Source organism: Melozone crissalis, unplaced genomic scaffold (assembly GCF_028551555.1).
Source record: "Melozone crissalis strain CALT ecotype California unplaced genomic scaffold, PUWL_Pcris_2 ptg000036l_1, whole genome shotgun sequence".
Taxonomy (NCBI): Eukaryota; Metazoa; Chordata; class Aves; order Passeriformes; family Passerellidae; genus Melozone; species Melozone crissalis.
This window is the reverse complement of record NW_026535814.1, coordinates 21,747,396-21,994,810: the sequence shown is the minus strand read 5'-3', so window position 1 is coordinate 21,994,810 and position 247,415 is coordinate 21,747,396. Positions and strand designations below refer to the sequence as shown.

At 47.7% G+C, this 247,415-nt stretch overlaps 4 protein-coding genes across 4 annotated transcripts; all 4 read left to right on the top strand.

Annotated features, from left to right (window-relative positions):
- The first annotated feature begins 27,075 nt into the window (after nt 1-27,075).
- Nucleotides 27,076-41,229, top strand: LOC128941573 (cilia- and flagella-associated protein 53-like). Its single transcript, XM_054283410.1, has 7 exons — nt 27,076-27,180; nt 28,595-28,824; nt 31,045-31,221; nt 36,772-37,075; nt 39,855-40,073; nt 41,043-41,171; nt 41,221-41,229. The coding sequence occupies exons 1-7, from the start codon at nt 27,076-27,078 to the stop codon at nt 41,227-41,229; spliced, it is 1,173 nt and encodes a 390-aa protein (XP_054139385.1).
- Nucleotides 41,177-43,547, top strand: LOC128941687 (cilia- and flagella-associated protein 53-like). The gene is made up of 3 exons (XM_054283575.1): nt 41,177-41,259; nt 41,697-41,799; nt 43,191-43,547. Exons 1-3 carry the CDS (start codon nt 41,247-41,249, stop codon nt 43,411-43,413), a joined length of 339 nt encoding a protein of 112 aa, XP_054139550.1. The 5' UTR covers nt 41,177-41,246; the 3' UTR covers nt 43,414-43,547.
- Nucleotides 43,548-49,578: 6,031 nt separating this feature from the next.
- On the top strand, nt 49,579-194,029 carry MYO5B (myosin VB). The gene is made up of 41 exons (XM_054283409.1): nt 49,579-49,714; nt 77,309-77,358; nt 77,804-77,914; nt 81,419-81,590; nt 84,892-85,036; nt 98,682-98,838; nt 100,734-100,877; nt 102,314-102,395; nt 106,406-106,513; nt 108,491-108,600; nt 110,143-110,408; nt 115,172-115,253; nt 116,748-116,888; nt 124,749-124,871; nt 126,036-126,119; nt 131,154-131,303; nt 131,902-131,999; nt 137,347-137,433; nt 145,748-145,859; nt 147,341-147,552; nt 149,311-149,467; nt 152,793-153,032; nt 157,821-158,060; nt 162,930-163,014; nt 164,396-164,544; nt 165,298-165,417; nt 166,506-166,643; nt 168,203-168,265; nt 174,061-174,300; nt 175,097-175,194; nt 180,607-180,684; nt 182,876-183,074; nt 183,767-183,860; nt 184,876-185,019; nt 186,107-186,258; nt 186,594-186,683; nt 188,708-188,858; nt 189,584-189,863; nt 190,428-190,602; nt 191,591-191,671; nt 192,445-194,029. Exons 1-41 carry the CDS (start codon nt 49,579-49,581, stop codon nt 192,595-192,597), a joined length of 5,697 nt encoding a protein of 1,898 aa, XP_054139384.1. The 3' UTR covers nt 192,598-194,029.
- Nucleotides 194,030-199,345: 5,316 nt separating this feature from the next.
- On the top strand, nt 199,346-217,070 carry ACAA2 (acetyl-CoA acyltransferase 2). The gene is made up of 10 exons (XM_054283421.1): nt 199,346-199,389; nt 203,561-203,727; nt 205,288-205,416; nt 207,150-207,266; nt 208,624-208,771; nt 211,047-211,222; nt 212,140-212,269; nt 214,439-214,509; nt 215,057-215,211; nt 216,453-217,070. Exons 1-10 carry the CDS (start codon nt 199,374-199,376, stop codon nt 216,535-216,537), a joined length of 1,194 nt encoding a protein of 397 aa, XP_054139396.1. The 5' UTR covers nt 199,346-199,373; the 3' UTR covers nt 216,538-217,070.
- Nucleotides 217,071-247,415: the final 30,345 nt, after the last annotated feature.

Here is a 247,415-nt window from a genome sequence, read left to right as displayed (position 1 = left end):
ACAAGAGCATCAGGGCATCCCCTGGTGCAGAGGGTGGATCATGAGTGTGTTTATTCTTGCAGGGTTGATGAAACTGAAACCCTCTTGGAGGGTTGAGGAAACTGTGATTCACGTGCAGCCTTTTCTTAGCCCAGGAACTCCCATTTATTGCCCCATGAGAATTCTGCTGCGCCTCAAACAGGGCTTTGAATTGTTTTAGGTGGAATTATAGAATCACAGAATCATTTATTTGGAGAAGCCCAGCCATAATCTCAGCTCTGCCAAGGCCACCACTGACCCCTGTCCCCCCATGTGCACATGGGTTTTAAATCCCTCGAGGGATGAGGACTCCACCACTGTCCTGGGCAGCCTGTGTGATGGCTGGACAGCCCATTCTTTGAAGGAATCTCTCCTCATATCCCATCTCAACCTGCCCTGGCTCACCTTGAGGCTGTTCCCCCTTGTCCTGTTGCTTGTGAGAAGACACCAACCCCACCTGCCCACAACAGCGTGTTGAATTGCAAGCTGAGCTCCCCTTGCTCTGGGGAGCAAGGCAGTGAAGGACCTGTGGGGAGAAGAAGGCTTTAGGCACAAGTTAGAGCTGAAACCCAACACTTCTCAAGGGAAATGTGGTGCCAGCCCCTGCCCTGGTGCTGGGGGAGGTTTTGTGCTGCCCCAAGCAGAGCTCATGAGCTCTGCCATGAAGCCAGGATCCATTGCAGGGTTTTTGCAGCCTCCCCTGGGAATTTTGCCCCAAACAAAGATGATGGTGCTGGCCCAATGAGGGCATGTTTGCACTAAACTCTTTGCCTGGTTTTGATCTCTTTTGGCTGTTGAGTGGCAAACAAGCCATTAGACCAGGACAGTGGTGGCTCCTTGTGAGTTATGAACCGAAGTAAGGAAGGAGGCTAACGAGCTGGCTAAGGAAGGAGGTCCTGCTGGAGGGTCACAGCAGCTGGATGCTCCTGAAAGCACATGGACTCACTGGCTGCAGGGGAGTCCCATTCTTGGGGCTGATCGTGGCCCTGGGGCTGGTCTGCAGCCACTCCGTGCTGTACACTCACCTGTGCTCCATGAATGTCCTCAGACTGCTTAAATGTCCTCAGGCCAGTGAGAAGGAGAATTAGGGGCCATCACAAAGGTTGCTGTTCATGGTTTTCCTCCGTTCCTTGAGTAAATTTGCAGAGCTGTAATTTAACACTGTCATAGATTGGGTAGGGTGATCAGAGCCTGTTGGTTTCTCCATCCTGGCATCCAGGTGTCAGCCTGGCTTGGAAAATGTTGTTGACACTTCCCCATGAAAATAATGAGTATCTCATAAAGGCTGAATCAAGATTGTTGGCTCTTTCTAAAAGCTGGGAGAGGAATCCCATTTGCTTCCTTGTGTCATGAGTAATGGGAAACAATGCTCGTGGATCCTGCACTAGTAAACCCATTCAGGGGCTGCCTGGAGAAGAGAAAGAGATGGTTGGGTGATTGATTCAGTCAGGAACCTCTTGGGGAGCTGGGGTAGAGAAGGCAGTGTCTCCATCTCCAGCTGCCCCATGATAACCAGTGTCTCCTTGCCCATGGATGTGCCACTTGGTGCCATGGTTTAGTTGAGCTGTCAGGGAACGGGGTGGACTTGATGATCCGGAAGGTCTCTTCCAACTCTGTGTGATTCTGTGATTCTGTAATAGAGAGACTGCACACAATGGGTGGCTGTTCCTTGCTTTGCACACCACTAATCTGTGGCAGAGAGATCCAGTTTCATTTGCAGCTTCCATGAGTAGGAGGGAGCCTCTTCACCCTGTCCAGGACTCTGGTCCAAGGACAGATGTGAGCTGGTGGTGCCATTTTAGGGAAAATACCCCAGATTATGGCTTCTTTGGCATGCAGACAGTGCATTTCCATCTGACTGCTGAGCCACAGGAGCATTTTCCAGCTGAGCACTACTGCATCGTACGTTCCCAGTGTTGTAATAGCCACAATGGTCTTCCTCCCTGTCCTCACCCAGGAGAAGGCCTGGGCCAGCCCCCAAATTGTCCTAGGCGACCCTGTTGATATATTGCTACCTGCTGGTGGGGTTCTCACACCTTGAGGTTGTTCTGAGGTGGAGTAAAGCACCCAAAAATCCTTCTGCCGATCTCCTTCATCAGCCCTGAGTCCAGCCAAGCTGCTGAGGCTCCCACATGGAGTTGTCAGCTTCTGGAAATGCAGGCTCCCCCTGTCTCCATCATTTAGAAGTGTGACTGGTGGCCAGGAGCTTCTCTAGAGCTCCATTTCTCCAAAAGGTCTTCCTGAGCTGAGAGGGGCAGGGAACTTTTATGGGCAGAGTTGGGAGGATGCTGGTCATGCACCTGTTGGTCATGCACCTTCATCTCTGCACCCCAGCAGTGCAGAACATGGATTTGTTGTGGATTTGCACCGCAGGTGCTACTGAGCTGCCACTGGTGACTGAACTGTGGGTGTAGGAATAAGCTGACAATGCTGAGGGGCCAAAGTGTAATGTTGATCTGGGGGAGGGATGGGTGAAGCAGCCCAGAGTGTGATCCATTCCTGGGGCCTTCATCTCCCAGCTGTCACTGGAGATGTGATACAGGGGGAGGATGGGTGGGCTTGCCCCTCCGTGGCACAGTGTTGCTAGGTGATTTTGTGCTACAGGGAAGGGTAATGAGCAGAGGAACTGACCCTGGGAACACGTGTGGTGGGAGAGCAGGAGCAGGCCTGGCTCTGTTTTCTCATCGTCCCAGCAGAGGCTTCTCCAGAGCTGGCCCTTCTTAACCACATAATCAGTCCTGGATCTGATGAGGGGTTTTGTTTTGTGTTTTTTCTCTCTGTTTTTCCCTAGGAAATGGTCAGAGGAGCGAAAGGAGCATCACCATTTTGAAACAAAACCAAGGGTACTGGTGAGTACACACCGGGGCGAGCCTTGTGGGGAGAGCTGGCAAGCAGGATGCAGACTGGGGAGAGCTGTGTGGCTGTCCTGCCACCTTGCTGGGGTCTTGGGTGTTCTGATCTGCCCTTCAGTTATTGAGATTTCCTGTGGGAGAGGAGGTAGTTTGCTGTGTTAATGGATCAGCACAAACCATCTTCACCACCACCACTGCGATTCTCTGCTGTCGTCAACGACCAAACCTCTAATTGCTCTTCCTGTAAATGCGTGGAAGATGCTCTCATCAATATGTGTGTTCTCAGTGCTGAGTGCTGGAAGGAGCAGGCAGCAGATATGCTGGCAGCTGCACAGGAGTGCACCAAGCAACAATATTTGTTAATGCTTGGAGTGCTTTTGGCTGTTGTTGTGCTTGGCCCCGTCCAGACCCAGTCACGGGGCTGCGATCTGGGTGGCAGTTCAAGGTCCTCTCCAGACCTGTTTTCTGCAGCTGTCACACAGGAGGCTGGGACTTGGATGTTTGCCTAGAGGTCTTGAATAGGAAGAAAGGAGAATCCTTTTTTTATCATCTGAGCTAGCTCAGATATGCCAGAGCCAGACCCTGAGCTGATGTTTTTGAACTGAGATATTTTGCATTGTGTCAGGTGGGAGGCTGGGGCTTTTTTTCACCATCTTCTCATGAGAACTTCCTGGTTTACACTGGCCAAACCCTCAGCAGAGCCATGCTGTGAGCCCCCGCAGGTTCCCATCCCTCAGGGACCAAATTCCCACATCTTTCCTCTGTGCATGTGTGATGGATGCTGAGGAGCATCTTGGGGCTGGGCTGTCACAGAACTGTAGAACCGTGGTTTGGGTTGGAAGGGGCTTTTAAAGCTCATTTCATTCCAACCCCCTGCCATGGGCAGGGACACCTCCCACTGTCCCAGGCTGCTCCAAGCCCCATCCAGCCTGGCCTGGGGCACTGCCAGGAATCCAGGGGCAGCCACAGCTGCTCTGGGCAACCTGTGCCAGGACCTCACCATCCTCATCATAAAAAATTTCCTTCTTACACCTACTCTTGCATCTCTGCTGTCACCTGGACTACAGGGGCAGTGCTGGTGGAGGTTGGATCATGGGGAAATGGAGATTTTTAAGACATACCTCAGCTGCTGTAGTACAGTTTGAGTGTAAATGAAGGGAGAAACTTACACAATGTGGTTTCAGGAAGCAATCTTCAGACATGTAAAATGCAGGGGCCCTTTATAGTTAGTGGAGATGTTTTTATGCCATGTTCCATCTGATCTAGTTTGGGCAGCATGTGAGGATGAGCAGGAGTCTGTCCTTCCTCTCTGGCTGCAAGAGCAGCCCAGGTGAGGGATGGTGTGTCTGCAGGGTCACCTCCTGATAAGGCAGGGAGGGTGCTGAGACCCCGTTTTCCCCCAACACCCCTGCCAGCAGAAGAGCTTGAGAGGGGATGCTTTGCTCACAGGAATCATCCCTGACTCCGAAACAGGTTCTAATCAGTGCCTGGAGCACAGACTAAACTCCTTTCTGTCTCCCACACCTCCTACAGCTTCCCTGCTGCCTCTGCAATCAGCTAGGAGAAAAACCCAGACTGTTCTGAGAACAGCAACCCCTTCTCCTGCAAACAGGGCAGCCAGCAAGGCTGCTGCAGGGCTGAGTGCTGTCAGCCTGGGGCGGTGAACGTGCACCCATCTGCTCCCAAATTCCAGCTGCTCCCCCTCCATGCCCCCAGCCTCTGGCAGGGGTGGTGAGGACTGGCAGGGCCAGTGTGTATCTGAAGCATTGGGTATTTCATCGTGCTGGCTTTCCAGGCTTACACCAGTGGGGGTTTGGCCCCTTGAGCTCCAGCAATCCTGAACTGATGCAGCTTATTAAGCATCCGTTTGCGCTGTCTTTAGCATTAAATAATTGGTTCCTCAGCATATTTGGGTTGGAGGGTATCTGATAATCCTCTGAACTATCCATCAGGCTCCATTACCATCTCTGCACTCCTGTGCCAGCTGCCTTGTGTCAACTCTGCCTGGGGTTTACAAATAGATTTTGTTTCTCCTGCAGTTTTGCCTCTTTTCTTCAGTCTCCCTCTCTCAAAGGAGCTGTTTCAGGCTCCTTAAAAATTTGTGCAGACACCCCTGTCAGCATCTTTCTGCTGACTGGTGAGTGATGGGTCCCATCCTTGTGCTGCCTTCTGCTCCTGACAGGGTCCCCAAGCAAAAACCCTTCGTTTACCTCAAAAGGAATAGAATTGTTGTCTCCACTGAAAGAATTGATAAATCTTCACATTGTTTGAGTTTTCTTACTGGCTGAGAGGGTTTGTAGCAAGCACAGTGATGACTTGTCAGCTGCCTTTGGCAGACCAGCACTGTACATACATGTGGGGCACAGACCATGTGTGTCCTGATAGTATTTTAATAAGGATGCTTCAGAGGGCTCCTAAAAAGCCTCCTAGCCAGGTGGGTAATGTGAGAGCTGGGAGTAGAATAATTAGAGTAGAATAGAAATAGAAATAGAAATAGGAATAGAATAGAATAGAATAGAATAGAATAGAATAGAATAGAATAGTTTGGGTCAGAAGAGACTTTTAAAAGACATCTTGTCCAACCCCGCTGCAATAAGCAACATATACCATATTCAACTATACCAGGTAGCTCAAAGCCCTGTCCAGTCTTTTTCATGTTATTTTTGTTACCTGTTGCTGCTACTGCCATGCCAGCTGTGAGGGGGATGCTCAGCATCCTTCAAAAATCAAGCTTATGCTCTCCAGGTCTGCAGCATCCTGGAGGAGGTGGCTGGGTTGGGAGATTAAATCCTTGTGGATCTGGTTTGTTTTTAGAGCTAATCCTAAAGTCACACACACCAGGGCTAGGGCCTGCAAAAGCATATGTTCCCATTTCACAGGAGGTGCTGCTGGATGTTTTGCCAGTATCAGGAAGGGCATAGCTGGGTTTTACTCATGCAAGATGAACTTCTTCCTTTTTATATAGATTAAGAAATGTTTTTCCCAGTGAAATGTTGGGGTTATCAAGGCCGGTCTCAGGCTGACAGGGTGGGATTGCAGGTCATACCAGGGTGTAGCACTGCGGCAGGCAAGAGGAGTCAGAAAACCAGGGCCTGGCTCTTTTACAAACACCTTCCCATATAGTCTGAACCCTTGTTTTCTGACTTGTTCTAGAGGCATCTTTTGCTGCTAGGGTGTCAAACATGCAAGGAAAATTCCGGCATCTTCAGCCCATTTAGGAACTCTCCAGCTCATACATTGAATTTTACCCCTGCATTTCCAGATTGCCTCTTAAAAATTTTTTCTTAGTTCTAACCTGTCAAGAGGAGATTGATAAGAGGAGATGAATTTCCTAAAATAGCGACTTGGTACTTCTGTAAAAACATGTTGGTGTGACTGTCTCAAGGACAAAAACATGGCATTTTGTACAAAAATATATTTGCTTTTGCAATAGAAAGTTTTACTTTGCATCCCTACCCTGGGTGCAGTGTATTGTTGGAAAGGAGCCATCTCTTAAGTGAGCTTGCAGTATGAAGAAGGAAAAGCAGGATGACAAAAACCTATAAACAGGGTAAATTATTGTGGAACAAGAGGCATTAATTGTGCTTAACACATGGAGGAGACTGATGCTGGGTGGTGTGAAGTGACCCAGCAGAGTCCACACGCCTTCAGCAGAGGCAGAGACCTGCTTTTCCAAGACATTTGCAGCGTCTCAAAGCCTGCAAATTCTGCTTGTCCAGAAGACGTGACAGCGCCCCGGTGTCACTGTGAGACAAAAACCTCCCCGATTCCTGCGCCCGTGCCCTAATGTCATTACTCCCCTTCCCTTGCAGATCCGCATAATGACATTCATGGTCGCACGCGCACACAAAAATACTTTATATAAAGAAAATGAATCTGGCTTCAGCCGGCTCTCGCCTTCTGCCGCGCTTACCTCCAGACCCCGGCTCGCCCAGGGTGAAATGAGAAGGGGAGTTAATGTGGCGGGGTCATTTCTCACTGCTGAATTGGTCAGCCGTCTGCCGAGCCAATTTCTGCAGCTTTTCAGTGGCGTGGCAGACCCCTGGGTAATATTTGCCTGAATAGAGCCCTAAGTGTTTAAGCTGTATTGCTAGGAATGGCTGTTTTATCCTATGCATCTGAGATTTCAACTCATCAGACATGAAGCAGGTCAAGACTCTCATGCCATTGTGTGCATTATAGCGAACAGAACAGAATATGCTTGATAAAAGGGAGGACTTAAAAGAAATGCTTCTTTAGACCTGAAACTTTCAAGTCCCACAATGCATCAAAGACCCCTCGTATAGACTTTGAAAGGGGTGAAAGGCATTACCTAATATTTGGAGGAAATTAATAATAAAGCATCCCAAGTGCCTGGAAACTAATTTTTAATTATTTAATATTTAATTATTATAATTTAATATTGCCTCTGCTGGATTGCTCCCCAGAAGAGTTGCTAACAAAGGGTTTAAAAAATACAATAAAATTATGTTTGGCAACAACTTTTCTGCCTTGAAATGCCCCCTTTTTTGTAATGTTTCCTGGTAAGACTTACTTATGAAAAGATGAAATACAGCCTGTGCTGCAAACACCAGGTCTCAAATGAATCTCGGGAGCCCGCAAGGTTTCCCACCATTCTCCTCCCCACCGCAGCCTTTTGTTCCTTCATGTTGAAAGCACTGCTTGCAGGATGCTTGCAGGATGCCCAGGCACTACCTGCTTCTGGAGTTTAGTCATATCTCAGGAAAAAGAGGAAAAAAAAAATCAACCTATTTCTGTGGCCTTTGCTTTTGTTCCAGCAAAACCACCTTTGTGTAAAGCCGGGGCTGCTCTGTTGGTGACCTGTAGCTCCTTGCAGGTGGAATTGGGAGCTGGGTACCCTGCTGAAGGCACCAGTTGTGTTTCTGGCATCCCCACGGATGCTGGAGGTGCTGTCTGGAGCCTGAGATATTTATTGTAGAGTCATGGAATGGTTTAGGTTGGAAAGGACCTTTAAGCTTTAGTCTAGTTCCAAACCCTCTGCCATGGGCAGGGACAGCTTGCACCAGACCAGATTGCTCCAAGTCCCCATCCAGCCTGGCCCTTCCAGATGTTTCCTTCCATCGCTGTTTCTGAGATGCACTGACTCCTAACGCAGTGTTCTCCAAGGCTCCCATGGGATTTGGGAGCTGCAGAGCTTGTGTGGGCTCAACCTCTGCCTTGTGTCATGAGATGGGAGTGTCTGTGGGACATCCACCCCCGTGGGATGGGGGGGAGAGGCCTGATGGCTCTGGGATTCAGCAGAGGGGAGGTGGTGTTGGCAAGGATAACCTGCTTCAGAGCAGAGAACCAAACCTTGTGCCATACAAACTTTCCTCAAATCTCATGAGGTGTTGGGAGGTGAGGGCAGCTGGGCAAGGGTGTTTGGGCCTGAGGGGCTCTGCTGTCCTGCTTGCCCTGCCCCTGCCCATCCCCTCTGCCCGTGCTTGTCTCCCTGAGCTCTGCTTTCACCATCTGTGGAGATCAGTTAAATCTGAGTGCTTTCTTACCTGCTTCTCCCCCAGGCCATGGTTAATTGAGGGCAGGAGGGCAGGCAGGAGTGCTCAGGCAATGTTTACAAGAAGAAGGGGATGTTAATGGGCCAGCAGGACTCGAGCAGTGGGGTATGGAGATGATGGGCAGTGGTTGTGGGGCAGTGATTTTCCCACTTTTTTTTTCCCCCAGTTACCAGAGGTGAGCTTTGTGTCCAAATGAGTTAAATCTGGACTTCTACCCCCATAAAATTTCCAGTGCTGGGGCTGCTGTTTCAGTGGGACCTTCTGTAGTGGGAAAACAATGGGACATTGGGATGGGGGAGGATGCCTGTGAGTTACCAGTCATTGCAAGATTGGGGGAAGGAGAACTTCTAGCAAAATAATGTCTTATTTTATCAATCCAGCAACCTTATTAGGCTGGGGCCAGTTATTCTAGTTACCAGTTATCAGAGGGGCACTGGATGCCCCATCTGTGGCCATGTTGGACAGGACTTGGAGCACTCTGTTCAAACAGAAGGTGACCCTGCCCATGGGCAGGGAGCAAGATTAGATGGCCCTTAATAGTTCCTTTTCAGCCCAAAGCATTGCATGGTTCTGTGGATCTGTTTAGTGTATCTCCATGGCATCCTTCCTGACCAGGGTGTGTGCAGGTGCTGGTTCAAGGCACTGATGGTCTCAGCCACAAATCCCAGTGGGTGGTGGGGCACAACAAGTGGTGTACAGGGTAACAAACAAGTCCCAAGCTTTTCCACCTCCTTTTTTCCTTGACACTGGAGAGCTAGCTGACAAAGCCTGACCTATCTTTGACAAAACAATAATCAGAAACCAGGATAATTTCTCGTGGAAAGAAAACCTGGCGGTGCTGCGAGGGGAGTTTCATGCCCTGTCTTAACGATACATCAGTGTCCGGGGACTTCTTAGTCTTGTGCTTGGGTTTTATGATCTGTATTACTTCTCCTTTAATTTTTATTGCTTGGCTTTAGTTTTTGATACAGTGCTGGAAGCACCTTGGTGGGCAGGGATGGCTCCCTTAGCACTGGCTGTCACCTTGTGGCTTGACCCACATTTCAGGGAGGAGCAGAGGGGCCGGACGTGGGCTCCACAGCCCTTTATGTGGTGACACCCTGCCTGTGTCAGCCCTGCCTGCCAGCACTGTGAGCTGGGGGCTGGCCTTGCTGATCACCCCCCTGGGCTCTGCTGCTTTCTCCTGGGCTTCAAGCAGAGCGTGGCAGGACACAATCTTCTCCCCTGCAGAACATCTCCTTCAGGGGGTCTGTGACCCATCATCCTATTCCTAGGACATGTCTGAGCCAGGGAAACCAGGTAAGGCATTGGTGCTGGCTGGCTCTGGTTTCTTCCTCCCAGCAGATCAGGTGAGGTTTGCTTCCCTTATGTGTGGGCCATCCTTGCTGCAGTTTTGCTTCTGGTTTTCTACCCACTGCAGAGAGAAATAAAATCTTCTCTAAGATCATTCTGAATAGGTAAAGGTAGTGAAATGTGGAAAACTCTGAGGTTCATCTGGGAAACTTTAACACTTCAGGAGCACAGGGGATCAGCCATGCTCTCCTGAGCTGGACCCTCAAACACAGTTCTGCCAGGTCTGCTGGTGGCTCTTGTCTCAGAATAGCTCTGGATAAGATGTGCTGTCAGAGGAAGCACAAAGGGATTTATTTAGCCTGACTGGGAAGCTGGCATTGCCCAAGCTTTGTGGTCATGGGGTGACTTGTGTTAAGGAGATACTTGGGCTGCACTGGTGGGCACCTGAGTGTGAAGGGACAGCCCTGGCTGTCCCCTGGGGCTCCCTCCATGCCAGCTGATAGCCCATGCCATTTAGGAGAGGCTTCACTCCTTGCTGCTTGGCATTTCTGCTTGCTGCTCCAGGACTGATCCAAACCCCGCTGGCACCAGGGAAGATTTTCTCTGGCTTCAGCTGGCTCCGTCCTCCCGGAGAGAAGACGTGACACAACTTGTGCATCGCGGTTTATTCCTGGTGACAAGTGCACCTTCCCCAGTGCCCTTTCACACCCCTGCATGCAGGGGCTGGGATGCTGGCCCCCTCCCAGGCAGCCCACGAGCAGGGCTGTCAGAGCCAGGGAGCTTGCATGCTGTTGAGAGAAACCCTCCCCTCAGTACCCAAGGGACCTGAGTGCTGGTTCAAAAGGTCGCCAAGCACTGTCAGCTCCTGTTTGGGGCTGCTGTGCTGAAGGGAGATCCTGCCAAGGAGGTCACAGGCTGAATTTGAAGTGATTGTGGTTTGAAGTGATCTTCCAGGTTTGTCAGAATTCTGCTCGTGTAAGAGTGGCCAGAGGTTTGGGGTGCATGGAGCTGGGAACCACCCCAAGGAGGGGTGGCACAGCTGGGCCCTGGGCCTTCCCCAGCAAGGCAGGGCCCCAGTTCACCTGCTGCAGGTGATAAAATGCAGGTGGCCACAGGAAAGGAAGGAGCAATGACATCAACCTCACCATCATGTCTGCCACAGTGCTGAAGTCCTTCTGGTGGCAGCAGTGTGGTCAGGATCCCTCCATCCATCCATCCATCCATCCATCCATCCATCCATCCATCATCCATCCATCATCCATCCATCCATCCATCCATCCATCCATCATCCATCATCCATCCATCATCCATCCATCCATCATCCATCCATCCATCCATCCATCCATCCATCCATCCATCACCCATCCATCCATCCATCATCCATCCATCCCTCCATCCATCCATCCATCTATCCATCCATCCATCCATCCATCCATCCATCCATCCATCATCCATCATCCATCCATCATCCATCCATCCATCATCCATCCATCCATCCATCCATCCATCCATCCATCATCCATCCATCCATCATCCATCATCCATCCATCATCCATCCATCCATCCATCCATCATCCATCCATCATCCATCCATCCATCCATCATCCATCCATCATCCATCCATCACCCATCCATCCATCCATCATCCATCCATCCATCCATCCATCCATCATCCATCCCTCCATCTATCCATCCATCCATCCATCCATCCATCATCCATCCATCATCCATCCATCCATCCATCCATCCATCCATCCATCATCCATCCATCCATCCATCCATCCATCCATCCATCATCCATCCATACATCCATCATCCATCCATCCATCCATCCATCCATCCATCCATCCATCCATCACCCATCCATCCATCCATCATCCATCCATCATCCATCCATCACCCATCCATCCATCCATCATCCATCCATCCATCCATCCATCCATCATCCATCCATCCATCATCCATCCATCCATCCATCCATCCATCATCCATCCATCATCCATCCATCCATCCATCCATCCATCCATCCATCCATCCATCACCCATCCATCCATCCATCATCCATCCATCATCCATCCATCCATCCCTCCATCCATCCATCCATCCATCATCCATCCATCCATCCATCCATCCATCCACATAGTTCCCAGACTATGGGCATCCTTCCCCGTGCATGTGGCTACATCCCCTTCCCTTGGTCAGATTTGACACTTGCTCATGCTCACAGTGCAGCTCAGGGTGAAGCTTGCTGTGCTTGTCTTCCACCAGCATTTCATTTGAAATCCAACCTGCTCATGAATGCTCTTGCTCCAGGTTTCTTTATTGAAACACTTTGTAAATAAAATTAGAATACCAAAGCAGTAGAGCCTGGCAAAAAGTAAGGGGGAATGTTTCTTGGCATGGAAAAATATCCTCAACCAAGAAAAAGCCTAATTTATTCTGATGAAGCAGAGAGAATCCAGCAACCTCCCTTTTGTTGTGCAGTTCACATGTATTGCTGTATTCACACCTGAAATCTTTTGCTGAAAGTTTGGCATCATTTATTCCCTTTTTGCTCAGAGAACTGCTAGATTCGAAGTGGCCTCATCCCTTCTGGCTCTGTAAGAGCTGATTCCCACAGAACCCACAGCTACCACAGAGGAAAGGACTCGTTGGGCTGGGAGCTGCAGCCTGCATTTCATCACCTACCAGGAGTCCCATCTGTCAGTGGGAGCTGCACAGTTCTCCCCTGCTAACAAAATTATTTATTTTGTCCCGTCATTAAGGATATTCATGCAGCAGAAATGGGAATGATCTCTGCTTTGTGAGTTTTAGAAGCCCATTTTGTATTTGTCTTGGTGGTAGAGGAGCAGTAAAGTGATCTCGCCTGTTAGGATAAGTGAGTTTTGGAAGAGGTTTTCTGTCTGATACTCTGTCTAGAAGCATGGGGAAATGCCATTCTAAAGGCTGTTAAAACACAATTGCTCACTGATTTACACCGTCAAGGAGTGCCTCTTTACTGGGAGATGTACACTGAATAAAAGCAGTTCAAGTGGTGCTTTTAATAAATAGATAATGGAACAGCATTTTATCTTCTGCTTTAATCCGTTATGTTAGCATAGGGTAGTGTATCCCTCTGATAGACTTTGAGATAGCAGAAACTGCGAGTCAAGCCACTTTCCTTCTGAGTCTTTGAGGAGGAATTGCACACTGGTGAAAGGTACTGGGAAAGCTCTCAGTGGACTGGGATCTTTCTCCCCTGGATGGGTTCAGTTGGGTCCCAGTGGGTTGGGGTTCAGGGCACTGATCTTAGAAATCATGAATTTCATAGAATATCTTGTGTGTCCAGAGCAGGGAACGGAGCTGGGAAGGGGCTGGAGCCCCAGGAGAGGCTGAGGGAGCTGGGCAGGGGCTGAGCCTGGAGCAAAGGAGGCTCAGGGGGCCCTTGTGGCTCTGCACAGCTCCTGACAGGAGGGGACAGCCGGGGGGGGGTTTAGATTGCTTTAGGGAAAATTCCTTCATGGAAAGGATTGTCCAGCTCTAGCACAGCTGCCCAGGGCAGTGGTGGAGGTATTTAAAAGCTGTGTGGATGTGGCACTTGGGGACATGGGTCAGTGGTGGCCTTGGCAGGCTGGGGGAATGGTTGGACTTGATGGTCTTAAAGGGCTTTTCCAATATAAACAGTTCTGTGATTCTAAATTGGAAGGAACCCATAAGGACCATTGATCCCAGCTTCCCCACTACTTGCAGGACTGTCTAAACATAAGAGCATCATCCAAATGCTCCTTGAACTCTGTCAGGCTTGGGGCCATGACCTGGGGAGCCTGTTCTGGTGCCTGACCACCCTCTGGGTGAAGAGCCTGTTCCTGATTTCCAGCCTGAAATTTCTGTGATGTAGCTTCATTCCGTGATGCCTTGGCTTTGGCCGTGGGGCTGTTGCCTTGCTGGGTGGCATCCCCCATGCTTCACATCCCAAATGCCATGTGGAGTCCTCTGTAGCCCCCAGCTCCCATGGTTTTGAGTGGGAAGGGTGTGGAGCCACAGGGGAGGAGGTTCCTCTGTGGAAAGCTCCTCTCCAAGCCCTTGGACTTCTCTAGAGGCACCAGGTTGCTGGGGCTGAGTGCCTTGAAGCTAAATGAGCTGTTGGCTGCTTGGTTAGGAAAGAAACAGAACACTTTGGGAGGCAGGAAAAAGGTAATTTATCCTGTTCCTGCTCATCTTTGTTAATTCATTGTTTCCGTTGAAAACCCTGCACTTAGCTGCTTCATGAATGAACCCAGTGTCTGTGCCTCCAAAAACAACTTGGCCTGGTGAAAAATAAGACCTCCTTTCACCTCCTCTCTGCTCTGCCCTGTTTTTTCCCCCCTTGTTTTCCTCCACTCACATCCATCCTGCCTGGGTGGCAGTCCCAGTTTGTCCCTGTGGAGCAGGGCTGGAGCCCAGGGCTGGGTTTACAGAATGGTTTGGGTTGGAAAGGACCTTAAAGATCATCTCATTCCACCCCTTGCCATGGGCAGGGACACCTTCCACTGCCCCAGGCTGCTCCAAGCCCCATCCAGCCCGGCCTTGGGCACTGCCAGGGATCCAGGGGCAGCCACAGCTGCTCTGGGCACCCTGTGCTGGTGTTTTGACACCCTCAGCGTGAAGGATTTCATCCCAGGGGCTGCTCCTCTGTGTGGGAGAGGTTTGTGTGACCCTGCAGGGGTGCTCCCAAGCCAGAGGGGATGGGAAAGCTGGAAGGAAAGGTCTGGAGAAGGGGAAGTGACTCAGCTGCATGGCAGGAGGGACTGTCAAGGAGGAAGGGTGGGTAGGGAGAGGGAGATAGAGAATGGGGAGGCTTGGTGTGGGGGGCAGAGGGGCTGGAGGGTGGCCTGGGTGCTGGGATGGGGCTGAGGCATGGCCCAGCTGGGTGAGCAAAGCCTTTTGCAGTGACTGCCTGGTGTGGAAGGGCAGATGGAGCAGAGGAGAGGTGTCTGTGCAGTGGTGCCTGGGCTCCTAATGCCCTTCAGCAGCTGGAGGGGAGCAGGGCTGGCACCATCAGCACTGAGCTCTCTGAGGACCATCTGTGTGCCAAGGGCAATGAGAACAATTACCAGCCAGAGGAAAAAACCACCAGGAGAGGGGCTGGAAAAAGCTGTGGGGGAGGCTTGGAGCCAAGCAGAGGCAGAGAAAAGGGGATCTCTAAGGTAATGAGTGGCCAGAGAAAGTACACTGTCTGGTCTCCCTATCTCATAACACAGGGTCTGTTTAAGGAAACAGCTGTGTCCATGAGAAAATGCTTTCTCTTGGGCTGAGCCTGTGAAAGTGACTGGCAGGAGATGCCTCCAAAGCTGGGAATTCAACACTCAGATAAGGCTTGGATGTTGTTTTTGAATGGTAATGAAAACAAGAGCTATAAATGAAACCTGGAAGAGTGACTACTCTTTATTCAGGGGTTCAAAACAATCTTGAACTTGTTGGAGTTGGGAGAGCACCTTCTTGGAAGCACAGCTGGGGTTGGCTGGTGTGGTTTGCAGGTGTATCAGTCTGTGGGTGCTGGGCTCTTTAGGGCATTGGTAAAGCCTGGATGGCACCTAAAGCCATAATGCCAAGCTGCTTGGACACAGGAACTTGGAGAGGTCAGCCTGGAGAAGGCTCCAGGGAGATCTTCTACCCCCTTCCAGGCCTGCAGGGGCTCCAGGAGAGCTGCACAGCCCCTGGGGACAAGGCAGGCAGGGACAGCACCCAGGCAATGGCTCCCACTGCCAGAGGGCAGGGTTAGTGTTGAAATTGGGAATAAATCCATCCCTGTGAAGGTGGTGGGGCCCTGGCCCAGGGTGCCCAGAGCAGCTGTGGCTGCCCCTGGATCCCTGGCAGTGCCCAAGGCCAGGCTGGATGGGGCTGGGAGCAGCCTGGGACAGTGGGAGCTGTCCCTGCCCATGGCAGGGGGTTGGAACTGGACGAGCTTTAAGGTCTGTTCCAACCCAAACCATCCTGTGACTCTGAGATTGCTGGCCTTGTCCACAGAGCTTTTCTTTGAGGAATGCTGCCAGCAGGGAGAGCAGCTTTGAAGCTTTTCCCAGGGCAGGGAAGGAACCAAGAAAAGAGTAGATATTTCCTAAGGGTAATCTGGCTGGTCCATCTGGTGCTCCCAAAAAGGCCGGTGAGATGGCACAGCACGGGGGAAGGCTGTGAAAGATTGGAGGCATCAAAGTAGAAGGTGATTAGAACCCAAGCAGAACAGCAGCAAGGATGGTCCCCAGGGAGGGAGGAAGCCTGGCAGGGTTCCATCAGGGAGGGTTGGCAAAGGGAGGCAGGAAATTAAAGCAGGGCAGTATTGAAGGTCAAGCTGCTATCTCTAAGGCTTTGGGAAGTAGGAGTTTCACTGGCTCTGAGCTGCAGAGCCTGCTGCTCCAGGGAAGGGGGATGGGAGGGACACATTAATTTGTTAAATGGGTAGAAATAAATTAGTGTATAAACCTGTAACATTTGTTTCCCCAGTCTGAAGGGGAGAGCTGTGCTCAGCCTGGCTAGGCTGATGTTTTAACCAGGTTTGCTGAGGTTTTGAAGGTTTTTAAGCCAAACCTCCTTTTTGGATAGTCTTGATTATAAAATCTTCTCCATCCTGTCTCCCAGTGAAGCTGTGTGGATGGAGATGCTGCTTTTCTCACCTCTCTCTTAAGTGTTTGGTGGCTGTTTTCCCCCACAGCCCTGCAGTGCTGGGGAGGGAACCTGAAACGGGATGGACCAGTTGGGTCACCCTGTCCTGGATGTCACCACAGCCTTAACCTGGCTCAGTCTGCAGAGCCTGCAACCTTTCCAGGGCTCTTTGCTGGCCTGAAAGGGTCAGGATTCTGCATCCCCCACACACATCCCACCCAGCTGCAGCACTAAGTCTTCCCTGTTAATGAGGCTCGTTAGTCTCACACGGGGGAGTGGATGTGTGGGGCCCCCACCATCTCTCATTCTCTCCTCCTGAGTGTGCATCTCTCATTCCCTCCTCCTGGCTGCCTCAGCCATCTCTGCTCCATCCTTCAGCTGGGACAGGGCCTGCTCTGGCACTTGCACTGAGGGGGAGCCACTGTACCCACCACGAGCAGGAGCCCATGGTGAAGGGGTTCAGAGGTGAACAAGGGAAGATGCTGCCACAGCTTTTGGTCCTATTTTGCAGAGTTTGTAGAGGTTTTCACAGCCACCCACTGCACCTTCTAGCTCCAGGAACTTGCAGGAGTAGGTGGTGGCAGCGTGGCTTGGTGTTGGGATGGGTCAGAAGTTGTGTTGAGGTGGCCTGAAGTGCCCTCACCCCCAGCTGTGTTATGGCTGATGGAGGACAGTTCTGGCCCACACAGGTTTGCTACAGGATCAGAACCTCACTGCCCTTCCCCAGGGACCCAGCACAGACAGGCAGGACCAACACCTTGGCCTGGAGCAGCTGGAATTTGGATGCAAATTACCCCAACTAACCTGGCCTGGCCACCCCACCACCAGCACGGGGGTGCAAGGTCTGGGCAGCCACCACAAGCTGAGCATGACCCAAATGGAGCAGCCTTCAGCAGGACCAAGCTCTGCAGAACAGCTTTCTCTCAAAATAGCACATCTCTCATGATTGCCCTCCCTGAAGTGACTTCTCATTTCCAGGATTGTGACCTACAGCCCTGTCCCAGCAGGAGGAGAGCAGGGGGAAGTCATGGGGCCCCCCTGCTTCTCTAAAGATCCTGATTGCCTTTTTGTTTCTTTGCTGACTTTCCCTGTTCCCATTATCTCGTTTTTTTAAGTGAGTGTCTTTGGGAACAGCAAGGCCATGGAGATAAGAGCTGAGACAACTCCCGTGCTCAGAGATTCATTACCTGCTCCCATGCAAGCCAGGAGGGAAGCAAGCCTGCTTTCCTTTTTCTTTTTGTTAATAAAAATATTACAGAAGAAGTTTAAAAAAACCAAATTGAAACACAGGAGGACCTGAGGAAGTGTGGGGGCTACAAACTACTGCTGGAGCAAAAGGGCTCATTAGAATATGAATTATTTAGGAGGACAAACTGGAATGCCATTGTACAAAGTGTCACGGACTGAGTCCAGCCTGGTGTTTGGCTGCACTTGATAAATGAGTCCATTCTACTCCTCCTCCTCTCTCTTTTTTTTTTTTTTTTTTTTTTAATATAGGGGAGAAAAATATGCAATTACAAGTTCAACCTGTTGAAAAAGTCACGTCTTGCTGGAGCAGTCAGACCCAAACCCTTTGGGTCATACACATGTCCCTGAATGTGAAATCTTGAGTTTTACCCAGCTGCTAAAATCTGGGTGAGCACTGAAGGTCCCTGCTGCTGAATTTTGGGAGGGAGTTGGTGCTGCCGTGGGGTTCCCAGAGCAACCCCAGCACAGCCCCTGCCCACACAGCATCACCTGAGCATGGTGCCAACCTGCCTGATGTGCTGGCTGAGTGAGGGCTTTGAGACAAGAAGCCTTTGTCTTCTGTGGTTATTTAATTTTACTTTTTTTTCCCCTTCTAAGTAATTTACTCTGGCTGCACCCTCCCTCGGGCTTGAGTGGAGCAGGGGTGGGATGTTCTGCCTCGCCAAGCACTGGCTGTGGTGGAGGAAAACACTCTGTCCAGGGCCCTGAGCTGGAGGCAAGGCGGGAGTGAAGGCAGTACCCTTTTTGGAGGGATTGGAGGGATTGATTGTGCTCTGCTCCTCAGCCTGGCTGCTCTTGGGCGCTGAGCTGGGCAGGAGGAGAAGGTGGGAGGCAGGCAGGGCAGTGGGGCTCTCACCTGCTGAGGGCTTTGTGCCAGGCACAGCTACTTAAAGCCATGCCCAGGAGTGAGGCTGTGGAGATCCTATCTCCCCTTTAGTGCACAGAAACACAGGATCCCAGAATGGCTTGGGCTGGAAAGGACCTTAAAGCTCATCTCATTCCAGCACCTTGCACTGGAACAGGTTGCTCGAGGCCAAATCAAACCTGACCCTTGAGTGTTTTGGAGATGAGGCAGATACATTCAAGTGAGATAGAAGAGGCCATCAGAATTAGTGACTCTTTGGGGAGATGAAGTTTCTTGTGAGCTCCTGACAGTTTGGGGAGTGGAAGCCACAATGGGGAAGATGATCCTGTGTCTAAGGTCTTTGATCAGTTCCTGCTGCATCTTCCTAGTGGCATTTACACTGAGACCCCAGGTGATATTTTTGGGTTTTTTTGGATGGGCACCTGTTTTTTACCTTGCATCTGGGCAGCCCAGCAAGGTGGCTGCAGTGTTCTTTTTGCCTTTGGTTTGGATCACCTCACCAAAACTCTGTTGGTTGGCATTTAGTGATTTTAAGACAAACTGGCTTTCCCCCCCCCTTTTGGCAAAGGTTGCAATATTTTGTAATGTCTAGCATTAGGTAAGACTTGAGATTTAATGCCTCATCCCTTCAATTCACCTTCAGCAATAACAATGTATTCTAATCCACTGCTCAGGTGTTGATGGATGGGGCCTGTTTGGGTTAAACAGTTGGGATTTGAATTGTTGACCTCATTCTGTCCCTGGAGCAGGAGCAGTCAGAGGAGCCCTTGAGGAACATTGTGAGCAGCAGGCTCTCCATCACCAGTTAGTGGCAGAGTCAGATGGGAATGTGAGGCCAGCCTGGCCCTCAGCCAGATTTCCCATGGGAAACTGGATGTGTAGGACAGGTGCCAGATTAAGAAGCCCTCTGCAAATCCTGACAAAAATAGGTTGGAAGCTAAATTTCTCCTTGAGTTGGATTCAGGAGGATGGAAAGACATAAGATGAAAAAAATTCAATTTTTTTTCTGTGAGGCTGTTTCACAGGGACCATTGCCCACCTTTGCTCTGTTGGTGCATGTGGAAGTGAGCAATCTTTGGGCTTGGTTCAGGCTGGGATCAGGGAACAAACATCCCACATCACTCTCCAGTCCAGTGTGAGACCCTCCTCCCCATCCTTGTGCTCTGGGACCTCCATGAGGTCCAGTGAGGGTGCCTGACCTGGATGTGGTCATGACACTGGTCAGGGCTTTCTTGGATCGTGAGATGAAGAGGTTTCCTCTCACCTTTGGCATGACTGAGCAGGTCTGGTCCCATCCAAGGAAACTGCAGAAGCAGCAGCAAGAAGAGGAGGAAGTACCAGACTGTCCATCCAGACCCAGAATATGACAGAAGGGAAGGCTGGGCAAGAAACTGCTCCTGTGACCTGGCTTGGTGTGTCCAAATCACCTCCTTGCTCCTGTGATGCTCTGAAGACCAAGGACATGAACCTGAAAGTGAGGAGCACACGTGAGCTGGTGGGCATGCACCCTTCTCTGTCCCACAGGGCCCTCTTCTGCTCTGAACCCAGGGAAATGCACTCTCACTTGAATTTTCTGAGCCCCACATCTCTCCAAAACCCACCCAAGCAAGGGATGGATGTTGGCTGGCTGTGGCCAGGATGAGTGAACAGCTTTTCCTAAACACAATGTGCCCCATGTGAATATGAGTAACCTTTGGTTTTCAGGGATGGAAGAGTAGAAGTAAATCAAAATAAAATTGAATTGAATTGATAATGCTTCAGGAAAAAAAATAGATATGTTGCTGAAAGGGGTGCCAAGGGTAGTTTAACTGATTTTGGTGTAACCATGATGCAGAAAAGCTGCTTCACATAAGGTTGTTTGAGCATTTAGGCTTGCTAAAGGTTTCCCAGAGCCTTTTCTTTCTTGTCTGGAGCAGCAGACAGGGCTGTCCATGTGTTCAAGCTGCCCACAGGGATATCACTCCATGCCTGGTTCCCCTGCACTTCCCTTTGGGCTGTCACTGAGGTGTCCACCCAGGCACTGGGTGTTTTCCCAAGGGATGGATAAAGCTCAGGGATGGGAAAGGCCAAATGGGATATTCCTGTTAGGAAAAACTGGCTCAAGCTTTAGTTGATTTCCTCAGGGTCACTAGGGTCAGTGTCAGAATAAAGTGTGGAAAGGGCTGGTCTGGGTCATGCATCCTTTCCCAGGCAATATCCAGCCCCAGATGCAAAGTCCCACAGCAGGGAGTCATTCATCCCGACCTCTCTCATCCCAGGCTCTGATTTACCTCCTAAAACCCACTCCAAGGAGTTTTCCCTGGGGATGTGTGACATCCAACATATCCAACTGTCTGCCTTCCTGCTGAGGCTGGGGTCTGCATCTCCCCACCACCAGTGATGCTGCAGCATCGCTGCCCTGGTTCTGAGCATCCTCTCTCTGCTTTCCCTTGCCTGTCCCCTTCCTCTTCCCCCCTGAGGTGCAGTGGTGACCCCAGCCAGATGCTGAGCTGTCCTCATCTCAGCTCTGCCCAAATGGCTTGGCCTCTCCTGTTTGTCTAGTGCACAGCTGATCAATCACAAGGATGTTGTATTTGCTTCCAGATAAGAAAATGCTGAATCTTAGAGCTGGGATTGAGCCTTGTGAAATCCCCCTAGAAACAGCCTGATTCCCCTCAGACAGCTGTTTGTTGGGATCCCCTCTGAATCCCCTGCAGATGTGCTTTATTCTTGTAATGCAATGCTCATTTTATAATCAACCTGCCACGCCCTGGTAAATCAAATTCTGTACAAAAGCATATGGATATTATCTCTAAGCAATTATCTTTATTAACCAAACTTGTAATCTACTCAGAGGATGAAATCAGCTTTGTTTGACATGGTGTGTTGACTGCAGAACCTCTCTGACAAACATGAGCTGTATTTCCATCCTTTAATTCCTCCTCTGGGTGACTCTTGGGAGGATTCCCATTATTTTACCCATGACTGATGGCAGGCAAGCCAACCTGTTCCTCAGGCCATCCCACTTGCCCCTTTAGCAGATCAGTGCAGTATTTTCATGCTTCCATCCATCTGGATCTTCCCCGGTATTCCAAGATTTATTAAAAATTAACACCAGCAGGCCAGAGAGCTTCTCAGCCAGCTGTTGGAGGGCCCTTGGGAGCAAGTTATCCAGGCCTGCTGATTCAAAATTGTTTATCGCTGGTAGATGGTGTTTAACAACCTCCTTGGTTACTAATGGACTGGAAAGTACTCCATCCTCCTCGTGTGATACAAGCACCTCATCCCCTCATCCTGCCTTCTCTCCAGATGCGGAGCAGAGATATTGATTGAGCACTTCTTGCCTTTTCTGCATCATTACTCTTCTCCCCATCTGAGGCTGCGCTGCTGATTTATGCAAAGGCATTACAATATGGCCTGGATTGTTGGCCATCCCTTCCCAGTGCAGCTGAACACGCTGGGTGCTTTGCTTTCTAACTCTGCACAGAGCACAAATCCCTGTTTTGACCCCATTCCTGGGAGGGCCATTCCTTGGTTTGACACCGTGTAGGACTCTGGCCTGAGGACCAGAAAATTCCTCTCTCTGCCCCCATTGCTTTTCACTCATTAAGGAGGAGTTATGAATTTGCAGAGCCACCTCTAAGAGCTCCTTACAGAAACATTGAGATTTGCCCCCAAAACTTTTGAGATTCTGTTAAGTGGTGACCATTCTACATGTCAACCCATCAATCCCCATCTCCATGCTGCCATGCTAATTTTGGGTTAATCATCCCTGGATATACAAGCCTTCATCTCTCCTAGCAAACTTGTGGCAGCTTGCTCTCTCCCCTGACCTAAGAGAGAGCTGCTCTTTGTTTCTCCCATCTTTGCCATTTTCCTTTCCTCCTGCTTCTCCAGCTGTGGGTTGTTGCAATAATCAGTCCCACATCTTGTGGCAGGGGGGCAGCTGCACTCAGTGGTGGGGCAGAGATCCCCCAGGGCCGCCTTCTACTTCCCTCTGGTGAGACTCTGACCTGGAGTCCTGTGTCCAGCTCTGGGACCTCCAACATGAGGAGAATGTGGAATGAGCCCAGAGGAGGCCATGATGCATCCAAGGTTTGGAGCCCCTCTGCTCTGGAGCCAGCCTGGCACAGCTGGGGCTGCTCAGCTGCACCAGAGAAGCTCCAGGGACACCTCAGAGCCCCTGCCAGGGCCTGCAGGGGCTCCAGGAGAGCTGCACAGCCCCTGGGGACAAGGCAGGCAGGGACAGCACCCAGGCAATGGCTCCCACTGCCAGCGGACAGGGACAGATTTTGGCACATTGGGAATTAGGAATTGCTGGCTGGCAGGGTGGGCAGGCCCTGGCCCAGGTTGCCCAGAGCAGCTGTGGCTGCCCCTGGATCCCTGGCAGTGCCCCAGGCCAGGCTGGATGGGGCTGGGAGCAGCCTGGGACAGTGGGAGCTGTCCCTGCCCACGGCAGGGGGTGGCACTGGAGGGGCTTTAAGGTCCCTTCCAGCCCCAGCCATTCCAGGGCTCTGTGATTCCTGCCACAGCCAGGCCTGTGTGGCTCTGCACCATGACACGTGGTGCCAGCTGGCAGGCACTGCCTGTGACCAGCAACGTAAGGGAAAGATTTATATTTAACTTACATTTTTAAAATACATTAGTAGAAGTTCTGAGCTTTGCTACTGATGCAAAGCATGTCACTGTGACACACTTTTATATTTATGTGACTCTCCTGTTCCTGACTCAGCCAGTCATGTGGATCTGAGCAAACAGGAAATCCTTCACAAAAAAACCCAAAAAACCAAAAAAACCCCCAAAACCCCACTCAGAACAAATGTACCCATAAGACAAAAAAAGCCAAGAGTAATGGATTCCCTAAGCAAGTACTTTGAAGATTGCCTGGAGGAAGAATCACAAGAAAGCCTGGCTGGAGGAACCAGAGATGCTATGGAGTGTGACGAGTGAGGAAACCTCAGGGGGATTCATAACCACAGAGGAACTGGCAAATTCTGAAAGCCCCAGTCTGGAAAGCCAGGGGCATCTGCAGGACAGAAGGACATTGATCCTGCAGAGGGAAGGGGGCTGGCGTGCCCCAGCACTGGCTCATGTAGCCACCACAACCCCAGACAAAGAGAATAGGCAGCCATTGTAGGGAAACTTGTCTTTTATGAGGGGTGGGGAGGACTTTGGTTCCCTTAAACAGAGTTAATTTTCCTTCTAGAGGAAGAAGCTGAAAGTTTCTTTTGTACAAAGAGGGAATTGTCAGTCAGCTGATACCAATCAGTTTCTCATACTTCCTTGAAGGACAGAAAGGCCCTACTGTCCTTGCTAGATTTTCCCACTGCAGATTTTGCCCCTGAAAATGGGCTCTGGTTTGCTGAGTTGCTCCATCTGTCAGCACATGCTGTCCTTCTTCCATGCCTTCCCAGCCCTTCCCTCCTGCCAACGGGGCTTGGAGCACTCTGGATAGCGGGAGGTGTCCCTGCCCATGGCAGGGGTGGAATGGGACAGGCTTTAAGGTCCCTTCACACCCAAACCACCCTGGGATTCTGTGGTTCTGTGAATATATGAAGTTTATGGGCCATTCCTTTGAGAGAGGTTTCAGGAAGGAGAATTCAATCCAGCCAATCCAGAACAGACCATATCCTGTGTATATCCTATATCCCATATACATTCCCAGTGAGGAAAGCCAGTGACCAGGGTCCTCTCAGGCACCTAAGTTAAGAAGAATCTGTTTTTTCATCAAACATTAATGTAAAATAAAGTCACAAGGCATCTGCCATGACTTCAGAATAAACCCAGCTTTCAGGAGGAAATGTTCTCAGAGCTGGTGGAAGGACTTCACAGAAGAATGGGGACTTTAGAGTATCCACACATCCCTGTTTATTTTTGGATGTCAAACAGATGGCAGTGCTGCACATTTGTACAGTCTATTACACATAAAACTGATTGCTGGTTTTGTGTAGATCTTAAGACTAAGGCAACATTCCCCATTAAACACACCATAGAACATGAGGCAAAACTATAAAATACCAAAAAATTCAGCCCACCCTCCACTCAAATACAAGTTTTCAGGGGGAAAGTGATGTGAAGTTGTTTCTCTTTGACAAATATCTCAAAGACTAAGTCATGATAGTATGACAGCATTAAGTCTCTACTGAAATAAACTCAAAAGATTCCATTTCAAGCACTACCATGGTGGTAAACATATTTTCCAGTTTGTAAACCCTGTGTATCAAAACTGCTGTATTTGACTGTGCAAGGATCACATTGTTGACACCAGAAGTAATTGCACGGGGTTTAAATTGGATGAGAACAAGCTTTACAGCCAGGTTAAACATTGACCTTTCTTCCCTGGGATAATTTTTTTCAACTTGCTATCAGCCAAGCTAATGTGATTATGCACAAGAAAGCAAAGTTCTTGGCAGTGTATGTGTGTGTGTTCCAGAGCTTCAAAGCTTCAGCAACAGCTTTTTCCCACAACTCCTTTGCGGGCAATGAGCTTGAAGCAATCACTGATGCACAGCCAATGTTTTACTTCCCATTTTCCTCCAGCCCAGGCAAGTCTGGAGCCTGGCATCAGCAGGATGTGCTGCAGGAGGTCTCTGTGACAGTCCTGACCTGGGAGCTGTGGGTTCGCTCCGCTCCATCACCTGTGGGCACAGAGAACCCATTCTTGTCATTAGATCTATTTCACAGAGTCACAGAAGGGTTTGGGTTGGGAAAGACCTTAAAGCCTATCCTGTTCCAGGCCCTGCCATGGGCAGGGACAGCTCCCACTGTCCCAGGCTGCTCCCAGCCCCATCCAGCCTGGCCTGGGGCACTGCCAGGGATCCAGGGGCAGCCACAGCTGCTCTGGGCACCCTGGGCCAGGGCCTGCCCACCCTCCCAGCCAGCAATTCCTAATTCCCAATGTGCCAAAATCTGTGCCTGCCCTCTGGCAGTGGGAGCCATTGCCTGGCTGCTGTCCCTGCCTGCCTTGTCCCCAGGGGCTGTGCAGCTCTCCTGGAGCCCCTGCAGGCCCTGGCAGGGGCTCTGAGGTGTCCCTGGAGCTTCTCTTGTGCAGCTGAACAGCCCCAGCTGTGCCAGGCTAGCTCCATAAGATAAGTCATTAACCTAAATCCTTTCCATTCCTGTGCCAACCTGTCCCCACTGATGCCCCAGCACTGGTACCCGGGGCTGCACTCTGTGGTCCCTGATGCCATGCGCGGTGGGGACGGGGCTCCTTGTGGCTCCCTTCCGACTCAGGATATGTTATGATTCCATGATCAAAGAACACCCCTTCTTCAGAAACTTTTAGGTATTCCGCATTGTGCCACATGGGCGGCAGAGCTGCCCACAGAGGGCAGTGGCAGTGCAGGAGCTGAGGAGGCGCCGGGCTGTGGCTCGGGGTGCTGCGGTGTGGTGGGTTCGGAATTACAGCGGCAGTGCTGGATCATCCTGAAGGTCTCTTCCAGCTCTGACAGTCCCCTGACCTCGGGACACCCCTCAGCGCCCCCAGCCGGCCGGGATACCCCTCAGCGCCTCCTCCATGCCAGGACATCCCTCAGCTCCCCCGCCATGCCGGGACACCTCTCAGGGCCTCCTCCATGCCAGGACATCTCTCAGCGCCCTTGCCATGCCAGGACATCCCTCAATGCCTCTGCCATGCCAGGACAGCCCTCAGTGCCCCTGCCATATTGGACATCCCTCAGCGCCCCCGTCATGTCAGGACAACTCTCAGTGTCCCCCGGCCTGCCAGGACACCCCTCAGGGCCCCCGCCATGCCAGACACCCCTCAGCTCCCCTGCCATGCTGGGACATCCCTCAGTGCCCCTGCCATGCTGAACACACCTCAGTGCCCTCACCACGCCAGGACATTCCTTCAGTGCCCCCGGCCTGCCAGGACACCCTTCAGCTCCCTCACCACGCCAGGACATCCCTCAGCTCGCTCACCACGCCAGGACACCTCTCAGCTGCCCCACCACGCCGCACATCCCTCAGCGCCCCCGCCATGCCGGACACCCTTCAGCTCCCCCACCACGCCAGGACATCCCTCAGTGCCCCCGGCCTGCCAGGACACCCCTCAGTGCCCCCGCCACGCCAGTGTCAAAAATAGGCTAGAAACTGTTGTAAAATAGTTAATTGTTAGTTGTTAATAGTTAATTGTTAATTGTTAATTGGTAATTGTTAAGCATGTACTGTTAGTTTAGTTATTGTTTGTAAAAGGGCTTAAAAGGGTAGTTATAAGAAATACGGTACTCAACATACCGTATTATACCTAAGCAAAGTGCACCACCCTCCCAAGCTGAATGAGCCAGCCTGGACAGAACTGTAAAGGGCAAATCAGGAGCCTTAAACCATCATGCAAATGAAAGGATCCCAACAGAAACCAATCCAGAGGGACAAAAAAAGTGATCCGGTGAGTGTGTGCCGCTCCACCTGGAACATCGGGTACATAGCTGCTCAAGAAGACGGAGCGCCGGCGCTGCAGCATCCTCGACGGGAACGCTCCTGCTTGACCCGTGGGCTCCCATGCTTTAGGCCTTTTTATTATAATAAATGCTAAAATCACTTTAGTACCGGGAGTGTGGTCCCTTTTTTAACACCGGGACACCTTCAGCACCCCATCCATGCTGGACACCCCTCAGCGCCCCCGCCGCCATGATGCCACTTCCGTCCCGCGCGCGTCCCCTCAGCAACGGCGGCGCTTCCATCCGCCATGGCGGCGCGGCCCCCGCCCCGTCCCCAGCCCCCTCACTGCTCTCACACGCAGAGGCGCCGGGAGTTCACCGGCTGCGGGCCGCTGCCGGGCGAAGTGGCGGTGGTGAGGGGCCACACCGGGGCTGCTGTGCTCCAGGGAGCTGCGGGGACGTGGGGGTCGAGCCCCAGAGCGGGGCCGGCTGAAGCGGGACCCTCTGGGAGCAGCTGGGAGGGGTCCCGGAGAGCCCGGTGCTGTGTTTGAATGTCCTGGGGAGCCCGGTGTTGTGTGAGAGCTCCCGGGGAGCCCGGTGCTGTGTTTGAAGGTCCCGGGGAGCCCGGTGCTGTGTTTGAAGGTCCTGGGGAGCCCGGGTGCTGTGTGAGAGATCCCGGAGAGCCCGGTGCTGTGTGAGGGCTCCAGGGGAGCCCGGTGCTGTGTGAGGGGTCCTGAGGAGCCCGGTTCTGTGTAAGGGGTCCCAGGGAGCCCGGTGGTGTGTTTGAAGGTCCTGGGGAACATGGTGCTGTGTGAGAGCTCCCAGGGAGCCCGGTGCTGTGTGAGGGGTCCCAGGGAGCCCGGTTCTGTGTGAGGGGTCCCAGGGAGCCCGGTGCTGTGTTTGAAGGTCCTGAGGAGCCTGGTGTTGTGTTTGGGGGTTCTGGGGAGCCTGGTGCTGTGTGAGGGGTCCTGGGGAGCCCGGTGTTGTGTTTGGGGGTCCCGGGGAGCTTTGTGTGAGGGGTCCTGGACAGCCCAGTGCTGTGTGAGAGCCCCCAGGGAGCCTGGTGCTGTGTGAGGAGTCCTGGGGAGCCTGGTGATCTTTTTGGGGGTTCTGAGGAGCCTGGTGCTGTGTTAGGGGGTCCTGGGGAGCCTGATGCTATGGGGGTGTAGGCAGGGCTTGTCTAATTTAAGAGGAATTTCTTCACAGAAAAGACGTTCAGGCCTTGGAAGGGTCTGCCCAGGGAGGTGTTGGAGTCCCTATCCTTGGAGGTGTCCAAGGAAGGATGGGACATGGCACTCAGTGCCCTGGGCTGGGTGACAAGGCGGGGACTTGATGATCCTGGGGTTCTTTTCCAGCCTCAGTGATTCTGAGATGACCCCATAATTACCGTGAACTCATCCTTTGGTATTAGGTACTTGCACAGTCATGAATTCAACTGAAAAACACTCAAACTTTTCACCCATGAATGTTTTGTGTTGGAAGGCACCTTAAAGCTCATCCAGTGCCACCCCTGCCATGGGCCGGGACAATTTCCACTACCCCAGGTTGCTCCAAGCCCCATCCAGCCTGGCCTTGGACACTTCCAGGGATCCAGGAACAGCCACAGCTTCTCTGGGAAACCTGTGTGGGTGCCTCACCACTGTCACAAAGAAGAATTTTTTCCTACATTTAGCCTAAATTTTCCCTCTTTCACTCTGTTCCCATTTCCCTTGTCCTGTCACTACAATTCCTGATGAAGTCCCTCTCTGGATTCACTGTAGGCCCCTTCACATCCTTGGAAGGGTGCTACGAGGTCTCCACGCTTTCTCCATTTCCTTTCTCTCGCAGCTAGCCAAGCCCACTAAGAGAGACCTGTTCGAAGAGACGATTTTGGCCGAGAGGGCGCTGGAGGAGGAGCAGCGTGAGTATGAACGTGACCTGCGGATGCTCCGCCACTACCGCAATGTCTCCGACTGGCACAAGGGCGGCGAGGAGAAATGGATGCAGCGCGCTGCCGAGAGGAAGGTCCGGGCCACGCTGCAGCAGTACCTGAAGGAGATCGAAGTGAGGAGAGAGAGGTAGCAAACAAGTAGCCAGTGCAGCGCCCCTGCTGTTTTCGGTGTGGGCTCAGAGAGCCCGGCACCCGTGACATGTGTTCACATACAGTAACTGTGTAGCCGAGGTGGCATTTGGAGCCTCCTGTCTGCCACAGACAAGCACAGAAGTAGTGGCATAGCACTTTCATTGCTTGATTTTTAAAGAAGTTGAAGAGTACCTTGATACAGTCATGAAATGATGGAATGGTTTGGGTTGGAAGGGACCTTAAAGCTCATCTTGCTCCAAGCACCCCGGCAGGGACACCTCCCGCCAGACCAGGTTGCCCCAAGCCTTGTCCAAACTGGGTCATTTCCAAAGGTGGGGCACAGAATCATAGAATTCTAGGGTGGATGGGCTTATCTAGTTCCATCCACCCTGTCGTGGACATTCACAGTTTCTCTGGGTAGCAAAGTGTCAGAAATTCTCTCAGTTCAGTGTCACTGAGGGTTTTGTTGCAAACTCATCAAGCTGATGCTTAGCTCCTACAAATAACACTTTGCGGCACAGTCAGCTGAAAAAATTAAAATTTTCCAGAAGTCTTCAAAAATATTAAAGGTGAAGCACATTGCTGCCATGTAAAGAACATAATTATGCTGTACTGATCTTTGGAAAAAATATTGTGATTTAATTTCTCAGTTACTGTTTCATGTCAAGTGACTTTGTAGCTGTGAAGGTCATCAGTTTGGTTAGAAACTGTTTGCTTAGAAACTGTCCTGGTCTAATGTGCCTTCAGAGGAATTGCACATGGTTCCACAGAAGCACTGGGGTTAGAAGGAACCTCCTGAGATGATCTGGTCCAACCCTGGAGTCACTGGAGCAGGGTGTCCAGGAGTGTGTGTCCATTTGGGTTTTGCTTGTCTCCACACATGGAGACTGAATCACCTCTGTGAGCATCGTGTCCAATATCTCACCCCACTCACAGTAAAAAGAAAAATGCATGTTTTCTTCTGTTCATTTGGAATTTCATGTGGTTTAATTTGTGGCCCCTTGTCCCACCACTGAGCACTACTGAGGAGTAGATGTCTGTCTTTCCTGCATTCCCTCCCTTCAGGAGTTTAGGTGCATTGCTAAGATCCCTCTCTGCCTTCTCTTCTCCAGGCTGGACAATCCCTGCTGTCTCAGGAGAGAAGGAACTTTAGGAGAGGTGCTCCTGTTGGGAGAGGTGCTGCAGTCCCTCAGTGTCCCTCCACTGTCACCCTTTGCTGAGGCCGTGTCCTTGCGGTGCTGCAGAGCCCGGAGCTGGAGCCAGCGCTCCACTGGGGTCTCAGCAGTGCCGGGAGGAAGGATGCCCTCCGTGGGCCTGCTCGCAGTGCTGCTCCTCCCGCAGCCCGAGCTGCCAGAGGCTTTCTTTGCCACAAGGGTGCATCATTGGCCTGTGCTCAGCTTGTCTGCCGGGACCCCAGGGCCCTTTCTGCTGAGACCCTGTGGTGTATTGGCTGAAATCAGTGATTTCTGGATTCTGCAGCCCCAGATTTCTCACTGCTGGGATTAACAGAGAAGTAAATTGTGATGTGTTTAAAAACTGCCTATTTGACATAATTTTCTCATCAAAGATATTTCAGGATGAAGTGTTCTGCAGAGTGATGCAAAAATATCAAGAGGTCATTTGAGAGAAAATGCAATTATAGATGCATAGAGGAGGGAGGGCATCAGGGAAAGGTTTTTCCCCCAGAGAGTTGTGGGGAACTGACCAGGCTCCCCGAGGCTGCCAGAGCTCCAGGAGCATTTGAACAGCACTGCCAGGGATGCCCAGGGTGGGATTGTTGGGGTGTCTGTAGGGCCAGGAGCTGGACTGGGTGATCCTTGGGGGACCCACAGCTCAGGGTGTTCTGTGGGTCTGTGCTGAAAGATAACCATAGCGCAAAATCTAATTGTTATCAGCTGGTGACAAATGTAGTCCGAGAAATAGAATAATTTGATGAATGGGGAACTGAAGTCATAAAGCAGCTTTGAAAGTGAGTTTGTAAAATCAGGAGTTTAGAGTGTGCCTGGACAGGATCACTCATGTTGTGCTGTAAGATTCCCTTGATGGACACAACACGAATGATCCCTGAGTTAAAATTTGATGTTCACTTCTCTGACATTTGTAAGAGGTGTTAAAAGGAGCCCAGTACCCACTTTCTGTTAATAGCAAATAGACGAAAACTTTGTCCTTCGACTGAAGGACTGATTTAGCCTTTATTCAAATGTTTTCATTACAGGCTCCGTGACTTTCTGGAGGCAGAGGAGAGCAGGCACCTTGCTGAGGTGAATGCACTTGATGAGGAAAAGGCACAGCAGAAAGAAGCAAACTTGAAGGAACAAGCAAAATTACTGAAGGAGAAGAGGGAGCAAGAAAGACTGCGAGTCGTGGCTGAAAAACGAGAGCAACAGTTCAGGTATTGCCATAGAAATATCTTATAAAAGAGAATTTGCCCAAAGTAAATATAGAGACATTTTAAAAAGAAGGTGGCAATAATAAACTGAGGAAGGTAAGATGAAAGTGGTTGAAACAGTAAGACAGAAAAAGTCAGAGTAGTTAATTCTTGCAAGTGTAGTGTGTCCTCCTTGTTGCGCATGAGCATCCCTGCATTTCCACCTGCCAAGTCAACCCTTTTTGTAATTCCTGTTCCAGCTTTGTACTGTTGGAGTGAACAGGCTACAGGGAAGGTTAATTTGGCCTAAATCAAGCTTACTAAGATAATATGCCAATAAAGATTCCTGAAACGTAAGATTGTCCAAACAGACAGTGTTTTTTATTTATTGCATACTTTTCAAGAGTAGCAGCTGCAGCTAAGGGTTTAATGCAGCCTGAAGTTCAGTGCCAAGTCTTCTTGACTGAAAGCAGTAACTTGCAGGAACTTACTAGGACCTGAGGCCTTGGCATGAAGTCTGCCTTGTCCCATTCTTGTAAATCTGGTTTTCCGAGGGAGGGATGAAAGAAAAAATAATAATGTTATTTAATTGTGATTATTTGAAGTGTCTTTCCCAGTCTCCCACGGTACTGTGAAATCTACAACACCTGCTTCTCAGTGTGCCCAGGCTGGGGATAAAAATCAACATTGGCTCTTACTTGTGCATAACCACTAATTAACTAATTCCACAGGTAAATATTTGTTAAAATGTGGGGTTTATTGACTTGGACAGGTGTTAGAAGTGCATACACTGCCTAACTTCACCTGGTGGTTTGAAAATGTGGCCCTTGCTTTTTAGAGCTTCTGGTTTGTTCTCTATGTATCACACAAAGTGGTTGAAACTCACTTTTAAAATAATTTGGAGGGGATGCTGCTGGAGTGCATTTTATTTTGTACCTGTACCTTGTTTTACACGTAGGTAAGTCTAAGTAATGGTAACTTCATATTCACTGGGAATCTGCATTCCGGTTCTATTCAAACTTCATCAAAATCAGGACAGTTACAGGAACCTAAAGTCAGTCCCAAACAGGCTTATCCTGCCCTGTCAGCTGAGCTGCACCCCAGCCTCTACTGACTTTAATTAGGTTCTCATTGATCAGAGTGGGAATTTAGCACATATGCAGATTCCTGTTCAGATGTCTAATTTTAGATATTTTAATTGCAAAATGAATCACGCCACTGAACTGCATCATCTGGTGACATATACTTGAACTTCCATGCTGTAGTTGCCTGTCCTAATGTCTCAGGTCCTTTGTCTTCCTAGTGTAGCCCTGTTGATCTATGGCTCACTCAGTCTCATGGGAATATTTCATCCGATTATTGTCCTTTTACCTTTCCCACTCTGCTCTGGGATCTAAGCCATATTCACACCACACAGAATCCTGTTAAAAAGTGTTGTTGAAGCTTTACTGTTGGTGTTCTGCTGGCTGCACGTTTCAGAGGATTTAGAGGCAGAGAAACCATCTCTCCTCACAGCTGTTGTGGGTGGCAGTCTTGGTGTATCTGCATCTATTTGTCTTGTTTAAGGAGTCCCAGGTATGCTTTTTTTTAGCTGTTAGATGTTACTCTTCCTCCTAAACCATTCTGGTCTAGGCAGAGATCAGGGAGCAGGATTTGCTGCTCAGGAGACCAACACTTACTGAAAATCCACAAGCAGGAGTCTGTAATTGTGTCATACCCTGTCCTCTGGAGCAATGGCCTCCGACCTTCTGACTGCACCCCCCTGGATGTAAAAACTTTTAACATTCACCTCAATATGTTTATTTATCAACTATATAAATATGTAATAATATACTGTACTGATATATCCTGTACATTATAAAACATATGCACAAATAGAAATTAAAAAGGATGAGGTAAAGATTAAATAAATGCCATTTTTTACTTTTTAATGTTATTTATCAATGGTATAAAACATATTCTCTTCCTGCACACCTGCCCCCCTTTGGAGATGATTACTCCAGGGCACACCCAGGAGCCCTGGAAAGTAGCAGGTGGATACACACATGATTTTCTGATTCTCTTTCTTTGCCTGTGGATTTTCAACTCTTTTGAATATCTTTCTGAAACCTGATACAGACTAATTTGTATTTCCTTTAACTCCAAGCAAGGTGCTCCAGGCATGGATTCTCAAACCTTGAGGTATAGGAGCACCTACCCTGTCAGACATTATTCCAGAGCATTTTTTATTTTTTATGGCTGGTTGCCATGGCCTGAGGGTACAGGTGTAACAGCTTCTCAGTAGCAATGTCAACCAGGAGGAGTCCTTTGTCACAAGGTGACAGAGGGGACAAGGCTTGGACCATGGGAATCCTGCTGGAATTCATTTTCATGGAGGGCTACACCTTGTCTGAGAAAAGACTCAGCCAGTGCTAGCCTGAGGGCATGTTCATCATTGGTAACTTAAAAGAAAACTGCAATGTCTTAAAATTTGCATAAAACACAGATCACATCCTCTTTCTTGTGGTAACATCAGAAGCATCCATATGGGGTATGATGTTATCCCAGCAATATTGTGCTGCAGCCATAAAATGAATGAATAACTGGGGAGGTTCCGTCTTTGGGAAGTAGCCACATCCAGGCACAGTTTTAATGTTAAGAAGCTTAGGATAGCAAAGTGAGGAAGAAAACCTGCCATCTGGGGGAGCAGATGTTTATGGGTTGGTGTAAAAGCTGCTTTGAGGGAATTATTTTGATAAAATCAAGCAATTACAGGGTTATTTTATATTAAAATTCTAACAATGCTGAACATAATTAACTTCTACTCCCCCGTGGGAATTCAATAAATATCAGATTGGTTTATAATCACAGAAAAGAATAACTAGTTCTTTATTCCTTCAATGCTGACAGAACCTTGAACCCATTGTGTTAAGGTAATATAGTGATTGATAATTGTAAGATGTAGAATCTTAATTATAGCAAGATTTAGAGTCTTAATAATAGCATGTTTCCCTCACAACATTTGAGAAATATGTTTTTCATGAAGACTAATTAGTGCTGTGGTCTTTCATCACCACTAACTCCCGCCCAGGAGATGAAAGATAGATTCCAGTGGTGAAATGTAAGAAAACCATCAATGAGGTAGTACATTTGATGACCTGCTGGGAGCAGGGGTGCTCCTTGGAATGCGCCATGGCTCATCCCTGTGCTGCTTTCTGCTATTATTGCTGGGTTAAACAGTGGTCAGGGGGTTCCTGTCTCGTCCAAGAGGTAAAACAACCATCCCTTTTCACCAGCCTCCACTGGCACTGAACTACAGCATCTCATCATGGAATGCTTTGGATTGGAAGGGGCCTTCAAAGTCGTCTTTATTATGGGCAGGGACACCTTCCACTGTCCCAGGCTGCTCCAAGCCCCATCCAGCCTGGCCTGGGACACTGCCAGGGCCTACCCACCCTCCCAGCCAGCAATTCCTAATTCCCAATGTGCCAAAATCTGTGCCTGCCCTCTGGCAGTGGGAGCCATTGCCTGGCTGCTGTCCCTGCCTGCCTTGTCCCCAGGGGCTGTGCAGCTCTCCTGGAGCCCCTGCAGGCCCTGGCAGGGGCTCTGAGGTGTCCCTGGAGCTTCTCTGGTGCAGCTGAGCAGCCCCAGCTGTGCCAGGCTGGCTCCAGAGCAGAGGGGCTCCAGCCCTGGCAGCAGCTCCGTGGCCTCCTCTGCACTGGCTGCAGCAGCTCCAGCTCCTTGTGCTGCTGGAGCCAGGGCTGGGGCAGCTCTGCAGGTGGGCTCTCACCTGAGCCCAGGGGCACAGGGGCAGGATCCCCCTGCCCTGCTGCCCACGCTGGGGATCAGCCCAGGACAGGGGGTTCAGGCTGGGGCAGGTTCAACAAAGAGCAAGCAGAATGGAAATGTTTTCACAGCAGTGCTGCCCCTTTTGCTGTTTGTGTCAGTGCCCTTCACCTTTCAGCACAGGCTCCATGGCACTGGGTGCTTTAGCCAAGAGGATGAACAGAGAGATTTCCTTGTCCCCAGGGAAATGTGAGGCAGCGACTGTTGAATGGCAGCAGGGAGAAAATGTGGTGAGACCTTTGCTCTGAAAATTAAATAACTACCCTGATATGGAGATTGGTAATAGCATTGAGGTAATTGTCTGATGAATATTTAATATTTTTTTACACAGGATAGTCAGCTACAGCTTGTGTAGTGTCATGGTATTTCGCATTGTGCAGGTAACTACTGCTGCTGTCAAGTTGTTCATGATTCAGGCTGTGATATCTTCCGTGAATTCCTAAACACCTTTGCAATAATCTGCATAGATAGTTTCATTCAGCATGAAATTGTGAGCTATCTTTTCACTTCACAGCATTCACATGTGTCTGTCACACATCCTCAGACTTACACATCCTTCACACTTGCTGGTCTTCACCTTTGTCTGCCAGTTTCACATTCTGACTTAATGAAAATCTATATCCTGTTTATAGAACAGAATTAAAGTGCCTGCAGATTGTTCAAATTAAATAATGTTTGATGGCATGTGTTGATCTCAACAGTGCTTTGTTTGCAAAAGTAAAAGCAGAATCTGTAATTAGTGTTCTTCAACTGAAGATAAATTACCTCTTTATATGCAACTCAGTTGCAGACAGTAAATGAAAATTGAAAGCTGCATTACTTGTTTGACTTTCTACCTTCTCCAGGCTTTTATTGTGACTTGTCTGAATTATCCCATAGAACTTCACTTTAAAAATTAATAAATTTCTAGTGGTTCTTGCTCAACCGTGTAACCCACATTTCCACGGTCACAGTATTTTCTGAATATGAATGAGCTTTCAGGTGACTTACCAACCTATTCTGTCTTCATTTGAATAGAGACCAACCTACATGTTTGAATAAGTGTAGCATGCATATGTTTTATGTGTTAATAAAAGGTATATATGCACACAACCCCCTACGTCCCAGCTATATGTAGAGTACACCTTGTGTATGCAATGTGTGGATGCATTGTGTGTTCATTTACACTCACAGAATATCCCAAGTTGGAAGGGATCCCCAAGGATCACCTTGGAAGGGACCCACCAGGATCACCCATTCCAGCCCCTGCCCTGCACAGACCCCCAGCAGCCCCACCCTGGGCATCCCTGGCAGCGCTGTCCAAAGGCTGCTGGAGCTCTGGCAGCCTCGGGGCTGTGCCCATCCCTGGGGAGCCTGGGCAGTGCCAGCACCCTCTGGGGAAGAGCCTTTCCCTGAGATCCCACCCAAACCCCCCTGGCACAGCTCCAGCCATTCTCTCTGGATCCTGTCCCTGTCACAGGGAGCAGAGATCACTGCTGCCTCTTCCTTTCCCCTTGTGAGGAGGTTGATTCAGGCCTTTTTTACAAATTCAAATCCTTCAGCTCATTCATGTCAAAACCTCCATCAAATCAGGCTCTCTGTGGTGCCTTAAGTTCCACAAGGAATCAATGTCAGACCAGGGGTATAATTGGTGTCTGGGGTTGCTGTGTTTTGAGCAGTGATGAGCTGAGAGCCTTCATTCACCGCACACCTCCAGACCTGCTTATTGTTTTGAGACTTTTTTAAAAAAACTTTTACGTTGCCTTCCAGAAACCGATGTCACGAGTATCGCGAACACTGTAAAAAACTGAGTGAGAAGGAGCTGGTTGACTGCCAGCTGGCCCAGCAGGCTCTGAAGGAGATGCTGAAAGAGGAAGAGAAGATGCAGGAGCGGGAGTTGGAAGAGATTTGTGAGAAGGAACAGCTGGCTAAGGACCAGGAAGCGGAGCTGAAGGCGCAGGAGGCGGCAGCGCGGATCCGGGAGATGGTGGATGTGCTTGATGCCCAGGTGGCCGTGCATGCCGCTCGCAGGGAGGAGAAGAAGCAGGAGATCAGACAGGAGGCTGAAAGGATGGTAATTTCCACAGTGCTCTGCACTCAGGCTTGGGCAGAAGGCCCTTCTAATGATAGGCTTACTAACATTTAAACTAATCCATACCTTATTTGTATCTTTACTGATACCATTAGTATCTGAGCCTGTGCTGTTGAGCTAAGCCTCTTTTCAGAGCTGTGGCAAAGGCATTCTGGTTTACAGAGGGAAATACTTCTTTTGAAACTCGGCATTCTAAAGGGTTTTGGCACTCAGCCTCTCAAAGGCATTGTGGGAAATGGAAACATTTTAAAGCTTTTGCCAAATACCTTTGTTGCTTTTTGATTTCCAGTTTCCTGGAGGATAGCAGGGCAATCTTGTTTCCCAGCTGAAATATTTATTTTATATATATTTTTAAAGCAAATTAGCAAGCAGCACTTAAGCTCTCTTGCCTGTTAGAGCTGCCTGCTGTTGAGCTCACATCACAGGAGGCATTTGGCTACCTTGGCCCAACTGCTCAGCCACTACCTTCTATTTTCATCATTCTTATCCATCTCTCCTGCTGTAGTTTTGCTGGCTTTAGTGTGGCTTGCTAGTTCAGTATTCTATGTTGACTTTGACTTATGGGAGGCTATTTAGCTCAGACTCAATCTTCATTTTGCAGCTGTTTACATGTAGAGGCTGAATGATCACTCAGGATACTCTGTTAGACACTGGAAGCTGGTGCTGGCATCATATATGCTTCCCCATTTTATAAAAATGAGACAATAATGAATCTAAAGCTCTGAAAATGCTGGCTGTGAAAATATTCCAAGCTAGACCAATTTTTTGCTTATTTAAAAACATGTAGAACAGAATTATTTTCTTGTAACAACTTCTAAGGCACTGCCAAACCTCCCAGGCAAAGAATGCTGTTCCTTAACTGGCCTTTTCAGAAAAGCACTATTAGAATAGAAGGCTCTGCATCTTCCCCTGGAGACAGCAGCCTGGGGCTCTGTCAAGGAGATACATTTCTAGTGAAGTGGTTGAGTCTCTGAAAAAAAAGAGCTTTCTTTGAAGGAGAGTTTCTGTATGGAAAATGCAATCTGATCCATTCTGAGCAGAAGAGGGATGTGGCAGATGGTCTCATTACAAGTTTTTCATTGCAGGCTGGTAGCCCCTAATGACCAGGAGTATCATCTGGGTGAATGGGCAGCTAAGTGTGCATAAAGGTTTCTCCTAGCCGTTGCTATAAAAATAGAATATTTAGTGAAGGAAAACTTGTACCTTTGGCAGGGTAGACCACATGTGTGCACCAGGATATCTCAGAAGTGGATGACAAAGCAGGGACAGCAATTTTTGCTTTAGCTACATTACCTACATTAGCTGCCTTCCTTCTTTGTCCTATTTGTGCCTTAAAGAATTGTGATTTCTTGGAAAGTGATTGACTTCATGTTATCCCGACTGTAGTATCAAGAGTTTCTGCCATAGCACTTTGATCCTGGCTTGCAGAAGGGTGGTTGGTAAACACTTCTTTGCACATCTGTGGCATTGTGTTACCCCAGTGAACAATCTTTCATGGATCCCATCCTTGGCTGCTCTCACACAGCTTCACTGATGTCAGAATTCATCCAGAGACAGGTGCCAACTTGCACAGCTGACTGCTAACTATTTCTGCTTTCTTTCCACCTTTGCTGTTCAAAGATGTTTGGATTTGTAATGCTATTCCTCAAATTATATATATATTGAGTTTCAAAGCTGTTTCACCAGCTTCTGAAAGTGAATTTGACAGTTCAGGCAGTTATAAAGTCAGCTTTGGCTCTGAAATACTGCAAGAACCCGTGGGTGCTTTATGTCCAGAATAAAAAGGGATATTTGTTAGGGAGTGCAGCTTCTGCTTCCCTATGGAAAGATTAGACATGCTGTTTATGACAAATCTGCTAAGGCATTTTTAAAGACTCATTCACATTACAAAAGAGACATTTAATTTAAAAACAGGTTAACAAAAAAGTGTGTGCCTTAGAGACAGCTGAAGCATGATTTCTGAGATAATACAATGCTAATGATGGTCACGCACTGTGTTATGACTATATTTCAGTGCAGTTGTGCTTATACACTTATTCAGTTGTCCAGAAATTATGCTTATGAATTACTTAATGATGCTACTTTTGAAATTTTTTTGTGGCTAAATAATCTTGAATACACAAATACTTATTTGATCTCAAATATGCATTTCCGATCTGTCATTGTTTCTTTTTTAAGAACTTAGTTTCACTGCATGTATTTTCAATATAAGGTGGAATATAAAGTTCTTTCCAATACGAAGTGGGATGATTTGAAACGATGAAAATTCAGTAAGTGCCCATCAGAACACAAAGATACAATCACTGACTTGTAGCAGCCTTATGACTGGTAGAGATGCTGTGCTCTGAACACCCAACACAGGCAGACGACACATAATATCTACAGAAAAAGCAGGAACACATGGCCCTGTTATTTGTCAGTGCTTATGGCTGTGTATGAACACCTGGATATAGATCAAAAATGCTGCAATGATACTGATTTCCCTAAAGAGATTACTCTGTCTATCTGTCTGAAACATTTGTAAAATACCAGGCACAATCCCGTTTTTATATTGAATTGCATGTGATGGTTACCGATAAAAATCCTGAATTCTAGTGAAAGATATGCCAAAATGTTCAGGCTTTACCAGGTCTAGTGGATGACACTAATTCTGTGTTGCCAGCAAGGCTTTCTCTTCACTATTGCAATAAACTAACTATAGACAGCGCTTAATTTGAAGTTACACAGCGATTTTACAAGCTGGCTGCTTTTATCCATGTAGGAAAAAGAGCTGCACCAGTTCAGGAAAGAAAATGAAGACCTTGAGAGGAAGAAGCTGTATCAGCAGAAGAAATGCAGGGAGACGTTGCTCAAAGCAGTGCAGGACAGGCAGAAGCATCTTGATGCAGAAAAACAAATTCAACTTGCTGAAGAGAAGGCGGCCTTGGAAAATGATTTGGAGGACACCGACAAGGAATATGAGAAGATAAGAAATAAAAAAGTAAGGTGTTTCATGGTGAGCTTGTGGGGTTCTGTGGCCCTGTGAGCTGCACAGGGTAACAGAGAACAGACACAAGCCCTTCTCCCTGAATGAGATAATTCTTTTCTTGAGCAGCCTGCTGCCTCTCCTCCTGCCAGCACCCTGCAGCTCTGCAGAAGCCCATTAGCTGTTAAAACCACAGCACTTTAAAGCCTGCTTTGCAACCAGCAAGGCTACCAGGCTGGATAAATGAAGTGAGGGCTCTCAGGAAGTCCTGGAATTCTGTCCCTCCATGCTGATTTCATTGTGTATAAATCACCTGAGCTTTATCATCCTTACACTGCACGGACATAATAGAGGCTGGAAAACTATTTTTTGTTTCATGGACCTGATGTAGTATTTGTAACTGCAGAAGAAAGGAAATATTTAATGTAATTAATGAATACTAAAAAACTTAAATTATTTAAAAACAATATATAGATAGATGCAAACTCTCATGTTTTATTTCTTGGAGATGCAGTGAATCAGTGGATGTGTCTGTGATTTCCTGAAGTTAAAACAAGTAGATTGTCCAACTTCAGAATGCAAATGACTCTCAGGATATTTAGGACACACGAGAGAGTGGTTAGAAGCTCTTGTAGGTTAGGAAACTTGTCTCAACTCAGTGTTAGACCTTGCTGCAAAATTACAGGAAGTGATATATATTATATTACATTATTATATTTAATGCAGGTGATACTGGAGTAGCCTGGTCAGGTGTGGAAAGTCTGTAAAATGGGTGTGTTGTAGGCAGCTGAGCTGCTGTGGGTAAAGGGATCACTCTGCATTTGCCCGGTAGAGGATTCTGAGCAGTCTTTGCTGTGGCAGGTTTTGGAACGGTCTCTGGGCTCCCAGCTCCCACACTGTCTGTGAACCACCACTTTTCTTCAGGGTTTGAAAGGCTTTTTTGAACTAATGTACTCATATCTGCAAACGTCTGTGTGTTTGCAGCGAACGCTGTTGAAGGAGCAACTTTCTTACCTGGATCATCTGGCTGAACAGCTGAGGAAGGAGAAGGAGCAAGAAAGAGAGGATGAGCAGATCTTCAAGGAAGAGAGGGATAAGATGTGGGCCGAGAGGGTTGAGAAACAGAAACGAGAGAGGGAAGCTCGGTCTAGCACGCTGAGAGATGTCCTGATTGCAAGGCAGACGCAGATGGAGGAGAAGTGTAAGTGGTTGAACACACGTCTGGGCAGAGGCAGCTCAACACCCTGCTGCTGGGAACAGCACTGCCCCAGCACACACTGTGTGACAGAGTGGACAGCAATGCGACCCTCCCTGAGCCTGTTCCCAAAATGCACTCCTACAGCATTCCTTGCACTGATTCCCCATTGCCATCACCACAGCAAAGCCTAGTAAAGTGAGGATTGCATGGGCAAACGGTCATTGCTATTGTGTGCAGCCCTGAATGTGAAATCTATCCAGGTCTGAGTGGATGAAAAATAAATAAGCTGGGAATACCCTTGCTGTTGTTTGTGTGGCACTTCAGAAACAACAAAACTCAAACCTATTATTTAGGCTACTTAGCCCAAATGCAGTCTCACTGGCCCTTCAAGCTCAACAGAGCTGTTACTTTCTAAAAGGATTTCTGGTTTTGTTTTCCAGTGCAGAAAAAAGAAGAGAGGAAAATAGAGATTGCTGCAGAGAAGAAGGCAATGGCTGAAGCAGTCAGAAAATTTGAATATGAGGAAGAGGAAGAACGTAAAAGGTATTTTTCTTCTATGTCATCAGGTCATTTCTTTGCAGACCAATCTTTTAAACTTGTGAGAGAGCTGATTATTGTTTTCTGATAACTCTAGAGCACTGGGTGGACTTCTTTCTATTTAGAGGAGATTTTTCACCATGTACCTTATCAGTTCCAAACTGCCCAAGAGCAGACTTGTGATGCTGCAGCTGGTATTAAGTCATTAATTCTGACCTCAGAAGATAGTGGTACATATCCCTGTGTTGGTGTTTTTAATCATCATGTGACTTACATCAATCGTATTTCCTAAGCACATCCCCTCATACTGTGAGCTGTTGTTACAAGTGACTGGGGAGGAGGGCTAATGGAAGGTTTGTTTGTTCCTGCCCCAGGAGAGCAAGTGTGTCCGGGCTTATTGCTAAACCCCACCCACAGACATCCCTTGAACGATCCTGTGTCAGCCACCAAAACACCCGGCTGCAGCACGTAACCCCGGCTGCACAGGGCTCTCCCTAGTGCCTCTGGATGAGCAGAGCCTTACACGCAGTAGCTGGAATGTTCCTCTGGGTGTCATGCAAAGTCTTGGGCAAAGGACCTTATCTCACTCACTTCCCTTTTGTACTCCTGCCCTTTCTCCTCTCCTGTCCGTGGGACACAAGTAGCTCCTTCCCGAGCCGGTGTCTGTTGTGTTCTCTGAGGGCTGTATTGGGAACAACCTCCTGGCTGTGGCAGAAGTGTCACCCTTGTGAAGGAAACACGCTGGGCTCCAGCTGGGATATGCTCCACTTAGCAGAGATGGCACTCAGCAGTGTCAGGAAGGGTTTGTGGCTCAGCTCTGTTGAGTTAGTGCACAAGTGCTGACTACTCTGCTGGCATTCAAGTGTCTGACTCCTGCTCCAGAAGGGCCTGAGCACGTAAGGCTTCCTCTGCTTCTCCAGAGGGGACTGAAAGCAGCACACGAGTCCTGAGGTGCAGTGGAAGATTGATTTCTCCTGACAGCCACTTGCAGCAATATCAGTGCAGCAGGGAGTTGTTCTCAGCAGGAGGGTGAGGATGGGTGTCAGCAGCAGCATGAGCCCGAGCCAGGGATGGACTGAGACCCAGCACCCCCATCCTCTATCCTCTCACCACGGCTGGGAGGGCATGCTGATTACACGGAGTTGTTCTTTCCCTCTTTCTGATAAAACACCAGTTTTACAGTCTGCTTTTTAGGACACAACAGAGTGCAGTTAACTCTCTGCAGAACATAAGGTTAGCACGCAGTGTATGGTTAATAGTGGCAGTTATTTACTGCTAAAAGGAGCTTTGAATGGTTCTTTGGTCTAAGCTCGAATGCTAGCAGATTACATAATAATAATAATGTTTATCCTTTTTGCCCACACTGCTTAAATAACCTATTCATTTGGCATTTCCAGAAAAGCACAGAAGGCCAAAGAGTACAGGGACCAGCTCACAACTCAAATTGCCTATCAACAGTTGCTCCAAAAAGCTGAAGAAGAGAAGAGGAAGAAAGAAGAGGAATCAAATATGGAAGCAGAGAGACAGTACCAAGAACAGATACAGTTCATTCAGTCAATGACCTACAAGTTTGAAGTAAAGCCCCCCACTGCAGAAAAGGCACTAAGGCCTGCCTCTTAAGGGCATCTCTTACTTTGGTATTTTAGCTCACTCAGTTGCCTTTTAAAACATTTTCTTAGGATGCTTATGCCTGACTTGAGTTGGAAGAACCCTCTCCACTGTGATACTCAAAACATTTAATTGGAAATTACAAGAAACATAGTATTTTAAAGTTTATTTTTCCCCCATGGTTTTTTTTTTACAAATCTGATCCAATCCAAAGTGCTTGACATTTTAATTCAAGAATACTGTCTGCCCTCTACAACATAATGGTGTATTATTGTGACATGAACAAAGCACAGGTATTCTTTTTAATCTGCAAAAAGAAAAAATGTAGAAAACTTTCAGTAAACCTTTATTAAAATGCCTTTTAAACTGAAAACATTTGCAAAAATATTTTGTTTGTATTTAGATACCAAGTATAAAACTCTGAATGTATTTTACTGTAGGGTGAACATTAAAAAGCCGATATTCTTTTGCAAGATTCTGGTGTCTGTTGAGTGATCTGTGGAATACTGGATCTCAAGTCTGCTTGGGCAGAACTAAGTCTGCAGGGCTGAAGTTAGAGGTGTCTTGTAAAGAGGTTTATTCTCTGTAAATTTCTCTACAATGACACCTCTGCCTCTCTGGGCTTCCTTGGATCACCACACTGAACACATGGAATGGGGGCAGGAGCACACCATAATTAAGACAGCAGCACAGAAGCTGGCTGGATGTCCCCAGGGAGGTGCTGGTGGCAGTGGGGAGCAGGGACACCTCACTCTGTCCCCACACCAGCTTGGCCCTGCTGCAGGAGGAGCAGTGGGGCACATGAGGAGCATGGCTAGGGGTGACCCAGCTGCTCCCCACGGGGCTGCCCCTGACCTGCTCCTTGCTATGCATTTCTTTAGTTTTTCCTCTGTCCTATTCAGAGGAGGGGAGCGAAGAACCCATGTAAAACCTCTCATCCTTTCCTGCTCACAGACTTGGTGGCATTTGGAAATGTTTTATGTTCTTTTTTCATTTTTCAATATGAGTCTTTGCTGCTGCTGCTGCTTATCTGCAGCTGTTTCTCTCTCCTTCAGCCTTTCAGCTTCTGCCATCTTTCCTCCAGCTCCTGCTTTTTCACCCTTTTTCCCAAAACTTCCTTACTTACAAACAAAACTTCCTGAGTCACCAGGTGGGAGAGAGACACTGGAACTGTTTCCATCCTGGCAGGAAGTCAGACAGACCAGAGCAGTGCCTCTCAAGGCTTGTTCCTTGGATTCCCCAGATCCAAACAGGGATTGTCCTACAGGTACTGAGGAAGGAAGCTTCCAGAAAGGTGAAGCTTCAGGCTGGGAGAGGTAGGCTGGCAGCCAGGACATCGAGCCCTTTTCAGCAGCCATCTCCAAAGCTGCACAGCGGACATCAGAGCTGTCCTGTTTTGCAGGTGGGAAAGACCATCCCAGACAAAGGAAATAGTTTCATTAGTGCAGAGAGCTGAGGTAGTCACAGGTCTGTGCTCCCACCACGGAGTCAAATTGGCAGAATGATTAAGAGATTAATTTCCTGGTCTGCCACAGACTCCTGGAGTAGCCCGTGCAAGCAATGTAGATTTTCCTTTACTATTGTGACCTCCCTTTGAAAAATGAAGATAATAGCACATCCAGAATTCCAGGATTAATTAAAGCATGTTATTAAAGGCTGTGACATTTGTTGGGTACACCCGATATGAGAGATAAAAAAAATACCACATTGGTGAGCTTTGTGAATTCAAGTCATCCAGAACCATAATAAATCTCCTTTTCTAATAAAATAATAACTCAGAAGAGGTGGTCAGAGCTATCAAACATTTATAGAGTGTCTGAGCTCCTGCTCCTGGAGGCAAATTTCCTCTGCAACGAACATGAGGTCTGCACAAGATTAAAAGAAGTTTGCCTTCAACAGGAGAGAATTCCCATGGGATAACGGGCAGCTAAACTCTCCTGAGACAAAGCTGTTGGTGGGTGAGCGCGTTGCTGGGGCTGAGCCCTTTGCTGCCAAGAGCTTTACAGGATTCAGGTTGGTCCAGAACAACTGGTGAGGCTGGCTGGGTCAGAGCCTCCTCGAGAGGCTCCTTCTCGCTGCCCCCGACAGATGAGCGATGCAGTTAGAGCGATTTTCTCTCTCAAGACTGAAGGGTTTCCTTAATCCTGCAGATTTCCGTCTTCTTCCAGCTTCTTGGATCTCCTTGCAGTAAACTGGGTAAATAGGGCACCAAGCAGAACGTTCTGCAAAGCTTGGTGGTGCCTTTGCCTGCCTCGGGCCAGTGCTCAGGTTACACCTCTGGCTTACAGGTCACCAGGCAGTAATGAGCCAAACACAGCTGGAATTGTGGCTTGCAGGTGCCAAACACAGCTGGAATTGTGGCTTGCAGGTGCCGGGAAAGCCTCCTGAGCATTAGCTGCTGCTCCTGAAATCCTGTGGCATTTCCTGCCCCAGTGAGCAATCCTGCAGGCAAACCAGCAATTAAACCTGGAGTGCAGGGATGCCACTGGTGAGGGAAGCAGCCTGGCCCAGGCTTGAGCTTGCCCTGCACCAGGGCTCTGAGCCACACAGAGACAGAACCAGTGGCATTTAGAAACCTGGCAGTCACAGCCTCTTCACTTAGACACGTACCAGGGCTCTGCAAAATATTCTTCCCAGTATTTTTAATTAAATTTGTCATGGTGACAGAGGAAGAGCAGAGGTGTGGAGCGTGTGGGCGACTTGCCTGTGGCAGGGCTGGGAATGCCAGTCCCTGATCACATCATCCCAGGCTCACTCCAGAGTTTGAGTCCTCAGCATCTCCCAAGGCTTTAAGACTTTTCTACATGCACGCATCTGCTTACCAGGGCTTTTATACCAACCCCAGGGCTTTCCATGGTGGTGTTTTTGGCCACACACAAGATGATGAGCTCTGGAGTGGTTCCCCGTGCCCTGTGGCACAATGCTGGCTTGGTCCCTACTCCCTGGGGCTGGGCTGCAGGGCTCTGGACAGAATCTATTTGCTGGAATGTTAATTATTCATTTCTTTATCACCTGGAATAATTTATCATTGCTTTAATCCAGGCTGCCGAAACAGCCCATGCAGCCACATCCACGGTACTGTGACATGGTGACTTCTGTGAGGCATAGGAAGAGTGAAATCCAGATTTGAGGTCTTTGGGACATCTTTGCATGCAAAAATTCAGGACCTGGGGTTGCACTTAACAACAGCCAGCTCTGTTCTGATGACATTTAGAGCTGTCAGAATTGATGCTCCTCGCTGGCTGTGCCATCACCTGTCCATCCATCCATCCATCCATCTGCTCCTGGGGTCTCCATGTGTCACTATGACACAGGGACAAGGGCAGGACCTTAAAATGAACTCCAACCCATCCTGTGCATGTAAAGAATCCACTGGCTGTGCTTAAAGGGGAAAACCCCCGGTATTTAGTTAATTTTCACCTCAAAATGCCCTCTATGTGAATGCAAGAGGAGGTACAATAAACTGCTATTTAAGAGCTGGTGCCTGTTAAACTTGATCAACACAAGTTTTGATTCCCAAGTGGGAAGAAGCTTCTGTCTCCTGGAGGAGACAATTTCCAGCAACTCAGCAGTTAGAATGTACTTCAGGGATTCTGTATGTATTTTGGGGTTTTCAGTTTCTGAGTTTAATTAAAGTTTTAGATTAATGGAGAATCGCATGTGACACCAGCTGGTGTTCCACGGGAACGCCTGTGCTTTGCCTCGGGGCTATCACTGCTACCCCAGCTTCACTGAAAGCTTTGCTTCTAATTCCACCAGTGCTCCACGTTTTGTTTCCGCAGTTGATTTAATGAAATGAGAGGAGCAAGTTTTGTTTGCCTGACTAAGCTCTCTTGGAGGCTTTGCAGGGATTATGCTGTCAAATTTTCCCAGGGCATTTTCTAGACATGGTGCAGTTTTTTTCCTCCCCTCCCTTCCTCCTCCCCAGACTCCCCCCAGAGCCACCTGCAATATTTTTTTGGTTCATCAAGGACATCAGAGCTGGAAAAGAGAGGTATCTGCAATGCTGGCTGTCCTTCCACCACATCAGCACTGCTCCCTGCCAGGCCCTGGGGTGGAAGAGGGAAAATGTGGCAGGGGGGAAGAGTTTTATCCTGCAGGGGACAAGGAGCGGAGTGCGAGATGCCACCAGCGATCACTGTGAGGAAAGGCTGTGGGTGCCTGTGAGCGGCACAGCCCGAAACCGGGGCGGGAGGGATCCCAGTGACGGAGCAAACACCGGTGACAGGGAGCAGGATCGCTGAGCGGGCTTCTGCCTCCTCGGTTAATATGCAAAATACCTCGAACGATAAAGAATAGCAGTAGTGGTTAATTAGGAGCGCTTTGCATTTCACTCTGCTTCCCAGGCTCCGAAAGTGCCGTCTAAGCATGAATTGCAGAACAGGGTGCTCCCGTGGGATGGAGGGAAGCAGCACAGCCAGGATTGACGGGCTGGGATCAATTTTTGGCTGTTGCTGTGGAAGTTGGAATTCCTGCCCTCGGTGTAGGAGTGGCACACAAGCAGCGCCCAGGAGCGGTGGTGCTGCTGGGACCCCAAGCGCACCTGCAGGCAGAAGACAGAGCAAAGCCTATCCCTGGCGCACTTCTCGAGCTGATTTCCAGTGGGGTCAGGAGGGCAATGCTCCTGTCCCGGGAACAGGTGTGTCCTGGCAAAGGACGTCTCAGCGATGCCGTCCCTCACTCCTCAAAGCGTGGGGGATCCCTAGAGCCCGGTGGGCGATGGAAGACCCGAAAACCACCAAGGGCCACCTGCTTGGGGCTTAATTACTCTTGGTCTGTGAGAAAGGGAGATGGATAAAAGGCAAAACCCTTCCAAACGCAGCACCAACTTGCGCTGCCGGGGGGACCCTGCCCGGGGGGCGCCGGAGGTGGGCGGGATGGGGATGCCGAGGGCCGCGGGGTAAAGCGGCTGGGAAGAAAAAATATTTATTAAAAAGAGCAATTTTTTTCCTTTCCTTTTTTTTTTTTTTTGATTAAGTAAAAGAAATGATAATAATAAAAGCCGAGCCGTGGAAGCCGAAGGGAGCTGGGCCGAGCCTCCCCATACCTGAGCGGGGCGCGGCGGAGGCGGAGCGGCGCTGCTGCCTCCTCCTCCTCCTCCTCCTCCTTCTTCTCCTTCTCCTCCTCCTCCTGCTGCTGCCGCTCCCTTCGCTTCCCGTGCCCGCGCCCGGCCGGCCGAGGCGGGTGTAAAGGTCGGAGCGCCGGTGCGCCGGAGCGTCCGTGTGTCCGTGCGGCGGTCGGTCCGGCCGCCCGCCGCCCCCATGCTCCGCGCCTAGCGCCGCCCGCCCCGGCCATGTCCGCCGCGCAGCTCTACACCAAGGTGAGCGGGGAGGGCGCGGGGGGCTCTGCGGGCGCCTCTCCGAGCTCCCCCTGCCCTCGGGGGGGACCCGTTCCCGGCCCGGAAGGGGCCCCGCAACTTTCCCGCAGGTGCGCGGGATGCGGAGCGGCATCCCCGCCGTGTCCCCGCGGCCCCGGACCCCTCCCGGACCCCTCCCGGACCCCTCCCGAGCCCCCGGAGTTCCACCCTGCCGGCTCTCCGCGCTGCAGGGCGGACTTCGCCCGGACTTCGCGGCGGCGGCCTCGCCCTCCGTGCGCTCGGTCACCTGCGCGGCCAAAACCCTCCCAGCCTGCCCAGACCCCCGGGATAATCCGGCTCTGCTCTATTCCTGCCCTGCTCGATTCCTAAAGCCCGGGCCGGAGGGGCAGGAAGGTGCGGAATCACAGGAGCGCAGAGCGAGTGCCCGAACTCACCGAAACGCTTCCGCGGTGTCCGGTTTCCAGAGCCCTTTTTGTTCCACAAGTCCTGGATGAGATCCCTTGGCAGGGGCGCGATGAGACGCGCCCGCTTCCTCATGGCAGCCAGGGAAGGTGGCACGGCTGGTGGCCTGGCCGGGCACCGCGCCCCGACCGGCCCCACGCTTCCCTTGCTCTTAAAAAGCGATCGTGGTGGTAAATGTGAGACTCAGGTGCTCTGTTTAAAACAGAGCCTGAGGTCTGGACTAGAAAAACAGTTTCCGCTCTGGTTTTAATTTTTTTTTGGTTATTTTGTGTCTGTGGGGTACTCGGGTAACCCCAGCCCTTGGGCTGTGGATGCCTCCCACACAGTTCGGGGCTTTCCGCTCCCTTTCCCCGCGGGAGTTTGTGTCCGGAGAGATCTGTGCCGATTGACCTGTCCCGATGAAAGAGCTCTCGCAGGCCGTGCGAGACCCGCCTGGCTCGGAGCGCTCTGATGGGGAGAGAGCCCTCTCGCCGCGCTCTGCATCCGCCGGGGCTGCTCGGGGGCAGCCGCGCTCCGGGAATGCCAAAACCATCGGTACCGCCGGGCAGGGGCTCACCGGGAGCGGCGCTTGGCTTCGGAAAAGGCTTTGCTGCGTGGCAGTGTCAGCATCATCTGTTGTCATAATGGGAGTTTTAGTGGTTTGGGCTCTCCCTGTGGCCGTGGTCAGCTCGTGGAGGTGCTGCCAGATTGGCACCAGAATCACTTTGTGTCCCCCAGGCTTAACTTTGCTGCAGATTTCTGCTCCTGTAACTCATTCTGCCAGCAGTTTTTTATGTAACGTCGGGGGTTGCCACGAACCTTTCCTTTGGCCATCAAAGGCATGCAGGATGAATGGTGGATCCAGTGATCTCCTCTGAACCCGTGGGCATTGCAGAGGCCCTGCTGGACTGAGCTGGGCTGCCTGTGAGCGGGATGACCTCCATCCTTCTCGGGAGCACTTCAAAAGCCGAGTTTGGAACATCTTTTCCCCTTGGAAAACCCGGAGAGGAGCAGGAGCAGAGCTGCGGCTAAACAGCCCTGCCGTGCCCACCACCGCACCTCTCAGGATGAGTGCATGGATGGGATGGCCAGCATCCCTGGCAGGAGGGGGGCTGGCCCCCAGTGCTGTGCTATCCCCGTTGATGGGCTGATTAAAGCAGCCTGGTTAATTGATTTTTGACTTGATGAGCAGTAGTTAACGTGTGTTGTCTTTTTTGCTGCCCTGGTTTACAGTCCTGTTGGTCGGTTGAGCAGGTGTGAGCTGCCTCCTGGGGCATTGCTTGGGATCTTTCTGCTGTGTAGGGACTTTCTGATGAGGAAGGGGTGGGGATTTGGTGGCAACCTGTGTGTGTTGTTAACTTTATGTTTATTTTTAACAACAACAAAGTTTGTTGGTGAGAGCAGGCGTTTCAGCACTGGTCCTTCTGCTGTTGCCTGTCGGTTTTGCAGGAACATTCTAGGGATGCAGCTGGACTTTTAGGTGGTGGGGCCAGGGGCTGGAGCCCACAAGGGCTGTCTGTGCAGCTGAGTCACGGTGAAATTTAGGGCTGTCCTGCTGGGCTGTCTGCTGCATGGGGCCCCTGTGCCAGCTCTGGTCTTTGAAGCAGCAGGAAAAATGTTTCCTGTGACTTTGAGAGCACAAGAAAAAGATCAAAGAAGGCTTAAAACCCACAACAAACCCCACAGCCTGGAGGTGCTGAGCCTGGTGGTGCTGGTGGCTGCAGAGTCCCCGAGGCAGAGGGGATGTGTTGGGCTCGGTCCTGGTGCTCACCTGCGGGTCAGCTCCATGCAGGGATGATGCTCAGGCGGGCAGGGGTGATGCCCAGGGACAGAAGTGATGCCTAGGGCAGGGCTGAGGCTCCTGGGCCTCTGCTGGCAGGTGAGGCTGTTTGTGGGGAGCAGAGGAGGGGGAGGAAGGTGATCCGGGCTCAGTACAGTACAGCTGTCTTGCTGAGAGCCTATTGATCCCACAGGCCATTGACCCCACAGGTGCTGATGTGCTGGCACAGCCACAGCTGCACCTTCCTCTGAGTCATTCCTCCTCCCGCTGGAGCCAGGATGGGAGAAACTGCTGAGGAGCCACTTTGGAGCGTCCAGGTGGGAATTCTCAGGTCTCCTTCCTGCTGAACTGCAGTGGGAGCTGGTGTGTGTTGTGTGGAGGGCCCTCAGCTTCCATGTGCTGCTTGCAGAAGGTTTTCTGGGACCTTGTGGGGATCTGTAGTAGTTTTCTTCGTGTATAAATTTGTCACCATGCTGATGAGTTTGGTGTGTTGGATTGGCCTGGGGGACACTTATGCAGGAGAGGAACCCATCCTGGGAACACCAGCAGCTCTGAGCTTCTGCTGGAGGCCTTCTCCATGGGATGTCTGTGTCACTTCAAGGGCTGACTGGTGTTTAATACCCCCATCAAGCAGGGTAATTAATAGCTCTGCCTAATTATGAGCATGACAGTAGATCCACACTGCTCCAACCTTCAAGTGTGTAGGACCCCACTTTGGTCAATAGTTATGGAGGGACCGTTCTCTCTTGTCACACCCACTTCGCCTGGGCACTCTGGGATTCTCTGGCTGTGGGTTTTATTTTGTGGCAGAATCAAACAGGAGTTGAGCAGCAGAAAGGGAGTTCTGTGGCAGAGGATGGCACCTTGCACCAGCCTGTGCAAGAGGTACAGAGCAGGTGGTGGCATAGAGAATTACAGCCTGCAAAAACCTGTTCCATATGGAGACATAGGAAAATTTCACCTAATCTGTGCATAGCCCAAGAAACAACTTTCTGAGGCTGCTTGTGCTGGCTCTGTTCCTGCCACATCCCTGATGTGCCCAGGTACAGCCAGGCCCAGAAAAACTGCAGCTGGGCAGAGGACTTTCCAAATCCTCTTTACTGGAGCAGGGGGCAAAGGCAGCTCATGAACCCATGAGCCAGTGCAGGTGTGAGCCTGGTGTGGGATAACTGAGCCTGGGCAGGTGTGAGCCTGGTGTGGGATAACTGAGCCAGTGCAGGTGTGAGCCTGGTGTGGGATAACTAAGCCTGGGCAGGTGTGAGCCTGGTGTGGGATAACTGAGCCAGTGCAGGTGTGAGCCTGGTGTGGGATCACTGAGCCAGTGCAGGTGTGAGCCTGGTGTGGGATAACTGAGCCTGGGCAGGTGTGAGCCTGGTGTGGGATAACTGAGCCTGGGCAGGTGTGAGCCTGGTGTGGGATAACTGAGCCTGGGCAGGTGTGAGCCTGGTGTGGGATAACTGAGCCTGGGCAGGTGTGAGCCTGGTGTGGGATAACTGAGCCAGTGCAGGTGTGAGCCTGGTGTGGGATAACTAAGCCTGGGCAGGTGTGAGCCTGGTGTGGGATAACTGAGCCTGGGCAGGTGTGAGCCTGGTGTGGGATCACTGAGCCAGTGCAGGTGTGAGCCTGGTGTGGGATCACAGCCTGGGCAGGTGTGAGCCTGGTGTGGGATCACTGAGCCTGGGCAGGTGTGAGCCTGGTGTGGGATAACTGAGCCTGGGCAGGTGTGAGCCTGGTGTGGGATCACTGAGCCAGTGCAGGTGTGAGCCTGGTGTGGGATCACAGCCTGGGCAGGTGTGAGCCTGGTGTGGGATCACTGAGCCAGTGCAGGTGTGAGCCTGGTGTGGGATAACTGAGCCTGGGCAGGTGTGAGCCTGGTGTGGGATCACTGAGCCAGTGCAGGTGTGAGCCTGGTGTGGGATCACTGAGCCAGTGCAGGTGTGAGCCTGGTGTGGGATAACTGAGCCTGGGCAGGTGTGAGCCTGGTGTGGGATAACTGAGCCTGGGCAGGTGTGAGCCTGGTGTGGGATCACTGAGCCAGTGCAGGTGTGAGCCTGGTGTGGGATCACAGCCTGGGCAGGTGTGAGCCTGGTGTGGGATCACTGAGCCTGGGCAGGTGTGAGCCTGGTGTGGGATAACTGAGCCTGGGCAGGTGTGAGCCTGGTGTGGGATAACTGAGCCAGTGCAGGTGTGAGCCTGGTGTGGGATCACTGAGCCAGTGCAGGTGTGAGCCTGGTGTGGGATCACAGCCTGGGCAGGTGTGAGCCTGGTATGGGATCACAGCCTGGGCAGGTGTGAGCCTGGTGTGGGATCACTGAGCCAGTGCAGGTGTGAGCCTGGTGTGGGATCACAGCCTGGGCAGTGCCAGTGTGAGCCTGGTGTTGATAACTGAGCCTGTGCTGTGCCCTGGGCTGGGCACTGGGCAGGAGGGATGTACCAGGTCACCCCATGGAAGGTGCCATCATCATCATCAGGGTTGATTTGCAGCACTAAACCAGAAATTAGAGTTGTTTGTATGGCTGACCTTTGTTACATTGTAAGGTGAAGCTCTCTGTATGGCAAAACCAATTGTAATTGCTTTGGCTTCTGATGTTCTGCTCTCTTAAAGGTGCTTCTTAAAATATGGTAATTGTCCTTGCAAGTATAGCCTCTGAACCTCATGCAAAATAGTGCTTCTGCCAGGCTAAGGAATAAGCTGTGTCTCTCTGCTCCTGGGCTGTTGTGCAGCTCAAGATATGCTCTTCAGAAGGTCTGCAAGCTCTGGGTAAATAAGAAACCAGGGTATTTATTTTTCATGCTATTTTTTTCCTCTCGTCGTGCAAAGTGGCTGCTGTTTGCCAAGTATTTTCTTACAGACTTTATGCATTAAAAAAATCCTCTTCTAATGGCCAGTGTTGGGTGTAGAAGACTCTGGTTTTCACTTAAAGTTGTATTAAATGAAATAGCTGGAATGAATTGGTGGTTTCTGACCCTGGCGAGAAACTTCTCAAAAGTGTGTGAATGCTGCCAGTGTGATCACACACTGATTGAGTCAATGCATTGGCACAGACCTTCTGCCATAAAACCTCCTGAAAAGTATTTATCCTGCAAGGCTCGGGGAGGATTCATCCTCAGCGTGTGCCTGTGGGCTGGCTTGGGGCTGAGGAGCAGCAGGGAAGGGGAGAGAAGATTTTCTGTGGATTGTGTAGAACAAATTTCTGGGAATAAGTGCTGGGGACAGGGAGTGTTTGGGGTTCAATCCCAGGACATCCACGCGATGCTGCAGAGCTCCTGAGCTCCTGCTGCTGCCATTGCAGCTCCTGTGAGGAAAAGCATGTTACAGATGAAGGTTTTTGTCTCTTTTTCTTTGTTTAGATGATGAGAACATGTGTGGGTCATAGCATAGAGGGCAGGGACAGCTGGGAGGCCACGCAGGGGTTTTTATGTAAGGATGGGGCTGTCTCGCTGAGGGAGCCAGGTCCATCGGCATCCCCGGGCTCCTCCTGAGCCTGCCTCATTATGAGTTGCAGTGGCAGAGAGAAAACCATTGAAATGTAAACTCTGATTGCTCCAGCCAGCTCTCTGCAGGCTGGGGCTGTGCCAAGGGCACGGGCAGCGCCGCAGCCGCCCGGGGCCCCTCGGCCTCCCTGCGGTGGCACAGGGACAGACAGACAGACAGAGCCGAGCCTGGCCTGAAACACCCTCCAGCCCACTGGGTCTGGGCCTGCCTGGCTCCCGGGGAGCTGAGGGATTGTGGTCTGGGGGCATTTCCCTGCCTCGGTGGGCCGGAGTTCACCCCATGCTCTCCTGGCACTGTGTGGGTGCACGTACCACCACAGGGCACGCTGCTCCGGGGGCTTTGTGCTGCAAAATAACCCCATTTCCATCTCTGTTTGTGCAATTTTTCATCTCAGTTGTGCATTTAATAATCCCTGTGCTTGGGTCAGATGAGAGCCACTGAGCCAAGGAGCTCAGAGCTGAGTGCAGGTGCTGGGGCACAGCCCCGGGAATGGCTGCAGCAGGGTTAATTAGCTAGATCCCGCTGCATGCCCTCTTGCTGGCTGGGATTAATCAGCTTGCTCTCCTAAAAATCTATTTCTGAGAATTCCTGCCCTGATTCTGCTCCAAGGGTGTGAAACCATGGTGTGGAAATCGCAGTGCATGAAGCCCAAGTTGCAGTGATTTGCTGGGCTCACTCCAGGGTGAGGGATGGGAGCAGCAGTGGGTGCTGTGCTGGTTCTTATGGGATTGGGTGGGATGAGTCCTTCCTGCCCTTTCCTGCCCTCAGGAAGGAGTTTATCCGAGGTTATTTGTTACAGGCAGCCTGGCTGCTGTTGAGGAATGTATTTACAGAGGAGGATTTTTTTGCTTTGTTGTTCTTTCTTGCTGCCAATTACCAGGCAGAGAAAATAATGACCCTGAATGTGAACTCATGCATCTCTTCTGGTGACCAAGAAAGAAGGCTGTGTATGTTTGTGACTGTGTTTCATTACATATATGTTTAAACTTCTCAGTTTGCTGTAAAGCAGTGCAGTTCTAGATGTGTTTCACTTTTAATTTACACAGCAATGAATTTGAAACCCTGTCCAAAGCAGGAGTAGTGTTCCCTTACTGTGATGGCTGTCCTTCAGGGAATCCACAGGAGCAGCCCCACTTGAGCATGAGGGTGGACTTTGGGTTTTCTGAGGTAGCCATGGGTGTAATAAATGTCAGGTGAAGCTCTGAGCTGGTGTTTTTGTGTGGTGCTGCTGCCTGATCTTTGACCCTCCCTGCACACAGAGGCGTTTGCTGGTGGCTAAAGGAGCATCAGAGTGAGCTACAATCCAGGTCAGGAAAATTACTGCTGTTATTGCAGAGGAACCTCAAGCTGTGGCAGACACCTGAAATGTTTGCAGAACACTTTAGAGAAGAATTTGCTGCTTATCAAAACTGAAAAAACATCCCTGTGAGCTTTCTGTGTCTCGAGCTGGCTGTAAAGCTGTTGTCCTCGTACGCCTCTGGCCTGCTCTCAGACATGTCTTGTGGGGTTGGGTTTTGGCTCAGCCTGAGCCTTCAAGGATGAGCAGAGCCCTGTCCAGAGGTGGTGGCAGGGCTGGGAAGGACCAGGCTTGGTGGGTGATGGGCTTCACAGGGCTTTCCTTGGTGAGCCCTCCTTAAAGTGTTGTCTGGGTCATGGTGAACTCACCAGGTGTACTAACGAAGCTTTTGAGGGTTTGGCATTTCTGCCCTTTGCCTTTCCTGTGGTATCCAGAGGGTTGGGAGAAGAGCATCCCTACAGGGAAGAGGCTTCAGCCTGGAAATGTGACTCCTTCTCCAGCTGTGCTCTCCTTTCCTCCTTGGTTTGTCCGTGTCTGAAAAGCCTTCTGCAGCTGACTGAAACCTGGGAATCACAGGAATGACTTAAACACGTCCAGGTAGGGACTGTGAGCAGCACAGGTGTGTAAACCCTCACTGTGGGCAGTGATTGCCTGCAGGTGCTGGCTGCCAGCCCTGGCATGGTGCAGGGGGTGGCATGGTGGTGCAGCTCCACCAGCAGCCTGTGTTCCTGGCCTGCTCTGCCACCATCCCTTGCCATTTTTAACCAAACCCCTCCTGAGTGTTCTTCTTTAGATTTCATTATTAATTTTCCCCTCCCTGAGCAGTTTTCTGTGGCACTGGCTTTCAGTGCCCTGTGTTTGTCCCCAGGAAGTCCCAGCAGTGCTGTGTGACCCCCCTGTGCTGTCATTATATTGCAGGAGTTCTATTGTCAGTACATTGCAAGGGTTCCATGTTGCCAGAGTTTCACACCTCCTCGATGTTTCTTGTAGCCAGCTCCTTTAGGCATTAACTCTTCCTTGTCCTCACAGCAGCCAACTGACTCCAGGTCCCACCAATCCACTCTTTTATAACACTCTTCTGACTGGCTACAGGTGTGGCCTGTTAACATCAGGCCCGCTCTTGATCTTTAGTAATTGGTTCAGCTGCAACTCTTTAGGGGGTAAGATTTCATTCCATACCACCTTCATTTACCCACACTGTATCCCCTACACCCCTGGCTGCCCTCCCTGGCTCTCTAGGGTGCAGGGCAGGCTGTTGTGACCCTGTTCACCTTCTCCTTAGTGTACAACCCTCAGCTCCCTCTCTCTACATTCCCACACAGGCCCCGTGTTGGCACCACTGGGGTGGCTTTGCCTCCTCTGGCTGCTCCAGGTGCTTGGTGCTTCCATGGATCCTCAGTGGCAGATGTGTGCTGTGTCATGGAATCCCAGAATGGTTTGGGTTGGGAGGGACTTCAAGGATCATTCAGGTCCAACCCCTGCCATGGGCAGGGACACCTTCCCCTATCCCAGGTTGCTCCAACCCTGTCCAGCCCAGCCTGGGACACTGCCAGGGATCCAGGGGCAGCCACTCTGGGCAGCCTGCTCCTCTGGGAAACCCACGTCCATTCTGACTTTTGGATATTTCTCTTGGCTCTCACCCACAAGTCTCCATCACCGCGTGCTTCCAGCTCAGCTGTTCCTTGAGAACATCCTTTCCACACCTGGGCTGACCAACCCTTCAGACCACAACCAGCTCCCACCCTGAAGGAGCAGGGGCAGCCCATGGAGGGATGAGTTTCCCTTGGTGGAGCCCTTACACCCAGTGCAAACCTTCCCCCTTCCCATGGTGAGTCACTGCCCAGGCTCCCTCCTGGAAGTGCCACAGCCTCTGGGGAGCTGGCTGCATGTGCTAACCGTGCTGGGAGCAGGATGTCTCCTGGGTGAATCACTGCCTATCACAATAGCAGGTTACACCTCAGGGATGTGGCCCAGCCAGTCACTGCTCTTCAAAGGGAAAAAAGACCCTTGATGTGTTTGAAGATGGCTTTTAGAGCATCACGGGCATGTCCGGATTGTTCTGGAAGCCCCACAGGGATGGTTTCAGGAGGCATAGGCAAACCTTCAGCTGCCAAAGCAGGCTGGGTGTGAGCAAGCACCTGGGGCTGCTGACATGTGTATTAGCAAGTGAGGCTAATTGAAAAGAGCTTTGAAAGAAAATAGGAATAAAAATACCTGATCCCTGTGCCTGCTGAGGAGCTGGTCCTTGCTGCTACACCCCAGGTGAGCACGGCTGGTGTAAGCATGTCTCAAGGCAGCCAGTGGATGCCAGGATGCTGAGATGACAGAAGGTGTAATTTCCAATCTAATTAAGCTGAGTAACTCCTCGTGGATTGATGCTGCTTAATTACTGTGAGCTCTGGGAAGGTGGGTGCTGTGGGTATTGCCGTTCTTTGCCCTGGGCAGGGCCTGGGGCTCGTTCAGGGACGCTCAGCCTCCTGGTGGGGTGGGCATGGAGAGCTGGAGGTGGCTCTCACCCGGCAGCACTGGACTGCTGAGGTCTTGGGTTGGTCCCACATCCCCTGCTAGGAACACGTGTCCTGCTCTGGAGACAGGTTGGAGGAGACGGTTCTGCTCCATAGCAGGAGGTGGATATGGGAATGGTGTGGCTCTTGCCAGCACTTCCCACAGCTGTGGGGTGCCTGCTTGTTGCTTATCGGATTCCTCTTTCACCACCGTGTTTAGTGGTAAGAAATAAAATAATGAAAAAAATTGGAGATAAAGAGCTGCCTATCCAGAGCTCGGGTGGTGTCTCATGTCTTGTGCTGTCCCTTTGATTTCTTCCAAGGCCAGGGGAGATAGGAATAGGAAAGCAATTCTCTGCTGGGTTGGACTGTGAACACCTGCACTATCCTCTTGTGAGTAATAGTACCAACAAGGCACGTTCTGGCTGGAGCAGAACCTGTAGCACCATGGTAAGGCTCTCAGGGAGGGCAGGTCTGTGTGACCTGTGAGCATCTCACCTGTGGCTGAGCAGAGCTGCCCTCAGGGGTGTCTGCAGGGCCTCCCCGCCCCTCTGAGCTGGGCCTTTCTCCCTGTGCCTTTTGGGGAGCAGAGGTGCCGGGGTGACAGACCTGCCCTTGGCTCTCCTGCAGCACGTACTGCACCGCCCTGGCCAGAGATAAGCACCTCCTATCTTGCTCCTGTAAACCCTGGAAGCACCAGCTTTGAAATCTGTTCCTCCCCCTCCCTTCTGCTTGTTTTCACTTTCCTTCTGCTTTCCAAAGCCTTTGTTTTTGTTTGGATCCTGCCCCAGCAAGGAGAGGAGCTGTTCCTCCCCCTGCAGAAGCGCTGCTGTTTTGTCTGCCCTGTTGCAGGGGATGGAGGCAGAGCTGCTAAATAAAACACTTCATTTAAAAACAAGCAAGAGGGAAGGAGGGAAATCGAGGGGCCTTGAGCGGGCAGGTCTCAGTTCTGCAGAGCCCTGGTGTGAGGGTTACAGGGCTGATGCTCTGGGTGCAGCCGGTGTTCAGCCCCGGGGCAGCTGCTGCTGCCCGGCCCCTGCTCCTCGTCAGAGCTGCTTTGAAGCCTCGTGTGCTCTTGCCATGCCAAAATAAACTCGGAGTCGAGGCTGTCAGAGCTAATCTTCATCTCTCTGCACTTTGCCCTCCCCGCTGCTGTTGCGCTGAGCGGTGGCTGTGCTCACACCCTGGGTTTTGGGCAGTCCTGGGGACTGTCCCCAAGGTGCCCGGTGGTCAGTGCTGACCACCTTGGAGTGACCTGAACCGCCTGCTCATTGACCATCAGGGTGGGCATGAACCACCCTTAGTAACAAAACCTGACTGGATTTCCCTTTCAGCACTCTGTGCTGCAAGAGGTGGGCATGGCTGAGGCTGCTCCAGGCTGAGACACTTGGCACTCCCCAAAAACTGCAAGCAGGCTTTTCCTCCCCAGAAACTGCAAGCAGGCACTGCTCGACCCAAAATACAGGTTTGCATCCCAAAGTCCACCAGCAGGCATTTGTGTTCTCACCCAAATGGAATCTCTCTAGTGCCCCTCTTTTTTTTCTTTTTTTTAAATATGGATTTCTGCACCACACACTTTTTATCTTTGGATAAAAAGCCAGTTCTCAGAAGCAGAACATTCTATTTGTCAATGCCAAAAGGTCGGTAGGCTCTCTCCCTCTCCTTCTTTTTTAAATATTATTTTAATTTATTACTCTCTTTTTTTTTTTTTTTTTTGACTGAAAAATGTGCTGTCTCCTGCCAGCCTTTGCTCTGGTGCAAAGTTTCAGCACTGGGGGGTCACGTGAGGTAAATCAGCAGAACACAAACCCTGCTGTTATTGACTAAACTTTGCCCGGATCTCACCTAATCACCAACCTGACACGTCTTTAAAGCTCCAGCTCTTTTCCTGTGAGGAGAGAGCTCAGCCCCACATCAGCACTAGAGCAGCTCCTGGCATCCTTCTGCTTCAAAGGGTGGGCTTTTTGAACCCTTTGGATATAACTCATGCCTGAGTGATTGCTTGCTGTTACATCCCAGTTATTAAATTGTATTTTCTTTTTCTGCAGTAGCAGGTTTACTGCTTTTTCACCTTTTTTTTCTTATTTTTTTCTAGTCTGATAGGATCCTGCTATAATTTTCAGTCTTTAGAGGGATATTGCCCAAATTTAGGCAGTTTTTAACTCCCAGCAGGATGGTTTTTGGTGTCCTTGTGTGGAGAGCAGGCTGGATGTTGTGGCTGATAGAAAATCTTCGATGTGCACAAGTGTTTTAACAATGGGACCACTCAGCTCACAGCTAGTGAGGTTTCATCCTCCTAGCAGCTCTGAAGGCAGTTTCTTGTCTCTCCACTTTCAATCCTAATGGCTGAGTGTTTCCAAAGGACAACCCTTCCAACGAAACGATTTAATTTCCCTCAGTAACATTTTGGGCACAATCTGTTGGCGACTCTTTTATCTGGCGTGCCATCTCTAGGCTTATAACCCTCTTTGATGTGGCTCATTCAGGGGAAAAATGGCATTACACACTACCTCAATCATTCAGATGTCAGGGAGGATATTGCATTTGACTAATCGGGGGAAATTTGGGAAGATTTAGTAATGCCAGGAGACATGACCCACTTCCAGTTAAACGCTTTTCAGACAATAGAGATTGTGCTAAGTGGTGGGGGAGGGAGAAACACTCACAGACTAGAAAAAACTAATAGTTACTTATAATTTTAAATTTTGTTGTGCTGACTCTTTCTTAGATTCAGGATGGGCTTGTTTTCTTTTTCTGTTTACTTTTTTCCTGAAGAAAATATAATACTGATACTAACTGGTTTTCAACAGATGTGTGTTATCTGGAGGTGACCATCCCTGTGCTGTGGGTGCCTGTCACCTCTGGGATGTGGCTCTGGTCCAGCTGTGGGTGACCAGCAGTGGCTGGGATGTGGAATGTGGTGTGGGAATTGATTTTGGTTGTCCCAGCTCAGGAGGATGCCCACCTGATGATGTTCATCTAAAGTACATAAAGAATATTAGTTCACAAAGCAAGATTTAAGTGCTTTTCTCGTGCTCCAAACCTTCAATGTTGCTCATTCCTGATCCTGCAAGTGTCTGGCCAAAACCAAACAGAAACTGCAGAGGTGCAGCTCTGTGATGTTGTAAAACTGCGAGATAGCCAAACCTGAGTTTGTAGTGTATAAACTTTTACTTCAAAGGCAACAAAGGAGAACATTCTTTTAAGAGGTAACTCCGTAATTTTTAGCGCTGCAAGTTCTGTCAAGCAGCTTGTGGCTGTTACTTTGTGCAAGGTTTTATCTTTGCAGCCATGTGAGCTGAGCAAAAGCAACTTACTCTGCTTAGAGCTTATTAAAACCCTTATTAAAAATAGTTCTGTAATCCTCCTGAAGTATGGCAACAACACTTTGGTCTCAGTTCCACATTGCAGCTAAATTCACGTTGTAGCAGTGTGCAAGGTGCTGCTGAGATGCAGACACACGATACTGCAAGGTCCTGGAGTGAATGTCCAAGGTGATGGAGCAATGTCAGAGCCCACCTGAAAAGAGTGGGCAGCATTCTGGGGCAAAAAGTCCACCCCTAGGGGTGTGCTGGAACTGCTGCTGTTTTCCGGAAGGGGGTCCAAGCCTTCAGCCTTTGTTGTTGTTTTCACTTTTGTGTGATCATTCGGGTGTAGGTGTTTTTTAACGCTCTGCTTTTGCCTCCAGGCAGGATTCCACTGCTCTCCTTCCACAGGACACAATCCACTCTTGTTTTCTGAGCTGCTCCCCAAAAGCTCTTCTTTAAAGAGCCACCTTATTATGTGACTTGAAGCTTAGAAATAAACTTCAAGTATCTTCACCGAGCAAGTTAGCACCTTCCTCGGGTTAAAATCTTGTTTCTTCTGCCTCCAAGCTTCAGAGCTGCAGACTGACATGTTTTAGACGCATCCCTGTTGATAAATGCTGCTTTTAGGTGCAGTTACAGAGATGGCTGGAAGAGACGCAGCCCTGACGCTTGTCTAGACAAATTAATTTCCTCTGCACACACCTCTGGGTGCCTGAGTTGGTCACTGGGGGCTCTGAACTCCGAGCTGCCCCTGAGAGACTCAGGAGGAATTTCTGCAGCACAAGCAGTGGATGCTGGATGCCCAGAGCTCCTGTGAGGTTTGGAGGACTCTGGAGCCATGGCCAGGCTCGGGCTGGGCAGGAGGGTTGCCTCCCTGATCCCTCTCACCTGCCTGGGAAGCAGCGGAAAAGCTGGGAACAGCTGAAATGTGCCTGGGATCTGGACAAACCTGTCCTGGCGTGGGGCTAAACTTCAATAACAGTTAATTTGTCTGGGAAGGGAAAAGGCCACTTTGGAAGGACTTGGCTTCTCTCCTCCTGTTCACACAAAACAAATGTAATTTTTTCAAGTCAGGGCAGAGCAAATCAGTTCAGAGCTGAAGCAGAGCTCATATTTTGAAAGCTGAAGAGCTTTTGAAACACGCCAGCAGATGGAAGAGGCCCTGGCTGCATCTGCCTTACCTGCTTTAACCCCATAAACAGCACTGACCCTCGTCTCTTACAGGCTTTGTACATAATTAATGTCTGATTTGAAAGCTGGCTTCTCTGTTAACACACTTGCCCATGACTGATGCTTGGAGCAATCTCTTGGGAGCTGCAGTGCCTATGCAGGGCCTGTGCTGGATGGCTGGGATGCATTAAGGATGTTTAAGTTGTTGGATGGAAGCAGGCCAGTTAAAAACAGTTGAAGACACAGCTTTTCCCACCCTTTTTGAGGCAGACCTTGGGGAAAGCTGAAGCCACTGTGTGGGTGCTGTGCTCTGGCAGAAACCAGCAGTGAGGGGGTGGGTGCTGTGTCCTTGGTGCCACAAACCCGGGCTGAGCCGAGTGTGGGTGTGAAAATGCAGCTGTGTCCTTGGCCACTACACCAGCCCTGAGTGTCTGTGGGGCTGGAGTGACACCTGAGATCCTGAAGGGCCTCTGCAGGGGCTCTGTGTCCTTCCAGCAGCCAAACACTGCTGGTGCTGGGGTGGTGTCCTGTCCTGCAGCTCTGTCCCTCGCTGTCCCTCCCAGCTGAGGCCTTCAGGCCTGTGAGGGTGCTGTCAGCCCCCTGAGCTGCCTGTGTGAAAAATGCCAACCTCTTCTGTTTAAAATTTAAACAGCTTAATAGCAATGAAATGGTTATAGAGATAGTAATATAATCAGAGTAATAAAAATTTGGACAATTGGGATTTAGGACAATACGAGACAATAAAAACAAAAAGTTACAGACAGTCTGGGTACCTCTTTCTTGGCAAAATAAGCCCAAAAAAGGATCCAAGTTAACAGATGATTAACCCTTAACAACAACAGCCTGTTGCATATTCATACACCTGATACATGATGCATAAATTCCATTCAAACACAGGATTTTGTCTGATCAGTGTCAACTTCTTCCTCTGAATCTTAATGGTGTCTTCAGGGCTGAGCAAGGCAGGAAGAAGTCACTTTCTTCTGATAACGGAGCAATAAATTCTCTTTCTCTGAAAGATTTAGGTGTCCTGTGGCTGCTATCGGGTACAAGTACCTAATTTCTTTCTTTAAAAAAATACCCCACATACATAATTTCTATTTTAACATTATGTTATAACCTAAAACTATATTGAACACACTATTAAAAAAATTAATACAGCATAACTTTCTACCATAACACATATAATATTCATTTTAATATTTGTGAAAAATCAATAATAAAATACATATTTTTCACACTTGGGTGGGGTCAGCAGCTGCTGATCTCTCTGCTTGTGTTGAACATCCCTTCCACAGGCTCACAAAACCCCCATAATTTGGGGGATTTAAGCAGTTTTTGGGGATGTCTCTTGCATTTTATTCCTGCAGACTGCTTGTAAGACACTGGGGATAAATTTGCTGCAGCAATAAAACACAGGTTAGGAGTGATAATGGTATTAACTGTGGCAGTCTGTCTCACTACCAGACCAGCCAATACCCTCTTCTATCTTGTGATGAGGAGAGATTTGTGGCTCATTTTTCCCTGTGTCAGTGCAAAATGAGATGTGGGCTTTCTCCTGCACATGCAAATCCTGAAGGAAGTGTTGGAGGTGTGGGGAAATCCCAACTTTCCCAGACAGAGTTCCTGGCTGGAAACAGGCTGTGGGGATGCTGAGGTTTGCTGGCTTCCTTTGAAACAAAGCCCAGGTCTTTGCTGGTAGACGGACAGAGGGGAAACCTCCCCTCTGAATGGGCTAAAATGCATTTTGAGCAGGTTAAACTGCTTTCCTGTGAAAAGAGCTTTTGTGGAAAGCAGTCCCTTGGGGTTCCTCCCTGGGACATCAGTGCTGGCAGCCGGGAGCTGGCTTTGTGGATGTGCTGGTGGCAGCCAGGCTGTCCCCAGACCCTGCGCTGCTGTGGCCATCAGGGCTGGCCTTGCAGACCTGGCAAGGCCCTGCTGGGACGTGTCATGTCCTGAACGAGGTGGCTGCTCTGAAATGCGTCAACCTGGAGCTCAGATCCACAACCCTACAGCTGGAAACACCAGCAGCTGAAGGAGCATGGAAATTTGGGGCTTCTGCAGACCCTCTGTGGGGAAATCCCAGAATCACTGAAGGGTTTGGGTGGGAAGGATCTTAAAATTCATCCAGTCCACCCCCTGCCATGGGCAGGGACAGCTCCCACTGTCCCAGGCTGCTCCCAGCCCCATCCAGCCTGGCCTGGGGCACTGCCAGGGATCCAGGGGCAGCCACAGCTGCTCTGGGCACCCTGGGCCAGGGCCTGCCCACCCTCCCAGCCAGCAATTCCTAATTCCCAATGTGCCAAAATCTGTGCCTGCCCTCTGGCAGTGGGAGCCATTGCCTGGGTGCTGTCCCTGCCTGCCTTGTCCCCAGTCCCTGTGCAGTGACAGAAATCAGTGACTGAAAGCTCCAAGGAAAATCCAGAGGGAGGTGAGGCCTGGGCTGAGCTGGGCCTGCTCTGAGGGCTGCTTGGCGTGTGGCTCTGCTCTGCTTTTCCAACCTGATGCAGGGGACATCCTGTCGCTGGAAGTGACCCTGATTTGCAAATACAACACAGGGAGGATGGGGAGAGGAGGATAAAGCAAATATTTGCCTTTCTGCGGCTGAATCCATCTTGCTGATGCTTTGATAGGTCATGCCCCTCTCACACTCGAGTCTCTGCTCTTAGTAGAGTATTTTTGTTTATACAAAGTGAGTCTTATCTACACCATAGCTGGGAACTGGGAGGCTGTGCTCTGGCAGTGCCTTTATAAAAGCCCTGATAAGGGCTCAAAAGCCAGCCTTGCTGCCTTACCAGGGAGCAGGAGGTGAGAGGTGCCATGGGGAGGAGGAAAACTGAAGCAGTGAAGACTGGTTTGGTATCTGGGGTGAAGAGGGTCTGGATGGCACCTCTGCATGGTGACAGCACCATGCCATGATCCAAACCAGGATTTTTTTTTTTCCCCCTTAATAAAGCGTCTAAGAGTACTCAATGGAAATTTTGCAGCAGCTTCCAGCTTCACCCCAGTGTGGGATGGAAGGTGGAGCAGCTGTGAGGGGACATGAGCTGCTCCACATCTCTCTGCCTTTTATAGATCACATCCCCTCTGGACAGGCTCCCAAATCCCTGGTGCATCCATGAGTGTGCTTGGCCTCTTCTGATGCATCTGGATATTGGGGATAATTCCTTTGTGGAAAGGGCTGCCCAGCCCTGGCCAGATGCTCAGGGCACTGGTGGAGTCCCCATCCCTGCAGGATTTAGAAGCTGTGTGGATGTGGCAGCTGGGGACATGGGTCAGTGGTGACCTGGGCAGTGCTGTGAATGACTGGATTTGATGGTCTGAGGGCTTTTCCAGCCCAAATGATCCCGGGGCTCTGTGGTTTGGAGGCCCTGTGGGACAGGCCCATGCTGCGGTGGTGCTGTGGGTCACCATGAGGGCACGCTGGCAGAGACTGAAGCCACGTGAGTTCAGCTGTCCCTGCCCAGCCTCTGACCCCTGCAGCTTGAAGGAGCTCAGCTATCGGGACTGACTGTTTTGTCAGAAAGGGCAGAAACCTTTGGTCTTGTACATTCTGAGCTGGGAACTCTCAGCATGATTGGCAAAAGCTTCACTTTTACAGCTAAATAAACTTGAATAATGTAAAGTTTATTCAGTTTAGTTTTTTCTTCTTCATTTTATTCATCTACCTAGCAAAGCATGAGGTCATCTCTTAGAGGAGGGAGAAAGGTGGCAGAACAATGTTCAGTAGAGGCGGATTTGAGTTACTCTTTAGCCCTGGTTTGAGTGAGCTCATGACTTGTCTTCATGCACTCTGAAACTGCTATAACTTCAAGATGTATTTTTACTTGTTTTGCTGCTTTTCTAGTTAATAATAAATGTTTTCCTCACCTTGGGTGGTAAGAGCAGGGGTAACTAAGCCTTGAAACAGGGTAAGTCCTGAAGCTGATCTGATGGGACCCCCTGTCTTCAAGGCAATGGCATCAGCTGCTGTGTGACTGTGACTCCTGTCCTTCCCCCAGGGAAAGGCATCCCTTGGGCAGGAGCTGCATTTCCTGCTGTTGGGGCAAAGCTCCTTGGGCCTGAGCTAGGGAATGTTAGTGGGAACAGAAATCTGACAGCTGGGGTGTCCCTGGGATGTGGGGAGAGCAGAGCTGAGGCTTTTCTTGGTGGCAGCCCCCTCTGGAGCCTGTGTCTGTTGGGGAATACAGAGAAGCTCCAGTGGCACAGGGAGGGTGTTCCTGTGAGCACACACATCTCCTGTTGGGACAGGGATGTCCTGCCTGCCCGCCCCAGGGTGGCTTTGTTGTGGGAATGGGGAAGGCAGGAGCAGCGCACCATGGCTGAGATAGATTCTTTGGGGTTTTTTAAATCTGTTTTTATTTTCTCCTTCTGTTTGGGTGCTTTGTTCTGTGGACACTCCAGTGTTTCATGAGAGCTGTGTTTGATCTTCCTGGGAATGTATGTTTGTGTGCAGCTGGAGCAGCCACCCTTCCAGAGGGAAGAGATAACCTTGGATTTGCCCAACTCTGGTGGGAACACTGCCAGACCAGAGAAAAAAAAAATCAAAATTCCAACTAGAAGTTAAGGCTAGAAAAGATGCATTTTGGGGTAGTGATTTTTTTATTTTGTTGGGGGTTTTTTTTGTTGGATTTTTTCCCTTTTGTTATTGGTTGTTGTTGTTGTTGGTGTTTTTTTTGTTGTTTTGGTTTTTTTTAAGGGGGTTCAGGTGCCCTTCTTGCCACCATTTTCCTACATGGGTAGGCTTCTGCATGTTGTTCCCCTTCCCTGAGCCCTTCCTCCAGAATACAAATGCTGCTTTGCCAAAGGCACCACCTTTCAAATCACCTTCTGATTCAAAATTCAGGGGTGGATGGAGATATTCTTTCCTGTATCCTTCCTCATTTATGCTTTTGTCTCCCCTACCCTTGTTGGAGGAGATTGGATGTGGGATTTTGGGGATGCTTTTCCACCAAGTTGCTGTGTGGTGTAAAGAAGAGGCTGCAGGATATGAGTGTGGGAAGATCTGGAGAGCCAAAATCTCAGAATTTCAGCTGGACAGCTAAAACTGTGAGGGAATGAGAAGGAAAACAGCTGACTGTCCAGCCATGCTGTGCCTTGCATTTTATGTATTAAAAAGAAAACCAGTGTTAGCTCAGCAATTGCAAAATCTTGCAGATTTATTTCACAGGAGAGAAGAGACAAAGTATGCATGAGCATGGAGTAACTCCTGATACAACTGCTCCTCTGAGATCTGGTGTCAAGACAGCTTGGGAGCACCAGAGCCAGCACAAACCACATCCCCAAATACCTGGAAATTGCTGCAAGAAAGAAATTTAGGAAGAAGTTCTCCCCAGGAGGGTGGGCAGGCCCTGGCCCAGGGTGCCCAGAGCAGCTGTGGCTGCCCCTGGATCCCTGGCAGTGCCCCAGGCCAGGCTGGATGGGGCTGGGAGCAGCCTGGGACAGTGGGAGCTGTCCCTGACCATGGCAGGGGTGGCACTGGGTCCCTTCCCACCCAAACCACTCTGCCATTATATGGAAATGCAGGAGCAGTTGTTCCCTCCTTCTCTCTGCCCTCCCATTCCTCAGCAGCTGGGAGCGTCTGAGTGTGTGTTTGCTGCTTCAGTTACTTTAACTGAAAATATTTATTCCAGCTTTATGTCTTGATCACTGGGGCTGTTCTCCAGGTGTCTAATAGCTCTTTTCAAACAGACCTTGTTGCTGGAATTTTTTAATTACCTCTGGTGAAACGTTGCTCGTGTAAATCTCTGGTGATCAATTTGTTTTCTTTCAGTTGCTCAGCAGTGAAAAGGATGCAGAGGTGGCCCCAGGGATCTTTCCAGCATAACCCTCTCGCTGGAAAATGCTGAAAAATGTCCTGTAACTTTAAGTCAAACCCCTTTGAATTAACTATGCCTGAGTGATGTTCCAAGAGGGGTTTTAATGCCCGAGTTCTGGAGATGTGAGAGGTTACTGTGCAGGTTGATTAATCCAATTACTTCTTTTGAATGAGGTTAACAGTCCAGTCTGGTGGAGAGGTTGCACTGCAATTAGCAGTGGATTTTGGTGCTGTTTGGGTACAGTGGTGATGATGGCTGAACTCTGGGGGGGTGGGGGAAGTGCTGTGGTGCCCTGGATTTTGGGAGACGCTGGTGACACCCTGAATGCCACTGGTGTCACCGCAGTTACAGCCAAGGAGCAGCCACTGCTTTAAACATTTGCAGCTGAAAGCCCTGCTGTCCCCTGGCTGCATCCCTGCACCCCAGAGCTCCTCCCAAGACCTGGCATTTTCATCTAAAATCATCTAATGTGGGGTGGTCACTGCCCTGGGAAGTGAACGTGCTTGCGAATTTCCATAAAGCGTCACAGGGCTGTGTTACAGACAGAGGACTCTGAAAACCCAAGGGAAAAAAGCCATTTTTGACTATTTAATTAAACCCAAAGGCTGTTTTTTAAGCTATTCATTACCAATCAGCTGTAAATGGTGTATATTGAGCATGTTTTGGATCCAGCTTATTTTCACCAAGGAGTGGTGAACTCACATGGATTTCGGATGGAAAAGGGGACAGTGAAGGGAAGGTTACATCACATCACTCATAAACATCACTGCTAAAGGTTTTGATTAATTGCGAATTACAGGAGAGAAGGGTAATTAATGCCAATCAGGAGGGATTTGCAGAAAGTAGCCTGGAAGGATTTCACTTTTGCAGTATGACAGGCTGTTCGGTGAAAGTCATGCTACGGGGACACTTGGCCTCTGCATGGAGTTTTTAGTTAAAAAAAGGCAAAACCCTACTCTGTAAAACCCCAATAACCTTTATTTTAATTAAAAAAGCTGTCTGCATATCTGAGCTGTGTGTGAAAGGCTCATCCTGCATCCAGGATATTTTCATGGTCCCGTGCAATGTGGGAAGTTTTAATCAATCACTTGCAAGGAGAGGTGAGGAGTCCCGGAGGAGCTGATTTGGCTGGGTGGTGCTGGGTGTGCCATGAGCACCCGTGGGTGCTGGAGCCAGGGAAGGCGCTTGGGGAAGGGGTGCTGAGCTCCCTGCTCCAGAATGCTGATGCCCACTGCTCCTCCAGGGAGATCTGCAAGTGAAGTCAAGTTACCTGTGTGGGCTTTATCAACAGATTTTTGCACTTCCCAGGGACTCTGCAGAGATTTTGGGGGCTTGCAGAGCGTCCCTCTTTCTGGCAGGGGATGGACAGTGATGGTGAGCAAATAGGAAGAGCTTGCAAGGCTGAGCCAGGCCTGACAGAAGAGAAACTCGGAACTTTTGTGGGTCAATGCTGCCCTGCTGGATGGACCCCAGGAGCTGGGCAGGGGACTCACAGCAGCTCTCTGGGTGCTGGCACCTCTTGGAGCTGCTCTAACCCCAGTGAACACTAAGTTTTGAAGGGCTTTGCAGGGTTAGGTTAGTTCTGCCGTGGGGCACATGCTGTAACTCCAGGCTTAGCCCCACAGAGGGGAGAGCTGTGTCTCACCAGGCTGCTCCAGCCCTGGCTGTGCTGTTTTGCAGCCTCCTGGGGCAAAGGGCTGCTGTGCTCAGCCTGGTCCCGGCTGGAGAGGGCTGCAGAGACACCCCCGAGTGCTGCCAGCTCCCACCAACCCGGCCCAGCCCTGCCCTGCGCACCTGGGGCTGCTCTCAGGTGTGTGTTAGGGCGGTGCAGGTGACAGTGCACATCCCCTGTGCCTGCAACCTTGCTTTGCTTTCATTGCTTTTCACAGGGTAGAGAAGCAAAGTGAAACCAGAAGTTGCTGCACTGCCCAGAGCAAGTCGTAGTTTCACAGTCCACGACACAGTGGCTCCCCAGCCCGGGAGGGACTGCCTTTTTTTGCCTTTTTTCGCCCCAGATTAAGACCAGGTTGTTTATTTGCACTGTCCCATAGCACCTGGGGCTTTACCTACTTCTGCAGCATCGGATGACTTACTGGAAGAGGAATTTTGCAGGAGGAGCACGGCTGTGTGTGCACTCAAGACCTTGACGCTGAACTTGTCACTCCTAATTAAACCTGCAGTAACGAGCGACGCCGAGATGCCGCAGAAGAAGTGGCGGGGGAGATGTTGGGAATACACGAGTCGTTGGCTGTTAGTTACATGTTATACTATTGATTAGTCTTGGAAATCATCCTGAAAATCACAGCTAACTAAAGAAAAGCCTTCAAGGGTACCCCCAGTGTTTCTGTTCTAGTGTCAGGGCCTGTCTGCAGCCCCCTGTGCTCGGTGCCAGTTTTCTGTCTGCCTTTGGTGACTTGGGGTTGGTGCAATGATGAACTGAGGCCTTTTAAATGCCCCTTCATTAGAAATGCTTCTAATGGGCCAGTGGATAAATGCTGCAGATGCTGCTTGTCCAAGCACTGCTCAGCTGCTGTGACAATTTATGCAAATCATCATCGGAGTTAATTTGGGCGGGGGGATAAAGTTCCACAAGGAGAAATGGAGCAGATTTAGTGCTGGTGGGACACTTGGAGCCATCCATCAGCGTGACAGCTCTTCAGGGGGAGAGGAGAACATCCCTGTGCCTCGAAGGCATCAGTGAAGCACATGGTTTGCTCAAATTCAGGGGCCCCTGCAGTGTTCGGGGATGGAGAGGTGCTCCCCAAAATTTAGGAGCCCTGCCTTAAAGGAGGCATTGTCTGCATGTGCATTTGTGTGTTTGTCCAGGGTCCATCTCCACTAGCACGAGGATGATGGGGAATATGAGGGGTGGTGTATGCCCATCTTCCCTGGCTCTGCTGTTTTTGTACATTTTTATCAGCCCTGGGAAACAAACACTCAATTTGCTCGTTCTCATGTTGAGGAATTAAGAGATGCTTCTGCAGAGTGCCACTGTCTTTCCCTTTACATTTAACACCCTCAGCAGGTTAGCACTTTCATTCTGTAGCTCGAAATGATGTTTTTTGTGCCTTTTAAGAAGTAAAACACCATTTATCCTTTTCCCTATCCCTAGAGCATGATGCTGTTGTAGTGTGTGTCCCCCACTCGGAGCTGAAATTATGATTTGCCAGTCCTTTTGGTGTTTGTGGGGATTTAGGGTGAGGAAGAAGTTGATCTTTTGCTACTAGAGGTCCCTGTTTTGAGTGAATACCCTCTGGGCTCGTGCTGGAGATGCTGGATTTGTGTTTTTCCCCCACCAGCATTGGGTACCAGCATCGGGCAGGGGAGAGATGCACAACCCTGGGCCATCCCTGCCCGCCCTGCACCAGGCAGGGACACCCTCTGCCACCCTCGTGTCCCCTGTGAGGCTGTGCCAGCTGGTGGTGCCCGGCAGCAGGAAGAGGAGCCAGACCAGGCTGAGACACCGGGGTCAGCAGGTCCCGCAGTCACGGCACAGCTTAGGGAGCCCTGACCTAAATTTGAGCTGGGCTTGTCTGTCGGGCAGGGGGGAAATTGCTCCTGGGATGAAAGCCTCATTCAGAAGATGGGAAAGCGAGGATTATGGTTTGCCATCTGCCTTGATATTCAGTAATGTAAATAATAAAAAAAGGGTAATGATCCACAAGTCCCTCAATGGGGATATTTTGCTGCGTCATGGGCAAAGCAGATTTTTCTCCTGAGCCACTGCCAAGTGGGGCAGAAGGGAAATTTGAGGCTGCAGGGCACCCAGAAGAGGCCCCTTTCCATGTCCCCCTCCTGCCAGCACACATCCAGTGGCTTTTCTCAGCACCCACGGGTGCTGCAGGTTTGCAAACACAAACAATTGGCCACAGCAGAGTCACTCCTCCCACACCCACCAGTGGGACCCTGCTGCCTTGGGCACAGTGGCAGAGCCTGGCCCAAGCCACCTGTGCTGCTCAGCCCTGCTCAGTACCAGCCAAAATTAATGAGGAGAAGTTTGTTTAGCACAGTGGCTGAGAGAGAAGCTGTGCACGTCCAGACAGGGCTGCAAGTAAAATCCTTTGTTTGTTTGTTTGTTTGTTTGTTTTATATCTGGAAGAGCCTCTTTAAATGATCTCTGGGGAGAGATCTTCAATACTAGTTTAAAAAGGAGGATAGGGAACAGAAAAATGACCCCCCCTGAGTGTGTGGTACGGCCACTTTTAGTTCCACTTACAGCTTGTACTTCCACTATAAAAGAGCACAGTTTGGGAAAACCTCAGTTTTAGTAATAGATAGCTTGTGAGTGAGAGCTAAAAGGTGGTTGTTGGTCTGTTTGAGTGTAAGCTGCTTAACCATTCACATGCTGGTTGTGTAAATATAAATATTCTTGGGAAGCCAGGGCTGACATTTGGGCTGGTTTTTCTTTTGTGTGTATTTTTTGCCCTGTTTGAAAGCACCCAGCAATACTGGACACAGAAAAATATAGAATGAGGTTAGCAATAAACCCACTGCAAAGGGAGAAAAGTAGAAGTGTGCTTGCTTTACAGAGAAAGATATACACAGATTTGTCCCGATTTCCACCTTGTTCTAGTTAACATTTGTGCGCTCACCTTTGATTTTTTTTTTAAATTGCTGTTTCTGTTTTCAATAAATTCCTTTCATAAGATTTTCTTAACCTGCATGGAAGAACCTTTGTCTTGATATACTCTGTCTTCACCTCTGTTACTGAATTCCCAGTGGTGAGGGGAATTGCTCTTTTACTAGTTATTGCTATTTTATTGCATAAAAATGCAATATTTTGCTGCTATTTTATTTATAATTAATTTCATTCTGGGTTTGCTGCTGTGCCCTCCCTCTATCTGCAGTTTGTTGGAAGGATGCCCCTGGAAAAATGCCCTTGACCCAGGAGCAATGAAAACGTCCCGGGGGTCAGCTGTGAGTGTTGGCATTCCTGAAATAACTCAGGGGATAAAAACCCAGCAATAATAACGATGGATTTGCTGATGTCCAGCTCTCCGTGAAGACTTGCAACAGCCAAACAGCCCAGACAAAGCTGAGATCCCTAGTTTTTAGTATTTTTTACCTAATGGAAGATTATACAATTTTCTTAATGTAATGAAAATGATGCTCAGTCCGTGGAGTTGTAACTCCTTGCCTGCATCTCTCCTGGCTGAGATGGAGCACGCTGCCCAGAGCTTGCTGGGAGTGCCTTTGGCCAGCACCGAGGGCTTTGAAACAGTAAAACAAGACCTGCCTCTTCTAATTTAATGTTGGTTTTAATCTGCATCCGCAGCGGCAGCCTGCTAAAATCTAAATCAAATCAGGAGGTGGGGATTGAATTTATTAAGCTTCTGCTTAAGCTGTGTGGAATAATGCAGGAGGCAGTGAGAGCACTGTATGGCTTTAGTTTTATTGGGGATCTGGTTAAAAAAAAATCACAAAGTAAACCACGTTTAAAAAAAAAGATTTTTTTTTAGAGGCTGAGCATGCGAAGATATTTCTAGTTAATTTTAGCATATTGTTTAAAGGCATCCTTGAGGACTGAAGGGATCTTTTCCTTAAAAAAACAAATTAAAGAAAGAGAAAATGTATGGAAACTCTGGAGAGTCTGGAGGTTGAGTGGCTTGCCCAGGGTTGTGTCTCCTGAGCCCAAAGTCAGGTTAATCCTTCATCCCCAGTGCTCTGAGATGGGGCCGTGTGCCCTCTCCCTTAGAACAAGCTCCTCCAGCAGATCAGGAGGCTGTTAAAGCTCCCAGGAGCCTGGACAAGGCTTGTGGAGTGGTGAAATGATGCTGGAAATGTGATTATGGAAGCAGCAGCTCACAGGGACGCTCTCCCCACCCATGGATGGTTTTGGTGACCCTCTCACCCGAGTGGGTTGGTTTGTCAAAAAGAGGGGGTGTGAGGCAGTTTGGGGAGCAGGCTGCAGAGGTCAGAGGCAGGGAATGCCGGGGAGGTGAGGGTGATGAGCCCAGCGTGGCCCCACCGAGGGCTGCCCCAGCCTCCTCAGGCTCCAACTACAGCTGGCCTTGTGAAGATGGGCCCGTGACAAAGTGCTTGGATTCCAGCAGCGTGTGCCTGACATATCTGGGATTTATGGCTGGAAGGGAGGGCTGGGATGGGGGTTTGTGCAGGAAGGCAGAGGGAGGGGAGGAGCACAGCGGGATGAACGGTGCTCCCCTCTCTGTGTGCGTGTGCACGCACCACAGGACAGCATTAGAGATGCTTGGGCAGCTGCATTCATTCACAGCAAGCAGCCTGTGCTAACAGCCCCCGGCTCTGCAGCAGGGTGGGAGCTGCCTGACCACCCCCTCGGTGTGGGGAGTGCCTGACCACAGCTGGGATCTGCCAGCCAGGGTGTCCCCAGGGCCCCTGGGGCCTTGCAAACACCTCTGTCCTGCCTGGTGCATGCTGTCATGTGGTTCATTCTGTCCTGTGTGGTGCATGCTGTCCTGTGTGGTGTGTGCTGTCCTGTGTGGTGCATGCTGTCCTGTGTGGTGCATGCTGTCCTGTGTGGAGCATTCTGTCCTGCGTGGTGCATTCTGTCCTGTGTGGTCCATTCTGTCCTGTGTGGTGCATTCTGTCCTGTGTGGTGCATGCTGTCCTGTGTGGTGTGTTCTGTCCTGCATGGTGCATTCTGTCCTGTGTGGTGCATGCTGTCCTGTGTGGTGCATGCTGTCCTGTGTGGTGCATGCCGTCCTTCACGGTGCATTCTGTCCTGTGTGGTGCATGCTGTCCTGTGTGGTGCATGCCGTCCTTCATGGTGCATGCTGTCCTGCATGGTGCATTCTGTCCTGCGTGGTGCATGCTGTCCTGCGTGGTGCATGCCATCCTGCATGGTGTGTTCTGTCCTGTGTGGCTCCTTGCATGTGTGTGTGTGCACAAAGTCTGGGAAAATCAGTTATTATAATTATGATAATAATTGTTATTATTATTATTACTACTACTCTGTAGTGCTGTGGTCAGGGTGGCTGGTGGGCTGTGGAGCCTCCCACCAGCAGGCAGTGGGCAGTGGGTGCTGAGAGCTGTCACCCTCCTGTCACACCTGGGCGCCTCCTGGCCGTGGCTGGCTGGTGATGAATTGCTGAGGGGGGTGGCCCATGGGATCTCTTGCTGCTGCTGGAGCTGTACTCAGGTTTCAGCCTCTAAGTGTTGATGGGTTCCCCCATTCCAGGCTGCTCTGGGGTCAGTGTGTCCCTGTCTGCAGCCACCAGTGCAGGCAGGGCCAGGGCTCAGCCCAGCCCCGTGTGCAGGTGGAACATTTGCAAGGTTGCCAAGACCAGCAACACCTTGTGTTTGAAGCTGCCCTGAGCTGGGTACATCCTGCTCCTTGGCTATTTTGGGCACTTCTAGAGCATGGCTGAATCTCACTTTTTGCCAGCAGAGAGCTGGCACTGGATGAATCCACAGCGAACCCAACCAGCCCCTTCCCCACTGCAGCCTCCCTTCTTTGTGACAGGAGAGCACTGAAGGCCCATGAGGTGCTAGAGCTGGTGTGCTGACAAAATTCAAGTTTTCACATCTTTCCCCCCACTCCCTGGTGAAACTGTTGTTCTGGGAATACGATTGTGTGGCTCCATTAACATCTAAAGGTTCCTGCTGCTGTAGCTATTGAGCAGCTCTAAAAATAATTACGTGTGATAACTATAAAAATCTATTGCTTTTCAGTTGCAAAGTGGCCTGTCAGGTGGTGGCTGCCGCTGTGTTAACTCTTTGGTTGCCACAAAATGTTGCTTGGACATTGTGTGCTGGGGTTTGGTTTCGAATGGAGGCCAAAACCACTTTTGGGGATCTGGGGCTGCTGTCACTTGGGCTGGCTGGGACTTCCCCCAGCCCCTGGAGCTCTGAGCAGGAATAAGATTTTGCAGCTCCCACTTCAATCAGCAGGAGGAATAGGGGGGAGAGCTGCCCCAAAGTGCCAGTTAATCCGTGGGTGTTGGAGGGTTCCTGTTGGCTCTGTGGGCTAGAGGATCTTGGGTTTGTTGTTGCTGAAATGGCTCCTGAGGTATTAAAAAGTCTTTTTTCCCAGCCCCAAGCTCGAGGAAAAAGTCGAGATTCCTCAGCTCAGATTTTCAAGATTGTTTATTTGCTCTTATCTAATATATTCTCTTTCTGACCTGCTGAGGTCTGTCCAGCAGGTTGGTTGTGGCACAGTCCCTGCCTTTGGGGTGGTGACAGCTTTTTATGCTAAAAGCTACCTGTACTTTATTTACAATAATTTTTCAATACCTTTCCCCCATGTTAGATGCTCTGTGTCTATCCTAAACCAATCCAAAAGTGCCACCATCACAGCAGAAGATGGAGGACAAGAAGAAGAAGGAGAAAGACTGGACATGCCCAGATTCCTCCTTGCCTCTTGAACCCCCATTCCAAAACCCCCAAAATTCCAAATTTTCACCCTGTGATTAATTCATAATCATTCTACTCAAACTTTTGTGGCTTGTAACTCTTCGCACAAAGTTGATGATTGTTTCCATGGGTTAAAATCAAAGACGCGGGTGTCTCTGACTCTGTGCCAAGGTCTCTGAGCCCCGTGCCAGGGTCTCGAGTCCTGCAGGGCAGCCAGAGGAATGTCCTGGGTTCTGACAGGAGTCCAGCACCAGCCTGGCTCCCTGAGCCCAACAGCCAAACCCTCATGGGGCATCTGGGCTGGGCTGCCCAGGTCTGCCCTGGGGCTTCCCCCTTGGTGGCCCTGGCTTTGTAGATGCAAAAAAAAAGGTTAAATTTAACCTAATTCATGAATTCATTTAAATCCAAGGGTGTTCTGGAGCCCGTTTGTGTGTTCACCTCCAGCTGAAGGAGTTGATATTGGTGTCTTCATTTGCCTGCCTCTGTCTGTGGCAGTGGGTTTGGGTCAGGGCTTGCTCTGTGGGGACCAAACTGCCTTTTTTTGAGCAAATAAACACACTTTGGTGTAGGGACTGCTAGGGGTGAATTGAGTTATTTCATAAAAGTCTTCTGGAAAGCTGGTGGGTTTTTTTTTCCCAGGGAAATTAAATTCCACGTTTACCTTGAAACTTTATCCTGCTTTGTTAGATTGGTAACGAGCCAGTGTACACCTTGTCCAGGAGAAAATTAGACTGAAAAATTAGACTTCTGGTCTGTAATTAACCCCAAGAACTAAAACTGGATTTATTTTTTTCTTTTACTAAAATAAATGATTTAGCTGCATTGACTTTACAATAAATGTGAGGCTGTATTAATGGAGAATTAATTTATTTCTCATTTAATTTCCCGAGGTTTCATCGTGTTTAAACTTTTTCTTTCTTTTCTTTTCCTCCTCTCCAGTACACTAAGGTTTGGATTCCTGACCCTGATGAAGTTTGGAGATCGGCTGAAATTATCAAGGATTACAAAGAGGGAGATAAAAGCCTCCAGTTGAAACTTGAAGATGAAACTGTAAGCTTTATTCTTTTTAGCAATTTAAAGCTTCGAATTAATGTGTGAAGAAGCCTGAGCCATTTCATAGCTTCTGTGAAGTGGTTTAAAATGTGTTTTATTGCCTCAACACTTTCACTTTTTCCCTGCCTGCTCCCTCCCTAGACACTTGTGTTACAGTAGGTTGCAAGAAAAGCCCTTGACCTCCATCATCTCTTTTCATCTCCTGGCAAACTGGTAATAGTCTGTGATACCAGGATGTATTTTTTTTTTAATAGCAGCAGTATGTCAGAAGTGCCAGTTTGTGCTTTTTGCTGCCGAACAAATTGTAGAGAGCACGGCTGGTGGCATCCACTCAACCTCGGGTGCTGATGGAAAACCCACACACGGCTCAGAGGGGGCTGCTGTGCCACAGCTTTCTCCATGCCTCGGTTTTTCCTCTCTGAGCATACTCTTACATAAACTCCTTTTTTCTCTGCTTCATTTTTAAATGAGAAAAGCTTTTAAAAGGGAAAAACACAAAACTCATTTAAATGTAGATGTTTTCTAGCCGGGCACTGGTTCCAAATGCGCAAACAGCCCGGGCTGTAGCCTGAGTGCAGCCAGCAATTAATCATCCCCAGAGCAGGACACAGGCTGGGGAGGAGCAGCTGCTCCCTGTTCCACACAGAGCCTCCTGGGGTGGGACATTGGGTGACAGCAGGGAATTGCCAATGAAGTTAACCACGGCATTTGCATCAGCTGCAAATTCAGTTTATGGGAAGGGAGCAGCCGTGCTGTGTGCCCACCGCGAGCTGCCTGCTGTAGTGGGAAGAATAAATACATTTTTCATGAAGAATTGCACCTAAACCATCTTTCTTCAGTGAGCAGGTGGGGTTTCCTGAGCTGTCTAGAGTGTGATCTGCTCCATTGCCTGGCAGAGTTAGCAGAGACCACCCACTACAGATCCATATGTGCTGAGCAGGGCGGGTGATTCCCATCCCCTCCACACCAGACATTTCCCCACTGTGGGGAGCATTTCCACCAGATTGCCTGATGGAGGATGGAGAACAGGAATGAGCTGTGGTAGATGAGGCAGTTTGTGAAAGCAGTTTTTCTTTCAGAGCAGCTCCAGCTCGGGCTGTTGGCTGTGTGTCAGTGTGCCAAGTTTGCAGAGAAAGTTGTTGATGTTGGGGTCTGCGCCTAATGCTTGGTGCTGTTGCTCCTTCCTGGCTTGGTCTCAGCTGCTTTTGTTGGCCTGCCCAGTTTGCTCTTCCAGCACAGGGCAGCTTTCTGGGGAGGATAAAGGATGGAGGATGCTTGATGCCTTTTTACCTTCCGTGGTGATAAATCTGGATGAGGAGGTGCACAGATGCTACCCTGCAATCCCTTGGAAGCACTAGGCATAGAATCATCATTTTATTGTGGAATGGTTTGGGTTGGAAGGAACCTTAAAGTTCATCCCATTCCACCTCCTGCCATGGGCAGGGACAGCTCCCACTGTCCCAGGCTGCTCCAAGCCCCATCCAGCCTGGCCTTGGACATGTCCAGGGATCCAGGGGCAGCCACAGCTGCTCTGGGCACCCTGGGCCAGGGCCTCACTGCCATTACAGCAAAGAACTTACTCCTAATATCTTACCTAAGCCTACTGTCCTACAGCTTAAGGTAATTCCCCCTTGTCCTGTCCCTGCCTGCCTTGTCCCCAGGGGCTGTGCAGCTCTCCTGGAGCCCCTGCAGGCCCTGGCAGGGGCTCTGAGGTGTCCCTGGAGCTTCTCTGGTGCAGCTGAGCAGCCCCAGCTGTGCCAGGCTGGCTCCAGAGCAGAGGGGCTCCAGCCCTGGCAGCAGCTCCGTGGCCTCCTCTGCACTGGCTGCAGCAGCTCCAGCTCCTTGTGCTGCTGGAGCCAGGGCTGGGCACTGATGGGTGCCTGGGTGCCCATCTCACCCACAGGAGCTCCTGTCTTCCACCTGTGCTCAGGCTGCCAAAGTACACCTGCTGCTATTGCTGGGTGCTACAACCCCCATCCTCCCCTCCTGGCTGAGATCCCCTGCAGTTTTAGTACTTGGACAGGAATTATTTTTTTCCTCTTCAATTTGGATATTTCCCTGGAAACTAAACGGGTTGAGGAGCCCTGCAAGGTCAAATCCATTTGTGCAGCTGAGTTCAGGATCAGCAACATTAAAGTGATGAAAGGATTACCAGGTGTTGTAGGTAGTAGCTTAATAAGCGTGTCACAGTCATGGTGAAACATGGAACATCTCATTTTGGGGTTGTGCAAGAGGCCTGAGGTCTCTGGGAGTGCCCTGTTTGATGCTTTCCTGTGTGAAGTCCTGCCTGGATCTGTGTCATGTTGGACTGAAAAGCTCTGGCAAACGGGAGCAGCACTTGTGTGCATCAGGTTGGAGATACCCAGCACACATACCTTCAGGGCATTCAAAGCTGTAGAAAGCCTTTTGTTCCTGGCAGCCACCATGCATTACCCAGCTGTTCAGTGCTTCCTTTTGTGCTTCTGCTTTAAGTGAGTCTTCACGGGTTTTGTGGCTCCTGGCTCTGCTCTGTATGCACGAGAGCTCCCTCTGAATGAGGAGCTGGCTGTTAAATATCACAGGGCATCCCTGGTGTGCTTGCCATTAAGATGTGAGACTGAGTGCAAACTCTTGAAAATTGGCATTGACTACGTGGATAAAAGCAGCCTGAGGTTGTCAGACACACTGAGGGAGCCTCTCCTTGTGCACTTGGGTCAGCCTTCCTTGTGCTGTTTGCACGGGCAGGGATCCAGTGCAGCCACAGTGGTTTTGCTTGGAAACTGGGATTCCTCCCTTCTGATGGGAGCTGAGCATCAGTCCTCCCTTCTGAGGCACCCTGTGGGAAGCAGCATCACTGAAAATTTTTTTTCCCTCCTCTGTAAAGAAAAAAAATGCATTTTTTTCTTCAGTTGATGGTTCTGTTGCTCATTTGAGAATGAGTCAAAAATAGCATAAGGCTGCCCAAATGCCACCTTCAGCAGCGTAACCTGGCTCCTCAGACACTTCAGCAGCAGGGACTCCGTGCTTCTCCATGTCCTCTCTGTCTCAAGGCGTGCCAGGTTTCAGGTATAAAAGTAACCTGAATTAAAAACGAGCTGAGAAATTGCTCTGATGGTAAGAGCACAGTCTAGTTTGGAATGAAACTACTTTTCCAAGAGCAGGAGGATGCTTAGATCAGATGAAGCTGTGGATTTCTGTCGCTGCTGTCACTGCTCAGAGCTGGCTGAAGGCTGTTTGTCCCAAGGCTGGCCTGAAGATGACTCAGGTGTGGCCAGGTTGGTGCTCGTGGACCATCAGTGTCCACCAGGACCATGTGGTGATCAACTCAAGGCCATTACCAGAGGGGTGACCTGGCAGTCTGCCATGCAAGTCCCTGCAGCATTTATCACCAAGGGGCTTTTAATTTAATTTAAAATTAAAGAGCAAAGTGTGTCAGTGTTTAACACTAGCAGGAGTTATGCTGGGAAAAGCTACAAGCCATTAAAGGAGCTGCTGGTTTTTTGTGTATGTGTGTCTCCTCAGCTGTATGAATATCCCATCGACCCGCCAGGGAGTGAGCTGCCCTTCCTGCGCAACCCTGACATCCTGGTGGGGCAGAATGACCTGACAGCCCTCAGCTACCTGCACGAGCCCGCCGTCCTGCACAACCTCAAGGTCAGGTTCCTCGAGTCCAACCACATCTACACCTACTGTGGTGAGTGTCCAGAGCACACCTTCAGCTCCTCAGGAGTCGTGGGGCCACAGAGGAGCCCCTTGAGACCATCAGCGTGAGGGAAGCCTGGGGGTGGTGGGTTTAGTTTTGAGTGTGTGTAAAACCAGAGGTGGTTTCTGAGGGCTGGTGCACTGTGACCTTGCTGAGCTCATGGTCCACCTGCTCTTGGTGGGAGCATCCTGTCAGATGAGTCTGGGGCCAGCCTTGCACGTGCTTGGCAGCGCCCACAGGGGAAAAGTAGGAATTAAAAAACAGTGAACATGGCATGCCAGACAGAGAGATACTACTGAGGAATGTCCATAGCAGGTTTTCCTCCAAAAAAAAAGTAAAAAACTTCCAGTACTCCATTTCCTTCTGTTTCTTCATGTCTTTGGGAATTATCTAACTCCCAAATTCAGAGCAGGAGGAGGGCAGGTGTGAACTTGGGCTTGTGATTTTGGGGAGGGCACTTTGCCAAAGCTATCCAGGAAAGCAGTTACCTGTGCATGGACAGCAACAAGGTGCAGCTTGAAAAATTAAGAAGAAAGGAAAGAAGGCAATTCACAGAATCCCAGACTTGTTTGGCTTGGAAGGGGTTTTAAAGATCATGTTCCAACCCCCTGTCATAGGCAGTGACACCTCCCACTGTCCCAGGCTGCTCCCAGCCCCATCCAGCCTGGCCTGGGGCACTGCCAGGGATCCAGGGGCAGCCACAGCTGCTCTGGGCACCCTGGGCCAGGGCCTGCCCACCCTCCCAGCCAGCAATTCCTTCACAATATCCCATTTAGCCCTGTCTCTGTCAATGGGAAGCCATTCCCTGTTTCCTGTTAAAGCTGGTACAGTGTACAGCTGTGACTGGGGTTGCAGAGGAGAAAACTGGCAGGAGGAGATGACTTTTTAAAACAGTGCCCTAGAAATATGTTGTCTCTGTGGCTCTGAGTAATGTTAACTTTCAGTATTTAATGATGTGTGGTGTTGGATTACTGGCATAACTTGCAGCATTTTGCAGCTGCCCTCAGTCAGCCGTAGGCCTGCTCTCACCCAAAATCAGTGAGGTTTTGTGAAGGCAGCTTCTAAGAAGGTTCATGATTGTCTGGAGCACAGCATTGATGGGCATGCAGGCATTTGGGCCGTGTAGGTTTGGTTGCAAAGCTCTGCCTGCCTGCGGCATGCCTCGTGCTTGGTGGCTGAGAAGGGCAGGAAGGTGCCTGTCTGAAGTGAGCAGAGCCCTTCAGCTTGGTTTGCTTCGTGGTTTTGGTGAGTCAGGGAAATTGTTGGGTGACCTGAGCAGGACCAGGAAGCCAGCAGGCAGGAGCAGGGCTTGGGGAGGGGTGAGGCAGCTGGGTCAATGTCCTGCAGGGCAGCTGCTGGGACAGTCACTGCCCTTTGCCTTTCCTGGTGTTTGCTGCAAGCTGAGAGCTCCTGTGCTCCTGTAGTGGGAGTGTGTCCGAGCCCTGGGCTGGCTGGGCTGGGAACACAACACTGGCCCCACAGCCAGGTGCAGTGGGGATGTTGGGGGACTGGGGACACTGGGGGCGTTGGGGACGCTGGGGGCATTGGGGGCAGTGAGGACATTGGGGACATTGGGGACATTGGGGACATCATTGGGGGATTGGGGACATTGACGGGATTGGGGACATTGACGGGATTGGGAACATTGGAGTTTGGAAATGTTGGTACTGGCCCCACAGTCAGGTGTACAACACTGGCCCCACAGCCAGGTGAAGTGGGGACATTGGAGGATTGGGAACACTGGAGACATTGGGGGCATTGGGGGCAGTGGGGACACTGGGGCCATAGGGGACAGTGAGGACATTGGGGACATTGGAGACATCATTGAGGGATTGGGGGCATTGGGGGGATTGGGGATGTTGGCGGTTAGGAACATTGGCACTGGCCCCACAGCCAGGTGCAGCGGGGACATTGGGGAACTGGTGACATTGGAGACAATGAGGACATTGGGGACATCATTGGGGGATTGGGGACATTGGGGGCATTGGAGGCAGTGGGGACATTGGGGACATCATTGGGAGATTGGGGACATTGGGGGGATTGGGAACATTGGGGACTGGGGATATTTGCACTGGCCCCACAGCCAGGAGCACAGTGCTGGCCTCACAGCCATGTGCAGTGGAGACATTGGGGGACTGGGGACACTGGGGACATTGGGGGCAGTGAGGACATTGGGGACATTGGGGGCATCACTGGGGGACTGGGGGCATTGGGGGATTGGGGACATTGGGGATTGGGAACATTGGCACTGGCCCCACAGCCAGGTGCAAAACACTGGCCCCACAGCCAGGTATATGACACTGGCCCCACAGCCAGGAGCATGATGCTGGCCCCACAGCCGGGTGTATGACACTGGTCCCACAGCCAGGAGCATGATGCTGGCCCCACAGCCAGGAGCATGATGCTGGCCCCACAGCCAGGAACATGATGCTGGCCCCACAGCCAGGTATATGACACTGGTCCCACAGCCAGGTATATGACACTGGCCCCACAGCCAGGAGCATGATGCTGGCCCCACAGCCGGGTGTATGACACTGGCCCCACAGCCAGGTGTATGACACTGGCCCCACAGCCAGGTATATGACACTGGTCCCACAGCCAGGTATATGACACTGGCCCCACAGCCAGGAGCATGATGCTGGCCCCACAGCCGGGTGTATGACACTGGCCCCACAGCCAGGAGCTCCTGGAGCTCCTTGCTGGCACAGCTGAGTCCTGCCCAGAGGTGGAGCTTGGATGCAGAGCAGCTCCCTGGAGCCCACGGGGAGTGCACGTGTGGCTTGGCCTCTCATCAGCTCCCTGCTCAGTGCCCAGAGCTGGAGAGGAGGCACACATGAAAGCCTCAGAGCAGGCTCTGGCATTCCTTGCCTGTAAATTATGTATTTCAGTTTCATTTGGGCACATTCTTTGTTGGGAGTTTTACTCACAACCCAGGCCAGGGGAAAACCCAGGATGTTTGTTTGGGTCTAGCAGAGCTTTGGTTGCACAGGAATTGCTTTTCTGTAGTGCTGGCTCAGGCTATGTTGATCTCTTCTCACCCCTCCTGCAAAGCCTGTCTTCACACAATGGAGATTATTATATATTTTTGCTCTTCTTACCAGTTTTGTGCAGCTGTACAGGGGTTTATTGCCTTGCTATTGAAGGGGATGCTGAGATAACAATTACGAGCCCTTCCCCACTCACTTTCTTTGTTAACTCTCAATCATTGCATTTTAAAGACCTTACTGGAGCAACTAAGCCAAGCCCTGAAAACCCAGAAATACCAACCCCCTGCCTGTCTGTCTGCCCTCAGGTATCGTGCTGGTGGCCATCAACCCCTATGAGCAGCTGCCAATCTACGAGCAGGATGTCATCTACGCCTACAGCGGCCAGAACATGGGGGACATGGACCCCCACATCTTCGCCGTGGCCGAGGAAGCCTACAAGCAAATGGCCAGGTCAGGGGGGATACCCAGCCATGGGGCTTTGGGTAAAAAGTGGGCAAAAATGCCAATAAGTGCTCCAGATACTCCGTGAAAGCAGAGTGGTGAAGGCAAGTGTGCTGGAGGTCAGGTATTTCTAATTAATTCTGCCTAATTACTTGATCCCAGTTCTGTACCCAGGCTGCTGGGCTGATGGGGTCCCTGTGCTCCTCAGGAACTCAGGGGTTCGGCAGGGGATCCCTCTCTTCTTCCTTCTTGGATGAGTTTCCTGGAAGAAATTCAAACCACTCTGCAAATGTCATGTTTAATAGCTTAGAGGAAACCACATTTCAGATAGTTCGGTGAGATAATCAAACTAAATCCAGAAGCTAATGTTAGTTGTTGCTTTATGGAGATATTGTGATTTTGAGTTAGGTGTTAACTGGTAGATGCTTGGAGATATTTATGTGTCCCTCAAATCCCTCCCTTCACCAGATGGATATGGTGAGAATTTTACTTTATTGATTTCCGTGCTTGTTGTGTTGCTGGGGACAAATGTAGGATTTTGTTCCTAAGAAACAAGTCATGATCCAAAAGAGAATTGGAGAGGAAACTGAAAATTGTTGTACCACGGATAATTTTATTATAGTTGTCAGGACTCACACAGTGTGTTTTTGTTTGCTTGTGAATTAGCTGAGATTTCTGTATAGCCCTGGCTTTTAACATCAAGAGCAAGCACTGAACCATTTTCCAAGGTTCTTTCTTTCTGCTGTGTCTGGGTTTTAGTGGTGAGTTAGGATATATTTCTAATAAAAATGAACCGGATTTCAATCCAGAAATGCATCTGGAGGAGCACTGCCATGGCCAGAGATCGGATGGATTGCACCCAAACTGAGTCCAGCCTGCACTGCACTCCAGCAAGTGCTTGTGCTCTGGGCAAAACTGCTTTGAGAACAGTTCAGGGATCTGGGGAGCTGCCTGCAGAAGGAGGAAGACTTAGGATTTTGTCCTTGTGTGATTCCAGACTGAGCAGCAAGCTGCAGGGCTCTTTTTAGGAGATACCAGGGTTTTGCTGACCCATGTGGACAGGACCTGTGGGTTTCCCAGGGCAACTGTCTAAAACACAAGGCAGCAGCTTGCTTTTCCGCTGAAGTTTGTGTAGGCACAAACTTCAGGTGCTGAGGTTTGCTAGGTGCTGTTCTCCCACATGCCTCAGGAATTATGCAGGCAGAGGGATAGCAGCTCTAGCTAACAATGCTTGTCTCTGCTTCCCTCCTTATCAGAATAAAGCTACTTTTGACAGCAGCCCATAAAGGATAACTGCTGTCTCTGGGTGGTTCAGGCTGCTCTGTTTTCAAGGGGACAGGAAAATAACCACCTTCAGAGATCTCAGGCAAGGTGCTCACTGCTCAGTGCTCCTCTGGTGCTGTTTTGGGCTGTTATTATGGTAATTGCAGGCTTGGGTACAAAAGAGGGTTTCAGACAGGGCTGAGAGGAGATTGGGACATGGATTATAGGAATCTACCTGGTTATTTGAAATGTGCCTTAAAATGTGGCACACTGAGTTTCAAGTCTGAGCACTCCTGGGTGGCTGTTGAGTTCTCTTTAGCTTGATCCAAGCTTTTCCCTCCATGGTGCTCCAAGGAGAGTGGAGGAGCTGCTGGGGCAGGGGGTGTGGATGGCATAGCCCCTGGGTGATGGATAAAGGAGTTCTTTTTGCCCTTTTCCCAGCTGAAATGCTGACTCTGCGGGATGCCTCATGTCTGCAGCTCAGCTTTGCTGCTTTGGGGTGAGGTGGGACGTGGCTTGTTAAACCTAAACTGGTGCAAAGATATCACTTGTTTTGCAGTTCAGCTTTTAAACAATTGGATTATGTCTGGTGCATCCTTATAGATCAGCAATAAAACTCAAGCCTGCCATCTCAGAAGGTCAAATTTGCAAGGTGACGGAGAGCAGGAAAACAGTCTGGCCAGTCTTGGGGGTTTTTGAATATTTTATGCCCATTAGTGGCCCAGAGCACACAGGGAAAGCACAGTGAAGGGGATTGAATGGGATTGAGTGGGATGGCAAGGGAAAAGGGCACAAAACTTAAGACTCTGTGTTAAATGAGAAAAATTGGAGGTAATTAGATTTTTTTTTCTGAGCTTTCCATGCAGAGATAGGGTGCCAGGGCAGAGTGTGAGGCAGTTGGTGTGTACAAGTGTTAGCGACTTGCTCCTGTGCTTTCCCACTGCCTCACCCTCAGTGCCCAAGAGATGGGACAGGAGGCACCCTCATACGTGACTGTGTGGCATCCTGTGTTTGCTTTTGTCCTGTCATCAGAAAATGCCAATTTAAAAGGGAAAAAATCTCTCAAAAATAAAAAAAAAGAAAAAGGAAAAAATTAAAAGCCATTGGTGCTGCAGATGTTGTGTAACAATACCTGATCCCTTTTTTGAGTCAGAATTTTTCATAAAGCACCTGAACACCTACAGTGGATTCAGCGTGTGTTAAAACTCTCCTTAAGGATGAGCTTTTCACAAAGAGGACGTTTTTACAGCACTTGCATGTGAAACAGCTTAAGAAAAAACCAAAACCAAAAACAGGCAAGTGATTAAAATTCATATGTGACATCCTCTAATTTTTACAGTGGCCAGCTCTTTAGAAACTCCCCAGATCCCCCGTGTGGGACTAAACACACTCAGTTCACTGAAATAGTGTTGTTTGAAACAAAATGAGCAGCATGGAGTCAGTTTGCTCCAAGTGCTGCTGCTGGAGGCGGTGGAGTCAAGTGTTGGGAGGGTGGAAGGGTGGATAATTTGGTGATTGTTAGTGGCGGTGAGATGGTGGAAGGATGGATAATTTGGTGATTGTTAGTGGTGCTGGGATGGTGGAAGGTTGGATCATTTAGTGATTGTTAGTGGTGGTGATGGCTGGTGGTGCTGGAATGGTGGAAGGATGGATAATTTGGTGACTGTTAGTGGTGGTGAGATGGTGGAAGGATGGATCATTTAGAGATTGTTAGTGGCCCTGAGTTGGAAGCCGTGAGTGCCTTGGGACATGGATTGCCTGCAAGGCAGTTCAGGCACCTGCTCTGGTCAGGGTCCTGTCCTGGAGAGGTACAGTGGGGCTGAGGGGCCACAGAAGGTGTTTGCCCTCCTGGGAACAATCTGAAAGCTGTGCCATGGTCACACAGAAGGACAGCACAGCTGCTGATGGCCTGGCTGATTCTTGCTTTTCTCGCAGAGGAACAAAAGATGCCTTGTGTGCCCACATCCTGGCTCTGATTTCCCTGTGTGTCATCCCTCTGGGTAGGAGCCTGGAGTCTGGCAAAAATTCCCTCTTGGAAACCTGCATTTCTGCTGCAGTCAGCCTGACCTGAGCAGCACGTTTCACACTGCTCTGTGCCAGCACTGCCGAGGCTGAGCTGGGGGCAGCTCTGAGCCTTCATGGCAAGAAGGACATGAGGGGCTGGAGCATGTCCAGGGCAGGAAACGGAGCTGGGAAGGGCCTGGAGCCCCAGGAGAGGCTGAGGGAGCTGGGAAGGGGCTGAGCCTGGAGAAAAGGAGCCTGAATGTCACACCATTCAGCCTGGGCCCTGGGTGTGAAATGGCAGCAGCCCATGCCAGGTGATGGACACAAAGGGAGGCCAGTGTCCAGCTCTCACCGTGGCAGAGATCTCGGGTAGTAAAGGGCTTGTGAAAGCCTTCTGAGAAGTGCAAGGACTGGGTCAAGTGCTGTGGTCTTTATTCCCTGGTGCCTCTGTCTGGCCAATGCTTTCACAGGTGCATCCCTGCAAAGCTGTTCTATGAGGCTAGGAAAAAAACATCTTGTGTCTGTTTCACATGAAACTGCTAATTCCAAACAGCAGAACAGTGTGGTGTTCTGCCAGGAGCACAGAGGGGCTCTTCAGGCCTTACCTGACCCTTGCAATGTCAGTGGGAAGGCAGCTGTCCTGGTGACCTGTTGGTTGGACTGGAGCTTCCTCCTTCCCTGCTTGAGGATCTGCTCACAGTGTTGTTGGTAGCTCTTGCAGAACGAATAAAATAAGAAATGCAGGAGTGATTTGATGGATGAGTTCAACTTCTGCATATGTTGTCTGAAGTGCAGCTCAGTGGGTGCCAGTGAACCCCTGCCTGGTGTCTGCAGCTCCAACCAGGCTCAACATCTGTTGAGTAACTCCTGAACTGTAAATTGTATGGAAATAGGGTATCTCCTCCCTTCAGCCCCAGTGCCCACATGCTGCTCCTGCCACCAAACACTTGGACTGCAGACAGGTAACTCTGTGTAGCAGTGGTTTTCCATTTTTATTGGAAGTTAGAGCACCCAGGCTTTGCAGGGCACTGTCAAAATCTCTGCTCCCTGCAGCCACAGGGGAAATGTCTGTGTCCTGCAGAGAGGCAGGTGCCACCGGGGCTGCCTGAGGTGACCAGGGCTCCCTTTCCTGCTCTGGGGCAAATGCTGGAGCTGGAAAAGAGCAGAAATTGCAGCAACAGCCCTGCACACAAGCAAATAGACTCAGGGAGGAGTATGGGCACAGTGGGGGATGCCCTTTCATAGCACTTCACATTTCAAGCTTTTACAGGAGGATTTAAAGCTGTACAAAGAGAGAGCAGATAGGAGTTAAAAGAGAGATTAACCCCCAACAGAGATGCAAGGGGAATCAGACTGGCACAGTAAATAAGGCTGAATCCTGTGTTATATTAAAGGCAGGGAAGGGTTTTGTCTCCAGGGGAATGAGGCTGGGTGGGGGCTTGCAGGGGGCTGGGGGGCTGAGCTGTGCTGCCCCTCACCAGGGCTGTGCAGCAGGGATCATCCCAAAAGTAAAGCTCTGGTCTAAAAAGGGGGCCAGAATAAAAACAACTCAAGAGCTTTGAATTCGGGAAACTGGAAAACTGAAGGAATTCTCTTCTGTTTAGAGTTAAAAGTGGGATGGGGATAATGGGAGGAGGTTTTGCAAGAGCTATCCCATAAATGTGATGGCGCTGGTCTAAAACCCTAGGGATTGCTTTTCTTCTCTTGAGGTAATATGTAGAAAACATATCTATGGGAGACACTGCAGGAAATATTTCCCAAGAACTGGAGGAGAAATCCTCTGATCTTACTTGCTATGGGAGAGGACAGAGACGGTCTGGGGATAAGTGGCCAGCGAATGAACTTCTTTTAAATGTAATTTTTTTTTCTTTTTGGCAATTTGGAATAAGGACTGTGCTATTTGCTAGCAGATTTAATAATAAATGAAACATTCCTTATAGAAAAATCATAAATACTCATAAATGGGACAGAACTGGCATGGGAAAGCTTAAGATAGAGAAGGGCCTGCAAGTAATGAGTGTGTGCGTGAAGTATCACTGGAAGGAGGAATAATAGCCTACATCAAAGATGTAACTACTGCTGTGATGCAGGAGAACTGCTGGAGCTCTGAGGGGAGGCAGCTGCAACACCATGTATCATTAAACATTTAAAACAGTATTTATTAGCAGCGTAATTACATGAGAGCCCAAAGACTTGTCACTGGCCTTGCCCACCTCCCAGCCACTGCTGGCCCCCTCACACCCTCAGTGAACTTCTGGAGGTCTCAGGATGGGGAACCCACAGTGTGTTTCTGAAAATCCCTTTCTGGGGTTCTCCTAATGTTCGTCAATTGATCAATTAGTCAGATAGCAGTGTGGGAGTTTTCCAAGCAGCAGTAGCTTAGGATGGTGGTCAGTTGTCAGAACCTTCTTTCTGGGACTGGCATGGGGTGGAAGAACAACAGACCTGTCCTCCTGGTGCTCCAGAGGTGATCTGCTGGTACAGCATCCCATAGCTCCTTCCTCTGTGTGGTGCTTTTTGGGAGGATGCAGCCCAAGCCTCCTCCCTCTGCAGCGCTCCAGCAGCTTGCAGGTGGCCTGGGCTGGAGCCAGGGATGCTCTGTGGTGTGATCCCAGCACAGAACAGAGCATCAGGGTGCCAGAGAGCTGGGGAAGCTGGCTGAGTACGTGTTTTGCTCTCCTTGGGAACAGGACACAAAAGAATTGCTGACCTCGTTTCCATGAGGCTGAGGAGCTCGTGTTCCTCCCCGACGGGGTGTGCAGGGCATCAGTCCTGCCAGAAGGTCACCCAGAATGGACACAACTCAGCATTTCAGAAAAATTCAGAGCTGTGAGGGTTTTCTGTGCTGTTGGAGGGGCATTTCCAGCCGGCTGTGTGGAGTGTTTGGGGACAAGCGGCATGAACAGGGCAGGGCCTGTGGGAGTCCCAGTGCTCCCATGGGGAAAACACCTGGAGCGCTGGAACACAGCTTGTGTTCCTCCCTGATGGGGTGTGGGAGACACCAGTCCTGCCAGAAGGTCACCCAGACAGGACACAACTCAGCATTTCAGAAAAATTCAGAACTGTGAGGGTTTTCTGTGCTGTTGGAGGGGTGTTTCCAGGCGGCTGTGTGGAGTATTTGGGGAGAAGGAGCAAGAACAGGCCAGGGCCTGTGGGAGTCCTAACGCTCCCATGGGGAAAATGCCTGGAGTGCTGGAACGGAGCTTATGTTCCTCCCCGATGGGGTGTGTGAGGCATCAGTCCTGCTAGAAGGTCACCCAGACTGGACACAGCTCAGCATTTCACAGAAAGTCAGAGCTGTGAGAATTTTCTGTGCTGTTGGAGGGGCCTGTCCAGCCAGCTGTGTGGAGTGTCGGGGAGAAGGGGCATGAACAGGCCGAGGCCCGTGGGAATCCCAGTGCTCCCGTGGGGCAAACGCCTGGAGCACTGGAACATCTCCTGGAAGCACTCTGACCTTTGCAGAGATGCCGTGGTCTGCTCCATGGGGTTTGGTCCTGGTTTTGGGAATGTGGCATGGATGAGCGTTAAGGAGAGGGAGCAGCCCTGCCCTGCCGAGCTGGTGGAGCGCGCCGCGCAGGAGGAGGTCAATGCTGCACCTTGCCTGGTCTCCATGTGCATCCTCATCCTTGCCCATTCTGGGCCAAACTGCTGCTTTTAGGCTTTTCCCCAGCAACTGAGACATTGAAGGCCACATTTTCTGTCTGGCTCCTTGCTGAAACCCAGTGGGGTGGGAGCAGATGGGCTTCAAAGCTGCACAGGGTAACCAGGGGCAGCATCACCCCCAGTGCATCTCAGAATCATAGAACATGCTGAGCTGGAAGGGACCCATCAGGATGATTAAGTTCAACTCAAGTCCACCTCTTTGGAATCCAACTTGTCCTTTGTCACTAGAATGTATTTTGAAGTGCTGATATGGGTGTAGATTGTTGGTGAAAACAGTGTTATTTTCCCCCACGGGTACATGCCACTGTAACAAAAGTTATCCCTACAAAAAGAAAATTATCTATGTTCAATATAGTTTTCTGTGTAAAAAAAAGAAGGACCAAAAAAAGGTTGTATAGGGTAATCCATGCCATTTATGGAAGGTACAGAGTAAAAAATGACCCAAATGAATGTGCAGCTTGTGAAAATCTGTCCTTGTAGCGCTGCTGGCTTCAGCAGCTGCACCATAAAATGTGCATTTGCAGCTGATATTTGAAAATGTAAACAGAAAACAAGTCCTTGAACATTCTTGTTCAACTGGATGAAAAATATCTTCTTGGGTTTCTCTGAGGGAGAAGTGTAACTGCCCCTAGGTTGTGATTTTTCTGTTTGCCTGAGTAACAATGCCAGGGATTCTGAAAACCCAAATTACATCCAACAAGTAAAAGAAGATGCTGCCACTCTCATCAGTGATGCTGCTCCAAATTCTAGTTATCCCACAGAAATGGGAACAACTCCTGGCTTCAGAGACCACTTCAGAGAAGGCTTTTCTCTGTGTTGCAATGCTGCTACCCTCTGATTTTCACCTCCAGAGTGCAACTTCTGTTTGTTCATTTGAAAGCATAGTTGTACTGCCTCAGTTCTGCATTGCTTCATTAGCACTTGAGGGGTGTAACCCAGTGGTAATTAAATGGTTTCTTTTTAAAATGTTATTTATTTTTATTTTATTTATTTTATTTGTTTTAATATTCTATATTTTTTTTTCATTTTTTATATTTCCAGCAACACAGTGCAGTAGCTATGCCCATTCTTAGCCTGTGTAGCACTGACAATGGAGAAATGCATCAGGGCTTTTGTGGGTGTTCTCATTGTGGTCAGGCTCAATTCAAACCACAGTACTTAAAGGATTTTTAATCTTCAGATTGCTTTATGAGCACTAATCCTCCAAGCAACCTGAAAGAAGTAGGTTAAATATGATTTCCATGGTGGAGAGACTTATTGACTCGTTCCACGACACAGAGAATTAGTGTCAGATCTGGGATTAAAGCTGGAGTGACCCCTGACAATTATTCAGAGGGTCTGGCTCTGCCTTCATTTATTCCAGATCCTTTTCCCTCTTGGAAAAGCTGTGTTTTTAGTGCCACTGGTTTTGCTCCCGCTGCAGAGACCAGGATAAAGTTGTGCAGTTAAGCTGCTTGTGCCAGTGGTGATTTTCTGAAGGGATGACCATGAAAACAAATCCTAGATGTTCCAGGTCCCACCTCATGGGTTTGGATTATTGCTTTAAAAAAAGATGACTTTGGAAAAATTCCGACTGGTGATGTGTGTGTCCAATGAACATTTTGGGTATATTTGTCTTCAAATACTGTTTTCAAGGAGTGTTGCTGAAGGCTGAGGGTGTAAATATCTGTACTGTGGTGTCCCTTGTCTCCTCTGTCTCTGGCAGAGCAGTGGTGAGAGCCGTCCTTGGATTCAAACCCTTCTTTATTGCAGTGGCTGGACCATCCCCTTTTCTGAAGTGAGGATTTTCCAGGGATGCTCTGCCCTGGATAAATTAAAGTGGTGTGGACTGCACATGGAAACACTGAGCAGTGCCACACCTCTGACTGCTCTGATGCTCTGTGTCCAGGTGGGCGCCTTGGGGTGTGAATGCTTCTCCACACCTTTCCCAGGCTGTTTTGGGGCTCCTCTGAGGGCAGCAGTGTTCTCTGTGTTGCTGCTGGTGAAGGACTGACTGCTTAAACAGGCAAGGAAATATGTTCCCTGGATATAAAGGCTGGCAATTAGCAGCCAGTGCTAATCAGCCAAGGAATCTGAGGTGCCCTTTCTCTTCATAGCCAACTGACTTTTGTTTGCCTTGGGCAGCACCTTTAGATGTTGCCTTTCAAAAATTGTATCTATTAGACTTTTAGAGCAGATATAAAGAAGGAATTACTACAGGTTGCCCAGAGCAGCTGTGGTGGCCTCGTCTTTGGAAATATCCGAGGATGAGTTGGATGGGGTTTGGAGCAACCTGGGGTCATGGAAGGTGTCCCCGTTCATGGCCTTTTCTAGATGGCCTTTAAAGGTCCTTCCCAAGCCCAGCATTTCTGTGATTCCATGCTGTTTCTCATGTGTTGTAACAGCACTAGTGACCCTCTCTTAGTTTTGCTGGCTGGAGACATCACCCATCTCTTACTGTGCGTGGTCTTGAGGGGCATTGCTCTTAAGCTGGCAAACACCTGCAGAAAGATGTGTTACCCACCTCCAAAGCACCTCTGGAGCTGCTGGTGCCTCTCGCATTGAAGAAACTGTTCTGGATCTTGTTCTGGTGAACTTCTGCTCCTTTGTGGTTTTGTTTACCTTGCTGATGGCTGGGGGCTGTAGCCCAGATCGTGGTGTGGTTTTCCAGCCTGAGCATCGTGTGAGCTGTGAGCCACGGGGAGAGGAGCCCTTGATGTACTTTGTGCACACATAAAAAGCTGTGGTGGCAGCCCTGAGGTGCACAGGAGCCCGCCCAGCCCCAGGAGGAGATGGGGCAGCGCTGCCATGCTGCATCAGAAAGAGTATTCACCCACAGACACTTCATTTTACTCAGGTTCTTTTCAATAATAATTTTCTCCTGTGCCGGCACTGCCAAAATTGAATGTATTTTAAGCAGCCGTGTTGCACACTGTGCCTGCATGGTGGCCAAACATTTGAGTGGCTTTTATTCCACACTGAACACAAACACCTCCTGCCTGGCTTTAACCATTTCTGCTGCCCAAGCATCCTGTATGCTGCCAGCTGTTGGGTGGGGTTCATCCATCTTCCCCTGCTGGCACCAGCAGTTGGTTAACTTGTACACTGGAAAGGCTCTGCAGCCTTTATTCCTGAAAGCTTTTATTCCTGAAGTTGGAAAATAAATGTCTGAACATGCACTGGAAGAGACACATTACTGCAAATGCAGGAGGTTGAGTGGCCTGCTGAGAGCATCTTTCTTTTCATTTTATGTTATTGATATAATCCAAAAGTTTTTTGGTGCCATGGAGAGCTCACCTGGCCCATTTCATATTGCAGCACATTAGCCATCAGGGCAAATTCTTGGGAAACTCTGGAAAAATGGGACCTGGCAGAGTGACTGCAGCAGCAGTAAATTGTGTTGGGCATAGTTTTGTTACTGGGCTCAGTGTCTTTTGGCAAATGTCTGTTTAAAAGGAGGCAAGCCAGAGGGAGGCATAAAGCACTCAGAAGGCCACTTAAAGGCATTTTTGTGATGGGATCTGAAGCCCGGGGGAACTGTGGGTCTGGGTTGGTCCTTAGCTGGGCTCTCAGGTGGGTTGGTCTCTGCCTTCCCCAGCCTGGCCCACCCCAACAGCTGGTAATAGAGAAGTAATGAAAGAAGTCAAAATTGGTGACAATAACTCATAATTGTGCACCTTAAAGAGAAAAAAATGAGTTACCAAATACTACCTTGCAGCAGTGCTGTCTGGATGCCAGGTAATGCATCTTTTGAGATGTTGGCCTCATTTAGTTGAAGACTCACTCCCAGATTGGTGGCGCTTTTGTCTTATGGCTTCAAGAGAAAAGTGGCAGGGAAATGTTATCTGAAATATGCCACTTGGGCCATACCTGTCATGCAGAGCAGGGTGGGAAACAATAATTCTGAAGTAACTTTGAGACAAGTGTAGCTCTAAGCCGTGACAGCTTTGCATTTGCAGAGCTCCTTTTGCAGGGATTTTGGTTGTCACCTCTCCCTTCTGCTTCTCCCTCTCCTCTGACCAAGGACAGCCTGTTCATCCACCCTTGCAGCCCATGCCAGAGCCTCTCTGTGCCTTTTTCTTGGCAGCTGACAGGAATTTTGCCTGTTGGGTCCTGCAGTGATGGCCAGTGTGGGATTTCACTGATGGAACTCAGTCCCTGAGTCCGAAACCATGGATCCACTATGGCTGGAAAAGGCCTCTGAGATCAGGTCCAGCTGTCAGCCAGCACCACCAGCATGTTCACCTTAACCATGTCCCCAAGTGCCACATACACACTTTGTTTGAACACTTCCAGGCAGGGGCACTGCATCACTTCCCAGAAGCCTGTGCTGGGGCTTGGCAGCCCCTTCCATGAAGAAATTCCTCCAGATATCCAATCTAAGCCTTCCCTGGCACAGTTTGAGGCCGTTTCCTCTCCTCCTTTCACTTGTTCCCTGGAAGGAGAGATGGCAGCCCACCTCCCTGAAGGTGATGAAGCATAGGGCAGCTTCAATCAGCGTTCAGTCAGGACAGCCATCAGCTGTCCCAGGAGCTGCTGCTGTGGGTTCACGCAGTCCCCTTCTGGGGCTGGTGCTGAGCTTCCCTTCCCCTCTGTGGAGCTGGCACTGCTTTTCCTCTGCTGGCTGCCCCGTGCTGCCGGGAGAGGTTTGCTGCACACCTGTGTGAGTCCAAAGGTGTGAGACTGGCACGTTGGCAGCCCCGTGCCTGGATGCTGCCAGCTGGCTGTGGCAGAGCCTCGGTGGCTCTGCCAAGGCCTCAGTGGTGGCTCTGCCAAGGCCTACTGAGGGCACGGCGCCGTGACTTAGCAGGAGCAGGCTGTCCCCACCCGGGTGAGTCACTGGGATCAGCACTCTGGGATGCTGGCTCTGGCTCTCAGGGGGGCGTGCCCCACTCACAGCCCGTGTTTCTGCACTGCTGCCTGGCTGCTGGGGTGCTTGGAGGCTCCTCTTGCCTTCCCCTTGGTTGGCACTCAGGAGAGCTAGCTGGCTAGGGGATGGATTAAGATACACTTTGAGAATTGGTGTCTGAAAAATGGAGAGAGCTGGAAATTAGCTTGTCAGTCCGCTGCTGCTGAAAGTGCCTCAAAGTCATGGCTGCACCAAAAGGCTACATGTGACTTGGCTGAAGTTTTTTTCTCAAACCAATTATCCTGAGCCTTGAAGGAATTAAGATGCTTGTGCCTGACAGTGAAGTAATGGTGTTGTGCGTCTTTTGTACTTTGGAACTACAAAAGTGGAGTATGGCAATCATTTAGCCTCTGTCCTCATCTGGTATAAACTTGAACTGAGTATCTTAAACTGAAATGTGTTTTGATGGTGTTTCCTGATGTCAAGAGAACTGCAAGGTATACATTTATTGTTGCACTTGTGTATGGGATTTTCTGTGCCTGCTTTCATCTGTGATTCATGGAAGCCAGGGCAGAGTCTGGGAAGATTAAGTTGATCTTACTTAAAAACACACTCAATTATGTCCTTACAGCTTACCCAAGACCTCGGGTATTTTGGGAGCTTATAGCAAATCCTGCAGTGAAAACTCTGCACTTCCCAAAATCTGCAGCAAAATTGCAGAGTTGCTGGGTTTGCTGTGTGCTGATGATGCCCTCGGGTGTGAATCCCACTGCAGCAGAGGAGCTTGGCCCTCTGCTGGAGCCAGCAAACCTTTTCCTGGAGGGATGTAGGTCTGAAAATGAGCTCATCTTACTGCCTTGGCCCTTTCTTTGCCTTGCAGCTCAAGCATGTTAAACAGATTAATTATTGGGAGGTAGCTGGTGGGTACCACACTGGGAAGGACTGGCTATTTCATGGTGGCTTCTGCAACAGCTTTTGTGTGAATGATTAATTTTGCAAGTGGAAAAAGGCATTTGGAAGAGCTTGTGCTCTGTGCAAGGCTCAGGAGCTGCATGAAATGGTGCAGCCCCAGCTTCTCTGTGCTAAGTCCTGTGCCCTGGAGGTATCTGGTGAAATACCTCTGCACTCCAGTGACCTCACAGTGCCACAGGGTTTGGGGATGAGTCACTGGTGGGAGTCTGATGTCAGACTTGCTTTGTATTGTGGTTGTCAAAGTTTCAACCAGATGCTGGGAGTTGTGTGAAAGTACTGATACTCATATAATTGCACAGGGAATCAAGTGACTTCTTCTGCGTCCCAATTTTAGGATGCTTGATTTTACAACTTTAGTGTTTTTAATGAGATTTGAGTGTAGAGGAATCTTTCTGAGCAACTGTGTTTTAAAAGCAATTTTCACGAGTTGACTGTGTTTTAATGAGCAAAGTCTCAGATGCTTGAGTGAAGGAGCTGGGAGGAAAAATTAAATATACAGAACTAGGAGCTGAAACTCAGCCAATGCCTGTTAATAGTTCTCCAGACAGATGCCCAGCAGCAGAGGTTGGGTGTTGTGTGAGAAACGGGCTCCCCAGAGACGCAGGATGAGGGAGGCAGCAGTGCTTCATGCAGGGGCTCAGTTCCCACTGCCTCTGCAAGCCTTTGGGGATGTCCTGGAGATGTCCAGTGTCTGGGGGTGTTCTGGAGATGTCCAGTGTCCTCCATGTGTTCTCTGGGAAGTGTCACAGCTGTGTATTACTCACTGTTCCTTTCCTAGTCCAGGAGAAATCCAGTGTCTGTAATGTGGGTGGCCACAGGCCGAGGGACCAGCGATGCGGGATGAGGGTGCAAACAGCAAACAGGAAAATGGATTAACTCAGGGGAGCTTATCATTCATTGACTGTGCTGCTCTGGCTCCCCCAGGGAGGAGAAGAACCAGTCCATCATTGTCAGCGGGGAGTCGGGCGCGGGCAAGACGGTCTCTGCCAAATACGCCATGCGCTTCTTCGCCACCGTCGGGGGCTCCGCCAGCGAGACCAACATCGAAGCCAAAGTGCTGGCCTCCAGCCCCATCATGGAGGTAAAAGCTGCTCCCTTTCCTTTGTCCTGATCACTCTGTCTCGCCCTAAGTCACAAGGATAGTGACAAACCTGGGGGTTTACAGCATAACAGCTGTAAATCAGCTGGAGCTGGGCTGAAAGGCAGAGAGGCACCAACAGCCTCCGTTTAGACCACCCCAATTGCACCTGCATTTGATGGTCTTAAAGCTGAGCCTGAGTATCCCCACCACATGTCCAGGAGCTGGGCATTGATGGGGCTCCAGAGTGGAGAGCTCAAGAATGCAGCTGGCACTGTTAGTGTTTTATCATCTTCCTCCTTTGTTACTGCATGGTGTGCCCTAATCTCCTTCTTTTGTTGTACAGACATGGAATAGAGAAGGAGGGATTAATATGAGATATTTAAATTAATTTTTTTTTGTTAGTTTGCTTTTGCTATCAATCATGTACCGGCCTCTTCCCCTAGGCAACAGCAACGAGACAAAAGGACACAGTCTTAAGCTGTGCCACAGGAGGTTTAGGCTGGACATTACAGGAATTTCTTCATGGAAAGGGTGGTCAGGCATTGGAAGGGGCTGTCCAGGGAGGTGTTGGAGTGCCCACCCCTGGAGGTGTCCAAGCAAAGCCTGGATGTGGCACTGAGTGCTCTGGGCTGGTGACAAGGTGGAGATTGGGCACAAGTTGGGCTTGATGGGCTGGGAGGGCTTTTCCAACCCAGTTGATCTGTGATAGGGGAGTAACAAGTCTCATTTTAGGGAAATCCCTGCTCTGAAGGAAAAGAATTCTTCTTATAAATACAAAAGAAAGGGGAAAAGCAGCTTTGTTTCCTTTCACTGAAGCCAGATGGTGAAAATAAATGTCTGAGTGCCTAAATCCCGTTTTCCAAACAGATTTTGGAGCCATGAAGTACCTTCAGCTGATTTGGGCTTTTCCAAAGTCCACGAAGCTCTTCAGACTCGTGTGACTTTCAAGGCAGGAGCCAGCAATGCTGCTTTAGTGCACTGTGGTGTTGTCCTGTGCTTAATCTTAGGCTTGGCTCAGCCTTTAGGGTGGCTTCCCATCACTTGTGCCAGATTGTCTGACATACAGAGAGGGGGTGAGACACAGCCTGACAAGTGGCAGCACCTGTGGCCTGACACCCGTGAGGGTGAGCTGCAGTGTCCAGGCCAGTGGGGCTGCAGGGGAGCAGTGAGAAAAGCCAGCAGGTGTGTGGCTGATGGGGAAATCTGGCTGGTTTCCTGCAGGTTTACTCCTGGTAAACTGCTTAAAGTTTACACCTTTCCTCACCCGTCTCCCCTGCCTCTGTGAAATGCAGCTGCACTACCAGGGGGGGTACTTAAAACCATCCAAGAAAAAAATTAATTGTGCACACTATTCTTCTATATGACCCCAGAATTTTATTGCTCTAATTTTCCTGCCTGTGTTCAGTTCTGGCTGTAATTTCTAAGTGCTGAGGCCAGGCAACCTGCCTGTCTTTATTGGAAATTGATGAGAACATTACCTATTCAGAAAAAAACATAAAAGAAAACTGCCTGGTTTGCAGAAAAACCCTGAGGTAAATGGGCTTGTGGGGGAAGGAGACCCATCCAGGGAAGCTGCTGGTGTTGACTCTGAACAAAGGTGGGGGCATTGCATTCTATAAGGTGGAACACAAATGTTGAGGCTTTTGGGATGTGGATGGTTTAATTGCTGTACAAATATTTGTTGCTGTTTGTATGCATTTTTCTTCCATAAAACCCCTTTTCAGTGAAGAGCCCTCCCCAAAGTCCCATTGCTCCTCTGCCTTCTGCATCTGGGAAGGGGTTTCCCTCAAAACCTCCTGTGCCTGTTTATATAACACTGATTGCAAATCAAAATGTTAAAAAAAAATTTAAAAATCAATTAAAATTTAATGTTTAATTTTGTTTGCTTTATTCAGGCCATTGGAAATGCTAAAACAACAAGGAATGACAACAGCAGCCGCTTTGGGAAATACATTCAGATTGGCTTTGATAAAAGATACCACATCATTGGTGCCAACATGAGGACGTATCTGCTGGAAAAATCTCGGGTTGTATTTCAGGTGAGGAGTTGTGGGGCTTTGTCCTTTTTTTCTTTTGGGTGCTGTATCCAGGAATTCAATAGTCTGGGTCTTTTCTGTGGATAAGAAAAAAAATCTCTTTACAAATAGAACCACAGAATCATTTAGGTTGAAGTGACCTCTAAGACAGCTGAATCCAACTGTCCCCCCAGCACTGCCATACCCATCACAGAATCATCATCATGGAATGGTTTGGAAAGGAAGGGATTTTAAAGATTGCCTCATTCTCCCCCTGCCATGGCAGGGACAGCTCCCACTGTCCCAGGCTGCTCCCAGCCCCATCCAGCCTGGCCTGGGGCACTGCCAGGGATCCAGGGGCAGCCACAGCTGCTCTGGGCACCCTGGGCCAGGGCCTGCCCACCCTGCCAGCCAGGAAATCCTTTCCAATATCCAACCTAAACCTACTCTCTGTCCATGGGCAGCCATCATTCCTTGTCCTGTCCCCCCATGCTCTTTGTGATCACAATCCCAAGTGTCACCTCCACATGGCTTTTAAGCCCCTTTAGGGGTGAGGACTCCACCACTGTCCTGGGCAGCTGTGGCAGGGCTGGGCAGCCCTGTCCATGGAGGAATTGTTCCTGATAGCCAAGCTAAACCTCCCATGGCACAGCTTGAGGCTGTTTTCCCTTCTCCTGTCGCTTCCTTGGTAGACACAGCTTCCAGATGTGTCTTTTGGACTCAGTGGAGTCTTGGACTCTTGGAGTTCTTTATGATCCCAGCCTGATGACCCTTGTCCTGGGCTGTCTCTTGTCCTGCTGTCTCTAGAACCTGTCTTTTTCACAGCTTTCTCAAAACCTTCTAATTTTATAAATTTCCACAAGGTGTACCTGGGAGACTTGTTAGATAAGGAGCCAGGGAGAAAAAATAGAGGCAGCAGTGTTCAGTTTTGAAGATGAAGAAGGGCAGGAGAGGGGCTGAGAAGGCTGATGTCTGCCACAGCACATCCCTTGGGTTTCTTGTGCAGGCTCAAGAGAGGCTTTCTTAGTTTTTGCTTGGGATGTAGATCAGAAGCTACTGCAAAAATTTTTGTCCTTACAAAAAGAGTGCTCCAACTACAAAAATCTTAAAAGCCTGACAACTTTGAGAAGCCATGAAGAGTAAGCCACCTTCTTTTATATTACTGTGGGTTTGCAACTCAGTGCTTGCTGCTTCATTCATCCAGAGAGGGATAAGAGGATAAGATGTGGAAGGTAACACAGAGTTATTTACTTTCTTTGCCAGGTGGGCAGTGTGTGTTGGTCGGGTTTGGCACCTCCTTTCTCCCAGGTGGCAAGGAAAATGTCTTTGTGTTGGTGTCACTGACAGGTCTCGGTGGTGGGAGGCAGGGGACGGGACCAGGGTGTCCCTGGGCTCGGTGTGAGGGTGGGAGCACTGCTGTGACCCCTCTGTGCCTCTGGTAACTCAGTGTTTCCCCACAGGCAGAGGACGAGCGCAACTACCACATCTTCTACCAGCTCTGTGCCTCCTCAAGCCTCCCAGAATTCAAAGACCTTGGACTCAGTAAGTGCTGGCACACCCCTGTGCCCTGCTGGCTGCTGCCTGGGCCTGAGGGCAGCAGGGGAAGGTGGTGGGGTCACCAGTGCCGGTCCCTGGGGAGGCTGTGTGCCCTGGGAGGAGGGCAGGGGGATGAGACTGCAGGGCTCTGCTGCTGCCTGGAGCCCAGGTTTGCTCACCCCATCATCTCCAGGGACGTGGCGCCTTGGGTGAGGGTGGGTTCCCCCAGAAGCTGTGGCTGCCCCCGGATCCCGGGGAGTGTCTGGGCCTGGGTTGGATGGGGCTTGGAGCAGCCTGGGACAGTGGAAGGTGTCCCTTTAAGGTCCCTTCCAACCCGAACCATTTTGTGATTCCATGATTTTGTAAAAATCAGCAGTGAAACTGCAGTAGCTTCAGCTGCAGTGAAACTACACTGCTGTGGTGTATGCCAGCTGATGCAGGGAGATCATGTGTTAATATTGTACCAACCTTGCATAAGGTGTGTGCTTTAAATCAGATGTGGACTGATCTGGCCAGTGTCTTGGCAGGAGTGGTTGTGTCCTTTGAATTAGTTATGTTTCTTTCTTTTCAATGGCTAACTCCTGGAATGGGTTGGGTTTTCCCCCCCAGTATTTGCAGCAAAGCCTCAGTAGAACACTTGATTCAGAGGGTTTGCACTCGCAGCAGGTGGTGCAGGGATAAATTTTAATTATTTTTTAATCTTGAATATTTGCTGTTGTTTAGGGAGAAAAGCAAGGTTTAAACCAGGCTTTTAACCTATTTTAAACAGGGAGCAAGGCAGGTTCTGATCCCACCACAGGGTCTTGCAGAAGCTGCCATCCACACTACAGTGGAATGGCAGATGAAGAGAGGGGATTTCAGTTTCTAGGTAATCCTGAGCTTGCCTTAATGACCTTTTGGGTCACTGTAGGCACATTGCCTGCACAGAGCACACCACATGGACCCTTTTCAAGAGTTTATGCCATATTTATGTGCTTCATTTTTAAAATTATACCCTGGGTAACGATGATGTTTGCTGGCATCTTAAAATTCAGACACAAACTTTTTCAGCTCCTTCTGGGAGATGAGTTGACGTGTAAGAGCTCCAGCTGTGAAATCACTGCTCTCTTCTTGGGAACATGTGGATCAGGGGAAACACCAGTCTTACTCATCACAGCTCTCTAAAAGCATCATCTGTGTTTGTGTGACTGGCAGGAGCGCAGGCTGAGAGCCTTTGCTGTCCTGGTGCATCACCCAGGACACGTTTGTGCAGTTGTGACTGTGGCTCAGCTTCAGCATCTCAGGGATGAATGTGTAATGGCAACAGCTGGCGGTGCAGGGGGAGTGGGTGCCAGGGCCATTAGCTGCAAGGAAGCCTTCTTGGGTCATTTCTAATCAAAATTTGGTGCCAGTGCCTGTCAGTCTCCAGCTGCTCTCTGTGGCACTTTGCATTTGCTGTGTCACAGCATGCCCAGGTGTCCAGTGGATGTTGGAGAAGAAGCAGCTCTTTCCAAAGGTGAAAGGATGTGCTCTTGGTGTTTCCTGCCCTCTCACCTTGCAAGAGCCGGAGGAAGCCTTCCCAAAGTGTTTTGGGGTCTGTCAGATGTGGGGCTGCTCAGGGGCTCTGTGGGGATGGGGATGTGGGTCTGTGAGCTGCTCCTGTTGGTGTGACACAGGCTCGGCCCTTGCCTGTGGGATTGCTGGTGCTGGGCAGGGGGCTGTGGGTGCAGAGGTGCACAATTCACTTGTTTTTCTTTCTTTTGAGTGATGTTTTTAATTTCCAGCTTTGCCTTGGATTTACAGGCCTGCTTGAAGATGACTAGTCGGAACTCAGATTTATTTCCTTGTGTGAGATGTACTTACCTGTCAATCTTGTCTTCCCAAGGCTTATACAAAACAAGAGGTGTCTTGATGTGAAAATCCACTTTTTATTTATTACTCATGGAGGAGGATATATATTTTTCCATCTGAAAACCTAGGAGCTATTGCTTCTCCTTTGGGTCTTACGCATACAGAGAATTGTTATTACTTCCTTTTATGTTGCAAGATGCTGGAAAACAAAAAGAGTCCCTAAACATACATGAGCCCAGCAGAGCAAACCAGTGTTGGTTTCAGTCAGAGTGATCCTAAAGGGCTTAATTTTAAACTAGAAAGTAAATATTTGACTTTAAATGGTGATGTGCAATGTAAGTGCCTTTTGAAGTGTGGTGTCTGGCTTAATGATGCCTGGGCAGTGGTGCAAGGCAGAAATGTGTTTTATTTGTTTGCAGTGAATCAAAGGGTTTGTGTGGTTAAAATAATTACAGAGATCTTGAAATACAGAGATTGGAGTCAGTTATACCAGGGATGACTTGAGGCAGGAGCAGATCCCAGTGTGAATGTTGAAAATGGAAAGCTGAGGTCCTGGTCCCCAGCAGCACCAGGCTGTGAGTGTGATGTGCTCCACCATGGGCTGGGTGAGCTCCTCTTGTGCTGGGGGACCAGGAGGGACATTGTCTGCCCGACCCCAATCAGCATTTTCTGCACCTCATTCCTGATGTTCCAGCAATGACTGAAATTACCGAGATCTCAGGGTAGCAGGGCTTTTGTATGCCAAAAGGAATCAAATGTTTTTCTTTACAGCCTGAAAGTACAGCTAATGCAGAAGCCTGTGGGAGGCCCGGGAAGGGAGGGGGAGCTTCTGGTGGCAATTTGAGTCAAGAAAAGTGCAGATTGCAGTGTTTTAAAGGTTACCACTAGGCTGGTGCGGAGCACAGTAGGATTTTTCTCTCTATTCACCACGCTTGGGAAATATGTTTGTGTGTGTTAATGAGTGGGTTTTGGCTAATGACTCCTACTCAGTTCAAACCAGGCTGAGGCTGGTGCTGAGAGCTGATTCTTGGTGGGGAGGGGAGGCTGCCCAGGGGCTGGGCTCCCCCAGCCCTCTCAGGGCAAAGCTCTGGCAGTGCCAGGGCTCAGCAGCAGCCATGGGCACACATCTCCCTGCTCTGGGCCTCCTGGGGGGCCTTGTTTTAAGGAGGGGGATTACATGAGCAGCTTTCTTAAGTGGACACAAATCCTGCAATCTCTTCTTGTTGTATTTGCATTGGAAATGCCTCTCAGCCTCCACAGGATTTATTGGTGTCATCCTAGAGTAACTTTGCTAGGGCACAGATGTTCAAGTGGTGTAATGCAGGCGCTGTGAGCCATTCTCCACTCCCTTTGCTCCCAAGGATTAAGGCTTTGTGTAGAAAAGGTGTTAAAATACCTGAATCAGTCATGGATGTGTGAAACAGGATGAGGAATTACTGAAAGGAGTCACCTCAGTGTTTGGAATGGTCTTCCCCCATGTGATGGAGCTGTTACTAGAATCCCAGACACAGCACTGCGCTGCCCTGACTGCGCTTGCTGTGCATGGAGAGGTTCCACCACTGCAAGAAGCAGCTACAGCCACTTACCGAGGCTCTGCTTCACCCACCCCTGGGCAAACTGTGCTTCACAGGACACAGGTGTCCTTCAGGGATGGGCACAGGGAGCACCCAGTGCCCATTCGGGGGAGTGGGGTGCGGATATGGCGGTCTGGGAAGAGAGACAAAACTAGATAAGCTTTCCCATGGATTGGTCTGGGGAGAAAGCTAGGTGAGCTTTCCCATGGGTTGGTCTGGGGAGAAAGCTAGATAAAATTTCCTTTGAATTGGTCTGGAGAGAAAGCTAGATAAGATTTCCCACGAATTGGTCTGGGAAGTTTTAGGGAGGTGGAGAGAAAGAATTGTAAACTATCTGCAGGTGGTGTTTTGAACAAGTTGTTTTTCTCATAAGACGTTTACCTAAGGGTGTCTTCTTAATTAGCTAGTCGTGTGAAATGTGCTGATTAAATGACCAGTCAGGTCTCCCTGTATCAGAACAGTGTATAAAAGAAGGGGTTCCAATAAACCTGGGGTTTCTAGCCTCTTAACTTCTGACCTAGAATCTGTGTTTTTTATTATCTGTTCCTGACTCATTGGAGACAGTGGGGAGGACTACTTGCTCACCTTTTTCTCCTCTTTCTTCTCTCCTAGCGTGTGCTGAAGACTTTTTCTACACTTCTCAGGGAGGTGACACGTCCATTGATGGCGTGGATGATGCTGATGACTTTGAGAAAACCAGACATGCATTCACCCTGCTTGGTAAGGAGCTGCTCTGCTTGAAGCCTGCCCAGCAGAAGTTTCTCTCAATTGTTCTCAGTGTTTTGCCTGAATTATAATGTTCCTGTAGACCTAGTTGGCTTTACTGTGCTCTTTAGTAGGAGCTACAGAAGTGTTTTTAGCAGCTGTCTGTGGAGCAGCAGTGAAATGGGCAGGGATGCAGAATTTAAGAGAAGCCATTCTGAAGTCAGAGCAGGGCTGCAGTATTGACTTCCTATTTTTTACCCTGTTTACGAGCAGGAGAAGAGCTATTCCTGTGCAGTTCAGTCTGTGTTGTGGTGGAGGGTGATGTCACTTGTTGGATCAGTGTGCTGTGCTGGGTAGCTGATTCCTGGAAATAATGAGCTGAGCACATCCCTGCTGTGCAGAGCCCACATGCACACGGCAGCTGCAGGAGCTGTGGCTGTGTCCAGCCCCCGTGCTGGCAGCAGGGGAGCAGAGCTGTTAAAGGAAAAACAGTCTGGAAGGGGAAAACTTGCCCCAGTGTATTTGTATTTATCTGAAACCAAGTTTATAAATCCTGGTGAGTCTTGGTACCTCTTGGTTCCATTTCACAAGCTGGGAGGGGAGCTCATGATGTTTACAGTTGTCTGTGAAATCCCCTGACCAGCTGTGCCTGCAGTGAGTGTGGGGACTCACTGCACACTGTAGAACTGCACCTGTTTCCCCAAAATTTGTCCTCTTTGTGTTTTAGATGGCCCTCATCTTTTTCTCTTCTTATCTTTACCCTCCTCTTGTTCAGCTTGTGTGAGTTCTGATACCTACTCAAAAAATACCATTCCTGGTTGCTCCAAACTTGCCCACAGGACTGCAGTGCCCAGAGAAGTCTCCTCCATCCCCCTGGCATGTGTAGTCTCCCCTTCTCTGGCTCCCCAGGCAGCTCCCCTGTCTCCTTGCTTGTCCCTGGAAGCCCTGTGAGAGCATCTTCCTCTGGGGCCAGTCTGATGATGATTTTCTGTTCTTCGTGTGCTCCTCTCTCTCTGCTTTTCCTCATTTTCCTCCAGTGTTCCCCAGCTCTGCTTCTGTTCATGGCCTGGTGAAATTGCTGCTACAGTTTCCAGTCTTGCCTTTTTGTGTGTAACAAGAAGTCAAATTTGTCTGCAAATCCCCAATCCTAGCCAGGCTTAACTTCAGTTAAGAGTTCTGATTAAGAGCAGAGCATTGCTCCTTTTAGTAACCTTGAAGCATTTCTCACTGTGCTGATGACAGAAATGTCCCGAGAGAGAGAGAGAGAAAGGGAGGCTCTGGATAATTCAGAAACCAGCAGGTGATGTCTCAGACCTTGGGTGGATAATGAGGACACCAGCCCTGAGCACAAAAGGGACACAGAAACCCAGCTGGGATGTTAAAAAAATGCAAGATACAGCGAGAAGGCCGTGTGTGGGCTGCTGCTGAGCAAAGCTCCTGCTGGGAATGCCTGTAAAGAAAAATAGATAAAGCAATATTTAAGTAAAATATATGAAGCAATAACATCTTACACCCCCGGTAAAGACCCACAAGTGTCTCTTGTGGAAACACTGGGGTGGGTAAGACAGAGCTCCCCATCACCTCCCTGGTGACTTGCTGCATCCAGCTGTGCCACCAGTGTGGGGGCGTTGTGCAGGGCTTTAATTTTCCCTTCTTTTTGTGGGATATTGGCAATAAGTGTAATTTGTAGTTTGTGTGCTTTGGTTGTCAGCAGACTGATGACAGATGAGCAACTCCTTGTTCTGTGAAGGCTGCAGAGCCCCTGTAACTCTGATCCTGTCTGTTCACTGTGGAGCAGCGTCCTTGGGTTTGAGTGTATTAAACCCACCCATGTTAAAATTGAGAGTTTATGGTGTATCTGCTGGGAGAAGCCTCGTGACTCTGAAAACCAATTGCCTCAGAAGGAAATCAAACACTGCAAGCACCTTCAAATAAACTTAAAATTGTGTTTCATTTTCCTTTGTGGCAATCAGCTGTCAATTTTTCCTGCAGGAGTGAAGGAATCTCATCAGATGACCATTTTTAGGATAATTGCTGCCATTCTGCACCTGGGGAACTTGAAGATCCAAGGGGAACGAGACGGGGAGGTCTGCAGTGTATCGGTAGGTGACCCTCAGGAGCTCCCACGTGGGGAGCTTGGAGTGCTCAGGAGTCAGGCTGTGCTCATGTCCTTGGCTGGAAAGCCCTTTTCCTCCTGGTTTCCTTGGCCTTTTTTTGAAAACCCATCACAAGTTCCTAGTTGCTTTGTTTGTCCTGGGAAATAATGCATTTTTCCTCCTCACTAGCCAGCCTGCAAGCGAGGTTGTTCACAAATTGCTTTCATCCCTGACATCCCAACCCACCTTAGCTCTTCCTGCTTCCTTAGAACACCCAGTGCAGGGTCTTGGGGACTTGTGACACTGATGGTGACACCACCAGCACAAGGTGTGATGCTTTACAACCACTTTTCCTCCAGGCAAAGCCATGGAGCTGCTGCTTGTAACGTGGCCAAAGGAGCACTGTGTGGTTAATTAGCAAAAATAATAACACTAAAGATGCCTTAGAGGCAGTTTTTCTGTTTCTGTGTTTGTTCAGAGGTGGGGAAAAGTAAAGCAATTATATGGAAAATTCTGTCCTGTAAATTATCATTGCATCCCAGGCTGGGTCGTTTGTTCCTAAGTATTAAAAGGGTTCTGCACACACTTCAGTGTTACCCTAGAGATGATGTGGTGTTCAGTGTGAGGTGCTCGAGGTAATTTACTTGATATTTGGCAACATGAATATGTGAAGGCTGCCTGCTTCAACGATGTTGAGTTCTGTTAATGAATCTCGTGTTGTTTAATTACCTTCAAATGTAATTGCAAGGTATTAAATCAATTCTGGTACAACCTTGACTCTGGTCAAAAAGGTATTGTAGCAATAGAACATACTAGAATTCTTGTAAAATGCACTCTTTTTACTGCATCCCCAACTCCAGCATTTCTAAGTACACTTACCTAACTGGAAACAATTTATTTCCTATAGATATATATTATTACACAGGGGAGGGGGAAATTGTTTTCTTGTTTTCCAAAAGGCAGAGCCTGCTATCTGACTGTAATAGAGGCTCAGAACTGCTTTGTCTTAATTTCAGAGGGGGAAAATACATTGCACTAAAGAAAATGAAGTTCACATTTCATTTTATTAATTGTGCAAAGCCTAAGCCCTTCTGGTAGTGCACGATTTATTGCTTTGTTATTCAGGATGGAGTTATTTTGTAAAAGGCATGGTGTCCTGGCATACCCTAAGCTTTAGTCTGAGGCACCACCAGGGTTGCTCTGGGGCAGGGTGTAGCTGCAGCTTGAGGAGGTGGAGAATTCTTTTTGCTGTGGGAATGTGCTTTTTGTGGAAGCTGAGAGCTCAAGGATTACCAGAGCAGGGCCAGGCCTTGGTGCCACCATCCAGAGCTCCGTGTGAGCTGTCCCACTCTGTCCACAAGGACTCCCACATCTGATGGGTGTCACTGCATTCCCACTCCTGTTCCCCACAGAGACACAGCTTTCCTAGATAGTTACAAAACCCCGCTATTCCTTGCACAGAGCTGTGAACCTGGGTGTCAAAATGCCTCTTTGGGGTGTCACCAACCTGCTGACTTTACTTTTGGTTTCCCCCCACCTCCCTCCCAGAGCGAGGACGAGCACCTGAGCAGCTTCTGCAGCCTGCTGGGCGTGGAGCACGGCCAGATGCAGCACTGGCTCTGCCACCGCAAGCTCGTCACCACGGCCGAGACCCTCGTGAAGAGCATGTCCCTGCACCAGGTGGTGAACGCCAGGAACGCCCTGGCCAAGCACATCTACGCCCGCCTCTTCAACTGGATCGTGCAGCACGTCAACAAGGCCCTGCACACCACTGTGAAGCAGCACTCCTTCATCGGCGTGCTCGACATCTACGGGTAGGCACCTCCTCAGCGCCCCGGGCTGATCAGGGACTGCTTTACAGCTTGTCTTCCCCTTCCTGCAAAGCACACGCTGCTTTGTCTGGGGCAGGCTGTGGGCATGATGGAAAGGAGCACACAAAAAAGTACTGTGGGGTTTGCAGTTTTGATCCCCCTTCAGAGTGTGCAGCCTTCAGCACAAAGTGGTCTGTGCGAGCACTGGGTTCTGGGATTTACCTCCCATGCCTTTCCCATCTGGAGTTTCTGTCTCCTGTGCTGTTTAAAACAACCTTAAAGATGAGCTGGGGTAAAGGTGCTGCTGTGGAGAGCAAAGCTGGCCTCATCTTGCTGTGGGGTTTGAGGACACTCCTTCACTTCATCTGTGAAGCCACTGCTGCAGTGAGAGCTTTCAGAGGAGCTTGGGAACCTGTGATGGGGATGTCAGGTGCAAAAAGCTCTTGCAAAACTTGCAGCCTGTGCCCTCAGGGGCAATGAGCCACTTTAAAATTGTTCTGGGTACCCGTTACTGCCTGGTTTGTCATCCTGAGTGGTGGTAGAAGAGGGCTGTGAGAGTTGTCTGAGCTCATTTTAGCTGAAGTGCTGCAAAGAAGCAGACGAGGGAGGAGAAAGGAAGGGATTCTGTCAGTTGTGGGCTGGGAAAGGAAAGAGGACTTGTGGGTTTGGGTTTTACCCTGCATTTTTCCAACACCCTTTTTTTTGTGTGTTTGTGTGTGCCTCTGGGCAGCCAGGGCAAGAGAGAAGTCCCAGGTGGCCCAGACAGCAGATCCATGCTAGGCTGGGTTAGATGGCACTTGGAGAAACCTGGGACAGTGGAAGGGGTCCCTGGATGACCCTAAAAGGTCCCTGGCAACCCTTCTGGGGTTCTGTGGTTCTCAGTGGGACAGCAGTGGTCTCCTGTTCTCCCTTACCAATTCAGGTGCTGAATTGCTCCTGTTTCGGAGGGGAAGGTGGAATGCACGCATTGCAGCTGCTCCAGGAGCCAGTCCCTAACCCAGGGCAGTCACTGTGCTTGCTCAGTCCCCAGTCCTGTGTCCTCTGAAGGTCTGTCAGCTCCAGGAGAACCTCAAATTGAGAATGAAATCCTGCCAAAGCAGTTCTGGATCAGAACAAAAAAGCAGTGTGGTTTTAGGGCTAAAACACCTACACAACTGCTGGAACTGGGTCTTGTGTATAAACCCTCCCATGAAGGTTGTACAGCTACTGGTGTTTGGGATGATAGTTTTGACGTCTGGACAACCAGAGCAGCAGAAAGGATGCCAAACAGTGCTGGAGCAGCAGTGCAGCCCCCCTGGTTGCTGGTCTCCATCCAGAGCTGCTGTCATGTGGCAAGGTTTGCAGGAACACTGCTATCAAGGGTGATAACCACACAGTTCTCTTTGGTTTGGGGTTTCAGTGGGATGGCTTGAGGTGATGAGGTTGTTCTCTCTGGTTTGTAAGTTTCTGGGCTCACTGGGGAAGATCTTAAATGCAGCACAGTCTGGTTCAAGGGCTGTATGAGATAGAGAAGCTTTTTCCCATCTCTTTTCCATGAAATAGAGAAACTGTTTTCCCCCCACAGAAATTTCTGCAGGCTGGAATATGATAAATAAAGCTTTGAGATGGAGCCCTGTGGGTGATGGTGGGTCCATACAGAAAACTGGATGCTTGACTTAGAGGATCAGACTTTCAGAAATCTGAATGAAAGGAGGCTTGAGGATAAGGCTCATGAAAGATTAAGCTGGGCTTGAAAATCTGTTGGTGTGGAAGAAAAACCTCCTTCAGCTGCCTGTCCAGTGTGTGGGCCAGCAGGTGCTTTCAGCCCTGGTGACACCAGCAGGGCTTTTCCACAAGGACCTGCAGGTCCTTCCAAAGAGGCAGATTTGCAGAGGAAGGTGTCCCTGTTCTTGGCTGAGATGCTTGTGGGACTCTGGTGTCCTAAAATGACCGTGAATCCCTTTTGTAAATGGGTGTTGCTGTCTGAATGCTGAGTAATTTACAGTGCAGGGAATATAGGTGTTGATAGCCTGACTCTGCTAAACTATAAAGTCTGGTCTGGTTCTCCTAACTCATGTGTTTTTTGAGCTTTAATGCATTTTTCTGACAAACAGATTTTTTTCCCCCCAAATGGATGTTGTTTTGTCCTTTCCTTTGGGAGAGGGGTTCAGCTGGAAAGGCAGGGAGCCTGCAGCAGCTTCACAGCACATCCTTGACATCCTCAGAGCTCCTGTCCCAGTGCTCCTGGGGGAGGACTGTCCCTCTGGGTGGGATTTCTAGGGATGGGAGCCAAACAGAGGGTGCAGAAGCTGCAGGGTTTTTACTCCAACTTTCTAATGCTTGACTTTGCATCCTTAATTCTCTGTTCACACTGAGGTGAGAGGGTGCAGCACTGAAAGCCTTTCTGTATTTATTGAAATGGTGTTATTTGCTGTAGGGCCAATACTGAGGTCAGTCAGAAGAGTGGATTCATGTGGCACTCCTGGCCTTGGTGGGGATGGCTTGTTCCCCCTCTTGTTTGCCACGTGAAATGTGAACACCCAGGCAACCAGCTGTGTGCTGGACTTATTAATGAACTTTAAATATTTTAATACAAACCTTGGTGCTTCAGAGGACTTAGGAGAGACCAGCAGAAAACCCAAAATGCAGCATTTGCCCCTTGAAAATCTACTTACAAGAGCTGTCCCCAAGCTGGATGTGCCTTCCAGGGAACCACAGCGATGGGTTGCAGTGGTGAATATGCATATTTTTTCCACCAGATTACAGTGCACTAAAATGAATAGAGAGCCAACAGGCACTGTTTTTCTTTCCCCATCAGGATGTTGCCCTCAGTGCAGTCACTCTGAGCAGGTAGGGCCTCCTGGCGTGCACACACGTAGGGCTGGCGACTAATCTGCCTTTTCAATTAGCAAAGTGTGCTAGTAGAGTCCCTTAATTAGCAACTTTGTGAGATCTCCCTCGGAGCTGGAGTTGTACAGCAGCTCTGCCCCCGGCTGGCACTCACTGGGAGGGTTCACAAATCACTTCTGGTGTCTCGGAAGGGGAGAAGTTTCCACTCTGATTTCTTTTCCTCACACACTCCTGCCCTCATTGCCTTTTCCCCCCTAGCTCGCTGTGCCTCTCCATCTATGTTTTAATTAAATCTTTCCTTGCCCTGTTGCTGTGGTCATGCCTGCAGCAGCTGGTATTTCCAGAGAGTCCTGGGAGCCACATTCCTTGAGTGGCAAGGGCTGGAGGCGCAGATTGGCTCAGCCACGCCGCTGAGATCGAGCACAGAGGGGGCTCTCCAGGGACACATCCACCACTGAGGGCCACGACACGTCTTTAATGTCATCATTTGTTGTCCCAGGCACCAGATTCTGTTGCATTAAAGACTCTAAAGCCCAGTTTTTGGGAAGGGGATGGGTTAAGCATCCTCTGCTTGGCACCAGCTGCTGGACACACAGAGGGAAAGCAGTCCCAGGTTTCCTCAAGGACTGCGGGGGTGATAAAAGCACAAAACCAGCTAATTTCTCCATCCCCCTTTTTCCTTTGCCATTTGGCATGGCATTTCCCCAGGGACTCTGGCATTTTGTGTGGTGATGGCATTGTCACCTGGAAGTACCTGGGGAACAACTGCATTGCCTGGGTAACAGCAGGGTGGTCCTCAGGAAGTGGCAGAAGTGCTGATTATTTTGAGAAAGAGAGGCTGGAAAGAAAGGGCTTCATTCATTCATTCAGTGTTTAAAGACTGTTCTGCCAGCTCCTACGGTGCCTATTACCCCAACAATTATTTAGTCGCATATTTATCATTACAGCGGCTTACTCGCTGAACACAGGAAGCCTTCCCACTTCTCCCCTTGGTTTAATCCTTAGAGTCATGTGTCAAAGGCTTCTTTTTTCCCTTCCCCCTTCCAACTGTGCCTTAAAAATAGAAATATAAAACACATAACTCCCAGTGGGAGCTCAAAATACCCTCTTTGGGTTGTAAGAGCAAGCCTGGCTCCCTGTGCCTGTCTTTGGGTGTTGTGTTCTTCAGCCTCAGGGGCTCTGCTGGCTCCCTGCTCCTTACCTGCAGTCTGTCTTATTAAAACTGCATATTTTTTCCTTTCTAATTGTGACTAAGAAGTTATTTTTGGGCCTCTTTTGAGCTGATCTATGGCAGGGTAGGATGATGTTTTGGCTTGGTGAACTGTTGAAGTCTTGGTGAAGAGGTGGATCACAGAGTCCAGCACCAAGGACCCTCTAAGGAATGTGGAGTTGGAGCTGAAATCACCATTTTCCCCCTTCTCCCTTCCAGAACTTGCTTACTCACGTGTGTCTAATTTTTGTGCTAACGGGGATGCGGTGCAGAAGCTATAATTACAAATTTAATACCTTCTTTTTTCTGCTCTATTAAATTCCATTAAAAGTAGCATGCTGGGTCTTTTAAGACAGCAGCTACTGTTTCTTCATCACCTTTGCAGTGAATGTATTTGGAACTTAATATTTCATAATATTTTTCCCCAGGAGAGGCAGTTACATTTCTTGTCTCAGACAGAGCTGATGGGCAGGAAGCTGCAGTCGTGCCAAATGTCTCATTCGTGTGTACCAGGAGGGACCTCTTGAATCCCTTGAGTTGTGCCAAGAAAAGAAAGATGTTTTGAGGAAAAAAGTGTAAATTTAGGACAGGAGGAATGGAAATTAGGGTTGAGTGCTCCCCATCACACGTATGGCACCGTTGCAGGGAAAAATTAAAAAAAAAAAATTAAAAAAGAAGATTTTGAGACAAAGCAACGCCTAATGCTGATTTATTCATTGCTTTGCAGGTTTGAAACTTTTGAAGTGAATAGCTTTGAACAGTTCTGTATCAACTATGCCAACGAAAAGCTCCAGCAGCAGTTCAACTCGGTAAGGTCAGCTTGGAAACTTTCCATAAAACAGAGCAGAAAATGTAACTAGGCAGGATTGTGGTGTGTCTGGCTTCTGCTCTGCAGCATTCACCTGCAGCCTGGACAGATCATGAGCATCCTTGGGATGCCCCTCTGCCTGACATTTCACTGCAGTGGTTCTGCATGCTCCTACCAAGGTGGAAAATATTGCTTAGTTGATGTGTAAATGTGATCCTGGAAATGGAGTTGCATGTGATCTGTGCAAAGGCTCACATATTGCTCTGAATAAGTATGAAATCTGCCTTTTTCTTGGTGCTGTTTCAATCCTAAAACAAAACCTGGGTGGTCTCATACTGATTTCCAGTGTGAATTAAAATAAGTTGGGTGTGGAAACCTTCCCATTAAGCATGGATTAAACCTGTGAGATGAAAACTCTGTATTAAATAACAGAATTGGAAACACTCCCCACTTTTCACTTGGACATGCCTCACAAAACCCAGAAGTGTTCCTATTTTATTAGAAACAAGCATATACCTTCACTGGAAATGGAACCAGTAAGGAGTTTGGTTCTGCTTTGGTTGTGAGTAGGGGAAAAAATACTGTTAATTTCAGGATACAGGGGAAAACTTGTTAAATTTGAACATTTAAGTACTGCAGATTAGTTTGGCCCTTTGAAGCTATATCTTAGGCATGGACATGAACATTTGCAGTCTATCTAATGCATCAGATAGATCACTGCTGCTAAAAATGAAAAGTAAATTATGGATTGTATTTGCACTATTCATATCTTACTTGGTATGTCTAACTATCACTTCTGAAGCGTATAAATTCAAGCTCCAAGATGACATGTTTGAAGAGATTTTAAAAAGCTATCTTTGAAGGGAAAAAAAAGTGCATTTGAAAAATCATTTTTTAATATGCTCTGGAGTATCTCAGAAATAGCCAGAGACAATTTATCTGCTTGGGCAGAGGTCTGAGATACGTAAGCCTTGCAAAGATTTTTTTTATTATAGTTCTTTTAAATGAGAATTTTCAATGGAAGTGTCCCCGAGTCAGTCAGATGCTGCTGCTGATACCCCTTGTGGGATGATGGGTGCTCTTTGTGCAGCCCTGCTCCCAGCCCTGGCTGGGCTCCCAGCTTGTGAACGTGCTCCAGGTCACTGCTTTAATCAGCAGAGCAATAAAGCAGAGGAGGATTTTTGTCAGCCCGAGAGATAGATGTGCCACTGCCACGCCGGTGTGTGGCTCCCACCTCGTTGCAGTGACAGCTTCAGTCGCTTTGTAGTGAAAGTCATTTCAAGCCTTATTTTTCCCTGCGCCGTGGTGTCCCAGAGTGATGGTTTTGTTTTCCTGGCCAGGAAGATGGGCTGTGTGAATGTGCGGGCTGTATGTGAGGGCACCTAGAGCCTCTGGATGTGCTCATGGAATGCTGAAGCCCAGCAGGGACAGGGGGAAGGGGCTGTGCTCTCTGGCTGGGCTCACACTCAGCAGCTCTGCTTTCTCCCACTCCCAGCACGTGTTTAAGCTGGAACAAGAGGAGTACATGAAGGAGGCAATCCCCTGGACACTCATAGACTTCTATGACAACCAGCCCTGCATAGACCTGATAGAGGCCAAGCTGGGCATCCTGGACCTGCTGGATGAAGAGTGCAAGGTAAAGAGGACCTCCGCCCTTTTCACCCATGTCTTTGTCTCTGTAAAAGGTCAAAGAATGGGCTTTAATCTCTGGTGTCTTGCAGGTAGGCAAACATCTCCTTTCACATGTGTTGCTGCTGTGCTCATGGCAAGAGCAGGCTAGAGCTGGGGTTTGCTTTGGTTTGGGACATTCAGAGCCTCCCGGGCAGGTGTTTGCTCCAAACCCAGGCACCTGAACTCACCCTTTGCAGCCAGTGCTCATGTGTCTGGCCTGGCTGTTCTGAGGGACAGCCTTCCACTGAGACCTGATGACTTTGGCAATGCCCAAAGGGAGATGAAGCTCCTCTCAAGCCTTATTTTGTCTCAGGGGAAACCTGTCTTCTTGCAGCAGGTCTTTAAGGCAAAACTCATTGCATTTAGTGTGCAGACTTCAGGGAGGGGTGATGTTGGAGAGCAGTTTGCTGTCTTTTGCCCCCTCTCTCTCTCATACTGGTCAAAGTGAAATCTTGTTTGAAATTTGAAAAGAAAAGCCAGAGTGGCAAACCTTGATGACAATCCAGAAGAAAGGCTGGGCTCCTTGTTCACGTATTGCTCAGTCATGAATAATCAAATATACTCAGGAACAAGGAATGTCAGAGGGCAGGTTTTCTTGGGAAGCTGGGATGCCTGTTTTGAAGCTCTTTGATGCTGGAGATGGATGTCCTGTTGGAAGGGGATGGGGACTGCCTTCCTGCTGGGAGTGGCTGCCTTGAGGAGCCCCAGCCTGGTGTTGCTGAGGGGTGACCCACATTGTCCTCAGGAAGGGTTTCCATTGAGATTCAGGTGTGTTCTGTGCCAGGGAGTGTCCTTCTGACTGTGGGAGGGCCCTGAGTGCTTCTGAACAAAGGCAGGGAAGAGTGAGACAAAGTGCTGGGAGAGATGAAGTGGATAAAGGGCTGCCCTCGCCAGCATAGCCAAGGTGATTAGAAGGACCCATGGAATTCTTGTGGGGTTTGTGGGATCCGTGAGCCCAGGGAGAGAGAGATTTGATGGCTCAAGAACACAAATACCATGTTGTTTCAGAGGGAAAGGGTTGGGATCCATTGTTCAGACTGGTTTCCCTGGTCAAGGATGTAGCACCTGTGTGTGTCTGGAAGGTGGGTCACCTGTGAAGTGTTTGCTGCCCTCCAGGTGCCAGGGCTGCCTTCCCTGTCCCAGCCTGCACATCCCACGAGCTCAGCCCTGGTCTGGGCTGCAGACACTCTGCCTTTGTCTTTGGGGTGAGCCAGAGCTGGGGCTTTGCCCTTTTCAAGTCTGCTCTCACAAAATCTCCTTGAAAATGAGAACAAATTAGGCTTAATTTTATGTCCTTAAAAACAGCATCTCAGCTAGTGCTGGTTTGGAAGGAGGTCAGATTATTTGCTTGATATTCAGCACCATTTAATCTGGTGTCTGTGCTATGAAGCCAGTTAAATGGTGGCTCTGCTGTCTCCTGGATGCTGTGAGGACCATAAGGGAAGGTTCCCTGGTGTTGGGAGTCACACCCTTGGCTCTTCTCTGGAGCACCTGGCACTGGTTGCTGCTGGTGGCATTGCCGGTGGTGACATTGCAGCTCCCATGTACCAGCAGTAGATTTACCTGGTGCTACTTTTTTAGTCCATACTTTTTTGAAAAAAAACCCAAAAAACCCACAAAAAAAAACTAACAACAACAACAACAAAAAAAAAAACCAACAAAAAAACACCCAACCCCAAAACCCTCCAATCAAGATGTATTCCCCCACCCTTCTCATCAAATGCCAATTATCTGGGTGTTTACATGTCAGTGGGGGATGCTGTCATTAGTCACAGGCCCTTATTACCAGCCCTGTAATCGCCTCTTTTATAACAACCTGCAAGTATTCTCCAGATTTATGAAAATTTCAGCAAAACCTGTCAGCTGAATGCAGCAGTTTATGGATGAAAGCCTCCACCCCCATGGCAGTGTTTCAGCTCCTGGGGTGGGACCACAATAAGGTAATTACACGCCACCTTGTTAGAACCTAGCAGATGATGAAAACACTCTGGGACGTGAAACGGCACCAGGGGAATATTTGGTACATAATGAAGCATTAGTGCAAATGCAGAGGGTTTGTCACTAATGTTCTCACTTCACAGTATGGGGTTTTTTTAAATCCCTAATGTGTGGTTGGAAAGGAGGTGGCTGGGTATGTGCTGAAGCAGTTCAGGAAGTGTAGGTCATAGCAGAGTCTTGTTGCTGTTTAGGGAAAGCTTGACGTAAGAATTGGCACTGAAAGAGAGGGCCCTTGAACTGGGGTTGGAGTGTTAAGGACTAAACCTGCCTCCTGAAAGCTACTGAGAAAAAGCCTACTTCTTAAAACAGACTTTAGTATATAGAATTGTGGAATCACAGAATCACAGGATGGTTTGGTGTAGACCTTAAAGATCATCCTGCTCCACCCCCTGCTCCACCACTTCCACTGTCCCAGGCTACTCCAAGCCCAGTCCAACCTGGCCTTGGACACCCTCCCTCTATTGGAAAGGTGACAATTCCTTTCCAATACCCTCTGTAACCCTGCCCTCTGGCAGTGGGAAGCCATTCCCTCTTGTCCTGTCACTCCATGTCTTTGTGAAAAATCCAGGAGGGAGATGTTTATGTTTGGGTTTTTAAAACAGCTTTGTGATATAGGAGTTGGAAGCTGTTCTAGGATTATTAAGGTTGGAGGTGGCTTCTGGAGCTCGTTTGGTCCTTTGTCCTATTACATCCTTGGTCTCTCTGGGAATCTTTACAACCTCTCTGAGCTGTGTCCTCTGCTGAGGGACCCTGGAGTCCTTGAAGAGCCTTTTCCCTGTTTTCTGCACTGGAGTTTCACCTGCCTGGATCTGTAGCTTTTAGGATCTCTTGGTTTTGCTCTGTTCATGTCCCCTGTTCAGAAGAAGTTCTGGCCAAGGCCACCACAATGGAGGGATGCTGATGTGCTGTAGCACAAGCTGATGAGTCCAAAGAGGTGGGAAAGGGCAGAAAGGCATCCAGGAGAACCTCCCTTGGTGAGCTGTGCAGGGTGGGTGCAGTCACTGTGGGGCCAAGGGGGAAATAATCTGGGGAAGGAGTAGAGCATGTCAGAAGAAATGAAGAATGGAGGTTGTCTTCTCCAAATCCAGTTCTGGGAAGATTGATTGGATATCTGGAATAGATTTAGGGTATGGTTGCACTTGTGGAGGGAGTTACTTTGAAGGAGGGGACAGCACACTTCGGAAGACTTTGAATTCTGAGGAGACATGTGGGATGACTTGCACTCTCTGAAGAGGAGCAGCCAGTTGGGGTTGGTTTTCCAAGGGATTTAAGTTATCCTTAGAGGAAACAGAGAGCCCTCAGAAATGTAGTTGAGCCTCTGTCAAAGCTGGGTGAGCTGTCCTGTTTTCAGACTGAAGGTACATGGCATGTGGGCGTGCTGCCTGTCTTCCAGTACTTCCTTAGTGCCTTGGACAGTGCTCCCTGGCACAGGGTGGCATTTTTGGGGCTGTCCTGTGTGGGGCCAGGAGTTGGACATTGCTGGTCCTTGTGGGTCCCTTGCAGCTCAGGATATTCAGTGGTTCTGTGGCTCTGTTTGGGAATATAGTCAGAAGTTACTGTGGGTGCCCAGGTTTCTCCATAAGGTGTCCTGCTACCTCACTGTTTCCTTGCTTCTGCCTTGGCATGGGAGTGAGAATGAAAAAAATAATGACAAAACAAGTGTCCATTTCCCTTAAGTACTACCCAAAGGGTTCAATCAAGAGCAGGCTGATGGGGAAGGCTCACTTGTCAGAGTTGTCATCGTTGTCCAAGATTTGTGAGGGATCTTTCTGCTGGTGGAGCAGCCTGGCCCTGAGGCTGCCAGGGGGGAATTGTGTCTCACCAAACCCCCCAAGTCCCTCACGTTCCTGAGCTCCTCTGTGGCTCCACTCTGTGTTCCATGGCACATTGCCACTGTGTTATGCTGCTGATGTGCCAAATGCATTTCCTAGTGCTGTTAGGAGGTGCTCTTGGACCTTTGCTGTGTGCTTCTGTCGAGTGCCAGGAACGCTGCACTCCCCTCCTGCCCACTGCTTTTCCACCCCGCCTGTCTCCGTGCATCGCTGCGGACCTGGGGATCTGAGCAAATGTGTTTTCCTTGTCTGGACTCGTTAGGTTTTTGGACATCAGGAATTAGCACATGGCCTTCCTGTCCCGGGGGATTTCTGCTCCACGAGCAGAGGTTGGACCCCTGGGCTTTCCTCTGGGGCGGGCAGAGCAGAGCAGCCTCCCCTACGTCACGCTGTCAGCTCTGATGACTTCAAAGTCAGGCACATCACTTGCAGGGGAACGTGTTTCTGGAGTGTTTCTGCAGAGGCAGCCCACGCTCTTTTCGGGCTTTAACTCGTATTGGAGTGCTAAGGAGTAAAGAAACAAAATGTGAGTAGTTCCTACTGTGTTTTCAGAGGGCTGGTTTTCAGATCACTAGGTCTGGATCACAGAATACCTGAATGGTTTTGGTGGGAAGGCAGCTTGGAGCTCATCCACTCCCATCCCTGCCGTGGGCATGGACGCCTTCCGCTGTCCCAGGTTGCTCCAAGCCCTGTCCCACCTGGCCATGGACACTTCCAGGGATGGAGCAGCCGCAGCTTGGCTGGGTAACCTGTGCCACACCCTCACAGGGAGGAATTTCTTCCTAATATCTAATCTAAATCTACCCTCCTTCGCCTTAAACCATTGACCTTTGTTACTTCTGTCCGCTTAACTGTCCTTCTGTTGGAGGAGGTGGTGCAGGGAGTCTCAGCCTCTAGTCCAGGTGGTCCCAAGCATCTCCTCACCCCTGGGTGTGGGCTCTTGGTGCTGGGATGCAGAATGGATCCTGTGGGGCTGGCCCTGGCTGCAGTGGGTGTGATTGTGGTTGCAGGAGCTCCTGGCAGCACTAGGGACATTGGATCCAGAGGGGAGGGGACCCTGCTTGTGACAGGGGGGGACAGAGGAGCACAGGCAGTGACCTTGTGCAATTCCAGTATCAGCTTTATCCTGTTCAAAGATTCCCTACAAAACTTGCAAGGCAGTCGCTTTTCCTCTTCCCCATCTCCTAAAAAAAGGTGAGATAGCCCATAAATAACTTTCTCAGTTGCTCTAAGGGCCTCAAACTGCCAAGGTAATACCAAAAGCTGTTATAATAGTAGAGATAATGGCCTCCTTAATTTTTATCTTTGGAACTTGGTCCCTATCAGGTGCTTCCCAGGCAGCTAAAAATACACAGGCTGCAGGACAGTGAGCAGGGTTATGGCAAACCCTCTTTCTGGGAGGCAGGAGCGATGCCTTTGAAGTTTAACTCTGAGATAAGCAGGTTTTTCAGCAAGGTGGATGCCCTGGAAGAGAGCTGGTGCAGGATAAATCTGGCTCAGGGTGGCTGCAGTGCTCCTGCTCTGCACCTGTGGCTTAGTCCTGCGCAGGAGGCACCCAGTGATACCTCCAGAAAGGATGTTTTTGCATGCAAATATTAAATATCACCCGTGAAAAGAAACGCATCTACATTTATATAACCCCATCGTTTAAACATGCAAGTCTTACCTTGCATAAATAAAATATGTATATAATTGCATAGCTAAGTGCCTTTCAATATTTATATATAGCCTGTGTTATTTCTGTGTATACCCATAATTGGCTAAACTTAAAAATTGTAAAGTATAAACAAATGTGGGAGAGCACAGCTTGTGTGAATGGCTGCTGCGTTTAATTCACCCTCATTACAGGGGTTGGCAGGAGATGTTTCTCCCTGTGTTCAGAGCCCTTCTGGTGTGTTTTGGTTTGCTGTCATGAAATCAAAGGCTGTTTCAGAGCAGCATAAAGAAATATTCCTCACCTGTCTCGTGTTTTCCATCTTCCTGTTCTCTGTCCCTATTTCCTCTGTCATTTTTCATGTAAAGGCCTATGTAAAGTCCTGAGGGATGATCAAGAGCTCTCTCTGTTGCTGCAAGGTTGTTCTGTGCTTTCTAGGCTTTGTCCCATCTAAGTTTAAATATTGACTGAGACTTTTCTTCTGAACCATTGCTTTTTCTAACCTAAATATCCAATTATACTTTTTTTTTGTTTAAAAAATGTATGTGTGTGTTTGTGCAGCTGCTGCTGTGCTCATCAGCATTTCATGGGATGGGGATGAACCCCATCAGAGGTGGCTCTCAGACCCCCAGACGAACAATTTCACTGTTACATAAACCAGAACCTCATGTGTGTGGTCTCATGTGGCAGTTTCTGGAAGTTATTCCATCACCTAAAACAGCATTAAAAAAAATAATATTGGTGCCTAAGTAGTTAATGTATCATTAATTGTAAAAATACTTCCTTATTATTTCTGTTTTAATTAGTGGGGTTTTTTTGTTGTTGTTTGGGGGGTTTTGTGTGTGTGTGTGTGTATGTATGTATATATGTATTTGGGGTTTTGTTTCATTTTGGGTTTTTTTTCATTCTGGGTTTGTTTCTGTTGGGACTTTTTACTTTTTGCAGGGGGAGGTTTAGGGATTTTGGGGTTTTTGGTTTGGTTTAGTTTGATTTTGTTTTTGCTTGTTTGTGTTTTCTGTTTGTTTCGTTTCAGGGTTTGTGGGTGCTTTCTCGTTTGTTTTTTTGCGGGGGAGAGATTTGGGGTTTTGTTAGTTTTTTGTTTGGTTTTGTTTGTTTTCGTGGCTGTTTTGGTTTTTGTTTGGTTGGGGTTTTTGTGTGTTTTTTCTTTGTTTCAGGTTTTGTGGGTGCTTTTTTGTTTTGTTTTTCAGTGTTTTGGTTTTTGTTTTGTTTTTTGTGGTTTTTCTTTGTTTATTTTTGTTTTGTTTCAGGGTTTGTGGGTGCTTTTTTGTTTTGGGGTGTTTTGTTGTTTTGGTTTGGTTTTTGTTTATTTTTTTATTTGTTTGGTTCGTTTTGTCATTTTGTTCTTTTATTTCCTGCAAGAGCCATTCCGGCTGCCGGAACAGAACCAATATTTGGGTGTTTTCAGCTGGAAACGCTTGTTTTGTTGTTGTGGGGTTTTGTTTGCTCTTGATTTACTTCAGGGTTTTTGGGTATTTTTTGTTTTGTATTGGAATGTGGATTTTGTTTGTTTTTTTGTTTGTTTGGTCTGTTTTGTTGGTTCGTTTTGCCTTTTTTTTATTTCCTGCAAGAGCCATTCCAGCTGATGGAACAGAACTGAGATTTGGGTGTTTCCTGCTGGAAATGCTGTTGTGGGTTTTTGTTTGTTTTTGCTTTGTTTCAGGGTTTGTGGGTGTTTTTTGTTTTGGGGTGTGTTTTGTTTGGTTTTTTTTGTTTGTTTGGTCCATTTTGTTGTTTTGTTTTTTCCTTTTTTTTTTTTTTCCTGCAAGAGCCATTCCGTCTTCCAGAACAGAACCAAGATTTGGGTGTTTCCTGCTGGAAATGCAATTTTGTTGTTTTGTGGTTTTATTGGTTTTTGTTTTGTTTCAGGGTTTGTGGGTGTTTTTTGTTTTGTTTTGGGGTGTGTTTTGTTTGGTTTTTTTGTTTGTTTGGTCCATTTTGTTGGTTTGTTTTGCCTTTTTTTATTTCCTGCAAGAGCCATTCCAGCTGACGGAACAGAACCAAGATTTGTGTGTTTCCTGCTGGAAACGCTGTTTTGTTGTTGTGGGGTTTTGTTTGCTTTTGTTTTGTTCCAGGGTTTGTAGGGGGCTTTTTTTTGTTTGTTTGTTTTGGGTTGTGTTTTTGTTTGTTTTGTTTGTTTGGTCCGTTTTGTTGGTTTGTTTTTTCCTTTTTTTTTCCCTGCAAGAGCCGTTCTGTCTTCCGGAACAGAACCAAGCTTTGTGTGTTTCCTGCTGGAAACGCAGTTTCGGTGTGTTTGTCACGAAGGTAGGTGACTGCGGAGCAGCACCTGGGCCTGGCAGTGTCCCCTTTGTCCCCTTTGCAGGTGCCCAAGGGCACGGACCAGAACTGGGCGCAGAAGCTCTACGACCGCCACGGCGGCAGCCAGCACTTCCAGAAGCCGCGCATGTCCAACACCTCCTTCATCGTGCTGCACTTCGCCGACAAGGTACCCAGCAGGGAGCACCCGGCAGGGACAGGAAAGCCTCCTGCAGCGCCGTGAATCAGTGCAGAGCCCCGTGAGCTGCCCCTGGGTGCCTGCAGGGTGGTGGTTGTGGCTCAGGCGCTCAAATCTGGATCAGCCCCGAGGGCTTCAGCCTGTTGGTTGTGGATTCTGGAGGAGAGAAAAATCCTCTTTCCCGAAGTTGCGGTGAGAGGGATTTCTGCAAGGGCAGCTTGGCAGAAAAGGTGCTTGTGTTAGAAGAGCAGGAGCTGTGAGTGCCAGCAAGGCACAGTGCAGGGAGGAGGTGAGAGGTGATCCCAGGCAGATCCCACCTTTGTGAGGGAGAAGATACCAACTGTGGCACTAAACTAAACCAAATCCCAGTGCCCGGTGTGCTGGGGTCTTGTCCATAGACTCCAGCTTCACTGAAGCCCTGATGTGACAAGTGTTACAGCAAACAGGAATCTCAAAAGCTTGAAGTTACCCTAAACACACATTTGTTAGGAAAAAATTAAAAAGATCAACCCAGGGATGTGTCTGAGGAGCTGGACAATATCCAGGTGCTGTGATGCCCTACAGGTTCTTCCCATAACCAGGTTTGTCCTTGATTCCAGAGGCACTCACCATGGCAAATGTTGATGCTCACCTTTCCTCAGGCAGGTGGTTTTGCATATGGATCCTTCATGAACAATATTTCTTAGCAAGTTTTTCTCATTTTTTTAGCATAAAAAAGATAAATTTTCTTTTGTTGTCTCTAATGTATTTTTAAAATTTTTTTAAAATTCCTTTGCATCCCACTCCTCTGCAGTTTCAAAACCCAAGAGACCTACAAGAGACTTAGGCAGGGCATATTTTGAGGTTTATTGATTAACTTAGAAGGAGTTGAAGAGTGAACAAAAGAGCACGTAGAGTTACTGATGATCCTTGCATTTTTTACCCCTGACTTCCATACACAGCAATTTAATGGCTAGGAAACAATCTGTGTTTCCTAGTAAGGATTTTGCTTTCACCCAGATTCACTTTGATAAAAAGTGACCTTTGAATTCCAGTTATTCCTTTCCCCTCTCAGGGTTTTGGGGTGAGCTCCTGACAGCAGGGGAGTGGTGGGAGCACCTTGTCCCTGTGTGTTGGACTTGTCCCTCTGAGCTTCTTCCCTTTGTGTCCTGGCAGGTGGAGTACCAGAGCGAGGGGTTTCTGGAGAAGAACAGGGACACCGTGTACGAGGAGCAGATCAACATCCTGAAAGCCAGCCAGGTAAAAGGAGCAGCAGGTCAGGGCAGCTGCCCAGGCTGGAGCTGAGCTGAGCGTCCCTGTGCCACGCCTGGCTCAGGGTGTGACCCTGCTGCACTGACAGCCACCAGAGAGCCAAACCAGGGGGGTGTGGAGCAGGGAAAAAGGATGGGGAGAGGAGGGTGCTCAGGGTTACACCCACTGGATGCATGGATGTGGGTGGTTGTCTGCCTTCCTTCACCCTGGTGTTGGTGTCCTGTCAAGATGCATCGCAGAAGTGGTTCCCAAACCTGCTGATCCTCTTCTTTTTTCGGTCACCAAGGGCCAAAATTAGGAGCAGATAGTACAAAAACACTGTACATCCCACTTAGCTCTTGCTTGGAGCTCCCCACCCATCACCCAATCACCCATCGCCCCCAGAATCACTGGATTATTTGGGCTGGAAGAGAATTTAGGGATCATCTTGTTCCAGCCCCCTGCCATGGGACGCCTTGCACTAGACCAGGATTGTCAAAAGCACGGGGATCTGGGGTTAAAAGCCACTGTCACCAGTGTAGTTTGTACATTGTGGGTAGCCTTGCTGGTCCTATCCCCCTTCTGTGTGAAGATAGCTGTTCCTGTTATCTGTAATCTGTCATACTTGTCCCCGTGACTTCAAATTACTTCAGTAATTACTGTGCAAAAACTGGAGTTAATATGTAATGCTGTAACTGTAACATGAACTCTGAGACACTCCAGCTACTGTGGAGCTGTTTTACACCACTGCCAACGTGTAACTTTAACAAATTAAGAGACACTAATGATCACTCTTGGTGTCACTTGTCTTTTACAAGGTTTTGTGCCGTGTACCTTCCCTCTCCCGAGTGTTGTACAAACAACTTGTCAACATCTCATTGCACCAGGTGCCAGCAGGGATGTATTGACTGGCTTTGAATGCCAGGTCTCCTGGTAAAGGCTTTTTTGGCTCTTGCTGTTTAAAATTTCCTGTGTGCTGTGGATTTGTTGGGATGTTGGAAGCAGAAGAGCTGTGGGGCTCTGAAGGCTTTGGAGTGGGTCATGCCTGCACTAAATGAGCATTTGACAGTGGGCTCCACACTGGAGATTTTACAGTTTTCTATATAAATTGAATAGATTTTGCACTGGCTTCCTGTACCATACTCCTGCTCTCTGTAGGCATTTGGGTAGGTTGGGTTAAAAGTGTCAATAGCACAGGCGGCTAAGGAATTTCAGATCCTTGTTGTTTTAAAACCAGACCAAAAGTTCTTCCCTGCAGCTTTAAGTCTTTCATTGTCAATTAATGAGCTGAAACCTTAAACAACCCCATCTCTCCCAGAAGCTGCTTTTATTAAGCAGTTAGTGTGAAAATGCAAAGCCCAACTCACCATCCAGCAGCCGAAATCCAGGCTGTGTGACTCTGGTGCACCTTTGTTCCTCTAAACCTGGTGTGTGGTTTAAGGAAGGAGTTCATCTGCTTTCCTCCAAACCATTTCAAAGCCTTCCACAGCATAGGCCAGCATGTTAAATTGGTTTTGGTTTGGGTTTTTTTGTGGTTTTTTTGTGGTTTTTTTGTGGGTTTTTTGTTTTTTGGTTTTTTTTTTTACATTATAAGTTTTGAAGGCCTGCATGTTGCAAGCAAAAGTGTGTCATATTCAGACTTCTCTTTGTGACACCCTTGGGTGTGCTGCTGGCTGTGACCTTCTAAATGACACCCTGAATAAGGAGTGGGATGAAGAGAGGTGGAGGAAACATTATTTTTAGGAGGAGTTTGTTCCTGTCAAAGTTGGAAGAGATGAGGATGGGAAATGATTTAAGTGTTGTCAGTGGCTTGGCCTGTTTCACAGCAAGGAATTCATGTGAAAATGGCGAGATGAGCAATTTTCTCATCCATGGGAGTAGTTGTGAAATTAATAACCATGGAGCTGGGCTTTAATAATGCCCAAATCAAGAGCTCTGCATGCTCAGGAAGCTTCCCAGGGAAAAACTGGGCATGATTAGAGCTCATTAGAAATGCCAGGTAACCTCCAGGAATAGTTGATGCTTTATGATGAATTATTTAGCCAGTGCTAAAGTTGCTGTTGGAGTCAGTGCTGCAGAACTGGCAGTGTCTGATAAGGATTTCTGCTTGACTGTTTGGTGTGGAGGAGAGAGTGTACCTCATTGGAGTAGTGTGGTGTGGAGTGGTGGAGACCCTGGAAATCATTCCCTAAAAACACAGATGTAAAATAAAGGCTCTCTTGCCATATGAAGGGACCACAATATAATATCAGAGCAGGCTGGACTTTGTTTAATAGCTGTGTTGGAGGGGATAATAAATTCCATCCAGTGTCATCCCTGCCCCTTCTGCTATGCCAGGTTGCTCCAAGCCCTGTCCGTTGTGGCCTTGGATGCTTCCAGGGATGGGGCAGCCACATGTGCCCCGACGCAGCCCAAAACACTCTGAAATTCACTTGGATCTGAGAACCTTTGGGAGATAGGTTGTTGAATTTCTGCCTTTAAGCCATTCCCCTAACAACATGGGAGCAGTGGCTTGTATCAGCCTGTGCTGGTCTCGTGCTGGTCTGGAAGAAGAGCAGCAGGAGCATTGTCACATTCCTCTCCCAAATCCTTCAACGCCTGATGATCTGCTCTTGCTGCCCCTAACCCCTGTTTGCCAGCAGATTCTTACCCTGGTATTTTTGCTTCTTGCCTGCCATTTGCCCTCCAGGGCTATAAACAATTAGAAACAATTTTGTTTTGCTGTGAAAGGCAACCTGGTCTCTCTGAACCAGCAAAAGCAGCAGTGGCAGTGCTGACTCTGCTACCCAAAAGTGTAAATTTAACTAAAGCTCAGATTTGTGCTGTGAGGACTTTGTCCTGTCCTCAGAATCAGGCTGGCACACAGCATTCCCTGCTTTCTTCTTTGCATTCCCGCTAAAGCAGCACAGAGGGCAAGGAGAACACTGTATTTAACACAGCAATGACCTGGGCACCTCTCTGTCAGCAAGCCATCGCTGATGAAACATTCCCACCAAGGCAGAACTGCCTTCTGCTAATTAGAATGCAATTACTGCCATCAACAAGATGGTGAGAGAGACTTTATAGAGCGTTTAATTAGTTCTGTAAGCGCTGGTCAGCTAAAACAGTTGAGAGCTGATGTTCTTTGAATTAAGGGAAATTATTTGAATGCTGATTGAAGGCATAAGGACATGCTGTGAAGGTATTATTTTCCAGGTCTCTGTAATTACAAATAATGCACCAGTGGCTTTGACCCTGCCAGCTGGGGAGGAGGGATCTGTCCCTCTTGCTTATGCCCCAGAATGGCTCCTGCTAGAGATGGTCCCAGTTCCACCAGGTTTGCATCATGCAAGCTGAGAGCTTGGCTCTGAGATCCTTCCCCAGGAGCAAACACTGCTGTTATTAATACCAACTGGATGGAGAGATCAGAGGCACTCCCAGCTGTGTTGAGAAAATATTTTGAAACTCCAAATTACATCCAGAGGCTTTACCACATTGTCAGGTGTGAGGCAGTAATGCAGAGCCTGTGTTGGATATCTGCATTAGTACATGTGTCATCCATACCTCCCGTGCTTGCAGGAGTCAGAGCATCCCAGATGGTGTTGTGTCATCCCTAACAACTGTTAGGATATCATTTTCTAGGGATAGAGGGCCAGGTGAAGAAGGAGAGAGCCTTTATTGTGGTAGGAGTTGAGTGAGCTGCAGAGATAGCAGTGAAAGCTGAGTGTGAAGCAGATCCTTAGCTAGTGCAGTCATGGAGCCTGCAATAAATTTGCTCATGTAATGCAAATAATTTCCTTCCCACAGTGTTGTTGAGGCTGCTGTCCTAACAAGCTGTGAGAACATCCCACAGGACAGGGCTGGAAGTGTTCCTGTCTCAGCCCAGGGATGTGGCAGAGAGCCAGGCAGCCCTTCACAGCACAGGGCTGTCTGTTTATGTCTAAAAAGTGGTAAACCACAGCACTCTTGCTGGGATCTTAATGGAAATGCAACCAGGCTGGGCTTTTGGAGGAGCCTGAGGTGGGGGCAAGAGTGCTCGGCAGCTGCCACTGCCTTGTGCTCGTGGTTTTGGGGTGGATGTGTTGGGCGTGGTGTGCCATGGATGTGGGGAATGCGGTTCTGTCCCTCAGGTGCTCCGGCATCCCTGCTGCTGGGAGGCCCTGTGGGTGCTTTGGCAGGAGCCCAGCTCAGCTGGTGAGACATGACATCCCACCTGCTGGCAGAGAGGGCTTTTTTACATTTAAGGATTTCCCCTTTGAATGTAAGTGCAGCTGTGGCAGTAGCCAGTGTGGGTGTGTAGATGGATTCAAGATGTGAAAATTCAACCGGCTTGCTAACCAGACCAGGTTTATGGTGGCTTACTTAATATTCAGGTTCCCCAACCTAATGTAAATCTGAATATCCTGTCTCCTAAATAATAATAATAAAAAAGGCATTAACTGCCTTTGCCAGCTCACCTGTTGTTTGTGAAGCAGAAATGTGGCTGCTGGCTTCCCAGAAATCCCAGGCTTAGGATCTGTTGAGGTAGATGTGGTGCTTGTAGGGTTGTGGGATGGTGGTGCTACCCTGGAAGGTGGGTCATTAGGGAGGAAGTGTTTGTGTCCCTTAATTTTTTGAAAAGCAAGGGTGTCTCCGGGGCTGTGGTGGGGCCTGACTGCAGCCTGTGCTCACAGGAGATCCTGTGCTGGGGTGTGTGCTGTGTAGGGAGCATCCTTGCTGGGGCAGGGCTGCATAAACACCCTGAAACAAAGCCTTGGGAGCAAGAGTCACCTCCTGTCCAGGAGGTTTTGTGCCTTGGCAAGACCTCAGCAATCCAGCCTTGTTTCTTTTTAGGTTAGTTTGATTTAATGTGCATGTTTCAAGGTTTCATGACCTGCAGCACAGAATGGTCAGCTGTCCTGCTGACATGGTTCATGTAGACAACTCCTCTTGCTTTCACTTTCTTGCCCTTTTTCCCCTTCCAGGTTTAGGATGAGTGAGGAATGGCCTGAGCAGTGGGAGCTGGGTGGGTTCATTCCCCAGCGAACAGGGCCAGAGGTGCTCAAGTGTTGCCTTTTGTTTCAGTATCAGATGGTAGCAGACTTATTCCAGGAGGACAAGGACACTGTGCCCGCCACTGCTGTGGCAAAGAGAACAACCCGGATCAACGTGCGCTCTGCCAAGCCAGCCTTCAAAGCTGCCAACAAGGAGCACAGGAAAACAGTGGGACACCAGGTAATGGGAGGTCTCAGGGAGTCAGTGACAACAGAACAATCCAGTTAATACCTTGTTGCTTCAGTTTGAAGCAGAGGTAAATAAAAAGCTGGGTGGAAAGAGACTTTCCCATGATCTCTGTGTTCAGCTGTTGTGTTTTGGATGACTTCTAGTGGTGTCTCTGGAACAGCAGGATTGAGAAGTCTTGGCTGAAAGCAGCTGGGAGATGGTCTGGGGAGGGTGGAGACTCTGGGATTCACTGGATGGTGTCCCAATATACTGTGGAGCCTTTAAACTGAAACAGCTTCAGAAAAGGAGCATTTTCCCCCCTATGGGCAGTCAAAAAGTTCAACAGGGGCACAGAGAGGTTGTGCTGTCTCCGTCCTTGGAGATGTTTAAAGACCCAACTGGGCAGACTCCCGAGCTTTATTGCTCCTGACTCTTTGAGCTGGAAGCCCTCAACCCCACAGTGTCTTCTCTGAATTCCCCCTGCCTGTGCTGGGTCCATGGGGAGGCTCACTCCGTGTCACACCCACAGGTGGCTTGTGGCACTGCTGGCTGGGGCTGCAGGGTCACAGCTCCTCCCTCCCTCCTCCAGATGAGTGGTTTTGTCTTTCAGTTCCGCAACTCCCTGCAGCTGCTGATGGAGACCCTGAACGCCACCACCCCGCACTATGTGCGCTGCATCAAGCCCAACGACGAGAAGCTCCCCTTCAAGTAAGTGGCCCTGCAGATCACAGAATCACAGAATAATGAGGTTGGAAGAGATCTCTAACATCATAGAGTCCAGCCTATGCCCTAACACCTCAGCTAGACTACAGCACCAAGTGCCATGTCCAGTCTTTTGTTAAACACATTCAGAGATGGTGATTCCACCACCTCCCTGGGAAGAGCATTCCAGTGCTTTATTATTCTTTTGGTGAAAAATTTTTCCTAATATCCAGCCTCTACCTTCCCTGACATAGCTAGAGGCTGTGTCCTCTGGTTCTGTCAGTGCTACCCGGTGGAAGAGACAAACCCCACCTGTCTGCAACCTCCCTGCAGGAAGCTGTAGAGAGCAATAAGGTCACCCCTAAGCCTCCTCTTCTCCAGGCTAAACAGCCCCAGCTCCTTCAAACGTTCCTCACAGGGCTTGTGTTCCAAACCCCTCACCAGCCTTGCTGCCCTCCTCTGGATGTGCTCCAGCATCTCAACGTCCTTCCCAAGCTGAGGGCCCAGAGCTGGACACAGCACTCAAGGTGCAGCCTCAGCAGTGCCCGGTACAGGGGCAGAATGAGCTCCCTGCTCCCGCTGGCCACACCATTCCTGACCCAGGCCAGGAGCCACTGGCCTTCTTGGCCACCAGGGCACACTGCTGGCTCATGTTCAACCGGCTGTCACCAGCACCCCCAGGGCCCTTTCTGCCTGAGCACTGTCCAGCCACACTGTCCCCAGCTTGGAACGTTGTGGGGGGGTTTTGTGGCCAAAATGTAGAACTTGGCCCTTGGACTGATTAAACTTCATGCTGCTGGACTCTGCCCATCCATCCAACTGATCTAAGTCTCTCTGCAGAGCCCTCCTTCCTTCCAATAGATCAACACAAGCTCCCAGCTTAGTGTTGCCTGCAGATTTACTGATGAAGAACTCGATGAGCAGATATGCTCAGCTTTATGGTGGCAGGGCATGCTTTGGGCTCTTCCTCCTGCTAAAGAGCTTCCCTTTCCATTTAATGTTGCTCCTGAAGATGGAAGGTCTGTGTGGGTTGCTGGAGTCACCTTTTTGGGTTTCAGCATGGGAGGTTTGTGCCTCTGAAATGAAGCCAAATTCAGGTTCTAATAATTCATAGAAATGCTCTGCTAATAGTGAGCGTCCTTGCTTTGCAGTGATAGGGTCTTCATGCAGTTTTTATCTTAGACTTGCTTTGATTTAAATAATTATAGTTCCAAACAGTGACAAGAGAAGGAAATGAAAAAGAAGAGATAAGTAGTGGGCTTGTAAAATGAACAGAAATATCTTGGTGCTTCCAAAATAAATGTAGAAAAAGTAAAGATGTGGTTTGTATCAACTCCAGGCAGGTGAGCAGCTGAAGCAAAAGGCCAGTCCTGATCTTTGTCCATAGCTCAGAGACGTATCACAGGCAGCAAACTCTGTGAGCAGGTAGTTTTTAGCCCTGTTTGACCTCTTGGTCATGGATTTGTGCCCAGTTTTCTTCTCTGTAACTCCAGAAAAGCTTGGCCATTAGTATGCAGGGACCTTACAGATATGATGTCCTTGAAAGGCATCAAGTGCAGGTGGTGACCTTTAAGGAAGAAGGTTGTAAATGTAATCCAGCAGCAGGGAGGCATTTCCCTGCAGCTGATCTGATGCAGGCTGAGTGCTCCCAGTGAGCACAGTGCAATTTAGGAATGCAGAGACAGCTCCAACAGTGTCCTGGAAGGAAGGCAGAGCTTCTCTAAACAGACTCACCCTTGGTCATGATGTGCTGGGAGAGATGTATCCACCAGGAAGCTTCCTGGCTTGACTCTTCTGCCCCTGCTAACAGCAAAGTGAGGGGTATTAATCACTGCAAGACATTCAGAAACTGGTTTCTATTTACCTGATTCCTTAGATGAGTAGTTAGCAGCCCTGGAGAAGGATGGCTGTGATGGGATCTGTGTTCCTGTGCTGTGCTGATCTGTTTCACACACCATCCTGGAGGAACTGCATGTGCTTGGGCCTTGGTCTCCTCTTGCCTTTTGCAGAGGGTGTTCATTAAGTGAAATTCAGGATTACACTGTGTGATTGAAAATTTTCTTTAGATGAAGCACAAAATTATTCTCTGACTTGCTGTAGTGAGAGTGTGGTAGATGCTCTGTGTGATGAAGTGGTTTCATCTTTCCAGTGGGTCTTTCCAGGACTCCATGTCCCTGCTTAGCTCTCCTTTCAGCTCATCCCTCTTCACTTCTCTGCCTTTGAACTTTCAATTTTTCATGCGATGCTCAGGATACAGTTAATATAATTCCATGGATGTGCAAACTCCTGGTTTTCAGGGGGCAGTAATTGAATGAACTCAGTTGTATCCCTAAGATATTATGGGTAGCAAGCACCAGGAGGATAATTCTGCCAGTGCCTGCTCCTACTCCAAGTGATGGCTCTGCCCAGTGTGATGCTACTATTGGTGAATGTCCCAGCTCAGGATTTTGGGAACAAATGACAGGCCAAAATAGACACAAGGATGGTTCTGGAGGAGGTTGCTTTAGGTTGTGGTGATGGGGTTGCATCCTCATCCGCAGGGGGTTCAGGTGTCTCCTGTGGCTGGTTCTGCAAGAGCCTCTCCCCCCTCACCCCTCATGGATTGCTTAATTGGCATGGTCACCTGGGGATCGTGGTCAAGGTTGGTCTTGCTGCCACCAGCTTGAGGAATTTGTATCCTTAGCCTGGCTCAAATAAAGTCACAGAATCCTGGGAGCACTGAGGCTGGAAAAGAGCTCAGGATCATGGAGTCCCAGCTGTGCCTGATCCCCGCTGTGCCGCCAGCCTGGAGCACTGAGTGCCACATCCTCAGACATCTCCAGGGATGGGCACTCCAACACCCCTCTGGGCAGCCCCTGCCACGGCCTCACCTCCCTTTCCATGGGGAAATTCCTGCTGCTGTCCAAGCCCCAGCCTGAGGCCGTTCCCTCTGCTCCTGTCCCTGTTCCCCCCGGCTGTGCCCTCCTGTCAGGAGCTGTGCAGAGCCACAAGGGCCCCCCTGAGCCTCCTTTGCTCCAGGCTCAGCCCCTGCCCAGCTCCCTCAGCCTCTCCTGGGGCTCCAGCCCCTGCCCAGCTCCCTCAGCTGCTCCTTGTAGTACTTTTTTATGTGTTAAAGTGGGATATAGAGACACATGCTGGAAAATGTGCAGTGCTGAGAAGCATTTGTGAAGTGAAAGATCATCAGCATTGCTCCACGTTAGCACCCAAGTGTCTGCAGCGTGCAGAACACTCGGTGTTTTGTTTGTTGTTCAGTGAGAAAGTAAGTTTCCTCTAAAACATAACATTTTTCGGCTCACAAGAGCATTATGTTTTTACTAAAATGAAAAGCTTTCCCTGGAGAACAGGGAGGAGGTAATGGCAGCTCTTCAGTACTTAGAGGGGCTACCATGAGGAGAAAGCCATGCTCTCAACAGTGGTGTGTGGTGGGAGGAGGGAGCCAATGGCCCCAAATTTACACGGGAGGTTCAGACTGGACATGAGTAAACCTGTTTTTTTTTCTCCCTGAGGACAGTCTGTCAATGGAGCAGTCTGCCTGTGAGGTTATTCAGCCTCCATCTCTGGAGGTTTCTATCAGTTTTCATTGGCTAAACCCCTGGGCCATGGGTCTGCCCCCACAGCTGTCCCAGTTTTTGAGCATAGGGGGTTGGACTGGCAGGTTCCTCAGGTCTCTCACACCCTGCATTCCTACTCACAACATGCTGAGAAGATAAAATCTGTAATGGGGCTGGAGGGTGTCAGGCTCCCATCCTGGGACACCTTGCTCCATGCAGGGGTGTCTGCTGCATCTGACTGCAGGCTGGGACTGAGGTGAATTCCTGCTGGAGAAGACTTCCAAAGAGAGATGTGCAAGGGGAATGCCTGACTTCAGGTTGTTCCTCTGTCAGTTTTCCTTTTAGGTTCACTTTCAGGCAGGGCTTGGGATCTTTGATTTGGGTTTCCAGGCCAAAAGCAACCTGCCAGGTGCTTCTACCTACCATGGCAAGGAAAAGGACTTTGTAATAAGCTGTATTGTCCCACTTTTAAGATCTTAATTTCAGCATTAGCCCATAACTGGAGGTGCTGCTGGCAGATGACTGCAGCCTCTCTGGTGGCTGCATTTCACCCCCACTGAGCAGGGCTTTGCTGCTTTGCAGAGTTTCCCTTGGATACCAGAGAAATTGCCCTGGCATCTTCCAGGACTGACGCTTACCTGTCGATCTGCCACTCCTGTTTATTATTTATTGTTATGGAAATTGCACCCTTGTGGGTTCTTCCTTGAAGTGAGTGACAGCCCAGACTGATTTTTCACCCTGCACAGTGTTGGTGGTGTTGCAGTGAATAACTTGCTTGGAGACTTGACAGGTCCAGGGAATTAAAAAAAGCACAGAGAGAGAAGAAGGAGACTATTTTTCATGCTGCTTTTGTACAGAAGAGAGCACGAAGAATTATTCATGTAATCTTGACTTGCAGGTGTAAATATTTTGAGCTTTCAGAAAGGGAAAAATACTGGCATTATACAAGAAGCTTTGTTCTGGAAACCTCACACAGCTATGGACATTGCATCATGTGAGACTGAGCTTGATGCAGGGACCTTTTCCAGTGCCTTCCAGGGCTGGAGAGCTGTGACCTCCTTGTGCATTCAGAGTCAGGGTGGAAGGAGGGAGCGGCCATGGGGGATGCTGGTACCTGGACTCACTCTCTGCAAGCATGGTCTGAGCTTGGAGTGAGTTTTTGCCAGGAACTGCCTGGGTATTCAGCTGGAAGTTGCCATGAGTTTTTTTTTGCCACAAATTCCTGATAGAAATGAGATGCCAGTGGTAAGGGATGATGCAAGCTTTAAAGAGGAGGGCAGAAACACCTTGAATTTCCACATGGTGCCTACTTAAGTCGTTAGTCTGGAACATGACCACCACTGTTCTTGTAAGACTTAGTCTAGAAACTTGTGGGACCTATTAATTACCTGATTTGGGTATGGAATTGAATATATCAGACTTATTTTGCTGTTGAATTTGATTTCTGTAAATATGTTGTTACCCCAACAGCTGGTTCACCAGGCAGCTTGTGGTGGGGTAGCCTGTTCCCTTCTTTATTGTGATTGTATTGCTTTACAAAGCCAGGTAGATTCTGGCTGTGGGCACTAATTAATTGCAGCACATGGTCAGTCTATCCCAAGAATACCCCTGGCATTGATAGCAGGGTGGGAGCAAGGTTTCAAGCAACTTGGAAATCAGACCTTTGCGACATGCAGAGAAAAGGTGTGACATCTGTGCAGCCTGTTCCCAAAGCCAGGCCCGGGGTATGCTGAGGTTTCAGAGGCAGTGGCTGTGGGCTCCCTTTCACTGTGTGTTAATGTCTGTCCTAAATCTGATTGCAGGTTTGATCCGAAGAAAGCAGTGCAGCAGCTGAGAGCCTGTGGAGTGCTGGAGACCATCCGGATCAGTACGGCTGGCTTCCCATCCAGGTGCTGGGCTGGGAATTCCCTGGGCTTGTGCTGCTCCTGCCGCTTACCCAGCAGGTTCATTGTGCCCAGGGCCAGGCTGGATGGGGCTTGGAGCACCCCTGGACAGGGGAAGGTGTCCCTGCCCATGGCAGGGGTGGCACTGGGTGAGCTTTAAAGACCAAACCCTTCTGGGATTATCTGACGTGAGGGAGGTAGAAGAAAATACTTGTGTTGGCAGGACAATGTTTATTTAGGTTTGCTTGTATCCAGGATTGATTTTCTGCTTTTTATATATTTTTTTTTTCATTTTGCCAAACTCCCATTATGTCCTGGGCTCCTCAAGTGTAAGAGATTCATTGTCAAGCAAAGAGCTGCAAAGTGGGCATGACAGAGAGTGTGTTGTGCTGTGTCCAGTGCTCCAGCTGCTGCTTTCAGTCTGGTCCTGAGAGGTAATTTGCTCTCATGAAACCTCTGAAAAAGCTGATGCCTGGCAGACAAAGGAATCCAGTTTGGATGGATGCTGTACCTAGGTGAAAACCAAGTAACGAAACAACTCTGGAAGCAAGCACTGCCCTAAAGCACTTCTTCACTGTTTGCCTGAAGCCTCTTCCACTGTTCAATTTGATTTTCTTTGTGTGTGATTTTTTCTTCCCCCTGGCTTCAGACATCTGCTGCAATCCTCATTTCAGCCAAAAAAAAATTCTGATTCTATTTTCAGAGAAAGAAAATAAGGGTTGTAAATTATTGTTGTAGAATTTCACAGAGCACATCCAGAGCATCCTAGGCTTCAAACTCTTGCATCATAAAAAGGAGGGTTATGGGTGGTGTGCTCCTGCTGATTAAGATATAAAATTCAAAAGAGGTTTTTAAGGCCCAATAAATCAGAAAAAATAGACTATACATAAGTCCTGAAGATGACAAGGGCAAATAATTCTAAAAATGCATCAATTGCATTTTAGTGCCAAGCAGCTTTGTGTTAATGTCAGCAAAGCCATCAGCCCTTCTATATGGAACAAAGAAGTCATAAATATGCTCGGTGAAGTGTTGGCTAAGCGTGATGTGGAGCACCATGAGCAGCCCCCTGTCCTGCATTTTGGGGAGGAGTGTGCTGCTCTCACCTCCTGAAAAGCTGCAGGGGCTTCTGGCAGCCGAGGGCAGCAGCTGCAGGTTGAGGTGGCTCTGTCACCTCTGCTGGCCAGGGACCTCTGTGGACAGGTCACAGCTGGTCTTGGGGTCCTCCCTGACCAGCTGGGTCCAGCAACTTAAGGAGGAAGAAGGGAAAACAGAAGGAGAAGAAGAAAATACTCATGGAGCCCAATTTCTCTGTGTCCGCTGCCAGTACGGCAGGGTGCAGATCTGGGCCCTCATGCTGGGAGTCTGACCCTGTTAGAAGACCCAGCATCACCTTTGGCTCTCATCTCCGAAGTCTTGAGGACTTCTGAGGAAGCAACCAGTAAAAGCTGCTTCTTCCTTAATTGATCCCTAAGCCACGGTGGGAATCAAAAATTCCAGCCCATGGGTGTTTTTCACTCCCATCTTTGTAGCCAGACCAAATCTGTTAGTCCTTGCAGTAAAAGCCCTGAAGCAATGAAAAATGGGGGTTTTTTCACATGGAAAAGGCCAGAGAAATGCAGTTCTTTGCTCCCCAAGCAAGCAGTCACACTGCCCAGTGCAGTCTGAGCCCTGGCTTTGCCATGGGGGGTCCTGGGAGAGTCTGGGGAGCTCTGACCTGAGCGTTGTGTGTTTTGTGAGGTTTGTTACTGGTCTTACCATGGCTGCATGGAACACACCCTGTTCCTCTCCATTCATGATTATCCTACAGATTTGTAGCATTTTCCCATTTCTGCTCACTTAACTGCAGCTAATACTCCACAGCACTAAAATCAATGTGAAATCAGTAATGGGGAGGGGGAGCAGAGGGGAGAAACCACTGCAGCACCTGGACACCAGCCAGGATCTATTGACAGCAAAGAATTGGCCAGTACAAGAACCACTCCACCCTTACAAACTAAAAAGTGATGCTCTCAGCTCTGCTTGCATGCTTTTGGTTGTGAGATCTTTTCCCAGGACGCTAGGAATACAGAACTCTTCCTTCACTGCAACTTGTCAGCTCTTGTTCTTCTTCCAGGGACAAAAAAAAGGGTTCAAAAAGCAATTTCAGCCTTTCAGAGTGACCTTCTCCAAAGTTTGTGATTCTTGAAGGACACATATTTGTGTATTTTAATATTTCTAGGATGTAAGTGTCTATAGGAGCAGCTCTGCACCAAATAGAATACTCACTTTGGGCTCCCATAGTTCTTCATCTTCCTTACTCAGAAAATTCCAATCTTGAAGATCCAGACCCAGGAGCTGGACAATGTCATTGAAAGATTGTGAATAATCTGTGTCTTTATATTGACTTTATGGACCATCTTGGGAAAAGATGCTTCCACAGGATCTTGTTTTGTAGGAAAAGTAACAGACTTTTAGTTATTTCTGCAGTTTTACATGTGATATCTCTCGGTTTTCATCACAGTGAGCATTGATTATTCCTCTGTATTTCCTTATATATTAAGACAGGTTGAATTTATATTGCTTGATTAAGGATAAAACCGAAAAGGACAGTCATTGCTTTAAATTTAAACCTCTTGTGAAGGCTCTAAATTTAGAATACTTTAAAATAATCGCAGAAAACTTGATCTTTGTGACTTTCACTTCGCTCAGGTGTAAGCAATTTACCCATAAAGCAACAGGGAACTTCCAAATTTGTTTATCTCAAGGTAAGTTTTATCCAGAAACAATAGAAGAACTCTTGTTTTCATCCTGTAATGTTTATTTCTGAATATATTCCAGCACACTGTCACTAGAGTAGCTTTCTGAGGGTGATGTGACTTTGATTCAGAGATCTCTGGATAAATCCACCCGCTGCTGAAGAATTCAGTGTTTTGAATCCTTAATAATTTTTTTACCTCTAGAAAAAGAAATAATTTTTAATACAAGTGGTAGTTGTTCAAGCTGTGTAAGTCTCAGGAATCTGAAGCCTGGGACTCCCCACTTAGGGTGTTCCTAGGTTTATTTTACCATTTCCATGGTAGGCTGCGCTCAGGCTGCGCCTGAAATAAATTGGAAATGTATCATTTGCTTTGAAATGTTACTCAGCAGTTAAGAAATCTGTGTCTGTTAGCATGTACATAAATGACTGTGATGAATGGAGTGTCTGAGGTGTGTAGGTAGTAAATCTATCATCAGCTTCCCTGGGTAAAGCGTGGAAGATGTCTCTGTGCTGTAAAACCATTCATCTTCCTTACAGAAACTGGCTGCACAGAGATGAGTCTGTTGAGAACTAATTGCTGCACATCTCCATGAATAGCAAAATAATTCTTTAAACCAAGTTTTAAAATTGGTTCTGTCAAAACTGTACTTTTTTTTTTCTCCCTGCTGGTTATGGTGGTTTCCAGTCAGTGGTCCAGCAGCAGTGTTGCCCCACTGTGCCATCACTCTGAATTGCCTCATCACTGCAGTTCTCTCTGAATTACCCTCTTTGTAGTTGTTATGTATTTATAGTTTAAGTATCCTTGGCATTTGGCTGCTTCCTCTGGTCGCTGGAGCACACTGTCAGATTCAGCATTTTTGTATCAATTCAGTGTGAAATCCCAGCTGCTAAACTCTATAAATATTAAACATTTATAATTGAAAACTATCATGGACATCCTTGATGTATAATTTTTTTACAGAATGTGCCTTTAGCTGTCTGGCTGTCATTTCAGGATAACAAGACCTATAAATTGCTTTGGCTACCAACAGTTCTGTTTGCCCACACCCAACAAAGGTGTAATATGTAAATGGAGGGGCTTTCCCCCCCTCGTTTTTCCCTTTGAATATATTCCAGCTAATTTCAAGCCAGGCCAGACTGCATGTTTTAGAACTAATTGAAAGGCAAATCTGTTCTGCTGCAGTAAACAAGGCAAGAGAAATTTTCTCCCTGAACTGCAGCTTCTAAAATAATTTCATGTCAAATCTTGGCTCTGAGATTGAACCTGCACTCTTCCAGACGTGTTCCGACTCCTCTGAAAAGATAAATATCGCCCAGCTCCTTCCTGCTTAATATATTGACCCCTTCAGAGGAGGGTGCCTTGTGGTGCTGCCAGGATTTCCCACACAAAACTGAGTTTGCTCAGCACCTGGGATGGTCTTGGGTGAATTTGTTTGCTCTGAGTGGAAACATTTCACGTTCAGTTATTTTAGGGTACCAAAAGAAACCATATTATGGTTAAGAGTTGGAAGCTTTTTTGATCTATAACACTGCTTTCTGCTGTTCACTCAGTGCAGCTGGCACAACATTGCTGAAACAATGGGTTGTGGATATTTTGGGCAGTTGTTGACTGCTTGGAAAGATGCTTCTTGGAAGCTTCCTTGGAATGTCAACCCCAGTTTCCTACCCACGCTCTCCCTTCAATTTGGCATTGTAATAAACACAGCTGGCTCTGCTCAGGTTCATAAACCCTTGATTTTGGACAGGAACGGCCCCTTTGCTTTGCACCTGGCTGCATTTTTGTGTAAAACATCCAAATCTGGTTGCTTAAACTACAGAAAAAAGATTACTTCATCTGTGGCATGTGCTATGTCTTATTCCCTCTGTTTCCTGTAGGTGCCAAAGACTTTGCTGGGATGACCAAGCCTCAGGCTCTCAGCCAACCATCCTCCTTGCTGCTTGAGCCCAAGGAGGGTTTTTTTGCACAGGCATAAGTTATTTTTCTGCATTCTTCCCTTCCCTTTATTGCCTTTTCCCCTTAGTGACCTGTGCTGGCATCAAAGCAAAATTCAGCTGTTTGAGGTTGGCTTGATCTCAGTTTGAGTAGCATCTGCCCAGTCCTTTGTGCCTCCTTCTTCCTGTTTCTCAGTTGTGCAGGTACAAAAATGCCCTGGTTCCATCTCTTTTCTCTGCATCACTTATCTGGATCTTAAAACTTGATAATAATGATACAGATCTGTATTTATTTAGTGTCCCTTGGTGGTTTCCAGCCCTCAGCACTGAGGCTTGCCCATGCTGTGTGTTGTGTGGCAGCATACTAAGCACCTGAGATCTGTTTTTTATTTGATACCTGTCCACAAGTTGAACTGAGGTGTACCCTTCCCATGGTCTTTCCTGACCTGCTAAGCTGTGGGGTAACACAGCACATCCTTTGTCTCCTGCTGGGAGTCAGTGTGTGGCTTGGCAAGTATGAATGAATTTTCTTTTTTTGTTTTCATGTTTGTTTTTGTTTTCCCTTTTAAAATGAAGGCATTGTACCTAAAAAAAAAAAAAAAAGTATGTGCAGAAAAGTAATTTTAAAAGTGCATGTACAACAAAGCACTGAGCTTCAGTATTTCTGCACTGGAGAAATCTCCCTTGCAGGGCTGGGGGATCATGTTTGTTTCTCTCCCAGCAGATAGTTGTAAGGAAATTTTATACAGCTTTGAGCCTCGAGTGGTTCAATGAGGCATGTTACATTAAACCTGAGTGCTTTAATTGTTCCTTTCTCCGGGGAGGATTCTGTAGCAGCACCTATGAACCCCTGCAGCTTTCTTTTGCTGATGAACTGGGATGGCAAATATCCCAGCGAAACTCCTGTTGTGGCACAGATTTTGTCATGATGCCCATGGACAATAATTCAGGAGCAGTGTGGTGTCAGGGCTGTCATTCCCTGATAAATCAGAGTGGTGAGAGCACAAGGGAGGCAGTTCAGTGCCCTGGGGCTCAGCGTGGGGCTGTGAACCTCTGGGACATGTGGGGCTGTGGATGCCACCAGTCCTGTGAACACCTTGGCAGAAACCAGGGAATGTATTCTCTGACTCTTCCAATGTCTCATGTGAGACTTACTCCTGAAAAGTGAGTAATTTTTATTAAGGATGGACATGGAAAATAATTTTTTTCTGCCTTGGGAAATGAGAATGACAGGCTCTGGAGGAAGACCCACTGTGCAGTGACCTATGATTTATTTTTAAGGAATTCCTGCAGGTGTCTGACTCTTGCTTGTGGGCAGCTGTGGGATCTCCATCTCTGCTGTGGTCCTGGAAGATGATGGATTTTACTTTGTGCCCAGCTTGGACCTGTGCCCTGAGTTTCATGTTCTGCCTCTTCACCATCTGCCCTTAGCTGGAAGAGCCTGGGTGGCACCTGCAGGGTGATTTTTTTTCTCCAGATATCAGCAGTTAATAATGCCAGTGCCTGAGCTGACTCTGGCAGGTTAATGGGAATACTCCTTCCTTCTCTCTTCCCTCCTCCCAAGCTTTCCCTGGCTTGAGCAGTACCCGAGCCAGCCTCGTGTGCTTGGCTGGGTGCCTCGGGCTCCGCATGCTCTGCTTCTCCTCTCAGGTTTGATTTGGAGCTGTGTAAACCCTGGGCATGCTTGAAATGAAAATGGATTTTATTTGCACAATGCAAAATGGGAAACGTAATTATAAAACAGAGGTGCTGGGAAAGCAAAGAGGAGGCAAGTTTAAGGTAAACCTTACAGGACACAAGCCTGTAGTCTTGCATAATCTTTGTGCTCAAGTTTTCCCTCCCCAGAGGGAGCTCCCTATAGCTGTCATCTTAGTTTTTTTAGTGGTGATCCAGCACTTTTGGTTATTTGAGGGTGGGTAGCTGTAGCTGCCTGGCCTCAGGACTAGCCCATGGAGACAGAGATTGAATCAGCACTAAATCTGGCTGTTCCAGAGCCAATCTGAGCATTCTGAGCATGGGAAATCCTTTCATCACAGTGGCCTTCATGCTTTTGCCCCGACAAGATCTCCATTTTACCTTTGGCTTTAGGTGCAATCCCAAGGGTATTCTGGTTTTTGCCAGTCCCTTTATTTTTTACTAGTTGTGTCCTGGGTGCTGTGTGTCCATGCAGGAGTTACATGTGGTTTGCCAGTCCACCTTTTTTTCCCATTTGCTCTCTTCATTCCCTTTGCAAACATTTCCTTTTACTGTACTCTTTTCAATGAAAAAAAAGCATTGGCTTTCCTCCCCTTTTCTGAAGTGGCACAAAACTCTGTTGGCTGTGTGTTTTGAAATCAGCAATATGCCTGTCTTAGCAAATACCACAGCTTCCAGCCTTCAAGGTGTTTCATGAGAGATACCAGCAGCTGGAGTAGATGATTGTGCAGGTCCCTTCCGACTGAACAGTTTTGTTTCATGATGCATTTTGTAGAGCTGGCAGCTGTGACTGCTCAGGTGGTCTCACTCAGCCTCACCACTGCAAACTGGCCACGACCTGTCACAAGCAATGCTCTGGCCCTTTCAGTTTATTTTCCCTCCCACACTCTTAATCCCTGGAATTGTAAAAATAGGAAGAATTTGGTGCAGTAATGCAAAAAGTTAAGGTGGACATGGGGCCTCTGGGTGAAGAGAATGTTTCTGTGTGGCAGCTCTTCACAGTTTGTTCTCGTCCTGGTTGCCAGAGCATCCCTGCAGGTAAGGATCAGGCTCACAGGTGGTTTTGTTGAGTGAGGGCAGAAATCAAATCCTCTGTGATTCTCTCCAGTCTCTCTTTGATGCTTGTTACGCGTATTTTGTTGAAGTATCAATGATCATTCTGGACATTGCTGGAAAAGTTTAGTGTTAATTAAAATCTCAGGTTTTGAGGGATTTATAAGTCACTGTGTTAATTTAGAGAAGGCTGAAACTTGGCAGATGCTGAAGCAATTTCAGGATCGCAGTCTGCATCTATCACCAACAGCAGGAGATGATATTTCTAGCAGCAGGATACAGTGCTCTAATTCCTTCAATTAGCATTGCCTGTTTGGAGGCTTTGCTGCTGGAGACAGTGAGGCATCTTCCAAGGGGCTGCTTTGTCTTTCCAGAGCCAAAAGATTTTGTGTTTGTTTGAAGGGTGTCAGTCGCAGACCTCAAGACGGAGCAATTAGGGAGTAGGTTGAAATTAGTATTCAGCAGAGTTTGGGAACACAAAAACCGAAGAATTTCTATTTGATTCATTTTCTACAACTTTATGAAGATTGCTGTTTAATTTTTATTTTTGGGTAAACAAGAGATCCATGATTTTTCCCAAGTTAGCTTCTCCTTTCTGACAGGAGCAGCATTGTTGCATTTGAGTGGTAAAGAGCAGCAGATTGGGAAGCACATCAGGGGTGAGAGCAGGGTGATCTGTGGCCTCTCTGTTCCAGGCTGGAAAGGCCACATGGTCATTCAGCATCTGAGATTGGGGCCAAGCTGGGGGTGAGTAGCTCCTTTTGGAGTTGGTCCATGCTGAGGGTTGTGGTGAGAAATCCCTTGAAATATTGCACACTTTGGCTCATCTATGACTCCAAGCACTTTATTTTAGTGAAGCAGTGCCCAGCATGCAGACTAACCCAGCGTGTGCTTTGCTTTCAGGTGGTCCTACCCTGACTTTTTCAATAGGTACCGTGTGCTTATGAACAAGAGACACCTCTCTAAGAACGACACGAAGCAGATCTGTCAGACCCTGCTGAAAGACCTCATTAAGGTGAGCTGGGACCAGATCTTTGTCACTGATGCTAAAAGCACAGAACACATGGCTTTGTTGTGGCCTGAAATTGCTCCAGCTTCACCTGCTGCATGTGCAGGTGCTTCTCCACCCCAGGCAGCCTGGGAGTTTTCCCAAAATGAGGGAGTCTTGCAAAGAGGTGGCAGGAGCATGGGATTTCTTAGTTCTGGTCAAGAGGAGTGAATCATTTCAGTGCTGGTGAAGTCCAGAGTTTTCTGTCACTGGCTGGGCATGAATGACTGGCCATTTCTAAAAAATGTGTCCCCCCATCCCCTCCTTCTTCTTTTGTCTAGCCACAGCTGGAGCACTTTTCAGGGGTCCACCCTGGGACCATGAACCTTAGTCAGTCATTAATTGACTCTTTGCACAAATGAGTAAGGGAAAAGTGCAGTAAATGCCTTTTCTTGATGTGTGGGAGACTTTCATTGGCCCTATGTGGAAAAAAACATCCTGCAGACTGGGACTTCTTTACCACAAACAAGTCAGAAGATTTTGCCACCTCGCCTTACCAAAACTTTACTGCTTGCTTGTATGCATTATTTTTAAATTGCAAATGTGCATGCAAAGGTTTCTTGCTGTTGAGTGGCTCAGAATGTGGCCAGCACCTTAGACAGGTTTTAATGCTTGATCTCTTGTTTTCCTGTGGGGTTTTGAGGAATTAACCCAATTGGGTTCCTCTTTTTGCTTTTTGCACCCAGTGTTACCCTTGGCTGCAGAGCCTTTTGCAGCGCATGTATGACTTTGTAGGTCTAAACATTAATCTTTTCAAAAAAGAAATATTTTTCTTGAAGTGCTGTGGTGTTGCATTTCTAGTCTGGTGTAGTGGAAGGCATCCCTGCTCATGGCAGGGAGGTTGGATATATGTGAGGTTTAAGGTCCCTTCCAACCTAAACAATTCTGTGATTTCTTTATGTAAGTAAAAACCAACAAATAACAAAAGACCAAATCCAAACAAAACCTCCAACCCCCCCCCAAACAAGCAAACAAACAAACCCAAAACAAAATAAACCCCAAATAAACTCCTGCACCACAAAAAACCAAAACCAAACAACAAAAAAACCCCAGAACAGCTAAGCAAAAAAATCCACAAAACACAAAAACCCAACCCAAAACCTCTTCAAAATTGTGCAACTATATGGAGTTCAAGACTGAATCCTAGTGCTGCTTTCCTTAATGGGTGTGTAGATGCTCAAGTGTAGTAAGTCTAGTAATATCGAATAATGTCTAATAAGTCTAATAATCTAATATATCTAATAATGGAGTCTAATAATATCTTCATTACCCCATAATATCTTCATTTAAGATAAGTACCCAGTTAAGAAGAGACATGAGTTGATAAATTTGATTCAAAGTAGTGTTTTTACTCTGCATGTACTGATCAACTTAGACTGAAAACAAAAAGAAAAAAAAAAGTGATGTTTACCTCAATTAAATATAATTTCCTTTATGCTTTTGAAAAGGATCCAGACAAGTTCCAGTTTGGCCGTACCAAGATCTTTTTCCGTGCAGGCCAGGTGGCATATCTGGAGAAGCTGCGTGCAGATAAGTTCAGAGCTGCCACCATCATGATCCAGAAGACAGTGCGGGGCTGGCTGCAGAGGGCCAGGTACCAGCGGCTGAGGCGAGCCACCCTCGCCCTGCAGCGCTACACCCGCGGGCACCAGGCACGCAGGTGGGTCCTGGGCAGCCTCAGAGGGGGCAGCTGGGGAGCCAAGGGTGGAAACACCTCTGTTTTCAATCGGTTGCATCTTGGGGGTTTCATATCAGGAGCTTTGGAAATGCTCTGTTCGCTTGAAAGCAAGATGCGTAACGCGCATGTGGGTAACGCTGTGGTGAGAGTTTCTAAAAAGGCTCTAAAGGGCTAAAGTTGGGACTTATTTCTGGCCCCTCAATCTGGCTTTATTTAGGGGCAAAATATCAAAATTATTTGTCTCAAACTGGTTTCATATTTACGTTAGTTTAATTTCTAGGTTCTGAGCTAAGGTCATAGCACAGACAATCTGGTTGTAATGAGGTGACTACAGTGCTCTGAAGGGTTTAGGTGAAAGTGTTTCACAGAACTAATATTTTCCTGGGGCTGCCTTTGGTAGAGGGCATTTGGATCAGCCAGGGAAGAGCTGCTTAGTTGGTATGCACTCCTCCCCTGCAGGGACAAGGTTTGTGTCTCCTGATATCCAGGGGGAGTTCTCAGGATTGATTGGCTGTATCCTTTGTAATGAGGAAAATCACTCTAAATCACTGGCAGGGGGGCTGTGTACAGTAGATAATAAAAGAGCCTCATGTTAACTGTTTCTGTGCAGGAGCCATTGTGACAGTGGCTTGCTGGGGATTCTGTAGGTAGCACTGTGCTGGAGGGTGGGTACCTGGTGGCAGGTGTGGGATGGATGTGAGGGAGGAGTGACGCAATGGAACAGCATCCCAACACACTGGCCACCTTCCTTCTTGTGGCCCTTCTTCAAGCCAGACAATCAGCAGAAGAACATCAGAGATACTAGCTGAATTTGTGGTGTTGTTTGTGATTGTGTAAGGGGTTGATGTCAGGGAGAATCAGCTGCTGCAGAGTTTCTCCTACATAATTTTTTAGTTCCCCTCTTGGTGCAGGGTTTGTAGGGTGGGATGGCATCTGAGTAACTACTGTCTCTTTTTGGAGACGGACCATCCCTTATCCTCTTCAGGAAGCCCTGCATCAGTGGGTCCTAATGAGAAACCATTTGCCTCAATCAAAGGAATATATAAACCAATCTGATGTGGCTCTTCATTTTGATGCACTTTTCACAAAATAAAAGAAGTGGATCAAATTTCTGTATAATGCTGCATGCTGAGAGCAATAAATGAATCATAAATCTAGCAAAACAAGCTAATTATCAAATTTAATGGAGAGTTTATGGGCATTTATTAACCGGTGTAAAAGCAAATTGAACATGAGTTCAGCTGGAGAATGGGAGCAACATGGTGCTGAGCTGACCACATCCCTCATTATTTACTGTCTCTGAATGGCTCGAGGCTCTGCTCAGGAATGTTGCCAAAGCAGTGCACACCAGTTTAAATGTCAAATCAATTTGCTGCTGTTTTCACTGAGTCAGTAGTGTGCTTTTTATAGTCAGGGAGGTGATGGAGCCAACCTGGGTGCTGGTTAGAGCACGGATGCAAGGCAGAGAGCTCAAACCAAGGAAAACCTGGGGAATACTTGGGTTTAGTGCTGTTTGGGAGCAATGGGGTGTGTTGATCTGTGGTTCCAGTGCTCCTGGGTTCAATGGCTGCTGTCTGATAGCATGGAGGCTTTCTTAGCCCAGCTGTTGGGGTGGTCTTTCCTGAATACTACCAAGCCACATTGGACAAAAACTTACCTCTCCCCCTGGTTTAAAACTTACTGCATCAGAAGAAAAGTTGAGTTTATGTTCCCTGCTTACCCTCCTCCTGTGCCCTGCAGGCTTTTCCAGCACCTGAGGAGGACGAGGGCTGCCATCATCCTGCAGAAGCAGTACCGAATGCTGCGGATGCGCCGGGCCTTCCTGAGGGTCCGCAGCGCCACCCTCACCATCCAGGCTTTTGCTCGGGGCATGTTTGTCAGGAGGATTTACCGCCAGGTACACCCCCAGGAGGGTCTTTGCATGAGGAAAGAACCTTTATGTTTATTTCTGCGGTGTGTTTGTTGTGGCGGTGTTGATGCTTGTGAAGCTGACAGCCCCCAGTGTTGCCAGAGGACCGAGGGTGATGGTGAGCTTTGCTATTTAGAGCTGTGCGAGCAAAAAACGTTTTGGCAGCAGCACCTCAGCAGAGCAGCTAAATGGAGTTGGTCACTGTGGTGCCAGGAGGTGTTGTGGAGATGTGGAAATGTCATTTGGTCTAACTTATGCTCTGCTGAAACCTCCCCATCCCACTGAGTGTGTGTCGGAGCTGCATGCAGGGGCTGCTCCCCATAGTGTAAGAAGACAAGGAGGGTCTGTCATGGAAGGCAGTAAGTCATTTATTGATAGAAATATCTCTTTTATTAGGTCTCTCCTTTACCTTTCTGTGTTAAACCTGGAGCAGGACACAAAAGATGTAGAGTTACAAGACAGCAGTGATACAGTGATAGGTCATTGAATCCTGTGGCGGTTTGGGTGTAAGGGAACCTTAAAGATCACCTCATTCCACCCCTGCCATGGGCAGGGACACCTTCCAGTATGCCAGGTTACTCCAAGCCCTGTTCAGTTTGGTCTTGGTTGCTTCCAGGGATCCAGGGACAGCCAAAGATTCTCTGGAAAACCTGTGCCAAGGCATTGCCGCCCTCACAGCCAGCAATTCCTTCCCAATATCCCATCTAACTCTGCCCTCTGGCGATGGGAAGCCATTGCCCTTTGTCCTGTTCCCTCATCACTTGTCCAGAGTGTTTCTCCAGCTACTCTCTGTCAGGAAACTGAGAATAGCTTTGGACAATCTTCTGTCTACTCCTCACACCCAGCAATGTGTTGGTAGTTACCTAAACTGGTGCTTAACTGGGTTGTGGGGTACTCCAAGAACTGAGAAGGATCAAGAGGGGAAAGCCTGTTCTTGGAAATAATTGAAATTACCTGGACACCTGGTGACCTCCCAGAGAGACCGGGGCTGTCCTTTGAGACACAGCAGCTGGTGATAAGGAATTTGTGCTGTCACTGCTGTTTCAGCATCTGTTTTTTAAAGTGGAAGCTTCTGCAGAGGAGGCAGCTGATCCAGCAGTTAAACTCTCTGATATTCCAGGCCACCCAAATCTTAACAAGGTGTAGAAGTTGTCTGAAGGCTAGGCCTCTCTAATCTGAGTGTCCTTAATCTCTGGAGCACCTGGGTATAGGTTTTAGATAAAAGTATTGGTTCCAGTGCATGTTCAGTGACAGATGCAGGGCAGTGGGTGATGATCTGTGGGATGAGGGCATGCCCAGTGCTCACCCAAAAATTTTCTGTAAAGCTGAAATAAGTTCCCAAGGCAATGCAATGGGGTTTCTTCTACCTCTTTGGGCATCCATAGCTTTCCCCATTTATGAAAGACGAGACTGGAGACATATAAAGCTCATTTCACAGTCATTCTTGCTGCATCTTAAATTCATACAATCCCTTTATTCTGAATTAAAATTTGCAACTGCAAAGAAAGCCTTAGGGTGAAACAAAATATTTATAAGAGAAGTTGATAGGATAACCTTTTCTGAGACAACTTAACCCAAACTAACAACAATAAAGTGTCTTGTAATCTTCAAATTCTCCTATTTATTTCCTTAGCAGACTGAAGCATAAGGAAGCTATTAACAACATGCTGTTTGTATCTATAAAATGTCAGCCTTCAATTTTAGAGAGCAAAATTGAACTGCCACTGACTGACAAGATAGCTGTAAATTTTGGGGAAGAAATCCAATGCAAACATGCTGGAAATTTCATGAAAACAGATAAAAATAACTACTAATTGAACTGTGCTAGAGAAGTAGCTGCACACTGTAGTGAAAGGACTCATAGTTTTATCTGAAGGTTATCCACATGATATGAAATCCCATCAGGACAGCATTTATCTGCAGTAAAAATTATCATAATGCAGAGGCAGAACACAGGAAAAAAAACCTACAGATCTGGTCTGGTGATGTCTGATGCTGAGGGGACAGTGAGTTCATTGCTGAGTGTTGGTGTGTCTGTTAATGAGTGTTTACTCTGGAGCTGTGGCTCTGGTGGATCTCAGTACTCTTCTGAGGTGGTCCACAAAGTCACACTTGAGCCCAGATGTCACCTGCTCCCACTAAGTCCTCACAACCAGGATCATATCCCCTCATGTCACTGGACAAGCAGGTCTTTACTTTGAGACCAAGCAGGCTCCTAGGAGAGGTGTCCTGCCTGCATCCATTGAGAACAGTGCCTGTCCATGGAGGAGGGTGCAAAACCACAGCCTCCATTTCCAGCCATCAGCACCTGCATCTTCTAGGACATTCCTTGGAGGAGAAGCCCTTCCAGTTTGGGAAGTGTTTAATGTTTATTGCCACCAAACCAGAGTTCCTGTATAGGTGACCTTCCGGGAATGGCCTTAAGCTGAAGGAAAGTAGATTTAGAGAAGATATTGGGAAGGCTGTGAGGGTGGGGAGGCCCTGGCACAGGTTTCCCAGCGGAACTGTCTCAGGACTTTAGCTGCACAGAGTGACCTCGAGATGCGTTAGAAAGTCTCTTTTCCCAGCCCAGTGGTCGAAGAAGGAGTCAGAACCCTTCAGTTCTTGGTCTCAAGGTTATTTATTGTATTTTATCTATAAAATTCTTTCTCCTGACCTGCCGAGGTCCACTCAGCAGGACAGACAGAGGCACTCTGCCTGCCCCCAGGGAGGTGTTATCTTTTTACACTAAAAACTACATGTACAATATTTATAATTACTTCCCAATGCCTATCGCCTTTGTTAGCTTCTACTCTAAACCAATCTAAAAGTGCCAATATCACAGCAGAAGATGGAGGCCAAGAAGAAGAAGGAGAAAGGCTGGACACACCCAGATTAATCCATCCTGGCCTCTGAACCCCCATTCTAAAAACCCCAAAAAATATATTTTTCACCCTATGACAAACTGATTATTATTCTACTTAGACTTTTGTGGCTTACAGATCCTCATATAAGGATAATTTTTTCCATGGGTCCTAAGTAAGGTCACAGGTGTCTTTGGCTCTGTGCCAGGGTCTCTGAGCCCTCTGGCAGGGGACCTGGCAACCCAGGACAGCCAAAGGAATGTCCTGAATTCTGGCACAACTGGATCCCTGGAAATTTCCAAGGCCAGGTTGGACAGAGCTTGGAGCACCTTGGTCTCGTGGAAGTGTCATCATCCGCCACCTGCCCATGGTGGATGATCTTTAGAGTCCCTCCAACCCAAAACATTCTGGGGTTCCACAATTCCATGCCTTCCCTCTGTTGACCGCCCTATTGTGGCCGTGTTTTGCAGATGCTGATGGAGCACAAGGCCACCATCCTGCAGAAGTACACCCGGGGCTGGCTGGCCCGCGCGCGGCTCCGCCGGGCCCAGGCCGCCGCCGTGGTGCTGCAGTGCCACTGGCGGCGCCTCAGGGCCCGGCGCCAGCTCCAGGCCCTCCGCATCGAGGCCCGCTCAGCAGAGCACCTCAAGAAGCTCAACATCGGCATGGAGAAAAAGGTGGTGCAGCTGCAGAGGAAGGTGGATGAGCAGGTACGTCCCGGGCTGTGCAGGGACAGGCCTGGCCCAGCTGCCGCTTTGGGCCTGCCCGTGTCGTGTGGGAAGGGCCGTTGTGAAAAACGCCAGTCACTTGTTTTTGAAATGTTAAAAGGGTAATAGTAATAAAGTGGCTATAAAAATAGCAATATAAATAGAGTAATGAAAATTTGATCAGTTGGGATTAGGACAATACAAGACAAATAAGAAGAGTTATGGACAGTCTGGGTACCTTTTCTGGGCAAAATAAGCCCGTAAAAGGACACACATTAACAGAGGATTAACCCTTAAAAACAACAGCCCGTTGTATATTCATCCACCTCATACGTGATGCATAAATTTCATTCAAACAAAGGATTCTGTCTGGTCAGTGTCACTTCTTCCTCTTAATCCTAATGGCATCTTCAGGGCTGAGCAAGGCAGGAAGAAGTTAGTTTCTTCTGATAAGAGAGCAATAAATGCTCTTTCTCTGAAAGATGTAGGTGTCCTATGGCTGCTATCTTGATGCAAGTCCTTTCTTTAAAAAAGTATCTTACATAGCATAGTTTCTGTTTTAACACTGTGTTATAATCTAAAATTATATTTAACACACTACTAAAAAAATTAATACAGCATAACTTTCTGACATAACACATATAATATTGATTTTAATATTTGGAAAAAGCCAATCATATAATACACATTTTTCACAGTCGTGTTGGTGGCAGCCGAGCATTTGTAAGGGTGGGACACAGCCTGCTCCAAGCTGCAATGGAATTGTTGTGGGGACTACCCAGCAGGGCTCAGAGGGGGAAAACAGAACAGCAGTTTTAGAAAGTGCTGCTTGAAAACCCAAGCCAGCTCCACGTGGCATCCAATGTCACGGGTTTGGGGCTGAATTGCCCTGCTGTGCTTTTTGCTCTGTGGGCACTGAGTGTGCAGAGTGTGTGCCACCACTGGCATTGTGAACTGTGTGTCTTGGGAGTCACATTCCCTGGAAGATAAACAGCAATTTGGGTAAATACTTTGTGTTACTGGACACAACAATTCTCCAGAAGTAACGGGAGGGTAAGATGGTGTGATGTGACAGATCCCTGTGTGGCATGAGTTAATGACCTTACAGTGACTCTTTGATCACAAGGGTGTTTTCTTCAGTAGCCATTTGCCATTAATAAGCTGCAGAATAATGGTTTGCTTTTACAGACATAGCAGAATAATTTTTTTACCTACTAATGTGTGTAAATTACTTTGTTAAATACTTTCTGTGTTGCTGTAAAAGGAATTGAGGGGTGATCATGAGAAATGCTGAGTGGGGCCTAGTTGTATTGACTAATATCAACAGGGAAATTCATATCTACTTGTACCCTTAAACTGAATTTTTACAGGTAGGAGAACATCCTCTTCAACTGGGATTACCCTTTATTTGTAGCACCAGTTTGTGATTATTCCAGTTTATCATTCTGAGATGTTGTCAGAAACCCTTGTCCATCCCACATGGTTCATTCACCAGCTGAAATCTCCCCACCCCAGTGAGACAGGAGCAGTCCTGTATTGGGAGTGATGACAAGTGGCTCTGTGTTGGCTCAGACATGCAGAGTCAGGACACACAGGGGTTACATTGCTGTGGTCACCCTCACTGCAGTGTTAATTGGCTGCAGTGCATTAACTGCACCACAGCAGGGTCCAACTGCACCACAGCAGGTTCCAACTTCCAGACCCTGGTATTTAATTTTAAAATGCCAATTTCCATACTTAGATTTTGCTAGCAGTAGCTTAGGAATGGGAAACTTTCAAAATAAAGTTTGAAAGGTATGACCTTTCATCCAGGAGGTATTTTAGTGGAATTGAATAGGAAGAGTCATTCCAGGTCGAGATAATTTGGGCTGAACTCATTAAAAGAGTGTGAACATCAGTGTTGGATCTGCTGAGCAGTTGGGCTTGACACTGGAACATCAGTAGTATTTTATTGTTTGTATTTTCCCCTATTTCCTTGCTAGGAGAAGTGTGGCAGTGGAACAGTAAAGGAAAAAACCAACATTTGGTTAGCACTGGCTTTTCTGTCATGGGTTATGAAAGCAGCAGAAGGATCTGCTTTAGGGAAGGAGTCATGGAGAGCTTTTAACCAGGCAGAAATAATGGTCTCGAGCCCATCTTGCTCTCCCTCAGTCTCTCCACAGACCATTTTGTAGGAGTTTCTTTGATGCTTCCTGTGTATCTTTTGCAGGAAAGAATTCCTGCTCTGGGTTACATGTGGTGGTCTGTCCAGAGAGCTGAATTTAACCACCCTTCCAGGGCTGCCAGGTTTCTCTGGGATGCTTTGGAAGTGCTGAGGAGCATTGTTCCAGCAGATTCTCTTCTCAGTGCACTGAATCTTTTTCCTGGCACGGCGCATTTGCAGTATCATCGTTTCCCTGAAGGATCTTGCTTTCAGTCCTTGCTAATCTATAAACACAACCTTTGAAAATACCAATTAACTTTACAAGAAAGACAAAAGCATATAGCAGGTAACCTGGAGAGCTGCAGTTGTGTTGTTTTTTTTTGAGTAGCTGTGGAAGAAAATGTTTCTATTTCTGCTACTTTAGCTCATGCATGAGTAGAGATGCAATCCTCCGTGTGCCCCTAAGGAAGAGATCTTTCTTTGAAAACATTAAAACCTATTATTGTACATCAGCCTCGGCTCAGATGCTCTGGCATCTGTAACTGGAATCATTTAATTAGGTTTTTTAATCAGTGAGGGATTTTTTGCACACAGAGGAAAGATTTTGATCTATTTTGCTGCAAAACATCCTCACTGGAGCACTTTCTTTTCTATTTACATTGGACCAATTCCTTCTCTTTTTTTTTTCTGGGTTTTTTTTTTCTTTTTCCTTCAGGTAATTTTCTTTAAATCTGTTGGAATTGCCTGAGACACTTACAAGGCATGTGCCTAATTTAGTGTTGCATGTTCTTGCAGCCAATATTTAGACACACTGTGAGCTCTCTACACTCTCTCTGCAAGCGCTACTATCTCTGAGCATTTTTGTGAATAAAACTAGTTTGGGTAAGAAGCTGAGGAATTTGTTACATCTACCTTTGGTAGCAAAATAAATTGGGTTTTTTTCACAGAGCCTGGGTTGAAACCAGGACTGTCTCAAATCTGCAGGACTGGATAATGGTTGAAAATAAAGCAAGTTCAAATTAAATAGGGTCTGTTGAGCAATCTCTGATTGCAGTGGGGAAGAACCCTGTAAATGCTCTCTCATGTCAGTAGTTTTTAATAAAACAACCCAGAACCATTCCTGTGCATTTATCTTGTATTTGCATGAAAATCTTGGTTGGGTGCTGTGTAAAACCATGGACATAAGGTTCTGAAAATGCATTTATTTGGAAATAACTTCAGAGCCCCTGCTCTGGAGCCAGCCTGGCACAGCTGGGGCTGCTCAGCTGCACCAGAGAAGCTCCAGGGACACCTCAGAGCCCCTGCCAGGGCCTGCAGGGGCTCCAGGAGAGCTGCACAGCCCCTGGGGACAAGGCAGGCAGGGACAGCACCCAGGCAATGGCTCCCACTGCCAGAGGGCAGGGACAGATTTTGGCAGATTGGGAATTAGGAATTGCTGGCTGGGAGGGTGGGCAGGCCCTGGCCCAGGGTGCCCAGAGCAGCTGTGGCTGCCCCTGGATCCCTGGCAGTGCCCCAGGCCAGGCTGGATGGGGCTGGGAGCAGCCTGGGACAGTGGGAGCTGTCCCTGCCCATGGCAGGGAACATGATGTCCCTTCCAGCTCAAATCCTTCTAGGATTCTATGAAATACCTTTGGTCATGCTGAAATTCTAATTTCCTAATATGATACAAATGCTGAATATTGATGTTCATTAATAATTCATTACTAGGGAACAACGAAGAAAATGTTACTATGGCTCATTTACTTGTTTTTTTCATTTGAGATGTGTCTTTATCTTGCTTCAGAGCACTGAGATGCAATGAGAGGGGGTGCTTTGGGACGTCACCTTAATAGGGGCCAGAAGGATGATCAGAGCATACTTTAAAAACCAGAATGCATTTTAAGTTTCAAAATTCTTCTTGTGGTATCAAGCTTATCTACCCAAAGTCAGCACAGCTTATGTGGTAGGCATTTAATAATGCTCTCGGTTTTTGGCCTGGTGATGCCTGATAATGATGATGTTTTATTAGTCACAATGTGATGCCCATTGAATTTGATTTGAAGCCCAAAATTCAGCTAAGTCTGCTGAATTTTCAGCTCTCAAAACTGGGGAGAAAATCAGTGCTAAGTGCTGGAAGTGAAAATCTGAGCAAATGAAAGGATGGCTGAGCTGGCATATGACTTAAAACTGGAGTTTGGGGAGCTCCTTGTGCTTGAAGCTGCAGTTCTGCATTGTCACTCCAGGTTTGTGCAGGTATGGGATTCAGGAATAGCAGGGTAAACTGCAAAAGGAATATTACAAAGGCCCCCAAAACTGCATACCAATCATATTAAGCAATGCTGTTTGGAAGCTGTAGTAAAAGTGTAGTATTTTGGTTTGGTTGCAAGTGCTACCAAGAGTTATTTGCCTTTTCTCTGAGTGATATCAGCTTAGTACCGATTTGACAATGCTTCTGTAATGGTTGCCAAAATCTTATTGAGCTTTTGTCACAGTTTAGAAATAGCTTTTAGCTTTATGAGCTTCATTAGGATATGCACGGGAACGTTTGTTATTGTGGGTCTGTCACCCACGGTGCTTGGGGATTTGAGCGGTTACTTTTTTAGCGCATCACTGCGTGCACTGATGTCATTTGTGCTCTTGTCTTCTTCTTCCTGGGATGCTGGCTGCAGAACAAGGAGAACAAGCTTCTGAATGAGCAGCTGTCCATGCTGACATCAGCCCACTCCTCGGAGGTGGAGAAGCTGAAGAAGGAGCTGCAGCAGTACCAGCAGACCCAGCAGGGCGATGGCAAGCAGCTCCTTAGCCTGCAGGAGGAGACGGAGCGGCTGCGGATGGAGCTGGAGAGGGCTCACAGCGAGAGGGAGGTGCTGGAGGACAGCCACGGCAAGGAGAGGGACCTGCTGAGGAAGGTACGTCTGTCTGTCTGTCTGTCTGTCCGTCTGTCTGTCTGTCCGCCGCAGGTTGTCTCCTGCAGGTGGCCGTGCTGGTGAGAGCTCGCTCTTCAGAGCTCTGAAGGGGAGTGTCTGTTCTTTGAGTGTTATTTCTGCTGCTGAACGCCCCTGGGATTTGCAACAGCTTCTGGAGCAGGACAGGTGGACATCCCTGCAGGAGCAGTGGCTGCCTTGTGTCAGGACAACCCGCCCTGATGCCTTTTGTGCTGCCAGCCACAAGGAAACACCCCAAACTAAACACATCTGGAAATCAGGATGCCTAATAACCATGAACATCATGGAATCACAGAGTTGTAAAGGTTGAAAAAGACCTGTAAAATCACCAAGCCCCACCCTCAGCCCACCACCACCATGCTCAGCACTAAGCCATGTCCTCAAGTGCCACGTTTGTGTGGTTTTTGAATACTTCCAGGGCTGGTGACTCTACCACTGCCCAGAGCAGTCTGTTCCAATGCTTTACAAGCCTTTCAGTGAAAAAAAAATTATCCAATATCCTATCTAAACCTGCCCTGGCACAACTTGAAGCTGCTTTTCTTGTCATGAGATTCATGTAAATGCCAGAGCTTCATGTGTATACAGCGATTCCTCATGGTGCGTAATGCAAATTACTGGGGAGGTCTGTAACAGCTGCTCCAAATATTAGGAAGGTGTAAATATTCCTCACCCCAGCCCAGGATGGGACACAAGGCTCAGTTTCTGACATAGCTGGTGGTGTAGGTATGCACAGAGCATGACCTATGTGAGGACCAACTTCTCTCCCTGAGGAGAGGCACTGCTCCAGCAACAGCTGCTGGTTGTTACGGTCTTTTATGGCATTTGGAGCTGGGATATACACAAAATAGATTTTTTTTTTTCCTTCCTCCTTCATGCAAATCCAAAGAATATCCTGGTTTGGAAGGGACGCACAAGGACAATCAAGTGCAGCAATCCTGTTCTTTATCTCTTGGGGTGGGAGCAGTCCAGCACTGCCACCATTACACAAGAAGTCATTCTAGTGGGAGGAAGAGATTTCAGAATGTAAAGTTTGTTTTGCAAATAGCAAAGATGGACCTTTTGCCCTGAATTTCTTCACTGAGCAGATTAATTCTGAATAACACCCGTTCTCTTTACCTGAGGCACTGACATGAGAGTTCAGTGTCCTTCTGCAAATGCTTGTGGCTGCTCAAGTTAAATCCATGATATCTCTTCCGCATCAGAAATTGAATTGAATCCTTGATCTTGCAATTGGAAAGAATTTAGGGATTTTCTACTCAGTAAATTACAAAGGAAAAACTGTTGCAGCTGTTGTTCTAGAACAGTACTTGGTGTGTGACAACCTGAAGATGAGTCACTTTTGGAAATTTAAAAAAAAAAAAAAGAGAAAGAAAAGCCTGGGATTAGCTGTGTTATTATTACAGTGGAAGAATGTCCTTATGAGGCTCTTCTAGGGCACTTCACACAGCACCATTGCTGTGTGAACCTCCCCTCGAGGCTGAGCCCTCAGGTGGTGGGTTTGGCTGAGAAGCTGTGGTGAAGGACTGTGGTCAGGGTGATTTACCCCAAACCTCTGGCATGACTCAAATGCACTTTTGGATGTGCTTCTCAAAGAGATGAACGGTCTGTACACTTGCTGTCCTTGGCTGGACCAAGAGAGCTGCCAGGTGATCACTTGCTCCACTCCTTGCACTTGTGGTGCACCACACAGGGACATGTGAAACAAGTGATTTCCTTTTAAAATTATAATATTCTTTTTGGCACAGGGCTCTGTTCATTAGCTGGGTGCAGCACAGGCTTTTAGGGCCTGAAAGGATGCCTGATTTTAAGGGTGATGCAGCTGGGGATAAACTGTGTCTCTTTGTTCTTGATTGCAAATCGCCTTTGAGCACTTGGATGGAAGGTTGGATTAATCACTGAAGAAATGCTTTTAAAAAGCATGAAAACAAAGCAGAAGATTTCCCTTGTTGTAAAAGTGCCTACAGCAGAGCAAATACTGTGCATTTCACCATGAAAATAGACGTTTTAATTATAAAACATTTCTAATGGTGCAGACTCCTATTTCTGGCATTAGCTTTACATTGCTCCCTTCAGTTCCTTGTAAGTGGGAAGAGGGAGAGGACCTGTTTCCTTCCTGAAAATATTAATTTATCCAGAACACTTCCAAAGAAAAATTCTGGGAAGAGATTTTTGAGTTTTTCTAATATCTGCTAGAAGCTGGGAAGCATCATGAAATTAAATTCAGGTGAGAAGCAGTTTTTGCCTTCAGTATCAAGAGGACCCCATGGGCATGGTTGTAGTGGGATAGATTCTCAAAGACATCTCACTTCTGAGTGAGACTGAGATGAGCCTTTAAATTTTCTGAAGCTCCTGCAAATCCATGTCAGTTATGATTTAGTTAATGAAAAAAAGTCCTTTAATCTCTTCATCACAGCTATTCTGTCTAAGTCCTTAGTTTTAGAAGAGCTCTTTTTTTTTAATTTTATGATTAAGTTTGAAACATCTGGGTAAGTACCAACAGCTCCTTCCAGGTCTTTTGGTAGCACCTATTCTTCTTGCTTGGGAGCTAGGATAATTCACAGCCTGGCCAGGAATTTCATTAGGAAAGTACCAAATGCCATCATCCTTTCCTTACAAGACTGGGGGAGGGTGGGAGGCAGACCTTATGAGCAGGCTGTTCCAGGGAGACACTTAGATAAGAGCTGCAGCCATCACAAGGGCTCCCTGCTCAGCATCTTCCACAGAAATCTTTCAAAGCAGGTGCTCTTGCATTTGAAGCACCTCCACAGATCTGTTTCCTGTGGAAAGAGAAGCAGAAGGTACAAAAGTTGTTCGTGTAGGTATCAGGGATGGAGTTGGTGCTGCTTCGCCATTGGGTGGACCATTCATGTTCCCACAGGGCTTGGTTACACACGGGTTTTGATCTCTGAGCTTATTCCTGTTTCATGTAGAAACAGGAATGCAGAAAAATCCAGTGGCTTAAGAGAACATCTTAAAAATATCTCTACCCAACCTGGATCAGAAATTTTAAAATCTGGGAATAATTGTTGTGGATTCTGTTAAGTCTTGCTCTTCCAAATATATGCTCTCAGCACAGTTGAGAATACTCAAGATTTTTGTCCAGTTTTGTTTTCCAACCATCATAGCTTTGGGCAGAGAATTCCTTGTCACCATCCAATAAAAAGCATTAGAAAAATAATCCCACTGTTTTTAATCTTTTCCTGATGGGACAAACAAGTAGAGCTCCATTGCTCCATTGCTGTCCCATTGCAGCACAGGTTTTCCTTCCATTCCATCACTACTGTATCTCTTCTCCAATTTTAAAAAAGTTTTTCCTACCTTGAAGACGCTAGTGCTGATCTAATGGCAGATGTGATTTATGGTGAAGGAGTGCAGTTGGTTTTGGAATATTGGAATTTTGGAATATTAAAATCTTGGCTCAGTTCACAGCATTTAAAACACTAGTAGCTCTGTATGCTTAAATTGTGGGGTTTTTCACTTTCTAGTTGAACATCCAGACTCCAGCCTTCTAGGAGAGGTGCAGACAGATGTAATGCAGAGAGCTGGAGTAAATTAACAGGGAGAGTAATGAGTGGGGAGGTTTTTCAGTTTGTGCATGGAACAGACTGATTCAGTTGTGACTTACATGAAAATATTCACTGTGCTTTTTTCCTCATCATTAGCATGTATCTGGCATAGCCAGTGTTTGATAAAATGCCTTAATTTGAACATGCTTGTGTGGAAGACTGAAATCTGTGCTGGGAATGCACGCCAGCTGGGCTGTCTATAAATTTAATCTAGTGGTGACAGCAAAATTATTACTCTTGGGCTCTGGAAACTCTTATTATGGTGTTTACATTGTTGTTTATCGTTGGTGCCTTGAGTTCCTTCTGCTGTGTGTAGCTGTTTCCTAAGCAGTGGCTACAGGAAGTGCAGGAGCAGGCATAGGGGATGACACGTGCTGGGATGATGTGTGTTCTCCCCCTGACAGCAGCAGAATCATCCTGCTTCGCTGTGGCAGCGTATTTCACTTGACAATATGATGGTTGTGTGTTTTGAGATAACGCTGTTGAATGCACCAGAATTCAGGAAGCTGAATAATGTTCCAGGATTAGTTGCTGCCAGCATCAGCCCAGCCTTGCAGTTGTTACAAGTGAAAATAGCATTTTTCAGGATTCAGTTCCTGTTCTCATTATTTTTTACGAGGCAATTGTTGTTAATAGTTGCTAAATATGCTGCTGTTGTATTGCCAAGAGCCCTGGTACATGTCATTCCTCGCTGTACCAGGGGTTCTCTGGTTGTGGGAAGCACTGAAGTGACTCATCGTGCTACATGGATTGGGTACAATAAAGTTTAAAAAGCCTGATCTATTCACTCAGCTCACATTCACTGTGTCCATCTCAGCTCCTGAAGTGCTACATCTCTGGGAACAATCAGCAGATTTATTTCCCCAGCAGCTGTGACTCGGTGCTGTGACTTGAGGACAATGATGAAGCCCATTGAAATCTAAAAATAAACCTCTGATTTGATGACCTGATCACTTCCAAGAGCTTTGCTCCTGCAGGTCGTGGCCACCAAGTCCAGCTGCTCAGTATTTTGTAAGATTCTGCTGAAAATGTAGATTTAAGGGAGAAGTGCACTCAGGAAAGGGAAATTTATTCACTTTTGTAGCAGTGCATTTCCCGTGTGTTTCTGCTGCTGGTATACAAAGGATAAGTGGCAAAGCACAGGGGAACAGATCTCTTAAAGAGCAAAGAGAGGCCGAACAAAGCCCCCTGTCTCCTGCCAGGTGAAATTAATCCCTGCAGGAGCCCTGCCCTGCAGCCAGCAGTAACTCTCTGCCTTGTTCCCCAGCGTATCTGTGACCTGGAAGAAGAAAACGCTCTCCTGAAGCAGGAAAAAGAGGAGCTCAACAGCAGGATCCTCTGTCAGTCTGAAGGTAGGAAAAACTGCCTATGGCATTGTCATGCCTCCATTAGACAAGGGCTTAATTTTCTCCCCTGAAACTAATTTTCCCTGCCTTGAAAAGTGCTAATCTTCCTGTGACCCTTTCCTGGTGGCTTTTGTCTCTGTTTTGTTGTGCAGGTAGTTGTGTTTGTGCTGTTCTACTGCATGAACAGAGCTACTTGCACAATGGGTAAGGCAGAGGCCAGTTTAATAGGTGAAATACAGAATAAAGTACCTAGCAAGGCTTTTTAGTTCAGTTATGTTAAAGCATTTCATGCAGACAGTGTGGGAGGCAGTGAAGCTGATGGAGTAGGGAATAGCTGTATCCCAAGAATAATTAATAAAGGATCCAAGGGGCAGCACAATTCACATTATTGAGCTGTGGCAAAGGATTTGTCTAGTGTGACAAAAGCCGGTGTTTTTTAAAAGCAGAGACTTACTGACAAGTCGTACATAGGGGAAGCAACCTGGGAAGATCCCATTTCATGAAAGGAACTCTCCTGCATGTATTGAGCTTTTCTATTTTTTTGTCATCCTTTTCAGCTTTGATTTTGCAGCAGGATTCACAAAGGTCATCCTGCTGTGGATGTAACTACCACTGCTCTGTGGTACTTGTGAAGTGCCTTTTGCTCCTAGCCTAACACAAAACAGAAGAATGAAGATGACATATTAAGAAGAGACTTGCTGCAAATATTTATTCATCCTTTGCAGGATGCTTTTGGAGCATTTAAGATGGGAGAAAGGAAGAGGAGAGGGTTGATTTGTTGTTCACCCATTTAAAACAGCACATGGGCTACATTTGCCAGGTTCCTCAGGAAGAGAAGGGACCAGGTTTGGTTCCAGAGGGGAGTTTTTAACAAATAACTGAATTTATTTGGATCTAAACTTCTTTGAACCCCCACAATCTTGCCATGGTAAATGTTTGATGATGACATGAGGAAGAGCTGCTGTTGTTGATTTGCTCCTACGCCGAAGCTGCTGGTGGGAAGTAGGCAGGGAAGTTTTAATATAAAGCAAGTACCACTTTTCAATCCAAATGTATTTCTGTACCGTGCTGGGCTTTTCTTAAGTGGGTTTATGGCTGGTCCATGGGAGCTAGAGCCACAGTTAAATAACAGTTTGTAGGCACTGGAGACTTCTCTTTAACTCAAGGCAAAGGATTGCTCTGCAAACAGAAGAGCTCAAGCTGTTTCAAATATTGAGGAGACAAATACAGATTATAATAGTCTCTAAATATTATTGAATACTTACATGTGTTTTAAAGGCTCTTGGCAAGGAATATTTTTTTCATTAGTTGTTGTTCCACATGTTTAAAAAAGCTTGTTTCTCAGCTAAAGTTCATAATTTTTTTTTCCCCCCTTCTTATTTTAAAGATGAATTTGCACGAAACACAGTTGAGGAAAATATGCAGATGAAGAAAGAGCTGGAAGAAGAGAGATCTCGTTATCAGAACCTAGTAAAAGAGTATGCAAGTCTGGAGCAGAGATATGACAACTTGAGGGATGAAATGACTATTTTTAAGGTAATTAAACTGGAATTATCCCTGTTCCCTTGTGCCCTGGACCTGATGTTGGTGCCTGGATAATGTGGCTTACTCACCCCCAAAACATTTAATAGAACTGTCATTAGTGGGAAGTTTCTGCTTGATATTTCTAAGGATATCCATTTGCACTGGAGCCAAACCTTTTGTGTACCTTGCAAGAGGAGCTTGGTCTTCCATGCTTCTCTGTGAAATGCTTACAGATGTCTGTGAACCTCAGCAAAAGCTGGGTCATGCTTGTTGTTTTGCTTTTGTGTCAGTGATGTTCATGTGTAGGTATTGGGTTAAAAAAGCAAACAAACAAAACCTCCAGCAATTTGACTTCAGAATTTCAAAAGCCAGAGTTTTTAGGTTCAGCATTGCTAAAGTGTTAGAAAAACTGTTGAAAATCAGAGTGCTGCTGGATTTGATGGAATTCTGAGTGTTTTAAAGAGAGTCCTGGAGGGTTCTGTCAGCAGCACAACCTTGAGCTCAGATTTGCATGTTCACACTTACCAGGCATCTAGTGTCATGAAGAGCCTTTAATTCATGTAGAATTTTTAAGCTGGGCTTCTATATCTTTTGCACTTTGAAGTGTTAATATGAATTTTAAGGGTAGGGCATTAAAACTTAGAACATGTAATTCTCTGTAAGGTAACTTAAGTATATAGCCACATATTTGCTCTAAAGAAGGAACACTTGGAGAGGAGTCCTTTAACACTGGGTGCTTTATATGTCTGCACTGTTTCTTGGCAGCAAGCACCAGGGCACAGGAGAAACCCATCCAACCAGAGCAGCTTGGAGTCTGATTCCAACAACCCGTCCATCTGCACCTCTGAGATCGGGGACACCGAGGATGTGATACAGCAGGTGGAGGTACAGCAAATGAGGAGGGAGGGCAGGGGAGCCCTGCTCTGGGCGTGATGGGTGTGGGGTCTGCAGCACAGGGGGCAGTGCAGCCTGGACAGTGAGGTGGGATGGATGAAATTGATTCCATGCTGTAGAAACGCATCGTTAATTGTGTGAGAGGGACTGCAGGGTTGTGGTGCTCTGGCAAATTCTACTTGTTTGCAGCATCAGGCCTCTAAAAATAATACAGTGCTGTCTTTGGGCCGTACCAGCTTGAGGACTGATGAAAATTCATCACAGCAGTTACACCCAGTGCTGATGGATCATGACTGTATCATGATCCCTCTCTGCAAGGACGCCAGAATTCATTGGCCTCTTGCCCCGAGCATTTTCATTCCCATGCATCTTCATGGATGCTTTGCTGGCCAGCACAGCCCTGCAATCAAATCAACAGTCTCCAAATGCAGAAAAGAGCAGCACAAATTATTCCTTGGCTATCAAGAATCCTGTGGAAAAGGGAAATGTGTTTTTTATTTACACAGTGTAGGCTGCTTTTTAAACTCCACTTTTCTGACTCTTGAGTACTTACGGGTGTTCAGTATCCCTAAGGTCAGCTCTACCCTTGCAGGACCATAGTTTGTGTCCCAATACACACCTGCAGAAGCCCCCATTTCCCTCTGCTGGCTGCTGCATTAACTTGTTTTGATATTCTTGAACAGCTCTGAAAGCATTTTCTGAAGTCAAAATAATCAGTATTGACAATGCTTTGATATAAAATATTCCAGGTGAAGCAGTTAAAAAACCCCAACAAATAAACACGTGACTAAAAGGGACAATTTTGATGTTCTTACTTGCATCACCTACTTATCTGTTGGGCTGTCAAGCATTCAGTGATGTATCAAAACAAGTCAGGTATTTTATTGACACTAAATATAGATGTTTAGAATGTGGATTTGCTTTTTGGAAGTACATGTGTTTCTTAGGATGCTCTTGTTCCTGGCTGTGGCTGATGTACATCTGACATACACAGTCAGTGTGCATCTGGCACTGTGCATGGATATAAAACTTGACACTGAAGTCTTCTCTTTTTTTCCCTCCCTCCTGTTCTTCTCCAGGAGATTGGGATGGAGAAAGCAGCCATGGACATGACCCTCTTCCTAAAGCTACAGAAGCGAGTGAGGGAGCTTGAGCTGGAGAGGAAGAAGTTGCAAGCCCAGCTGGAGAAAAAGGAGCAAGAGAGCAAGAAATCCCAGGCAAGAGGCATCTTTTCATGGATACTAATATTTCATATTTGTAACTGGCTTTCCTTGATTGCCTGAGGCCACATGATGTAGGAATTTAGCTTTGGGAGTGACAAGTTCAACATAAGAGGCTACAAATCCATCTGGAAAATGGAGATAAACTTTTTTTTTTGTCCACTAAGGACAATTGGACAGGAGAACTGCTTTATTTATTTGTTTAAACAAACTGATTATAACATATTTAGGGCAGTATCTTAAGCTTCTTGAAAGCAATGAAATGTGGAATCAATTTTGGCACACGTTATTCCACCAGCACTGACCCTGTGTCTCACGTGTGGTGCCCTGCATGTTCAACAACCCTCCCTTTTTGATGATTCCTTTTATTCAAGCACTTCTTTGCTGTCCTGACTTCCCTCCATCCAGCAGTGTGTGGCATGAACTGGAAAGCACTTCACACCCATGTCAGTCAGGCTGGTGTCCCCATTTTGGTTTTATCATCATCTCTGTGTTTTGGTTAGGTTTTTTCCCTCAGTAATGATCATAGAGAGGAATACAGGTTAAAAGTAGTGTAGTAAATCAGAAATATCAGGGTAGCTGTTAGGAGAATGGGTTCTTAATTTCTGTTGCAAGGCAGGGAAGTCTTTTGCTGCATTCTTCGTTCCTTGTGAAAAAAAAAACCACCAAAAAAACAAACAAAAAACAACCTCAAACTTCCTAAAATTTGAGTTGCTTGCTTGAAAACAAATTAAACACATGTATATTTAAAAAATTAAGGTTACTGGAAGCCCAGTGGTAACTCAGAGGGCAGGAATCTGTGAGTCTGAAAATACAGCTCTCTAGGTGGTGGTGAGCTGACTTCCGGGCTGGGGGGTTTCAATAGCAGATCTCTTGAATGTGCTTTCCCTGCCATCTGTAGCCAAGGCTCTGTGGCTTCTCAGAGGCCAGAGTGTGCTATGAAACAGCAGTGCTGCTGTGTGCTTGGTGCCCTGAAGCACTGCTCTTTTACAAATTGCTGGGCAAATGCCATCCCTCTTGGTTGCATATTTGGAATTTCTGGGGCTCCTGTTGCTTTGTTTGGGAATTATTTTCATTATTACTCTCCAGTGTGAGATCAGTGTACCTTAGAACAAATGCAATAGGAGACTCAACAAAATCATCAACAGTAATTATTTACTTGCTTCACTAGATATCCTTATTGATCACCCCTAGCAATTTGCAGGGAAGACATGAAACGGGAGACTTCCCCAGCCTCTCATTCCTGCTGCAGGAGGATTAAAACCTGTTTTTCAACAGCTGTGTTGGAGATTGTTCCCTTAATGACTGTCATTGTTTGAAAGCTGCAGTGAGGCACTGTTGTCAAGATATTAATGAGAGATTAAACCATTTTCTCTCGGAGTGTCCTCTGCCCCACTGGTGTTGCTGGGATGCTGTCTGATGCCAATTAATGATGTTATTATGGATGAGCTAGCCAGCAGGGCTGAATGCCGATGGAGGCGTGCCCTGCTACCCTGTGCTGTGTGCCAGTTCTTCTGCCTGATCCTAAATACAAATTTTCTCTTTATTCTGCACAGGTAAATGAAATAAAGACTGAAGTGACTTCAGAACATGAAGATTTTGCATACAACAGCCTGAAGGTGAGTGACAGGCTTCTCCTTAGTGCTGTAACCTACTACATGGCTCCAGCAGCCCAAACAAATGCTGTAAACGTGATAATAATCCAAAACCTGCCATAATCAGCTCTGCTAGAGAGGGCAGTTGGAAAACTGTAGTTTTCCATCCTCTCCTGGGCCTGGGATGGGCTCACATATGTGTCTCTCTGGGGTGACATCTGTTTTCTGCTGATCTACCTGTCTCTGAGTCATCCATGGAGGTAACGAACCCACTCGTAGTGAAGGGGACTTTTTCCATGGCAGGTATTCCCTCTGGGACTTTATTGGCCTCTCTTTGACAGCCACTGCAGGTCTCAGCAGCTGGCTTTGCAGACGTAAATTCTTATGGGCTGTTTCTTGTTCCAGGCTCCACCTCTGCTTCTTAGCCATCTTCTTGTGCTATCCCAAGGTGCCACTCAGGTCAAACCCAGATAAATCTGTGGAGTGATTTGAGCCTCTTTAAATGGCTCCGTCTCCCTTCAGAAGTGCTGGCTGACCACAGTCATCCTGTGTCTTCCCAGTATTGCCCTACCCTAAAATTTGTCTTGCTCCCAAGCTCAAAATCCTGACAGTTTCTGTCCCTGTCACATTCTCCCTGTGACAATCAGAGCAACTGAAACCTCCTGGGCTCCTATTGCAGCTTCTGTGGGTTCTATCCTCCTGCTCTAACTGTATTCAAACACTTCTGGCCTTAACTGTCTTAGACCACTTTTTATGTGCTGCTTATCCTCAGAAAACCAGTTTCTAGAATAGCGCTACTAAGGGAAATTTTTTTATGCTGTTGGTTTTTTCAGTGCAGACCTTACTTTCTGGTGTTCCTCTCTCCCTATCCCATTAAAAAATATTGCAAGGCAACTGAGAAGTCCAGAGGAACATATGTTTTCCAGAACAGCAGGATGCTAAACCATCTGTCAGTAGTAATACTAATTTTTCCTTCTGCATCATCTCCTCCAATGGACGTAAAAAAAAAAGCAGAAATTAGAGATGGAAAGGATGTCCAACCCTCACTAAGCCCTTAGAGTATCAGTAGATTTTTATGACACTTAATAATCCAATTTTATTTTCCTAGCATGATACCGGTATAGGTCTGGCTTAATGTGCTGTTTGTGGTGGAGGGAAACTCCCCTGAATTTCCTTAGTACCTCTGCATAGTCCCCCCAGAATAAGCCTGGCCAGGTCACTGCCCAAATATCCTCCACTTGGTTAAACATGCTTGTGGAAGATTTGAGTTTCTTGACCTGGTAAAGCAAAGTGGAGTTGCAGTTTGGAAGGGGAAACCCAGGAGATCAGAACCACCACCACCTCCTTAAATGGCTTCTGGAATTCCAACTTCTGTATGAGCTCACAAACTGTGTTTTCTTCAAGGTTTACTCCTGGAAGTTCAGAGTGGAAATACTGATTTTGGATTTTCCTACTTTCTGCACACTAACATACTAGCATTCATAGTTCTACATACCTATCAAATTTTAAAAATTGTTAAATGTTAATTTTTTTAAAAATTTACCAATTAATATTAATACTATTTCATAAGAATAGGTGGCATGTGTTGCTAAAAATGCAGGGTTTGTTAAACTTTAGTCTAAAATAGAGGGGAAATGAACCTGCAGGGAATTAACATTCCTTGTAGGAGTGTTTTCCTGAGAAGGTCCACTGAAAAAGACAGACAAATACACTTCCCAGCTGTGCTCCCTGCATCTGAACATGGGACACAGCCTGAACTCTCTGTCTGCAATGCAAGAGTGACTTACTGCTGATTTTGAGGGCTTCTTTTCCCTCCTTCCCCCTTGACAGCTGCTTCCAAGGCTATGACAAAGCTATTCTTCTCTTCTCTTTCTCCTGTTAATTTATAGCTCAAATATTTGTACTATCTCTGGCTCCTTCAAGAGTTTCTTGTGAATATGTTTATTTTTCATTTTTACCAGCTTAAAGATACTTTATCTTGGGGAAATAGTCTGAGGTGCCTAAAAGCTCAGACAGGGGACAGTCTTTCTGTGGATGCTCTTGAATGGCTTGTGAGGTACCAGTTAGTCAGCCATGGACAGGGACACCTTTCCCTGGACCAGGCTGCTCCCACCTGGGCTGGGGCACTACCAGGGATCCAGGGGCAGCCACAGCTGCTCTGGGCACCCTGTGCCTGCCAGGATCTCACCACACTCACAGACAGGAATATTTTTCCTCCTTTTTGATCTAAACCTTGTCTCTGTCAATTTGGACAAGATGAGCTTTAAGATTCCTTAGCTTACAAACTATTTCTTCGCTATTTTAAAGAAAGATTCCGTATTTTTATGTCCAATTTCAGACATTTTTCGCATCCACAGACCATTAAGCAGGACAATACAAGATGTGGGTGCTACTGGATGGCTGTGCAGGTTTGGCTTCTGCAACCAGCACATGGTCTGATACTTCATAGCTGTCTGCTGTCCTCCAGCTTGGTGTCTTGGTGTAATTATTACTGTAATTATTACTGTTATGACACCCATGATGGCAGGGGTTTGCCTTTGGATTTAGCATCTGCTGGGGAGCCTGTTCTTGATGCAGATTCTGATGGGGAACCTATTCTTGATGCAGATTCTGATGGAGGGAAGTAGGTGAGGCACAGTGCTCTGTTAGAGAGGCTCATCTGGTTTTTTAGTTTTGTAAGACTGAAATGTGTGAAACTTGAGCTAACACTGATAAATTTACATGCAGAAGTTACCTGTCCTTTGTAATGGAGTAATGCATTTCTCAGGAGATGCTGTCCCAAAATACACCCAGCCAGATGTTTGGTTAATGATTATCCAGGAATGCAGAGCAGGGAGTTATGTCCCTCAGATATGCCAGTGAAAAATGTGTTTTCCTTGTTTTTTCAAGCTGGGAAAGTGGCAGTGGGAATGAAAGCACCAAGAAACCCTTGCTCTGACTCCGTGTTCCTGAGCAACCTGTTCTAGTGGCAGCTGGACTAGATGGCCTTTAAAGGTCCTTCCTCACTCACACATTCTAGGATTCCACACAGGAGCATGATGCATAATTCAGTTTCTCACTTGTTTCATCCCTTAGAATTGGCAGCTCATCATAAATGAGCTGCATGGAGGATTTAATTTTCTTTTCCTGCAGAGTATCAGAAAAGAAGAGAAGGGGCAAAATCCTGTCATGGCAGTGCTGACCTGTGACTTAGGCAGGCTCACACTTCCCCCAGCACTGCTCTGTAGGCCCCTTGGTAAAGAGTGAAGCTATTTCCATCACCATCAGTGCTCGGGTTACCCTGTCAGAGCTCTTTAACACTGCATCTGTTGGGACAAGTGTGAGTGCAAGTTCAGTGCATTCTGACTGTAAAATTTTTTTTTGGTCAAATTTATTTGTCAGATATTTGTCAAATAAATCAGCAGGACTGGCCTATGGTGAAGAAAGAGTATTTTTCACTTTGCCAGTAGAAATCTCCACATCCACAGCATTTTATTTTAGCTTCTGATCTTCCATGGCAAGTGCTGATGCAAAAAGGGTGTGTGAGCTGGGGACAGAAGGTGTTTTAACACTGCTCTATGAAATCCACAAAGAAAGGAGCAAGGAATAAACGTAAATGTAAATTTTGAAAGGAATGTATGGTAGGGGCTCTTGAAGCTGAGTGATTGGTATTTGCTTTCTTTCCTGGTCTTTCTGGCTTTGTTTCTAACCAGAGCTTGAAATGACCAGGCCTTGGAGTTAGCAGTGTGGCTGACCCATTACAAAAAAGAGAGGAAGAAAGGGACACAAAGAGGAGGAGAGCAAAGGTTAAGAAAAAGGAAAGCAGAGGTCTTACCCAGGAAATAACAAAACCCACAGAAGAGCTATTTTAGTAGAAAAGCAAGTAACTGCTTTCACCATCAGTGAGGGGTGATGTAGCAGGAAGAGTTAAACCCAGTTTGACACCAATTCCCACCGTGCACACACTTCCAACTCCTGCTTTAATCACCAGTTACAGAAAAGCCCACGTCTCATATGCATGGTTAATGTGGAATTAACCAGAATTGATGGATCTAAGGCCTTTCTTATCCTTTTGTTTTTTTCATGACAGCTGCCATAAAGTACCCAAATATGCCCCAATACTGATGGTGTCTGTTCAGCTAGGAGCACGCTGCCCAGATGCCAGATCAGCTATTCTGCTCACACCTCTGCTGTGATAAGCCATGCTATTTATAATTTGTAAGGATTTATAATTACAACACCCGTTTCCTATGGAAATGGGGTTTACACAGCTGTGCTAGCTACACACTGTGTAAATTGTATAAATTGCCCCCATCCCCCCCAGCCATTTTTGGATTCATTAGCTTGACTCAGCCCAAGCTGATAATGAAGCAGAGATCCCAGAGATAGGAGGGGTTGTGAAAGGAAGCCGTGGAAAGGCTCAGTAAGTAGCAGGGAGATGAGGCATGTGGGTGACAGTGGGGAATGATCTTGTGCTTTGTAGACTCTGGAGAATCCACATGGATGGGGGTTGGTCCCTGGGCAAGAGCTGACCCCTCACCAGACAGCAGACGTTGTCAGCTCACGTGCAGGGCTGTTGGTTTGTGCTGTGTTGGACGAGGGTCCTGTTGGGGTTTGGTGTTCCCTGAGGAGTCTGGGGGCATGGGGACAGGAGGGAGCACTCCTGGGTGGCGCCATGCAGCAGCCAGAGGTGGAGGGTCATGCCAAGGAAGGTGGGTGGTTGTGAACAGGACTCCAAGGAGTCTGGCTCCCAGCCAGTCTGTGACCCACAGCAAGGACGGATGGATTTAAGCTTGAAGGGGGTAGGTTTAGATGGGATATTGGGAAGAAATTCTTGGCTGTGAGGGTGGTGAGATTCTGGTGCAGGTTTCCCAGAAAAGCTGCCTCTGGATCCCTGGGAGTGTCCAAGGCCAGGTTGGATGGGACTTGGAGCCACCTGGGCTAGTGAAAGTGTCCCTGCCCATGCAGGGCCTGGAACAGGATGAGCTTTAAGGTCCCTTCCAAGCCAAACCATTCCATGGTTCTGTGATTGCACCATGTGCAGGAGCAAAGCTGCTCTTGACCCAACAGGGATTCTCCAGGTGGGTTTGGGTGGTGGCAGGGAGCTGCCAAATGTTGTGCTGCCACCTGCAAACAAAGCTTTGTGGTGACAAACTAAAATAAAGGCTGTCCTAGCTGCCAGAGCTCTATTCTTCTGTCTTCTGCTGCCATGCAAAAGTGAATAAGCCCTTCAGTTGTCTCAGTTAAGAGGTTGTTATTCAGGAGAATCAGTTGGCATCAAACTAGCACAGTGTTGGCCATGCCTGTCAAATGCCAGTGCCTGAGAAGACATCAGGGTGAGGAAATCCTCCAGCTATAAACACTGCACTGGGGTGGGGGAATTACAAAAGAAAAGGGAATTCAGAGACCCATGGCTCTACTAAGGGATGCCTGCCATGATGGTAGTTTGGACAAACAAGCATCTTCCAGCTTATCTAAAGAATATGAAAGGTGAGCTGAATGTTGTTGGGATTGTGTGATTTATTGATTCAGAAGGAAAAGAGATGGACGAGAAAAGAACATGCTTAGCTTCTTTAACAGCCTGCTTTTGTGTTTAGAAATAATGTCAACAAATAAAAAATACCCCGGGTCACCCTGTAGTGTTGTTATTAAATAGCAACAGGCTGCTGACTAAAGCAAAAACCTTCCCTGAACCACAGATGGCTGGGCTGGCAGCAAAACCCAGATCCTGGCTTGCATTGATCTGTAACCATCGATAATTGAGTCAGCCTAGAGGAATCTCAGAACAGGATGAGGCACCACAGTTTATTTAAACTGCTTAATGGCTCGGTGTTTTCCAGAGGCAAGAGCTGGAGTCAGAGAACAAGAAGCTGAAAAATGATCTCAATGAGCTGAGGAAGGCCATCGCAGACCACGCCACCCAGAACAGCTCTTCCAATGATGTGCAGGACAGCTACAACCTCCTCCTGAACCAGCTGAAATCGGCCAACGAGGAGCTGGAGGTGCGCAAGGAGGAGGTGCTCATCCTCAGGTCGCAGATCATGAAGGCAGCCCAGCAGAAAGAGACGGGGAAAAACATGGTAAAGGAGAGGATAATGGTTTTTCTTTTTTCCTTCTTCCCCTCTGTTGGTGGAGATTCACTGGTTGCCTGAGCAATGCCATTCCTGCTCTGGTGGGCAGGATGGCACAGGGAGGTTATGGGGGGTTGTGCAGGGATACAGGATCTGCTGCCTGGGGATAAAATGCAATCCCTGGCATTTCAGACAGCCCAGGACTATCTGTGCCTTGGTACTGCTGTAGGGTGCCTACCCCCACACCTGAAGAGGGTAAGCCAGCCCACACCAGCCCTGCACCAATGTGTGTAGTTCAGCACGTTCCTGGTGATGCTTCACAGCAATAATCTTTTCCTGCAAGGAAATGGGGTGAGGAAAAATAATTTCTAGACCAGATTCTGCTCAATTTGGGCTGGTGTAGGTGTAATGTCTTTCTTCTGACACGCAGGCAAGAAGGGAGTCTGTCTCAAACAGCTGGGATGGGATTTGTATTTAGAGCACATTCAAATGGAAGGGCACATTTTCCAGAAACTCAGTCTTTATTGATTTGCTGTCTTATCGTTCCTCAAGATTTTGGTGTGTTTTGTATTTCAGACCAAGCCAAGCACCCTGCTTATCCTCTTCCCAAGTTCACTGCATCTTTCTTCCATCTCTTATCTCTCCTAATGTACGTGTGTGGATTCACAGAAACTCAGTAGTGTGGTGGATGCCCCAGGGATCCTTTTAATAGAATAACTGGGAGTTGTTTGGTGTCAGGAACTTTCAGGGCTGGGCAGAGTTTTAAAGCAGGAAGTCACATGGGTGTTTTGCACGTTGACTTTAGGAGAGCATCTCCCCCAATGCCAACTGGCCCAACAGCGACCGGCACGTTGACCAGGAGGACGCGATCGAAGCCTACCAGGGCATGTGCGAGACCAACCGGTAAGTGTGGCACAGACCTCGCCAGCACGGGGGGGATTCTGTGTCAGAGAGGGACCCACGCCAAAATCAATGTGTTCCAGAGGACTGCCAGCCTCTGGACTGTGCTGTGGACTCGAGGGTGGGCCATAAAGGTGAAACCAAGGACACACGTCTTACGGAATTGTACAATCCCAGAATGGTTTGGGCTGAAAGAGACCTTTTAGATCATCTGGTTCCAGTCACATACTGAGCAGGTGGAAAAGCAAACATGGAAGTGAGCAAAACCAGGTTTTGACTTTGCTTCCGGTATGGAAATAGCAGGAAGACTAAGATTTGGGACTGTATTTGTATTTATTTCATAGAATTCACAGAATAACTAGTTGGAAGAGACTTTCAAAACCATCGAGTCCAACCCAGCCCCAACACCTCAACTAAATCCTGGCACTCAGTGCCGCATCCAGGGATGGTGACTCCACTACCTCCCCCAGACAGGCCATTCCAGAACTTTATCAATCTTTCTGTGAAAAACAGATATCCAACCTGTGTTTCCCTTGATGTTGCTTAAGACTGTGTCCTCTGGTTCTGTCAGTTGCTGCCTGGAGAAAGAGCCCAACCCCACCTGAGCACAGCCACCTTTCAGGGAGCTGTACAGAGTGATAAGGCCCCCCCTGAGTCTCCTTTTCTCCAGGCTGAACACCCCCAGCTCCCTCAGTGGTTCCTCAGGTATCCCATACCATGTTGGGAAGATGCCGCAGTTCCCTTCTGGTTTTCCCAGAGGCAAAAACCCATCAAGGTTAACTGAGCTAACAAACATGCTGTATTCCCTGAAAACACTCATATTACTGGTTTTCTTACACCCAAACTGAGTGTCAGGAGCAACTGTTTTACTGCCAGTTTACCTCAATGGGGATTAATACTTTGAACGTCTGTCCTGACAGTAGCAATGGGCTGATATTGCCAAGCATTAAATCAGTCCTTGCAGCTGCCCAGGAGGATACAAAATAATAAAGCAGTATCTTGAAAGAAGAAACAATTATATGGATTAAACAGCAAGATATTATGAAAAGTAAATTTTTATTTTACTTCAAGGAAATTGAACGTTTATCTTTTTTTTTCTCTTGACAAATACAGGTGTTTGAATCTTTTCCCTCCCTAAATAATTTCCATTCAGCAAGGAAGAAGACCCAGCCATTGTGGATTAATGGCTTTTAATAACACAATATGGTTTGCTATTTCGTAGAGTGGTTGCAGAAGGTTGTTAACATTCCATGCTGGGACTTGATTTAATGAGGATTTTATTCACACCTGTATATGAATATGAGGAAGGGCCCATTTAAGTGGAGCTTAAAGCCCTGATGGCTGGACTGAGGCTGTTCTGCCAGCTTTCATCAGGTCTGGAGGCCTGGAGCAGTGGGGATTGTTGGGGTCCAGGACTCTTGTGACATTGGTTTCTCACCTGGGAATCATGTCTGGCTAAATCAGGACTAGTCTTTGTGGGGTTTTTTAATTTGCCGTGGAATATTTGCTTTCCTGAAGTGAACTTGCTGATGAAATTTCTGTCCCTCCTGTAGCAGAGGTGATGAGATTAATTTGCACATCACATTCTTGTCAGTAAATCAGTGGAGCCCAGTGTGCTTTCTGCAGCAAGGAGCAGGTTTTGGTCACTTAATGAATTCTATGAATTTTCTCTTCTTTCCTTCTTTTTCCTTCTCTTGAACATTCTCCTGGAGCCATGGGTGCTCAGATGAGATGTGAAATGCCATTGTTGGGCACAGCTTTAATTACTCCCTACATTTTCCAGTATGCAGGGAAGGTTAGTTTGTGTTCAGGGGTTGGTGAAGGAGTCAAAATAAGGGTTGCTGCATTCACAGGAAATGTGTCTGACCCAGGGGTGTCACTGGTCCCCAGTATAAATTGGTATCTGGCCATACTGGTGCACATGGCCTTCTGTAGCCTGCCAGGAGGCTCCAGTCCTCCTCCCAACATTCTGGTTTCCACACTTGACTTCCACAGAAACAACTGAATTGTAGAATCATTTAGGTTCAAAAAGATGCCTTGAAGTTCAGCTCTTCCCTCAGCACTGCAAAGGCCAGCACTAAACCATGTGCCACATCCACATGGATTTTAAATCCCTCCAGGGCCTATAAGTTTCCAGGACCTAATTTTCCACAGGAGTACAAATCTCTTTCCTTGCAATTGCATGGGTGAGCTGCAGTTCTAAGAAGTTCATGTGACCTGGCCTTGGTGGTTTTTGGTCTCTTAAGTTTCGGGAGGGGAAATCTGCAGTCTCCAGGGTCAGTTCATTATTCTGTGAAGCTTGACTGGAGCTTGGCTCCTGAAATACAGCAGCAGTAGCTCTATATGCTCTCACCCTGATTTTCTGCAGTGATTTATCCAGTGGCTCATTAAGCACCACAAGCCTCCCCATTACAAGGTTCCCTGTGCACTTGTCTGTTTATTGGGTTGGTTTATAAGCTGTAGGCTGGTGTTGATGGCAATAAAATGGATGAAGACAAATGCTTGGGGAGCCTAGATTATTGTGTTTGTGGACATAAATTAACATTCCCTCCCCCAGCAAAAATTTGCATTTGTACTTACACAGCTCTATACCCAAGGGTGTCAGCATGAGAAACAGAAATGCCTTCACTTTCTACTCTTGATCAATACATATTTTAATGGGAAGCTTTTCTGGTGGGGTTGTTCTTCACCAGGCCAGGCTTATGGATGTGGTAAAACCTCACTCCACCCAGGAGGTGCTCCTAGCTCCAAGTCATCATCTATTAGCTATTTAGCCTGAGGACACAGCATGGCTTTATTTTGGTGCGAGATCAACCTTTTATTCTCTCCATGCCTATGTCATGCAGCACTTCTAAATACAGCAGGAGGAAAACAGGAAGAACTCTGGCAGGTGCTGCTAACCCTGCCTGTGTAGGAATTCTCTCTCCACAAATCTTCCAGAGCAAAGCCCTTTGATTCCAGGTCAAGGGCAAGTTTGAACTGACATCATCCCTTTCTTTATAAATGCATTAAACTCAGGTTTTTTCTTTCTTTTTTTCCTTTTTTTTTTTTTTTCCCTAAAATTCTGCTGAATTTCAGCTGCTAAGAGTAAAATCAAGTTAGCTCCTACGTCATTTTTCTCCTACAATAACTGAATCTAAAGCTAAGTAGGCTTTTTGTTCCCTGTTTTGGTTCTTGGGATTGTTCTTTCAAGCCTGTTTGATCCTGGTGGAAATGCAGAGCCAGTGAGAGACCGGGTGATGGTGTTAAGAGACAATAAATAATCTGGCAGCTCAAGGTAAATCAGGCTGGGCCTTTGAAATTAGCTTCCATGATAGCTTCCAATTGATTTTTGTTGTGTAAATGGATTTTTTTTTTCTTATTGGGCAAGTCCCACCTGTGGCTGCTGTGCAAAGTGAAGAGCTGATGCTGGCTTCACGTGAGGGATGCTTTTGCAGCTGGGAGAGACCACGATGTGGAGATCCTACCATATCTCTGCCTCCCACTCTCCCATGGGTATCTTCCCCCTCTGCCTTAGATCTGTCTATGATGCACAGTATTTTTCCTTTTGCCTAAAACAAAAAGGTCCATCTCTGCCTGAAAGTGAAATGCCCCCTTTTTATGAAGAGAGGATCATTTACTGAAGATGCTGAAATTAAGATCTCTGGTTTGGGGTACATACACCTCCTTTAAGCTACTTTCACTGGGCAGGGGGGTGTTTGGGCAGGAATTTTTTGCTTTTGATGAGGATAGTTTGCTGACTGCAGGTCCCAGCTGCTCCCCAGACCTGTGCCTCTAAGATGAGGATAAAGGGCTTTGTGAATCAGCCCTTTTAACTCCTCTCCAGTCTTACTTGAGAATAGGATTGACCCAGCGTTTTAGGAAATTATGATTCAGATGCCAATTACTCTAACTACGTTGAAAGGATCCCTTTTTATGTCTTGGTCAACATGACCTTCTGGGAGAAGGGGGAGTGCAGTGATTTCTGAGTCAGTGCTGTGTTGATAGAGATGGACTGAATGCTTATTTCCCAGTGCAGGTTTACCTTAAATCAGCATTTTATATATTTATCTTATAATGGCATTTTCTTGAGCTTCTCTCCTCATTTACCTCAAAAAGGAAAGAAAGCTATTTTTCCAAGGAGGGCTATATTTTTAAAATGCTGCTCATCGTGTGAGATTTCACAGGTTTCTGACATGCAATAAATAGTGGGGACCTTCCTGCTTTTTCCTTTGATTTTCAGTGCCTGAGGACATGTCCTGATAAGATTATATGAACCAAAAAAAAAAAACAAAAAACTTTACTAACAAATTCATGCAAATGAGACCAATAAACCTCCCTGTATCTGTCAGCCTGCAGACCCTTTTGGAAACCTGCTATGTATGGGATAGCAACAAGGTTTTAATTGAAATTCATACATGTGGCTCTAACAGATGAACTTTGCAAGTGTCAGTGCCTGAAATGTTTGCCAGATTTGAGAAGTGCTGTGCTCGAGCAGTGGCATGGGAGGGATGCACGAGCTGTCTGTGGTGGTGAGGCACCTGCAGAGCCCCTTCAAAGCAGTGCTGCAACACCACATTTCTCACTGCTTCCCTCCTGTGAAAATTTGCTCATGAATGTTTGTGTTGTGCTTTGCCACTGAAATATGCAGAGATTCCCTTGTCAGGGAACGACATCTGCTACAGCTCTTTTCAAAATGTGTGTTTGGCTTCTTCTTTTTGTGTTTTGGTTTTGTTTGTTTTCGGTTTTTTTGAATATAATGATATATTACATTTGATGGTTTCCTTGCCTACTTTTTAAACTGTTATTTCTTAAAACAAACACTTTTTTCTAACTGATATCAAAGCCATGTAAAATCTTGCTGTAACAAACATTTCTGGTCAAGCTGACCAGCTTACATCACTCATTTGTAATGTGTTCAGCCCCTCATTAAAGAAGATAAATCTTGCCTCATATAACTTGAAAAAAACCCCAAACAATCTGCTAAAAGGAGACTAAAAAAGCCAACTGCTAAAAGTATTAAAGTGAGATGAGACTTTCCTGGCCATTATTCTGCCTGGCTGTATACAGAGGAGATTGATCTTGTGTGGATGCATGTGGTGTTTGGAGCAAAGGTTGCTCTGAGGAAAGACTGATGTGTTTGAGTCAAATGCTGAGGAAACCCTTGGCTGAAGTAGAGTTTATTTTAGACCAGTGGGAGTTGCTGCAGTGGGAAAGAGTTGGAGAAACTTGTTTTTAAAATGTCTTACAGGGCACAACCAGGGCAGGGCTCTCCTTCCCTGTGGTGGAAAAAGAAATGCAATGCAATGAAAGTGTGCTCTGAAAACTAATATTGAATGAAATACATAAGGCTTCTGCACCTTTCCCCCTTCTCTTTCAATTGACCTTTTGTCTTTCTCTGTCCTCTTGTTTCCTTTTTCTGTCCTTTATTTCTAGCAAGACTGAGGACTGGGGCTATCTCAATGAAGATGGAGAGCTCGGCTTGGCTTATCAAGGTTTAAAGCAAGTTGCCAGGTCAAACACTTTCTGTTTTTCCCCACTGCTGCTTCTGCCTTCTCCTGCCTTTTCCTTGCCCTCTTGTTTCTTGCTCTTGCTCTGCTGTTGCCATGTGGTCCTGGGCAGGGCCCTCTGTCCTCCTGTCTGGGAGCAGCTGGAGGTGGGATTTCCAAAGTGCAGGAATTGAGACTCTCCTGTAATTTTCAGAGGAGTCATGGTTCCTGTTGGCCATTGCTGGTGGTGGCCATTGTCACTAATGCCTGAGCTGTGATCCAGTAAGGATTATGTGACACTAATGGGAAATTGGGTGACGGAAGGGTTGGGAAGATGAGATCTCAAAGAAGACAAAAAACGCCTCCCATTTTATTGTTTTTCTCCCAATTTGCACTAAGACATGGCACCTCTTGGAAGGGTTTTCTCCCAGTCCTTGACCTGTTGGAAGGGAGAGTCTGTGCTTGTGTCCAGTGCTGTCACCTTTGCATGATCCTGGGGATTTTGTGCTCCCACCCATGTGTTGTCTGTGTCAAAGGCACATGGTAGACACAGGCTTTTCCATAGCTTCTTCCATAGCCCTCCCCAGGTCCTGCTCTGCTGGGCAAATATCCCTCCTGGATTCTTGTCCTGCATCACCCCCATGCTTGGTGCTTATGGGGCTCCAATATATATATATTTTATTAAAGTTTTAAGGACATTAAAGAGATAAAAAAATTAAGTATTTTGTATAGAGTAGTCTAAAATGGTCACATGTAGAGGTATCAGGGTAAAACCAGACAGTAACAGGAAGAAATAACAGAGATTATTTCATGTGTTTTTCCAAGCAAAGTAGAAACCCAGGTTCATAGAAGGAGCATGATCTTCTGAGGGTGTCTCATGGATTATCCAGTCTGAATCCCAACTAATCCCAGTATGAAGAAATAAAATGAAAATTAAGTACTTAATACTTATTTCATGGTGGGTCTGTATTTTCCAAGCCTATTAAGAATATAACTCCTGACAGGATTATGAGGCTGACTGCATTATTGCTCATGTTTCTATAGGTGGAAAACATGCTTTTCTGTCTTGTGCTGGGATGTAGGAGTAGAGATTGTGTTGTTAAATTTTCTAAAGGCAACAAAAACAACAACCACACAAAACAACCTGGGGATGATTAGTACTTCTCATCCAGGAATCTTCCGTGAAAGCATGCACTCTTTTATAATGAAAATGCCAAAACAACAACAACAAAAAATTCTGTGCATGGTTGTTCCTGTAGGGAAACAGTTGACAGGTGTGGATCACAATCAATTTCCCAATGGACCAGTGCAAGTTGTACCTCTGTGCATGTCCTGGATCAGTGTGGAGCTGTCAGCAGCAGAATCCTCCTCATCTTTGAGGATTGCTGTTTGCATCCAGTGTCAGAAGGCCCTGAGCTGGATGTGAGGTGACCCTTAGCTCTGACCAGGCACATCCGTGAGCTGCAGCAGGGGCAGGGGCTTGGTAGTGCCCTTGGTCATTCCTTCTCTTGGCCACCATTGTCCTGTATAATCTGGGACTATATCATTTCTGGCTTGGTGGTTCTCTCTCAGAGGTCTCACACCTTCTGGAGTCTCTTCAATCTTCTGGCAAGAGCTGGTGGGCTGAAGGAAGATTTCCATGTAGCAGAGGGTAAGGGACACTTAAAATCAATTACCATGTCCCTGCCAGGTTGTCACGATCACCATCAGCAAGGGTGTCTGCAGTTAATATCTCAGTGATTAATCATTTTTCCACTGAATTTAGAAAGGCATTCTGGCTTAGCAAGTGGCAGTTTTCAAGAGCTGGAATTTATGTTTGACAGGAAAGGAGCACAGGAACAAATGCCCTTCAGGATGAGCTTTTGAAAACAAAACTTGCATGTGTTGATCTGTGTTGCTTTCTTTCCATGTATTTGCTCTTTGCAAGTAAAGGAACCTGGATGTTTGATGAAGTTAAATAAAAAAGGGTGCTTTGGGATTTTTTTTTTTTTTAAATCCCAACCTTTGATTTCACATCTCTTAATTTCAAAAGTATTTCATTTGCAGTGTAGCAAATGACAGACTAGTGTGGCAATAATATCTTCTTGTTCATCAGTTTTGTAGGGAGGTTGACAGAGTATTTCCCAAGTTGGCTGATTTTGAAGGATGTAAACTCACATGGTGGTTACCACCATGATGCTGACATCACAGACTGATCAGTGTGGTCCTGTTCTCAGGCTGCTGGAAGCACAGCTCCAGGAGCAGAGAAGGGAGCACGAGGAGGAGATGGAAGCTCTGAAAAACCAGGTGGATTTAATGCAAGAGGAGCTGCAGAAGCAGCAGCAGGCATTCCTGCAGACTCTGACGCTCTCTCCAGAGGTCCAGGTGGAGTTTGGACTTCAGCAAGAAATTACACGTCTGACCAATGAAAACCTGGTAAGATGCTGTGCTGAAAAGACAGAAAGAGAGCAAAAAATGGTTTGAGAGAAGCAGATATGAAACGTAACAGGGAGGGAAGGGCACTAGGATCTCTTTCACCCCTCCTAAACTCTGCAGAATCCATCAGCATCTCCCACTGGTGCATTTGGGAGTGCTGCCACTTGGCCTTGAGCTGATGTTCTGTAGCTGTATGACTTTTGTGACTACATAGGTGCTTTATTTTTAATTTTTTTAAATGCTTTTTAAAGCGTGTCTACTTTGTGACACTGCCTTCAAAATCAGATCACTGGGGACCCTTCTAGTCTGTTAGGCACAGAGGCAGCACAGGTCTTTCATCTTACTTGCTTTTACTGGGAGTGTGGAAAGGCAGTTGCCACTTCAAAAAGTTGGCCTGGATGATCATAAATCTTCCCTTTCTCCCCTTCTGTATCTGTGTGCAAAGTCTGGAGGGAATGTTGGCACCTCCTGAGTTTTCGCCTTTTTTCAACAACTCCAGTATCTAAATAAAACTGTTTAAATGTGATTAACAGGCAGGATTAAATGCTGTGGGTAGTGCTCCTCTTCCACTGAGATGCTCACACCACACCTCGGTGATGCACAGGCCAGACTCCAGCCTCTAACTCACCCCAAATGAGTTGTTCTTGGGTTTAATGTTGGGAGTTCTTTTAAATGTATCTTCTGTCTTTCAGGATCTTAAAGAATTGCTGGAAAAGTTGGAAAAGAATGAAAAGAAGCTGAAGAAGCAGCTGAAGATTTACATGAAGAAGGTCCAAGATTTTGAAGGTGACTTGTGCATTGGGGGATACTGAGTTGGGGGAAACTTCACTTGGGTTTTACTTCTTTGGCCAGTCTTGGAAACCCTGCAGGGTTTCAGGGTTTTTTTCTCTTTTTCTTTCTATGAAAGTAAGATTTTCCTTATTCTGGCACTGAACTAGCAGCAGTCACCGAGCTGACACTGACCCTGTACCAGGGTTTGGAGGATATTTGAGGAAACTTTTTTGCTGTCATTGCAGTCATTGCTGTCATTGCAGTGACCCAGGCAGAGATACAGAAAGGAGCCCAGTGACCAGCAGGAAAATGTTCTGATCTGTCAATTTTGAAGGGGAAATTATAACCCTTTAGTATCAAATTGTGTATGTATATTCTGCTTAATGAGAAATCACCTTAAATTGGGCATCTGTGTTGCATGGAAAGCACTTCCTGTTCTCTGGAGAAGCCGTGATTAAGCAGAGAGCCCCATTCTCATGAGTTAATTTCTGGAAACCAGGCATTAGTGAAATTAAGCTGAATAACTGGAGGGTTTCCACGGCTTGCCCACCTGCTCCCTGTCAGTGTGATTTGCATGCTGCTTGCTGCAGTATTTGCATGTTGGTCTCTTCTGCTTTATTACACTCCAGCAGTGTGCCACCATGGCGTGCAGCTTTGCAGGCAGACAGAGGATGCCATGCTTAGGGATTTTGCATTGCCTGCCTGCTTTTTGCCTGGCTCTGTGAAAATCATTCACTAGGGTTGCTACCTTCTAGCCTGTGGTCTCTTGGACAATAAAAAAATGGATTCATTTTTTCCTCTTCTAAGTTCAAGTTTTGCACTTTTTCTTTCGTTCAGAGTCAGAACTCTGTGGACTGGTAATCCAGGACTGATTGTTTTTATTTTTATAAGTCTGTCAGAGCTGATGACATTATTGGGAATTCAATATATAACTTTTTGATTTGGCGTCTGCACCAAGGCCAGTGGAGGGCCTGAATAGTTGTTGATTTCCAGGTGCCAGCCAGGTGTTAATAACCTTTTCTCTTCACAGCATCCCAGACACCAGTGCCAGTGGAGAGGATGCCACATGAGAGGAGCATGCAGGTTGCTGTACAGAGGAAGGAGAAGGATTTTCAGGGCATGCTGGAATATCACAAAGAAGATGAGCCACTCCTCATCCGAAACCTCATTACAGGTGGGGAACTTGTTCTGCTTCTCTGCCTGACTGCTCCTTCTCGTGCCTGGAAGAGTTTGTAAACTTGAGATTAAAAAACTAAGGTAGACAAATAGATCTTCTCAATTGATTCCTTCTGGGGCTGCATGTTTGTGGTGATGGCAGTTTGGGTAGGTAAAGTAGTGCTGCACTAAGGAGATAGACCAGGATGGACACAATCCCTTAGGGACAGCAAAAAAAGGGAAACACAAAGCAAGGCTAGTTTTTAGAGCAGGCAGTAACTTGCTGAGTTTCATATGAGGTGATAAATGGGGAGGGGGTGGCAGAAGGACTGGCCCTGGGTCTGGCACAGCAGTGGAACAAAGGTAGCTCAGTTTATGAGGTAATGAACTTGTGACCTCTTCTGCACTGCACAGGCTGGTCAGAGTTGCTGCAGCATCCCCTCACTCAGTGCTGTGTCAGAAGTCAGGCTTCCCTGGCAAGGTGTTGGTATTCACTACAACTCTAACCCCAGCAGAGCCTAGTGGGGATCCAAAAAGTGTTCACAGAGCAGTGCTAGCCCATTGCTGTGGGCACTGAAGTTCTCCTAATCAGACAAGCTTGTTCTTCAGAGGCTTCAAATGCCCACAGCCACCATTAGGATTCCGTATCTTGAGGGAAGGAGTGATTTAATGTGTCATCAATTCAGGGAAAGGACTTACTGTGTGAGGTATTCGTGAAAGCTTCAGGGAGCTGTTCTGAGGTGGTTTTGTGCTGCTGGGGGAGGGTTTTACAAGGTAGAGAAGCTCTGGCTCCACTGTGGATCCATAAGGAGAAATGGAGCGTTGTCACAAACCTCAGTGCAGGCAGGGCTGCCCTCCCAACCCTGAGTGCTGAGGGTCTGGGGCAGGTCCCTCTGTCCTGCAGCTGAACCTCTGGCTCTGTGTCCACTTGCAGAGAGGGATGCAGGTTACAGAGCCAAAATATCATTTTCCCCAGGTCTGAGAGGAGAGGGGTTTGCCTGGGTACACTCCAGCTCTGGCATTCTCTGCTTCTCTTGTTGGTTGGGGAAATTTAAGTTTGCTTTTTTTGTGAAATCTTTCATTTTTTAAATTGTCAAATCTTCCAGATCTCAAGCCCCAGGCAGTGTCTGCTACTGTTCCCTGCCTTCCTGCTTATATCCTCTTCATGTGCATCAGACACGCAGATTACATCTACGATGACCAGAAGGTGCACTCCTTGCTCACCTCCACCATAAACGGCGTGAAGAAAGTGCTGAAGGCAGGTGTCCATTTGCTCTTGTCTTGGGGTTGAGAGGTTGTCAGGTGGTAATAACCATGTCCAAGAGTGTGGCACTCAGCTCTCACAGTGATTTTCAAGCCAATTTTCTCTTAGAGCTTCGCTTTTTAGAAGAGCGAGGAGAATTGTGATCTTAGCAATAAAATTGTTGGAATTTAGAGGTAAAAAAAAAAAAAAGTTTGCAGGGAAGAACAGCTGATATTGCCCAGATGCAGAGGGAAAGCTGCCTGATTATGGGTGGGGAAACTCAAAATTGGTTAGTTTTGTGATGAAAGGGAGGGGGTGGAATCTCACGTGTTTTCACTCTGTCTCTGCAGAAGCACCATGATGACTTTGAGATGACATCGTTCTGGCTGGCAAACACATGCCGGCTGCTGCACTGCCTGAAGCAGTACAGTGGGGAAGAGGTGAGAGCCTGGCCTGAGGGACAGTCCTGCCTCCTCCTGGCACCAGGGGCTTCCCTCTGGCTGGGGATGGGGCTGCTCTCACTGCCCTCCTTGGTTAATACGGGTATAGCACGGCTATGATCTGGGTATAGCACAGCTAGCTTTCCCTGGAAAAGCTCCTAAAAGCACAGAAGGGTTTGGGTTGGAAAGGGACATTAAATCCTATCTCATTCCAACCCCCTGCCATGGCAGGGACAGCTCCCACTGTCTCAGGCTGCTCCCAAGCCCCATCCAGCCTGGCCTGGGCACTGCCAGGGATCCAGGGGCAGCCACAGCTGCTCTGGGCACCCTGGGCCAGGGCCTGCCCACCCTCCCAGCCAGCAATTCCTAATTCCCAATGTGCCAAAATCTGTGCCTGCCCTGTGGCAGTGGGAGCCATTGCCTGGGTGCTGTCCCTGCCTGCCTTGTCCCCAGGGGCTGTGCAGCTCTCCTGGAGCCCCTGCAGGCCCTGGCAGGGGCTCTGAGGTGTCCCTGGAGCCAGCCTTCCACAGGCTGAACAATCCCAGCTGTGCCAGCCTTTCTATGCTATTTCTGGTGAGCCATTTTGAAAGCTGTTCTCCTGGTTTTAGTTCATGCCACAGCTTTTCATTAAACAATATTTTATAGCTTGAAATAAATTTTACATTACACACTGCCATCCTTATAGCCTTGTATTCTGCATATTAAAATTTTCAAGATACAAATACTGTTTTTTTTTTTTAGTCTTTAGATAACTATTTAGAAATATTAAGCATTCAAAATGTAAGAAAAAAAATTCATAAAATTAAATGAACTGTTCAGGTCATTCAAGAGATAATGGTTTGTGTGTAAAACCTCAGCACTGGATTTCAAAGATGTAAAAATAAAAGTTAGGTTAAAAATATTTTAGAGAATACTTACTAGAAGCTGTGCTCTTGTTTGCCCTCTTCTGTCTGGATAATAATACTGCATTTAGAGAAAATCCTCTCCAGAAAACCAGCTGGGTTAAAACCATGATTTACTGTGTTAAATTAATCAGCTGTTTGCAAATTCCATTGGCAATTGTTGCAAATTATAGAGGAGAGAAATACTACAGAGCTGTTCGCAAGATATTGTTATCTTTAGTTTTAAATCCAGCCTGTTTTTCAGAAAAGGCTTAAAAGAAAATCCCAGCCCACATGCTGTCTGGTGTCAGGTGAAGAGCATGGTGCTCTACGATTAGTCAGGAAAATGGGGAAATTGTGAAATCAACTCAAATTGGTACATGTTGTATTTTTGCATTTTGCCACTCAGCAACCAACAAAAACAGTTTCACAGTTCTGATTTTCACACCAAGTAAGACCATATGAACAGGCAATTAAAGGATCTGTGTTAATTAAAGCATCCCATTGGCTTCTGACACTAAAACTGGTATTAATATCTGAGCCCGGAACTGAGGGTTTACAGCAGCCAAATGCAGGATCATAGATCAGCTGTATCAGCAAAAACAGGCAATAAATTCAGTTGTTTCAGGACATTTATGAATTTCAGAACAATTTAAGATGTTGTCAAAGCAGCACGTGACATGCAGTCATAATTTTTTTCAAGAATCCTTCAAGAATCTTTTTTCAAGAATTTTTTCTAGAATCTTAATTTAAAAATATTTTGTTTCCCATAAACAGTTGGAACTCAAAGGGATAAGCATGTAGCTAAAAGCATAGTTTCAGAGGGCCTAAAATGTTATTTTCTACTCCTATATATTTTCTACTCCTATATATCTACAAATATGCAGATCCTTGCTAAGGATGAAATGAAAATCTGGTAGTTTAATGATTTTCTTCAAAAGGTAGTTCTCTAGTAATAATTTATAAACAAATGCCTAGGTAATTGAAAGGTGATTTATGAGTTTTGATCTTTTTTGTGATGTACTTTGGTAACATATTTTGGTATACTGTACTGTAAGGGTGCAGGGGGGTTTTAATGCAGCAGTTTTGATGGACTGTCAGTGGGTGGGATAATGAGCCTGAGTGTTTTAATCTCCTTTTCAGTATTTCATGACCCAAAACACGGCGAAGCAGAATGAGCACTGCCTGAAGAACTTTGACCTGACCGAGTACCGCGAGGTGCTGGGCTACCTCTCCATCCAGATCTACCAGCAGCTCATCAACATTGCAGAGGGCACCCTGCAGCCCATGATCGGTGAGCTCACACCTGCAGGGTGCTTCTTGGCCCAGCTTATCTGCTCCAGCTATTTTTCAGACCTTTGCACAGTGCCAGCATGACCCAGAGAGTTTTTATCTTCCCCCATGATAGGAGCTAATAGGGATGACGGTTTTTCCTCCCACTCTAGAAGATATCTCTTTTATTTCTGTTGGGGAGGCAGTGGAAGAGGTGAGGTTGTGCTAGTGGGTCTGCTGTCTCCTCCAGACCAGGTTTGTGGTTAATCTTTTTTGGATGGAAATGTATATTATAAGAGAGGAGAGGATTGGGAAGAGGAAAAAGACTCTTTTTGAGGGTATGAGAGCAGGTATGAGAAGAGTTATCTCTTCAGCCAAATCCCTGAGGATTCACCTGAGGAAGGCCCCATCCCTGGAATGTCCAATGCCCAGCTGGACAGGGCTTGGAGCAACCTGGAATGGTGGAAGGTTTTCCTGCCCATGGCAGGGGTGTTTGACCTGAATGGCCTTTAAAGTCTCTTCCAAACCAAACTCTTGCATAGTTCTATATTATTTGTGTGTGTTTTTAACTATTTCATATTATCAGAGTAAATGGATCTGTACTGCTGTCGGTTCCTGCAGCATCCATGGTGCTGCATCACTGAGATTGATACATGTTCATTGCAGCCCATGGAGGGATCAGTTCTTCCCTCTAGTGACAAATAGATGGATGCAGGATTTTTAGCCCATTTCCCCCCCTTTTTCCAGTGTCTGCTGTGTTGGAAAATGAGAGTATCCAAGGGCTTTCCACTGTCAAACCGGTGGGCTACAGGAAATACTCCTCCAATGCGGGTGACAGCTCCTACAGCTTGGATGAAATGATTCGCCAGCTGAACACATTCCACAGCATCATGTGTGACCAGGGCCTGGACCCAGAGATCATCCAGCAGGTGTTCAAGCAACTCTTCTACATGATCAATGCCATCGCCCTGAACAACCTCCTGCTGAGGAAGGATGTCTGCTCGTGGAGCACGGGCATGCAGCTGAGGTGGGGCTGGGGCTTGGGGCAGGGCTCTGCCTGCTTAGGGAAGTTTTGTTAATGTTGTAAGTTGGTGGGAAATAGGGGGAAAAAGGTGCACTTCTCAGTGCAAATTAGTTGAATCTTCCTTTTGCTACCCTCTCCTCTTCCCAGGCTGGATCTTTCTGTTTTCCCCTTGAGGACAGTGGGCACAGCAAAAGCATTTTCTGTGTAGATATTCTCAAAGGTATCTAGGTACTTAGCAGGATCTTTTTAGCATTTAAAAGCTGGTTAAAAGCTTCATTTTAATTGTTGAAAATTGGAGGAATCTGAATGCTGTAGAAAAGCACCTTTCTTGTATTGTTTGGCTGTTACATGATTCATCTATTTGAAAGGTACTTGGAGTATCTATTTTACTCTGCATTGTTGAGTACTAAGCTTTGGTCTGATTGTCTCTTGCTGCGTGTATCACAAACACACAGCACAAAAAGCCACATGAACCAGCACTGCAACATACCCTGAGCCCCAAAGAGGAGTTTTGAAGATGCTGCTTCTTACCTCTCAGCTCACATCTTGTCTCGGTTGTTTATCCAGGTTTAACATCAGCCAGCTGGAGGAATGGCTGCATGGGAAAAATCTGCAGCAGAGTGGAGCAGCACAAACTTTGGACCCCTTGATTCAGGCAGCACAGCTCCTGCAGCTGAAGAAGAAAACCTCAGAGGATGCTGAGGCCATCTGCTGCTTGTGCACGTCACTCACAACCCAGCAGGTAGGGAGTGAGGCAGGGGTTTACAGCACAGGTAATTGAGGAGTGGGAAAGGGTGGTCTCCCTCTGCCAGCTCTTCACTGTGCCATTCCTTCAGTGGGCACAGCTTTTCAGGACTGATGTTACACCTTGGCCCCTCCCAGAGGTGGTCACAGTGGTGGCCCCTCTCTTACAGTGCCACTGATGGCACTGGAGCTCCAGAAATGTGCAAAGATGAAACCCAGCCCCAAGGAGTTTATTGTGTAAGTCAGATCCTTGGCATTTTAAACCCGCCTGGCTCTAATTGCAGTTCTGCTCTCTCTGAGGCCTGCCTTTTGCAGCTTTCCCAAAACCCTCAGATTTTAAGGATTCCCACACCTATTGTCTTTTGCCAGCTCTTAAACTGGCTGTGTCTGCAGGATGCCCACCAAGGATTCCCATTTGGGGCAGGAGGTTTAGAAGTACCAACCTAGGCTGGCTGGATATGATCTTGAACTTTGACACTCCATTCCAGGAGGATATAAACTCACATTTTTTACTGATGGATTGCCTGTCCTTAATTTGATATTATTGTAGGAAGGGAGACGTGGGAGGTGTGAGCTGATTTCCAGTGGTTCTCAGAGAGCTTTTCTAATCTATCTGCACCACCCTGTCCTGAACATCAATTTTTGAGAAAAGCTGAGGGAAGGAGTGGGAGTGAGTGAGCATCAAGAGAAGTATTGTAGAGGTGACATCAGAAGTCATCCATGTCAGCATGTGCCAACCCTGTATAAATCTGTTGTCCAAGTCTGTTGCCAATTTACACATAAGAAGTGATTTTGACAGGTTTATAGATCTTGCAATAGATTACAGGAGGCAAAGAAAAACACCAGGGTGATACTTCTGCTGCTTCTTTTCTCTGTTTTGTCACAGCAGACTTCTTGTGGCCATATCCTGACAACCTGCTGTTGGTGCTTTGTGTTCTGGAGAAGTTTAGCTTCTCACGACTGTAACCATGTTTTCTTTTTAACAGATTGTAAAGATACTTAATCTCTACACTCCTGTGAATGAGTTTGAAGAACGTGTGACAGTAGCTTTCATACGAAACATACAGGTAAATTTAAAGGGCTGTCAACTGGAGGGCATAAATGACATCTCTGTAGTTCTAGTGGCATCTGTATTAAATCAGTGCTAACTCAGGCATTTTATAAAAGGCATGCTGCTGCAGGTTGTCCTGAATTCAGTGTTCTGTGTGTGCACACACACTTACAGCACACAGCTGCAGGGATAGTCAGGCTGTTAATCACAGAGGGCAATAAGCACCCAAATCCCAAGCTCAGCTGATTCAGCTCTTCAGCAGCAACACAACTGAGGATTAAGTTTGCAGGAGTCAACAAAGTGTTACTGAAATTGAGTTACTTCTGAGACAGCAGGTAGAAATTGGCAACTGAAGGAAAAATAAACAAATTAAAGCCAAACACCTTTTAAGGCTACAAGGAGCAGGGAGAAAAAGGAAGGGCATGTGTTCAGCTACCCCAGAACATATCAGCATGGTTGATCAGCTGAATCAAAGGTGGTCTGCTGGTATCATGTAGTCCTGGTTTTGCTGCGCCAAGGGGGTCATCTTGTTTCCAGGTCCTGTATCTTTGTGGTCATGTAGAAAATGTAACCAGGCTCTCCTGAAGCAGTGTTTCCTACAGTCTGATAGAAGTTCCTGTAAATACTTGCTCAGAAGGAAAGGTGCTGCAGAAGAGAACAAAATAGTTGTCACCGTTTTCTGCAGTATCTGTAAAATGATGCACATTCTCAAACCTTTCATGGTGTAAAACACAACAAGAAAAGGCAACAACTGATGCTACATTTGTTTTCTTCTCCCACACCCAACAGAAGCAGTTGCAAGGACGGAATGACCCTGCACAGCTGCTGTTAGACTTCAAGTACACGTTCCCAGTTCTGTTCCCATTCAACCCATCTGCCATCACCATGGACTCCATTCATCTCCCTGCTTCTCTCAACTTGGATTTTCTCAATAAAGTCTGAAGAAAGTAGAATTAAACTCACCTCTCACACCCAGAGACTTCTAGCAACAAAAGAAAAAAATCAGAAAAAGAATTCAAGAGCTCTTAAAATATGGACCAAACAGGCTTATGGAAGAACCAGTACACAGTAACAAATGGATGCTAAAATGTACACTAAAAAAGACACTGGTCTGTATGTGATTTTTTTGGGTAATTTGCATCTCAGAAATAAGGATACTTGAAAAATAGTTTTATTTTTTACTGCTTGATTTTATGTTGACATAGTTCAAAGCCCATAATCATCTCCAAAAGCCAGGAAGTGGGAGACAGCTTATTTTGATTTTCATAGGTGTCTGTGACAAAAACAAAATTTGAGACACTTGTGCTGCCTTGAAGGGATGTGTCATTTGTCTAGGAGCAGGTGGCCTTGTGTGTATGAATAGCAGAATATGCAGTTCTGCCTTCAATTCTTGCTAGTAACTGCATTCATGACAGTGAATTGAAAAAGTAAATTGCAGAAGGTGTGTATTTATCACACCATAAAGGTAAAGGGCTGGGATGCTGCTTGTTTCCACTGATGTGGAATTTGTCACAAATACAAATACATTTGTCACAAATACATTCAGATACACTGAATGTATTTAGGAGGAGCTGTTGCTCCTTAGCCATTGCTAAATATATTCAGTGTATCTACTTCATGGAAATTTAGATAAATTGGCAGGAATTTGTTCCATTGGACTTTCTTGCATTACCAAATTTACGTTAGCAAAGGTTTTGTCCTAGTGAAATAATCATGATGCAAAGGACTGCCTTAAGCCTTCTGCTTCTAGCATATCACCATCTTGATCCCTACTGTTGGCTTTCCTTGTGCTTTCGAGTCTCAGACACTTTCCTCCAGTGGCTGTCAAGGTTCTTGTACCTCTTACATGGCCAGTGTCAGAATCCCATGCACAGATCATGCTAAGGAGCCCAGTTTAAGCCTCCAGCCCTACCTGTGTTCAGTGGGTTAATCCTAGCTGTAGCTGTCCATGGAAAAATTCCATTCAGTTCAGCAGCCATCCAAAAAGTTAAGAATCATGCAAATACACATCTTGCATAAATGAAGAATATTTTAAAAATTTAAAAATTTCTAAAAGAGATTAAATGTTCTAACACAAAAAAAAAGAAAAAAAAAAAGCTGTCAGGTGATATGTTAAAAACATACATAAGCCATTTCTTTAAGAGTGAACCCAAAATACAACAACCTTAAATTAATAATTGCCTTCAATTCAGATTCTTTTCGTTTTGTTTTTTGTTTTTTTTTTTTAATTAGACTTATAAACTAAGCCAAACCAACTCTCTGACCTCACCACACAGATGCTCAAGGAGACCAGGCATTGGTTTTTCTGTGGTCCTCAGCAGCACACGCTGGGCTGTCAGTGGCTGCTGGGCAGGGGAGGAGGTGGGTTCCCCAGGGTCAGTGCTGCTCCACGGCTGCTCAGCGTGGGGATGCTCCTGCCACAGCACCACGTGCCAAACTGCAGCCAGGATGGGGGGCTGCCAGCATCCTGCCCTCTCCACTTCCACCATGGTCTTGTGTAAATCAGTCTTAGCACACCTGCTTTTGTGGCCTCTTCTGTGGTGCACAGCTCCATCATGACTAAAAGCTTTCTAAGAAAAATCCACTCTCTCCATCTGACTCTTTTTAGCTGGTGTAAATCCAAACAGCAAATTTACGACCAGGTAGGCTGCCTACTCAGAGACTGAAAGTAGAATGTGAAGTTTCTTGGAGATACACCACCTCCTGTCTGCTGCAGTTTCCTTCCTAGGCAAGGAGCGTGTTGTGATTTAGGCATCATGTATATAATCGGTGTATATACAAACTGCAGTAGTCCTGTATATACTATATATGCATATGACTATCCAAAAAAGCACATTTTAAAAGAAACTGTTGAGTGCTGTGCAGAGTTATATCGGTCTATGCCAGTGGGTAAATACCTTGATCCAAACTGAGACTATAGTTCAGAGCAACTGTTACCACTGAAGGACAGACTTCAGGCTAAAAAGTAATTTGTCCCCCCTTAACCATCACCCATCAAATTACAGATATTTTGCTTGTAAAGAGCCAGGATTGTCTCCAAACTGCAGTTCTTGGGCACTCACCTCTGCTGTGTCTTCAGCAGTGCCTTCATCTCCCCTGGCTGTACAATGAGGGTCATGCCACCAGTCTGCTGCCCGTGCCCAGCAAGCCCTGCCACCCACTCACCCACTATACCTTTATTTATTTTCACCTACCTCTTTTCACAGTGAATGTCCTTGCAGTGCTCTGAATTTTGGTAGTTGTTGCCTCTCCCTTCTTTCCATGCTCCAACAGTCATCATGGTTTAAAAGTAAATAATTCAAAGCAGGATTCAGCCTTTCTGTAAGGTGGTTTAACAGAGAGCTGTTGCTCAGGATTCGTGTTAGGTCAGCAGTTTCAGGCAGTTCAGGTCTCTACCTCTTTCTGATGTAAATTATTTGGAGTACAATTCCCAATGCATTGATTAAACCTATGCTTATCCCTCAGACTAAGTGACAGGTTGCTGCAGAATCCTCTTCTGCAGTGGCTTTGTTACTGATTACCACTGTAAAATGTGCTTAATGGTCTTCTAGGGGATAATGGTCCTTCACTGGCACTTTCAGGATTGTAATTTATATATTCTTTCTTAAAAATTCTTAGTATGTGTAGATGGGAACTGGGATTTAACATCCTGATCTGTGATCATGTAGTTTATCCACTGAGATCCATCTGGAAGAGAACTCTGTATTAAATACCTTTAATATATGCTATCTTTTCTGTTAGCACTTTTAAAAATTTGTATTTAAATGTTAATTTAGTTAAATTGCTATGCTCAAGCATGCCTTCTTTCCTCAGATTTACACTTCTTTATTTAAAAAGCAAAATGATAACAAAGCATGGCTTAGAGAAAGCTGGCTCTTCTCCAGATCTGTCTTTATTTTTAAATATTGATTATTACGTTTAGCATTTTTCCACTCTGTGCCTTCAGCTGTTTAACTCAACCACTCTTTCTCTAAAATAAGCATTAAAACAGTAGAATATTTTTATTATTCTGTCATAGCAAAAGTTGTCTATGAATATAAAAGCCTACTCATAAAATCCTACATAGAGGAAGTCTGCAAAAACACTTTGAAGTTCTTGGTGGAAAAAAACCCCAAATAGTGACCCACTGTGATTTCTGCAAATATGATGGCTTTTATCTCAAAAAAGCACTACTGGGAATAAAATAAAATAAATTAAACAATCAAAATGCCCAAGTCAGCAGCATTATGGAACAAACAGTTCAAATATGAGTTGAGGCATATGGTGGCTGACCTACAAGAAGCATCCAGGACAATGTCCATGTTTCATTTTCACCAGAAAGTTCCTTTTCTTCTTCCTTTTATTTTTTTAATTGGCATTTTGTAGCTGAGATTGCTTATCTTATCTGAAGATAAAGCTGCTGTAGGTGACTGAAGAAAAAGAACATTACACCTCAAGACTGAATTTTTGCAATCCTACATTACAAACATTTTTTTGCTCATGCAGTTTATTCCAAGAAATTCTTTGTATTTGTGAAACAGTACCAAAGTGTGGGCATGTTTTAAGCACAGTGGCTGCTTTTGGTCACCCTGTAACTTGAACACTGGAGTTTTTGCAGGACTTGATTCCTCGTTTGTGTGATTTGCAAAAGGTACAAATGAAAAAGCTGCACTTGAAACAATGGTTGTTTTCCTCCATTTTCAATAGTAAATTAGTAAAATTGTGCAAACTTATATTTTCAGACCATTAACCGAAAAATTAGCATTTTATCAATGCATATAAATAGAACCTAATTAAAATGAATTGCATTAATTTCCATGAAGCTTTTTCCTCAAACTTTATTGATTCACATATATATTACAGTCATAAATGGATCTCTTTTTCTTTCCGAAAGAAATTCTAGCAAGGTAGATGTTAAGTAAAACAATCCACAAGACATAACCCTGATGAGTATCCAAATTATTTCAAGGTGTGAGTGCCAGTGGACAAAGACTTTCAGATTAATTTTAAATCAGAAGAAAAGAAGTATATTTAAAAAGTGCTACTATATTGAAATCTTTGGGGATATTTTTATTTTATTTTTTGTGGCGTGAAGTGTCATTAACTTAAGGAGCAGGAGGTATAGCCGCTGTCAAAGTTGAATGATATACATGAGTGAATACTGTAGATGAAATACTACTGCTTATAAAATATTTTTCCATTTTGAACAAATCTGTAAACTACACCTTTGTTTATAAGAAAATGCTTGTAATAGTCACTGTAATATTCAGCTGGGGATAAAAAAATTTGTGAAATAAACACTTTTGAAGAAATTGTGGCTCTTAGTCAAAAATGGGAATGCAAAAAATAACCCCTTTCAATATATACTTCCATCCAATAGAAACATTTCTAAGTAGCTTATAAACAGAAATTAAGAGAATCACTTTTACTTAGCACATGAAAGGTTTTAGAAGTTATAACCTGATTTCAGAGGTGCTGAAATATTGGCAGCTGATTAGAAATTCACTGAGTGTGGAGTGTTATGGCCCTGAGAGCCAGTGCAAATGAGTGGAGAAAAGGAGAGGAAAAGCCACCCGTTGTGCATGTGTGTAAATCACAGAATCCCAGAATGGTTTGGGTTGGAAGGGATATTAAAGCCCATCCTGTTCCACTCCCTGCCATGGCAGGGACACCTTCCACTGTCCCAGGCTGCTCCCAGCCCCATCCAGCCTGGCCTGGGGCACTGCCAGGGATCCAGGGGCAGCCACAGCTGCTCTGCCCACCCTGGGCCAGGGCCTGCCCACCCTCCCAGCCAGCAATTCCTAATTCCCAATGTGCCAAAATCTGTCCCTGCCCTCTGGCAGTGGGAGCCATTGCCTGGGTGCTGTCCCTGCCTGCCTTGTCCCCAGGGGCTGTGCAGCTCTCCTGGAGCCCCTGCAGGCCCTGGCAGGGGCTCTGAGGTGTCCCTGGAGCTTCTCTGGTGCAGCTGAGCAGCCCCAGCTGTGCCAGGCTGGCTCCAGAGCAGAGGGGCTCCAGCCCTGGCAGCAGCTCCGTGGCCTCCTCTGCACTGGCTGCAGCAGCTCCAGCTCCTTGTGCTGCTGGAGCCAGGGCTGGGGCAGCTCTGCAGGTGGGCTCTCACCTGAGCCCAGGGGCACAGGGGCAGAATCCCCTCCCTTGGCCTTAAATGAGACTTAGATAAGAGAATTCAATGGCAAAGGAAGAAAATACAGCAAAACCCTTGTCTCTTTTTAAAGACAATGTTGCACGTTCACTGATTTATAGATTTACTAAATCATTGGAATTATTGAGAAAGTACTTGAGAGATTACTTTAAATGAAAAATGGGAGTCTTGACAGGATAACATTTTTTTCTTCTAGAAAATTTACAGAACTTTAAGTGTGTCCCTGAAGACATATGGCAGTTTTTATTTGTACACAAAATATTTTCACTGGCTTCCCTGTCTTCTGCCTGACAGCCGGCATGGTTCCACTGGATCAATTATACAGATAAATCATACCTCAAGGTGCATTTCAGCCATCAGGGCGAAAGGAGGGTGGGTTTTGCAGTGTACTTCGGAGGTGCAGATTCCTGGCTGGGAGGGTGGGCAGGCCCTGGCCCAGGGTGCCCAGAGCAGCTGTGGCTGCCCCTGGATCCCTGGCAGTGCCCCAGGCCAGGCTGGATGGGGCTGGGAGCAGCCTGGGACAGTGGGAGCTGTCCCTGCCCATGGCAGGGGTGGCACTGGATGGGCTTTAATATCCCTTCCAATGCAAACCATTGGGGGATTCTAGGATATTTGTGTGTGTTTTTAACTACTTCATATTTTCAGAGTGAACCATGGATCTGTCCTGCTGTCGGTTCTTGCAGCATCCATGGTGCTGCATCACTGAGACCGATACATGTTCATTGCAGCCCACGGAGGGACCAGTTCTTCCCTCTAGTGACCAATATATGATCACAGGCATTTAGCCCTTTTATCCCTGTGGTTCTCATTGTCGGCTGTGTTGGAAAATGAGGGTATCCAAATGCTTACAGGTTTCAAACAGATGGGCTGCAAACAGCTCCTGCTCATCTCCATCCGTGTCCAGGGGAGCCAAAGCTTGGAATTAGGGGCAGCAGTGGGTCAGCCACGGATTGTGCACGAATTCAGGGGTGCGACCCTCCACAACCCCCTCAGGGAGGTTCATAAATCTCAGCTGCGCCAGGGCAGACTCAGGTTGGACACCATCAGGAATTTCCCCGCGCAAAGGGAGGTCAGGAACTGGAACTGCCCAGGGAGGGTTGGAGTGCCCATCCCTGGAGGTGTGCAAGGAGGGCCTGGACGTGGCACTGAGTGCTCTGGGCTGGGTGACAAGGTGGGGATCGGGTGACAGGCTGGACTCGATGATCTCGGAGGTGCTTTCCAACGGAAGTGATCCCACGATTATCTGCAATTAACCGTATCACGGTGTAATTACCTGTGGGGCGGGCGGCCGGGGAGCCTCTCCCCTCAGCCATCGCCGCCGGCCCTCGCTCCCCCTGCCGCCGATTCGCCAAAACCGCACGGGAAAAATCGAATCAAGCAGAAGCAAAGTATAAAAAACAAACAACCAAAAATACCCCCCACATTTAAAATAAATGTATCAAACAACTAAAATTACGCGTAGAAAATAACTTTAAGTAAATTGCCTGCCGGGCCGCTCCCGGCCGCCCCTTCCGCCCTGAGCGTGGCGAATGTGCGGGGCCGGCCGGCGGGCGCGGCACTCCACGGGTGCGGTGTGGCCATGGCGCTGCTGAGGGGTGAGGATCCCGTCCCCCCGCGGATCCCTGGCTCCCTGAGGGGCTCCGGGCGGACCCTGGGGGCGGGAGGTCACGGCTTGGACGCTGTAGGGGCCCCCAAAGCGAGGCAGTTGGTGGGGCCGGCAGGAATTACAAAGTAGAGCCCTCGAGAGCCATTCACTGGGGGATCTCTCTCCCCAGTGTCCCGTCCGTGCCTGCTCGGCCAGACAGCTGGAAGTAATTTGGAACTTCCCAAAAATACCGGGCTGCGTGGGGTCAGAGGGTGGGAATGAGGTGCAGAGGGTGGGAATGATCGCCGTAGAGTGGGGGGGGGGGGCTCAGAGGGTGGGAGTGGGGTTCAGGGAGTGGGAATGGGGTTCAGAGGGTGGGAGTGGGGAGCACAGGGTGGGAATGGGGAGCACAGGGTGGGGAGGGGGTGCAGAAGGTGAGGTGGGGGTCAGACAGTTCAGTCACAGCCCCTGTGTTCAGCACGGTTTTCTGCAGTAGTTCAGTCTTTGGCTCCCTGCGTGCTCGACTCAGTTGTGCTGCAAACGCATAGCAAGGGCTGCGTGTCTGTCCTGTAAGTGAGAGTTTGACTTGTGTGTCAGGAGCAATTTTTCCATGGAAAGGGCTGTCCAGCCCTGGCACAGCTGCCTCGAGCGGTGGTGGAGTCCCCATCCCTGGAGGGATTTATAAGTCGTGTGGATGTGGCCTTGGGAGTGCTGGGGAATGGTTGGACTCCATGGTCTTAGAGGTCTTTTACAGATGATTCTGTAATTCTGTGATTCTCTGTTTACGTGCAGTGACTAAGTGACACCTGAACTGTCAGTGACAGGGAGTTTGTCACATACAGACCCTGCCTGTGTTAGCCCTGATAGTGCAGGATAAACTCCGCAAGTTGCCACAGCTCCTCAGAGTGTTTGGTGCAAAGAACTGATTTATGCTCTGCATTGTTTAAATTCTGTGAATCTTAAAAATGAGGTGCATACACCTTTTAAGACCTGTTCTTGTATGAAAACAAAATTGGAATTTATTGCAATAGGGCTTTTTATCTATTTGACAGCACTTTGCTACTTGACAGACTGTACTTAAATAATAGCATACATGTCAGTCATGGTGTGAGGTTGCAGTGCTAAGGTCTGTGTAGTCAGCATTGTGTTAATTCTGACGGGTTTGCTGAACACAGAGGGCACCTTGCCCATAATAGTTTGATTTTAGTTTTCTGTGCCCGCTGCAGGATTTTCTCTTATCTCAATCCACAACACTTTCATATACCGTTCATGCTTCTCAACTTCCTTTTTTATGTTATAGGTTGTTTTGTAGGCTTTCAGAACAGATCTGATGAAGAATTATTTTCGTACCAAGTGCATTTGAGATATGTTGGAGCATTAAGTAGTGTTTCAGTTCCCTGTTTGGCAGCAAGTGATTAACAAAACCGGTTTAAAAAATGTCTCAAATGTAGTGTTTGGTAAGGATTCAGAGTGATCTTGACTTTCTTTCCCCAAAAGTTGTTCAGATCTCTATGCATTTGGTACTATTCTGCTCTCATGCATTGTTTATCACCTTGGAAAATTGCAGAGACTCTGGAATTTCTCTGATAATGTAGGACAGAACTAATTAATGGGAATTTAAGAAGAGTTGTTAAAGGTAAAGAATCCTTTTTCACTCAGGGCTTCAGCCACCCCTTGCTGCCTCTCCTGAAATTCTGGGGAGGCAGTAGCATTTGTAGGTGCCTCTCCAGTCGAGCAAAATTTGGCAGTTATGTCCCCTGAGGGAGTGTCTGTGTCCAGCTTAATTCAACATAATACAGACTGTGCCGCTGCTCCTTCATCTTCTCCTCGTACTGGTTCCGCCCAGTCTTCTCGCTGAGTCTCGAGTTACTGTTTTATTGAGCAGCCAGAAGGTGAACTCGGGCACGGGACTGATCCAAGTGAAAATGGGACCCTCGTTTTCTGCTGAGTTGGTGTTCAGCCACCTCTGTTGTGTGAGCTGCCCTGGTTTATTGGCCCCGTGGTGCTGTTGGGAAGTGGGCAGCAGTGAGCAGCCTCCGTGGAAGAGAGAGAGGTGGTGTTGGTGTGGAAGGAGTGTTTAAGGGCAAAGTTCCATCCTCGCCCCTGCGCTGCTCGTGAGGCAATGCCGCGGTGGATATGACTGAACAAATAATGTGGGTCACTGACAACCCGGCCAAGAGGGAGGAGAAGGGGTTCTTTTAGCTTGGTCAGGCCCCCAGGCTGGTCTGCAGCAAGGCTTTGTGGTCAGTTAGGGCTGGCACAATTTGGAGGAGGCAGGGAATCAGTGGATGGGAGGAGCGGTGGAGAATGTGGGTATCAAGGCCTGTTTTGCTGCAGGAAAGAAATGCCATGGAGGGAAGGTTTAGATTGGGTATTGGGAAGAAATGCTTTGCCATGAGATGAGCCACTGGCCCAGGGTGCCCAGAGCAGCTGTGGCTGCCCCTGGATCCCTGGCAGGGCCCCAGGCCAGGCTGGATGGGGCTGGGAGCAGCCTGGGACAGTGGGAGCTGTCCCTGCCCATGGCAGGAGGGCTGGAACTGTATGATCCTTGAAGTCCCTTCCAACCCAACCCATTCTGTGATATGTGTCTGAGGATCCTCCCTGCACATTTTAGATCTCTGCACTGTGTTCAGGCCCTTGTCAGTGGGGAGCCTTGACCTTGACCAGTTTGGAATGTCCTTTTCTAGCAGTCATGCAGCCTGGGGTGCAAATGCATGCGGGATGGAGGAGCACCCTCTCTGACAAAACAGCCAAGTAACGCGGAGCAGGTGACCTGAAATCGGTGCTCACAAGCAGCTTAATGAGCAGGCATTTTCATTTGTCTGCGTCCTTACATCTGTGTGTGTCCCTGCAGCGTTCCCTAAAATAGCTGGGTGTTTGATGGGAGCTGTGGAAACAGGGGCTGCGAGCGATACGCTTCAACTGGGGGAAAGTTCACAGCCTGCCTCCCACTTGTTTTTCTGCACGTGGGAGCAGGGAGCCGGTGTGACAGGCAGCCAGGAGATGTTTGCTTTGGTTCAGGGATGGCTTCCCCTGAGCTGGAATTTGTATCAACTGCTCCTGACCCGTGCATTTGTACACAACTGCTTGCACATGGTCTCCTGCCTAGTAAAAATCCCTGGATTTTATTCTCAGGAACCAGAAGATTTGTGCTAAAGCAGTTTAGGTGGCATATATATATTTCTGATGTCAGGAGCATGAATTTTTTGATTAGGGAGAGTTTTTCTTAAGCTAAAGTCCTGAGTCCTCAAAGTTGAAATAGTTGAAATGCATATAAAAAGTGTATGGGGGGATTGTGCTTTGGGGTTTTTGTCGGTGGTTTTTTTTTTTATTGTTTTTTGGGGGTTTTTTTTGTTTGGTTTTGGTTTTTTTTTTTTTTTTTTTTGCTTTGGTTTTTTTTGTGGAAACTATTTCTGCATATAAACCAAAAATCTGCTGATTTTTCTAGAATGAGGGAATGGCCTCTGCTAAAAGCACTGTTCTTTATCTGATTTTTTTGCAGGTGTCTCCTACAGGATTTCCTAGATGTTGCTGGCACGTTTTTAGTGCATTAGCACTAATTTTTGATGCATATGGCAGCCTACTCCAACTCCACATTTGTATCCAGCCTTACTCTGTTGTCAAACCTCACTGTATTTCCAGAATCTTCCCAGCTTTTTTTTCTGACTGTTAATTCTTCACGCCTTCCCTGTCTAAAGCACCATTCATTATTTATCTCAAACTTCCTGTGTTCATGTTGCCTATTCTTAAAAAGTTTTGGGTTAATTTGGGGTGTCACCTGTTGCCCTGTTCTTTTAAGTTCTCCTGAGCCTGCTGATGTTTACATTCTTGCAACGAATTTTCTCACGCGTTTTTTTTTGCGAATGCTTATTGTTTCGCATTCTTTTCTGGAGGAGGAGAAATTTGATGGACTGTTGGTTTTGTCCAGTGTCATTGGAGAGGTGGCACTGTCACCCCCCAATCCACTGTCACTTTTAGAAAAATCTATAAATGTTGGAGTCAGAAATTAAACTGCCCTTCTTTCACCCTGTGTCCGCATGGTTTTATTTCGTGTCCTGCAGCGACGCTCGCGCGCTGGAGCCTGGCTTGGCGCTCCCCTGCGCGCGAGGTGCTGTGCCTGTGGATAATTTGTGCCCCCCCGGGTGTGTGTTCACTGTGGGCCGTTTCTGCCCCCGCTGCAGGTGTGTTCATCGTGGCAGCCAAGCGCACTCCCTTCGGCACCTACGGGGGGCTGCTCAAGGACTTCTCGGCCACCGACCTGACGGAGCATGCCGCTCGAGCCGCGCTGGCCGCGGGCAAGGTGCCCCCCGAGATCATCGACAGCGTCGTCGTGGGCAACGTCATGCAGGTTGGTGGCCTGCAAGATCTCCTGCCTGGGGGCTGTTCCAGGCACCCTCGGTGTGGCCCTGTGGGCCGCTGCCTCGGGCTGGCAGCCAGAGGGGTCGGTAGCGGTTTGCAGGCTAGTGTTTCTTGCTTGTGCTTGAGGGATGTGTCCTATGTGATTTGTGGTGCTGTTGGGAGCAGGGCTTAGCTTGCTTTTTTTAGTGCCAGAGGTCGTTTAAACCAGGACGAGCTGACCTCCTAAAAGTATGTGTCAATTAACTGGTTAGTTGCTAATCCCAGGTATGTTTCCCTTGTTTTAATGGCTGGAGCTGTGTGTCTCAGTGATCAGTATTTATTCACTGAGTTGTATAAATCCCTTTCTGTGTCAAGCCTGTAAGTGATATGAGTCAATTTCTCCTGTGTTTTCCATAGAATTATTTTTGAGTTTCCTTTGAACTGGGAGGATTCATGCTTTGATTGGCAGAGACATTTGGACAATCGTGTCTTTTCCAAAGAGGATGCTGTTGTATGCATTGCAGAGCTGCAGTTACCCACACATACAAATGAGGATCTTTGTTTTAGGCAAGACAGCAAAGAACATTCCTAGCTTTTTTTTTTTTTTTTTTTTGCTTTGTATTCTGATTTCACCATTACTATTAAGGGTGGGGACTTTTATTTTGCACTGCATGTTTCAAGGATGCAGAAGAAGCAAACAGCTGAGAACTTGGACAATAAGCAAAGAACAAGGTGGTATTCCTTCTTTGCATTTTCATCCAAAAGAGTGGTTTCAAATTATTCTGTCTCCTACAGCTACCATCTAAGCTTCTTTTATTCAGCTTTTCAATTCTGTAAGAGCTGTTTGTGGCCTAGGAAAACATTGCTGCACTCAAATCTCTTGTAGCGCTGTCACATAAAAAATAGCTATCTCCTGATAAAAGTTTCTTTTTATTTTGAAAGTACATGTCTTTTCCTTTGCATCATACTTCCCCATCCCAGTAGATTTTTTTTTTAATTCTGGTTTATTTATATTGTTTGATTAAATTTAATAAACTGTGAATGTGTGACTTCTTCAAACTCCTTCAGCAGAAGTGGCTTCATTAATTTTTTTTTTCTGAACTTGCAGTAGTATTGCAGCACTGTTCACAGAACTTTGTCTTTATGACACATTTTAGCTTAGGGCGCGTTCCCCAAGGGCATAGGTGTTCTCTCTGTTTTTGGGAGGCCTTCCCTTGTTAGTCTGAACAATATTAATTTACCTTAAAATAATTGCAGCTTGCCTGGCAGGATCTGCCCTTGTGTCAGCCTGCTGTACGGGTGCTGTTTTGAAAATAAAGGATAAGGGAAAAAACCATAAAGTTTCTGACTTAACACACACTTTCTTTAAAATGCATATTAAGACAGTGGCACTTTCAGATCCTGTAGGATAGTGTCTTTCTGAGCTGAATCAAAGTGCTTTGGGTGAGTGGTAGGATTTCTGCTGAACATGCACCATCTTCTGTCTGGGATGCAATCACACCATTTTGACTTTCTTTGCTTTCCAAACCAATGAGAGTGTGACAAAACCTCTTTCCTGTTCTGCCTGCAGAGCTCCTCAGATGCCATCTACATTGCAAGACACGTTGGTTTGCGAGTGGGAGTTCCCATGGCTGTCCCAGCCCTCACTGTCAACAGGCTCTGTGGCTCTGGCTTCCAGTCCATTGCCAATGGCTGTCAGGTACAAAGCTGTGTTTCTGTGTCAGCTGTAGCTTTTGTCAGGCCTTTAAGGTGTAGAAACATGTCCTTTGTGCTTGGGATGAATCTTCACACGGGTTTTTGATAGAGATTTCTATTGTCCAGCACAGTTTTTTGCAGGAGTTCAGCCACCACAGTGCCACATTTTGTGGATGTTTCTTAAAATCCAAGTATTGTAGCAATTTTTAGTTTAATATGAGGAATGCAACAAATGTGAGCTGGTGAACAAGTGTTAGCTTGCTGTGCTATAGTTGCATCCCACAATCCTGTTTGTATGGACTGGAATTACTGGACTCCAGGAGTCTTTCATCTCTTGATCATTGTTTATATTCTCGCCTGCCTAGCTGTGTAAGCAGCAACCTGTGCTTTTTAAGTATGCTTTTGTTCAAAGATCCAAACCTCTCATGGGTTAAGTAGTTTATGAGGTCACTTATTTTAAAATAGAAGAGAATCAACTTCTCTTTGAGGAGTTGGCCTAAACCATTGAGTCAGAGCACACAGATTTTTATTTCATTTGCTCATACATTGCTTTTATGAATACTTGAACAAGCAGATTGTGTATTGTGTGGGATTTTTTTGGTTTTCCTTGGCTAATGAATTATTTTAGGCCTGATATTCTAGAAGAAAAAATGTGAAAAATGTAGAGATAAAGTTACATGTTTGCAATAACATCCACCCATCTGTTTTTACTAGTGCGTTTTGCAGAGGCCATACACACTGTTTGTCCACACTGAAAAAATCTGCTGCAGAATGTGACCACTTTTACTGGAAGTATGGTGGTGAGGTCCTTTTCAAAGATGGCATTTCATCAATGCAGCCTGTGCTGCTTAGGTGCTCACAAAGTTTTTAGTAACAGTAAAGATCATCTCAGCTTATTGCTACACACAAGTTATCAACTAGGAATCTCAAATGCATATCAAGATCACAGAATCAGGGACCTGTTTGGGTTGGAAGGCACATCAAAGGACACCCCGTTCCAGCTCCCTGCCATGGGCAGGGACACCTTCCACTAGCCCAGGTTGCTCCAAGCCCTGTCCAGCCTGGCCTTGGGCACTGCCAGGGATGAGGCAGCCACAGCTGCTCTGGGGTAATTTAATTTTCTTTCATTCTAGTTCATAAATAACTCAAAGTCCAACTCAGTGAAGCATTTTAAGGAAGCACTATTCTTGAATGCTTTGATGGTGCATTTAAGAATTGGGGCTTTTAGGTTTTGTGTGCTTTGCCATTGATGAATTAGTGTGTTTTGGGTACTTACTCTGGCAGCTACCTAGCTATTGTCTTCTAAAATTATGTCCTTTTTTTTGAATTGTAAGATCGTACTTCAGGCTTTGAAGTGTAATTTGTGTTCCTTTTGAGAAGAGTGGGAGCTGAAAACCACAAGCACAACCATTTGTGAACCAAACCACACCAGCATGCAGATGCCTTATGTATTGGTTCCTCTGCTCTGTCATATGTGCACACCCATATTCTCTTCTTCCCTCATGAATGCAATCATTCTTTGCTGAAAGGAAGAAAAAGGGATGTGGCTCAAAGGAGACAGACCCCACCATTAACAGAAGGGTAAACCCTTCATCCATGTGCACACATGGCTAAGCTTGCGTTCATTCTGAGTTCATTGCTTTGTAGGTGACAACCTCTTCTTTTAAAACAGTTATTTTTCTCTTCCTCAAGCAGCCAGCTAAATCCTGGATGTGTTTTGTTTTACTGTGTTGACAGGAAATCTGCCTGAATGAGTCAGAAGTTGTTCTGTGTGGCGGAGCTGAGAGCATGAGCCAGGCTCCTTATGCGGTTCGGAAGGTTCGGTTCGGAACCAGATTAGGAGCAGAACTCAAGGTACTTCCTTTGCTCTGTGAGCAAAGCATTGCTTAGTATCAGGATTGTAGGCAACAAATCCTTGCAAATGAAATTATTGGAGATTACATCCAGACTTCATATCTTAAAGCATTTATCTAGTATTCAGACAGTATCAAAACAGTAGGTTCAGGCCATTTGTTGAAGTGTGCCAGTTTTCCAGCTTTTTCAAAACCATTTTTGAGTTCCTGTTCCATGTTAAACATACCAATAAACTCTTGGACACAAAATTTAGTTCACTTGCTACATTCTGTGCAAGTACTGTGTACAAAATGTCTGTGAAGCAGAGGCACACACATTTAGGCAAGGCTAGTAGTGCTGGCAGTAGGTAGAGAGACTGGTAAAGAGCATGTATACCTCCAAGCTGTGAGCATCTCTCAATTTCAAAGTGGAGCCTTGAAGTTAAATCCATTGACCAGTAACTTATATTTACATTTTCTTCTGAAGATAAGTTCTGAGTGAATACTGTGGAAAATACTTTATCAGCAGGATAAACTGAAAACGTGTCACGACTTACTCAGGAGGTCATAACTGACATCAAAATGCAAAATTAGGATATTTCAGTGTTTCACCCCTTTGGATTTTTCTCCCACAACATATTTCCATTGTGAAGATGGTGAATGTCCTTGATTTGTTCTTGTGTGGCGCAGGTCCTACTGACAGCACCTTCACAAAGTTGCTGACACACCAAGTAGGTGCAGCTGTGTTCTTACCATAAAGATAACAGAATTACACAGTGACAGGTGAATGAATGGCTTATCGTGCAGAACTTTACTGCTGACAGAGATAACAAAACCCATCTGAACAGACTGGACTTACCTTTATCAGGTTGAGTGAAGGTAAACTTGGGTATCTTCTCCCCTGAGATGTCATACCCACAGAAACTTTTGACTCTAGCAAGGGGATTCTACCTGACATTAGAGAAAGAGCTAAAGAATCAGTAGGTTGTTGTGCCTTCTCACAGTGCCTCCCATTTCCTTCCTGGCAACCAGGAAGTTTGCTCACAGGACTCTAATAAATAATTAATACAGAAGCAAAATATGCTGAAATACCAAAAATCTATTTTAAAAGCTTTCCCCCAAGCCTCTTGGGGCCATGTGTGAGTGGAAAGAATCGCACTAGAGTGTAATGGAGATTAATTAGAGTAGCACACAAGAGCTTGCACACTGTTTTTCACTATGTTCATTCTGATAAATCAGTAAATTATCTGTAGGTAACCTGAATTAATTCAACAAAGAGCCATTACTTTCTAAGAGACTGCTGAACAGTTAGAAGCTGTCAGTAATAAATACAGGTATTGCCGTGCTTTCTGATTTCCTCCTTCTGATGTTCCACGCAGCTGGAAGACACGTTGTGGGAGGCCCTAACAGATACCCATGTTAAAATCCCTATGGCAGTGACAGCTGAGAACCTGGCTGCAAAGTACAGCATCTCCCGGGAGGACTGCGACCGGTACGCGCTCAAAACCCAGCAGAGGTGCAAGGCTGGTGAGTGAGTCGGGCAGGGGAGGCATTTATGTGGCACCAGTTTCAAGTCTAGTCAGTTTTTAGCCTTGGTTCAAAGCGTTCTGAGGGTTTCTCTGGCTCTTGGTGCTCTTGTCCTTCTGTTTGCATGCTGTAATTTGTGATTTTGTTGGCCCCATCATACAAATAAATCTTAGGGGGGTTGACTTTGACTGTGTGCTGAGTGAGGGGTTGGTTGCACCTCTCAGAAGGTTTAGTGGGAGCCCCTTTCCACTGCCTTCCTGTGCCTTCCTCAGGAATGTCCTTAGCTGTTGAGGCAGCAAACACCACTGGCCAGTCACGGGTGAGCTCCTGCCTGAGCAGGATTCATGTCGGTGAATGTCATTTGTTGGTGCCCCTCTGGTGGGATGCAGCATTGTCCCAGGCATGCCTGACTGCACTCCTTTCTTTCCTCTGCACGGCAGAGCAGTCTTCCAAAGTGACCCACATCCTCCTTGTGTGCCAGCATGTGCTGTAATTCATCTAAATCCTTCTGCTTTCTTTTGCAAATTGAATGTTGTTCTTGAATGCTGGAACAGTAGGAGCACATGGAACCTGAAGAGGGAATATTTGTTTAGGAGCTGTGTTTTGAACTGTTCTCTGGGTGGTTTACGTGCCCAAAACCATAATTCAGAGGCATTCAGCTCTGAGCCTGCAATGTAAGAAGGAGCTGGAGCTGCTGCAGCCAGTGCAGAGGAGGCCACGGAGCTGCTGCCAGGGCTGGAGCCCCTCTGCTCTGGAGCCAGCCTGGCACAGCTGGGGCTGCTCAGCTGCACCAGAGAAGCTCCAGGGACACCTCAGAGCCCCTGCCAGGGCCTGCAGGGGCTCCAGGAGAGCTGCACAGCCCCTGGGGACAAGGCAGGCAGGGACAGCACCCAGGCAATGGCTCCCACTGCCAGAGGGCAGGCACAGATTTTGGCACATTGGGAATTAGGAATTGCTGGCTGGGAGGGTGGGCAGGCCCTGGCCCAGGGTGCCCAGAGCAGCTGTGGCTGCCCCTGGATCCCTGGCAGTGCCCCAGGCCAGGCTGGATGGGGCTGGGAGCAAGCTGGGACAGGGGAAGGTGTCCCTGCCCATGGCAGTGGACTGGAGCAAGATGGACTTCAATGTCCCTTCCAACCCAAACCATCCCAAGTTTCTGTGACTAAGTTACTGTGAAGTTTAGGCCAAAATCCAGTGGGATGTGCAGTGGGCATCCTGGCACTCAACATACGTTGGAGGCCAAAGGTGAATGTAAGAAAGAAGGATGTAAGCATGGTTTTGGATTCTAATGATGGTGCATTTTAACAGCTCCACTCTCGAAGGAAGATTTTGTATTTTTTCTAATGGATGTAGAAGTGCTTTTTGTAACTTTTCTTCATCATTTATTACCCTTCCTGCTCGTTCCTCTTGTTACCTAACTCCTGCTATTACTGGAGCCTTTGCTAGAAACTGTGTTTCTTGTTTCCTAGGATTTTACCTTGCTGTTTTTATTTCTGCATGTAGGACCAGGTCATCTTATCCCACAGTAAAGAGAGAACCCTGTGTGTAATCAGGAAAGAAAAAGGGTTTGAGGCATTTATTGAGAAATCCAGAGGTAGCTAAACAACATCAGATCTGACAATTTCAGTTTTAAATCTCTGTCTCATGTTTTATTAGGCAATCTGGCCAGATGCTTTTTTGGGCATCTTAGATACCTGCAATGACTTGAATTGTTTTAGGTTGTTTAGGCAGCTGAATCCCATTCTGAGATCTGTTTGACAGTGAGAGCCTTTGGAGGATCACCTTGAGCAGGATTTTGACTGATGTACAGTATCTTATCAACAGAAACAATGTGGCTCAAGAGGTTTTCTGCTCATTCCTCTCTGAGTGAGATTTACATCTTGGCCATCTGAGAAATGACAGAACTGTAAAATAAAATTACAGCAGTAAAGGGGAGTATGTACTAAAAATAAACCTAGTGGTTTACACAAAAAAAACCAAACTAGAAGGAGTTCAGCTGTTGAAACCTGACATAAAGTTTCAATATTTGAGGCTTTCTTTGGAGAAGTTTGACAGTGTACGTCTATGGTTTTTACCCAACTTCTTAAAATAACAAAAAACACAAAAAAATCCCCAACAATAAATAAGGAAAATAAAGCATAAATATTGCTGTCCCTGAACTTTTGGTTCAAATAGAGCAAGAAGCTGTGTGCACATGAAAATATGGTTGTAGGTCATGCTGGGCAATCATCTTGATGTTTTTATCAGGTCCTTTTTATTTTCCTTTTTGTGATTGCAGCTAATGATGCTGGCCACTTTAAGGCTGAGATGGCACCAATTGAGGTGAAGACAAAAAAGGGTAAAGAAAGCATGCAAAAGGACGAGCACCCCAAACCCCAGACCACCATGGAACAGCTGACAAAACTCCCGTGTGTCTTTAAAAAGGATGGAACAGTCACGGCTGGGAATGCTTCAGTGAGTACATCAGACCCTTGGGTTGGGCACGTGTCCCCTCTGTGGTTCTCCAAATTTATTGCCACTGCTTTTATCTCTCACCGAGTTGGCTCTCAGTGGTGTCTCCTGACAAAGATGACTTCTGATTCTGCAGCTGAATGCCCCAGCTGACTCTCCCAGCCTCATGCCAGGTGATTCTGGTTGGTGCCAGGGGTTCCTTCAGTCACTCCTAAGCCCTAAATTTGGTTCTGTGGCTGCCACTGATACTGCAGTGAGGCATTGGCATTTCCTCCTGAGTCTTGAGTTGTGCAGTTGGTGGCTGCAGTGGCTGTGTAGCCACTGTCCTTTTGTGGGGGGCAGTGGTAACTGAACTTCTTTGCTTCAAACCTACATTTTTTTAGTGGGCATACTGCTGCTGCTCATCTTTGTACCACAGCTACTGTCCTCTCTCCCCACATTTTGCTTTTACCCAGAATATACTCAGTGCTTAGTCTTTATGGACTGTTCCTCTCACAGTCATTATCTTAATTAATTGATTAAAGTTCTTTGGGCCAGATGGAGTGCTGTGATCATACAGTCTGAATTCATGCCTAAAATAGATCATAGCCACAGCAAGTGTGGGTGTCTGTAAAGCATCTTTTATAATTAATAGCACATATATTACCCATTATTAATAGTGTTCTTGCAAGTCAGCAGAATCATATTTCCAATGCAGGGAAGACTTATTTTTCTTTTCTAACACATTGGAATTCGTGAAACATTTATCTATATTTAACTATCTTTCCCCAACCTCAGAAGAGTGATTTGGTTTTGAAGAAACATTGTTAAATGTTAATTATGGTACCTTAGACTCAAGCCCCTTTTTGGGGTTAAAGAGTGTGAGGATTTTTTTGTTTCTTTGTATTTTCTCACTAAGAATGCTTCTCTCTTACTGCAAGGGTGTGTGTGATGGAGCTGGTGCAGTCATCCTTGCCAGTGAATCAGCACTTAAAAAGCACAGTCTCACTCCTCTGGCAAGAGTAGTAGCTTATCACTCAGCTGGCTGTGACCCTTCCATCATGGGCATTGGTAAGTTGCAGTAAAGCACAATTTTATGGCATCAAACAGCACTAAAATGTTCTTGTCATGGGCATTGTAAAGGAAAGGAGTGTGCTCAGGCTGGTGGCTCTGAAGGTGTTTGTATGCCCTGCTGTCCATCCTGCCATGTCAGTTCATCCCTGTTGTGCAGAGGGACAGATTTGCTCCTCAGTTTGGCTGGAGGGGTGTGTGCAGTGCCTGACCCACAGTAATAGCATCAGCATAGTTCCCCAGGCTCTTCTTTCTTCCCCTTTTTTACTGTCTCTTTTAGTCAAGAAAACAAACACTCATACATTTTTTAAAAACCATTTTCTCCTAAAATTCATGTTCATTTGCTGTGAGCTCTGAATCCCTTGATAAAACGTGTAGCTCTGGGTTGCCTGCCTCCCCTCTTGCTGATGGAGGAGTGTAAGCTTCGAGCAGTTTCAGTGGCTCAAGCTGCTTGGATCCCAAGATATGCATCTGTTCATGTGTTACTTGGAAAACCAAAAACCTTTTCTTGGTTGCTTTAATCCTATATTTTCTGTTTCCTCATTAGGTGTTTTCTGTTTCCTCTCTTAGTGCAAACAGTCCCTCAAAGCCAATCCAGACACCACAGGATTTTTCCCTTCGCTTTAGTTTGCAGACAGCATTGTATCCCAGCATTGCTTTTCCTCTCTGTGTTCTGTTCAGAGGAGCTGTTGTTGGCAGGTTCTGTGTGCCAGTAGAAATGCAAATGAGGCATTGTCAGATTTGTTTTCCTGCTCAGACTGTCTGACACAGAGCAGGAGGGAGGGTTTTCTTCGCTGGACTTGGTGCTGGCATTGTGCTTCCTAGACCAGCCCCTTCTCTCTAGTTCAGGCAGCTCTTCCAGCTTGTTTAAAAACGTCATAAATCATGTGGAGGATCACTTAGTATCCCAACTCCTTCACACCACAGCCTGTCCCCAGCAGCTCAGAGAGACCAGATGAGGTTCACTGACGTGACAGCAGCAGATCTGACAAACAGGAGCTCAGTCTGAGCCACTGTCCTTTCACAGACTGATAGCGTGTCCTGTCTCACAGTGTTCAGTGAGAGAATCCATTGTTTTAAAAAAGAGAGAGAGAGGGGGAAAAGTTTACTTGGCTGTCATTAGGGGTCTTTGTGTTGTCTACATGAGACCCTCCCATTACTCTGATGCGTAACAGGCATACTAAAATCCTTCCCTAATAAGATGCACTTAGTCTGCTGTTAAGCTGCCTGGGGCGCCCTGAAACTCCACTGAGTTCTGAACTGGGCCCTTACTTCTTTTAATTTTTCTGTCTTTACTTAATTTTATGTATTTATTCTTTGAGCTATGTGTTTTCATCACCATTTTGTGGTGGTGTGATTGCATTGTTGGTGTTTTAGAATTGAATGATCAGCCACCACCCAACATCTCAGTATGTTTCTCCTACAAGCACATACCTGATTAACCCTTCCAAATTTTCTTTGAGTGTGTATTTCCTTAGGTAGCTGTATTTGAAGTTAATTTCCCTTAATAATAGTTCATATTAGGTTATAGAAGGCAGCTTTCTTCCAGAGGACAGTGTTGTTGCCAAACTCTTAATAATCTGAAACTCAAAATCTTGCTTTTTTCAGTCGTCCAAGACCTGGGTCTGAGGGAGCATCTAATTGTTTGGAATAAACTAGTTAAAGGTTTGGCTTTTTATTAGAAGATTTTCAGATATATTAAGAACACCAAAACGACAATACCCATAACTAAGCACGTGACCAGCAAACTCTGGAGCAGCTTGTATTTTTCTTATTTTGTTTACCTGGAGGCTGCAAGTTGTGAGGAAAGAGTAAGTGGAACCAAGAGTATTGGGGGAAGGAGAATGCCTCAAAACCATTGTGAAGTTATTTTATTTACCTGGGGACTGTCACTTCTCTTGACTCAAAAGCTCTGTGTGCAGCAGTAGTGACACTCTTAGTTTTCCCTGGCTGTATGTTGGCAAGGAGACCAAGTAGTTTTGAGATTTAGGAGCATTCTTACCACCTAATAAAGCAGGTTAGTGACATATCCAAAATTCATTATCTGCACAGAGGCTTGTGGGAGGGGTTCTCATGAGGCTTTATGAATTTGTCCCATGTAAAACAAGTTTCTAATACTTAATTTAATAATTTTTTAAATTTAACTAACTGCATATGATTTCCAAACAGGCCCTGTACCTGCAATTACAGAAGTTTTGAAGAAGGCAGGACTGACCCTGAAGGATATGGATTTGGTAGAGGTGAGATGTTTTTACAAGAGCAGTGATTTTACCCCTGATCTTTTTAGCAGGAGGATTCCACTCATGCCATGTAGGTGTTCTTGTCTGTCAGGAGCCTGCCTGACCTCTGTCCATCCAGTTTCTGCTGCACAGTCACTACAAAAATCCCAGGCATGTGGAAACTGGAAATGGTGTGATTGCATTCCGTGGAACAAAAATATCCTCATGTGACATGACATTTTACTCCTTTGGCTGGACTGCTCATGTTTTTAATTAGTGATACTTGTGAACATGGCCTTCTTCTGTCAGAGCAGCAGGCTCTTCAAGGACCCACTGCCTCAGAACATACTGTACTTTTTTTTAGAAATCACACCTCATACTTGCTTAGTGTTTGAATTTAGTTGGGTTGGATTGACACATGAGTGTTGGCTGAGCATGCTGTTATAGACACAGCATTTAATGTTTCTCCCAAAAGGACCTGGAAGACCAGTTCACCTCATTTAATCTTGTTTGCACACATAGTGCTGAAAGCTGGTGTTGAAGTTCTGTCCTTTCTCTGGTGCTTTAGGTGAATGAGGCATTTGCACCTCAGTATCTGGCTGTGGAAAAGGTGTTGGGCCTTGACCCTGAGAAAACCAACGTCAACGGAGGTGCCATTGCCATCGGCCACCCCCTGGGGGCCTCGGGCTCACGGATCACAGCTCACCTGGTGCATGAATTAAGGTATGAACTGAGCAGCTGCTCAGCGTGGGTGCGCTGCTGGCGGGTGGATTTATGCCTGCTGACATTTTGGGCACGGATACCGTGTGACTAAACACTTCTGGTCAGTCAGCCTAAAACTCTCCTGGCTGGAGTGGGCTGTATTAGATAAATATAATAAAAATAATAACTCACACTTTCTGTGTGAGTTTGACACCTCTGTGCTGCAGGGCAGGTCCTGCACTTGCCTCACATCCCATCCTGTTGTCATGACAGCATTTGTTCGTTCACCTAGATCTGATCCAAGCCTACTGGAGCCTGTGGGAAGGTTTCGTTTTTTTGAAATGGCCTTTGAGCAAAGTCTGTTCTGTTCTTAACGTGGTGCATTTCATAGAATCATGGAGGCCTGGAATGGTTTGGGTTGGAAGGGACTTTGAGACCATCTCATTCCACCCCTTGCCATGGGCAGGCACACCTTCCAGTATCCCAGGTGGCTCCAAGCACTGTCCAACCTGGCCTTGAACACTGCCAGGGATAGAACAGCCACAGCTGCTCTGGGAAACCTGTGCCAGGGCCTCATCATCCTCACAGCCAGGAATCCCTTCCCAATATCCCATCTGTCCCTGTCCTCTGACAGTGAAAGCCATTCCCCCGTGCCCTTTCCCTCCCTCTCCAGTCCTTTAGCTACTGGAAGGGGATGCTTTAAAAGACTTTGTGGTCACCTGCTCTCTCCTTTAGCCCATTTTCAGAAATTCTGGCTCTTTTGGCTTGCTTAATATGCTTAGCAGCATTTTAATTCCCCCCTCAGGGCGGAGATCACTGTGTCTCTCTGCTTGCACTTGCAACACTGTCTTAGTGCTCATCCGTGAAACTTCAGATCATTTGCACCTTGCAGAACTCTGTTTCTTGGAGTGTGGTTGTAGAAAACTTAGCGTTTGAAATCTACCTCAGCAATGTTTTTAGTTTAAAAACTACTCCAGAAATGTTCAGGTGGGGTCTGGTGGAAGAAGTTTGTGCCTGTGGCAGGGGCTGGAACCGGATGATCTCTAAAGTCATTGTTCAGAAATATTTCAACAGCACTTGAGACTTCATGGTATTTTACTAGAAAAATAACAACATAGACATTCTAAAATGTCATTGTCAGTGACACCCAGTTGGTAGCTGGTTTCCTCTCATAAAATCAGGACAGGAGCTGCTGATTTTATGAGAGGAGACCAGCTGCAGTAACCTGCAGTAACCAGTCTCCTGTTTCTGTTTCTGGGCAGGCGCCGCGGCGGGAAGTACGCAGTTGGGTCAGCGTGCATCGGCGGAGGGCAAGGCATTGCTGTGCTCATTGAGAACACAGCCTGAGGCCTCCTGGGCCCTGCAGCTGCTGATCCCCTGAGAAACCTGCCTCTCTGACACCAGGGCATCGCTGCCTGCCTTTCCTGCAAGGTAAAGGAACGACTGAGAAGTCAGAATTCTGAACAAAAGAGATTCATTGATGTCTTTCTAACTAAAGGAAGTGCAGCATCAATATAATTTCACACTGATGAAGTATTTTCTAAAAGCCTCTTTTCAATCAATGTATTTCTGTAGGCAAAATTATTTTCATTTCCTGAGGAAATTGCCTGTCAAACTTTCACCCAACCTGCCTTAAAATAGCAGTCAGTGCAGCTTCTTAAGCAAGTATTGCTTAAACTTATTTCAGCTACTGACACTGTCTGGTACATGTGCCTCTTCTATTATCAGGAAATGTGAAAATGCAATCAGAGACTTTTTGAAGTATATATTGATTGTAGATTGATGACTGTTAACCTGTACCCTGCTGTTCTGCAAGGGAAAAGAACAGAAGCTGAAATTTTCATTGTGCCTCCCAAAAGAATAATAAATATAACACACAAAGAAAAAAGGCTTGGCGTTCTGTTTGTTAGTTTATTTTTAAAGTAAAGCAACGTGAGAATTGTTAGTTTTGGGAAATCAGTGTTGGGTTTTGGAGAGAGTGTTTCTTTTTGTTGAGGAATAACTGGTGTTTATTAGGTAGTTTCTAGAGAGCTCCAGCAAATCTGCCAGCCCCCTGAGAAGGGGCACATTCACTGCACGCACTCAGCACCTCTTTCTTAAAACTCCTCTGATAGTACCACCCATATTTCTTGGGACTGCTGGTGTGGGGCTGTTGTTGGCCACTTGGGGAGGTGCAGCTCTGAGGAAGCTGCCCCAGAGGCAGTGGAGTTGGAGTTATGAATCATTTGACAGAGCCAGCATGACATTGGGGTGAAATGAAGTCTTGGTGCTCGCTGGAGTCCTCCAGGCTCTGTGAGCAGCTTGCAGCTTGCTCTGATGTGCATGTCTGCATCAGGTGCTCACTGGAGAGAGCCCTGCCAGAGACAGCACACACCTCTCCATAGCCCTGGAACAGCAGCAGAGACTTCAGCCTTTACTCCTTCTCATCCTCTGTCAAATATTCCTTACCTACAATCCTGTGCTGGCATGGGAGGATTGTGAAAGCCACTCAAACCTGTCTGCCTAGCCTAGCAGGAAATTCAGGCCAAGGCAAGTGTTGCTACAGCTGGTGGATAACAATTGAAGTATGCTGATTACCTTCCCAGGGGTTTTCATGGGTGCAGTGACTTCAAAAACTGTAGAGGTATTTAGCAGTGTTTATATGGATTAAAAAAATCTCCAACCAACTCAGCTGCAGTAGGGCAGCAAACCAGATATTTATCTAATACAGTGTCTGTTTTCCTCTTTCTACTCTTACTGTAGTAGATTGGGATTACTGGGATTTCACTGCTCAGAAAACATTTTTCACATGGATTTTGTCACATCTTTTGCAGGAGGATTTTTATTTAATAACCAGTAGTGCTTTCTGTCATAACCAATAACTAATTCCCTGTTTCTTCTTAGAATCATAGAGGCATGGAGTAATCTGAGCTGGAGGGGACCCCCAAGGATCACCCATTCCAGCCCCTGCCCTGCACAGACCCCCAGCAACCCCACCCTGGGCATCCCTGGTGTCCAAAGGCTCCTGGAGCTCTGGCAGCCTCGGGGCTGTGCCCATCCCTGGGGAGCCTGGGCAGTGCCAGCACCCTCTGGGGAAGAGCCTTTCCCTGAGATCCAACCTAACCCTGCCCTTACAGCGCTTCATGTCATTCACTCATGTCTGGTCATTCCCTCAGTCTGGTCACTGGTTGTAGAGATCATGGTTGGGTCCTCATGGAGGAATTTATGGGCAGTTCTTGTCTGTGGATGATCACTGAATTCTCATTTTCAGAGAACTGGATGTGTTTTTCCAGGATCTTTTCCTTGTGCAATAACAGTTCTTGAGCTCATCATTGTGTGTTTACAGTAAATCCTCTTCATGTGCTTTATTTAGCACACAATGTTTCATTTCCTCTTTTTATCACTCACATTTTTGAGATTCATGTGTAATTCTAGCCAGGAGAGCTGCATTTGGTCATCCTGAATTATGGTGTAATTTCTGAAGAACGCATCATCATGTCCATCTTATTTTCCAGAGAACTTTTTATGCATTAGCTGCAGCTTTCCAGATACCTTGACAAATGTGTTATCAGCACAGATGATGTACATCCTCCTGCCAGTAACCTTTCTTTGCAGTGTGAGCCAACTGCTTATTCCCATATCATTCCATTTTTATCCTGCTCATTTTCTGTGAGAACTGAGGAGGCTGAGAGGCTTTGTCACACAAAAGTGAGGCAGTGAAAAATCCTTTCCCATGAAGTTACTGGGGCTTCAGGCAGTGCAGCTCTAGCACTTGCAGCTTCTTTCACATCACCCAGCTGAGTGAAGTCAGCCAGGTCAGAATGATGTGCTTGTAGAATCATGGAATGGTGTGGAGACTGTCCCATTCCAGCCTCTGCCATGGGCAGGGGCTCCTTCCGCCAGATGAGATTGTTCCAGCCTGGCCTGGGGCACTGCCAGGGATCCAGGGGCAGCCACAGCTGCTCTGGGCACCCTGGGCCAGGGCCTGCCCACCCTCCCAGCCAGCAATCCCTAATTCCCTATAGCCCATCAAAATCTTCTTTGTGCAAATTGAACTGTTAAATGGTTGAGACCAGTGACAATCCCTCTGCATTCCTCTTCTGTGGTTCCTGATTTCGCTTCTAAGCCTAAAGCATGGCATTCCCAGAAGGCCAAAACCAGGTCCTGTACTGGGCCCTACACAAACACAGTTTGCTGTGCTTCAGAATCACAGAATCACAGAATGGTTTGGGTTGGAAGGGACATTAAAGATCATCTACTTCCAACCCCAGTGCCATGGGCAGGGATTCACAATGCTGGCTTTCTTCTTGCTGAGTTATCATTAAAGATGAGCAGAAGCATTGATGTTTGATTCCTGAGCCAATCTTCTACGTTACGTAGGAGTGCTGAGCCTTGAGGATTTGGTTTGAGCTTGTCTTTGCTAGTAAGCCCTATCATGTATTGCAGAATAACAGCAGAAATACCTGATCCTTGTACTAATTCCCAGCTATGTTCTCTGATTTCCTGGATATAACAATGGCAGAACTGTGTTTCTGCCTTTGGGAAATTAAGGCATCTCTGCTGAGATCAGTTGGGATTACGGGAATTTAAGTGTCCTGGAAGAAGTGGGAGATAAGAAATGTGTTAGATTTTAGAGGGATAATCACATACTTTAAATGTACTGAGTGCATACTTTCTTTTTTTTTCCTTCCTTTTTAGGCTCAGTTGTATTCTTTACGTGAATAGCCTCTATTATGCAGTATAACGAAAATGCTAATTTCTTTCTTTTTTTGTACCGTGTGGGGAAAGAAAGCACGTGTGGGATTTAATGCTCGTGTAGAACTGTGCAGGATTTACTTTTTCAGGCGGGTGTAGCTTTCTGCCACTGGGTGGAGCATTTTAGACACCCTGCGGCTCTCCCAGCCTTGCAGAGGCGTCTGCACTCCCTACAGTAGCACAGCCTTTCTCCTGAGTGCTTGATGGATTAAGCCTTGAAACTGAAACACTTGAAAATTCAGCGTTCCCCGTTTCTCTTTTTACGGTTTTTGAACAGGCAACTGCCACGACAGCAGCACGCCCGTGCTGCTCTGCACCCCAGAGCTGCTGGGCTCCGAGGGCATTGGGGAGCACTTGGTGTTTCACAGAGCGGGTCCCAACTGCAGCTTGTGGGGAGATCACTGGAGTCTGGCAGGAGATGAAGAGAGTATATTCTGTGGTTCCTTTGTCCAGAAAAAAAGCTATTAAACCTTAATCCTAAACAACTGTATGGGAGAGAGAGGGAGAAGGTGCAGAGGCCTGACAGAGATAGACTCACCTGTTGCATTCCTTTCTGGATTAGATATGAGCAGTTCTGCTGCACTGCTAGTGGAGCTCCAGTAATGAAGATGGGATGTTGTGTAGCATTCTGTGCATAAAAAAATTACTTGTTGAAGCTCCTAAAGTGCACATTTTTGGGGAAGTCTCACCTCATCGTGAGAGTATTTCTAGTAAGCTCTTCCTCCATCTGCAAATCCAGACGTTTTCCATCTGGTGTGATGCTGTTAAGCTGGGAAGGGCTCTGTCTGGCCTCTCCACCTGCCAAAGTCTGTGCTGTCTGACTGGGATGCTGCAGGGGGATGCTGAGGGGGATCAGAAGGGAAATTAATCCTTCTGAGAGCTCAAAGCCAAGGATTTAGTAACAGGGATACACTTCCCACCTTCTGGAAGCAGCTACAAGGAACCTAGTGCTGGTCATGCCTTTGCTGACTTTGGTACATTTGAATGAAAAAGTAAATTTAGCAGGTGGGTTGGAGGATGAATGAAGTTTGAATTGCACATATGGTTGTTGGTTTTAGTTTTATACTGGATAAGTATTTCTCATGGAAGTGAGTTAAGATCAAAAGGTAATGTTTTTGGACTTGAGGGCAGCACTCTTTGAGAACAAGTCCAGCTGTAGAGCCAGTGATGCTTGGTCAAAATGCTGGAGCCGTAGGAATTGGAGGGCAGATCAGGTGTAATCTCAGGCTGCTGATCCACAGCTGTTTGGAATTGCCATCATGACAGACTCCCCCTGGCAGGTACTCCACGAGGCAGCTATTGATTTCCCTCTGGTGATCGTGCTCTTGCTCTGATTCAGCAGGAGCCGGGCTGTGTGTTCACACCCTGCCTGGGCTGGATGTGTTTTCTGTGAGATCAGGCATTGCCCAAATGTGGCATTAACGATTGTGAAAGCAGAGCTTTAATCTCTGGGAATCAGCGGGACAGGGAGCTGTTGCACGGAAGCTGCAGGCAGCAAGCTCTGGGAGTGAACCTGCCGGTCTGGAGAGGTTGTGGTGCCCAGCCTGGACACCAAGAGCCAGGCACCCCAAATTCCTGTCTGTCCCGAGCACAGACATCACACCAGCTCCTCCACATTAGCAGCAGGAAACTTAGAATAACAAAAAATAAAAGAACAAAGTAAGCATCTATGAGCCAAAACCTGAGCTGTGGGGCTGCAGGACTCAGGAGGAGGGGAAGGGCTTTGTGCCCTCATGTCTGTGTTGCTGCCTGATAACCTCTGCTAACCTATGAAATGTTTTTCATTCCTGCTACTAACTAATCAGTTTATGGAGCTTGTAAGCGCCATCTGACCACATCTCCAAAGAAAACTCACCCAAGTTTTACTTTGAGAGATTTGAGCACTGACAGCAAGCTGGAAGCTCAGAATTTTTATGGTGTTAAATTCTTCTGCAAGTTCCTCACTGCGCTGTATCCAAACATGTTTCTTCAGTGTTGAGTGCATGTCACATATTTTCTCTAGCATTGTATTTACTTTAGCCTTTGCCAGGAAGGAAAAAAAAATTAATCCCTCTTTATAAACATTTAGCTCTAGTACAAGATACACATGATATAATCATTGGGCTTTCTGTTTTTCTTGTAAGAGTATTTTACACAACAATGTTTTTCCCCTCTGCTGTGGTTATTTATAAAAAGAGATTTTTCAGGTCTTGAAAAGGGATTTGCAAAATCTAGAGTGTGAATCAGAAGACAACATAAGTTTAACAAGGGAGGGAGAACTTAAGAGATGGCAGAGCATTGGGAAGTTGTATTTACTGGAACACTAATTGGATTGAGCATGAAATAACTCAATTTTATCAATAACTCAATTTCAGGAGCCTCTTCTGACACTCTCCAGGTTAAAGTTCTTTACCTGTACAAACTAAAGATGTGCTCTTTTTAATAAAAGTACATTCACCAGACTCCAGAAACTTCTAAATCACCTTAAAAATAATCATAAAACTCTGTGATTCAGCAAATCTGCAGTTGCTAGAAGGGTAAAAAACATTACTAATTTGGAGAAAAGCATTGTGAGGTTGTGGTGAGCGAAAAGTAGAACGTTTTTGACTACTTCTCTAACAGTGGCAAGTGTCAGTCTGCAGATTAGATTCAGGAGAGGTTGTAAGGAAGTAGAATATGGAAGTAGACTGAGTATGGAGTAGGGTACGGAGTATAAATTGATGTGGAGTAGTTTAAACTTGAGACAAAGGGCAAGTATGGATATGAACCAAGAACTCACTGTGGCAGGTATTGGATGCAGCTGCACAAACAGTAGTATTTATTCATTAATGCTGTTTCTAAGAAAGGGATGAGGTTCAAGTGCTGTGTGCCCTCACCAGGGGTGTCCTGCCTCTGTCGCCACCTGTAGCTTTTTGTCCTGGAGAACTGGGACCCTGAGTGCTGGTGCCCTGGGCAGAAGTGTGTGCTGCAGGGCTCTGTGCTGCTGTTTTCTCTCTGACAGCTTCCAGGTGGAGGCCCACGACTCTCGTACTGCGAAGCAGGTGTGCCCCTTGCTCAGGTCCTGTTTGCTTGAGGGCTGCTCTCTGTCTTCAGCCTCCTCCTGCTCTGCCCAGCACCGGGGTGGGAGGAAGGGTCATGGAGTGCCATGGAAAAATGCAGTTGCAGGCCTAAAAATAGATTCCCTGAGGATGACTTGAGAACCGACCAAACCCAAGGAATTTGTGGTATGTTGCTAGCACCTGTGTAATTCCAGTCCAAATCAGTGGCTTCAGAGGAGGATTTCACTGTGACTCCCCTGGGTAGGCCGGGGGAGTGTCAGTGACGCCCATCCCTGCACGTGGGATGGAGGATGAGCAGCTTGGGGCTCTAACCATATAGAGATGTTCTCTTTTTCCTTTCTTTGCACCTCCCCTTGTTCTCACGTGGTTTGGGCACTGGTGCAGTTATTTGGCACAAGGTTTGGAAGCAGCCAGGGGTGCCACTGCTGGAATGGGCCTCTCCATGAGATTGATGAAGGCGCAGTGAACTCGCTCTCATCCCTCAGCCTGCTTCTCAGAGAGAGCTGGAGCCAGATTTTTGTGTATCAGAGATTCTTTGATTTGTTTTGACACTGCAGGTGGTCCCCTGTCATAGAACCAGGGAATGTGTGGGGTTGGAAGGGACCTTGGAGCCCACCTTGTTCCACCCCAGGGACACCTTCCACTGTCCCAGGCTGCTGTCTCCCATCCATGGACCTGGGGAATGTCCTGCACAAGTGCAAGAGACATTTGGAATGGAGGTGCAAAACTGCAGAGCACAGCACAAGCACCCAAAGGCTGGGCTCCCAGCCTCCCCACTATCCCACTTGCTCATGCTCTCCTGGACACACTCCCTGGGCAAAATCTGAGCTCAAGTCAGTGGGTTGTTTTTGCCTCAAGCCCTGGATAGAATCTGGGAGCAGACCTGTTAGGAGATGAGTAAAATCTGAACTTCAAAAAAAAAAACATTTTTCTATGAAAAATAGGTAATGCAGTATGTCAAAATTCTGAGATGCCTCCCATGTGAGATACCTCATCAAGCCATTATTTACCACTGATAGTGCTGGAATAGACCACGGAATCACAGAACGGTTTGGGTTGGCAGGGACTTTTGAAGGACCCCTAATCCATCCCCCTGCAATAGTCTGGGGCACCTTGCACTAGATCAGGTTGGTCAGAGCCCCATCCAGCCTGGCCTTGGATGTTTCCAGGGATGGGGTATCAGGGATCTACCAAATGCCTTGTACAAAGCTGCAGTACACCATGCAGTGGATGTCAGAATCTGGTAGATAATGAGCCAAAACCTGACTTTCGTGGCCCTGGTCTCATGTTACACCCCAACTCCTGAGCTTATCCCAGCAGCAGCCTGGCTACCTGGCCCTTTCCCAAGGTGCTCCTGAGCAGCTGAGCTCCCCTGCTGGCCCTGGCTCTGCCAGGCTGCAGGTGCAGAGCTCCGGGCTGTGACTCAGCCCCTGACACTCCAGCCAGCCACCTGCAGCATCCCCAGCTGAAGCAGCTCCTGATCTGCATCTGATAGAGGGTTCCAGGCTGCCAGAAGAGGTGTTCAGTGCCCAGGTTCCTCATTCCCCAGGAATGGGGCTGGGGCTGTGCCAGGCAGGTTTCAGGTCCTGGGTAGCTCCTGTAGCTCTTCACCGTTCTGTGTTTGATTCGTCTCTGAAAAACCTGGCACCTGAGCACCACGGTGCTCCTGGAGGAGCACAACTGCTGTATGAGCAGATAGTCTGAGTCCCAGATGAGGGGAGATAAGGTTAACTTGGTGTGTGCTGCATCCACAGGGCCTGATTAGGAAATGAGTGTTCTCAGCAGTTGCTGAACGAGTGCATTTCACAGGCTGTTGTTTGTCCCAGGGGAAGTTTTATTTATTACGTAAATTTATGGTTTGTGAGCTCCTTTGAGGCCAGAACAGGGGTCAGTTTGACGTGTTTTGAAGTGACTATCAGCTGTTTAAAGCATGGATTTCATATAAATAAAATCCTTTAGGGCATCAACCACCAGAAATATGCTGGAGTTCATCAAGGTTTCTGTTAATTTGCTAATAAACTTGCAACTGGAGCTGCCTGTGCCCCTTTCAACCATGAGAGTTTGAGATAGGAAAACAAAACAAGGACTCTTCACAGGGAATATAACATTCAACTGTATTTCTAAAAATGCTTTATGTGACATAGGCAGCTGCCTGTGCAGGTGTGTGCACAGTGCTGATAGCTTGGTGGCCATGCAGTGTGAATTGAGGCATCACTGGCTTTTGCAGGTTGGTGATGTTCTCCAAGCTCACCTTGTGCTGAGAAGAAGTAAAAGAGGTCTCTCTCCTCCAATTTCAGGTCTTGATGCCTGAATGATAGAAGTTTTTGCAACTACTGTTGCACAATTATGCACGTGTGTGAACATAGCTGCTGTAGTGGCAGGACTCCTCCAGTTTCAGCCCTCAGGTTACGTGGTAGCTGTGCAGCTCAGTGCTAGAATAAGGAAAATTAGACGTGATTTTAAAGGACAGTTTAAAGTGAGCACCCTGTTCTTCCTGCCCTCCGGGGAGGTGTCAGAGGTGGTGGTTGTAGGGCTGGGAGAAACCCCTTCCAGCCTGCTGCTTCCCTCTGGGGCAGCGTTCAGCCTGCTCATCCTCCTGTGGCACACACTAGGAGCCATTAGGAGTGGAGCTTGCACCCCTCCTGAGGAACAGGGAGAGAAAAACCTGCATTCCTCTTGTGAGACATAGAATTTCATCACTGTCAGTGCTCAGAGCTGGGTTTGTGTCAGTGCCTCCTCCCTGGGTGCCTGCTAAAGACAACCAGAGCAAACGTGTGGGACTCAGGGTTGGCCTGTGGCATAAGGCAGGCCCTTCCCCAGGGTTTCACCTCTTCATTCCATTTTCCAGGTGTGCTTCCAGCCCTGGAGTGTGCCCAGCAGAGGTGCCTGCTGGGACAGGGCTGCTCTGCAGTAATCCTCGAGGTTTCAACAGCGTGGACAAGCTGTTCCTTGGAGAAGTGGTTCCTGCTCTGTTTGTTTTGGACGGTGCCCCTGGTCTTGCTCAGCAGCAAGCTCCCTGGCAGGTGGGGAGCACTGGTTCTACCTGCTCTGTTCCTCCCACAGCTGCTGTGCTGTGGGGTGGGGTGGAGCGAGCTGCTCCAGGCTCAGGGCCCTGGGGATGCTGCCCCTGCCCAGGCAGGCAGCAGGAGTGCCCTGCACCAGTGTCACAGCTGGCAGAGGTTCTCTGGGGTGACAGGGAGAGGTGACACCTCCGTTTTATCCCTGAAACGCTCCAGGTTTCCTGTGTGGCTGCTCTGGCAGGGCTGTTCATACCCATATTTGTGTGCGAGGCTGCTCATAGCCCTGTTTGTCCTCATGAGCTCATGTGGAGGCCCAGCTGTGTTTGCAGAGCAGATGAGTGTCTTGGGTGTACTTGGAGCTGAGGAACATGCCACATCTTGCATGGACTGCAACAGCGTGCTGCACTTGTGGGACCTGTGCATGCCTGCAGTCCCACCCCGTGGCTGATCACTGACTTGATGCCCTGAGACCCTGATCAGGAGGGCTCCTGCATCTCCTCCAGAGCCAAGAGATGGCTCAAAATCAGGCTGAGCTTTGCCTGAGTCCTTGTGCAGCCAGGAACCATGCAGAAAACCATCCTGGGTGAGGCTATCCAGCTCCTGAAGCAAACAAATGGGGGCACATGGCAAATAAAGTTTAAAAGCCATGGTTTTAGAGTGTTCTGCAGCACTTGTGGTGTGGAGTTAATTTTTTTCCTGCACTCAGTGAGGCTGGGGCCGGGTCCTTAGAGAGCTTTTTGGAGTGGGTAGATGCCTGTTGGGACTTCAGGGTTCCCAGGGGCTCATTGTCATCCACGAGATGTGTTTGTGTTTGTTCCTAACTGCTTTTGAACAAGTTATGCAATGAGCTTTGCAACTCTGCAAATTTCATTTCCACTAATAGAAAGTCTCAAGAAGTGGAAATGAGGGTGACAAGTGGGCCTTTGGGGATGGTGCTGTTAGGAGCTGGGAAACTCTGTGGCAATGTTGCAAGTATCAGTCCTGGGAAGTCTGGTGCAAAATAAAGTGATAAGGGATTTTTACTCATTGAAAAATTGTGTTGTACAGGCCTGTTTTAAATTTTGTGGACAAGGAGTTTAGTATTTGCATCAGGAAGTAGTAATACTTAAAAAACCCTTATTTATAAATGGCACTTATTTTAGTATTCATGTCATTTATGCTGCAGCTCCCTTCTTTTTGTCCTTGCTTGTAGTTAGAGCAAAAATCTTGGGGTTGGGAGGAGGAGCACAAAAGGCAAAGAGAAATGTAAAGATTAAAGGATGTCACAGATCTACCCAGTACCACAAAGTGTCTCTACCAAATCATACTTAATGCTTTACTCATCAAAGGCAAAGATGCCAGCTCCATCCAGCTGGCTCGCTGTGCTTGGGCAGTGACACATCCACCCAGAGCAGGATTTTTGGTGGATTACGCCTCTCAGAAGACTGGACTGTGGTATTGTTGTCTGGCTTGGACTCCCTCCATCTGGGAGGACATGTCTGAGTTGTGGATTCAGCTCACAGCCTCCGTGCCAGCGCTCTGCAAGCCTGTCGCTTTTGGTATCATTTCAGTCTGACTGGATTTATTCTGAAACACTGGCCCTCAGAAAGGATTTCCCTCTGTGCTGCTGGTTGTGTTGCACCAAGCTCGAACCTGGTTTGGGAAACTCTTGTGCAACAGCTTCCACTTGCCTCCGGTTACGGCAGAAGATAAACCACGCGGGCAGCAGGAAACACAGAACTCTGGTAAAGGGGGGAAGAGAAGCAAAAAAACAAGTGGAAGTCGTGAAGAAATGTCAAAAAAAAAAAAAAAAAAAGAAAGAAAAGGAAAAGGAAAGGTGTGAATTGGCAGCTGAGCAGGTCCGGGAGGAGCGGGCAGCGGTGCCACGGCTGCGGTGCAGCTGAGGTGAGGCTGCAGCGCCGCTCGCACAGCCCGTGGGTGCTGCTCCGTCTGGGATGCGCTCCTGCCTCTCTCCCTCCCTCCTTCCCTCCCTCCCTGCGGCACCATCCGCGCCTCCGACCGAGATTGGCTGCGGCCGAGTCAGCCCATATCTTACTAGAGGGAAACTTGAGACCCACCAAGCCCAAATGTCAAATGCTGCTTAGTCAGATGAATAGCAGCGCTCACCAGCAGCCAGGCCGGCCGCTTTCCACATTTCATCAGGGGCAGCGTTTTGCGTCGAACCTTTGTTTCTCAAAGGAACGTGTTAGGAAGAAAAAAAAAAAAAAAAAAAGAGCTTGTGTGGAGCTGGCAGCGTGCGTGGAAAACCAGCACCTGCCACGTAAAAAAAAAAAATAAATTAAAAAATAGAAAGAATAAAAGCAGATGAGCTTGGTCCCCTCTCTGCTCCCACTCTGCTCCCCACGCACCCTCCCCCTGAAGGTGGGTGTTCAAAAGGGCAGAGCCCTCCATCACAAGCCTTGCAGTGCAAGACCCCAGCAGCAAAAATGGGGGCTCCTCTCCAGGACTTCTCCCTCCTCTGCCTTGGATGCCTCAGAGTCTCCTGGTGGTGCCTTTGGGGCAGCCAAGGAGCATCTCCTGCTGCTCTCCCTGGATCACCCGCTCTGCCACAGCGCGGCTTTGGGTGCTGCTCCTGGCGCACGTGTTTAAATTCTTTATGTTCTATTTTTCTTCACCCCGTTAGACCCTTTCTGAGGATTTTGCTGTAGTTCCTCCCCTTGCACTCCAGAGATGCTTTTTCCAATGCCTTCAGAGTGATGCTGCTCTGGTGGGGCTCAGGATATCCGGCAGTAAAAATACCACAAGAAATCGATCCCAGCAGAGAGTTTGGGAGCACGAGCACCTTCTTTGCTTCCAGTTCTGCCTTCCCATTTGAGCCCAGGCAAATGGACCGTGCTGTGCTGTCCTGGAGGGCGCTGGGTGCTGGCAGCAGCAGGGCAGGTCGCTCTGGGGGCTGACGCAGCGCCTCGGGTCAGCCTGACCTGCCCGAATCCCTGAGCAGCAGCACAGGGCTCAAACACCCTTCCAGGATTACAGCCGTGATTTTTCCAGGGATTCCAGTGTGCTTTGGATACAAGGCATTGCATTCAGGAGCTGTGCTGAGAGTGGGATACCTCTGGTTTAATTTCAGCCCCCTATTTAATTTTGGCACTTGAGAGCTTTCTGTAATCTCTGGGGAGAGAGCAGGGCAGACCTGCACATAGCAGCTATTTTCATCTGGGCTTAAAAAGAATCCAAGATGACTATCAGCATTTAATTTTTAGATGGCTTATGTTAGGGGAAATGAATCTCTTCCTTTGCATCTGCTACTTGCAGAATATAGATGCAAATGTCTGCTAAATGCCTTCAGCTTCTCCTCTCTCCTCTGCAGGGGAGGGAGTGTGGGATGAGCTGTGCCTTTTGAAAACGTGAACTTCTCGAGTTAAAAATGAGTTTTCTGGACGTCTTTTTCTGGTATTGTGTTTTATTTCAACAACTATACACTCCAGGATTTGATTTTTTCCTTTTTTTTTTTTTTCCTACATATTATTCCAATGGGGTTGATTTACTGCAAGCTCTTGTTTTGTTTCTAAAAACTCATGAATGTGGAATATCAGCTCATGTGGCGTTCCCCATTTAATAACATCTGGGTTGCTTAAAGAAAAATTATCATGGATGTTTGCAGACTCCAGTGTTTCCTAAAACTGTGGCTCCCATTAAAAGGGATGGATGTTGAGGATGGAATGAGAGCAGTGGCAGACACCGGGGTCTCTGTGTGTGAGTGGGAGCAGGTGGCACTTTGGGATCTGTGTTTTGGTGTTGTTTAAACAACAAATCTGCGTGTTAAAAAAAAAAAAATGGAAAAGGGATGAATTTGTGGCGGAGCAGCATCCCCAGAGCTCACCTCCCCTTCTGTTCCCCAGCCTTCACCAGTCCTCCTTCCCAGCCTTGGAGAGCCCTGAAGGACTTCCATGGGACAGCAACGAGAAGTGCATTTTTGTCCGGCTGGGGGCTAATCAGCACATTCCCCTGGAAAAGCAGCATATTGAGAGACAGATATATCTCGTGCATCAACACTCTCCCAGGGAACATGAAATTCTGGGGCTGCGCCTTGAAATCCCAGCAAATTTATCAACCTGAGCCAGCAGAGAGTGTGGAATTTGTGTTTGGCCTCCAGCTCCAGCAGTATTGGAGCTATTTTCCTTCCCTGCAGTGCTCTTCTTGCCTTCAGGGTCTGTTTATTCAAAACAAAAAAAACCAAAAAAGGCAAAGATTGGTGAAATCTAAGGGAGCTTTTACACAGAAAAAAGTGTTGCAATTGGCAGTGTAAATAACAAACTGTTTCTGGAAATTCAAGTACAAACCGCTTGCAGAGGGCTGCCAAATGATGCATGAACTGTCCTTGTTTCAAGAAATCAAGAGAAAATATTTCTGTTTTGTTGAAAGAAAAAAATAATTAAGATGTGATAGAAAGAGGCTGCCAAAATTATCCAGCCCTAGTCTTTAAAAATGAGGCATTTCATATCTGTTAAGTATGGACCTGATGCTGCATCCACAGCTTTTTTAGTATAAAAATACTTTCTGCATCTCTTCAGGGAACTGACAGATCCTTTGCAACAACAGCAGTGACTTTATCAGCAGGTTTAAAAATGTGGAGCAGACTTTCCAAAATGGATTACACCTTCCCCAAAAATATCTTTAAGTTCTTAAATAAGTAAAAAGATCTTTTAAAAGCATTTGGTAGCTCTAATAAATGCCACATTTAGTAGTAGGAGGTTTAGAGGGGTTTTAAAATTATATATACCCAAGTGCTTACAAAGGTGTGTGGCTTCTGATAACAGGTGGATGTGGCTTCTTGAATGTTCTGGGCTTCATTTACTCAGGGCAAGGTTTTCTAAATAGTTTCTGGGATCTGATTGTTTCTGTTGATAGCAAAATAAGTGGTCTTCAAGAAATTCTGCAATAATCTAAATAATTTTTTAAATTATTTTAAAAAATATTGTCCTTGAAAACACTTTTTAGAGAGTGGGGAGGGTTATTTTTGGTGAAAACAGTACAAATATAACCTGTTTGATGCCATGGTCCCATAAAACATCCAGGGGCAGCTACCCTGATGGGATGTGACTGTCTAGAGGCTTTTTTGAGAGGGTTTTGGGTACAGCAAACACAGCTTCTGCCGAGACAGGAAGCACTGGGGAGTGTTCCGTGTGAATAAATGGGAACACACGGAGGAAAAAATAAGCTGTTCATTTTCCATAGGTGCTCCAGCAGGAAATCTCCAAGTTTCTTGGCATCACTGCCAAGCCAGGGCCTGTCTGTGCAGTTTGGCTTCCTCTGCCTGCAGGAGTGAGGGGTGTAGGGCTGGAGGGAAGGGAGACATTGGGAGGCTGTGAGTGGGGCTTGGGGGCACCGTGATAATGTCTGGGGCATCACCAGGAAGTCAGATTTTACACTGGGAGCGAGGATAAAGGAAAACTGAGCTCTGGCTACCAGCAGTCACAGATGGTTGGGTTACACCCAGGAGCAAGAAGCCAAAGAAAAGAGCTTGTGGCTTTGTGGAGTAGGAGCTCTTGGAGGTGACAGAGGCAGTGATGGGTAAATGGGGGGAAAGTGGAGAAGTGGAGAAGAGGAGTCTGCATTTTAAAAGCTGGCAGAGATGGCTGTGCTCAGCTGCACCAGAGAAGCTCCAGGGACACCTCAGAGCCCCTGCCAGGGCCTGCAGGGGCTCCAGGAGAGCTGCACAGCCCCTGGGGACAAGGCAGGCAGGGACAGCAGCCAGGCAATGGCTCCCACTGCCAGAGGGCAGGGACAGATTTTGGCACATTGGGAATTAGGAATTGCTGGCTGGGAGGGTGGGCAGGCCCTGGCCCAGGGTGCCCAGAGCAGCTGTGGCTGCCCCTGGATCCCTGGCAGTGCCCCAGGCCAGGCTGGATGGGGCTGGGAGCAGCCTGGGACAGTGGGAGCTGTCCCTGACCATGGAGGTGGATCATCACTGAAGTTCCTCCCAACCCAAGTTCTCTATGACTCTGTGTTTCTATGATTTCAGTATTGAGCCGCCTTCCGTGGAGCATCTCAATTCTTACTCCACAGAGAGAGAGAGAGTCTCCACCAGCCCAAGGAATGAGGGAGAGAGGAGCTGGGGGATGCTGGACACAAAGGTGGGACTGGAGGCCATTCAGTTGTGTATTGCCAAGGTACACAAGAAAAACACCTGGATCAGCAACTGGAAACACCACGGGTACTTCCCTAACCTGGTAGGAAAATGGTCTTGCAGCCCAGCCTAGAGCAGGTGGAAAATGCTGAGCAGATTCAGATCCTTGTGCTGAGGGAGCTGCCAGCAGAGCCACTCTTTGTGTGCAGGAGAGGAGTGGGGAGTTACAGCCAGGGGAGGTGGTGCAAAGCCAGGCAGCAGGGCTGTGCTTGTTACCCTGCTGTGGTTTAGCACGGTGTGCCTGTGCTCTGACAGTGGCAGCTCAGGGCTGACACAAAAGCCAAGCCTGAGGAGGATGCCCCCCCTGCCAGGGACTCAGATCCCAGGTAAATAGGTAGATTTTGGGCATCAATCCCTCAGTCTTGGTCTAGAAATTAAGAGCGATTCTGGGCTCTTTCCTGTTCACTCATTAGCAAGAATAATCCCGTGGATGGGTCTTCATCCCTGCCTCTGGCAGAGGGAAATGAGGCCATGAATAAAACAGGAGTGAAGATCAGCGCTGGTGCTTTCCCACCAGTACAGAGATGTGCTGCACCGGTACCTTTGCAGGAAGAAGCTGCTGCTTGTAACAAACCACTTTGATTTTCTGATCCTATCACAATTTTAGCGCCTGGGGTTGGTGCCATGTTGGGCCGAGCTGAACCTCACTGTTGTTTTCAGAAAGTGCTTTGGGACAGCCAGGGATGCAGTGACGGTGTGGCACAGCCTTTTCTGCATTGGATCAGGATCCAAACTGCTCCATTCCTGCTCTCTGTGCCCTACTCCATGAGGTGTGCACCAAGTTGCTGGAAATGAGCTCTGGTCATGCAGGAAAGCAGGGGATGGGAGTGTAAATACATCTGTAAGGTAGGAAATGTTATGTACAAACACCTGAGCCGGGCCAGCTGAGACCAGCCGCTCTCTGTGCCGGGCTGTAACCTCACACACCTGCATTTATGGACTAACCCAGCTGCTCACCAGCAGTAGTCAGAGACTAACTCTTTCTGGGGCCAATAACCACTGTTTAGGCACTTTTGGGCTTTGCCCAAGACTTCCCAGGGCTTGGTTGCGTCATGGGATGTGGAGTGGGCCGCACCTGCACCCATCACACCTCACACCAGCTGAACCTGCCCTGCTCCCCTCCTCCTCCCCGGGCCCATCCCGAGGTTTATTCCCACAAAAGGCAACCGAGCTCTGGGATTGCCACGGAGCAGCCCCAGGCTATGCCAGGAATCCTGGCTGAAAATACCCAGGTTGCTTTCCCAATGACAGCTGATTTCCTAGTTTAAATTTAGGGCTTGAGATCACCGTGGGCAGGCAATGGGTGGATTTTTCCTCATGCAGCTGCAGGGGGAAAAGGTTGTGCTTTGTGCTTTCCCTGGAGAACTTCATTTTGCAGAGGTGTTTGTAGTTACTGTGAGTTTTACTCTGGATTTTGCCAGAACTGTTGTCCCCCTGGTGTCAGTAGGTGTTGATAAGATGGGAACCCTGAGAGGGAGGTCAGTTGTGCTGTTTGTGACATTCCTGTGATTCCCTTGCCACCAACCAGAACCTCCTTGCCCCTGACATCCCAGATTAGGGCTCTGCAGGGAAGCTGTGCCCAGAGAGGCTGCAGTCTCCATCCTTGGAGGCTTCTGTGACTGAGCTGGGTCAAGCCCTGAGTGCTGGTGTGAATTCACAGCTGACCTTGCCTGGAGCAGGGGCTCAGCCTGCAGACCTCCCCCAGGGCCCACTCCAACCTGAATCATCCTGCAAGGAGGTTGTTAGATGAGCTGGGTAATTAGCTCTGGGTCTTTCCCTGGTGAACAGCTGCTCACTTCAAATTTGTACCGTTTGGAAACAAGCTTTTTATTTCTTGTACCTTGTCCAAGAGAGAGGAAAGGGAAAACCCTGTGAGCATTGCAGCTAGGATGCCTGATTTACCCTGAGTTGGTGCCTTGATGCTGATTGACTTAGGTGTTGATGGAAATGGGAGCTCTGATTTAAAGCTCTCTGATGGCCAATGCCTTTTAAGAGGTCTCTGGTGTGTTTCTCCAATATTTAGTAGGAAGTGAACCCACAGATTGATTCTTACTCTGAATGGATACACTTACAGAGTCTTTTTTTTTATTTTTCTCACTCTGTTCTTCCCAACATAAACTTTCAGAAGCCTTGTAGAAAAACTGGTTCCTTGAGATCTCTCCTTCTTTGTCCAATCTGCTTAAAACCTTGCCAGCCTGGGGCAGGGTGGAGGGAGCTGGATCCTGAACTGCTCATCTGCATTCACACAGAAAGCAGAGCTGCAGCCATCCCCAGACCTCCCTTCCAGGCTCTCTCGTGTCCTCTGCTCACAGAGGACACACACTTTCACTTTGGAAATGTGACCCTTGCTCAGGTCTGTGCGTGACAGCCAATTCCTGCCAGTTTCTGGTGTTGTATTTCTTTTTGTTGAGAAAACAAGCCATAATATGACCTCTGACTGTGCAAAAGTGGGATGGACCTTCATGATCAAGGACAAGATCAAAAGCAAAATGTTTTGTGTGAGGCTCGAGGTGCCCTTTAATCTCTGATCCCACTCCCCCTCTGTCTCCTCCTCTTCCTTTTTTCTTCTCTTTGCTGCCTTTGTTGCCTGTAGCTCTGGTGTTTGCTACCAAAAGCGAAACTGCAGAGTTGTGCATTGAAATGGGGATGTGTACAGCAAAATCCCACTTTCCCTTTCCTCTGGTGGCTCCCTCAGCTGCACTCTGACACACCATTCACTCTTAGCCACCAAAACACCTCTGCAGGAAGGTTCGGGGTCCGTCCTGGAGCTCCCCTCAGATGTGCTTGGAAGATTTGTGTGCCCCTCAGCCAAACCTTTATTTTCTTTTTTCTGTTTATTGACTATGTGGACCAAAACATGGGACATGTCCTGAGCTTCAAGTGGCAGTTCTGTGACTGAATTCCCTGCTCCTGGGCCCATGGAGCTCCAGCCTGAGCCTGATAGTAGCAGTCTGTGTCTGGGAGGAGTGTTTTACCTCCCACCTCAGGCACCAGGAGGTACCAAACTCCAGTTTAGTGCCCCAAAGTGTGATGAGAGAGTGATGAGAGAATGATCTGTCACCTTCCTGTGAAGGTTCCATCATCATGCAGCACAATGGGTGACCCCACAGCAGAGGTAAAGGACAAAGGAACCTCAAGGAAGGATGGACCAGGAGCAGGATCAGCTGGGTCTGAAGGCAATGCCACCCTAGGGCGCTGTGTCCTGCTCCAGACCCCTGAGCCAGCTGAGTGGCAGTGATCTGTCAGCAGGAGGAGATGGCACGAAAACCCTGTCCTAGAGAGGATGAAGCGCATTCCTGCCCTGTGAAATATCAAATGCTGGGTGGCTTTATCTGGGGCGTTCATGTTTCTCTGCTGGGAAGGCAGGAAGGAGGAATGCAGCTTGGGTTTCACCCAGGAACGTGGGCTGGGCCCTGCTCTGGCCTCTGCCATGGGGCGAAGGCCCCTCTACCTGCGGGTGGGTGCCGGGGCTGCAGCAGCAACCTGCTCCATTTACATACATTAGAAAGAGAACTGCAACAAAGGAGGCTGTGTTCTGGCTGATTCCCCATTCAGTGCCCTGGTCAGCCCCGAAATGCCATGGAGAAGGTTGGCCTCGCCAGCGAGAGGTCACGGCTACAAAGAGGCAGAGGCAAGGGAGAAGGAGCAAATCCACGGGATTTGTCTGAGGGCTGCACATCAAGGGCCCGGTCCCCCCGTGCTTCCCACGCTCTCTGTGCTGCATTCCCGAAGGAAATGTGGTGCAGGAGGGTGGTGTGAGCCCTGGAGCAGCAGTGGTGTGAGCAGGGCTCCCCTTGCTCTGCCTCCTGCAAGCCAGCAGGGAAAGCTCTCAGCGGAGAAGGAAAAGCCACGCTTAACATGGGAAATTATTATAATTGCATTGCAATGGTACTTAGGTCTTACATGTGGTGTGAGTTGCACTGTGAGAGACTTCAGAGTGCTGCTGGGCCCCTGTGGCAGGTGGGGAAACTGAGGCACACGGGTTTGGTCCTTGCTGGAGGTGAGGAAACAGCTCAGTGCTGCAGGTGAACCCAGGTTTTCTGCCTTTGTCAGCCCCAGAGAGCAGCCCAGGCACGGGGAGAGCCAGAGCAGTTGTCCCACTGTGCAGTGTGACCCAGCACAAAGCTCTGGTGCTCAAGGTGAGATTTTGGTGTTAGGACCCGAATTTAACATTTCAGTTCCCCCTTCCAGTAGCCGCCCAGTGCTGTCTCCTGGCAGGGTCCTCTCTGCAGTGCATGGGGATTTGTGGAGCCCCTTCAGAGATATTCCACGCCCATTCACCATGGCACAGCTCTGTCTCCAGACTGGGTTTGCAGGGAGCTTTTGGTGCCTGGCAGAAAGCCCAGGCTGAGATATGAGCACCCCTGATCTAAATCCAGAAATTCTTGCCTCTTCCGGGGCTGGACCTACACTTGATCTGATTTTTTCCCCCTGGTTTTATGGGCCTGCTTGAATTTTATTGCAAACATAATGACTGCAAAAGGGCAGTCACCAAGGTCTCTTGGAGCAGGTGGTGGCTTTCCAAAGAGTGCCAGGAATTGGCTCCGCCTTGCAGAGCAAATAAACATATGGATCACAGAGTGCAGGTGGTGGGGGAGGTTAAAGGAGGGGAAAAGGACCTGTCTGGCATCTCCTGCCTGGGGTGGGTTTGGGTCTTCCAGCCTGAACCCCACCAAAGCTTGCTGAGGTTTTTCCTGCTCTGAGTCAACAGGGAGACCTGAGACCAGACAGATCAGTCCTCTGAGCTGGAAGATCTCTACCTGCTGCTCTCCTGACAAAGAAACCATCTGTGCTGCTTGCTGCTAGCTGGATCACTGCTTCTAAATTTGATCCTGGACTATGGAAAAACTTGTCAACTCCTAAAGCAGCTGGCTGGAGAAGCTGGTTGGCAGCCTGCAGCGGGGAGCGGTGTCCAGCGCACATCATGTTTTGGCAGGTCCACCTCTCTTTCAGGCTGCCTTGGAAGGCTTCCCAAGATATTAGCTCTTTATGGAAAAGAAGAAAAAGGAAAAGAGAAAGAAAAAAAGGCAAACCCCAGTGGCTGTGTTGCAGCACATCCATAACCATCTCCCTGCAGTTCACAGGAGCAGCCCCACAGCACCGCGTCGCAGCTCGGCGCACTCGCCCTGGATTTCATCCAGCCTGTGCTTTCCTGCTCAGCCATGATTATCCGTCTCTGCCTTCTACAAACACCTTTAAAAAGAAGTGCTCTGACAACAAAATTACTGGAGCAGGCTTCTAGGAAAGCCTGCTGTGCATGGTGTCCTGGGGAGCTCCATGGCCTTACAGGGCAGGCAGCCTGAAGCGCTGGGAAGCCTGACCTCAGTCAGGATATCTGTGTGTGCCTGGTTTTCTGAAGAGAGAATAGTGGTCTGTTCTTCTACCCTCTATCTGATGGAGCTGACTGAGCCCTTTATCTCACAGGTGAATCACAGGAAATCAAAGCCATGACGTGGGTTCAGTGAATCCAGATGTTGGCACTGGCAGTCACTGACAGGAGTTGGGGTTTTTTGAGGCTTTCACTACAGCTGGAGCCTGGTCCCTTTGTCTGGAGGGCTTTTCACGACTTTGCTCCTTGTATCAGCTCCTAGGAAGGCAGGCAGAGAGGTTCCAGGGCTGTGTGGCAGCATCTCACACTGGCCAGGAGCAGGGGATGCTGGCTGGGGACCCAGGCTCTGGGAGTGTGATGGGTGAGGGCACACAGGGATGTGACCCTGCATCTCCCAGTGCTGGGCACACAGGGATGGCTGCAGTGACAGCAGCACAGCTCTGGGCACACAGGGATGGCTGCATTGACAGCAACAGAATTCCTGAGATCTGGATGACAAAGCTCCTGACAAGAGAGCAGCATTGACCTCTGTGACCAAACAAGTGTGTTTGTTTCTATTTCAGGCTGCTGCACTTTTTTTAGCCTTTTGACAGAGGAGTTCTGCTAATCTGTGGTAAATAAGGATTTTCTGCAGTCCATGAGTAAGGTGGTAAAATATCCATGTGCATATTATTTCGCTCTGCTGGCGCCTCAAATATTTTAATGTGCCTTTTGGTGCTGTTTGTTGAATGAAGAGGGTGTTTGCAGAAGATGTCAACACTGGAGTGGAGTTTGCCAATGCTGACGTGGTCATGGCTCACGGGGGAGCCAAATGTACTGTGCAAATACAGAAGAAGTGGTGACATCAGAGACCTTTCCTGTCTGATAGGAGCTCTATCCTACTGCATCCAAGGTGCATGCAGAAGGGACCTCCATCCATCCACTCATCCATCCATCCTCAGCACTCTCTTCTCTCACCTCTAGTACCAATTTCCTTGTGCCATATGGAAGAAAATACTCCATTCAGATGTTTTGCTCTGGGAAAAAAATGTAGTGGTGACTGGAGTAACCAGCAGGATGCACCAGGATACTGAAAGCGTTTGAGAAACACGTAAAGCAAAAACCATGTTTGGAAATTAAAATTTAAAATTTAAATTGTATCTGAAAGTAAAATGGGCAACAGAGTTCAGTGTTTTTATTCAGCCTTCAAGTGTGTCTGGAATAAATTGGGAGGGAGAAGGGAAATAAGTGCCTTTCAATAGAAGGAGGGTTGGTGAATATAATCAGCGTAGTCATATTTAGGGAACACCCTGGGGACGTGTAATTGGAAGGTAAGATAGCCCTGTATATAATGTTATGGTAGGCTGTCAGCAAGTGGCTGTGTTCCAGACAGACATCCAAGACATTTTCTTCAGTGTGTGAGCCAGTGCTCAGTGTGGGGAGGACAAGCTGTGGTGATATTGGCTTTGTATTATGTCCAGCTCTGCAGAGGATCCAGCGCCTTGGAGAAGATATTTAAGAATGCATTTGCCTCTTGCCTGCCTGCTTTGCTCTGAACTTTTCCAGCAAGGCACTTTGCCTGGTGTAAATGTGTCAGGGCAGTGAGCAGGTCCAGATTTGGGGGCTGATTTTTGCTGCACTGGAAGGGCAGCCTGGGAGGTTGCCTGAGGGGCAGCCCTGGGTGGGAGATGGTCTGTACAGTGCTGTGAGTGCAGATGCACAAATAAGCACATGCAAAGGAGGTGCCCCCGGGCTCATGTGAATTGGTGAACTTGACAAACAGATGCTTGCTAAGAGGGTCAAATCCATAGGTCTCTGCAATGCCCCCCCTGTGAATAGTTTCCTCTTTAGCAGCTGAGCCCATCACCTGTGTCGAGGGTTTGAGTTTCACACCTCTGTCAAGCTGGACATTTCCTGGCTCTTTGTAAGCAGGAAATCTCTCCTTTCCGTTTTTCTGCACTAGCAGAGATTTGTGATGATGTGCATGAGCCTCTAATTGGCTCCGTGGATTATGTGTGCAGCACAGAGCCTGTGAGCCTGACCTGAGATCCCCCATCCCTCTGCAGCTCGGGGGAGCAGGAACTGCAGAGATCTCTGTACAATGCAGACATTCAATGGGTTTAATATTGCAGCAACCCCAGCTCAGCTTAAATTGCCAGTGCTGAACTCTGCGTCCGTATTTATCAACTTTCTTCTTTATGAATCACTTGTCAAGCTCATATTTGACTCTAAAAATGTCACTAAAATTCATTCATCTCTGGCTGCACTGCATTTCTCTGCAGGTCAGACACCAGCTCCTAAGTGGGATCTGATACTGATTCAAAACACATTGAGGTCCTTCATACAAATCCTTTTCTTTAAGCGCACTGTGGCAAATCTGGATGTTTAATATATTTGAGGAGAAAAATTACTTCTTTTTCTTTTTGTTTCGGTCTTGCAGATAACCTTACCCTGTAAAATGTGTTGCAAAAGTAGGAAGTGTATCTGCACACATGGTAATTTCTGCGGAAGGGGGGGGGTCAATGTTTATTGTGAGGCTGCTCTGGGATGAATGAATGAGTATCAAACAATGTAATACAAGTATTCGGGGTTACTGTGAGTCAGTGAACTCCATTGCAGCATAGGTAACACCTCAGGCCCTCTCTTCCAATAGGAAAAAGAATTTCACAGGGCAAAATCAGGAGAGTCTGTCGACCAATGAACGTGTGCTCTGGGAGTGAGTCACATTCATAAAGAGTTTCAAGTTTGTGGTCTGGCAGATCCTGGGAGATGATTAAACCCACATAAAAGACCTTTATTAATACAGTTTCTATAGTTCTGCACCAATCTTAGTGCAGATGGAGCAAGAGCAGAAGGATGGAGGGGGGGAGTTACCCATGCTGGCAGCGTGAGTCACTGCCACGCTGGGTGGAACACACTCCTATTGCTCCGTGGGCTCTGCATACTCTCTTATCTACAAATTCCTATCTGGGACACATGCAGAAGCTTTGGTAGCTGCAGTGATGGGCCCACAGGATTTTTAGCTGCAGTGTTTACCCCGGGTTGCTTTGAAGCATGTTCCACCTCCTGCTCCCTGATACCCAGCCTGGCCAGGATGGTGACCCTGGGACCCCATCACTGCTCAGCACTGGGAGAAAACAGAGGGGCAGGTCAGCCCCAAGAGCTTGTCCAGGGTTCTCCTGCAGTGGTGCCCACCTCTGCATGGACTCCTGACAAGATTCTTGTTGGCTCTCTCCTCCCACCACCCGGAGCAATTCACAGATTTATGGAATGCTCGTCCTGGGTTTGGAATAATTTGTCTTCATTTTTAGTATTGATAAGATTTATTCTCAGTGTTTCTATGCCTGGAAGTCTTCTGTTAAAGAAAATGTTTCTCATTATCAGCTGTGAGATTGCCAGGTCTGGGAAGTATTTCTGGCTTATATTACTGTACTGGTGTACATGAGACATCCCGGAACCAAAGATGATGAGACCCCAGTTTTATCTGTAGGAACAAGATGTTACTGGGCACAGGGGGCTGCAGCCCCATCCAAAATTGTGTAATCTGTCACTAGACCCTCTTCCCCATGAGACTTTATAAATAAATGAATTGGGTACCCAGCACGGGGATGCCTGGGGGTGCCTGTCCATGTTCTGCACCCTTCTGACCTGCCCAGCCCAGAGCAGGAGAAAAATGTGATTCTGACACACCTGCAGTACTGCAGCAGCAGCAGCTGGCAGGGAAAGTGCAAGAGTAATGATGGGGAGAGGGGGAAGAGGGACAAATTACAGAATGACAGCCTCTGGACATCAGGTCAGAAAGTGGATTTATGGTAAAGGAAGGAGAGACCCACATGGTGTTTGGCTGAACCAGAGGATTTCTGGGGTGGGAGCTGGCTCCCTCATCTTGGGGAAAACTGCTTGAGACAATTTCCCAGTAGAATTTGATGAAGATTTCATCAGGGAGTGAAAGCATTTAGCAAGGTTTGTCCCATCCCTGTGTGTTTTTGAGGGCCTGCAAAACAGATTTGCTCTTCTCTACCTAAGGTGGGTCTCCAGAAGGCAGAGAGGTCTGTGGCTCTCACACACTCCTACTCCTGTAGAGCTGTGAGTAGGACAACCTTTCTCTTCCATAGCCTTTGATCTACTAACAGCTCTTGCCTTTGCCTGAAATCAGTGTTTTCCCCCCAGTCCCACCATCCCACCACAAGCTGAGGAGAACAGGAGGATGCCATAGGACACTGGGCCCTTGCATGTCTGGGGCAAATGCGTCCTCTTCAGCTGCTCACCCTGCTCAAGGGCTCCTCAAGGAGGTGCTTTCACATTTCATCCTCTGGGGCAGGAGGGAAAAGGACCCTTTTGTCACCCTCCCCACGGGCTGCTCTGCCAGGCCAGTTGTTTTGCCAGTGCAGGAGCAGATCCCAGATCTGGCCACATTATTCCTACGTGAGTACACCCTGCAATTTTCTGCCTAGGTAAATAATCCCACACCAGCTTCAGGAAGGGCCGTCCCAGACTGAACTAAATATTTCTGCAAGCAAATACTGCTCTAGTATTTTTGGCATGAGACTTAATAAATAAATGAATTTGCTGTTCCTCAGGATCACGTCCACCTCTCCTGTGCAGCTGTGCCAGGCTGGATGTTATCCTGAGCTTTACCAGCACTGAACTAAATAATTTCCCATCACATTTATGTATTGAGAAGCTCTTCTCAATACATCTTTAGCTCTTCTCAGCTCTTTAGCTTCTCAGCCCTTTAGCTTCCTGCTGAAGAGTCAAAGTGTGGCTGGTCTCAGCCATACCTGCTGGCATCTTTGCATTTTTAGGACTTTTTATATGGAAAGGAGCTACAAAAATAATTTTCCCAGATCTTCCTTAGAGGAGGAGCTGGTGGCAATGACTGCTCATGGCTCTGCTCCAAAGGATGGAGCAATCCAGCTCATCCAAGTGGAGCTCTGTGCAGGTGTCCTTCACGGTGTGTGATCTCCTCCCTGGACTGGGGGTCTCCTGCATAAAGAGCTCCTTGGATAGGCCCAGAAGGGTTGGTGCAGCTCATCATCAAAGCAAATGATGCATCCAACTCTGCCGCAAAGTACCTGGGTGGAGAAAGCTCTCTCTAACTCCTGCTTATGAGTAAAACCAGCAATATTTGTGCTGAGCATGCTCTGCTCTGAGGGCATCGCTACGGCTCAGGCTGCTCCTTGTCTGCTGAGGAGAGAGGAAAAAGGGCACCAAGTCACTCACAACTGCTTCCCTGTTTGGCTGGGGCAACTGGGAGGACTTATCCAGGCATGGATCAGCAGTAGATTTGGCCAATCCCGCATTATCTATCACTCTTCATACTGGACAGCGCAGGCCTGAGGCAGGGCCTGGTTAGGCCCTTACGTGTGGGGCTGGCAGAAGGGGCCCAGGGGTTGGGAATGACCCCCAGGCACACCAGGACCTCACTGGGAAACATTTCCTGTGATCTGAGCACAGGAATGATCCCAGACAAATCAGGACCTCACTGGAACACATCTCCTGTGGTCTGGGGACAGGAATGACCCCCAGGTACAGCAGGACCTCACTGGAACACATCTCCTGTGGTCTGGGGACAGGAATGACCCCCAGGCATCTCCTCCTGTGGCCTGGGGACAGGAATGACCCCCAGGCACACCAGGACCTCACTGGAACACATCTCCTGTGGTCTGGGGACAGGAATGATCCCCAGGGACACCAGGACCTCACTGGGAAACATCTCCTGTGGTCTGGGGACAGGAATGACCCCCAGGCATCTCCTCCTGTGGCCTGGGGACAGATCTCTCCCCATAGCTAAAAGTAGCGTGTGCCTGTGCTGCTGTGTCCCAGAGAGGAAAAGGATTGCCCAGAGGGGCGGTGGATGCCCCGTCCTTGGAAACAGAATCCCCGAATCACGTGGAACGGAAAAATCCTCCGAGGCCATCAGGTCCCATCTTGTCACTCAGCCCAGAGCACTCAGTGCCACATCCAGCCATTTCCTGGACACGTCCAGGGATGGGGACTCCAACACCTTCTTGGGCAGCCACTTGCAGTGTTAAATCACCCTTTCTGTAAAAATATTCCTCTGAATGTTCAACCCAATCCTCTCCTGGTACAGTTTGAGGCTGTGAAATATTCCAGTCCAGGCTGGATGGGGCTTGGAGCAACCTGGGACAGTGGAAGGTGTCCCTGCCCATGGCATGGGGTGGGATGGGATGGGATTTAAGGTCCCTTCCAAGCCAAACCATCCTGTGATCCTATAAAGGACGGTGGTTTGTTGAGGCACCCCAGCTGGCCCCAGAGGATGGGAAGGGTCCCAGCGAGACCATGAACCAAATGTGCCATTTTGGAGGCAGGGCCTGCCTGCCCCAAGCCAGAACAAGCCGTGTTTTATCCAACAGGTTGTTGCTGTTTGCATAAGGTGGGTGTTACGGGAATGTGCCTGGTGCCATTAAAGCATCCTGCCCTGCAAGCTGGGAAAGGCTGGTGAGGTCCCCACTGCCTCTCCAGATCCTCAGCTGGAGTTTATCTCCAGATCTTTGACTTTGATTTTATCATTGCACAGGCATTCAGAAGGAAACCCCACTATGAAAATTTTCCCTGAGTAAATTCTGCTAAACTACATGATTTTTTTTTCCTGGTGAATTTATGCTGCTGACAGGCAGAGAAATTTGCACTGTTTCATCTTCTGAGAAAGTTTCAGAGCCCTCATTTGGGAGGGGGATTTTACAGAGAGAATTCAGCAGATATGGTCATGCTGTGCAGTGACAGAAGAGGCTCTCAAAGAGGGCTGAGACGCTTCTCATTTCCTTGAAATGTTAGCTGGGGAATTTGCTTTGCTGCCTTCAGCGGCTGCTCTTTAAAGGAAGTCCCCAGTGCAATCCCATATGAGTAAAACATTAAAAAAAATCTCTTCTGGGTCCTGGTCCCATGCCTGGGCAGTGTGGGATGTGTGGCCTTGAGGAGAACCAGTCTTTCACATGCGTGTTCAGAAAACACTTTTTTAAAGCCTATTCATGTAATTAAGTTTTGCTGGTTGAAGCCTATTAAAACCAAACTTTAGTTTTGCCATTAGGAAGAAATCCACATCTTCAATCACAATTTTTCCTCATTTTTCTTTTTTTTCCCCCTCTATACATGTCTCTGTAGATAGGCATTGTTTCTGGGTAGATGCTTTTTGCTTTTCAGTTGTGGCTGACCCATGGCTTGACAATACAAAATTGTTGATTCTAATGATCTACCTTAGAATGGTTAGAAACTCATCTGATTAGAAACTCTGCAGCCTAATCTTCAATTAATGAGGTACCAGGAGGTAATACTTTTGTTGAAATAGACACTTTGCAATTATTTTGCTGCCCCAAAATAAAATTGAACTAGAATTCATTAGAAAATTGATTCATTTTGATACTTTGAAGATGAAGAACCATTTTTTGGGTTGCTGGCGCTATTATTCTCTGATTGTATGGATTTAGAAGGATTTAGTTCTAAAAAAAAAAAACCTGGAAAAAAGTAATTTTGATCTTGATTTGTTGGCTAGTTATTTTCCAGGGAAGTTGCACGAACTCTTGCATGATAACATTCAAAAGAGAAACTGAAAATATTCCTTCCCGATAGCTCCTTATGGCTTTTTGTGATTATACTACGGAAAAATACAGCAGAGGGAGGACTACAAGAGCTGTGGAGGAGGCAATTAATTGTAGTAGTTATTAGAGGTCTTGAACTTGGCCAAGAAGACCCAGCTCCAGAAATGCAAGTGCCTCCTGGAGTGCCCTCCTCGCCTCTGCCTTTTAGAGTCATTTCAGTTGTGTGTCAGCCTCAGCCTTGGTGCTCTCTCCAATTAAATTAAATAAAAGTTATATTCCTTAGTTCTTCTTCCCCACAGAAAGCTGTTTGAAAGCGCCTTGCTTATTTGAACCCTGGGTTCAGGGAGGCCTGATTAACTTTTCGCCCCCAAGCTGTTTGAGCACTGCTTCCCCAGCACCCACCAGAAACAGCTTCTGGTTTTATGCTGGGGACAGTTACATTTTTCCTGTAAGAGCAGAAGCCCAAAGGCTAAATTTTTAAAGATACCACTGAACACCATGAACCTGAGCGGGTGGTGAGAATGAAGAAGAGCAAGTCAACCCTGACCCAATTTATTTTTGGCCCTCATGGAAGGTGCCAGCCTGCTTTGGACACGCAGGATTCAGCTTGTGTGTGGTTCCACCACTTGGCTGTGCTTCCAGTTTATAAAGATGCACAAAGGAAACAGAGGGGTCTTCTTAACTGTCTGATGCCTGCTAAGTGATTGTGAAGGCTCCTTGGGCTTGCTTCCAGCTCTGCAGGGGGATGTGATGGTGCTGATGATTTTTAGCATATGAAGCTATAACTTGGGGTTTCTGTATGGAATGGGAACATTGCTGACATCCTGTCCAGGAGGGGAAAACCCCAACCCCACACAGACCAGATATTCAGTGGTCCTGTGCCACCTTTGTTGAACAAATATGGAATAATTTTGGAGTTTAGTACATTTTATTGCTTTCAAAGGGAATCTCCAGCAGCACAAGGAGCTGGAGCTGCTGCAGCCAGTGCAGAGGAGGCCACGGAGCTGCTGCCAGGGCTGGAGCCCCTCTGCTCTGGAGCCAGCCTGGCACAGCTGGGGCTGCTCAGCTGCACCAGAGAAGCTCCAGGGACACCTCAGAGCCCCTGCCAGGGCCTGCAGGGGCTCCAGGAGAGCTGCACAGCCCCTGGGGACAAGGCAGGCAGGGACAGCAGCCAGGCAATGGCTCCCACTGCCAGAGGGCAGGCACAGATTTTGGCAGATTGGGAATTAGGAATTGCTGGCTGGGAGGGTGGGCAGGCCCTGGCCCAGGGTGCCCAGAGCAGCTGTGGCTGCCCCTGGATCCCTGGCAGTGTCCCAGGCCAGGCTGGATGGGGCTGGGAGCAGCCTGGGACAGGGGAAGGTGTCCCTGCCCATGGCAGGAGTGTTAGTACAATACGGACTTTAAGCTTCCTTCCAACACAAACTGTTTTAGAATTCTATTATGAAGTGCCCCAAGCTATTACTTAGCTGTAGTTTCACTTCCAGAACATATTGAAAATGTTAACATGTAAAATCACTTTTTACCCTGTTAAAACTCAAGGAATAATGTCATTCTCGTAAAGCTCACTGATTCATTCAGCTTGAATCCAATCGTTGTAAAAGGAGATAGCAAGGGTTGAAGGTATCAGAGAGGGGAGGTTTTATTGAATATGCATCTCTGGAGAATGTGCAGCAATTTGGACATGGACCAGTGACATCTCTGCATTGGCCAGTCCCATTCTGGCCTCTTGACCCAACTAATAAACAGAGAAGGTGAGGGGTAGGTTACATCCCTGAGATGTAGTTGTTGAGTTGAAGACTAATGGATTTTTCTGGGCAGGAAATGAGGAATAGACCCAACAGGTGACATCCTAAGAGCATGATGCTTCCTGGATTGCATGTGAAAATGCAATGTTCTCTTGACCGTGTGATAAATTAGGTATTTCTGCATAAAATTATCTGCTGGGGCTTGGTGGAGCTGAAAGACCTTTTGTGGGATAGGTGTTTCCCATCAAGACAGATTGCAGGCAGTGAACTGAAACAGAAAGAGCATTTAAAAGCTGAAAACCAGCTCTGAGCAGTATCAGCTGGTGCCACACACAGCATTGGCTGTGATTTGGCTGAACCTTTTCAGGGAGGCACTCGAGCCCAGGAGTGTACAGAGGCATGGGTGGGGAAGGGTGATGCTCTTGCTGAGCAGTGTCAAGCACTGCACCTTTCTGAGGCTCCTGTGTCTTGCTACAGGAGACACACTCTGACCTGTAGAGACACTCCTGTGTCTCTACAGGTCAGAGACATTTCTTCAGTTTTTTGGTGACTGGAGAGACCTTTTTCACTCCCATACCTGGTCATTAGCAGCTCATGACCCAAGTGATGCCTGACATGAATCATGGAATACCCCGAGCTGGAAGGGACCCCCAGGGATCACCCATTCCAGCCCCTGCCCTGCACAGACCCC

Excerpts from the sequence above, each read along its gene's own strand:
- LOC128941573 (XM_054283410.1), top strand. The coding sequence starts at position 27,076 with ATGGCGGCGCGGCCCCCGCCCCGTCCCCAGCCCCCTCACTGCTCTCAC. Across the intron at positions 31,222-36,771 it reads AAACGAGAGCAACAGTTCAG|AAACCGATGTCACGAGTATC; the intron begins GTATTGCCATAG and ends GTTGCCTTCCAG. Across the intron at positions 37,076-39,854 it reads GACAGGAGGCTGAAAGGATG|GAAAAAGAGCTGCACCAGTT; the intron begins GTAATTTCCACA and ends TTATCCATGTAG.
- LOC128941687 (XM_054283575.1), top strand. Across the intron at positions 41,800-43,190 it reads GAAGAGGAAGAACGTAAAAG|AAAAGCACAGAAGGCCAAAG; the intron begins GTATTTTTCTTC and ends TGGCATTTCCAG.
- MYO5B (XM_054283409.1), top strand. The coding sequence starts at position 49,579 with ATGAAAGAGCTCTCGCAGGCCGTGCGAGACCCGCCTGGCTCGGAGCGC. Across the intron at positions 124,872-126,035 it reads TGCTGCACTTCGCCGACAAG|GTGGAGTACCAGAGCGAGGG; the intron begins GTACCCAGCAGG and ends GTGTCCTGGCAG. Across the intron at positions 186,259-186,593 it reads GCGTGAAGAAAGTGCTGAAG|AAGCACCATGATGACTTTGA; the intron begins GCAGGTGTCCAT and ends CTGTCTCTGCAG.
- ACAA2 (XM_054283421.1), top strand. Across the intron at positions 203,728-205,287 it reads TCGTGGGCAACGTCATGCAG|AGCTCCTCAGATGCCATCTA; the intron begins GTTGGTGGCCTG and ends TTCTGCCTGCAG. Across the intron at positions 207,267-208,623 it reads GATTAGGAGCAGAACTCAAG|CTGGAAGACACGTTGTGGGA; the intron begins GTACTTCCTTTG and ends TGTTCCACGCAG.